The following is a 275336-nucleotide window of genomic DNA, read 5'->3' on the forward strand; positions in this document are numbered from 1 at the left end:
TTGGTTTTTATAATGTGACCGGAAACTTGTTCCTGACTCCCATGGCTGTTAAACATGATCTGAAACTCTTTTGAACTTTATCTGATTTTTTTCATTCCATGCACAATAATAAAGGTTTCATAATGTATTTTATTTGTTTTGTGTGACATTAAAAAAACTGCTTTCCAATAATATAATAATAATATAATTAAGAATAATCTAAATATATTGATACTTTAGAATGGATCTTTATTCTATATAGTTCTACTGGAGACTTGTTGGCTATTGCCATAGGTAAAAAATGTATAGCAAAAATAAATCAGTTATATCATATATAAAATATAAATATTGAAGAATTGTTTCTTCTTCCTTGATAAACTGTATCTTATTGCTGAAATAAAATTAGGATTTTTTTTCCCATTTTTGATGTTTCATTTCGTTAGACAATTTTTATACTTGTAAAGAATTAATATCTATTTATTTTTCAAATTTGATTTGTTTGCTGATTTAAACATTAATACAAATAATTTCATTTGCAAATAAGAAGGTGCAAACACAAATAAAAAAACATGTAATAAAATGCTTTAGAATTTGAAATTCCTTACTTTGTGTTTGTTAGTGGAGGCATCCTGGTTATTAATTCTATCTTCCAGTCCTCAAGTCCTCAGGGTAGTTCCACAATAGGACACTTTCTGTCTCAAGTTTGCATGTTCTTCCTGTGCCAGGTGCACTGGTTTACCCCCACCTTACCACAGTTATGCTGGCTGGATTAATTGATGTCTATACATTGTTTGTGTGTGTATGCCCTGATATGGGCTCGCTCCCTTTCCACACTTCTGGGATTGGTTTTGCATTGCTGTGACCCCTACAAGGAACAAGAAGCATTCTGATCATGGATGTGCATTCTTAATAACAGCAGATGAGTATATTAGCATGACAGAGAAAATGCATTTACATTAGAGTTGGCTTTTCTTTAAATGTTAACATTATTGTTATTTTTATCTCTTTTTCCAAAAAGAGCAATATTTACAGTTAATATTATACATATTAACAGTTCTTAAAAAAAGGTGTGATGTACTCAGTTTTTTACTACAATAATTAGACTTCTAATAAAGTGTATATCAAGTATATACATTAAATATATCTTTAGATCTTTAAACTGTCACTATACTGTAGCTCTTGTTTGGATTTATTGGACTAAAGCTTTATAAGTATATAAAGTAATTTTATACATTTTTAGCATTTTCTCTGTAGTTCCATACCCTGCAATGGGTAGAAACAGAAGGCAAAACAGAAATTAGCAGAGTAACTAAATCAATTAAACAATTCCTTTGTATCACTTCAGATGCTTTTAAAATGTTATTTATATAAGCCACACATATACTGCTACAAATCTTAGAATTAGACAATGTAGACACAATGAAGACCATTTTTAGTAGTCATCTGTAAACTCGCAAAGTTTAAATGAAAACGTCTTTAAAAATACAATTTTGTTGCAGTTTCATTGCCTCTATATGAAATAATTTGAAGAAAACATTTTGAACTTTCATATATATTGATCTTAATTATATTAGCCCTAGAGGTTAAACTAATTCTAAAGTGGAAACAGAAGTGTATGTTTCTTTTGCTTTACTGGGATTTTACTCCATTGGTATGGAGGTATTCAAGAAAATGGAGGGAAAAAATAGCCCCAGGCAACTTGCAGAGGATTTGACCTGTTCCAGGCAACCTAAGTGATATAAAAAATTTTCCCACACTGTTGTACCATTTCATTAGTATCATGGCATGAAAAAACTCCTGTAGGTGCTAGATCTTTTGACAGAAAGTACTTGAGATGCTAAGAAAAAAGTATAGTATTTTCACATACGTTTTTTTCTTTGTTTCCTTTGTTCCTGCACAAAAAAATCATTTTATGTTCATATTACTGCACCTAAATAAAACAGACAATGTGGGCATATTTCTGTTGCTGAATTTTGATTTTGATTAGGAAAATTGAGCTCTGTATTGTAAAACCTAGAGAATCAGTGTATTAATGTAAACAAAAGAAAAATGTTAGCATAACTATTACCAGTAAATTTAGAAATGTATTCTAAATCCAGGAATATGCTTTACTACAGGCATATAAAATAATTTCAATTTTTTAAACTCAAAATAGATCCAAACAGTATGTTAATACTTTGCTTGCAAAATTGTATTGAAATGTTCACTATGCAATGACCAGCAGAAGGCAGTGTTACAGTATAGTATAAAACACTATAAAAACAATATTTATTTTCCTTTACAGAAATCAGGTCATTCTATTCAAAATAATACTAAGAGAGATATTGAAGAATCGACAGCAATTGCCATTATTTGCAGTAGCTGCTTGTGCTAATGATTTCTGCCTCTGCTAACATGAGATAGGAGCTCTCCTGGTCCAAAATATCTCTCTTGAGATCTTTTCATTATCAAACATTCCATCAGACATGCATTCCCTCAATATTCATAAATAGCTATTTTGGTTAAACCCTCTGTATATGCTATAGTACTTTTTTCTATTTTTCTAGCAATTCACAATTATCTTCTGTTACATTGCCTGCCAAATAATTTTGACCACATTCATTTAATAAATCTAGTGCCTGAGGTGGCTTTCTTGTTCTTTATGAACTTTTAAAAAGGGCAGCAACATTTTTAATTTGCTTAGGGATAGCTCTACCCTACCACCCCCTCCCTCAGTCTCACCCTTGTTTGTTTTCCCTTCCAAAGACTACATGAAAATTGAAAAAGCAAGCAACTACTCACAAATATGTAGCATGCATGTAAAGGTCCTTGATAATAAGGAGCAGCCTAGCACAAAAAGGTAGATGCACCATTTTTGGACTTTACAATAGAAATATGCTGACGGTTTTAGCTGCGCTGCAGTTTTAGAGAAGGGTTATGCATGATGGTTATGATAATTTGATCTGTAAAGACATTTAGATTTGAACTTAGAGACAGGAAGACACAAATCCCTTTGAAAATCCCTTTTCTATACTGCCTCCAGCTGCTATTGCAGTTTAATATCTAAGAGAATGATTAAAATGAAAAGGTGAAACTCCCACTGTAATAACAATAAATAAGATTTTTTGAAAATCCAGAATATTTTCTTAACATAAGATCAACCATTAATGCATTTCTTTATACTATAAATGTTAATACATCTGATTAACCTTTTCTAATATGTCATGGGTATTTTAGATTAGCAAGCAGGAATCCTTTTACAAACTTCTCACACATCCTTGGTTTCAAAAGGGAGTATTCCCCTTGTGTTATGCATCTGTCACTGAGCTTTGTGAGTGAAACCACTAAAACAAAAAGGATACAAATAAAAAAAAGAGTGATTCTTTACTTAATTGCAGGGAATGGAAATCATTACACTTTGTGTTTCCTGAGTATAAATAAATAAATTAGGCCCTATGGCATAAATGCCAGAAATATGACCAGATGCTGCAATATGATCATGCAGGAGTTAATAACCAGCAGAGTACAGTCACAAATCCTATGATTCTGTAATTTTCCATGCTGTGGCTTTTATGAAACACAACCTTTCACTTTTTTAACTTGTCAATAATTTGTTATGAAATCAAAGGGATATGCCTTCACAATTGGGATGCACTGTGTCATCTAAGCAACAAATACTATATATGATAGTGTGATTTGCTGCAAAGAATTTGATTTTTTCCCATATATACAGTATATTACCTTAATTGTCTATAACACTATATGTGTCCATTACAAATATGCAATACAAATATGTTTTCCCCTTTCTGCTTTTGGGGTGATCATTTCTGTCTTATCTGAATATTAAATACTGGTCCAGGAATACAACACTGACTATCAAGGGCTAAAAAATAAAATATCTCAACTTTAAATGACCCAGCCTATGCCAAACTTTAAAATCTAAATAGTTTGAGACATTGCTATACTACTGTTTTTTACTACTGTAGACTGAAAGCAGATGAATGTTCTCAGATCTTACCACCAAATCAAGCCCTCTTTTCACCCAGTGAACCTAATCCAATAATGAGCTACATAAGCCTGTAGAACAAGGGATTTGCCAGTCTTATTCTGGCCTCACTGGGCACCTGCTCACTGAAGGAACTAAAGGACACTGATGCAGATCAACTGCAGACATGTTTTGCTCTTAAATTAGCTATATATAGCTAAAATATATTTTTTTCCCTCTTGTTTTTTTCACATATTCTTTTGTCTGTGTTGAGTCTTTACTTTTTCTTTCATTTTGAAAACAATTATAATAAACAGATATGTTTGGGTTTTTTTCAGTTTACCAATTTGGCTTAACAGTTGTTTATCAACTATGAGAAACCTTACATAAGCACAAAAGTGACGGTAACAGCATATGTGTTTGGAATGTCAGTCCATTCAGTCCTTTTGGAATTGAAGACACTGTACACTTCAAGTTCATACAGTATGTGCCTACCAAGCCTGATATTGTAGCACAATGCTACAATAAGGGGATGTTACTGAGCAAAAAACCTTAGAAACATGATACTGAACCCAACCCACTCTATACAGTATATAGCCAATTGTGTGCTACACCCTTGATAATCATAGTTAGAATCTAATAATGAAGTTGTACAATTTCAGACGTGCAATCTCAGTTTTGTCTATGAAGATCACTAACTAAATACACACAGGTCCAGCTGGAAACATAAGGTTGTACAGTATGATAGAAATCCAAAAGCTTTGAAATCTACAATCTATTTCTCTTTTTTAATAGGAAAAAAATAACATCTCTGGCATCCCAAAGTGATCAGACCACCTATGTTAAAGAATTAAAAATTAACTGGCAGTATGGGATTGGATCTAAGAGTAGCAACCTGTAGATAGATAGTTACTTTATTGAGGGAAATTGCAGTGCAATAGCAGCCTGGCACAGTCAACACAGCACAGTTTAACAAAATTATACAGTCAGTGAGAAGTGCAGTAAAAAAGTAAATAATGGAGTATACAGAATTGCACACAGTACAGAAGATACAAAACAAACCAGTACAGTACACAAGATGGGGTATTGCACATTATAAATTAATTGTATCGCACAGATTCCCAGCACAGTATATTGCACATCAGTTGTAAACAGGAAAGCCAGCTGTAAATAGAGAATTCATGTTTAGTCCAAAAATAGGTCAACATTGCCCCTGCCCAGACACAGAGTTGTAAAGTCTTATGGCAGAAGACAAGAATGACCTTCTGTAGTACTCCCTGTCGCACTGTGGTTGGATCAGCCTGTTGTTGAACGTGCGCTTCATTCTCACATCCATGTCATGAGCTACACAGTTTATTGAGCCTAACTGAGTGAAGCTAACATATTCAGGTTGAATGTAGAAAAAATAGTTCAATTATGATTTTGAAAGATATGACAGATATCTGCTCATAAATCCAATCTGAGGTTTTGGAATCCACTCAATGTTAGTGGAAAAAATACTTTTGTTTAGTTTGTACAACTTGCTATCCTGCAAAATTAAAACAGCTTTCTGCATGGAAAAAGAAAATTCTGGCATCCTGTCATGAAGAGAATGACAGAGACAGCTTGAACAACAGCTTCCACCAGCAGCAATCCACATCATCTGTGTTGGCACTTTATGCCAGCAAACTTATTAGAAATACAATCTTCTGAGTTTCAGTAAAGCAGAATTCCTACAGTTGTTAGTCAATGTTGTGCAATAAGTGGTCTATAGTCAATAAATACTATTGAGTATCTCTCTCAAAAAAGCACCTATTTTGTTGGCATAACAATAATATAATTTCATAATATTAATTATTTTTATTATTCAACATTTCATGTTAATAAAGATATTTGAGTAGAGGAATAAAACAAATATTGGGGTCTTATGGCATGTAAAACATCATTCAGGTCTGGAAGTAGTTTCAGTAAACAGTCCTAATTTTCTTTTATTGGGTTTTTGTTGCTTTTTTTTCTTTTATTGGTATGTGTTTGTCATTTGAAATGGAATGGCATTTTACCTCAGACAAAATAAAAAGATAAATTCAATTTTTAATGTCAAAATGCTTGTGCTTCAGGCAATGGCAGTGGTTTTAACTGCTGAAATGGAAAAAGACAAAGAAATGTTTAAGTACAAAGTTTCTATTTTGTTCAAGTTGGTTGTTTTTTTTAAAGCAAGGTGTTAATATGTTTTGTCATTTCCTCACAATTACATTTTTTTATAAGTTTGTAAAAAGTTTGAATCTGTCAATAATATTTTATGAAAGAAAGACATACAACTGGAATATTTTATCATTGAGGTAAAATATTAAAAATAAGGTTTACTGAATTGTAATTATTGTACCTCACACATGTATTCGGATCCTTGCACAGTTTTCACATTTTGTTGCTTTGAAGCATGACAGTTGAGAGGCCTCTATTAGTGTGCAATAATAGGGTTGCATAAGATTTTAAAAATATATCCAAAGTATCTCTGTTCTGTTTAAAGTTCTTTAAATCATTGTTAATTTCAAACAAAGATTCAACCATGAAGATCAAGGAGAATTTAAAAATAACTCAGGAATAACGTATTGTACCACAGGACAGATCAGAAGAGGAGTTTAAAAACATAGAAAAAAATCTTTATATCTCTTTGAGTATGATGAAGTTTATCGAAGAGGAAGGTACCCAGACACTGCCTAGATTGTGCTGTCTATCAAACTGAGCAGCAGGGCAAAGAGGAAACAGGTTAAGAATGCCATCATGAAGGCAATGGTGACATTGAAAGGTTACAGAGTTTGGTGGCTAACATGGAAGAATTAGTCAATAGGTCAATAATATCCCAGTCACTCCCCAAAGCTGGCCTGTACAGCAGAGTGGATAGTCCTCTCTAATCCCTGATGGAATGGCAACAAAGCATACTGCAAATATGTGGCAAAAGGTTTTGTGGACAGACAACAACATTTGAGATTTTTGGTTAATGCAGTGTTAGATCCGATACCAACTCAACATACTGCATCAGTCAGTCAACACCAGCTCCCTATTGTAAAACATAGTGGTGGTGTCAGCATTATATAATAGTTCTACTTGAGGAAAAAATAGATGGAGCAAAGCATTAGAAAATCTTAGAGGGAAACATGCTTTGCACTGTGAGAGCAACTGCCCTTTCTATAGGACAGTGATGCAAAATATGGGTCCAGACTTCTTACTACTGAGAATCTGTAGAAGATCTGATGCTTAAAATCTCCATTAGCGATCTCTTAGCAAAATGAGAAAGCTTGAGCAATACAGCCAAGAAAAACTGGCAAAAACTGTAACAAAATAGTGTGCTACATTGGTAAAGACTTTGACCCCATAAATGTTCTGGCTCTAATTGCTTCCAAAAGTCATTTTTTCATCAAATATTGACGTCAGGGGTCCGAATATTTATGCATTCACTTTTTTTTTTTGGCTGACATTTGCCGCAACATATTTTATCCTTAGAAGTCATCAATTTAATCACAGAGTTTCTGAAATTAAATATTTAGTTAAAAAATTTGTTCAAGCATCATTTTGTAATTTCACAAAATCAAGCACCATAGGAAAGGTCTGAACCAATCATAATTTTAGTGGAAAATACCACTCATTTCCCTATCCAAAACATATTTAGAAACAGGAAAGCATTATTATTTCAAAATTAAATACATTCTTTGGTATCCTCTTAAAAAGTAGACATTAATTTATATACAGCAAAATGCAAGATATTGTAGATAGTAAATGTGAAAAAAACAGTTAATGAATCACATTGCAATATTATAAATCTTAATAGTAATCATGTTTAGTAAGATTTAATGCTTTGAAAGTAATACAAGGAGATTAAGAACCCACTGCAGAATATATCTATGCAGATTCTCTAGGGTTTAAGTATATATGGTTTATGCAGAACCCATAAAAATGCATAATGACTTGAGTTAAGTGTGTTGTTATGCATTCAACTAAAAGTGGCTCATTAACCATCACATGTTTTACTGTACTGAATCATCTCAATATCAAACTATAATTTTTTGACAGGTAAGAGGATTCTGGTATAGTCAAGAAAAAAATAAAGAAACCATGGAAATTATTAAGTACACTTATTTTACCAAACCCTTTCTTGAACTTAACAGACAAACTAACCCCAGCTAAAGATATGACATATAACTGCAGCAGTGACACATAAGGTCAATAGAGAATTCCAGAAGTGTCGGCCTGTTACCACGGGAAAGTGAATTGGATAGGTCAGTACATTGAAGACAAGAGAAAAACAGAGAGTGATGGCAATTGTAAAAGGTCAGAGGGCAAAGCATTTTACAATCAGAGCCTTTGGAATTAGATTTTAAATGAGAGTCTATCAGTCACCCGCCAGATTTGGCCTGAATAGAAATTAGTTTGTATTTCGCATTAGAAGTCTTTCTCAGGTACACAATGAAAAATCAGATCAGAGAAGCAAACATTATTTTTATCCCATTGACTTAGTAAATCTGGTTATAATACATTCCAGTTAGACCAGAATTCAAAAACATATTTTTCACATATATTTCAGAGCTCTCTCGTGGACTCAGAGAGACAATGGTTATATACCAAATATAAACCAAATCCATATGAAGTATATATTTTTTAAGAATTGCAAGTGTAAGTGTTTTGACTCACAGTGTATGATTCTATGTTTTTTTGTTAAATATAATAATATAATTTATTTTTCTGTGCGTTGGGTAGTATATTTGCCATGGTTGATGTTAAAGAACAAATTATGTTTTTTGAGCTGTTTTAAGGACTTTTGACTGTAAAATTGCTTGGCTCTATTATTAAATATATTTTAGAATTCAAATTGATAAATTTAGCTATTTTGTACATTTATGCTTTACAGTTGAATGACAGGCCATTTGTTGTCTTTCCAGTCCAATATAAAAGACCTAGTGTCCTACTGTATGTACTGTAGGGAAGGGAAAAAAACACAGATGTATGTTAGTTTGAAAAATCTGCTGAATGAAGACTTTTTGGAAATTCCTGTGAAAATGTATTTATCTAAAGAAAAACAAAATTATACATTCAGTGAGAACTGAATTTGAATAGTATGCTGTATTGTCCTTCCAGTACTTTCACTTTACACCATGCATGCTTTGCACATGTTATTTTTTCCCCATTACAATGTTCTTAGGATGTATTTCCTGTACCACTCATATTATACTGATTACAGTAGCAAAGATACACATACTAAATAAGTGCCATGTACCAAGTCTGAGGATGAGAAGATTTGTGGCTTCCCAGTTCAGTCTGTGAGATGTATGAATCTCATATGTCACATGTCAGGTTCCAGAATGTGTTTGAACGTTTAAATAATTAATGCTCCAGTGGTGAAATTCAAATGAAGATGTGAATGTGAATATTACTCTAAACTTTAAGCACTTGCAGTGATCAGTGAAAGCTTATCCTGAATTTTAATCAAAAGAAAAAAAATCAAGCAAGGTTTCAAGCTACAAGGTGCTATGATAAGCAGACACCATTTCAAGGTTTTCCAGTATGGCACACGGGAGGGGGAATGCAAGCAGTCAATGCAAAACAAGAGACTCTATTTTTATGTATTTTTTGCCTGTCATAACTACACGATGTTGCTTCTCCCTTTAACAACAGGGTGGTTTGTCAAAGAGGCTATGTTTAGCTTAGCTGCGGATGACTATCATTCCATGCCTTAACAACACGAGCTGAAAACAAAACAAATATGAAACTAGAGTTTCAAAGTGGCATGCTTACATAATTCATCCAGTTCATCACTGAGCAGTTTAGTACTCAGCACTGAAGGAAAAAAAAACTTTAATGCTGAATTAGTGAGGATAACCTTAAAGCATGATTAAGGTGAGTGCTTTATATTGGGTTTTTTTTTTTCCTAGTCTGATAATTTGCACCTTGATGTTAGTAAAAACTGTTTTGACACAGTATATTGTATATAAAGAGAGGGGAGGGCTATAACTGATTTAAAGTGAGTTTTTAGCTGAGAATATTGGAACATATTGGAAAACACATCCAAAGTAAGAAAAGTCTACTTTTGGGGTAATACAATAAGAAAGCTTTAGCTAAATATACAGAGCAACCAGAGGAAAGAAAACAAGATTGTTTCAATACTACATAAAGGAAAAAAAACATGATTCTAATTTTGATTAGCACAGTGGATAAAGGGAAGGGCTCATTTGGTTTCAATTTAGATTTTGTCCAGTCAAGGTCTTGTCACAAGCTGACTGTAACAGGGATTTTCCAAGATCCTGCAAACTATTGGCAGAGTGTAGCAAAGGGTAGGGTTGGGACTAGTCAATCAAGCTTCTCTCAGCTATTGGTGAACAAGTGACTTTTATAACTTACGGTCAGACCTGCAGTTGCACAGAAGTGACAACAGTGTGTCATGAAGCTGTCCTCTAATTGTCAGTTACTCTCCTGTTAGTCGCTGGAGAGCTTGTTGCATTTCGAAAGATAAATGGCATGATGGGTGTGTTGGCTGAAATAGGTTGTTGCTGTTTTTTTATTCACAGGGTTGTTAGGTGATAGCTGAGACAGAAAAAAACATTTGACAGTTACAAACTGGGTATTCATATCATAATTGATAATTCTGATAAAAACAATATTTAGAAAAAAGGGATTACTAATTCTTTATCTACTAGTAAAGTTTAAAACTGCCCCTTGGGAAGGGTATCATCTAATAAAAAGGAAATGAAGAAATACCAATGGTACAGTAGCTTTGTTTACAGGCTGTAGTGTGTCTTTTAGACGACTGCATGGCAGAGTGCTTTGCATTGATATAAGCTTTCTGGTTTAGGATCTTTTCATCAAAGTTAACTATTCCTCTTTAGAAATAACTCTCATGAGCAGTTTTATCTGATTTTTAACTAAAATATAGGTAATCATAACTTATGAAATGCATTTAGCATTGTCTTACAAAACTATTTCACTGACATTAATGATCCCTTATCATCAGAAGTGAGAGGCAGGGGTGAACAACCGTGCTTGTCATGAATTGTTAATTTTAACTAGATGTCAGGTATTGAAAAAATGCATTGTTTTCACAGGCTATGAAATTAAAACATGACCAATGTGAAGTTTGTTTTAGCACCACTCTCATTATATCTTGTCAAGATGGCACTAGTGTCAAGAAATGGGTAACAACTTTGGGAGGGATTTTTTTATTTGATTCAAGTTTCTAGAGTTTTAACTAATCAGAAGACAGTGGATTGGCAGTACAGCTAGAATATTTAGACTTCTGTATCTTATATACAGTATATATATATAAAACATAGGGCTTGGGCTCTCTCTCCTCCTCTGTCCATTTGCATCGCATATGCCCAGGGTAGGGGAGGCATAGAAGCAAAGAAAATGCTTAAAAGACAACTGTTTTTCTTCTTCTTGGTACTGTAGTAGGAAGTATGCAATGATAACTGGACTGAGCAAAGTAAGTACTTTTTGGAATATGGCAAGGAATGGAAAACAATAATAATAATCCCTTACACTTATACATTATAGTGCTTTTCTGGACACTCCACTCAAACCAATTTTTAGGTACTGTAATGGGGACTCCCCTCCACCACCACCAATGTACTGTACAGACCCCACCAGGATGATGTGATGGCAGCCATACTGCACCAGTACACTCACCATGCATCAGCTGTAAGTGGGGAGCAGAACAGAGTGATTAAGCCAATTCATAGATGGGGATTATTAGGAGGCCAATGGGAATTTAGCCAGGACATAGGATAACTTCCCTAAGGTTTTTGAGAAACATCCTGGTACTTTTAATGACAAACCAGGACCTTGGTTTCATGTATTGTCTGAAGGACGGTGTCTTTTTACAGAATAGTGTCCCTGTCACTATAGTAGTGCGTTAGGATGCATAGAGACTGCAGGGTGAGAACCCCCTTATGGCCCTCCTAATACCTCTTCCAGCAGCAACCTTAGTTTTTCTCAGGAGGTCCCCCATCCAGGTACTGACCAGGCTCACACCTGCTAAACTTCATTGGACTTCCAGTGGGGGTTGAATGGTGATATGGCTGCCAGCTAAAAGATGGATAGGACAGGAAATTGTTATTTCATGGAACTGGTGCAAATTCCTATACCAGCATTAAATACTGCATTTTTATTCTCATGTTTTTATTTAACACAACAGATGTCTACAGTGTACAATCCCTTCTGGAGTATGGTACAAAAGGCATTAATATAAACTACATTGTTATAATGTTGTTTTAGCCCCAAAGCTATGAATATGTGAAAATTATTTTATTTCAATTCCAATGGCAGGTGAAAATATGGTGTGGATTAGGATCACTGTACTTTGTGTAATTAGTAGTCAACTCCCACAGCTGTGAACTTTCATCATATGGGAAACTTTGTGAAAATAATGAAATGATTAAAAAAGGACAAAATTTACTCTCCTCATACTGCCAATCAGGTGGTTAATCTGTATATTTAATGCTTTATGAATGCCCTTGGCAAAGAAAATTGGATCACTGTTTCTACTACTTTCATGATGTTATCTAGTAGTAAAGTTAGAAATATATGACCATATGTTCCGTTCCTTTTTATTTGAGAAAAAGTGCATGTATGGTTTATTACCTTCTTCACAAAGTAACAAGGTCACCAACTAAATACTTTTTCTCTTTCTTGCTCCTCTACAAACACAGATACTACAAGTCTCCAGTGGCTAAACTGTTTAATAAAAATGGGTTAAGGGAATATGATACCTGAAATCACAACCATTCACCATTACAAATGTCCTTTCGTGTTTTTTGAGAGTATATATTGCTGAGTGTTACAAATAAAAACACAATATCAGTCTGTCTGGCTCTACTTCTACTACAGCCTGACAAGAAATAAAAAAAATCCTTAACCCAACTACATGTATGTGATTAAAGCTTGGAATTTATTGTACCTAAATCTTCATACTATATAGTCAAAAACTAACTCCAAAATTGTCAATCTATATTAACAATTATATTATGACTTATTCAAGATACTTAATACAGACATTACATTTTAATTTCCCACATATGCATCCACCTATTCTCTAAACACTTTATCCAATATAGGGTTATGGGGGAGCTAGAGCCTATCTTGGCAAGCAACAGGCACAGGGCAGGATACAACCCGGACAGGACGCCAGTCCATCACAAGACACACACAGACACAAACAAAGTCAGACCAGAGCAATTGTTCCCAAAAGCCAATTAGCTAGCATGTTTTTAACTGGGGGAGGAAAGCAGCACACCCAGAGAAAATTTAAACAAAAAAGCAGAAACCAAACTCCAAGCAGATAGCCCCCCAAGAATTGAACCCAGGGCCCCAGCACTGCAGAACAGCACTCCTAAACACTTTGCTGCCCCCTTTTACCACATATCTAAATGGTAAACGCTGGGATCCCTTTTATTCTGCATACTACATTATTATTCATTTTTAATGTTCATATTTTTTACTCCAAATCACATAAGCCTCATGTTGAAAAATTATACTGGGTAAAATGTCCTTATTGCTGATAATCCAAGAGTTGACTTGGTTATGAATTAAAATTTTATTGTCAAACTATTTCATAATTTATATATATTTAAAAATATATCATACATCCTCTACCTTGGTTATGTCATGCTTATGTGTAAATGTACTAGGCTAGGCGAGTTTAAATTATTTTGTAAAGAGCAAGTAATGGTTCCACTAATGAATGATGCTGATTAAGCATAATGCAGTCTTCATCAGGGCTCTGTTTTACCATTTATTGTCACATTGTCTTTGCGCACGTGTTAAGTTCTGCATATTATCTTGTGCTTTTCATTTTAAATTATGAGTAACCTGTATTGCAATCATGTCAGTATTTTATTATTTACCATGCATTTTATTTTGTGTTTAATTACTTAGTCATTTAGTACTGTACAGTGCAAGTTAATGAAATATACAGTTTTTAATTCATTCTTTAACAGGTCATTCTATTTTAACTGCTGCACTGTATATTTTTCAGTCTGCCCTATATTTGGTGTTTAATTACTCTATAGTTTCTCTATAGTCTCCTTTATTCACTGTTATTTCATTTCTCTCCATTCTGTATAAACAGGTGAGTTTCTTTTCTCTGCTTTAATAGACTACTAGATACTTCTACATTCTCTCTCTTGCTGCCTTCTCCCTCCAATTCTGCTTTCCTGTCCCTCCTTCCTCACTTGCAGACACAGCTAGGGCGAAGTGAGGAGAATCATTGCAATATCATGAATGGTAATTCACTATGTGTATTGACACAAAAGCTAAGAAAGAGTTGCTTCTGACGTACGTAAAAACTTGGGTAGTAGGCAACCTCGGAAGTGGGTGTGATATACTGTAAAATATAATATATAATATATAAAATAAAGTATAATATATTTTATATTGTTACAAATGGGAGATTATGAAAATGGAGAAAAGCAGTGGATACATTATTAAGTAAAATAAATAATCAAAACCAACAATTTGTAAAGATTTTTCCAAGAATATTACAAGAATATACCCATTTAGGTGGTATAGTTAGAGACACATGAATTATCTATTCCCTGGTACAGTTTTGGTGAAAAGACAAAAAATCAGGGCACACCTGGTTAAACAAATATTTATTATCAATGACAATACACATACTATACTACATAACACATAGACATACAACACTCAAGTTTCTCTGTGTACAGTACACGTTTACAGACAATGCGTTCCAGGGGGATGTTAGAATGTGTCTGCCATTGGGTGAGATACTGTAGAGTTAAGTATAAAGCCAGAAAAAAAGATAAGAAGCCTTCTAATCTAAATAGAATACAACCTGTGGTTAAATCTCTCTGTCTGCAAAGCTTAATAACACAAAAAAATGGGAGCCTACAGTATCTCCCTATTCCAAAATGCACCCATGAACCAGGAAAGGCCATTTCTAAATGAGGAATACTTCCCTTGGGAAATCAGAGTTCCCTAAAAACTACAGAATAGCAAGCTGTCTTAGCAAGGTTCAAATACGTAGCTCAAATCTTGTCTTTTTAGACTGCAGCCAACTGTCTCGACAAGGACCTTTCACCTGCGACACCTTTTACTGTGTGTCTCCTAGTCCCTCCAAGGATCCTTACATACAGTATGTATGTCAAAGTTTAGAGGCTTCATAACAACTCCTGAGGTTTTTGTGTTGTGTCTGCTATAGGGTGAGACACTGTAGAGTTTATGTTGATTGTGCTGTAAGTTGAACACATTAAATGTGCTATAAGCTTGGTAGGTATCAATCATCCAAAGGCATTTAAACGTGGTGACTTGGATTCTCCTCATGAATGGTGGACACTGCATTGATTCAGAAATGGCCAGAGCAGTGTTCGGCACTGAAGCTTTTGGTAACTGATAATATGAGCGAAATGATTAATCAAAACCTCGGAAGGGTGTCTCAGTTGGTGTAATATACTGTATGTATGTAAAGAGTATTCTTTATTTACAAAGTGTACTGCTGAAGTATTATCTGAGTGGATAATTATGTTCCTTTAGGCTTTAGGCTTTGTATTTTAGGAAGGGGAATGAACAGGAGGCAACTGACAAGAAAAAACTAAGGAATTAGAGAAGTTGCATTGCAGAGTGGTGTGGGAATGGAGTTAAAGACAAAGCACAAGGTGATGGTGCACAAGCCAACAAAGCAATGGCAATTGAACATCATGTCTAGTGCTTCCCCCAGGTAGATGCAAAGATCATTTTGCTGCAGCCAGGTGTCGACTCAAGTTGAAAAATAAATCAATTACAATTATTTTTTTCTCGTAAAGACCAGTTAAACTGACTTATTTTACAATACGAAAATTACCACCTATACAATAGTTTGCGACAAGAAGATCCCTTTGTGCCTAAAATCCAAAGTCTACCGCTCAGTGGTCAGACCAGTGGTCCTATACGGAACTGAATGCTGGCCAACGACAAAGAAATATGAACTGGCACTCCATACGATGGAAATGAAGATGCTGTGATGGACCCTCGGCTTGACAAGACTAGACCATGTCATGAATGAAGAGTTGTGAAAAACACTCAAAGTCGCCCCAGTCACTTAGAAAATGAGGGAATCGCGCCTGTGATTGTATGGACAGGTGCTCCGCATGAATGACACATCAATGGCAAAGACCGCCCTCAGATTGAATGTCGAAGGCCCCTGGCCCCATGGACGACCATTTAGGTGCTGACTGGATCGCCTGAAAGGTGACATGCGCCGACAAAAGTCACCTGTCGAGACGCCGCAGACTGTAAGAAGTGGAAAAATCGGTGCAAACAAGCAGACCCCCACATAAGTGGGAAAATGCGAAGAAGAAGAAGATAGTAGTTTGCAAAAGATGGAACAATAATTCTATAGAAGGCTTTTCATTTTATTGCCATTTCTGTACATAAAACAATTTACATGGCACATCAACATCCCACAATTAAGATTCTACATACAGACAATTTTTAAAATAACACTCTGCTTATGAAAATATTTCATAATATCTCTCTAGCTGGTCTTGTGTTGCTCTATAAATCATATTCATTGGTTAGATTACCTATACATATTGACATTTCCTTTTAAATATAGTTACCTTACTGACTTTAACCTCACCTACTCTCAGCATCTCTGGATTCCTTTGCTTTTTTTTTCCTTCACATTTACCACAGCACTCATCACAAATTAAGCAAAGTGATGGTTCAGCTAGGTACTCACTTTAATCCATCACAATCAGTCATATTGACACCATATTAAGCTTTTCCTTACTACATGCATTATTACAGGATACACATTCAATACGTAATAAAAATATCATCCAATGAATGACAGCAGGGGGATTTTAAAAGTTTACTCTTGCTACATATCTGAATTTTCTTCCACCTCTGGCCACTACCAGATTCTTTAGCTTCATCTGACAGGAAGAGTGACAGCAGGCTGCTTCTTCTGAAAAGGATTTGCTGCTGATCAGGTGAGTGAGGCATTGACATTGACAAATCGTTTGTCTAGTAGGGGTTCTTTGCAAGGCTAGCACATTGAATCACAGGTGGGATACAGTGTTCATTGAACCAAACAAACAAGATGAGATGAAGAACCCTCTCTTGTTTGTAACTTATCTTATGTTCTAATATTGAACTATTCTCTGTATTCTCTAATAAATCTAAATAATATATAATTGTACAAACTTTCCTGACAGAACAATTAAACCCAATTCCTCCTTCATGTTAGAATCATGGCACTATGGCACGTGCAGCTTATCAGAATCTGATCGCACATTTCTCAGAATATTCCCAGCCTAGAGAATTTACCTTCCCCAAACAACAGTAAATTCTGCTATGCCAAAAAACTGATTACTTGTTATGGAAGAATTGAATGCTATTGGATTTTACTGGGGTTATATCACCATTATAGGCTTACAGCATATTACCAAAATATAAACACTTTTAATGTTAAACTATACATTTATGCACAAAATTATTGATACACAGGATGCCATCTGTATACAATCACTAGTAAGGATGCATTTGAAAAAGCTTCTTTTATTGTTATTTCTCTTTTTCGAAGCCAGTTTAAGTTTTAAGTTTAAGTTTATTCAATTGTCAAGTACGACGGTCCAAGTGAAGAAAACCATTTCTGCACATTCCACTCAAAGCATTTTACAGGTAATGGGGACTCCCTCCATCACCACCAGTGTGCAGTACCCACCTGGATGATGCAACGGCAGCCATAGTGTGCCAGTACGCTCACCACACATCAGCTATCAGTGGGGAGGAGTACAGAGTGACAGAGTCGAGCTGTGCCTTTTTACAGCTTAGGTCCCCGTCACTATACTGGGGCATTTGGATCCACAAAGACCACAGGGTGAGCGGCCTCTACTGGCCCCACTAACACTTCTTCCAAGAGCAACCATGACGTCTCCCATCTAGGTACACCTGCTTAGCTTCAGTGGGTTGGCAGTTGTGAGTCTCAAGGTGACATGGCTGCTGGCCATTTTTTTAGGCAGGCCTATAAGAATAACTGGATTGAAGCTGTCAAGGTTTGAAGAACCCTACAGAGTATACTGTATATGTGTTTACTTTGAAACTTCTGAAGTGCTAATGAAATGTGACACAGCCTAATTAATATGATGCTTTGGGACAATGGGTGTTGACTAACAACTCCCCAAGAGACTGATTTTTGAACTGGTGTTATTCTTGCAATTACAGGCTTCTGAGATTACAGCTTTCTATAGGCAATTGTAAACTTCAAAGCAAAACTTTGCTGGGCAAAATGCCACCTGCATTAACGCTTTTGTAAACGACACTTGGTAGAGTTAAGAAAAAAAACAAATGTATGTCCTTGGAAAGATTCTGAATTATTTTGTGTATAATTCAGTGAGCCAATATATAAATATTTCAATTCCATTTCCATAAATAAATATTAAAAAAGAAAGATATTTCCAGTAAATTACATTCCTAATATCCAATGCTGCCAAATAACAGAGTAGTATATCAGAAGGGTGCTGGACACATAGTCCAGAGGTTAATGGATCAAAACCATTCTCAATGGTTGTGGGACTATGGAACATATTGCCTAACTGTTCTTGAAGATGATGCCTAGGTGTCTTTCAAGAAACGGATGAATAAGATCCTTGAATCAATTTGTTACTAAGTACCACCAAACGAACATCCCCCTCTCATTTGTAACCTTTTTTTCTATTCAACTGAATTCCTTCTCTCTAATTGAATTCCTTTAAATTTATTTATTTTTTTAAAAAAAATCCAGATGTTTTGTCTCAAGACTATGATATCAAGAATTGATTTATAATCTTGCAAACAACTACAATATATTAAACATTGAGAACCTCAGTAAACCAAACTGTCGGATATGCATTCACAAAACCTGATTGCACTGAAGACTTTCCTTCTAAACTACTTTGGCTCTTTCTCTATGTACTGTACAATAAGGCATCACAATCAAACATCAAACAGCATATAAAAATGATAAAAAATAATCACTACTTGATAACAGGACTCTGATAGATAAGGAAAAGATTATTAGATCCTCTAACCAATAGAATGGGCAATACACTAACCTCAGAGCAAAGGGAGTGATCGACATAAGCAAAGCCAGCTCAGGATTCTTTTCTTATTCTGTTCATTTCTCAATCATGTAAAAAAAACACACACATACACACACACACAAAATAAATTTATATCGCTGCCACATAACGAAAATCCAGTGCAAGAGGAATTTATTGTGTTTGGAGCTTAATCCAGCTACCGAGTGCTGCGCATGGTTGTCTCTCCGCAGGCTTTTCCCATCTGGGAGGATCCAAATTACCTGCTGTGCAGTAAGCGCCTGCTCAGGGCTCAGGAGCTTTCTCATCAGGCCTCTTCCAGGGGGTCCATCTAAACAAGACTGCAGGGTGTTTGTTTAAAAGTAACAAGCTGCCCGTGGAGAGAAAACACTGGGGCAATCTGTACCAGGGTAAATCTACTGAACTGTACTTTTAATGCTTTATTAGTAACCAATCTAAATAGAGAAAGACTATGTTAGTCTATTACAGTGAAGGAGGGTGTTAAAACAAATAATTCAATAAAGAACACTCTCCACTTAAAAAGTGCAGTGCTACTGAGGGCAGTAGTTCCAAACTAATTTGAAATTACCATCTGTTTTAGTTACTGGATTCAAATATGCCAAAAAAATAGGTAAAAAATAATATAAAGGTTTCAGTACAAACAATGAAATGTAAACAGTTCATCGTCAGTGATATTAACATTTCACAATATTTTCAGTTTCCACTTTCAACAGCTGAAATACAAGTCTAAAGTACTTGGGTCCCCTGTCACATGGCATAAATGTGATCCATACCATCATACACTTGTAGGACCATCTGTCCTTGATTCTTTGCCTAGTGACATCTACTTTATATTTGGAAATGTCTTGTGTCATTCTACAGTAAATGTGTTGTCTCAAGAATATATTTAAAATAAGCAACAAAAGTGATTGCCTCCTACATGGACCCCTACATTTTTATAGGAAGGAAGTAGGATGGCTGTCTTGTTTAAATGTTTTTTTCTCAGTTATCACTGATTGTGTGTTGTAAAACATGACAACACCATGACTAGATGTTTCACAAAACACAATACTCAAATATCGGACTGTTAAAATCAAAGTCTGTTTTATTAGTATCACATAGTTGTCCTTAACTCTGCCAAATAAAAATTTGCCCATTTCCTTTGTAATATAAATTTGGCCCCCTCAAATGTTTGTTTCACTTCTTATCAGCACGTTTCCATATTAAATGGGATATAGTGAACTGTTTCTAAGAAAGATGTTTTATCAAAGAAGGCCTGTTTGTATTGAATTCATATTGTCGCAATAATAGAACATAGTGTATGTGCTTTTCAAAAATGTATGACATCAGTGAGAATTGATGCGAAACCTGTGTGATTTATGATTTATGACAAATTATCCAAGATCATAAGCGTGGGAGTTTAATCTTATGTACAGAATGTACAACAGAGTAGACCTAACATATGTGTAAATGGTTACAATTAAGGAAACATGAAATGGTTTTCATTACTTTTACTTAAAAAGAAACACAAGAACTCCCCAGGAGGCAATTACTTTTCAGCATGCAATTTCAGAATCAAGAAACAGACTTAAACACTTTTTGACAAGACAACAAGGTAAAAAAACATGATACAATACATATTATGTTTATGCACAGATTAAATGTCATGCTGTACTGTTGCTACTGAACACATTCTCACTCAGAATTCAAAGAGTACGCCACAACCAGTATGCATTCAGAAATTTCAAAAATTACAAATAAGTAAAAAATGAAAAGCACAAGAAAGCCGGCTTTTACTCCAAGATGTGAGGCATACAGTACTTAACCAAACTAAGAAGTTTCTAACGCCTCAAAAATGTGCTTTCAACATGCCTCTTTTTTTAAATGCAATTAAGTTAGTAAAATGCCTCAGTTAAAAAGTATATGGGTGCCTATGGTTAGTAATCAACAAGAAAAATGCATGCATCAGAAAGTTCCAAAGATTAATAATTGCTGTGGATGAGCCACATGTACTCATGTTGGCTCTCTGTACCCTCAGTGTAATGCTGTGGATTGTCTGGGTCTGACATCAGTAACAAATTAAAGAGAAGTTTATTTTCAGTCCCTCGGAAAGACATATTATCACAGCCCTTTTATTCTTTTATTAATTTATAACAACTGGATGTTTATGATGGTTGAAAATCCTTTGTTAAAAATATTATGCTGTGTTTATTTAATTTATTTCCTTTTTCTAAAAACATGGATCTTGTGTATATAGTGAAGAATTCATAATAGAATGGTTGTTGGGATGTTTTCAAAAGTGTTTTGATCTGTAGCGTGAAATGTGCTGTTGGACAACAAGCTCTCTCACTTCATGAGTGCTGCAGCATAGATCATGAGATAAAATATTTATCTCCCAGATATTTAACCTCAGTGTGAACTGATTCTGAAAATATAACCTTTAAAGCATCATTTGTCTGGGGTCTTAGATAAACTTTTTATATAAAAAGATAATATACAAATACATTTCTCATCTAAGATACATTAAGAATTGCAAAAAGAAAAGGTTTTCCTTTCTAATCATTGTAAGTGCCTGATCCATGTCTACAATGTGGATTAATCTTTCAGACAACTGCAAAATGTAAATGCATTTGCCCAAGTATTCGAGTTAAGCAAATCAAGGCCAAGAGAAATACACATTACATTGCATAGGCTGCACTATACCTTAATAGGTAAGTTCAGCAAATGCAAATAAATTAGACAAATTATCACATGCAATAATACATGAAGAACTTTCAGTTCATACTCATATCAAAAACATTATTTTTAACAGTATTAAAGCTATTGCACTGGTCTGAGTAGTGATCCATTAGCTCATCATCTTGTTCTCTGCAGCATTGTTTCTGACAGGTGTCAGTCAAAGTACATCTCAGCTGGCCTACCATGTCACCCATCAATCGCACCACACTTTCCCAGAGACCTCTTAGCATGGCATCTTTGTTCTGTGTTCAGATAAACAGATCCAGTTTCTTCACAAACAGACTGCTACAGTCCTTTTGATAACAATGTAATAATTCAAAACAAATGATTCAGGGCTTTGATGATAGCACTTTTATGGGTCATGAAGAAACCCTCCCACCAACATCTGTTTGATTTTATCTACTTGAACTTTATCCTCCAGTTGAAGATTTATAAGCTGAAATCATCCCAGCCTATTAAAGTCAGACTAATGTAGGGGCAATAGCAGCTAAGAATGGGGAGCTCTCTTTAATGGTGTTTTACCTTTAAAAATAGAGTCTGAAGCCAGAAGCTTTTTTAAAAAAAAGTTTTAAAAAGAGAACTGAAGTTGTAATGAGTATTGAAAAACAATTTATGCTTTCATTTTATGAAAATTTTAGAAATTTTATTTAAAATATCTATTTGCACTGTTTTTGTAGTCTTTGTGTAACCCTGCCTTTCAAAAGAAACAAAAATGTTTTTTCTGTTCTCTATGACTGTGCTGTCTTAAAGAAATAAAAAGGCAAAGCACATAGTGTGCAAGGAAATTCACTCCAGATCTGCATATTTTCCCAGTGCCAAATAAACTGTGACAACAGACTTATCGGAATCACTTGCGACAGATTGTCACCTATAAGAGAGTTTTGTTAGAATGTTTTAATTACAGATGTTCTCCATCTGGAAAAGGTTTGCAGTATATCCCCATGAACATAAACACAAAGAGTCAATGATCACACATCAGCAAGAAAAATAAACAAAACATGAAGTAAATGTTAGGTTATTTATTCCTCCAGTGAATGTTTATGATTGGCTCCACATTTTACTATAATTTTGCACAGCGTAAAAAATAACTTTATGACAAGTTTTACTTAATGGGTTGTTGATGGTTATGTGAGTCTCTTAGAATGCTATTGCCTTCACATTGTCTCTTGTTGTCTAGCTTCCATGTTGAGTATGGATTAAAGGAAAAATAAACCAACAAGATTAATTCTTATTAATATACACAATATTATTAAGTGCCATCTTCTTTGTTCGCAGGGTCAGTGTGAGATTAGGGGATATGGGGACAGCAATATGTCAATGAGGACTCAATAGCACACCTGTGGGATTTCCGGTTATGGGGTTTTAAACTGGTGATTGGGGCTCCCTCACACATTTTCAGCATTTTTTCGAGTGAGGGACCATAGTGGGGCTGGTGTTGATATCAGCACTCTGTTACCTACCTTTAATCTTTAACTACCAAACAGGCTATTGCACCTTCATCTTTGGTATTAATCAAATATTGAACAAAAGCTCTGTGTGTGCCATTAATTCTGGAAACCAAATTACCTGGGCTTAAAACAGTAAACTTAACTTCCTTTTTCTCAACAAGGCTGTGTATTAAATACTTTTTCTTCGTAAAACTGTTCTTGTTGAACACCTGATGGATTTTAATGCAGGATTTTCACAAGAATGCCATTTGTATGGGAAAGTAAAAGAAAAGAAGGTCATTATTTTGGTTCTTTACTGTTTTATCATCAGGACAGAAGACTCACATGTTTCTCTCATATTCCTTGCGGTTAAGGGATATCACTGAGCCCTCAGCAGGCCTCTGAGATTCCCAGACTGTTAGATGCCTATAACTCATTACCAGTCCTGTCTGTGAGAGGAGATTTGCCTCCTCTATCCCACCACTAAAATATCCTTTCAAATGATGTGGCTCAGAGACAGATAGGTGTTTGAGATAAGGTTAGAAATGAATTAAGGGATTTTTTTCTCTTTTTTTTCCAAGGCTTGAGACTCAAAAACATTTTAAAATTAATACTGGTACCAGTCTAACTTTCTCTCCGTCGATTATTAAGAGATTTAATAAAGGCACTAACATTATTACCAATAGTCATGCTATTAAAAGTAGCTCAACACGCATTCTGACAATGACTTGGTACTGAACAATGTGCTTATCTGTGGATAAATAATTTAGGTTTTTTGAGGGCCAACAATCAAAAGGAAAATAAATGCTCAACAGTACTCACATTAAATAATTTTTAATTGAAATTATTTTATTTAAAATTAAATCAATCTAAAAAAAGAAAATAGAAAAGGTAGACAACCCTGGAGAACAAAATGTAAAATTGTTCAATTGTAAACATTTACATATCTGCAAGAAAGGTGGAGTATTTAGTAAAACATCTAACTAGTCTACTGGAGCTTATAAAAAGCTGAATGTTATGTGATACATAGCAGGTGAAAATGAATGTCATTTTAAAACCGAGATATTATCAGAGGTCAGTTAATGTCTGTTAATGTGTTAGTGTGCTGGTTTCTATCATTATGTGTCTGCTGATTTTACATATCTGAATTTTCATTTCAGAGTGTTACAATTGTACTTTAAAATGTATTAATTAATAATACAGACCCCAACTTAGCAGTTTGTCTCAGAATGTTTTCTGTAACATTTGAGCAGTGAAGGTACTTCTGTTCCACTCTGCTTCTTTCTGTAATATTATATCTTCCAAAAAGCTTTAACACTATTTGTTTCTTTAAGAAATTGTTTTTTTTTATTTTGCAATGAGTTTCATTTCTATTTCTAAATTGTCTCAGGAAGCAGTAACTAAGACTGCATTGTTGCCTCACAGCGCTGGTGCCCTGGGTATAATTGCAGATCTGGGGTGCTCTCTGCATGGAGTTTGTAAGTTCTCCCTGTGTTCATGTGGGTTTCCTCCCACAGTCCAAAAACATGCTGGTAGGTTAATTGGCTGTTGAGAAAACTGGTCCTAGGTGTGTAAGACTGTGTTTGAGTCTGTGTGTCTGCCCTTTAATGGACTGGGTGCCCAAATAGGTTGTACCCTACCTCCCACCCATTGTTTGCAAAGATAGGCTCTGGTTCACCCATGACTTTGAACTAGGAGAAGAGGTTGGAAAATGGATGGATGTTTATTGTTTCAATTTTATCAATGATATGAATACATTTGGAAGGCATTATACGTCTATATGTGTATGTGAGACACCTAAATTTGAAATACCTAAAGGAATTTCAGTAGCATGCAATAACAAATGGATGTATTTGTGGTATCTGTTGCAGACGTACCTGAGGAGATACTAACATCACACAAATGAAGAATGAATGTATGAATGGTCTATACAGTATATAGAATAAGACTCATTCTTTTTTTGTGCTCATGGCAACTGAGAATGTAGACTTCAATCACAGCTGTGAATGTATTAATTAATTTCCAGTTTACAAGCCCATGACAATGTTTTTGATGAACAAGCCAATATATAAGTTGACAGTAATCATATCATTTTATCATCATCTGTATTGTATGTTTATTCTTACATTAAAATCAAGTGATGTTATTCTCGTTCTTAACTTTCTCCAAAAGCACTTCAAAATAAGTTGACATGTTTTTTAGGAAGATGGACAATGTAATGTTCACAAACCACAATGTATTCAGGAAGGTTGCAGATAATGTAACCAACACCATCAGCTGTGCTACTGCAAATCTTCAAGAGAACAGGTTGATACTTCTTTACTGTCACAAACAATTCTTTTCAGGCCCTATGCGGACGACACGATCCAGAATAGTGAAGGTACACTAGGGAAAAAGTCATGCGGGACATTTAGGCATGAAGTATATTAAGAACTACTTAAACAATCTATTTAGAGACTTGGTTTATATTTACAATAAGCATATAACTATTTCTTACTTACTATTCAAGTGCTAAGAAGTGCAAAGGGAAAAAATACATTAAATAAGAATGGCGCCAAATGTAATTGTAAATGTAATGTATGGGGTGAAAATATTTAAGAATTTTCCACAGAAAAGTAATAAGTATAATCATATCAAATTGTCCTGTAAGCAGTAAACAGGCATGAAAAACACATAAACAGGACTGAATTTTATATGGTATTGATTTTATTAATTCTTCTTTCTTGTTATTTTAATTTAAAAAGCAGTACAGACAGCAAATGTACTGTCCCAACTGTCTTCTGAATACATTGAACATATTAAAACTCTTCTCTTCACACCACTGTTAACATCTGACACACCAGAATTTTAGATACTGTATATTAAAAGAAAGAGAATGAAAGTCCCTTTAACATATAGGGTTGTTTCCAGTATAGGAAGACATTTGTTGTGATATATATTCTCCTTTCTACTTTATTGACAGAAAATCCTCACACCCCCAGTTATCATATAAATAAACAAATAGATTTCTGAGGCTTTAATTTTAAATCCTGAAGGAGTCAAGAAGAGTAGTCCAAACAGGAAAGAACAGAGATCTTTAATCATCTTTAGACATTTGTTACAATGCATTCAAAATGCTAACTATTTAGCCTTTGATAACAAAAATATTTCCCTCAACAGTGGACAACAAAGACATGCCTCTAGTATTAAAACTTAATGAATGGTTTCATATCCCCTGAAAAATGGATAAATACTGATCAGTCAATATGTTTCTGTGTTCTTATGATGAAAAAGATGGTAATAATTATACTTATATGTATGCCACACATCATTCACACATTCACAGCATGCAATACATACATGTTATTTACTTCTAAAGGTTTTAGTTCTCTTTTTTTCTACCTTGGTTCACCAGGACATTACTATGTAACTGTATCATGCTTAACACTGGAAACTGTCCTTCTTACCTCAGAAGGTGAAGAGAATTATCAAAGTGAAGGAAATTAAATGCGGTTTCAATGTGGAAGTCATTCTAATTGGAAACAGGTGTAGTAGATACTGGAAGAGATTTACCACCTTCTAGTTTAATAAAGATTTCAGAAGCTACACCGGGCCAATAAAGAGAGGAGACCTCCAAATAGGAGTTTCTTTCTTCTCTACAGAATTTCCACTCTAATGGCCCAGTGGTCCTTATGGCGTTCTCGCTAAAGATACCTTGGCCAATTAACCTACCAGTATATCTTTGGATGGTGGAAGGAAACCCAGAGGATACTGAGGAAACCCATGTGAACATGGGGAGAAGATACAAACTTCATACAGATAGCAGCATACGTCCAGAATTAAACCTAGGGCCCCAGTACTGTAAGACACAAATAGTAACCACTTTGCCACCATGCTTAAATTTGTCCTTTTAATTCGATTGCTGAAGCATTTTCTCACTCTACTACATGGCTTGCATTGGTTCCACTTCACCCAAGGGTGTGTTGCACTTTAGTGTTGCCTCTACAGTACAATATGTATGTGCTCATTTCAAAATGTTCCAGTGTTCTCAGATCAGTATTGACTCTAGATATGCCCAGTCTAAATAGACTGGCTCCAAAAACAAAATTTCAGAAAAAAAGTTAATAGGAAAAATATGTACTCCCAAAGCTGTTTTAAGCATATTATGGAAATATTCATACTTCTTCCAGTATGAACTGGGGGGAAAGGAGGCAAAAACAGACCATTTCTGGTGGCATTAGAAAATCCCTGGGAAATACCAAATCAAAAGAAATAAGTTATCACTTCTTAAATGTTTATGCCTGAATGGGAGAAGCATAAGAAATAAAAAAAGTTATAACTTCAAACTACATCGCTAGGGGAAGATCTTTTACATTACAGAAGTAATGGAATATGTTTAGGTGAGGATGAAGAGGATGAATAAAAAAATGAATAGGTACATACTTTTTTAAAACAGAAGACAGAAAGCAAAACAGGCAGGACAGAAGAGGTGATGGTGTGGGGCAATATATCAAAATTAACTTGTGTGCTGGAGAACTGAAATTGAAAAAGGGTACAGGAACTCTAGAATGTATATACAGTACATTAAACTGGTTAATATAAAGGTGCATCCTATAGACCACTTAATATAGAAATGGATGCAAGCAGCTTATTGTATGATGGGATCAAGAAGGCCTGTAACAAAGGAGACATTATATTGCTGGGAGATTTCAACTTTCCACACATAAATTGGGATGATGTGATGAGGAATACAAGAGCCTGAAATGAAGACAGTTGAGATTAACCATGTTCTTTTTAATTTCATATTTTCAAACAACCAGAAAATAATTAAGGGAAAAGATGTGATAACTTGGAAATTGTACCCATAATCTGATATTTGTTGATGTACTGTATAGTTTAAAATTCAGAAATGTACATTTAAAATTAGAGTTTATAATTTTAGACAGACTATGAAAGAATGAGACAGAGATTACAAGCAGTGAACAGGGAACAGATGTTCACAGAATAAATAAAAGAATGGTTATAATCCAAAAAAATATAAAGGTCCAAAAGAAATAAATTCCTAAAACAGTGAAGTGTCAATCCTATAAGGAAAATATAGCTTAAATGATTTAATGAAGATATTAAGAACAATTTATGGGTAAGAGTGCACTTCACAGACTGTGTAAAAGAGTCATTGAGTTAGAGAGAAAAAAGGAGTACAGTGCAAAGAGCTACACATGTAGCTAAGAAAGATGTTAGAATTGCCAAGACAGCAACAGAAACGAATCTTGCGATAGGGACAAGTATAAAAGTGGGAGGAAATAGTTTGTTAGATAATAGGGGATTAAAAATTGAAAACATTAAAGTTAATATACTAAATTAATATTTTGCGCAGGTGTTTACAACAGAAGACCTCAATAACATGTCCCATGTTATAAAACACTGGAACAAGCTTCCCAGCCACAAGGGTAAGCTCCAAACTTCAAGAAATGGCTGGACTAAATTTAAGATTCACTTAGCTACTAAAGCACCAAACAAGCAAGATGGGCCAAATGGCCCCCTCTCGTTTGTAGCTCTTCTTATGTATAGATGTTCTAAGGAACTACTGGCAGCTCCAATAAATTTTGGAACAAAAGTTTGCTAAAAGCAAATTTCTAACACAGAACTTTGTAATTTGTATCGTATATGCTTTGAAATAAGAGTGATATAATGACTTTCATAAACAAAATATGACTTTGCATTTTTTTAAAGATCATTTTCGGGTGGTTACAGGGAGATAAAAAGGGAGCTCAAGCTATAATAACAATGTGTACATAAAAAAAACATAATATGCAAAACATGTCCACATTGCTTTTTCATTTACTGTTCCCTGTTTGCAGTTTAATCATTTAGAGAAAATTACAGGCAAGTGCTGATTTTTTGGAACAGTACAGTAAGCTGCTAGCACTCAAAAGTTTGCAGAATACAGTACATAAATACATATATTTTTGTGAAAAAAAGTTTATTGGAACAGTTGGCATTTAGTTAAATTGTTAGACCTCAACGGAAAAAGAAAGATGTTTTACACTGTTGGGGTGGTAATGTAGGATGAATTGTGATTGGATAGGAGAAGTTACAAAGCTACATGACATGGAGGAGAGGCTTTTAACGTTAGGCTGTGAATATAGGCTATCAATTAAAAAAAAAGTCTGTTGATGGCCCAGTAAATCTCCAGCATTGCCTGTTCTTCTTTTGCATACATACAGATGTACTTAGATTGACAGTCCTAAAAGGTAAGTGATTTTGATTCAATATGTAATCATACACGTTCTACTTTTTTCTGAATCGGTTTGCCATTTCCTGGGGTACGTTTTGTAAATCAGTGAGTTGCCTAGCCAGAGATTAAAGCAAATTCTGCTAAGGACTATAAGTTGACTTAGAGCATTAAGAGGGATTAATGTTTAGCTGCGGTGAAGCAGGCGAGGTAGGTTAGTGTGTTTACGCAGTGTTGCAGCTCACAATTAATCCAAAATTAGTATAAAAGATCAGCAGTGACTGCTCTGGCGTGCTTACTTGGCTTAGTCTTGTGATCAAAACTCACTTTGGGACAAACTGTGTAGATGGTCAATAGTAATGGTGGAAGAGGGGGGATAACTGAATTCTCACCACACTATCTGCAAATGTTTGGCTTTCAAGGTCTTAATTTAAAATATAAATTTACAAAGCTTCCTATCAATAGTTTTCCTGCTTTTTATCTATGTCACAGGTCCATTAAGATGAACTGAGTCTCTTTAACTAGCAGTAAAGTTAGCAATAAAATCCCCAGCCCTTCAGAAGGATGTTGCTTGCCTGTGTTTAAAGATTCCTTACATTTAGTTCTGCCATGGAAATAAAATATGGACAAATTTACTGTTTCTTTTAAAAAAATAAGTCCTTTGTAAGTGTATGAGAATTAAATATGTTTCTAAATATCAACATGAAAGGAACTAATGATGATTCAACTCTTTATACAGCTATTTATATTATGAAGGTCAATCTTTAAATCATTTCAGGTTGCCCAACATTTTACAATAAAATAAAACAGCAAAATATAAAATATAAAAAGGCACTAGATATTCCTCTACAAACTTGTGCTGCTCTAGAGATACAGACATCTTAACCAGTATTTGTTTGAAAAGCATGAAATCTTTTGACCTTTACTTTTCTGTTAGTTGAAAACAGTTCCACTATTTAAGGAATTTCATCTTCTTCTGTCATGTTTCTTTGAGTTTTATTTTAAAGTTTGTCATGATTAGATTAATAATGCAATGGTTTTTTTTATTTGCTTTGCGTGGTTGAGTGTTTTCATTAAATTGAGCAGTATTGTCAACTCTGGAAAAAATACAAAACAAAGTACATACAGAATCTCCTTTTTCTGCTTATATTTTAAGAAAATTGTCAATCTTCTAACAAACATCTTTCTAAAATGTGCTGCTGTGTTTCCTCAGGTATATTCTAATGTACTGTATACATTGAAAGAAAGGCTAACGCTTCCAGGTCAAAATCTATATATTTTTAAAATTTGTTTCCAGGCATAATACAATATTAAATTTTGATCTTTTCTTAGGTCTTTCTATTTGAAATACACAGTGAGGTGGTAGGTAATGAACATCAAAGATCAGTCCAAACTGCAGAATAAAGAGCACTCTGCTAGTCCAGTTTTCAGAATATCTTGGTTTTAATTACAGACAGTATAAGATGCTTTTGAAACTTGCTTTATTTAGCACAGTTGGTAAATTATAACTGTTACTCATCACTTAGCTTTATTTCTTATATATTATAATCACTGAAATTAACACAATGCCTTGAATTAAAAAAAAGGTTTATCTTGAGCTTCCGTATTAATATAAATAATCATGCACAATCAAATTTTAAGCTCACAGAATCTAAATGTTCTGCAACACTAATGCAAATGGCACTAGACTAGGAACCTGCTCATTCCTAAAAAAATCTTTAGGAAGAGGTTGTTGAATTCATCCATATAGATAGTATACTTAGAGCTACAGAACAAAAGAAAATTATAGGTTCTCCTAAAAAAGAAAAGAAAAAATGCAAAACTTCTCATTTGAAGTATGCTCATGTTAAACCTTTTAATTACTCGACTTATGTAGTCATTTTGAGAGGAACTTTGCATCTAGACATTATGTGACCAATAGAGAAAATACAAATGAAATATGTATACACATAAAACACATAGCAGGCTATGTCTCTCTTTCATAGTATACCACCAAATTCTGATTTTCAAGCATTACAAAGACATGGATAGAACAAAAAAGTTTAACTTCAGCAGGGGTAGCAAAATTTTGTTAACCAACCACCCACTGCTCAAGCTAAGATTAGACAAATTAAACGCCATTATTCACGTCACTCCCCAAGATGGCTTTTAAAGTGGCTTTATGTTAACTATCATGATGGTTTACAGTGAAAGCCACAGTCTTTTCCTTTACTTATATTATAAAAAAAAATGTTGGCCCACTGGGTAGGAATTTATTTCGCATGCAATGGAAAAACAGTAGGTGCAGTGTGAAATGCTAAACGTATATTTATATACTCTCTTGCAGACGTATTAAGTACCCTTTCCCTTATTTTTGAGGCAGGCAATAAAACTGAAGGGTAATAATCAATTAAAATATAAACAATGATTTGGTAAGGCTAATTATCAATAAAAAAAAATTATAAGCATTTGAAGTAATGGGAATATTTATAGGATTCTTATCTATTCTAACTACACAACACAATTAATGTTCACAGGATTACCTGTGCTTGCATCTCCATTTTCCCAGTCCCTACAGTTAGACAAATTAATTTTGTTTTGTCTTGTAAGAAAAGTTTTTGTTTGGTTTTACTTTTCCTTAAAATTTCTTATATGATTTAAATGTGGAGATACCAGTTAGGCAATGTAGCATTGTGTTTGATTTATTTTTTTGTAAACCACTGTGTCATGGAATAAAATGCATAATATTGAACATTGTCCCCTACAAATATAGCCTTCAAAGGAATTCATACATATTAAATGTCTTATCAACGTTAATTTCTTCAAAACCCTAGGACCTCGAGACCTGCTGCACCTTCTAAAAATTAAGACAGAACTATTAGGAATAATTTCTTTATCAATTTAATTGATAAATAGATCATCTCTGCAGACCAAACATTATTTAAAGCATTGAAATATAGATATCTTTTAAGATTTATGAAAGAAGTCCACCATATATAGTATTTGTTTAAAAATTGCACAGTTGTTTTTGTTGGATCAAAACATCTTTACCCAGGTCTCAGTGGTCAAGGTTTTGTGCTCTGTTTGTCCATCCCAATTGCTTTATACGTTTCATTTCCGATAACTAAAGCCATTCATTTAATTTTGCATCCTAATGACAACTTACACTCAGTATTTCTCCAAAGGCCTATTCACAATATAGTTTTCTGTGAGGACAGTACAATTTCAGTGTATTTGGGAAGCTGTATGAACAATAATATTCTATTGGGAAATAAACTGGACTGAGACCAACAGAAGAGGTGGTCACAGTCTGTTTGCTAAATAAACTTGGGTTTTGCTTTTAAAACTTCAGTTTGAACAAAAAAGGAACCCATCTGAGAGTCACATTCAGAAGTATGAAAACATGATCAACCAGCAAAAATAACATAGAACTTAATTTAGGCAGAAGTGTGGAGTAGTGGTTAGGGCTCTGAACCAAAGAGTTGTAGGTTCAAATTCAAAAATCAAGTTGCTGTTGTACCTTTGAACAAGGTACTTTTCTTGAATTGTTCCAGTAAACTCCCTACCATAAAGACTGGTCTTCAGGTCATTATTGAATTCAGAATTTGTTCTTGATTTACAAGCCTCTTAAAATAAAACATTTTGTGTTTTTGTAGTCTTCCACTCTTTTCACACTTAGTTTTATATGTGTACCTAGAACTACCAAAGCAGCCTATGTGAGACCTAGATTAAAAGCAATCTTTAAATATTATCATAAAACAACAAACAATTGGGACAAATTGGGTTGGCAATGCTGACAAAGAATTGTCCCACTACAGCTGGCAATGTGGGTTTGGCATAATGCATGGCTAGCACAACAACGTGGTCACCAGTTTTAACATTGGGTACTGATAAACATTTGGCACCTTCCTTGTCCAAAATATTTCTGGTTAATCTTTTTTAGTAACTGAGATATTTTGTCCTAGTAATTTTCTTGGCCATGTATTCTTTATAAAGAATACAAGACAAGCTGCAAAATTTAATATATACAAGCAAGTCTCACTTTCTTTCTTTTTTCGTTTGAACTGTAAATTGTGTTAAGTCTCTATGATTTTATCAACCTCTTCATGTCATCTCAATATAAGCAACAGAATGTTTTTGGAAATGGTAGGTACTTTTATTATATATTATATAAAAAACCCTAAACTCTGTGAATAAAGCAGTTCAAAATGGTATTTTCCATACAGCCAGAGCAACTTCAAATGGTGTTCTAAATGTGCTAAATGCAGATCGGATGACAAAATGCAGACTATACCACTTGTGTTAGAAAATGATGACAGTTCAGTACTTTAGTACAGTTAAGTACTGTAGTATCTTTAATAGTAGAAAGATGGATTACATTGTAATTATTCTTGCTTGAAAGTCAGATGAAGCATGTTGCATGAAATTGCAAGTACTGTAATAACTTAGAAAACTTATCAGAGAAATCTAATTTGAACTGCTGTGTGCAGTCAATAAAAGTGCATCCATACTGGACAATGTGGAAACAGTATATGCAATGTGTCAAAGGTACCTGTTAGCAATCGACAACAGATGCATTTTTTAAAAAAAGCAATCCAAAGCACATTATAGCTATCTGTATATCACCATTATGTAGAAGCATTTTTTATATTTTTGGGGAAAATACATCATAATGTGTGACAAGTGACTATATTAGATTACATTAGATTACATTCATACATAACTTTCTGTGTGTACTTAATTATATTATTTGTATGTTCAGTCATTTAAAAAAGCACAACTGAAAGATGAGTCTATTACATGTATTTTTTATTTCAACATAATTGCACAATATACTATAATGTAATGACATACTGTACAGTCATTTTTTATTAAGCACAAATATCCCAAACATGTGAGTGCATATTTGTTAAGGCATGTTGAAGATGTTTATAACAATTATCCTGTTTTTTGCATGACAAAAAGGACAGGTCAATATATTCGAAGTAAATAATTTTCAAACCAGTTTCATTTTGGATACTCACTCCCAAGTTTTAGTCGGTGTCCCAGGAAATTAGTAAGGGTATTTTCAGTCCTTTTTCTGCTATGTCTGGGTGTGAATGTGTAAAATGAATGATGTCAAATGGGTAGACATCCCATTAAAAATGTATTTCACACCAATAGAGTAGTTTGCCAATCTCAGCTTCGAATAGGACTTTATGTACACGCCATATCAGTTTGAAAAATTCCAGGTTGTACATAGCTTTATAAAAACAAACATCTACTTTGAATTTTGAAAAATATAAGCCCTCTAGAAAGATTCTGGCCTAAAAAATAACAACCTTATCTTTCAAGTACCTAACTTGCCTTACCTTGGCTACCTTCAACCAGTACAGATAGCACTCCTCTTCCTTAACACTCTGCCTTAATAATGTGCGCTGCCAAAAAAATCCAGGAAGTACAAGCTGAAACTATTGAATTTAAGTTCTATATACCCTTTATAGATAATTCAATGCCAATAACTTCAGGTATTCAAATTATTAACACTAACAACCTCCTTCTATAAGACATTTGAGAGAGCAACAACTTCCACCACAGCAATCTTGCCTTCCTCTTTTCTACAATCTCCTCTTAATCTCCTGCTATGTGCCATCATTCTTTAGAAATAGCCCCAAACCTCTTTTGTGTCACCTGGTTAGTTTCTGAAAACATTCATTCATTGGCAAGCGATTGCATTCATTGCCAGAGAATAAAACATTACTGTTGTATCTCTCTTCATTGGAAAGGTATGCTTAATACAACATTATTTTAAAAAAAACTACTGTACATCACAATAAAGCAGCTGTATTTTCTCAAGAAAACATGAATGAAACAAACTGCTTGAAGAACATTTCTTAATTACCTGTAATGAACTTTTGCAAACGTTTCTCCTGGTCTAGGCTACAGTAAACCTAATAAAAAATGTTATAAAATATTGAACCATTACAAATGCAATATACTGTAATTGATCTTGATGCACCAACAGCCCTGTCCTTAAGACAATGAACATGGAGAAAATCGTATAATCTGCACAGAGAAAAGATATTGGTCACCATTTTTTTATATTGCAGAGGTCCCTTTCGGAAGCTGGATAATTACTGCCCTCCTACAGCTGAAAAGCAGTTCTGTCCTTTGCACACACTTTTTAAATTAATGTTATTTTGATTTAACGTGGGACAAAAAGCCTTGTAAAATCTTACTGACAATCTATTGATATTAGGACTTTTGCTAGTCCTCAGTCTCTGAAGGGCATCATAGGGCATCGTTCACAGACATTATCTCACCTTCTCTTCAGAGTCCTGCAGAAGGTCCTCACAGAGGCTGGTGAGACTAACCAGTCTCTTCCACTATGTCTGTCAATTCTCTATAAAAGAACACAGCCTATCTGCTGATCTCCATAGACCCTCTCAGATCTTTGCTTATCGATTTCTTCAAATAATGTAATTATTTTCTGTGTCCCAGAGAAATAATTCAGATAGATGCATTTACCTCAATACAACTCTAGAAGGGTGAACTCAATAGACACTAAACAATTTCAATTTCATAATCCTAATCAATCTCTGTGTTTGCTCTGGCACCTCATAATTTACAAATTAACACTGCTGATGTGACATTTTTAGTGTGTTGCTATCAGAAAGATCTGATATCAGAAAAATTCTTCTTTACTCATCACTGTGGTAAAAAAAATATATTTTGTACTCCCCCATCTTTTCTAGAAAAACAAATATTTCCTAAAATGTTTCCTGAACAGAAATAACAATTAAATTAAAATCGTTGCCTTTACTGATGTATATATGTATGTAGATATATATGTTGTGATGTAATGCAGGGAGTGTCTGGTTTTAGGGGCGGAGCTCCAGATTAAGGGAGACACGTTGCCGTGCAAACCACACCTGACATGAATAAGTGAATGAACGGCAGGTGTGGGAGTGGTCTAAAACTAGACTGAATACTTCTTGGAGAGGGAAAGATTCAGCAATACCTCAGTCTCGGTGTGGCTGCAGTGGTGAGAGGACGAATGAGGAGTCTCTGCTGTGAGAGAGCCAGGCTGAAGCACAACAGTAGTGGGTATGAGATGCTGCTAGTCAAGGTGATGTTAGGAGTGTATCGCTGTGTATGAGTGGACCAGAGTTGGTTGTGTGGTAGAGGGACCCTCCTTCTGGCAATACATTGGTATCAGGGAAGTGAGTCGGGTCTATCTAGCTACACCCTCATAGTGTCCTCCACTATGTCTGTCAATTCTCTATAAAAGACACTCTCTGGGCACAGAGTGAGGTGCACTGGCAGCTGCATGAACGTGTGGTAGTGCAGTTGTGGCTGGGCAAAATGTGAGGTGCACTGGCAGCTGTGAGTTCACAACTTAGTGGAGTGAGAGTGAGGCACCAGAGAGGTTGTGAGTATGTGTTAGAGAGGGACAGTGTGTTGGGTCTCGGCACAGTGTGTAGTGCAGAAGAGACTCTGTGATGTAGGTAGTGTGTGTTTGTGTAACCCAACCTGTTGGCGTTGGGAAGAGGACATCAGAGCTGGGAGTCAGAGGCAGTGGTTGTGTATGAGACAGTGGCCTAATGGAGTAGGAGCAGGAGGCTCCATGTTGGTGTCTAGTGTCTGGGAGCAGTAGGTTCCTAGCTGTAAGAACAACAGGATAAACTTGGTGGACCTGAGACTCTGAAGGCAAAAAATATCAAAGTTACTGCTTCAGATTTTGTACTTCAGTGTTCTTGATGTGTGTGAATGATCTTACATTGTATTAATTGCTTATATACTTATTAAACTGATTTCAACGTAAGTACTAATACTAATTAAATTTAAATACTGATATTTGGATACTTGGTGGCATTGTTCACATGTGTGGAATACATTTTTTCTGTGCTCTGCTTCTTCTTCATTGGGTTATTCTCTCCCAATCTGGATTTTACACATCATAATGTGTAAAATGGGTCCTTTCAATTCTAAAAAATGCTAAAACAAGTATGTAGCTGTTTGTTCTCAGTAACAAAATATCCATCTTGAGTGTTTGGTGGTTTTTAATAATTCTGACTCCACACTTACACACCTATTCTAACTCCACCTTTGTCAGATCTAAACACTCCATCATAAAAAACTGTAATCCCTAAAGTTCTGTGCATCTAGTGCCTCCAACACAAAAAAGGTAAAACTATTACTCCTTTTTCGCTATTACAGAGTGAGATTCAGCAGCCTAGCAGACCGCAATCTAAACCAAAACAAATATCTCCACTGCTCTCTAGATCTTATGATTTCTTAGCAGCTCTAAAAGGATTAAAACAAAAGGCAAGAAAGGGTTTCTTGAAATTTGCCGTTTACTTGCATGGTTTAAGTTAACACTCAGTTCACCAACTAACCTAAAACTTTCATTTGAAGTTCATGTTCAGTAAGGCACTGTGTAATTTTCACCTTATGCCCATTTATCCATTTTCTAATAACTTTATCAACATTCAGGATCAGAGGGGAGTCAGATCCTATCCCAGTGATGAAGGGACACAAGGCAGAATGTACCCTCAATGGGATGCCAATCCATACACACACAACACATACACACTCACCACTGGACCAATTTTCCCAGAAGAGTCTGTAATTTACCTACCAGTATGTCTTTGGACACAGAGAGGAAACCAAGCACCTACTGAAACACATTTGAATACACGGAGAACACACAGACTCCATACAGTAGCTCCCCAGGTCTAGGATTGAACCCAGGGTCCCATGCTCTGCAAGTTAGTAATGCTAGCTACTGTGGCACCATGCCGCCCTCAACTGCTTTCTCCTCCTAGCTTCCACCTGTGAAAGTATTTGACATTTCTTCATTTGGGAGTTGTGCTTGAAATAGAAATATATCCTCATCCATCCCGTTCTATCAAACTTCAGCAAGCAGTAGCTCTTTCCACATCCCTTCCTACAGTACGTGTTAGGCTTGCAGATGGAGCCATTCAAAATGTGTAGTTGCAGTCTTTCCCGCGGCAGGCTTACCACAGCTTAACACAATATTATTCAGGACACCAATCATAACTTTTCAGTGGCCAAAGAAGATTGATTGGTGGCACTTGTGATGTGTTGGATGCTACCAGGTAAATCTTTTTTACATTTTAATCTTTAAATATTTTACTTGGTTTCTCAGATTTTTGCTGGCCAGAAGGAAACATTTATTAGAATTAGAATCCCAATCACCTTTATTCACCAAGTACATTTCATGTACAAGGAATTTACTCTGGTGTATTTGGTACAGCAAAACATTCTATATACAACAAGACAATAGACATCTTTAAGACAGTGCACATGTAACTAAGCATTGTTTAAGCAAACAGACAACCCTATAAACGAAGCTGTTAAAATACCAGGTGGTTCTTGTTTTAATAGACCAGTAACATCTTCCTTATGGCAGTTTATGAAACAGGTGGCAATTTGGGTGGGGGTCATCAGCAATTTTCTGTCCGCTTGTTTGCTCTGGAATTGCACAAATCATCAATTGAGGGCAGACGGCAGCCAATGACCCTCTCCACAAAATGAATAGTACAATGTAGTTTGACTTTAAAGTGGGCAGACGTGTTGCCAAACCAAACAGTTATAGAAGCAGTCAGAATGCTGTCATAATGGCTCTGTAACACTGCATTAGAATTCATAGAGAGATACCAAAGTGTTTCAGTTGGTAAAAAAGGTACTCCATTTAGGGGTAATAGAGGTCATAATTCCCAAAAACTTTACAACCATTTACACTTTTTTAAGAGGTTTAAGCTCCAGGTGGCTGTTAGCACATCACAATACCAACCTGACTCACCTATCTCCTGTACATTTTCTCATCATTATTAGAGATGAGACCTAGAGTATGAAGCTAATGTCATCCACAAGATTAATTAGTTTAACAGAAGAGTTGCTGTAGGTGCAGTTGTTAATGTACAAAGAATAGAGTAATGTGGAAAATACATATCCTTGAGGTACACCAGTATTCACAAACAGTCTGACAAATAAGGTCCTAGCCACAAAGGTTGCTTTCTTTCTGTGAGAAAGTTGAACATCAACTAGCAGATGGAAAGTGGAACATTCAGCTGTCACAGTTCATTGTAAAGGAGTTCTGCAATGCTAGCATTAAAATTAAAATCCACTTAAAGTATTTTTGCATACACACCTGAGAATTTCATAATGTAATAAAGGCCCATGATAACAACATCACCCACTGATCTGTTGGCCCTATATACAAACAGTAGAAATGGAGATGTGAATCTGTAACAGTTTGTACTTAACAAAGTATAATCTATTTGCATATCTTCATTATGACAGAAGTAAGAACAACTTGTCTATAGCCTTTAAGACAAGGTATTGTATCCTTCTTTGGTACAAAAACAATAATAGAGTATTTAGAACAGGTATTGTTCTTACACTGATCCAGAGACTGATCAGATGTATCCGTGAACACTGGGGTTAACTACTCTGCACAATGTTTCAATGTAGTAGATAGATACTTTATTGATCCCGTGAGGGAAATTGCAGTGCAACAGCAGCTTAACACAGACAACACAGCCACAGTGTAACGAATGATACAATAATAATACAATCAGTACAGTGAGAAGTGCAGTAAGAAGAGCTACTCACAGTCCAGAACAAACCAGAACAGAACAAAAACGTCATATTGCACAATATGACTATAAATATAAATGTATTGCACAGGTCCCTGGCATATATGGTACAAAAATGGTTGTAAATTGGAAAAGAAAAAGAACATATGTATCAGTTTATCAGTCCAGAAACAGGTCACTGTCAATGCTGCCTCTGCCCAGATGCAAGGTGGATGCGTTGTACAGTCTTATGGCAGAAGGCAAGTATGACCTCCTGTAGCCCTCCCTGTCGCACCGTGGATGAATCAGTCTATTGCTGAACGTGTTCTTTATTTCTACAAGCATGTCATAGAGGGGATGGGAGACGTTGTCCATGATGGCCTCTAGTTTGGACACCATTCTCCTCTCAGCCACTACCTCCAGGGGGTCCAGGACACACCTAACGACAGAGCTTGCTCTCCTGATGAGCTTGTTCAGCCTGTTAGAATCCACTGCTCTAATCCCAGAGCCCCAGCATACCACTGCGTAGAAAATGGCGCTTGCCACCACCGACTGATAGAACATATGTAGCATCTTACTGCACACATTGAAGGACCTGAGCCTCCTTAAGAAGTAAAGTTGGCTCTGATCCTTCTTGTAAATGGCTTCGATGTTCTTAGACCATCCCAGTCTATCGTCGATGTGCACTCCCAGGTACTTGTACGAGTCCACCATCTCCACGCCACTCCCATGGATCTAGACATGAGTAGGTTTGACCTTTTTCCTCCTGAAATCTACCACCAGTTCCTTCGTCTTTGTTACATTCAATTGCAGGTGGTTCTCCCCACACCATTCCACAAAGCTGCTGACCAGTCCTCTGTACTCTTCCTCCTGCCCACCCTTGATACATCCCACAATTACAGAGTCATCTGAGAAATTTTGGTGGCATGACTTTGAGTTGTATTTAAAGTCCGATGTATAGAGGGTGAAGAGGAACGGAGAAAGGACCGTCCCCTGAGGAGCCCCTGTGTTACTTACTACCTGTTCAGACACACAGTTCTGAAGTCTCACAGACTGTGGTCTGCTTATCAGGTAGTCAGTGATCCACGAGATCATGGAGGCATCGACTTGCATCTCCTCCAGCTTCCTCCTTAGAAGTAAAGGCTGGATGGTATTGAAGGCACTGGAGAAGTCAAAAAACATAATCCTTACGGTGTTGCCAGCCTTGTCCAGGTGTGAGTAGGCCCTTTGCAGCATGTAGATGATTGGATCCTCCACACCAACACTGGGCTGGTAGGCGAACTGTAGGGTGTCCAGTAATGAGCTAACCAGGGGTCTCAGGTGGGATAAGACCAGCCTCTCCAGTGTCTTCATGACGTGAGAAGTCAGTGCAACTGGTCTTTAGTCATTGAGAACAGAGGAGCGCCCTTTCTTTGATACCGGGACTAGGCATGATGTCTTCCAGAGCACAGGGACTTTCTCCGAGCGCAGGCTCAGGATAAACAGTCGCTGGAGCACTCCGCTGAGCTGATCAGCACAAGCCCTCAGAACTCTGGGACAGAAGTCATCTGGTCCTGTGGCCTTACACTGGTGCAGCCTCTTCAGCTCCCTCTTCACCTGGTCAGCCGTGATCGTCAGCCTGGCCTGGGGGATGGTGCTCATAGCGCTTTCAGTGCTGCAGGTGTTAATGGCAGAGGTGTTGGAGAGTGACAGCTGTGAGGGATGGGGGGGTGAGTAGCTGTTGGGGGTTGTAGCTGTAGGCGGCCATGATTGTGGGGGGATGGAGGAGGTGTTGGGCAGTCGCAGCTGTGAAGAGTTAGGGAGCGTGTGGCTGTGGGGAGATGGGTGTTGAGCCACAGAAGGCCCTGAATCAAACCTGTTAAAAAACTGGTTCAACTCGTTGGCCATCTCCAGGTTCCCCTCCGTTACACCCCCAGCCTGTTTGAAGCCAGTGATCTCTCTCTTGCTGCTCCATATGTCCCTCACCCTATTCCTTTGCAGCTTGTCCTCTACCTTCCTCCTGTAGGTGTCCTTGCTCTCTCTTAACTTCTGCTTTAGTTCCCTCTGTACACGCTTGACCTCTTCCTTATCCCCCCTCCTAAAGGTTCTCTTCTTGTCATTCAGAAGAGCCTTCAGGTCGCTGGCGATCCAGGGTTTGTTATTGGAAAAGCAGTGCATGTCTTTGGTGGGGATGGTGTTGTCTTCGCAGAAGTTAATGTACTAGGTGACACAGTCCACCATGTTGTCTATGTCGTCCACATGTGGTTCGCACAGCACATCCCAGTCGGTAGCCTCAAAAGCACCACGTAGATCCTTCATAGCCTCCTGAGACCATCTCCTCACAGTCGTCATTGTTGCAGGTTGTTGCTGGACAATAGGCATGTATAGTGGTGTAAGCAAGACAAGGTTGTGATCTGATCTGCCAAGGGGGGAAGGGCTGTGGAATTATATGCATCCTTAGCATTGGCATATAATAAGTCCAGTGTTTTGTTTTCTCTGGTCGGGCACTTAACAAACTGGTGGAAAGTAGGCAAAGTGGTGGAAATAGAGACGTGGTTAAAGTCCCCTGAAATAGCTATAAAAGCACTAGGGTGCTTTGTCTGTAGCCTGGCTGTGACAGTGTGTATGACGTCACTCGCTGCCTCTGGGTGGAATGCAAACGACAACAAAGATGGCGGGTTACAGATGCACTCCTTAACATGAATGTGTCCAGGATTACACCATCTGTTGTTGACAAGCACCGCAAGCCCCCCTCCTTTCCTCTTACTGCTCTCTGTGTTTCTGTCCTCCCGCACCATCTGAAAGCCGCCGATGGTAACATTCGAGTCCGGAATAAGTTCCTGCAGCCACATCTCGGTGAAACACATGATACTGCGTTTTCTGTACTCCCTCTGACTCCTCACCAATGCTCCCAGTTCGGTCATCTTGTTCACTAAGGACCTCACATTTCCCATAATGATCGAAGGAAGATAGGGTTTAAATCTCCTTCTCTTCGCCTTTCGCGTCGCACCAGTCCTACAGCCTCAGCTTCTCCTCCTCAGCTCCTCCGGAACTGATGGCTTCTCTCCAGTGAGTAGAGCCGGACTCGTTAGCGCGATCAGCTGGTCCCGTGTTTTAGACAATGCCTATGTAGCTATCAGCATTGCAACCCGATAGAAACAGAGGTCCGAGTATCAGAAAAAACAAGAAAAAGTATGACAGCTTCCTAGTATCCATCATGTTGTGATAGCAAATCTAGTTGCCGGCAAGAGTATGAAGAAAAAACACTAACACACTAGCATTAACTAACTGAAAGAAACAAAAAGGCAACAAAAAGACACAGAGCTGCTGTAGCAGGCTGCCACTAACATGGTGCCATCTTGAAAAGGGGAGACCAGGATGGCTCCACACAGTTGTGCCTTGCAAAGAGCTTTTGACCTTTCAAAATTAGAGGAGGCTGGAGAGAAGAAGAGCAAATTGATAACTTAATGTCTGCTAGTTGTGGCTGAAGGGAACAGAAAAGCAATTTGGGCAATGAGGCAGTAGAATTTGAAGAGGTCTTCATAATGCATCATCATGAAGGAGCCTCTGTTTTCAACTCTATAATAAAACTTGTTCAGTCTATCTGGCAGAGACAGGTTAGCTATAACATTGGGAGGATTCTTTTTTGTCATTTCTGAATACCCAAAGGTAGTGGGGTCAATATTTGGAAACTGCCATTCTATATAATTTGTGTCTTGGATTTTTGCATGATTAGTTGTTTTGTTGAGTTGACATTTACCTGTAGCCCTTCTTTAGTTCTCTAGGGTGGTGGAGTGGTGGCACTGTGGCTAAGGGTCTGTGCCTGTGCCTGGAAGATTGCCATTTTAAATCCTGCAGCCGGCAGAGCAATCCTACTCTATGGAGCCCTGAGAAAGACCCTTAACCCCAGCTGCTCCAGGGGTGCTGTGTATATGGCTGACCCCAAGCTTCTCTCCCTGTCTGTATGTGTCACATGGGGAGCAAGCGGCAGTATGAGAAAAGACAAATTCCAAATGCAAGAGATTGTAAATGGGTAATAAAGTGATCTAATCTTATTAATTCCTATAAGCCTCCTCTTTTATCAAGCACAGGTTTCTTAGATCAACAATTACTTATCATTATTGTACCTTAATAAAGATTTTGTAGGAATAAAAGTCCCTTATAGAAGCTGATATACAGTGTGAAAGGACCACATCTGCATTTTTATCAATGCTGTCACTTCCACATTGGAAGACACTTCATTCTGTTGAGTCAAAACAGTCTTGCAGTCTCTCAATGGCTCCAGTGGTCCAGCTCTGAGCTTAATTTGCTGGGCTATAGCAGTGATCAAGTGTTTCTTTCTCCTCTCTTAGGTTAACAATTAATCAGCTGTTTGTAATTAGGTAGGTTACGGCTAAAATTACTATGGTTTAAGTTCCCTATAATAATAATCCAAGAATTTTAATGTTTTATTCTCTAGTTCTGTAATTCGATCAGCCAGGAATTGTTGTGTTGACTCCGCATTAGCCTGAGGGGAAATATAAATATACTGTATATATTCCAGCCATAATAAGAGATGCAAATTCTCTGTGAGAATAGAGGGTTTGCAGTTTATATACAGTACGTCCAACAAAGGAGAACAGTTTTTGAAAAGAACAGTGAAATACTTGAACCTGTTTCTGATCACATAAAAACACAAACCCCCACCTGTAGATTAATCGCTGAGGTTAGCATCACAATCTGCCCTGAACAGCTGGTGGCCAGGTAACTCCACTGCTGAATCAGGAGTAGAGGTTCCAAGACATGTTTCAGTAAAACAAAGTGCTGACATTAGATAATCATCCCGGTTTGTCTGGAGAAGTAGTTGTAGCTCTTCCATGTTGTCACTAAGGGACCGCACACTGGTGTGAAACAGGGCAGGCAGCACCGCTCACAAACCACATCTCCTAAACCACACAAGAGACCTGGTGCCTTCTCCATCTTCTCTGGCACACTTTTGTTTTATCAGGGTCAGCAGGTTTTCCATTTGATGAGGTTACACATAATATCCGTTGAAATGAAAAATTAAAATGAGTCCCGGATATTAAGGAGTGTGTCCCACTAAAACTTTATATGAACATTAAAACATGAAATGAAGTTAAACAACAAAAACAGCAAACACACAAGCAGTCGCCAAAAGACTGTGGATCAACTGATACCATCTTATGATCTTGCTGCACTTTGTGAGAGACAGACAAATACATATTTTCTACTACTCTCCCATTAGTATCACATTACCATAAATACAAATGAGACTTTTGTCCACTGTGACCACTGCTCAGCAACACTCCTCTAGTCATAATTTACCACTATTGCAGACATCCCTTCTCTAACTTAAATGGTTGTGTCACGAAACAGCTCTTTCCGGGCCCTATGCAGACGACATGATCCGGTTGGTGAGGACACAGTAGGGAGAAAATCATGGAGAAGGAGAAGGGTATGGAGACAGGGGGGTGTGTCCAAGGTGAGCAGATGTCCGGGGGAAGAGAGTCCGGGGCAAACAATCAAAGACTAAATCCAAAACGGGGAATCCAAAACAGAAGAGTAGTCCAATGCCAGACGATCCATCCGAAGGAATTAAAAACCAGGAGCCGAGTCGGGACCGGCGGGGGGAATCAGGAACGAAGGGTTAAAACCATAACGGAGCCAGACTCAGCAGGACCTCGGGCTCTCACAAAATGGGATTCAATAAGGAACCTCGGGTGACGTCTGTGTCTGTCTTTTAAGGGGGAACAGAAATCAGAAACAGGTGCAGGTAATGGGGCCGAACAAGGAAGTTCTGGAGTGCCCTTAAGAGAAGGAGTAACGATCGTGACAGGCTGGGCCAGACACCAAATTCATGTAGCCAGGTACTACACCATTGGCCAAGCAGAATAAATTCAATCCTTTTAATTGCTTTACATTGCTTACACATGAGAATGACTATTGTTATTAACTCAGCATACATCAGTGCCACATTGTGGTGTGTTTGAAAAAGACAAAACTTACATAAACTATAAAATTGAATACATTTTGAATTAAATTATTTTTTTATTTTAAGTTTATTTTAACATTTGTAGAATTTTTAAATGTCATAGTATTAAAGTACTTGTCTGAATTGCTCTTGGGTTTTTAAGTTCTATCAAAGCCTTTATATTAATAGAAGTATTAAGCCTTTACATTCATACATAACTGCTGTCAGTTTTCCCAGGTATAGTAATTCACACTATGCCAGTTTGGATTCAAATATAACATGGTCAAACTGAAATTTTCTGTATTGTATTGAGATGGAATAAAGTAGTCTAAGCCAAGCGTAATTTAAAAATCAATTAACCCAAGGCAAACCAGGTCACTCTCATATGTTTGGGGTCAGATTTCGAGGTGGGGTGTTTAAAATGTATATTGTAAAAGCTGCATTTGACCTTGGGTCTCATTAGAACTGCAGACAGATGGTCTCCAAGAATGGACTGAAATATTTGAAATTCAGTTTAAGATTAAGCTTTGTATCAGAAAGCATTTTTTCTCATTCCTATGTAATCTAAAAATGTAGCCTTAAAAACACACTGGTGGTACATAATTAAAAATTCTTCATTGACCTGTCACATTAGGTGGTTACCCTGGGTCAGGCTTTGTTAAAACAAGTCATACAAAGAGGATGGACAGCTCATGCATAGTAGCATAGTGTAGCATAGCTACATAGTTACAGGTACAGTATGTAGTAATATCTGTAAAACACATAAAACACTAATTCATAATGTTGAAACATGGAACTCAATGTCAAATGTAATTATGTCAGATAAGATCACTTTATTGGCCATATACAATTTCTTGTATTAGGATTTTGTCTTTTCATATACCCTATCTTGCTCTCCATGAGACACACAGCCTGTTAGGAATCCCTGGTGGGAAGATACACGGATCCTGTGCAGACGCAGGCACGGGTGATAGATGAGGCAGGCGAACAAACCAAAATGAGAGGCAAGGTCGTAGTCAAAAGGCGAAAGGCAAGTCGTAATCCAGGAAGTTCTCCGGTAGCAGACAGTCCGAGGCGAGAGGCGAGGTGCAAAGTCGAAAAGGCAGAAGGGAAATCCAAAATCCAGAATAAACGCGGTACGGGGAAAAACGCCAGGTAGAGCTCTCAAGGAGTAGACTCAATACCGAGCAGTAGGAAACAGGTGAAGAGGGTATAAATAGCAGTGCGCACCGCACAGTGAGTGTGCGCAGGTGGATTAACTCGTGCGGCGGCGTTTGTTAATAATCACCCGCTGCTGGGGCTGATTAGCTCGCTTACGATTTGGTCTTGACTGCCTGGTGGTCGTGACAGTACCCCCCCCTTCACGGGCGGCTCCCGACGCCCGAGACGGCCGATCGGGATAGTCCCTGTGGAAGTCTCCGATTAGCGTAGGGTCCAAAATATCCCTCTCCGGAACCCACGATCTTTCTTCAGGGCCATAACCCTCCCAGTCAACCAGATACTGATGGGTACCGCGGTTCCATCTAGAGTCGAGGATCTTGTGGACTGTATATACCTGGTGCCCCCGAATGCGACGCGGGGGTGGCGGCCGACGCTGGGGAGCCGCAAGAGGTGAGCGGTAGAAGGGTTTCAGGAGGGAGACGTGGAAAGACGGGTGGATTTTAAGGGTGGAGGGAAGTGCAAGACGGAAGGTAACTGGGGTGATCTGGGAGAGTATCCTGAAGGGGCCAATATACCTAGGCCCGAGCTTCTTGGAAGGCAGGTGTAGAGGTAGGTTCCTTGTTTGACTATCAAATTTGACTATCAAATGGTAGGGCATATGTATAAAGTAAAAACCACAAAACATTTGCTGAGGTCATGTAAGGAAACATTATTTTAGCAGCAGTAGTGTAATAGAGTAGGGAATTAGCTCCATTAATTCCAGGTTTAGGAGTCAATTTATAATGGTAATCATACTGAAAACCATATATTGAGACCATTTTTCAAACCAGTACTGCAGCACCAAATGGTGTTTGCACATTTAAGCATTGAATGGAGGAACATGCTTTTGGTCCATGCCATTGTTCAACTGCCTGTCTTTGAGCTTATTGAGACGCACAAGATTTTGAACACGTGTAAGTCACTTAGGTACTTAACATGTAACACAAATAATAATATCCAAAAGAATGTACTGTCCAATTTATCATTTTCTGTTCTCCACCTTCCTCTTCCTTGAGAAAACTGTAAAAAGAAGATTGAGATCTTATCATTGATTTTAAGTAGCATAACCAATCATTCTGCTCATTGGTAATATACAATGTTTTTTTTTTCTAATTATATCAAACAATCATAACTCACAGTTGCCAGAAAACTAGTAATACTGAACTATTGTTTGCCCAGCATTGTCATGCTATTAATGTTGAAATATGTAATAGTTATTTGACCAGCAATGCACAGTAGACTGTGAAGCAATGATGATGCCATCCTAAAACCTAAAACTATGAAAAACTTAGGAACAGGAATAAACTAAAATAAAATAATATATATATATTCATGTTAGTGTGTGGCATGGTTGTGCAGTGGTTAAGTTTTCTGCTTCGTGGCACTAAGGTCCTGGTTTCACCTTGGGTGCTATTGAGTTGTAGTTTGTATGTTCTCCCTGTGTTCATGCAGGTTTCTTCCAAATGCTGAAGTTCCATCCTACAGTCCAAAGACATTCTGGTAAGTTAACTGGCATCCAGGAAAACTGGTTATGGTGTGAATATGTGCAGGTTTGTGTGATCTTATTTGATCAGTAATAGGAAAACCAATTAATAAAAGGACAACAACAAACCACCACATTAATACAAGTATAACGTTTTGAACTTTATACATGGATAACATTACATTCTTAGTGAGAATAAACAAATGTAAACACCCCAGTAAACATGTACACATTGTTTAAAGTGAAAGTTTGATTCAGAAGTATAAGAATAAAAAAAAACCATCAGTACAATCCAATGGAAGAGTTAATGAACGATGTGGTTGAGAGCTGAGACATCACAGGTGCTGTTTAAGCAAATGAGTCATAAACACTGGAAGGTGATCAGAGACTGAGCAGTTCTGAATCCCGTGGTGGTTCATTCCACTATTGTGGAGCAAATGCGGAGAATAAATGGGCTCTGTATGTGGGAGTATAGAGGGAGGGCATGGAAAGTCTGCTGCAGAAAAGAAATGGAGAGGCCAGGAAGTAGTGAGGAGGAATGAATAAGATACTTTAGGTAGGCTGGTGATGAGCAGTTGACACAGCAGTTGATCCTAGAGGTCTAGGGTTTTGAATAAGATGCATGCAGTGATAAGGTGCTACTGGAAGAACTGGAATAATGGAGTAACATAACTGATAGCAAAGGCAAGCTGAAGACCTCTGGATGATCAAAAGTAGAGATGATAGCATTAATATAAGATCAGTAAACAGTGGGTCACGGTTATCTAGGTGGGAGAATACCAGGGATTGGACTAGGAGTTGTTTGTAGAAGGCCATAGTGGGTAGGTAAGGGTTTTGCTAATGAGGCTCAAAAAGAAGCAGGAACATGCCAGGGAATTAACATTCTGGGAGTTACAGAAGAAGGGCTCAAGAGTGATACTGGTGTTTTTTTCCAGAGAAGGGGGGTAGAGGGATTAGGAGTGTAGGTTGTTTTATTTACAGGGGGAATTGTTTATCTTCTCTTTTTAGCACAACCTGCTTTAAAACATGGTTACTTTGCAGCTTGAGTCAAGAAAACCTAAAAATGTTTATATTGTTACATTATCAGGTCATTTTGCATTTTTGATATCCCTATTAAACCGAACAAATGTCTTCTAATTTACCACAAAACTCTGCAGGCCCTACTACTGATCTTGGCTTGGCTCAGACCCACTAATGTGTAACTACAGCATATAATATTGTGAAGTCAAAACGTCTGTGGTGTATTGCTGCTTTAATTTCTGTAGAATACTTGTCAACATTTTAAGATGTTGCAGCATGTCCCATAAAAAGCCAACATTAACAACTTTTTTAAATTAAATTACAAAGGATGTTTTAAAACAGGTTTATTAGACATATAAAGCAACATATAAAGCCACAGCAAGGAAAGAAAAATGGCAAAAGAAGCAGAAGTCAAAAGGAACTCTATCTCAGATTAACCAGAAATCCTCAAGGATGTAAATCACACGTTGGTCAACATTCTTCTTTTGTCATTTTGTTCATTACTGTTATGGTCAAATCAAATGACAGCACAGATTTTTTTTTTTTGTTTCCTTTGGTTGGACAAAGATATGTGGTGCTTGTTCACCCTGCTGCTATTCTGTGTGTACTCTGACTCATCTTGGAAACTAACAACAAAGTTGTCACCTGACTCATTTTTAAGGTTAGAATAAGGAATTCCACCCATTTCTAGTATTTTAGGATTATTGTAGAACTGGGGTAGGTACAAATAATATATTATTTCTCCCACTCAAAAACAAATAAAGTAGTTGTTGGAAAACTGGAAAAGTTCAGTATATCATATAATACAGAAGGGAAGCTAAAAAAATGAATGGGAAGCTCTCACCAATAAAACAATAAAAGTTACTATGTAATGTTTTTTCATTTACACAAAACGTGCTACCCAACCAACTGTAATTGAATACAGATGATGAGAATTTATCTAATGCCTCTTTTACAGTAAGTCAGAGATGAGGCCTGTAGAAGAAAAAATTGTAAAAATAAAGTCACCTTGACAGTAAAACAATTGGGTCAAAAAACCAAAGTGAAGTCAAACCCTCTCAGCTTTAATCAAAACAGTATGGTCTGTCATCAGCATAGCATTTTTACACCCTAGGACAATGCACGCTGGGGTCTCCTGCTGGGTTTCATTTGATCATGGCTAAATCCAGCCAAGAAAGTTACACAGACAGTAATTAAATATGACAGAAAAGAAAATCAGTAAATTATTCCTTTTAAATAATGTACAGTACTGTACATACAGTATATGCTCTCCCTGCCTGCTGGAGGTACCTGTACAACAATGCACAGTATGATTTGGAAATGAAGAATGAATTGTTCTTCATTGAAAGCAGAGGCTTGCTAAAATATTGAAATCCACAAACAGAATTCCCTTTTCATTTTTAAATAGACAATACTAAACGTGAAAAGTCATCTCACAGTGTAATAGTGCCTCAACATGTTTCCCTTTTTAAAAAGCACTAAGTACTTAGTATGTGACCTTCCAAATGTAATTTTGTGACTCTAATTTCAATATTTCGATTTCTTATAATGTTTAAGAAGGATATAAATATGGGTCTCCATAAACTTCTAAGCTATATTCATTGTCCTTTCCTTTTAGACTAGCCTAGGCCTGATGTGATCTTAGTTTACGAATCCTGCATCTGGAGGTATTTTTGATGCTTCAATACAGAGTTTGGGAATTTCACAAAGATCTCCTCTTCTCTTCAGGAAAAGATCTCATGCCTGTTAATCCATTTAATATGTGAGTGTATTGTACTTAAATAAGTAAGTTTAAGAAATATTGTTAGTTCAAGGAAAACCAAGGATGTTAGCTCTGTATGAGTTTTGCAAATGTCAGTACAAGAGCTTTATTTATACATATACATAAATGTGCTCAAGCATCTATATGAGGAAAAATAAAATATAATGTATGTGAGGAAAGTGTGTATCAGTTTCTTGCTTTATTTTGCTGGCTGTGCTTAAGTGTCTGGTATATCAAAGAGATAAAATAAACATTGACACATAAAGGAATATGCTTGTCTGTATTAATAATATCTGAACCATTTTCACATTTTAATGCAAAGATTACAATTATTATTTTAAACTGCTCTTAAATCTCTGTACTAACTCCATTCTTATTCTCTAAAATACTGTCAACTGAGAAACCAGCTTGCACTCTCTCAGCTGTCAGAACAAAGCAGTAAAGCCATTCATAAGGCATTTTTATTAGCACTCAGAGCACAAAATGAAAAGTGGTTCCAGAAGGTGACCTTTTGCTTTTCTGAATATGAGAAAAAAGTATAATTATATACTTTTACATACACACATGCACACATACTGTATGTATAATCACAATATTTAGTTCCTAAGGTTATTTCAAAGGAAGATTTTTCTTGTAAAGTATACTAAATCACTTTCAGAAGCAGATAGTAAAATAAATAATGTTTTTATTGTGTCACTTCTCTAGGAAATGGGGTAAGTAACAGGTCCTGCTGTTCATTGAACTGTGAATTAGGGTTCCAGAAGAGTAGCTTGTAAAGTGCACTTTCACATGTTTTACTCTTTTGACCTGTCTCTGGCCTGAAAACTATGTCGCTTACAGGACATTGAGCTTAGGAAAGTCTGGGTTTGATTAGAAGTGGAGCTACTTGCCCTCCTGGAGAAGTCTGCTGATGGTTTAAAACAAATGTTATTGTTTGTCACAGGAACCAATGTGATCACTGTTTTCTCTTCCTCACAATGGACACCCTATATTTATGCAAGTGTCTTTCATTCTAAAACATTTGAGAAAACGGTTTTATTTTTAACTTTCATAAACCCAAAACCTATAAAAGGATATACTACAACATGAAACTCATGAAATTCACGAAACTCTAATTTAAAAATATTCTCAAAGATTTGCAGCATTTCTGGCGTAGTGGTTGAGAAACTTCTATTTTATGTTGAAATGCTGAGATGGTAAATAAAAGCTCTTATTTATTTTGTATTATAAATTAATTGATCTTATATGGGGTGACATTGTCATGTGTTCAATGCCTGGAGTGCTATCTGTGTGGAGTTTGTATGTTCTTCCAGTGTTCCCGCAAGATTTTGTTTGGATGCTCCAGTTTCCTCCCACACCTCAAAGATGTACAAATAGGTTAATTGGCTTCTGGGTCTAGGTGTACCCTGTGTCCAGGGTGTATCCTGCCTGGTGCCTGCTGCTCGCCAAGGTAGACTCTGGCTCCCCTGTGATGGGTTAGAAAATAGATGGAGGGATGATTTAATGTATAAACACAACAGAATGTTATGATGACAAGAGACTTGTCACTTGTTACTTTCAAATTGAAAGTGTCGCCGGGGTCCACATTGATGCTGCAGTTGAGTTAGACACAACAGCATCATGACTTTGCTAGTACACTTGGAAGTTCTATTCAAATTCCGTATGACAGATTGAAATTGTAAATTGTGATACAGTAGGTCTCTCAAAACTATTATCATAGTGTGCGTACATTACAATAACTAAAAAATTATTGATTGAAATGCAGTATTACAGTGTGTTCTATTTTTGTCCACTCTACTCTGGATGGAATTCTTGCAGGTAAAGGTTCACTGAAAATAAAATACTCTACCATAAGATGGATTTGGTTTTGCTAAAAGGGCTCCAGAAATCTAGGAGATATTCTTTCTTCCAGCTTCGGTTCTATCTGTTTAGAGTAGCATCCAGCTTTTTATTGGCAAGTATGTACCTATTTAACCACTGCATAAGTGTGTCCTTCTCTCCACTTTGTCATGCAATGGCACAAGTTATTTTATTTTTTTCCCTGCTTCATCTTACATTAATACTTAACCCTTGTTGAAGCTGGGTAGCAGTAATGACTATAGAGGTCCCTTTATCCTGTAACATTTAATAAAAAGCACACTACATAACTAACAGTTATGAAGAACACATCTGTGGGAAAACCTTTCTACTATGTCTCTGCTTGACTGTAACTCATCAAGATTATTTTGCATGTACCTAATGCAACATAAATGTTTTCATGAAAACCAGTGGAGTTAATGGTATGTTTGAAATAAAGCATTTGTATTATTTGGTTTAATTCAGTTTTGCATAAAATCATGGTATGGTAATGTTAGACTTAATAATTGGGTTGCATAAATAATTGCTGATTGCAGTTTGAAATATTAAAGAATTTAAGTTCACTCATGGGTACAGCCAATTTTCCAATCTGCTTAGGGCAACAGAAACTCTCAGTCCAGCACAGTAGTGGGAGTGAGCCTTAAGACAAATGTACAGTGTAAGGAGCCAAAGAAACTCTTTTCTCTTTACTAGCCATGTATGTCTACCACAGCTTCACAAATACATCTAAAGAAACAATGCTCTTGGAACAATGTCAGAAATAAATTGAAAAATAGTCAAAAGAAAAGCTGTTCTCGGAAGGGAAATTGCTCTGATTCCTCCACCATCAATAAATTCTCCCTTAAAGATTTGACAACAGCAATGACAAAATCAGCATTTGTACATAAGTATTTTTTATTTTGTTGTGATCTGCAAAGATGAATAAATCCTGATTTACTGCTTATACTATTCAATCCAAATTCAGATAAATAATAAGAACTCACTAGGTGGTACATGCAAAATAAGTCAACAGATGAGAAAAACATATACATTATGTAAGGCTGTTGAAATAGGAAAAAAAAATAAAAGAAACATTAATAATGCCCACAAATACTTTACTGTTATATGGTTTCTTCGAATTTTTTTCTTCTTGTCTCTACACATACTTTTTTCAGCAACACTGGTATGAAGCAAAAAGGAACAGCTTTTCCCACACAGACTTTATTTTGCTTTTACTACACCTCTGCACAAAACCAACAGCAATTACACAGTATCCCTTAAATGAAAGGCAATATGTAAATGTTGTGAAAGGATCAAATTAAAAACTAATCTTATTTGAAAGTCTCATAATATTTTAATTCCAAAAACATGTTGTTGCTTCTCAATAATGCATCTCATGTGACTTGTGGCTTGAAATTGAGGAATTAAACGTGCTTGGTGGCAAACATTTGTTTATATTTTTCTAAAGATTGGCACATTATTTCAAACAGAAACATGTGTATCACATAATAAGCTTTATACCTCTTTAAAATGGAAAACACATTTAAATATATATTAGCTTTAAAAGTAAAACCAGTCTTCATTCTGCGTTCCGATAAACATTTTTTTAACATATATACAACCAGAAAAAAAACACAGAGATATTAACACTTGCAATGCATTTAAGCTACTAAATTATTATTTGAAACTCTTTAAAATAATGATTTGACTTTTTTTTACAAAGTTGCAGACATCGACATTAGCAAAAATGCCTGAAAAAAAACCAGACTCTTCATATGCATGTTTTATCAAAGCAATAAAAGTGGCGCCATTTCCTTTACAGACCATAGAAGCTCTTAAACAGTTACATTTTCAAAGCTGAAAACTCAAGAGGTAGAGATAATTCTTTATTTGAAAAGACCTTTAACTGAGTGATGGTAAAATAGAGCAAGTGGAAAACTGTCACAGCTGTTTCTCCCCCAAACATATTTACCACAGGAATGCAAATTTCAGATTTTTTTACATTTTCCCAATTTCTTTTTTGAACATTTGCCAAACTCTTTTGAGCTCAATGCAATTAATTAATGGATTTTAACTTTCACATCTGCTTAGAGAATGTTAAAATTGGAATTTTAAGAAGTGAGTTTGTATTTTCCCATACACACAAAGAAACAAATGCAAAGTATTGTATGACGAATTCCCAATTCTAAGCTCTTGGACATGTTTAGCCATATTTAATCTCTAAATGTAACTAGCATTTATTGATTAGTTTACCTATACTTTACTGAACTTCACCAAAGTATTTCTTAATTGAGCAAATATAAAATTAAATTAATTGATCGTTACATAACCTAAGAAAACAAAGAAATGCTGGCATATCTATTTTTAATGTGACATGTAGGCAAAGTGGTTAAACTGAAGTGTTTTTACTTTCTGTGCTTATGTTACTGAATTCATGCTCTAGTCATCTTCAGGTAATATTTTAAAGCATATGCATTTTGAAGAAAACATATTTCAAAGAATTCTCTAGTTTTTTTAAAAGTTTAAAAAATTTTAAGGAAGCTAAGTTAACCATGACTAATGCCATGTGAAAGCCTTTACATGACAATCACAAAGGAGAGTGACTTACAGTTTGCTTTCCCTACTACAGATTTAGAAAGTGTATTTATTGTTTAATTACTGTGTTTTCAGTTTCCGCTCCTCTTAGCAGCACTACAAAGTTAACAAGGCATAGTGCTTTAATTGCTTTCATCGCACAGTGCTGTTACACTTCTAGGGTGATGACAAGGAGTGTCACCAACAGCCCAACAAGCTTAATGTTGGTTTCACAAGGCTTTGAAATGGACATTCTCTTGTTAAATGATCCATGTATCCTCAGCGATTTTAATGTCCCAATGGTCAGGACAAGAACACAGTCAATCTTGCAGAATATGACATTTGTTGTATTTGACCTAGACTAAAGCTAAGAATCATTTTTGTCTTTCTGAAATATTATTTAACACTGCTAAATATGCCCTCTCTTTAGTTTAATCATCAGTTTACAATGCACAGTTGTTTTGATTAGCTTTTTCTTTCCTTGTGAACCTATAAAGCAATTTTGTTTCCATTGCACAGATTTATTTAAAATAGTTTTTCTTACAAAAGTTGTGTTATTAAATGTTATTAAAAGTCTTAAATGAAATTATCTTTCACACCTTGATATTGCTGGTACAACTGTATACAGAGCATGTTTTTTCAATTACAGCATGGAATACATGATTAGGAAGTGATTGAATAATTTTCTTCTTTGACCTCAGACCAGAAGCATATATTCCTTAATGCATTAGGTTTGCTCTGGTAACCTTTATGTGAAGGAAATGGGTAAGGCTTGGGACCCGGTTATTGGCTAGGAACCAGTGTTGCACAGGACTAGATTGAGCAGCCTCATAGCAAGTTTAATTTTACTCACAAGAAGAGCTGACAAAAGATCAGCGACACTAAGCCCTGGAATTACCCTAGATATTGCCCCCTATGCTCTGCAAATGAAATCTTACAGAAGACCTTTAGGAAAGGAAGAACATCATGGTTAACACTCAGAAATCCGTTTCACACAGACCAGTGCTGGTACAGAGATAGTGAGAGAGAGTGTGTGTGTATGTTGAGTAGAGGAGCGTATCTTGATTGACAGATGAAGCTCCTACTTCCTGGCTGACACAGAAGAGCATTTTTTTCCTTCTCTCTCTTTCTTTCATGCCTTTGATTGACTACCAGGTCAGATAAGAAATTAAGAACAGTGAAATCAGAACCAGATCACACCTGTCCTCACCGCAGCTAGCAGAGAGCTGAAATAAAGCACTTATGAAACTGCTGTGATCATAACCTTCAAAACCCTGAACTCTCACAGCTGTCCACTTTCCCAAACTGAGTCTCCCACATCACTGGCACCCAAACCCATTGGCCTATCACTCGCAGAAAGCTCTTATTTTAGCTGATGAGCAGGAGCTAAAATGTACATCTCTCTTTATAACCACTGGCCTCCAGAAATAGATGGTGAACATCCACTTATTTCATTAAGGGGATTTAGATTTTTGAAACAAAAATAAGTATGTTTATTCATTGCCATATCTGCTTTTGTACTCTTTTCCAAGGAAGACTGTTCTAATCTTCAATCACACTGTAGAAATTTGGATTGTTTAGAATAGAAGCCCTAAATAGAAATTCAGAATTCCAAATTCCCTTTGCTGATCTTCCAGTTAACTGTATGTTTGTCTTCTTATCAAACAGCATCTTCCATTGCCTTTTCTGCATTTTCAAAAGTGTTATGGTGCTAATCATTCTTTTTATTTATGTTCTATGTTCATGTACAGTACGTATTTTTATTTATGTAATATATAAGTTGTGTTGTGCACAAGATTTCAGATGAAAGTGATGGGCCATGTGATGTGGGATTTTTTATAAGTCTATGTGTTAATGATACCTTTTTCCATTTTTAAGTGTAACTTACATCAAATTATTTCTTATGATTATTTACTTATTATTTATTCTGGTTACTTTGACATCTTAAGCCATTTAGTATTTTGATTCACTGACCATGACTTCAAACTCAGCTGTGTAGTTGTATATAGATTTTCAGGTATTCAATCAGGGATTGTTGGAGTCCCAACATAATTTGGCCCTCTCTGTCTTTTTCCATGATATGTTCTAGAAAAGAAAAGCAATGTTACAATGGAGAGCAAACATCAACATATGCTCTACAACACATAATAGGAATGTTGTGACAATTTAAAGTACAGATTGTGAGCATCTGTTACTCGTTCCTTACAGCATCTATCTGTAAATATAAGCAAAAGAACAACTACATTGATTTTCTCAGTTGATAAAATTATGACTGCTTAAAAAATTAAATGAAACCTTAAATAAACAAAAAATGGAATGGCTATCAAGTTCAATTTTTAGTTACAGTGTACATGAAACTTGTTTATAGGTCTTTTTCTTTCTTCCCAAAAGTATTTAAAAGACGCTCTAAATTAATTTAGCAGCCCAGTGTTTTTTATTTGCAAATTGTTACATCTGTTTCAAACAATAAAGTTTTATGTCAGCTACTGCTATATTCATTAAAACCTTCTACTGAAGCTAAAATTAAACAGTGTGATCTAAAAACAGTTCAGAAAGATGAGGGTTCCAATTGATGTCTTTAGAGAACCTTCTGCATTCACAACTGGAAATGCAAAAGTGATAGAGTTTCCAGGAAAGGTTATGACTATAACTATATAGCGTTCCTTCTGGAGGCACAAAGTCTAGAGAGGTCATCTAAACTTTGCACAAGGAATAACACAGTTAATCAGACAAAACTTCTACTGTCCTAATATTTTACTTTTCTCCTCACTTGGTTTAATAAATGCAGTCTCCCATGTTATTAAGAAATTAAAAAATGACTACTTAGGATAGTTGCTTTGTCCTGTCTTATTTAATTTCAAAGGAGGCTACAAACTTCAGACTGCAGTATATGGCGGCAAACCTTTTGAAAATAAAGATTCTTTTCATTCCTGGAATATTGATCAATGTTTTATGTTACTGATGGCGACACAATTATTTTTGGCTTCCATCATCTCTGGTAACTGCGATATCTGCTTCTCTTCACTTTCGCTGTAATAACTCACCTCACCCTGCCATTCCCTAACATGCAAGTCCGGTTTATTGCCTTGGTTTCTTTAAATACAGAATAGCTGTCTGTTACTGTAAACCTTTAGGGATTATTTTACTTGGCACTCGTTCACTGTCTCCATTTTCTTTAGATTGGTACTTGATCTGGGTATCATGTTTGTGTCATTTAGGATTAAAATCAGGTAAGGGTTACGCTTGAATCCCTCCCTCCTCTCTCTTTTTATATATGTACATCCATCTGTCCATTATCAGAAAGCGTTATTCCTCCTAAGGGTTATCCCAGAGCCTATCCTAGAAGAACATGGGGCAAAGCAAGTGTACACCCTGGATGGGAATTCAGTACCTCGCATATTTATATTTACGGTCATGGTCATTCAGTAGGTAAATCAGAAAACGTTCACAAAATATTCTAACTGACAAAAGAAATCAGTTTCTTCTCAAATGTCAACCAGTGATTGACAGAATATAACATTTGGAGGGGAGGGGGATGGAATACAAAGTGACATGAGATATCAACTTGGAGGTATATTAATAGCTTCAAATGGAACTTTGATGCAAACAGTTTATGTATTGGGCCTGGGAGGACTGGCAGGACTTTAAAATTTAAGCTTTGGTACCTAAATGCTGTTAACATTAAGAAAGCTTTCTGTAACATCCATTAGAGGCAGCTCTTCATAATACGTAGTATACGTGTATCTTAATGGGCTACAGTATAACATGCACAGCAATGTTGTTATAATCTGTTAAAATGTTATTATCTACAGTATAAGGAATTGATTCTGAGCTCAGGTCTTGTAGTTTTGAGACTAATTTCCAGTCAGTGTCTCTGCTTCAAAAGCTGTGAGCCGGGCAGCTGGTAGAGGAAAAACAATATCACTAATTTTAGGTTTCCCATAGCCACTGTAGACTTCCATTCAAAAATCTGGTGTGTAATTTGACACTCTTTCTTTAGCTGTTCAAGCCTGCACCAGCATTTCCAGCATTGCTCAGGAAGCCCAGGTTCAAAGCTCACTGGTAGTGATCTAGATGAGATTCGGAAAGATTCCTTTTACATGGTGCCGCTCCTGGGAGTCACAATTCTCTTAACCTTCTTGGACAAAGATTAGCAAAAATTTGGGAAAAAGAGGAAATAGAGGAAATTAGAAAATTCTGCCATTTAAGAACTAAAAGAAATGAGTAAACCTGCCACAATAAAAGGTAGAAATACACAATTATCTTATAGTACACATGTGATAAATATTCTAGCCTAAATTATCTACATTAATCTCTTGCATGTTGCCAAGTGACTAGACACCAATGTTTGTTTCTGTCCACTTGGATTATATATGTTGTTTATTGATCAGTTTAATATAAGAACTAATTCTCTCGATTCTCTAGGTCACTCTTTCCAGATTTAGAAAACCAAAACATTGCTGTGATGAATGGATTCTGATGTTGGTGGAATGGAATTAGTGCTACAAGAACTTGATGACGTAAATTGAATGGGCTTACAGAGTCAAGGATTGAGTGCTCTCAGAGGGAGTGTGCACACACTTTAATATCAAATTCCCCTGTTTTACAACTTGGACCAATATTTTTTTTCCCGTAATTTAGAGAAAACAACTGAAATCAATCCTTGTTTTTAGCCGGTGTTTTTTTCATCACCACAGTAATATGCCCCTTGTTCAATGTGTTCTGATCTTTAAATAATTGAATATTAATTTAAAAATGCTAGAGAGATTCCGAGCCACTTGATATACTAAGAATGACCTCTGCTTTTGCAGTCCCTTTTCTTTGAGATGTTGTCTGAATTTGCATTTTTCATTCAATGGTCAGTGTTTAAAGCCAGTAATAACCAGGAACAAAAATTAAGCATTTAACATATAACCATCTAACATATTTAGCATTATTGCTTTCATTAATGATCTGGCACTCTCCAGGGTGTTTTATGACTTCAATGAAATTTAACTTCTGAGATAAACAAAATGCAGAGTAAGGCAGCATGGTGGGGCAGTGGTTAGCATTAATTCATGGAGTTTGTACTGTATGTTCTCCCCATATTTGCGTGGGTTTCGTCCGGGTGCTCTGGTTTCCTCCCACAGTTCAAAGGCATACTGCTAAGTTAATTGGCTTCTTGGAAAACTGGTCTTGGTGTGAGTTTGTGTGTCTTCCCTCCAACAGACTGGTGACTTATACAGGGTATACCCTGCTTTGTGCCTATTACTTGCAGAGAGCTCTGCCTTTCCGAGTTGGAAGATGTAGGTGTAATAAATTTACAATTTTGCATGCTTTAAAGTGTTATGCCTCTGTGAAAGGTATTGCTTTTAATGCCAGTTACTTGTATTATCTCATCCATCTGAAGTCAATTGTACTTTTTCGATATGTATAAAATATGATCTCCAACTGAACCTAACCTTAACCATGCAATTTTCAGATATCTAAAAATGAAAACACAAAGTATAAATACACATAGAACAACTTTTTAGTTTCAGCAAATTAATTTGCACTTACAGTTGGCATTCATGATGTTTGGAGTCTCGCATTGCATTCCAGAAACATTATAAAGGGAAGCCGTGGAGCCATCATATAAAATCTCCACCTGTTGTTCTACTGGACTGCTCTAGCCACTTGACTTCCACCTGTGATTTGCTCAGTTGGAGGTAATATGGAAACTCCATCAGCTTTTGTACAGTTATGTAAAAGCTCTCATCTATGAACAGATGGAGTAGAATTGCATAGCTTAAAACGGCTATTGAATTTCAGCCTTTGATAACTGATTACAAAGTTGTTGAATTTGTGACTGCACATGATATTATTAATCAACAAATTCAAACTTTGAGCAGTTTCTGAAGGTTTCCAAATGAGTTTCCTCCTACATGCAATTTCAACAGTGAAGTATTCAAAGTATTTAAAAGGGATTTTATAAACATGGATGAGTTTGCAATTAGGACCTTAGTTTTTGCCACAAAAGGTAATAGCTTCTGTGTACCAATAAGCAAGCTTTGTGTTAACATGCACTTTGAAAAGTGAGAGAGAAAAAATTCAATAGAAATTGCAAACAACTTTGTCGTTTGCAGGTCTTACAGTGTAAATTCCACATATGAGAGAAACTTCAATCTAATGCATGTAACTCTTCCTCCATTTTTGTGCTAAAAAATAATATTTATTCATTTTGCAATGCTTTTATCCATTGCAACTTCCATTGGTACCCATTTATACAGTTAGAAATTTACAAAAGCACTCTAAGTGAGGCATCTTGCTCAGGGGCACAACCACAATATTCCACCAACGATTTTAGCCAGCAACATCCTAGTGTCACACTCAGAGCCCTAACTACTATTACAGTGGTCCTCTATTATGAGCCTGGGGAAACTCCAATTTATTCCAGTTTTTTTTCTCCAGGTTAGTTTCTAATAATTGACTTATTGATTTAAATGTTTGTTTCATTCCTTTTTTACTTTCACCTTTTAATAAGTAGAACCTAATTTGTATATGGCATGAACCCACCATAGAGCAGCCTCATACAGAAGTGCTATCTCAAATGTGACAAATATACAGTACATGAGCAGAAAGAAAATCACTCACTATCTGTGCGCATTTCCATTTCCACTCTGTTTTCATCTTAAACAACTCATACAGTATATTGAGCTTTTTAGTCAGAAATAAGTTCTTAAAATGCTGATGAGAGACTACATAAAGTTCTATATGTAGAAACTGGTAGAAATAGGGTAGTTTAGGATTTTTATTTTAAAGGTCTTGGTGCAGAAAAAGTCTCAACAATTAAGCAGATACAAGCACCAATTAGCACTAGTGATTAAAGGTCCCAATTGGACCAAAAACCTGCAGACACAGCAGTCCCTCAATACCAGGATTAAGATGCACTGCAGAACTCCTATAGGAAATGTTCAACTAAACCAGCTGCTTGTTTAGTTTAACAGCATAATTATTTTTAAGGAATCCAAAAATATTTTTTAGTCACCACTTGTGTCATAACCATTTCAGTTTCTTGGCTCAACATCTGCAACATGACAATGGTCAAAAATCCAAAACTTCAGTTTAATCAATCCAATAGTTGCAGAGAAAATGATACCATATAACCAATCACTTTCACTCATCAATCATTTTTTTATTCTTAAATATTGCTTTTTAAATTAAATATGTTAGTACTGCAAGGAAAATAAATGCTTACATTAAAAATAACCCATTATGTCCCAGCAGCCCAGCTACATAGCACATTACAAGAGGTGAAAAAAAATCAGCTGAAAAGAAAAATATAAAAAACATTTTACTAACAGTCTGAAAAAGCTAAAACTTTTTAGATTGGAACAGAGATTATGAAGCGGTCCAAAGTATCCGAAAAGACTGACAAATTAAATGGAGCTCTTCAGAGTAATCAGTTAAACAGGGCAAAAAATGTGCATAGAAGATATTTTTTGCATTTGTTTATAATAAGCATTGGAAAACATTTCAATTGATCTATTACCATGTATATTATTCTCTTTTAATTTTGTTGTAAATTATTACGAGCGACTAATTATCGAGAACTTTGTTATATTATACAGATGGTACGACGTATATAACTTGTATTCACATATAACCTGCTGTAAGATTAGCTTGTGGAGGCTCTGGTATTTAACTTTATTATAGATGTTTAATTATTTCTGGGAACAGGGCATGTAATTCAGTAATCATACTTGGTTACTCACAGTTCTGTTGGTAGAGAATGACACTCATAATCTCAGGGTACTGGGTTTGTGTCCCACATCGGGTGCAAGGTTCTCTAATAACCCATACTGGGCAGCAACAGTATGGAGGGGGGGGTGTTGGTGGTATCTGTGTGAAAGAAAGGCCTGGCAAGCTACTTCTGTATCTTGCCATGAATACTCTATGGATGGTGATGGTGGAACTGCCCATAGGGTTGCCATGAGGTGATACTGACTTGATGGCACACAACCACTTGGTTACTCAATTAACCTAGCTTTTGATTAAACAAAAAGCAAAGAGTAAAAAATCATTGAAGAATAAGATTAAAGTGTGGTCCCAGCAGACAATCTTTTGAAGAAGGTCAAACTCTTGCTGGTAAAAGGCAGCATAGAGTACAGCAAGTATTTGCTAAGTCAGTGATCCTTATGTGAAAGCAGTAAGGCATAGCTTCTGTCATCAGTAGCAATAAATTCCTATTTAGATCTCACAGCTTGTAGTGGGCTTTTCACCAATGTTTCCTGCCAGGGAAGGTTACTCTGTTAATTACCCAGTAACCAAATTCACACTGTAACTTATTAAACAAGGCAAAACCTCTTTTTCATTTTTCTGCTCTTTACTGTGTCAGTCATGTTACATGAATAACATGTTACATGAGCTGTCAACCTTGGTATTTACAGTTAAAGTAGTATCTAATCAAGAAAACAGTCATGCTAGCTACAACATATCCCAGAATGTGAAAATTATAAGTTCAAATTAAAAGTTTTGAATTGCAAATAGCAAATTCAATCAAAATTAATTTTTATTTAAAAGTTTTATTCTTATTCATGTTAATCTAGCATACCTCACCTCAAACATGTTTCCCCAAACAAAGCCATCTTAAGTAAAAACAGAAAGACATACTTTTACAGTGATGATGTCACATGTCAGAAAAAAATTGTCCACCTCTCAGAAAGTGTTGTCATTTCTTTACATTATATATTGGTCAGCCACATATGTAATATCCATTCATCCAACTGCTTTATGCAATACAGGGTCACAGTGGAGCCGAAGCCTATTACAGCAAACAATGAGTGCGAGACTGGATATACCCTGGATGGGATGGTAGTCCATCACAGCACACACACACACATGAATTCACACCAGGGCCAGTTTTCCAGGATGCCAATTAACCTACCATTATGTCTTCAGACTGTGGGAGGAAACTGTAGCACCCAGAGCACGCAAACACAGGGAGCACAAACAAACTCCAGGCCCCAGGGCTGTGATGCTAACCACAGCTCTCTCATGCGAATCTATAAAGTATAGTTTTAAAATTATTTGAGTTAATGAGACTTTCTTCTGCATTGCATTTAATGTAGTTTTGAAGAGAAATAGTTTATCTTTATTAGAATTAGGAAGAACAAGAAAGAATATAATCATCTTTACTTGTTGTTCCTTCTAACTCCAGTTTCTAAAGCTTTGTGTGTTCCTGTATATGTCATTACTAAAAATGATAAAAAAAATACTCTGATTTATGGAATGTCTTTCAAAGCTTATTGTATACTGCAAAATCTGTTTTCAGATTCTTTAGGACTGCAAACAAGCCTAATAAGTAGTTTTCACAACGAAATGAAATCATGATGACAATATGCATTGCTTCTTTTAGTTGCCCTCACCTTTACAGTTTTGTGGTTGTTTTAATTAAATGAATATCTACTTTTATTCTAAACCAGAAATTGTGAGGATCACCACATTTATGTAAATAAGAAAAAAAATACATTTATGTTAGTTGTAAACATGTACCTCACTAGTTCATACACATACATAATTTAAATGTACATGAATACAGAGGGCTCTGCTCAGGAATTCATTCAACAACCTTAGGTCATTGTTTACTAGTCCTTCTCAGATAATTAAATTCTAGCTGAGATTTTTATAACCCCTTTCAAGGTCTCCTTGCTCTCCCTGCAAGAGCAACACATTGTCGTAGACTAGAAAACCATGTAGAATGCTCAATGGTACTAGCTGAAATGATCTTTGGTGCTGGTTCATTTATCCTGGCTACCCAATTACACACTGCAGAAAAGTCATAAGGTTCCATTAAAATTCAAGCACTAACTATTTCAGGTACGCTTTGCATCTTTTATACCTTGAAAAATCACATCTTTAAATCTGTGACACTAGAGTTTAGAAAAAATCTAGCTTTGTACTCTCAAGTTTCTGCTAGAGTATGTAAATAAAGAAATAAATTGTTGTTTTCCACAGTCAGCATACTGACAATGTAATTAACAGAAGTAGTGTAGTTCCTTTGTTTTCCATGATGCTCTTACATTTATGCAAGGTTTTGGATTTTTATCACACATTTTGTTAATTTCTTTTTCTTCTAATTTACTGGACAATATCAAAGAGTCCAAAATATCCAAAAGAGTGGATTTATCCATTTGTAGAGGAAAAATCAAAAATGCAAAACGCAGAATATCTCAAAAAGAGTGAGATAGACATTAATCATCTCCTGTGGAAAGCAGTTATTAGGATATATAACTGTGGCGTGAAAACGTTTTGTTTGCTTACACAGATGTAGCAATATTTGACAAAGAATTATGACATATTTTTTTGGACTCTCGCTACTTGGTCATTAAATCATTTTAAATTGTCTTAAATCATTGGTGTTATAAAAGAGAGTTAGAGGGTGATTTTCAAAGATTATTGTTCCAGGTCAAAATGTTCTCAACATTTCCTGAAAGGTTTGGGAAAAGTTTAAAATTATGAATCCAGAAAGTTTGAAAACAGATCTTATTTAGTTAATGTGATTTTAGTTTTAGGAAAGAAGATTTTTTTTTTTCAATGGAGAGAAAAAAGCTTTGAAAGTCTTGCCATTATTGGTCTTCACATGATTCTTTGGTAATCAATGCATTCTTTCAGTGAAACCCTTATATTGTGGAAATTAGATCTGCTCCTCTTTTCTAGCTTTTCTGGCCTTCCTAACATGTGTACATGTAAATGCTATTAGTTTCTATTTCTTGTGTTAGATGCTGATCTTCAGTCTATCCATCAATCTATCTCCTCAGACTCGCTAACAAAGACTCTGAGAGTCCCTTGATATTATACAATATAATATTACAGACATAGAATTGTGCTATTTTATTTTTTTATGATATGTTGCTAAATTATATCCTCCACAAGCTTATGTACCCCACTGTCCACATTCAATTATTTTTAAGTGTAATGTATGTAGAAATTAGAGATTAGATGAAGCTTAATTGAAATACACTGTTTTAATGATTTTACATGTTTATGAAAAGAAGTTTTACTATAGGTAAAATGTGTATAAGGGATATATTATTTGTTTTATACATCTTATTCCATTAAATACATATACATACATATACATACATCTTATTATCTTCTTTGTGTCATGTGTAAAGTTTGTATGACCTTAGTATCCTGGTTTCACAGCTGTCAGTTGTTGCAATTGTTTCCTGTTAAGTTAAATACTGCCTTTAAAATCATACTTTTGAATTTGACTTGTATGTGTTACGATCCCTGCCTCCCTGCAACGGAGGAGGCAGAAGTAGGCGTAGCCCCTATCCATCAGTGCACCTATTAGTTCTCCCATTCACCACCACACCCCCGTCTCATCCTACTTAAATACCTGTCCTTCCCTACCTCGTTGCTCAGTATTGGTTTTCCCTTTCGAGCTTCCTGGTTGCGCTTCATCTACTCTGTGTTTGTCTTGGATTTCGGTTTGCGGTTTTTCCCTTTTGACTTCGGCTTTTCGGATCTCGGCTTGGATTGGTACTTTCGCTCTATTTTGGATCACTGGCTACCTCTGGATTCTCGGATTGCTCTACGGACTACGACTTCGGATCACGCTTCGGCTTCGGTACTCGTTCCCTTTCGGATATCTTGCTTCCCCTGGACTCTCGGCTCGTTCCTACGACTACGGTTTGCTTTCGGATTACGACTTGGCTTTGTTCGCTCCTGCAAGTGGGTTCACTCACTGGTTCGGTCCCTATTACCGAACCCATAACAGAATACTGAGCCATTTAACATGGACCCAGCGGAGCAACAGGAGATTCGCTCGGCTTTGGATCAGCACGGACAAGCCTTACTCCAGCTCCAGGCTTCTGTCCAACAGATCTCTGCGCACCTGTCTGCAATGCCGCCCATCGGCAATCTAGGAAGCAACGGTGGAGCTGCCGCTTCGGCTCCACCCCCGCCAGCTGCTACACCTGCCCCTCGACCTCTTCCACTAACTCCACCTGACAGGTTTGACGGCAACCCTACGAAATGTCGGGGCTTCTTAGCACAGTGTGCGCTGGTTTTCAGGCTCCATCCGGAAACTTTTTTTTCTCCTCAGGACAAGATCGCCTTCATAGTTTCACTGCTAACCAGCCGCGCTTTGGAATGGGCTACTGCTCTGCTTGATCACGAGGCTCCTGAAATTCAGGATTATGATCTCTTTTTAGGAAAATTTAAGGGGGTTTTTTGTTATCCTGTAGTTGGTCAAGACTCTGCCTTCCGCCTCTCCTCCATCCGCCAGGGCCGCCGGTCTGTACAAGACTATGCTATAGATTTTCAAGTAGCAGCAGCGGAGACTCACTGGAACGACGAGGTCCTTATTTTTTTTTTCCGTCAAGGACTCAGTGAAGAAATAAAGGATCGTCTGGTAAATATGCCACAATTGGGCAGTACCTTGGAAGAAGTAATTTCACTGGTGTTGGAATTGGATATCAGAATTCGTCAAAGGAGTGCTGAAAGATCTCGGACCTCAATATTAAAGGCTCCTCGGCTTTCTCCTATCAGATCTTTTGACTCAGATCAACCTATGGAAGTAGCCCGAACCCAATTAACCCCTGAAGAACGAGAGAGGCGCCAACGAGAGGGTCGCTGCATGTACTGTGGGAAATTAGGACACTTTAAAGCGGCCTGCCCTGCCTCATACTCGTCCTTGAGGCGCAGCCCACCTTCTCAAGGTCCTAAGGTGAGTGAGATTTCTCAATCCCCTCAGTTTTCCTCTGGATTTTTTATTCGTTCTACACTATTCTGGGGTAATGAAAGGAGACCTCTTCTAGCTTTTATAGACTCAGGGGCGGCAGGAAACTTTATTGATGCCTCCATCGCTCAAACTTGGAAATTACCCTTGACCCCGGTAACTACACCACTTCGTGTTCAATCGACGGCTCCCCCGTATCTCCAGGACTTATTAGATGGCAAACTGAAATTATAAGCTTGCAGATTGGCGCCACCCATGTGGAAGACATCTGGTTTTATCTCCTTGAGACCCCAACACATCCTCTGGTGTTGGACTTTCCTTGGCTACAACAGCATGGCCCTAACATTTCTTGGTCCCGAAAAGAAATTTTAGCTTGGGGACCCAGATGTATTAAAGACTGCTGTCGTCTACCAGTACGAATTGCACTCACGGCGACGTCCCCTTCAGGGGTTCCTACCATACCCCCTCAATATTCCGATCTACAGGAAGCCTTTAATGCGCAGGAGGCCTTGACCCTCCCACCTCATCGACCTTATGATTGTGCCATTGACCTTTTGCCAGGTACTATCCCTCCTAAAGGTCGTATTTTTCCGCTCTCCAGTTCTGAGTCTGAGGCCCTGAAAGTCTACAAACAGGATTCTCTGAAAGCTGGACTTATACGTCCATCCACTTCACCAGCATGTGCCAGTTTTTTTTTCGTGGAAAAGAAGGATGGTGGGCTTCGTCCCTGCATCGACTATCGTGGTCTCAATGAGATCACAATCAAGAATCGGTACCCTTTGCCTCTAATTCCAGCAGCACTTGAGTCGGTGCATGGAGCCAAAGTCTTCACCAAACTGGATTTACGAGGGGCCTATAATCTAATCCGCATTCGGGAAGGGGACGAGTGGAAGACGGCTTTCATGACTACCCATGGACATTACGAATATTTGGTCATGCCCTTTGGTTTGGTTAATGCCCCAGCGGTGTTTCAGTCTTTTCTTAATGACATCTTTCGTGATCTACTACAAAGATTTGTCTTGGTCTATCTAGATGACATTAAATTTTTTCTGATTCCTTCCAGGATCTTGTTCTCCATGTACTCTCCCGGCTCATCAAGAATAAACTATATGTCAAACTGGAGAAGTGTACCTTCCATGCTTCGAGGATTCATTTTTTAGGTTATGTCATCTCTCCAGAGGGTGTGGAAATGGATTCGAGTAAAGTCTCGGCGATTACTGATTGGCCCACACCCAAGAACCTCAAACACATTCAACGATTTCTCGGCTTTGCTATTTTTTACAGGAAGTTTATTCGAAACTTCAGCTCGGTGGTCACTCCCATAACGTCCTTGACCCGTAAAGGACCAAGACAAGGCAAATGGACCCCTCAAGCCGAAGAAGCATTTCAGCGTCTGAAACACCTGTTCACAACAGCCCCCATCCTAAAACACCCTTATCCAACTTTGCCTTTTGTAGTCGAAGTGGATGCCTCTGGCCATGGTGTGGGGGCTGTTCTCTCTCAATGTCATGGAGAAAAACAGATTCTTCACCCCTGCGCCTTCTTCTCTAAGAAGTTATCCCCTGCCCAAATGAACTATGACGTGGGTAACCGTGAGCTCTTGGCCATTAAGCTGGCATTGGAGGAATGGAGGCACTGGTTAGAGGGTGCTCATCACCCTTTTTTGATTTACACAGATCACAAAAACCTGGAGTACCTGCAGTCGGCCAAACGTCTTTGTCCTCGCCAGGCTAGGTGGTCCCTTTTTTTTTCCAGGTTTAATTTTTTGATCACCTATACTCCAGGTTTTAAGAACGTCAAAGCAGACGCCCTCTCACGGATCCATAACCCCCCTGAGGCCAAATTGACCTCAGAACCCATCATTCCGTCTGGTAAGTTCCTGGCTGCGGTAAGATGGGACATTGAGGTGATTGTCCGACGAGCCTTGGTTGGGCAGACGGTACCTCCTCAGTGTCCTCAGGACAAGTTATTTGTCTCTCATCCTGTCCGATCGGTAGTTTTACAATGGGGTCATGACTCCCGCTTCGCTGGACACCCTGGAGTCCACCTTACCTTGGATTTCATCTCCAGAGACTTCTGGTGGCCAACTATGGCTAAGGATATCAAGGAGTATGTCCAGGCCTGCACTATCTGTTCCCAAATGAAGTCTTCCCGAATGAGGGCAGCGGGCCTACTTCAACCCTTACCCATCCCGGAGCGTCCTTGGACCCACCTCTCAGTAGATTTTGTTACTGACCTTCCACCCAGCCATGGACACACAACTATTATGGTAGTGGTAGACCGTTTCTCCAAATCTGCTCATTTTATTCCCCTACCATCTTTACCTACAGCTCGAGAACTAGCAGAATTGTTTGTACAGCATATCTTCCGATTGCATGGCATCCCTAAGGATATCATTTCAGATAGGGGCCCTCAGTTTGTCTCCTGATTTTGGAGGGCCTTCTGTAAGTCACTGGGCGCCTCAGTCTCACTTACCTCAGCTTACCACCCTCAGGCCAACGGTCAGACAGAACGCATAAATCAGGAACTGCTGACCTATTTACGGACTTATATCTCCTCTACCCATGATAATTGGGTGTCCTTGCTCCCATGGGCAGTGTATGCACACAACTCATTGTATACTACATCTACTGGCATGTCTCCCTTTAAGTGTGCCTTAGGTTATCAGCCTCCTCTGATCCCTGACTCCCACCCCAACACAGAGGTACCTTCGGTTCAGGACTACATCTCTAACCTGAAGACCTTCTGGAGGAAGGCCAAAGCCACCCTTCTTCGCACCTCAGCTCAGCAGAAGAAGGTAACTGATCGGCGCCGTGGGATCCCACCCAGACTTCGACGCGGTCAGTTTGTTTGGTTATCTACTCGTAACCTTCCTCTTAAGCAACCTTCTGGCAAGCTTGCTCCCAGGTACATTGGTCCTTTTCGTGTCCTCGCCCAGATTACCCCAGTAACTTACCGGCTGGCCTTGCCTCCTACCCTTCGGATCCACCCTACTTTCCATGTTTCCCTCCTTAAACCCTTTCACAGATCCACCCTGTCTAAACCGCAACAAAAACCCCCACCGCCTCGAGTAATTGATGGACTCCCTGCTTACACGGTCAATAAGATCCTGGATTCCCGATGGTCTCGTGGATCCCTACAATATCTCGTCGATTGGGAAGGCTACGGTCCGGAGGAGCGCTCATGGGTTTCGGAGAAGGATATTCTGGACCCCAACCTCATCCAAGACTTCCACCGTAACTTCCCGAATCGGCCCGTTAGGGCGTCAGGAGCCGCCCGTAGAGGCGTATGTCGTATGTCTTTTTCTCTGTTAAAATACTGATTTTTTGTCTAATTATACTTAAACCTTTATCCATTATTGCAATAGTCCAATAAAGAGGTATTACTGGCAAGAACAAAAAGTCTCGGCTACATGTCAACTAGACAAAGGTCATGATCATCAACCACAACTTGAATCAAACTTTAAAAAGTTTACCTTTTATAATATCTTCAAATAAATCAATTGGATTCTATTGTGAACTATTTAACAGGAGGCAAATACAATCTATTTTAGGATTGTTTTTTAGGATTCTGACAATTGTAAGCCATAGTTGCTGGAAAGATTCAGTTCTTTGATATTTATTGTCTGTAGAAAGATGAAACCCTTTATCAATGTGTCGTGAGTGAAACAAGTGTCACGATTATAGTCCCCCCTCCTTAAGGGTGCTCCAGCCCTTTCACTTTAGACTTAATTCTGTGCACCTGACTCCTTTTCCCAGCCCACCTTAAAAGCCAGGTGCTGACGTTCATCCTGGCTCTGCATCTGGTTTCCGCACCGTGCGAGTCCGGGACCTGGAAGCGCCTGGTCCCATTAAGGTTTTAACCTCTGTTCCTGTTCCTTGTCCACCGGTTCCGACCTGGTTCATGTTTTTAATTCCTTCTTTGGATGGATCACCTGGCTATGGACTTTCTTGTGTTTTTGGATTCCCTCTATGGATTACTTTTGGATTGCAAAGGAACAAGTTATAGGTTTATTCCATGCTGAAAAAAAGAAGAAAGAGAACACAATGTTTCGGCCGTGGAGCCTTCTTCAGGTGTTACTTTTGGATTGTTTGCCTCGGCCACACCTCCCCCGTGCACCAGCGCACTTTGGACACGCCCCCCCTGTTTTCAGCCCCGTATTCCTGCATGACTTTTTCCTAGTGTTTCCCCATTTCTTAGGATTGTGTCATCCGCATAGGGTCCGGAAAGAACTGTTCGTCACAACAAGACTGTAAGCAATATCACAAATACAGTATGAAGATAAGATTCAAGCTCAGTCTTTCTACTTCTATGGGAAATGGAGTGGAAATTGCTCTCGCACCATGTTATAGAATAACAAAACCTGTCACTGCTGTATGATTGTTTTAAAATGATAGCATTTTTCATTTAATTAGATTCTACAAGTTGTGAAAAGGAATGATCATCTGCATAAACACTGAATGGCCAAATTAACTTAGGATATTTTACCATTTGTTGAGAAATATCCAACAAATAACAATTGTTTCTTTAAAAAAACAAAAGGAGTTTATTTGTCAGTCGAGCCATATGCAAGTATACAGAGGAGCAAGATATCGTTCTCCAGGTCTACGGTGCAAATACAGACAGACACTGACAAGACAATGCTATAAAACAATGTAGACATAGACATTTCTAACAGGGTAAAGGGTACATAAAGTGCAATGTGCATAGTACAATTTACTTTACAGGATTGTACAAAGAATTGTGCAAAGAATACATCAGACAGTATGCCTGACATTAAGCAAAAAAGAACTAGGTTTCCAGATTTGGAGTAGGTGCAGTAGGTACCAGGATGTTGAGGAGCCTGACACTTGCGGCCAATTTCTCGGGGATGATTGTGTTGAATGCTGAATTGAAATCAATGAACAGCATTCTTACATAAGTGTCCCTCTTATCCATATGGGACAGGGCAAGGTGAAGGGCAAGGAATACAGCATCATCAGTTGACCAGTTGGGACGATACACAAACTGGAATGGGTCCAGAGAGGTGGGGAGTTTGGACTTAATGTGGCCCATGACTAGCCTTTAGAAGCACTTCATCACAATTGGTGTGAGTGCCACAGGGTAAAAATCATTGAGACAGGACACAGTAGACTTCTTCGGCACTGGTATAATCATGGTGGTCTTGAAACATACACCTGGCACAGGGAGATATTAAAAATGTCTGTAAAAACATCAGCTAACTGTGCTGCAACCAGGTATATTGTGAGGTCCAGCAGCCTTACGTGGGTTAGCTTTTGCTAGTGTCTTCCTCACATCAGCTGCGGACAGGCAAGCACCTGATAAAGTGCATCCCTGTCACTGCCACCTGAAGTACTCCTATAGTCAGTAATGGCCTGGATACCCTGCCACATGTGCCGTGTGTCTCTGGTGTCTATGAAGTGACCGTGAATCATTCGTGCGTAGTTGCGCTTTGCCTCCCTGATGGCACGAGACAAGATGGCCCTTGCAGTCCTAAGGGCTTCCTTGTCACCTGATCTAAATGCTGCATTGTGAGTTCTTAGCAGTGCACGGACCTCTGCAGTTAGCCATGGCTTCTGGTTGGCCCACGTGATAATAGATATAGATTTAGAGACTGTGACATGATCTATGCATTTGCTGATGTAGCTAGAAACAGTTGCTGCATACTCCTCTAGACTGAAATAGATTTCATAGGTAGCACTTTGCAAACTATATCAAATTATATCTATATCTATATCAAATTATATAACTATATCAAATTAAAAAGACCCATTGGTGTTATTGTTAAACATAATGCACAATGGAGCTTGTTGCTGTCAAATAGATTTCTTCAATACACGCTTAGATCAGAGTCTGTGACCATAAAGGTCACAGTCCAAGGACATTGGTACCATTCCATTCATTATGCTAGAGTTAATGTTTAGACTTGTTTAAATGCAGATGCTTCCATTTTTATGTTTGCAAAGTGAAACGTGTATTTGGACATTTTTTCCCGCACACACAAACATCTTAAATGTTTATGCACAACACTTCCATTTTCAGGATATTAATAAAATCTGAAAATGTTTGAAATATCCCATCTCAGAGTTGTTGATCTTGAAATTGAGAGTTGTTGAGATTGAAGTTATATGGCTATATACGTATGCCACATACGGTATATTTACAGTATGCCAGATATGCAATACACGTTTTTCAAAAAGGCATTAAATGAAGCATTTTGTGTGCTACTGATTTTTTTTAAAAGTTTTTAAATCTTCTGTGATATTCCATGTTATATTATTTGAGTTTAGGCAAAAGGGTAGCTTTTTTACTTATTTATTTCAGCAGGACAGGAGTGAAATTATGTAATGTATAGCATTGCTTATTTTGTAATCAGTTAATCTCACACATACCATTTTTATAAACTACTCTGTTAGAGTACACATGACTAAACACCTGCAATGGTCAAGACAGCATGAAATAAAACTTAAAACAGCAAAGCTGAACTGAACTAATACCACTAGAGCATAATATTTCAATGCTAAATTCTCCCAATAAGAGTCATGATCTTCTTACTGCAAATAGCATGTTTTTATTTTAAAAACTATCATGTTTTAGAATTAATAATCCAGAAAGCTGTTAACTTTTAGTGTTACATCTATATGTAAAAATATCCTAGAATGCTAAAGAGTAGTTTTGGCTATGGTAGAGCTGCAATTGCTGAAAAAAAGGAGGTGGACTTGTAATATTCTGCAAGGCTAGCAAGCTTTTATTCACCAGATCCCTGATCCCTGATATGAAACAAACCAACCAGACAATATGAAACCCATCAACAGCATAAATAAGCCACCAGGTACTACAAAAAGATACACTGACTAAACCAACTTCTTTTTTTTTCAAAGACAAAATAAAAACAAAACATATCCCAACTGTGTTACCTGTGTTACTGTTTACAAAGATTTTTGGAAAATTGAAAATTGAACCACAAGATTCTGTTTGGGGACTAAAGAGGTTGAGAGATTGATTTCTGAGAACCATATAATCACTTATTTTGTCAAATTATTGCTTACATGACCATAAGATAGAAGTCCAAAGTCTATTACAAATAACATTTGCATGATCATCTTTACTGATGCAATTGTAATGTAAAAAGGTGTTTCACGCAAAAGCATGTGAAGGATAGGCTCTGGCTCCCCCCTGACCCTGTATAAGACAAAGTAGATAGAAAATGGATGGATGGATTTATTTAACCACCTAATTGCTTAAATCTCATAATGCAGAAGGTATCTATTACAAATAATTTGTACTCTAAATTCACAAATATAAAAAATATATCCCTGACAGCCAAGGTAATCAGGTAGCAAAAAACTCTATAATGATGTTCTATTTCAAGAGAATGCACTGTTCCACTAGGCAATATATACATATATAAAAAGACTAATTCTTCTTTCAACAAGCAATTAGTTCTTGAGCTGGCATACATAGAAGGAAAGAGCAGGAATTAACGATACTTTGTTTAATCAAAAATCATATTGATTTTTACTTTTTTCAGTCCTGTCGCATTGCAAAGTTTTTTTTCTGAGCTATAATTTTAGTGAATTAAAGATGTCAAGCAAGTCTACAGTGCATTCTGAAAAGGAATATTCCATCAAAATCCATATTGAATCTACTTATAGTAATAAAGCAATATGTGGGTGTTGAGGTATACAGTCAAACTGGTTTGAAAAATTACACTAAGCTATGTAGTATCAGTTACAGTGGCTCAAACAGAAACATCTGGATGGGACACTTCCCAAACAAAACAAATCCAGCTGCGAACAAAAGGTTTTATAAGACGGAGAAGAAAACTTTAAAAACAAACTGCCGTTTCTGCTAGCTTCCAATTTAAATGGCATGCTATTTACACTTTTTAATTAAAGACAACACAGCTTATCTTTAAATAATATATAGAAAAGAAACATCTGGAAAACAACTCTCTATATACAAGCTGTGTCTATGTTGTTGTATTTATTAAATAAATACTGAATGCCTAAAAAACCCTAGCAGTTTAGCTGTAGCTGAAGGCTCATATTTTTAAAGAATGTATTGTTCCTAATTGTATTAGGCAGCTTTAAGCTCTGTGTTCTGTATTGTTTGTGATCAAATCTTTCATACATGGTACATCACAAAGAAAAAACAAAAAGCTGCATATTAGCATTTCACAGTATAAAATCTAATTACTTCACAGCAGGAATGAGATAGAAAAGTTTACTCAATTAAAATCCAAATTTATGCATTAGAAAAAAATGCCAGGCACAGTACAATTGCATGTCTCTATAATCCTTTCGTATACAATGGTTGGTAAAGACAGACACTGCCTGACGTTTTATGACTTGATTTGTTGAATGGAAAATGAAAAATGCATTCTGTGTGGAAAACTTCAGAACTCTGCAATTTAATTTTGGGTTATATACAGGTAAATGTACTGTATAGTGCAGCATGGAGGCCTCATTGCTCAAAGTTCCTTGGCTCAGTCCTTTCAATGAGAAATAGGATTGGGCAATATGGCTCTGTTGCCTTTCTCCACATCTTTCTGATTTAGAGTAAGGGCTTTATATACTGTATGCATGTACTTTGAATTTTCATTGAAAGCCTAATTTCTATAATTAAAAAATAACTTTTCTTTTAGGAAAGGGAACATAACATACATGGACTTCCTAATTTTAAATCAGAGAATTGTTTTACACTTGCTTTAAGCCAATGGGTTTCCCCATAAGTTTTTGCAGTTTCATTACGTGATAAAGATAACAATGTTTGCAGTATACTGTATCTATATCTAGTGTGTGTCTGAGCATTTCTATTTTTTATCCTGAAGAATTTAAAGCACATTGTTTTGCTTTTAACTAATCTATCAACCAGGGTGGCAAATAGTATTCTATATTTATTCACTATGCATTTAGAGACAGTAGTGTTCATGTAGTTCATGTAGTACTAGCAGCTGAAACTACAACCACTTCTGTCAATCAATACAAGCTGGCAAAGAACCATATTTCTTCTCACCAAGAGGCTTAAAACAAAGGATCTTTTACTAATTCTCATAAAACTTTACAGGTCAAAAGGTTTTTAAATTATTTTTGACACAATTTATTTGCATTGTCAACAAGGCCAGCAGTTTATAGCTTGACAGACTGAATGAGATGCCCTCTGTGAGCACTTGCTACTTGTGGAGATTTCCTAGAAAGCTAAGCTCATACTACAAAAACAGAGTGCAGTTACAATAGCATAGAATATAAAACATCAATTTCTCCTTTTGCATACCCAACCTCCAAAATTACTTAACACCTGGAAACTAAAATTGTACTCCTCAATATATCCCCCCGATTGTGATCATGGAACATATGCTACAGTACGTGTCAAATAAAATTATATATTGTAGCGCTTTGGGGTTCACGTGGGCGCCCTCGCCGCTGCCACCTCAGGTCAGCCCCCCACCGTCGGGGACTCAAACCCGGGCCTCTGGCATCATTCAACAGGGACCCAGCCTCTTGAGCCAAAGAGAAATCTCCCGTCAGCCCGGCGGCTGCGGTCCCTGCTATTCACAGGGAAGGGCAGTGACGTCACCGCTCTGGTAAGCAGGCTCTCACAAGCAATGGAGGCCATATGCGTTACAATATTGCATAATATAGAATATAGAATAATTATATATAAGGAAATTATTTCTATCAACAGTGTTACACTGATGCACTTTTGAAAAAAATGCACTTTTTAAAAGTGTAAGGATTGTGAAATGCTTCCTAATTTGCATTACCTCAAGTTACATTAAAACCACAACCATTTGGTTAGGAACTCCTATCAGGGTTCTATTATTATTAATATTATTTTGTCTGTATTCATGTAACATTTCAGGCATCAGCGTTTTCACTTCAAGTGACATCTGAAGGCTATCCTTCTCCATTTGGGTACTTATAAAGAATAACTAGAGCCTTGATCAAAGCCCCCTTCCTCTATCCTTTCAGTATAATGAAAGTAAATCTTCAATTGAAGTCATTTAAAATTCCTTCATTGTGAAGCACTTTTACCAGCACAATCAAAAACTGCTTTATATGTGCAATTAAATCTTTGGAAGGGAGAAAGAGCAAAAATCCATATGGGATAAAAAAACAATCCCCTAAGAAATCAGCTGTTTGCATTCCATCTGTGTGGTTATCGTTACCACACTAGAAGCCTCCTAATTAATTGCATTCTACTTTACTGTGTTTCAACAGATGTAAATAAATGCAATATACAGCTTTTTAGCTTTTATTATATCCTTTGCTGTGAGCTGGGTCAAAAGTAGAAAGAAAAATGATTGCTTCAGGGTGCGTTAGATAAGTGTTTGATCTCTGCATAAATCACCTTTTTCATGTACACAAACTGTATCACTGCATAAGTGGTATTCCTACCTGTAATAGAAAAAGATCTCACAGTTCAGCTTTTAATTGTGGTAAAGCATCTGTTAAATTCTGAGACAGGTAGACCGGCAAAGCAAAACATATCTATTTAACATGTATGATTATTCTAATACAAATTTGATTATTCTAATACTAATTATTATTTTTTATTTTTACATCCAACCATTCTCTTATTGCTTTATCCAGTAGAGAGTAGCTGGGACGCCGGAGCCTGTCCTGGCAAACAAAGGGCGCAAGGCAGGATACACCTTGGAAGGGATGCACACACACAAACATCCACCCACACACCAGGGTCAGTTTTACCTAAGCCTTAACTTACCAGATGTCTTTGGACTGTGGGAGGAAACCAGAGCACCCAGCCAAAACCCATGCAAACACATGAGGAGAAAATACAAATTCCACACAGATAACATTCCAGGAATTGAACCCAGGTCCCCAGTGCTGGGAGACATCAATGCTAACCGCTACATGACCATGCTGTCCTATTCTTGTTATATCTTCATAAAATAAAGTATACATGACAGTCAAAATTATGAAGTTATGAAGTCAAAATAACTGTCAGTAGAAATTTAGTTAAATTCTTTCAAAGGTGGTAATTACAAAGCTTTAACCTTTTCATAATTAAAAAAACTGGTAGTACTTTTGTTTAGGGTCTGCTAATGACACTTTTTACATGCTGAGCAAATTTAATTGAATTATACATTAACAATAGTAATCACAATAAATATGTGAGAACATTCTTTCCTTTTAAGGAATTTCTTTTAAGAAGAAATTAGTCACTAGTGGCCAGTTATTGAAATACAACTCAATACTGGAATACTGGAAATACAACTCTGCTGGAAGTTTTTCAGGGTGAGAAATATTGTAAATTAATGTAGAAACTGCAATTGTCAGTCTCTGATAAAGTGTTAAGCAAATATTAATATCCAGTTTCACAAAGAAAATGTAAAAGTTTATTTCAATTTTACTTCATTAATGCCCTTGGTGCTCTGCCTGTTTGCAAATTCTTGTTCTATTATGAAGTGATGATTCTGTAGGTCAAGGCTTTCCTAACTCTGTCCTCATGAGATTTTGGTTTTCACTCCAGCTGTGTTTTCACTTATTTTTATTGAACTAATAACTTGCTTAAATTCACATCTTTAATGGTTTCAAGCTCTGAAACAGATGTAACATTTCAAATTAACTTCAAGTTAGTTCAAAATCTGAATCTTTTCATAAGCTGAAAAAAAACATCTAATTGGCCTAATGAAGTAAATTATTAGCCTAGTAAAAGGTTTGATTAAGTGATTCAGAGCTTAGCCGACATGAGTGTAATAAAGACCGGGGTTGGGAGCTGTGTGTTCCTGTGTGTTCTTGTCGAGTGAAAGGGCAGGACAGCCTTAGAGAAACCAGCCTTGTTCCTGGAGAGCAACTGTCCTGCAGGCTTCACAAATAGCTTTGAATGTTCAGAGCCGAAAGCTAAATTCAGTAAAAGTTTATTTCTTTCATTAACTAACTTCACTCAGTATTCAGCTTGAATGAAAACCAGAAGGTATACAGACTCAAAGAGCAGCACTGCAGACTTCTTCAGTTACACATAGTGACTCAACATGTTGCCCTTGCAAACCAGTCCACTGCAGAACCTCCATCCAATCAGCACTTAACTGTTTTCCAATTATCCAGGTAACTGTCACCTTATTAGATTCTAAGAAGGGGTGAACTATAAGGGCTAAAGACTGAGTAGATTAGTCTTGGGTTTTTAATGGCCTCATAAGGTTTCATGGACTTATTTTTAGATGTAGGAAGTGTGCTGGTTTGACATATTCATGTGTACTTTATGTTTAATTAATGTGTATTGCTAATGTTCAGTCTATAAAAACAGTGTTTCTACCACTTTGATGTAAATGCAGCCAGGATTGTGCAGTTGCACAACATAATTTTAGAGAATTATACCATGGTCTTCAGTGAGTCAATTTTGAAAATAAGAAGTTTTTACATAAAACCATATTGCTTTGACAGTTGATTCTAAATATGTCACACCTAATATAATGACAAATATTTCAAGAATTAGTATAAATGCTTTTGTATGTAAATAAAGTCATTTGTCCAGCTGTCTAATAAACAACATAGTACAGTGTTTTGTACAATACTTTGTACTATTGCATTTCCACATTTTAGGATTTAATATAATAGTTAAGATCTATTTTACATAGTGCATGCAGGAAGCTGGACACATGTCTTTGGTTATATTTATAAGAACACTTCTCCCCTAAAAGAAAAAAAACAACACTTTGTAATTTAAACAAGAGAACATGTAAACTTCTAACTCCCTAATTATTATTGAATTGGCATTACCACAGGCTGACTTAAACAATAAACCTTGACTTAGAAAAAACAACATGTCATGAAGTGGAATTATCCCTAAGCCTTTTTAAACAGATTTGATTTTATGACCTATAAATCACTTTATACTATTTAAGTGGAGGAGAAAAAAACACTCAGCATCCTACACTGAACAAGTGAGGTGAGACTAAAAGTGATCTTAAAGTGTAAAACAAAATATATAAATTAAATTATTTGTTACTTTATTATGCTATAGACCTGTGTTTTGGCATTGCTGAAAGTGGGTAGTAGCTTTTAAAAGGGAATCCTCCTATGTTTTCAAGGAATTTGCAAAAATCTCACAAGCTGGGATGCTTTCAATACCAGGGCCCAGTAAGCTTCCCTCAAGTGCCTGGCCCTCAAGGTATCCTTCTTTCAAGTGGGTATGGGAGAGAGCCAATCCATGATTATTCATTTCTGCTTTGTCTTTCAGCCTACAGTCAGCAGCGTTTTAATGTGGGGTATTGTACAGTAATGAGCTTTCTATTTGAAGAAAGCACACAAATACCTGCAAAGAAGAGAAATAAAAATGGTTGTTGGCCTTTTAAATTCCAAAAATAATGCTGCATTGGGCAGCAAATTCATTCGTATGAGAAGAGCATGAAGAACTTGATTCCCAAGACTGACTTCAAACAAATAAAGAAAAGCTCATGGTTTGTAAAGCATACAGGCCAGGCTGAAATTACAGAGATGTCTGATTTAAAACATGCCGCAGTTCTTTATTTTAAATGAAAAAAATGGTCTGTCATTGTGCTTTTAACATTAACTGGTTTTGAATGCTTTTGATTGCATCTCAAATACCAGTCACAGTTCATTTCCATTCTGCCATTCTCTTTGTCAAAAACTGCTATCTTTCAAGTAGTGAAATACAGTAGGCAATTTTCTGTACTTTGATATTTTATGTGCTAGTGCTTGACCAATTTATTTTGGCAGTATTTGGTTGTGGAAAACATAATTACACGTAACACTGCACAATAAAAATGACTTCTCCAATATTTAGTTCTGGAACAAGCTCATGTGTATGGTTTTCCAGTCATATATTGTATATTTTTGCTAAACCCACACCAAATGTAAAATACTGAAGGAAAAATAATTGTTATTGCAGGGTCTTCATAAAACCACTTACATTATCTTATAATGTCTTTTATCACAGGAGCACCACATTTTAATTTTCTGTAATTGTGCAAACAATAGTCAAACATCAGTTTAGATATCTTTCACTCCACATGATTGAGGTTCTTAATCAAACCTTTTTAAAGAAAGTCTGTGATAAGGTTTTTCGGCAAGTAATTATTCAATAATGTTCTGTTTTTCTCTCAAGCATTCTTCACACAATCTTCCACAACTACTGTAATGTTCATAAGTTTAAAACACTAAAAATGAATGTTATTTTGCACACTAATGTATTTGGAAACGAAACTACATTATCTTTGTCAAATAGCCTTAGATACCATATTATCTTTTCTGTGAGCTAACAAGTACAGGTTAATTGTCAGTATTTTGTTTTCTGTGCAACAGAATTGGATTTCCGTCTATGCGAAAGTAACTGTAACGTTTTCAGAACTGCATTCTCATTATTTGTCAATTGTGACTTTTCCACTGTGCTTTCTTTGGAGACTGTGGGCCACAAAAAAAAATAAAAAGGAGCCACTGCAAACAAGTTTGACACATTAAGAAAAAAATACATGACCTTTCAATTATTGAAACAGATAAAACCATGCAGGACCTAATACAATTTGTAACTCAATGTAAAATTTTTTGTTGTTTGGCAGACTTATACTAGATATCCTGTGTAAGATTTACGTAAGGGGCAGAACAATGGTTAACATTACTGTATCTCAGTACTTGCAAGGCCTGAGGTTAAATTCTGAACCTGTGGTGCATTCTGCGAGGTGTTTGTATGTTTTCCTAGTGTTCATGTGGGTTTCCTTCAGGTGCTCCAGTTCCTCACTCAGTCCAAAGACATACTGGTAAGTTAATTGGCTTCTGGGAAAGTTGGCCCTGATGTGAGTGTGTGCACGTGCCCTATGATGGACTGGTTGCCCATCAGGGTCTATCGTTTCTAGCCCCAGTTGCTTGCTGAGACTCTGGCTCCCATGTATTGAATAAAGTGGTTAGAAAATGGGTGAATGGATTTATTTAAGATGGTGAAGAGCAATGTAGCTACAAATTGCGGGTGAGGGCCTTTTTTGTACAGTAGTACAGGTTGTATTTTTACTTTGGTAATCTCTATCACACATTAACATATTTAGAAAAAAAATAAGTTTTGCATGTTTTGCAAAGCCTTGCAAAACTTTTTTCAATACATCCTGAATTGAAAACCTAAAGCAAAACAGAAGTTCACCAGTCAGAACAATTGCAGATAACAACATGCAGATATTAAACACCAGTTATTCAAACAGAATAGATATTCTTTAATGTATGAATAGAGCTAGTGCATTTCATAGTTAAACTAGTGCATTTCTTATAAAATTGGATTTTTATAAGTTAAGTTGAGTTTAATGGCTTTTAACCAAGTTTACAAACTGAAACAAATTGGAAATTATACTGACAACATAATTACCAAACTGTAGATGGGGTGTCAAGATATAACAAATGTTAAAACTTTTGAGTGAAAAAAAGAAATATATTTTATATTTAGCAATAAAGTTATTTGAATGATTTTGCAAAATTCAATATTTTTGTCCTGTGTCAAATTGTTATTTCCCTGCTACAAAAGAAAGAAGGTTTAGAATTTAATCAATCAACAAATGTTAATTGAAGTAAATAAAGAAATTGAGCCATCAGAAACTGTAGAATGATATTTCCTTATGCATAAGTTTTCTCTAAGTAATTCAGCAGCTTTAGAATGTCACGTTGACTTTCCAAACATACTGAGCACATTCTGATCTGGAACAGAGTAAGTGTTTGTGAGGTTCTGTACTATCAGTGCATTAATTATGTTTTAAAAGCTGTAGCACATAAATCACTCACAACACCCAGACATACTGTAGGTTTTGTAGTTTATAATAACTCCTTCTCTTTTGGTATTATTTTGGAGGTTTGAGTCATTGTTAATTTGAATCAGTTACAACACCCTTTTGACCTTTGCTTAATTTATTAATGCAGTGTAAATACTTTGAAGAAAAGCTGCATATGTGAAAAAGTGGTTATGAATCATTGTGTCTTGTAAATCATTGTGTTTCTGTATTAGCTGAGGTAACCCAAATAGTAAGAGTTTTTTTTTTCATTTTCATAAATGCTGAGAGCAGAAGTATTATTTCCTGTAGTATTATTTCCTATCACAGCAATATTTTCTCACCATTTATGTACTTTAGACATCAGACTTTGATCAATACCAAATTGTGTTCTCACTTCCTAACATTCCACCACTGTACATGAAATCTAGTGTGCACGCATGTGTCATGCATGGTTATATTTCCACATTTTGAAACCTACCAATGGGAAAGAAAATGTGGATCTCCAATGTTCTTATGTTCATTATGTAAGAAAATGAATAACCAAAAGCATTTAACTGGAAATAATTTCTCAGTAAAAGCTCAAATACAATTGCAAATGTCTGTAATTTAAGCAGACATCCATATGCATTATAAGTAAATAAAAAAACACCATAAGAATCATATACTTGATAGAATATTTGCTACCATACATGGAGACAATGTATAATTTATTAACTATTTAATTCATTTTGTAAGGGGAATACAATATTTGTTTTATTAGGAGTGCGATAGAAACATGTAAATGTTTTTTTTCTTTCTAATCTACCATATACCATAGTGAATGAACGTAGCTAATTCAAATGTCAACAGGTATACGCTGCCTAATCAATAATGGTTCCCGAAAACAATAAATCTTAGAGATTAATGAGCAACTTTATGTTGTACGTACATAACGCACGTACTACTTTTTTGAGTGTTTCCCAAAAAGGTCCTGAAGTCATTTAGCAAAAAGCATCACAAGTAGATTGATAATACTTTCATTATATGGTGTCATTTCTGGTCCTTCAGTGCAATGAAATAAAAGTTGTGAAAAGGAATATGAAGTAAATATGACATCATAATTTAATAACCAATTAAGCGAAACCAAGATTGACTGCGTGGACGGTGTATGGGCCCTGCACAGCGTCTTTGATTTAAAGCAGGCATTTTTTGGTACACTGCAATTGTTAAGAATCACAGTGTTTCATGAGAAAATACTGTTGTTATTTATAGTTATTGGGTGTATTGGAACTCCATTTTAATTGGTCTTATTAACATGACATCTGGAAAAATAACTACTAAACAAATACAGGACCTATAATCAAATTTAAAAACAAGTAGGTCTAAGCATTACCATCAACAATCACGACAGAACATAAAACGGCATTTGAACTTTAAATATAAATAAATATTAGACCCAGTGTTTTAAATTAAATAATACATTACTGCATGAAAATCATATCATCTAGTTAAGTATAAATCTTAGCATTTTGTATTCTTTTTAATTTTTTAATTAAATGTATTGTAACACTCCCACCCCACTTCGTCCTGCCGCCGCATGCCATCAAATCAGGATCTCCAGTGTCACGCAACAGGGAAAGCTAAAGGAGACCACCGTCGGCCCAGGCGGCCAAGCTCCCTGTTATGCGAAGGGGCGTATTTGTTACAATATAACAAATTTACTAATACAAACTGAGGAGAAAATACAGGTTACCAAAAGAAAACAGAAAAAAAATTAACTGCCAGCAGTAATAATAATAATAATAATAATAATAATAATAATAATAATATTAATAATAATAATAATAATAATAATTGCTTACATTTATATAGCGCTTTCCTGGACACTCCACTCAAAGTGCTTTACAGGTAATGGGGACTCCCCTCCACCACCACCAATGTGCAGCATCCACCTGCGCCAGAACTCTCAGAGGAGAGCAGAGTAATGAAACCAATTCATAGATGGGGATTAGTAGGAGGCCATGATTGGTAAGGGCCAATGGGAAATTTGGCTATACCCCTACTCTTTACGAGAAACGCCCTGGGATTTTTTAATGACCACAGAGAGTCAGGACCTCGGTTTTATGTCTCATCCGAAAGACGGCGCCTGTTTACAGTATAGTGTCCCCGTCACTATACTGGGGCATTAGGACCCACATGGACCGCAGGGTGAGCGCCCCCTGCTGGCCCCACTAACACCTCTTCCAGCAGCAACCTTAGTTTTTCCCAGGAGGTCTCCCATTCAGATACTGACCAGGCTCACGAGGTAATTATTAATTGTACGTAACCACATTATATTTTTGCATATATCAAATGTTTTCTTGCTTTAACATTTTTCACGCTCTTTATAGAATTTAAATAAAATTTCAACTCCACCTCAAAAGTGCTAAAAGAGGGAGTGTTATTGGACCATTTGACTTATAAATATGAAATTTACCCAGGATTAATAATAAATTAATTACTGTATAAATAAATAATGTTTTTCCAAATTTCCTCGTACATAGTACAACAAAATATAAAAATTCTTAATATAAAATATTAATATTAAAAATTTCCTGGGAATTGTCATAACATGAATTTAATGTGCTCTGTCTGGTGATCTCTGTCGCTAAAGTTGGCTCAAGAGGTAGCCAGTTTAAGAAGCACTTAGTGATTAACGAGTGGGTCAGGGAGCACGTAGATTACAAAAGATTTAACGTGCTAATTTAGTTACGATGGTTTTTGGGAAACACTCATAAATTAGCGATCGATCTTAAGATCAAGTTTACGATGTTCTTAGCACTATGATGTTTTCAGGAAACTCACCCATTATCTGTAGGTTTTAAGGTTCAGTCTAAGGTGACAGTCCAGTTCCTATTTCTCCATTAAGCATTTCTACAGTTTGATATTTTGAAACATTCATTTTTTTCATTAAATTATGCTTACATATCTACCTAATTTCAGGATTACCATTGCCTTTTAAGCAATCTTAAATGAAAACTTAATCCATCTACTCTCCATTAATGTCATGCCAAGAATTGTCTTGACTAATTGTCTGTCACATTACTTGGTAACGTCACAATTGTCTGGTTCCATGCAACTCTCCTCTATTTCCTGTCAGTGTTGTCAGTGACATAGATTTAGCAGGATCCAGATTACTACTGTGGATTTAGTGTTATAATTAATTAAATAAACTTAACCCATGTACTCTGACTTTATGTATTATAAAATTATAAAATTGATTTCAAACAACTTGTGCAGTATTATTTTTTACTATTTTTGTAAAATGTTTATGCAGTCATGAATCTGAGATGTTCCAGTAATCTAAGACATAACCACCTACTCAAACCATACAACTCAATCCATATGAGGAAAAAATTATAGCCATGAACACAGAAATGATATATATTCCACAGTTATGTGTACTATGTGTATAATTATCTTCATGTTTGCTATGTTGGAATTGGGGGGGGGGGGGTTATCAGTAAACAACTTATAACTTAGAATCCACATTTAATGGTTGGCTTGGAAGCTTTTCTGGCACTGTCATTATCCATGTAATTTACATTAAATACCATATATAAGGTTTATGGTGGTTTTAACTTCAGAACAATGTGTTCTAAACCCTTTTGTCTTAAACTTAAAAAGAATACTTTTCTGGCATTGAATTGGTTAATAACAGCATGCTCTCAATTGTCTTTTTATACTCAAAATATACTTCTCTCATGCTTTTAACTTCCCTGGCTATTTTTAAAAGTGTCTGGATTGATCAAAATGCCGCAACAGACTGTTCTGTTTTTTTACACCCAACCCTCAGCCAAGTCTGATTGCTATACACTGCAAAGGACTACTGGATTTGATTCAGTGTCTTGAAAGCATCCATCAGACCAATATCAATATCATAAGAATAATAAATGCAGAGACTTCTTAATCACTGGCACAGGTGGTGAAGAACACATACAGCAATTCACAATTAAGTGTGCTAAAACTTTCCTCATATATTTTTTAACAATTTTTAAATTACTACAACACAATACAGAATAAAACCATGTTTACTGACTTCAGGCCAAAAGTTTCTGAAGTCGGTAAGGGTTTTTTATCCACAACACATTCATCGAACTTACTTTATATGCACTACCAGAGTTTGATGCTCAGTATAAATTAGAAATGGGGAAACACCGAAAATGTGCAAGAGAAATGGCAATTGAATTGAAATGCAGTAAATTGATTTCCAAATTTAACAAGGAGGAAAGCTAAAAAATAAATGCTCCAGGGGTTCCGTATAAATGGCTGACCCTGCGCTCTGACCTCAAGCTTCTAGGGGCGGTGCGGTGGCTCTGTGGCTAAGGATCTGTGCTTGTGGCCAGAAGATTGCCAGTTTGTATCCCGCGGCCGGCAGAGGAATCCTATTTTGTTGGTCCCCTGAGCAAGGCCCTTAACCCCAACTGCTCCAGGGGTGCTGTCTAAATGGCTGACCCTGTGGTCTGACCCCAAGCTTCTTGCCCTGTCTGTGTGTCTCATGGAGAGCAAGTTGGGGTATGCAAAAAGACAAATTTCTAATACAAGAAATTGTATATGGCCAATAAAGTAGCTCCTTGGCATTTTTTGTCTCACTGATGTCCTGTCACCATGTCTCATATTTCACTTCAAGTCTTTTCAGAATCTTGCTAGACTCCAACATTCCTCTCTCAGAGATCTAGCTTATCATTTTCCGAGGTTGCTTCCCATTATTTTTATTCTTCTTTATTGTTCCCTTCCTTTTTTTTCAGGTTGGGGCCACTAATGATTTTGGATTAATAAATAAGGGGTCTCCCTGGGAATTTTAGTTTCCTCCAGATCTCCATATGGCCTTGCTGCAGCCTATGTTGTGCTCTCCAGTTTCTTAGAAAGATCTTAAACATCTTGCAAATCCCCAGCCTCCTTGTCTTAACAGGTCTGGGTCTTGACAGATCTTGAACCTTAATATTATTTCATTTCCATGAGTTTTTTTAATGGTCTTGAGCCCGGTGGTTCAATTCTCACAAAGGTCTTGAACTTTGATGCTGTCAGCTGTTCCCCGTGAGCTTGATGATTCTGGGCATGTGAGGATATATCTTAAGATCTGTATAAATCATTGAGCCTTGATTTCAATCCCTACTACCCGCAGTCTTTACAAGATCTCGGCTTCAATATGAGCATCCTCTCCTCAAGGTCTCAACAGAACTTTGTGTCTTGATGGGGGACATGCCCCCTTTAGAGCTGAATGAAGTTTTGAGACATTTGAGGCAAATGATTTTACCCCGTGATCTCAACATGTTTCAAGCCTTGCCTCAGACTTCAAATTGAAGTCTTGACAGAACTGTGGGTCTCACCACAGCATCAGCGTGAAGCCTAGACACCATACCTTAACATGAGATTGGCCCTTCAAGGTCTCAGGCAGGACTTAAGACTATTTGGGTGATACCATTGAGATCTTTCAATCTTGCCAGTAGTACATGTTTGGCAAGCTATGAAAGTTGACTGGTTTGCCTTTGTATCATAGAGTCTCTGGATGCTAAACATCAGAGATGCCCCCTAGAACAATCCACATGACCCTAATTTCCAGTGTCATCCATTCTGCAATCTTGGACCTTAGCATATTTGCAGTGCCACACTACCTATTGAACATGCATAGCTGTTTTGAACTACACACAAAAAAAGAAACTATGTACTGTATGCTAGAAATCAATGGCCAATCACAGATTTACATTGCAGAAACCTAAATCATGCTGTTCTTCATCAAGAAAGGGGAGTACAAGGGAAGTTTCTTTGTCCCCAGCCTTACTCCTGATTCCACTCCTATAGATCAGTTTGCCCTCCACTATGGTCAACACTGACTACCTTGCTACAGGGGAACCAGAATTGCAAAAAGGACACTACACACTTCTCTCTATCCTTGTGATGTAAGATACCCTTTTGTTGGTACCCACACTCCAGGCATGTCTCCTGGCTTCACCACCTAAGAGTAAATTCCATAATAGCGCTTCCCCCTCAGTGAACGACTCCAGAGCAGCAGGGCCACTCCTACTTTGTATGTGGACTTGTGCAACCTGTGTTCACCTGCTCCTTTTGCACAGTCTGAAGATCTGATGCCCTCATCTCAAAAGTGGGGAACGTGGAGAAAGCTCACCAGATATGAGGATTAACAGCTGTGTGCACATTCTGAAAGGAGATGTACCTTCAACCTAATACACTCAGTGGACCTAACAGCCTTGCTTTTTGACTATCTACCTTAATACTTAATTCACTTAAATACCATAATAATACTTAAATCACTATGGAAAAATCAAAGACTTCTGATTGTACCTTGCTTTTGTTGCAGCCAAGACTGCAAATGAGGCAATCCAGATTCTTCTCCCCTTTTTTTTTAGCAACAAGGATTGGACCTCAAGTGACTGAACTTGCCAGTCCAATCAGTCTTTTGTGAGCATTGGTTTTCTTCCATAGATTTCTTTCATGTTCCCATTGTAGAGTACTAGAAGGCACTATCTATGCTTATGAGTCCTGTGGATCCTAAACTTACTGGGCAACTGTGTGGTCTTTGACCATACCAGGAGACGGCATGGTGCACAGGTGGTGCAAATGCTCCAACATCATAAGGCCTGGGTCAAACTTCAGCTGGAATGCTGTTACAAACAAAAGAGGTTTAGAGGCTTTTGGAGCAAGACCTATCAATCTGCTTTCCTGGAGTCATGGAATTTTCCTAGGATCTTTTTCCTCTCCAGACTGGACAATGCTATGTTCATCAATTACCTAAAATTGCCTGGTCTGTGGTAATAAAGACTCTCAATCTCACCTTTCGAGAATAATGTTGTCATATCTCAAAAGCTAGACATCTGTGTCTGCTTACCATGAGGTGAATTGATAGGAAAAAGCAAGTTGTTGTAGTAAGTGATGTTGGTGGACCAGTAGGTGGCACCCTTCCCACTGGAGGCATTTATAGCTTTCTAGCTCTTATCATCTCTAAAACCAATGCTCCATCATGGTGACATGGGACAATGTGCTATAGAAAATGCTGTTTTTTGGATAAAACATTTAATTGAGGCACTGAGGGCTTAAAGATCATTAATCATTGTCATTAAAGATCCCTAGGTACTGATTGCAACAGTAATGGTGTTAACCTCATTGCCCTGATTAAATTCTATAAGACAAAAATTATTGTTATTATTATTATTATTATTATTATTATTATTATTATTATTATTATTATTAGCACCTGAGAGCATGTCCTGTAAGGACCAAGCAATATACCTACTCACCTCCTTAGTTTGCAGAAAACAGTAAAATATCTCTAGTCCAGGACCTAGCTGGTTGGAACTGTGAGCTGTTCTGAAGATGATCTTTATTTTATGACCAAAAGTATACCCTGCATTGTAAATGAAGAATTTTAACATAACACGTTTGAATTTGAATTCTATGCTTTTAACTATGTACACTAACATTTTATTTTCCATTTTTTTATTTTAACTGTAAGACTGAACTTAAAATATTGCACATAGTTTTGGTCACCATGCTACAAATCAGATATTGGTGCTCTAGAATCAGTGAAAAGCAGTCAGATATATTTCCAGGCTTAAAGGCTTAAAATCCTACACTGACAGGCTAAAAGAACTGAATCTGTTTAGTTTCAAACAGAGAAAACCATGAGGGAACCTGACTTAAGAATTCAAAATCCTCAAAGGCATTGACAAAATCAACCCAATAGTCTTGTTCAGAATCTGCAGTGAAACACAAACCAGAAGACACATGTGGAAACTATGAGGAGGTGTATTTAAAATTGATAGGAGGAGGCACTTTTTATATGAAAGGTAATGGAAATGTTGAATAAGCTACCCAGCCATGTTTTTGAAACAAATAGCCTAGCTTTTTTCAAGAAATAGGCAGATGAGATTCTCGGGATAACTACTAATTACCAAATTAGGTAGACTGGCTGAATGGCCTCTTCTTATTTGTAACCTTTCTTATGTCTTTAGGTTATTTAGGACAGACTGTACATTATGTGGTTAAGGTTTGTATGAGGAAAACATAATGAATACTGCTTGTAGGCTATGCCTAAAATTGCCCTAGCAATGCCAGAGCTAGGTGGCTCTGAGTTAAGGTTTTCTCAGCCTTATGCGTAAGAGTGACTGCTATAGCTGGCTGAGCACATGTGAACCCACAGTGCAATCAGGGAGTATATTACTCTTTGAATCAATACTTACTTCACACTGCAGTATGAAAAGTGACACATGCTTTTAACCATACCATGCAGGAAAAGAGGACACTGTAGTGAAACAAAGTTGATGAACATTTGCTGATTCCAATTGGTACATTATAATGATAAAAAAGTGCCACTTAGGCCCCACTCAACACTTGTCACATGGTGGTTCTTCAGTGTTGACTTGCCAAGTGAAACCCACATAAAAGGACCCAGATGAGACTTGATGAGCTTATCTATCTGTCCGTCCATTTTCTAACTGCTTTATCCAAAGAAGGTCGCGGGGGAGTTGGAGCCTATCATGGCATGCAGGGGCTGCAAGGATTGTATGTCCAGTCCATCGCACACACACTAACACCTGGTGTGAGGCAACAATGCCAACCACGGCATTTCTGTGCCACCCAGCTATCTGACGGCTAAATCAAAATACAGTTGTACATGCTTCTCAAGTACTGTTATCTTATATATATTATGGATTATAGTAGATCTGATTAATTCTGTGGTGAAAGGAGACTCACAGCTTCATACTGTACTACCGCCCCAGATTGATTTCTCAGGTAGCCACTGGCTGGCTGCACCCCTCTTAACTATAACTTGAATGGTGTTTAAAGCAATGCAAATAGACATCACATGAAGAAATGACACAGATTTCTTATCAACTCCACTGAGATGCTTAGCTTACTTAGTAAGTGGAGAGTGTGACATCCTAAGGCTGAATCTTTGTTGCAATAAGGGCAACATTTGTAAACCTATACAGGAGTATGGGTAATCCATCCTCCAGAAACACAATTGCATTCTGCTACAGTAAGTACTTCCACTTCCAAATTAAATATTTTTGTGTTCTTTATTTTTGTTGTTGACTGTTTTTTATATTGTTTATTTGCTGAGAGAGACAAAAAGCATTGTGAAGTAACACTTCAAGAGATGTCCAAGATGTGCCCAAGTTAACTGATGAACCTTGATTTAACTAGCAGGTATTATTCAATATTGTAATAGAGGAGACCTACATAAGTGACCGTTATAATTAAATTAAAGGTTTAATCCACCCATTGCCTACCATTTCATAAGCCAATACTTGATTATGCCTTTCCACTAGGTTTGCACAAGAATCCTCTACTGAAGATCAGTTCAAACTTTATATTTAGCCCACAATAAGTGTGATCAAAGAGCTACTCACCAAAGCACATCTTGGAATACATTTGATAACGTGTTTGCTGCAATTTGTTTGCTGATAGTTATTTTGAATAGGCAAAACTGTATAAATAGTCCTGTTAAAGGGTGAAATATAATCAAGATCAACTGTGCAGACCTGTTTTACACATATCTTTATCATTTTAAATCTTACACAGGATGATTACTCAGTCTTACTTAGCTGACACTTCCACAAGGTAGCAATATTTTTTGCAAGTATAGGATTTTCCTATAATATACTATATACTGTAATTAGATCCAACTAGGCAAGACAATCATCTGTCATGAATAATGCGTTTTAAATACAACAAATGTCAGATGTTTCAAACTCCCTACAAAAGTTTATTTGTACAATCTCAAAAAAATGCTCACTCTGATGAAGTTTAAAATTTTTAAAAGTTTTAGATTTACACACTTACAAGACCATCTTGAATAACAGCTGTTGCATTGTCTTCTGGGATCCCTAGCATAATATTGTATATACATTCACATGCCTTTTTTACCTTCTTAATTTCATGCATAGCACTGTTTTTTTATTGTCTGATGAAAAAATGTGCATAGTACAGTATGTGAGCAAGGAAGGTTCAGTGTTATTTATAAACTGAATTTGATTTGATTTTCTTTCTTACTGGCATACACCTGTATATTCTAAAATCTACTCTGACAGAAATTTGATACTCAGTACACTAATTGTTCATGTGAGACACTCTTTAAGTAATTATGTCTGAGAAATATATAATTTACCACACTGAATGCTTAATTCATGATTTCAAACACCGATACCATCAAAATCTACTTTATCTAAATACAGTACATTTCATCTGACATGAAATTAAACTTACCAGTAAATGTACACCTTCCTAAAGTTATTGGTATTACATGTCTTCAAATAAATTATAATAATAATTATTATTATTAAAAATACAGGTTTGGAACAATTCCTTTTCCCCAGTATAAAAAATATATTACACTCAAAAGTCACACACGTACTTGATACATTTACTGTAATACCAATATAAAGCATGTAAAGCTTGCCCAATGCTAATTTGAAGAATGCATTTGCAGGATCACATTTTATCAGAGTAATTTTACAGAGTACTGTGTAAAAGTTTCAAAATTAACCCTGACCAGACTGTATGCCATTTATGATATGGATATAAATTACCAAGGACTTATGGCCAGATGGAATTTTAAATAAAGTCTTTTTTGGCCTCTTCACTTGAGTGATTCGAGTAAAAACATCATTGAAAACCATAAATTACATTACAGCACTTTTTGCCACAAATCACAACATATTTATGAATGCCATTTCGGTAAATCTTGGGTGGATTCGTTTTTCATTACCTGTACCTAAGCAGCCATGGAAATGGTACTAAATAATAAATGCATGCAATATTTTGATGCACAACCATCTAGTATGAGATTCTTCAGAATTTCTGTGAAAATGTATTTTTTTTTTCATAATTTAATGTGGTAAGTTTTTTTAATGTAATCCGTACATAATAGATGTGTTTGCACAGTTTACCAGTGAACGTGTCTAGTTTCCTGTTCTTAAGCACAAAGATAAATATTTTGAGTGCAGACTCACAAACATACATATAGCAGTTTTGCTCTTGTTTTTTGGAGTGGTGGTTTCTTTGTCACTGCCTAAGAATATTTTAATCACAAAATGATTCTGAGGATAAACTTTGTTACATTTTTTTTAAAGTAAGCATATACTGAGCCTAGGCACAAATGCAAATCTTTTAACAGCTCCAATTCCAGCTGCACAAGATTCAGACACTCTACTGCTACACTAAATAATCATTTTTTAGCACAGGCAAGGAGGTGCTTAATTTTCAGTACCTCTACTGTATGTTATATTCCTTTTTTATTTACATGAGTAAATCTGTCTGTGCTTCTCAAACAGATTTATTATACTTGGGTAGGGGAGAGAATTAGTTTGAATTATAAATAACGTATGTCATCTCAATTTCATTACAAAGTCAAAAATGTACCCTTCCTCCTATCAAAAAATCAATATATTCAGACAGGCCTTGATAGTACAAGATAGTACAGGGCTTGATGTAACTACATCATGCTATAGTTTATGATAAAACCACTCAAAGCCTTAATTCTATTTGATACTCTAATGAGTTGATAGTAATGTTCTATTACACTGAAATCTTTTGATATTGGGGACAAACAATTTAAAGATTTAAGGTTTTTCAAAAGGATTTCAGCTTTAACAAATGGTCATATAAAGATGATAACGTACAATAGTATAAGTATACGTTCAAGAAATGCGGAGTAATAATTACATGAAATGGAAGTTTATCAATGAACAATTAGAGCTGTTAACATTATTTTTAAATGACTAAACTAAATCTTGTTACAGTGTTAAAAATAATTGACAAGAATTCAGATACTATAAAAGAAAAGGGAGAAGTTTGCATTAATATCTGGGGATGATACACGCTACAGCATCACACAAAAGGGTTCAACAGATTTGCAGAACAGGGCATCTTGATTTAGCAGATCCTATTTATGGCCTACTGAAGTGCAGCATTGCATTTCCTAAACACAAACTGTCAAAAGAGCGGGCAAGAATCCAGTCCAGAGAATGTACATGTCTGGATGAATGGCATTGGAAGCAATCCAGAGTGACTGCTGTAAGAATTCAAAGATTTAGGCTGCTGAAGACTAAAACTAACATTGTGATGATCTGTAAAATATTTACCAGCACCAGGAAAAGGAACAGCACATGCAAAGGCTCAAGACAGGGTGGCAGTGGAAAAGCCAGGTGGGCTCCAGCCCTGAAATATGTCTGCCTCCCCTAAAGTTTTCACTGGTACCTAAAAAGTGGAAATCCCTAAAAAGATTCAAGGGGGAGCTTAGAAAGCAAGATATCTGCAAGAGAGATGCCCCATCATAACTAAACCAACATGATATCACCCTACCTCAAGCCTTCAGATTACTAGACATAGTGTAAATGTTAAAGATAGCTGTATTGGCTTATGCCTATGATGCTGTTAGAGTTTCAGAAACATATTTAACTCCTCTAGATAGTCTATTTATGGGTACACATTGTTGGGTAGTGACTGGCAAGTTAGATTTGGTGAGGGGCTTGTCCATTGTTAAAGCACAGAAGCAAATCAATTGAAAACTGAATGAATAATCCAATCTAAAATTGACAAATGGACAAATGGAGCTTGTATAATAGAGCTATTCTAAAGAATATATGTTATGCAATGATTAGAAACATGTAAAAGAACAAGATCATATCTAAGGATTTCAGTTTTCCTCATAATGACTGTGAAACCCACAAAGGAAACTGTGCAGCCAAAAATGAAATGGCAGATCTTACAAATTATAGCTTTTTGATTTACTTTGTAAAGGATAATACAAGGCACATGCACAGATGTTATTTTAAGAAATAAACAAACACAGGACACTTACATTTTACAAAAGCAAAAAGGTTGTATCTTAAGCATTGGTCTTCAACAAGTTAATTTTAATGGAAAGAAAGAAAGTCAATGAGATTTTAACTAAGGAAAGATACTGGAGAAGCCAGTTTGCAGTGGAAGAGTTCAATTTTTTTTTACAATTTACAATTTTATGCTTATAATGTGTTGTTACTAGATATCCACAAAACTAGGCCAAAGAACCAAATGAAAGTTTAAATCCTCAGCTCACCATAAGACAGTACATGACTGTGATCTGAGGATCATTTAAGTTGTTTTAAGAGAAGGAATATCATTTTGTAATTAGGTTCTAAGTGGAGTTCCATAAATGTGTAAATGTTAAAAAATCAGAAGGAGAATCTAAAATTCTATCACATATAGAAAACTATCAAAAAGTATTCAGACTGGATAAAAAAGACAAATGTGATAGTGACATTTTACATTATCAAAAGCAAAGAGTAAAACTAGAACAGTGTGATTAGCTTCCTATTATACTATTTCACTTCATTACTTGGTTATTGGATGAGTCTTGGATTACAGAAATGCACTTTCCATGGCTCATCGTAATAAGATGACTAAAATACCTCAGTTTTTTTGATTGTTAATATTACCCACAATTCTTGGACCACAAATGACAGTGATTGATTGAGGGGTGATTGATGTGTGCAGCTGATCCACAGTCTGTTTTTAATTGTTGTGAAATGGATAATTCTCACCTTGTAAATCGCTTCAAGGCAATTTTGTTAGACCCTGCACAGGGAAAGCTGCAATTCTGACAGGTGCCAAGTACAGTTTCTGTGGACTAGCTTCACAGAGCCATGGAGCCACAAAAAGACTGAGCTGCACACTGGGTGAGCAGGGAAGATTTGGCTCTGTGGTATTTGGCAATGTATGTACTTCATGCTGGCATAACAAAAGAGCACATTCATGACCTTCAGGGAATCACTGTATTATTGTCCAAAGGGGATGCTCTCCACAGCTAAAAACATTATCTTATATAAATAGCACATAAAAACATATACAGTATATATAAACATTATTTTTCACTGACAAACTAAAAGTTTTATATACACAATCAGAATAGCTGTTTTATCGCAATTATTTTCAGGGTTTTTTTTCTCTAATTAGCACACTTAAAGATTAAATGAAATCCCAGATGAAACTCTCTTCAGAAAAAAATAGCTTTGGACACAGCTAGCTCTGCACATCACATAATTTACAAGAAAGTGTACAAAGTGTAATGTGAGAACTCTGTATTGCATGATGACTTAACTGAAAATCATACTTCCAGGCCTTTTCTTAACTTTTTTCTTTTTTTTTACTTTAAAAAAAAACAACTTGAAAATTTTTACTTGACAAAAAACATTTCCTTACTATTAAAGGAGACAATAGAAAATACTTAAAGCACGTTTAGTTGAACGATATTATTGTAAGAATTTGTATTAAATGTATACCTACCAATGTGTAATACTACTGTATTTAAACATGTCCAGTTTCAAAGCTAAATATGTGTTTAAAAGGGAGATTATAAAGTTCTAATATATATATTCACAAATTAAGTTTGAGCTTGCTCAGTTTATGTCTATTTTTCAATATTTTTATACCTACACAATTTGACAATTGCCCTGTTAAAAACCAAATGATGCATACAGTAAAGAATGAAAAAGAGTATACCCACTTCACTAACCCTCCCATCTTGAAGCCATTTGCCTTTTAACACATCACAGGCACTATAGCCAGTCAGGCAGTTTCAGCACTCATTGGAGAAGAGGCAACTCCCTCACCAACAGCACTGTGTGTCTGAAAGCCCTGTGAGGTCAGAAGGGTTGCCAAGTCACCAGGAATTGAAAAAGGCTGAATAGTCCTACCCTACCCTCTGACAGTCATAGAATTCAAACCGTGCTCAGACGAGAGCCTTTACTGTGTGTGGCCTCATGGCTACTGTTTTTGTAGGAAAATGTGAAATCTTGGACAAATCATTTAAACAGACAAAAAGACCCCCATAATTGAATATTAAATATGTAAATAATTGAAAAATTGACAATATCTACTAAAAGCTTACTTTTCTAATGTAAAAAGCGAGGCTTTTGAAAAGATATTTTGCTTTATTTGAAAATGTAAATGATTGCTGCTCTGATCACTTATGATAAGAGTATTTTGTTTGTACTTAGCAAACTTTTGCTAAGCTAGCAAGCATTTTCTGCCTCCGAGGCCAGAGGTTTAACCATATTTTTCTGGCTAGCAAGCTTCCTCTTCAAAATATATTATTAATGTGTGTTGGCAATGACCTGTCGGGAGTGAAAGAGGTCAATTGATTTGTTTTCCTTTAAAAAGGATTATGTCTTGCAGCAAAGTCTTCTGCAGCAGCTTTAATAGCTCATATTCACCCCCCTAACCTGTTGGTGTTTGAACTGCTCCGGTTCGGGAGTTAGTAATAGAGCCATGATCTTGACATGAAGGCAGAGGTCCACTTGAAGCCTTAAACATGTTGAAGGATTTCATCCTCACGCAGGTGATGCCTCCCCAGGACCTTATGTACCACGTCTATGTGTATGAACCCGAGCACTATCGATTCCTCAGTTTTCATTGCTTTCTATGCTTTTCTTCAATGTGTAAAAGACAATAAAACCTCTAATAGTAGAAATATCTAGGGGTGAGAATGAGCCACTTCATGGCACAATGAGCCATGAACCCCTTTATGTACAAGAAAATGGTTTCAAGAAAATATTTCAGATTTCTATGTACAGAAAACTATACATGTCAGAAGCAAGGTATTTATTGATTTGTTTTAACATTCGTGCATAAACATCTAGAAATAAACTATTGATCCGCCTGTACAGGGAAACTTAATGTGATATTTGAGATCTACAAGCTTTCTACCTCGAAAAACACAGCAGTGCATATGTTCTTATAATTACCATTATGTTAATGTGCATAAAACTTTATTTGTAACTTTAGTTCACCTACTGCTTTGGTATTTCAAACAAGGTAGCACAAGTAGAAAATCTACATGTCTGCTAATCACTTTGGCCAAGGAACTATTCTTCTGTTTGTTTTCAAGACTAAGTTGACTAAAGTAATTTTCATTATAAATTACAAAATGGACAATGCTCAAGGTTTGTCTTCGAAATAAATAACTTGATAAAGTATATGATTTGTTTTCTATGTCACTAAATGGTCACCCTAACATTTCAACCCCTGATTTATTCAGGAAAGACAAAAGCTTTATACTTGGTGGTGGGGTGGTGGCAAGATATACCTTGGACTATCCATCACAGTGCACACACAGACACACACTCACACCTAGGGACTATTGTCCCCGAAGCCAATTAACCTACAACTATGTTTTTGGACTGTGGGAGAAAACTGGAGCCAACAAAGGACACCCATGCAAACAGAGTGATAACATACAAATTCCATGCACATAGCACCCCAGGTCCAGAATTGAAAGCAGGGCCTCACAGCTGTGAAGCAGCAATGCAGCACTCCTGCGCTCCTTTTTACTATCCCTTAATATCCAACATAAATTGAAAAGTGATGGGTAAAGAATTTTGACCTTTTCTTTTTACTTTGGCATTTGTTAATAGACACAAATTATACTTACCTGGCAGGGGAGATACCTCGATCAAGAAGAAGGTTCACCCAAGGTGAGGCTCGGCCATTGCACTCCGGCTGTGCTGACCCCTGCGAATTCCCCAAATGTGGGAATCTCGACTGCATAATTTCTGGTAGTGGGGGACTGCATTCGTGCTCTCCCCTGATGTTTTAGAGGGCGGAGCGGTGGCTCTGTGGCTCTGTGGCTAAGGATCTGTGCCTATGACTAGAAGGTTGCCTGTTCAAATTCCGCAGCCAGCAGAGGAAATCATACTCTGTTGGGCCCCTGAGCAAAGCCCTTAACCCAATCCGCTCCAGGGGTGCTGTACAATGGCTGATCCTGTGCTCTGACCCCAAGCTTCTCTCCCTGTCTGTGTCTCATGGAGAGCAAGCTTCTCTCCCTGTCTGTGTCTCATGGAGAGAAAGCTGGGGTATTTGAAAAGATGAATTCCTAATGCAAGAAATTGTATAGGGCTAATAAAGCAACATTACATACAATGTTATCAATTGATATGATATGCTTTTTTTACCTTTTTGTATTCCAAATTGAACGCCTGGACTACAGGTGTGCACTCTGCAGGTCAAGAAATGCAATGTTGTAGGGAAAATGTGACCATCAAGCCTCTTCTGGTCTAAAAAAGAACTTCCTTATCAATTATTTCCACAGAACATTCCTTGTGCTGTCCTGTAGGCTCATTGTCATATCACTTGCTCAGCCTAAGTGTCTCTGTGTTCCACATACAGTACACTGGTATGGGTGCATGCCTGTTACAATATTTATAAATTACCATATCTGTTTTCTACAAAATATTAAGGATTTAGTTTTTAAAAGTTAAAGTACTATATGCATTATTTCCACTGGTAGATATCATTTCTCCCTTGGGCTGTTGTCAGTGAACAGAATTTTCTGCACAACTCAGACAACTCTGTTTTCCACAGGGTCAGAGAAGCAGGTGAAATAGAGTCTTTGTTGTGATATCCTATATGTCGTGCTTTCCTACCATGCTTAAAATCTGCAACTCGTAGCATGGAACAAGTTAATGAAAGTACAGGTTATTAAAAGGGTTATTAAAATTTTCAGGTTATTAAAATTCTCAGTGTCTAATATATATTTATGGAACATTTTTTGTATGTCTGACAATATACAGTAGATATTTGTCTTTAGGGGGTAGCTATGGCTATTAAAATGACTCCACGGCTAATTTGACTTGTTCAAACCATATAATTAATTGCACATGTATTAAAAATGAGACATTATTTAAACCTGACAAAATTAATTGAAAACTAGTGTGCTAGATGCTTGTGCATTACATTTGTAATGTATTTCATCTGTGCAAATAGTTTTATTTATACAGTATTTTCATACTTGTACTAAATCTTGTGTGCATATTCTGCATTTCCTCAGCAGGGGTAAGCTCCCACAGTTACAGTAAGCATTTTTACAGAAATGCACAAAAACTACTTTTTTTTTTTACTAGTAATTCTTAGCTGCCTGGCTACAGTACCTGACAAGACAGGCAGTTGCTAAATTTACAAAAAGTCTGGGCTTTTTGCCAACACCCTGGATCTTTCAACAACTTATTGGCTCAGACAAATAAATAAAATATACCTCAAAAAACTTTACTAAAATAATTCTTTCCGGATAATTATTGTTTCTTTTAACTTGAATATGATTTACAACCTATTGTTCTACAACACACCATAGTCTAGTCCACTAACCTAACTTCTCTTTTGTGGTCATGTCACATTTAAAGCAATATTTTTGGGGGTTGTCATTGGGTACATAAAAGTTCAAAAAGTTCCACAAAATAACACATTTACCATTTATTTTACTTCTACATATCTTTTAATTCAATGGTATTTTCGAACAAAATATAACATAAAAAGGCCAAAAATCTTTGTTTATCATCTGTAAGTAAACATAGAATATTTTGTTTTTGATTTCCACACACAAGATCCACCAAACGTTTGCTAGATTTATGTCTTCAAAGATCTGCAGTTACTTCACGAGCATTTTTAAAATTGGTCTGTAAGGAGTAAGTAATTGTTACACAATACATTCTCGAAACAGGACACAAACATTTTGGATGTTTTCTTTGAATTTTTTTTAAAATTTGTGGTTTACATGTAATAATTACAAAACTGAGCAATGTCATGTAAAAAAAACAGTTCAAATTAATAAAATCAAATCAAGAAGGAGTTTGAATTGCAAGGGTCCACACTTTATTTCCCTTTGGAGAAATATTCTGACCAAACTTTTCACCCATAGAAGCACCAGACATACGTATGTCCCTTATTCATTAGTAGAAAATTCAGAAGAACAGTGGTAGCTCTTGCAACCCATGTGGTTTACAGAATTCTTTAGAACAGCACCTGGAAAAGAAAATTCTAAACTTTTCTTTAGGCGACTATACATTTTTGCACTCGCTTCAGTATTAACTTTCTAAAGTTGTTGTTTGTAACGGCACCTACAATAAATGGCAGGGTTTATTAAAAGCTTCAAAATATATTGGTCCAATTCATAGAATCAACCAATTTTCTAACTGGTTAGCCACTTTTCCACAGCTGACATAACGTTGTCACTTACAGCCCTCAAATACATATTGACTCCTAATGTTACAAACAATTTAGTTGACATGTTCCTAATTGTTTGAAATTGTTTGAAATTTCATACATTACATAAAAATATGAGTTTGAATATATTTAAGAGCGGCAGAGTGAAACATTTGTTAGTATCAATGTCTCTGGGGTCCTGGGTTCAATTCCAGACCTGGGGTGCTAACTGTGAGGAGTTTGTATGTTCTCCCCACATTCATGTGGGTTTCCTCTGGGGTGCTCCAGTTTCTTTTTTCTTTTAAACTAGTGGAAGAATGAGTTTTGTCCAATAAAACCTATTATATTTTAATAATTTAAGCCTTGTGTAGAATATAATTACCATTTATATCTGTTTTAAACATGTATAGATTTCCACTGTTAAAAGTTAGGTGCCTAATGCAATATATATTTCAATAGAAGGATGCTAACCATCATACTGTACATTGACATGTTTATATATCACTGCAAATAGTGTGACTGTCTCCTGGTATATGACTTTAACTATCAAGTTTCTTCTAGTTAACTAGCAACTATGATGCTGAAGACATCAAAAAGGAAGTGCATGTTTGTAAAGCAATTTTAAATTCAGTATAATAACTCTGCCAATGAAGCAAACTAGAAAATGAGGAGCTGTTTGATAATTACTCACATAAATCATTTATTTTTCAGTGTAAGATTTCTTGTTTTTCCATATAATTAAGATGGATATTTGTTATAATATTTCTTATAAAGAATCACAAATGATTATTTGTTTGGAAACAAAATATTTCAATATATTAAAATAAATATTTGTGTGCACACAGAACATTTAAATGTTGTATTTCTCATAGATATCTGGTGTTTATAAATTAAACACTATATATTAATGAATTTTCCCAGATCTTTCTATTTTTTCTAGATTAGTGTATTAATTATTAATACTGCCTTAGGTGCCTGTTGTGCATTTAAATATTATTTTGATTTTCTCTGCTACCAAAAGGAAAAACAAAAATTAAGACGCAAACATTGCCAAATGTCGCCGTTGGGGCTATTGTTGTCAAGTTTCACTAAAATATTAATAGAACTATATGTTATGTATGCTTATGTCAGTTGTATGAGGTGGTTGTCAATTTGGAATATAGTATACTGTATGTTTGGCTTAAAATGTAACTCCCCTATAACCTCAGTTGTAGATCTATTGAACAAACAATGGATAGGTATCTTCTAAAACATGAGCACATTCCACATTCAATTTTCATAATTTGTACATTTTTGTCAATTCAGGCTGCTTATTTATAAAACAACATTAACCTGTCAAGATCTGATATTTATATAATTGCTTGGAAATGTATGAAACTTCAGACCTATGTTTGCAGACCTGTATTGGAGTGAAATCGGTTTTATTATGTCATATATTATGGCCACCATATTGGATTTTTGCATACATAGCCTTTCAAGTTCTCTACTGATTTGTTTGGACAAGTCACAATCAATAACATCTCACGTGTGGTGACCAAATTGGATTTTGTGTGAAGGGTTTAAAATAACTTTTTGTGAATCCCTCAGCCAATTATAATAATAACAATAATTGCTTACACTTATATAGCGCCTTTCTGGACACTCTGCTCAAAGCGCTTTACGGGTAATGAGGAATCCCCACCTCCACCAATGTGCAGCATCCACCTGGATGATGTAACAGCAGCCATAGTGTGCCAGAACACTCACCACACATCAGCTTTTTTAGTAAGGAGGATAGCAGAGTAATGAAGCCAATTCATAGACAGGGATTATTAGGAGGCCATGATTGGTAAGGGCCAATGGTACAATTTGGCCAGGATGCCAGACTTACACCCCTACTCTTTTTGAGAAACACCCTGGGATTTTTAATGACCACAGAGAGTCCGGACCTCAGTTTTATGTCTCATCTGAAGGACCACGCCTGTTTACAGTGTAGCATCCCCATCACTATAATGGGGCATTAGGACCCACATGGACCACAGGGTGTGCAACCCCTGCTGGCCCTACTAACACCTCTTCCAGCAGCAACCTTAGTTTTTCCCAGGAGGTCTTTCATCCAGGTACTGACCAGGCTCACACCTGCTTAGCTTCAGTGGGTTACCAGTTGTGAGTTGCAGAGTGATATGGCTGCTGGCACTAGTCGATTTCACAATTGGTGTGAATCTAGGCATACATAAATACACAAGAAATGTCACAAATAAAAGGAGGCCATTCAGTGTATATAGGCCATTTGGAAGTTAGTAGCTAATTGATCCAGGGGTATCCAGCTGTTTCTTGAAAGAAGCCTGGGTATCATCTTTATTACCAGCGATGTGTAGTTCTCCCACAACCCTTTTAATAAAGAAGTACATCCAGTTGTTTTGAATGCACTTTAAATTGATTACTTTTTTAAAATCCATGTTGACTGTTTCCTTGAAAACTATTTTTACATACATAGGTGAGATTTGTTTTAATACCATTACCTTACATGTAATAAAAATCAAACATGTTAGTCTATAATTACTAGGTTCAGTGTTATAATAATTTATGTGGATGGTTACTACAGTACATTAGGAATTCTCCAGTCCATGGGTACAACCATGTCTTGGGGAGCTGCTGGAAGAGTTGGGTCAATGGCCTCTGAATTACATCTCTTTTTTACTTGAAAACAATTGGAAAATAACATCAGATCCTGGAGACTTTTTAATCTTGAGTAATTATATTGACTTGATATTAACTTTAACATTATTGTTTCTTCTAGTTATAGTATATTATTGTGCAATAATTGCTACATGAAAAAAGTGTGTTGTTCTATCCATATCTCTCTCATCCTAGCGTTAATCCCGCATCAGCAGGGTCCGCTTGTCGGCACGCCCGTCTCCATTTGGTTAGCTTTGAGCTGATGTTGCCATTAAATGCGACCGAGAATACTCCAACCGGCTTTCGCTCTGCCTGACGTTGGAGGGGAGTGGGCGGGGGGGAGAACAAAGTAATGTATCCAATTCATAGAGGGGGATTATTAGGAGGCATGGGAAATTTGGCCAGGACGCCGGGGTTACACCCCTACTCTTTTCGAGAAACACCCTGGGATTTTTAATGACCACAGTCAGGACCTCGGTTTTACGTCTCATCTGAAAGACGGCGCTTATTTTACAGTATAGTGTCGTGTTGTTCTATCCATATATTTCAAGATATTTGTGGCTTTTGGAATTTTGTATCTATGAAAACAAGGGTCACATGATTTCATAGTCATACTGTATGTACCCATGTCTCATTATATTTGATACTTTCTTATCCTTAACATAGTTATCTACTCTTATCACACAGTAACAAGCAGGCAATCATTCAGTAAATCGACATTTATAAAATAACAATTATATCTTTTAGAGTGTGTTCTGACTTAGAAGTGTTCAGTCATAATCCCACAGATAGTAACTTTTCACCATTGGCTCATCAGCCAAACACACACAACAAATGTCTGAATTTCGGACTCCTCTTGTACTGAGCAGGATTACTGTTGTAATAACACATCAGTGGGGTAAAACTAACCAGTCTTACAATGGTGTAATCCCATCTCTTTTTGCCTTTCTGTGGGTGTACAGTCCAACAGTGTAAATTCAATTTCACAATGATAAGAAGAGACAACATCAAAGGTTCTTCCATTAATCTAAAAGGGTGCGTGCTAATTAACAATATGTTCATATGATTTCCATATTCATTCAAGGTATGAAATCATGTTGTGCTGTTAAACCTTTAAAGCTCCAAAGCACCAATATATCTCTAACTGTACAGTATATGTCTTCAGAAATTTAAAATTGTTATAATCATTTATAATCATTTCAGGTGTTCTATTTCCTAGGAAAAATCAGCATAAAAGGGGACAGCTTTTTCAAATTCTTTAAGTATGCAGAAATAGTACCCTAAACAACAGCAGCTTTGAACAAAGAAGGAAGATAACTATTTACTGAACTTTAGTATGACATTTTTGTGTGATTAGACAAATTATTTTTGTAGCATTGAAACACTGGTGGTGTAGCATGATTGTAATGAAATGAGTAAAAGATTTAACAGTATTCAAAGGAGGTGTAATAACTTGCTGCTGTTAAGAAAGGGTTATTTAGCTGACTGTTCTGCATTCAGAGTTCTATCATTGATTACATCATGACAGGAAGGTGTCAGCCAAGTGAGGATTTGTGCCTTGCAACAAGAGCTTGAAAGCTAAGAAAAAGTACCTATAAAATTGGAAATGTTTAGTGCTGGGCAACCAACATCATGGTTTTTTTTAAGTCTGCAACTAGAAATAAGGAATGGCTCAAGCAGACAGTAGAAGAAAGACTAAAAAAATCACTCGATTGCTTATATACATTCACTTACTAAAGAAAAATCCAAAGACTTAACATTTTAAATTTCTTACTGTTTAAATGTCATGTCAGAAATTCTCATTTCTATTTATAAAAACGTATACTGTACTCTTTTACACATTTCTCCCTACATAAATAGATAAATAAAGATATATAAAAATAAAATCAAAGAAAGATGCTTTGCAGTGAGCTTTCGAAATGGCTGGCATATTACAATATGAGTCAACAGCATTTGCAATGGCTTGAGCAAACAGGATTATAAATCAGCAGTTATAATTAGACAAAAACATGCTTAAAACAAGTGGCATCACAATGACAAGCTATGTCTTTTGTAGTGTATTGGCAGTGATGTGCCAAGAAAAACTTTGCTCTTTTTGGTATTTATAGAAGCTTTGAGGCAGACGCTTTTTGGGCCTGGATTACCTTATCTTTCTCACAGATGAGCTCCCAGAGAATTCATTGTATCATTAAAGCCCTAAAGCAACTTTTACAAAACAAAAAAAATACTTTTAAGGCAAGCAACTACCAATCCCAAAATGTATTACTGTATAAACTGAGCTGTTTTTCTTTAATATAGGGCTAGCATAAAAAAATATAAAAGAAACCCAGATGGTTCTTCTTTTTAATACTTGACTTTATGACATTTTTCTGTTCTATTCTCTGTGTAGATCTTCGCCTACTCTAAATATTCATGACTATAAACATATACAGTACTATGACCCCTGATGAGCATTGTTTCATAAACTGCATAGAATGTCGTTTTCTAGGAAAGGTGAGCAGGTATTACTAGGGCAGGTGAGCAGACTTACCTTTTCTTGAGGGTAAGTGTGTAGTCTGGCCAAGCAATGAAATTTTAATGTATTAAATATAGTTTAATGCAAAGTAAATGGATTAATGACTTTGATGAGACATACTTTTCTCTTTTAAATTGCTGTGAAAGTTTGCAACACGAAAGGATATGCTACATATGTGATACAGGCAAAATCAAAGGGCAAATGATTATAACAGAATATGTTCAATTGGCTATTAGCCGGAAAAAAATGTATAGTTTCCCTGTTTCCTTCTTCACTTATGTGCCTGTTTTGCTATATTGATATATGAAATACTGAATGTCACATAGCAAAGACTGTTGCAATTTGGCACAATGGTTAGCATTTCTGTCTTGCAGCACTGGAGGCCTGGGTTCACTTCCTGTTTTTGTTGTACTATTTGTGTGGCGTTTGTATGTTTGCCCTGTGTTTGTGTGGGTTTCCTCCAGGTGCTCTTGTGTCCTCCCACAAACCAAACACATACTGGTAGTTTAATTGGCTTCTGTGAAAACTGGCCTTTATATAACTGTGTGTTTGTTTCTGTGTGTGCCCAGCAATAGATTGATGTTCTGAGGTCTATCCTGTCTTGCACCCGTTGCCTGTAAGGATAGGCTTCGGCCTATAGGCTTTGACCCTGTATTGGATAAAGATGTTAGAAAATGGATGAAATTATGTAATTTGCAATCACATATCCCTCTATCACCTCTCTGTATTCCCACCCCATACTCTAGGAGGAGTAGTCATTTCAAAACTGACAAGAAATCATATTGACTAAATGAAATCATCCATCCAATAATCTTAATTTCAAATGAAATGCAGACTGCTACATAAGTATTTTAAAATGACAATAGATGTCATCTGAAGCTTCTTATTTGCTAATATGTATTATGTAGATTCAATTTAAATAGAACCCACCTTAAAAAAATAATGGAGAATTATCACCTGAAATATTTTCGGTGCAACATATAAGATACATATAATGTGCAAATGCATATCATATTTAAAATACATAGAAAATAAATGTATCTGAACAAAGCTAATAATGTATTCTGAAAAATAATAAATTTCCCAAATACGTTAGTGTGCATTGCAAGAAAGATCAAATCTGCATTCTTATAATAAAATAACATTAAGAAATATAAGCCCTAATATTTCTCTAATACAATACCTTGAATTAAAATTTAGGGAAATTTAGTGATCATCAATATCAAAAAGCATGCTCAAATTAAAAAATGGTATGGTACCATTACCATTACAATACATGGTACTGTACATATAACTGATCAAATCTGCCAGGATGCTACCTACAACTGGGAGAAAAATACATATAAAAGCATAAAAAGATATTGCTTAAGAAATCTGTAAAAAAATTTATCAAATAAAAACTTTATCAGATACTTGTCATTTTAGATCATCTTATTGATTTCTTATTTGTTAATTGTTGGATTTATTCACCATTAATCAAGCTACATAATAAAACAGCAGGCTGCACCAAAAATGTCCTGCAGTGCATCAGAAAAGGTTGGAAAGTGCAGGTTTATGTTGCTGTCTGTGAGGAACATTCCTCTACTCCCTCTATTTGGACTTCAGTATGGGTCTGTGGTGCCTATGACTTTTTAAAAGATAATTCGCTCTAAGGGTAGTAGGTCAGAGGAGTTTACCTGTGATTCTCTATTCTCCCCTTTTGTGAGGTTGTGTGTTTAGTAGCCTTGAGACATGAAAGAACACACAGATACTAATTCCAAAATCCCGTGGGTATATGAAAAACATATTTTAAAAAGGATTTTAAAAGGATTTTTTTTAAAGGACATTTTTTATTACCTTAGATATAAACAGATGGCAAGGTACGTAACTACAGAATGATTTAATATATTAACAAGCTGAATATGAATGTCCTGAGATTGAGGTTCAAGTCTCATCTCATAAATATATAAGCACAATAAGTTCTTTGATGATATCCTACGTTTGGGTGAAACATTGAATTCATTGTAAAGCAGAGACCAGAGATATAATTGAAATAAAACAGAGGCCTGCAATGAAAAGTTATCCTTGCCCACTATCAAGGATGGTTGTGGTTCCATCATGGTGTGATGAATGCTTTATGTAAAAACTTGTCTTAGACATCATGTGAGCTCAACTTTCACAATTGGCTTAGACTCAAATACATTGAGCTCTATCCTGCTGGCGGCACTGTGTAAGTGATGTTAGCTACTGACTGTTGGCAAACTGCAAGTTGACATGTCAGATTTTATAGATGAAGGGAGATAACAGACAGACCCTGTTTTCAAGTAGTCACAACTCAGAATTTCTATTCTAAATTCTCTAAGTCACCAGAGTAATATAACCAGCCAATTCACATGCACCTTAATCTGTTTGAAACACTGGGTAACTACAGTGCCTTGCAAAAGTATTCAGACCTTTTCAGATTTGGGTAATTTACAATACAATGTATATACATTTTGAACTTAATATTTTAATCACAACCTTAATGCTCAAACTGCAGACTCCTACAGGTAATATAAATTACACTAAATGTCAGCAAATCCCATAAAGAAAATAAATAATATTTATACATAAGTATTTAGATGCATGTATCCATACATTTCTACTTGTTTTATCCAATTCAGGGTTGTGGCAGAGTATGAACCTATGCCAGCAAGCAACAGGCAAAAAGCAGGTTATACAACGGATAGAACGCCAGTCCATCACAAAATAGACAAATTCACACACTCACACCTAGGGCCAATTTTCCTAGGAGCTAAGTAACCTACAAGTAGGATTTTGGAATGTGGGAGTAGACTGGGACACCCAAAGGAAACCCACATGAACACAGGGAGAACATACAAACTCCCCACATGTTGCACCCCAATCCAGAATTGAACGCAGAGGCCCAGGACTGTGAGGAAGCAAGGCTAACCACTACACCACCATGGTATTCAGTCCCATGAGCTCAATATTCAGTAGAAGCACCATTGACAGCCATTATAGCACAAGTCTCTGTTGTTTGAGACTCTACCGACTTTGGACACTGCCTTGATGCAACATTTTCCCATTCCTCTTGGTAGATTTGTTCAGACTCTCTCGGGACACTTCGGTATTGCTTATGGATAGCAATTTTCAAGTCATTCCACAGATTCTTTCACTGGGCCATTCTGGGACAATCTCATTGTTATTCTTAAACCACTCCATAGTATCTTTGAGTCAAATACCTGTTGAAAGTTTTGGGTCTTCCCATCAGTCTCTGCAAACTTACCATTCCATGCTGATAAGAAGCAGAACTATAACATAATGCTACTACTATCAAGCTTTAGACTAGGAATGGTGGTGATTGAGTGATGCACTATACTGAGTTTGCGTAAGATCTAATAAAACCTTTTGTCACATGTGAGCAGTATTACTTATATGCTTTTTTGTAAACCCTATGTAGCATCTGAGATGTTTGTTTTATTTCTGTACAAGCCAACTTGAAGAGTAACCAGAATATTTGTAACACATGGACTTTTTTAATTACATTTAATTCTGTACTTATTTTACTGTTAGCTTCACAGTGGCTTTCTTAACCAATTACTTTATTGTCCAGTTGCTCTCTTTGGAGGGTCAGTCTGATCTTGTATTGTCTGGGTACCTACCACTTCTAAATGATCAACTTCACCATTCTTAAAGAGATATTAAGGGTCTCTGAATTTTTATACCCTTTCCTTATTTGTTCCTTCATACAGCTTTACACCTGAGCTGTTTTGAAAGCTCCATGGTCTTGAAGGTTGAATATTTGCTTGGAATTTACTACCTGACCAAGAAATCACACAGAGAAAATTGTTTTTATTCAAAGTCATGAGAACCACTATTATTCCACACAGACAGGTGTCAATTGTGTGGCATGTTAAGAAATTTTGTGCACTTAAATTAATTTAGGTTTTACACAGCAAAGAATCTCAATACCTATGCAATCATGACATTTCCACTTTTCTTCCATGTAAATTCTCTATTTACTGTATTAACTTTTGTTTATTTGTTTGCTTTGAATGTTTAGAGCAGGCTGTGCATATACCAAATATAAATTGCTACCTAAAAGTGTCATGACTGCAAACATTAAAGCAACAAAATATAAAAAAAACTGTTCAATAGTCTGAATATTTTTGCATGTCACTGTATCTATGTTGTGAATTAATAATTATTGGTTGTAATATTCGCTATATAAACCATTTGCCTTGTCTCACAATGACGCATGCGTGACAAAAGATTAAGGTAATAGACCTTTTCCCTCTGTAAACATAAAAGTAAAAAAAAACACTGATACTGAAGATAATATAGGGAAAACACAAGAAACAACTTTTGTTTCAAAGATTATTACAGGAAACAAAGTTTCATTAGGGGAAAAATTGTAATACACTGGGTCTAATTAACCAGTGCTAACTCAATGTGTTTACTTTTGTCCAAACTTGACAGATTTTTGCAGTTTAGTTTTGTTAAATAAATAATGTATGTTTGTGCAGTTGTATTGGCATATATTTTCATAATTTTTACACAGAACTGTGCAAAAACAATAGGTTTCTCTTTTCACCATATATCAAAATTACACCTTCCTTTTTTGCTAGTCTGCATTTGGGTGAATGTATCTTGCTTCTTTAAAAGAAAAGAAGCTTGGGTGAAGCACACCAGATCTTATAACAGGAGTATGGTTAAATCTTTAGATGGCCGTTCCTCAGGGAAAAGGTTTAAGAAAAGATCAAAGCTTGTTCTTTTTTTCTTGAATTATTCCATTACAGCTGAATGTGACATAATTACAAAAGATGTTAGATGTGGAATCTCATCAGGATTATCTGACTCTCATCTTTGTTAGCAAAAAAAAAAAGAAACTCTCCCCAGCTGTTGCATTGCTTAGCCCAAACGTGACGGGAGAGACACAAAAACACTTGTAAGTGACTACTGCACAGGGAACCATCTTGAAGCTTCAGGCCACTTTGCAACTTGTGTAGATGAGAACGCACAAGGAAAAGCAAATTAAATAAAATCATACCCCCCGCCCTGGTGTCCTTGGTGCCTATGAATTCTGCTTTGAGAAAGAATGTGGAAGTTTAATTTTGTTGTACTGTACATGAAAACAAAGAAGGTAAAAAAAGAAAATGCAAATCATTAAATGGAATATATAATCTGCTTACGTTCAGAATATTTGAACATTCAATTAACACCTAGCTATTGGATCCAGCAGTTTACTATGCTCATGATAATCTACATTAACTTAAACTAATTAAACTGAACTATTCACTATTTTAGAGCTATGAGTAAACAGAATCAATGGATCCCAACATAAAATGAACATATGGATCCACCATTTTATATTTCGTAAAGAAAATATACAAAAGTGCAATTCTTGAATTCAGCATTAATTAATTCCTAATGAGGTATTTACAGGGTCTGGATGCACAAAAGCTGAAATTGAAAAAGCTAGCAAATAGAAACTATAATTATTATCTGTGCTGAGGCGTTTATTTTAGAAAAGTGTTGTTTTCTCTCTTGCTCATGGATTACATTTTCTTCATACATTATTAATGAAGTTAAACTACTAGTAGCATGCCAAATGTGCTGCATAGGAGATTTGTGCCTAATCCAGCACAAAACAGGCGCAGTCACATCATGATGAAAAAAAAAGAACAAATGTCAACAGTTTCACACTGGGACTGGATTAGGTAGACCATACTACTGATTTCTTACACAGGGATTAGCTCCCTTTTAGTGCAACGAAGACAGGCCACATGTCTTTGGAGTCCCTTTTATTTCTTATAAATTACCAATACTGTACCTGACAATTTGTAATTGGCCCTCACATCGGTGTCTTTTTTGCAAAACCAAAAGTAACAGGTTCCTTCAGGCATGGAAATTCTCCTTAACTAACCAAGACCGCAAATTAGACATGGTTTTAAAATAATGTTCATTCACTCGTTCGTTGTATAAACGAGAAAAATGGGCCAATGCAGTAATCAATAGTAATTCATTTTCACAGTACAAGTAATGTTCCTCAAGATAATATGTAATGCTTTGACAATCAAATAATACATATTTAACGATACAATCTTTGCTTTTGTAAACAAGTATTTGCACATACAGTAAGTGTTAAGCTAAATTATTATTCTCCCTAAGAAGTAAAATTAAAATTTAAGTAATTATTTTAAAGCATTTTTAAGTTACACTTTGCCTACTACAGATTTCAACAATTTTTACATAAAATATTAACATCATATATGTACTGCACAAAATGTAAGAAACAGAACTAAAAGGACAAATTGTACATAACAGAACATATGTTTTCAGTGACAGGATTTTTCATGCATGTTCTTTAATCTATAAATAATACAAGTTATTTGCATATGATAGTTTTTACAGGAACCTTCAGGCTTTAGTTACTTTGATATGTGCAAAATATAAAATAAAAAACATTTTTAGAAGTGCCATACAAACATAATAGACTAATATGACATTACATAAACAGAGTTATTCAGCTTCAATGATGTATCTCTAAATAATATTTGGAGAACCAATGCCCAAACATTAATTAATGTGTCACATGGAGTTTTTCAAAGATCTGTCTGATGTTTTATAGATTTTTAGGAAAAAGAATGTATATTTTATCTTGAAGTAGAAAACATAAGCCCAGAGCCTTACCATATTGAATACTAATTATGTTACAATAGTTAGCAGAACCTATTACACTATTCAATGTTGCACGATTTCAAAGGAATCAGACCTCTTGCTGGCACTTATTCAAGGTCTTTCCCTTTATGACTTACACTGCTGTGTAACAATTAAACGGAAGCAGATTTAAATTTAACGCAATAGAGCATCTGACTACTGCAGTCTGGGAGTTGAAATGTAGCTTATCTGTTTTACATGATATTGATGAAGGATACATCATGGTCATTTTATTACACCAATTTCATTCTTGGATGATTTCCCCTTCGGCATGTTAGTGGCAGTGTTTTATTGATTGTTCATGCCATTGATTAACAACTGCTGGAGCAATTTATTAGTCCCTTTGCATCTGTGATTAAGATCAAGGTGTTATGTTCACACACAATCAGACACACAGTTATACAGGTTTCCCAGTTATCATGTACCAATGGAAATTCAGATAAATTACACAATTTTGAATAACTCCATTCAGTAAAATGAATTGCTTATGCAGATATAGTTTCATGAGGCACTTATATTTTGATTTTGTCTGTAAAGATATTATCACTTTTAGGTTATAAAATATGCCATTAATAATACTGACTACAAAGAAGCTAGTTCACTGTTTTTGTACTTCTGTTTTACAGTAATTGTACTTCAGCTGAATGGATAACCCTTTTCCTTCTATATGCAGCATGAATTACATGAACAGCTCCGGGTATATTTTTTTTAACTGAAATTCAGTCAGTTTGGCTATTTTCATCAACACACTCAAGCAGTTCTCAATAGTAGCACAATGCAACAGACTTGTACTGTTGATATTGTCTGTTTTTGGTTGGAATTGATATAGATTAGGGGCTTGTGCATTGGTACGATTCATTAGTTTTGTGATATTTTATAAATAACTAGATTTGCAGCGGTTCAGGAAAGGGAACAGCTTGTAGACTCTTGTTTTGCTTTAATTAGTATTTGTGAGGTTACTAAAACTGCTTGCTAAACGATTTAGTATATGAATATGCCACAGGAGAGCTGTGTATTGTATGTTTAACTTTGAAACTGCTCTTGGGTTTTCTTTCTTGGGGCAGTATAAATTTATTTTAGGATTCTTCATTGTCCGTATCTGGATTACAACAAAGTTTTTGTTGGGGGGTGAGTATGTTTTTAGTCTAATGCTTCACAATCTCGGTAGCTTAAAGACCAGACATAGTGAAGCTTTTTTAAGAGAACACCTGTATTTCATCATCCTAATAGGTATGTGAAATAAACAATGTAGTCTTAAATACAAGAACAAGTAAAGGTTTATTTCAATTCCATGGCACTCGAAGAAGGCTCCACAGCCGAAACATTCTGTTTCTTTTCTTCTCTTTTCAGCTTGGAATAATAAAACTACTAGCAGAACCAATAAAACTACTAGAAGATTGATAAACTTCAATAATAAGATTAATTGACTTAAAAACTAAATGTTTCTATTAGAAAGGTGCAAATAACATCTAGTTATTTTACCCTAAGAATAAAGGCTTTATAGTAAATGTTTTTTTTCTCTTTCTGCATACAGTGCCATAGTATCATTTGCACGTCATTACAATCAAGCCACTGAGTGTGTGAACTAAGACAGTAATGTCTTTCTTATGTCATGTTACAGAAAACAAATATTATAATGCAGCTGAGAAATGCCCCATCAGCTTAATGGCTGTCGTTATGTCATATTTACATCAGAACATTTATTCACTTGCAGGGATTTTCTCATTAACACTGTTTATGATTATGCTTGGCAAACAGAAAGACACTGTAAGTCCCGTAGGCAAAGTAATTACAGGCAGGTTTGTATGGCAGCCAATACAGAGATAATGGGCAGTCTCTCAATGCATTAAACTGTAGTGCCAAGGGTTAGACAGCTACACCCACAATAAAGTCCAATTTCCAAGTCATTACTTTCTGTCAAACATATTAACAGTACATAAACTGATTTGCTTAAAGATTTGTGGTTCTTAAACATATTGTAAAATCCAAATTTCATTTTTACAGTCATGCAGTAGAGGTCAATCTTTCTAGGTGAAAATTGCAGACGGTTTGGATTTGTTCAGCCAGCAAGTGTGGTGATCTGATGACAGGCTCTTTGGTAAACATTAAATTGTGAACACAATACAAGACTTGGACTCCCGAAGATAAATTTTGTAAAAGTGGCTATGATCCAGAGAGGGAAAGAGAATAAATGTATGGAGTCACAATGTATATATGCATTTAAGTCTTTGATACTTGGGTGTGGCAATAGCAATGAAAGAATGCACAAATTCATGTCTGACTGGAAAAAATCCAGTTTTTTATTTAAAACAGAGCCTTGAAGAACAAGAACTTATGAAAATGTTACACAGTTTCTATTTTCACCCATTAGTTTTTTTTTCGTCAGATCTAACTATCATTTAATTGATTCCTTATGCTCAAAGCTGGATTCAACTTTAATCACTTGAAACTGGAGCATGAAAAATAATTTGTTATGCCAAGCTATTTATCCCACATGTCAGTGAAAATAAACTATTCTGAAAATAGATCTATGCTGCCTTTTGCGATGGCACAGCATTAATAACGTTACCGTTAGATGGAAGTTAGAAATGCTGTACATAGCCAAGAAACGATTTTGTAATGACCCCCACTTTACTCTCATGCTTAATATAGTTATTAAATCATTTACTACCATTTTAATTGATTTTAGGTGAAAGATCCTTTTATTGGGGAACAATATATTTCCCACAGACCATTGTATTTAAAGCAACTAATGTAAACGCCCATTAGACAAGTAATTCATACGAAAATAAGTCACCCGCAAAATAAACAACGTCTACAATAAAGCACCTCATTGTATAATACAGAAAGCCATCGAGAAGGTTAGATGCACCTGGGAGATTACTTGAAGTTAGATGTAATACAACTTCATTAAAATAATATAGACTAGAATAAATTATGTCACTAAATTAAAGCTTGCATATCGTGGTAGTCTTCCAGCTTGCTACTATTATATATATATACTATATATATATACTATTTCTGCAATTTCCCTCACGGGATCAATAAAGTATCTATCTTATGCTGCTCATTACACTAAACGTTTCCGTTTAAACTGACCCAATTTTATATAATATCGTAATAAATAATTGCATAACTTAATTTCAAAACACAAAAACATATTATCCATTTCCCCAGGCTTTATTTCCTTTTAATCGAGCAAAAAAAAACTTCAGGGCAAAATACGCTAGACCTCAAGTTTCTGAAAGTGAAGAATTTAGTTGACCTAATGCCCAAGAAAAAAGAACAGCAGCTCGAAAAGTAAGCCTGATTTTTTATCTTTTAAACCTGCTGTTTTCAGCCGTCTCACTAATACTCTCAAATGCACGATTATCTTATTCTCTATAATGCAATTTAATGTTTCAAACCGTCGATATTTCGCCTAATAACTTAAAATGCTTTAAAATGTCGTTAAGATTCTGAAAACGGTTTTGAGCTATCAGATTATCATATTATCATATTTATCATACTATTATATGATAGTAGATTAGCAGCAGCAATAGTAGCAGAACCAGATGATGATGATGATGATGATGATGATGATGATGATGATGATAAATAAGAAGAAAAATAAGGTTTTTGTCTAGAAAAGGAATGGCACCAGCGCTAGCAACGGAATGGAAAGAGGGGGCGGTAGAAACGTAGAAACGTGGAATCTAACCTGGAGAAACGTAAAGGCAGTGCTTGCCACGGACTATCGCTCTGGTCTCTTGGTCTTTCGAGGCATAATGACGATTAATTCATGAAGTGCCTCTTTCAGTTCATTTCATTCACAAAAACAACAATAAGCAACAGATGCGAAGTGCAAACACAAAATAAAAAAGACGAATATTAACGATACTGAACAATCTATCCATGTTGTCTTTACCTCTTGTGCAGGCAGGTAAATGGTTAAGCGTCTATGAAACACAAGAAATACTCCTAGATTACATGAACAATAATTAGAGATGGAAGGGCTTAAGATCTGGCAAAGTGCTTCCATAAAGTGCATCATTTGGCCCTGAGGAAAAGAAAAATCAAGAAAAACGAGCATAAAAATAAAGCATGCGTACTTCACTTGAACACAGAAATGATAGCAAACAATGTTTTAAAAAGAACCTGATTTTAACGAGGGAACGTGAATTGACCTTTATTTTATATTGTACACAAGCATGGTATCAGATACACAGAACTGTATATATACAAACTATTTTTTATTACTAATACCAAAGTTATATTTAAATAAAGTCATCGCTTAGTGAAGAAAGTGAAAATATAGGCCCAAAGATGTGTTATGATTGCGTCAACTTCTTAATCACTCTGAAACTCAACACTGAGGTCATTGACGGCCTTTTTTCATAAGTAGGAAATGACAATATTAATATATAGACTTGTTAAAATATATATATTAAGAAATAAAGAAAAATCTGGAAGAGATTTCATGAATAACACAATGGAGATAAAGTTTAAAACCTGGCAAACTTTGCTACTGTCAGCAGTTGAATTTGTGCAAAGTGGTTGATGTGGTAATTAAGAATTTGGTGAGAGCTTGGTCAGGTCACCTCCTTTCTCAGATCAGAGCACCATCAGAAATTCTTTCAAGTGTCCTTCTGCGTCGCCAAAGATGACAACAGCAAATCGATAAGTGCCTGAAATGAAAGAAGCTGCTGGCTAGCCCCCGAGGCAAAAGATTTCATAGCTCCAGCCTTTTCTGAACTTCTAACATTCCTTTGCACCTTCTTTGTGAGAAAAGAAGCCTTTCATTCTATTCTCCTGATGAAGGTAAGTGTGCAGTTAGTGTAACAACATGCTTCCAAGATGCTTTCGTTTCTTTTAGATATGACTAGACAAGTCTTTGAGGCTAAGCACAGTGTGCAGTGATTCACAATACGCTTATGTGCAGAGAAGCGGTGCTCTTTTTAATATTTTTATATATTTTAGCAAATTTACAAGGGTTGTTTAAGGTATGATGTAAGTGATCTAGAGTGTGTATATATACAACTCTGTTAAACATAAAATAGACAACGGTAGCGTGAGCAGTACTTGTTTATGCCGCTTCAGTTCCTCTGTGTAAACAGAGGGCGTATGTAGAACAAAAATTTAACCTGTTTATCAATCATCCGCTTTTCAGATTTGCTAATGAGTCCAGCTGTGATTGAGCATATATGGCTGTTGCGCGGATGAAAATAGGAAACCTTCCGAAATTATTATTCATACATGTAGAGGCAATCTTATTAAGATAAAAAGTTAATCACCTAGAAGCTGAGATTAACATTAACTAGGGTGTTTGTAGGGGTAGGCTAGTTATAATACCAGAAGATAAAATACCGTCGGTAGAACAAATTTACATCTTTACGCTTATAAAGGTATGCTGTAAACAATCAAATCTATTTCTAACCTGCTTCTGTCTGCGCAGATTCTGATAATATAAAAATAAATCAATTATCCACGAAATGCCGATAGATATTATTACATGTATTAAAATATTTTCAATACTAGAAGTTAATTGTTTTGAAACGCGAATGCCACCCTGTTCTATATTGTTGAACATCAAATTTTAAATATATATGTCTAAAATGTAAATATAAATATCTACAATGAAGACATTATGCCTATATGTAATTATGTCTAGAAAAAATATATGTGTGTGTATGTGCGAGCGTTCAATGATTCCCATCTCCCTGCCTGGTGTAAAAAGTCCCCTGTGATTGTGTGCATTAATTAGTTGTTTAATGGGAGTATGACTGAAAATGTAAAAGAAGGATTAAGAGCGTGAAACGTACGTCCAGCTCATTTGGCTCACTCGAGATGCGAATGAAAATCACTCTGTATCTTATGTTTCTTTACAGCACATTTGCATTTCCTACCAGCTGCTCACTTCAGCTGCACAAACTATCTAATTTAATACATTTTCCAGAGAAGACAAAGAGTTCCCTTATAATTTAATATGTTATATTTTGAAATAAATCAAGATATTATTTTAGTCATAGTAGAACAAATGCCAAATTGCAATAAATATAAAGTAATAAAATATAATTTAACTAGTGATGCAACTTTGCATTTTTGTTCGTTTTTTTAAACCATATTTTAACACATAAACTAAAATGACTTTAAAACACGATCTAGTGTTTTATGAAGTAAGTTGATTAAAATCTGTTCTGAGATATATATATGATTATATAATAATAATAATAATATGTTCACCAGTCCTGTAGGAAATGTACATTTGAAATTTACAAAAAAGTATTGTCTTTATTTCGAATAACGCTCGAAGTGTAAATTTTGTAAAGGAAAACTTGTTATAAAGTAATAGAGAGAAACACGGTCCTAAAATCCCCCCAACGTATTAAAACACTGCTATGGATCAAATCTAAGACAAATGATCAGTGCAATAATCTAAAAACCTCTATTGTGGTTTCTGCTGTTAAAAAAGTATGGTAGACTAGTCTTGAATGAAAATTCTTGATGAAATTCACACTTCAAAGATTATGGAAAGTGTTAATAGCACGTTACTCTCATTAATTTAAACATGGAAACTGGTGCTACATCTATATTAAGCCTATGAATTTAATTTGTAAATGGGCAGACAAAAATGAATGAAATATCAAAAATGTTATATATTATTTATATTGCTATATTGTATAAGGACCTATATAGATGAACATTTTTATGATTCAGTGCAGCCAGGCTATAATAATACTATAACTCACATCCCCCACACACCCATACGCACATACTTTGAGGGGGAAGAAAAAAACGTGCGTCGCTAGAGTGTGCTCTGGTGAAAAAAAGTTGTAGCTGAAGACATTCTAAAAAGGATGAGAATGACCTGATGATGTGACTTCGGCTCTGCCAGGTTCACTTTAATTCCGTTGTAACTAGAGGGCTGTTAGAATCTCACTTGACGTCACGACTTTTCTCAGAGTCGAGTAAGACTGAGAGCTACGAGGAGCGCACCACAACATTTAATCTGGGACCCGAACGAAAAGTTTATTCCGGTAATTGCGGATGTATGACTTTGATTCAGTTTTATCTCCGGGGCAATTAAAGGGTGTCGTTTTGGATTTTTAAGCAGTCAACCCGAATAAAACTCGCCAAAAAAGAAGCTGCATAGCTATTCCTGGTAAGTGAAGAGGCCATCCTTCCTGCTATGTGAGACAATGCAAGTCAAGGAATTCGTTCCACTTCTAAAAAGCTTCTCCATGTATGATTTGTAACTGTGATCTCCGTTTTCGTCACTGTTTAAGTTTCAAAAAGAAAATGATACGTGATTTATTGAAATGTTTCACCTTACAAGTTTTTGATGATAATGATGTATTTTATGTATTAGAGTAAAAAGAGGATGCGACTTTATGATGCCATTCCTGAGTAATTCCCAGTTCTCCTGCAAAGTGCAAACCTTCAATGTTAATAATAATAATAATAATAATAATAATAATAATAATAATAATAATAATAATAATAATAATAATATGCATTTCGAAACTGTTACTAACATTATCCTTGCACACCTGTGCAGCTAAACAGCGAAAAGACAAATTCCTAATACAAGGAATTGTACATGGCCAATAAAGTGATCTTAAAATAGTTTTTATTATTACTATTTCATGAAAATCTAATAATGCGACTTAAAGGCCTTTGTAATATAAATGTTACGCATCGTCGTTTTTTTAAAAAAAACGATATGACAAGTAAACAAAGTTTTCTATCTGCATTTTATATTAAAATCATTTTGTTTCAATTAAACTTATATTTACTGCAATTTTCTGTATTCAATTATTAATTGATATCACTCTTTGTATTATGAATGTGAACCTCTTTATTGACTTTAGGAATTCCTCCACGATTGGTCCAAATTGTTATGCATACAGTAACTAAAAAATGGTTAACCAGCTATCATTTGTTTAGTTCTACCACGGAATCCCCTGTTTTCTTAAAGAAAATCATGAAATTGATTAAATCTATTTGAGCATTTCCTAATTCTTATTTTTCTTATTAAAATCATACATATGTAGATACAAATGTTTTGTCAGGTTATTATTATAAGTTGCTAATATAACTAATATCCATACTACATGACTTGGTGCCATGACATACTCCATTATTTACTTGGACGTCCTAAATCAAATTATTTAAATATTAAATGTATTTAAAAATTGAACAACGTAAACCGTATGGGGCCATAACTTTAAACAATATTAAAAGGAACAAAAATATCAGACTTGCAGCAGATGTAAACTGCCTGTTCTTTAATGTTACACTGTGTTCTGAAGGCCTACCAGGCTGTTAAATATAATCATAAGACGTATCTGAACATCATCATTAAGTGCGTTTATTTAAATCTGTTACTACTGTTTTTGTTAGGTTTTATAGTTATATGGTAAATGTGTTGTATGTAAGAAGAAAAAAAAACGAAAATGAAAAGTTCTTCCAAAGGGAGTGTCAAGTAATATGAATGCACAAAATAGTTTGAAATGATTTGGAATGATCCTTCTTTTTCCATTACAGTACTTGGAGCAATGGACCTTTAGGTTAATCTTCTGGAGATATGATACACAATATTGGTGATGGGATAACATGACGCTCTAAAAATCGTATGTAACCTAATAGTAAACACAGAAGGATCTACCGGAATAAAGAAGATAGCAGATTCGTACAATGCAGGCACATTAAAAAGAAAAGGAGAGAAAAAAACGATTAACAGCATGATAACATGCAAATTTCTATTTTAAATTATCATAAGTAAACAGTGGAAGCCTGGACTAATAAAATCCCATCTGTGTTACTTCATATCGAGTTAGTATAGAGCTGTGATAATGAATTTTGTAATATCCCACCGACAGACATCTCAATCAGACACTAATCCTGTGATTTTACTGCAGAATCACTAAACTCGTATCAGCCAAAATGCTGATCTTTGGCATAAACACTGGTCCAAGCCACTGCGCCGTATTAAGCTACCATACTGCACACCACATATATCACTGACATGAAATGTTGACAATGGTAAACTGACTACCATTTAAGGGATTTAAGAAGAATCACAAAAATAAAAAAGGACATTCACAGAACACGGTCTTTTTAGTTGGACTACTACTAGATGCAATGTAAAACGTTTTATATCTTTTTTTATATTTATTTAATTAAATTTATTCACAGCCTTGTGCAAGAACTAAATGACTGCTTAGTGAAATCGCTTCATGTAAATTAATGTCATTCACTAAAAGAGCTCAGAAAACTGTTCTGATACACAGTCTTACTGGGCATAACAGATGTAATGTATTTTATCAGCAAATATCTGCTTTCTGAGTTTCAAATCTGTGGGAGAGTTTTTTTTTCGTATGCACAAACTGTTTCGAAATACATTTGCAGAGATCATCATTATATATTAATTCAAATGTTTTGTTTGCATTTAAACAAAATAACTTTCTTGACCAAAAATGATTGTTCTGGTTTTCAATCAACAATAAATGTTTTTATAAGTCTTCTATAATAATATTACAAATGCAAAACATTAATAAATACAGTTCACTTATGCCACACTCAACGCTTTTAATACACTCTTTTTCAGAAGCCATAACGAAAAAATGGATTCGCATTGCAGGAAGCTCGTCCCCACTTGTGCCCAGCTAGGTAAGTATAGGCCCAGTTAAAAGCATTCTTGATTTCGTATTAGAATTTTTTTTTGTGGCATTGAGATTACGTATATAAAAGGTATTATTTGTACAAAAAAAGTGTATTATTTTTGTTAAAAGGTGCACTGCTCTTCTTATTATTTACTGTCATTTATATTTCTGTCCTCCAACTCCACAGGAGTGCAGTCTGCAGTGCAAAATTTGTTTGCAAAAGACACTGATATGAAGAAACCAGAAATACTATCCAGTGAAGCATCAAACAGCAAAAAAGACAGCAAATTGTTTACTAGACAGCACCAAGTTTTAAACGGTAGGAAAACTGAATCTTAGCAGTTGCTGCTCAGTCTAAGAGAAATGTCTATGTATGTCTAAATAAAATGTTCCTGTTATGAAGCTACTACAAACTGCAAACCTTTCATCTGAAGTTAGGGGGTATACTTAATACGTTTAAAATTGTATTACAATGACCCCTACTGGTAGGAAACAGAGATGCATGCTTACCCCCTGATTGTATCTTTGTAGCAGAACTTCTCCTCTATACTGATTATTTTTCATTTTCTAAGTGCATTTAAATGCATTCAAAAAGATGGGTGCTTTTGTAATCATTTTCTAGATGCAGAGATACATCTATATTTGATTATATCAGTTCATTGTTACTTTGGAATACTTTTGATTCAATCTTTATCGAGATTTTGGATCCTTTTTTGGATAAATTTTGGATAAATGCAATTTATTTGATGGATTTTATTATTTAATAAGACAATTTAGGAACGTAGCCTTATGTCGAATTCAAAGCGCCTAAACATACAAAGATGTAAATAAACGAATAAGTAAAATAAGTCTTATTTTCAGAACGCGGCAATTCATTAAAAACAATAAAATTATATGCAACGTTTGAAACTATATATGTAATCATATTTCAGACTACGTTTTAACCTAAACTATGCCTGGAAACAAAATGAGAAAGAAATAAAAGGATATGTATAAAAGGGGCAATTTAAATATAAATTTGAAGAATACTACTGGCAATTTATAGACACGAAAATCAAATGACAACGCTTCTGAATATATTTATCTCACCTTTAGGAGTCACGGAGCGTAGATGCGTACTTTCTGCAAAGGAAATCAAATCTATAATAATAATACGGAAAATAAGAAGTCTAATGTTTTTTTAGGTCTTTGGTGTAATCGGACTTCCTGTCCCACTTAACATGTTTTGTTTTCTAATACTGTACATAACGTTTCTGCAAAACTTTTCAAAAGACCTATCTGGTGACTTCTTTCCGAAAACTAAACAGAATACTGGTCAGAATACTAGAAGAAACACTCTCTAGAGTCATGACGTTCGTTCAGCAGGCACTCGCAACACATGGATATGTTTTATGATGTCAAATTGAATTTGATTTTAGAAGTCATACAATTTTGCAAATGTAGATTTCTTAAAGTTTATTGATGCTTTCACGCAAATATTCATCAGCCTTTAATCTTTGGTTTGTTGAAGATCATGGAGCTGTGTGAACACCAGAAGATGGAAACTTTCGGGTTTTTTTTTTCTGTTTAAGCAGAATTCTCCTGTAATCTTAACAGAACGAAATGTTTACCTTCAAGATTGTTTCGAAATGTTCGAAAATCTTTAATGGAAGATAGGCAGATTAAATAATGTCCTCCTATGAACCAGGAACAAAACAAACATCCGAGTATAGAAAAACCTAAGTGAGTTGCTTGCTTATTGTCGATCTATTTTCCACCGCGTGTATAATATATGCAGCAGTTGTTAGATTGACTCCAGGGAAAACTAAATGTATAATGAAAGCTTATTCGTGAGGAGGCATATACTAATGGAACAATTTGATGTCTTCTTAATCCTATGTAAAAAGCTTTGTCGTCTTCCTAATATTGACTGAATGGGTAATTAATGGCTCTTCATCGTGGAGAATACCCAGTAATCCAGAATAGAGAAAGAAATCAAGCTAAAGGCAAAATAAAAAGGGTAAGGTCCAGGATTGCTCGGATGTATTGCGATTTCCCGAATCAGCACGTTTCCTCTGATTCGTCATTCAGTTGCTTGTCACCTTTACATACCTGACTTTTTATTGTTCGGCTATATATATAACACTGTGTCATTTTCATAGTTAAAAAAGTGTTTTTATCCTTTCGCAACATACATTTCTCTTAGACATTCAGAAGTTGAAGCAAATTCAGTATTGATGTTGTCAGATGACTGTCTTTTAAAGAATAATTCACAAGGGAAATAAAAGCTCCATCTTAGATTATAGGTGGGTATTTCTGGATTTATGTGATTTACACGATTTACAGTAACCATGACAACTAATGCTGTGTTAGCTGTCCCAGTGCTAGAGAAACAACTGGTAGAGTTTTAATCCAACTAAACGGGTTGCTGTTTCCCTTAGATGATACACTCAGTAAATAGTTTTTGAAAAAGAGATTTATAATTTCTTATAGAACTTGACAGATGTACAGCTGCGACAAGAACTAACCAAGTAACTAAAATTACGGTCTCGAGATGTCAGAAATGCGTCTTCAAAAATGGGAATATTTAATGATTTGTCATTTTCAAGTTTTTTTTGTGTGTGAAATGTATACCTACACATTTACAGTTTCAGTTCTAAGGAATTTTAATTTAGCTGTTTTTAAACAAGTACTAATATATTCAATAATGTATTCTATCAATTTACACCCACCCTTTAAAAATGAAAGATTAAGCAAAACGAGTTTCCTTTCTTTTCCTTTAATGTGTAAAATTAGATTAAAGAAAAAATCGTTTCCTTCCAATATTCCTCTATAATATAGTACACCTGTACAGTAAATATAGCTCACATAGCACAATTTGTGTCATAACTATTGCATTAAAATCGACGGCATATAACAAAACAAAAAAATATTATTTTACTTATATTTATATTTATTTAAATACATAGTGTTGTTTTTTTTTGTTCACATAGATTTTATTCATTTAGGTCATCAGTTCTCTGAGCTACAACAATTAAAAATGACAAATTATGAAGAGTTACCATAGTGTGAGTTTCTGATTGACTTGAACAGAAGAAAAAAATGATTGGAGTAGTAATGGAAAAACATAGATAAATAAATTAGACAAATGTGTAGTGATACCAGGCTGGATTTTATAATCTCTCTCTCTACCCGTATCTCTATCCCAGAAGACTGCAAATGAGGTGTATATCAAGGGTTTCTGCGGGATTAGCTCAATGGCGTATTAGTTACCATATGTTTGAGGACATGCGTATAAAATTGCGCAGCAGTTTACAACGCTAAAATAAAGGCAGCGGAGGTATGGGGACTGGTTCTATTACAAAGACCTAAAGGGAGAAATTGGGAAAATCTTAATGAACTGATGCAGATGTCAGATTTAGCATTTCAAAAAAGTATTAGATCACCTATACAGTATGTGCAAAGGCTATGCAGCCTGTTAAAAAAACTTAACATTGAAGGTATATGTAAAATCTAAATACAAAATTAAAAATGCGAAATTCAAAGCTATGCGGGGTTTGCTGCATAATTCTGAATTCCTATGTTGTCCTTAACACATAAGTGAAAAGCTCAGCAGGAATATACTATTTTCACTTTTTAATTGTTTGATTTTTTAATTTATCCATACTTTTCTACAAACTCGAAGCTAAAACAATAAATATAGCCTATTTATTTAAACATTTTAATTGACTGTTCAACATCCTATGCTGTTTAGTAATATCATAACAATTGCTAAGGGCATATTCTAAACAAATTCTTCTTTGCTATCAATAAGAATAAGAATAAGAATAAGAATAATTTGACAAATGCCCTATAAGAATTTTTTTTGTTGTTTTTTTTTTGTTTGGTTGTAAAGCTTATCTTAATATACATTGTTACATTCTTGTGCTATTTTTGAATGTCGGGCTTAAGTTGTGTAGTAGACCTATATGAATCTACAGCAAATAGTGATTTTTAAAGGCCGTGAATTATGGTCATGAGGTGAAAAAAGGTGCCACTCTTAACCAGTCTATAAAAAGTACACCAGTCTATAAAAGTAGGTAGTAGCAATTCAAGTAGTGGTGATAGTATTGTAAAATATAATCACTTAAAGCCAGCTCAGTGCGCTGGATTCTCTTGACTTATAGGTCAACTCCTAAAATGTTAGAAAGGAAATATTTACTTTGCGTTTATGCTTTATGATCTTGAGGGAATTACAGCAAATTCAATGAGAAAAAATGCTAAAACTCCTTTAAACCCCCTGTTTAAAAGACTTAAGCAAATGAGAGTCTTATCAGATTAGAAAGCACTACAAATATAAGAGCATTGTCTCCATCGAAACGCTGTGGGGTCTGAGGGGGAGATTCTCTGCCAAATCTCAGGGATAAAATACGTAATTTAAACACCAGATAATGAGTAGGATCTGAATTAATTAAAGTTGTTAAGTTTTGAATTTCTAAATTTTGGACAATCACAGTTCAAAACCAAGGTAAGTCATGTTAGATATATCTGTCAAATCACAGAACAGAACACAGATACGTAACGGACTTTTTACGTTTAAAATAAACTTTATTATTCATTTCTGTTAATCCATCAAATACAATTTTGCTAAGCAAGACGAAAATACACCTTCACGGTCAATTCAATGTAACAGATACGTTAGATGAAAGATTAATGCAAAGCAATCAAGCAGGAAAATAAGAATTCTCAAGTATAAAAAAGTCTAACCACGAAAAAGTGAAAAAGACCACAGAAAGACACACGAACTGTGCATTTGTATTCTTGTAAATATTTACAACTCAAGATGCGACGCCATTAGAATGAAGAGCACCAAGAAAGGACAGTGACAAATACAGCACATTGGAAATGAGCAACATTTTGTTCTCTACAAATTACCTTAAAAAAGCTTCTATCAGAAAGATCTATTAAGGGTATTAGCATCTTTATCATTACAATATTATGAGTTTTAGTATTATTGAATGGCTAAGCATTTTAAAATAAGTAGATTCTTTTATATTTTGAAATCTGTGTTGTTGTTACATGTAATTAGATGTACGCCTGTATCGCCCTGTTGTTTAAAAAATAACACAATGACGTATAAAATGTATAAAATCCAAAGGCTACAGGTATCTCAGTTAATCTGTCCTTCTGTCCCAGACTGTACTGGTTCTGTCTTCTTAATAAACCTTAAGATTAACTTTTTCAGACCCTAAAAAATCGTTATTTTAGGTAAGTCTGCATCACCCACTGTAACATCTTGACTGAAATAAACCCTCTAATAGACACGATTTCAATTTTACATTCAGATACAAACTGCTGAGCTTTGTATATAGATTAGTTTGAAGAACATCCCTTTTCAGTTTTTTGAAAAACAAATAGCAATCATATGTGATTGCTATGAATATTTGCATTGCATATTGACAGCGGTTTAAGAGCATATATTTCCTATGCTAAATGACAATATAGAATAAAGTTACATTTCTCCGTTTTATATAGGTCTGTTTTTCGTTTTGTTACCATGAGATAACACATAATAAGCTACAATTCCAACAGTTATATGATTGATGCTTACTACTTCTATAATTTCTAAAGTTTTTCAACATGAAACAAAAATTGAAGATTCTCCAAAGGGGCTTTCAGTTGCATTGTGGGAAGTGTATATTCTCTGCCTACACATGTCTATTAGGCTTGTATTAGAGACAAAATAAGCTCAGCCCTATTGAAAGTCATTGGCAACTGGCTGTCGTTATCCCCCGAGTTCCCGCTCACCGGTTGGCTGGAAGATGAGTCTTTTCTGAATTTGACAGTCTGTCAAAGAGTGGGAGGCCTTTAGTGACGTCAAAGCCTAGAAAAGTGGCTCCGATCAACTGAAGGGGAACTGGGAACAGCTGAAATGAACAGCGCATTAGTGTGTGCCTGTGGATTTTATATCATCTACCTGTCCCTGTCACTCTGACACTACTGCCACTAACAGTGTCAGCCAGGATATTTTTATTTGCCTCAGCTCCCTCCAAAAATCTTTATTTCCTTCTGATACTGATAATACTGGTAGGGCTTTATTTTAAGACATCTTAAGCCGTTTAAGTAGAGCTGTTCAAGTTATTTATTGGAGGGGCTGCACCGCGTAAATCTTGATACCACAGATTTTCTCCTTTTCTTCCCGTCGGACGCTTTGGTGGCGCTAAGGAACTTAATCTGTTTGAAACACCGAATCTTTCTCTCGCCTATCGATGAACTCTATGAAGGATCCATTGAATTTGGACCATCTATCCGGGAATAAACTAATTTCTCCACACCAAACAACATTAACTATGGCTTCTAGTCTGCAACCTTTGCAGCGCTCTGTAGAATCCAAACACCGACTGGAGGTACACACTGTGTCAGACACCTCCAGTCCGGAATCTGTAGGTAAGATTTTGCGTTAGACTGTTTTCTGTTGTTGTTTTCCTAATGAAGTTGAGTGCTGCATCTTTCTGCTGGTTTAAAATAGACGCCTCCTAGCGCCTTCACCTTTTCTGATTGAAGACTGAGGAAGTAGTTTGTCTTTTGTGCTTCAGTTCAGAAGTGGGTCAGGCGCTTTAAGTGTTTGTTAGTCTCGGTTGTATCTATTTTAATAAAATAAGTATATGCATTTTATAAAGATCACTTTTCATTTGGTTGATAATGGTTGTGTAAAAAAAACCTTGATTCTATTAGAAAACTATTTGTTTTTTATCACTATTTTGTTAAATACTGTTGAACAGTTTACTTTAAACATTTCACATCTTACATATTTTGTCGCACACAAACGCGTAATGCATTTGCGTTCTTTTATATGTCCTTGATGCAGTGAGTAATTGTTTAAGACATTTGTTTCAATGACAGTGACCGTTCTGAATATTATTTTAAACAAGCCCAAGAAAAATGGTAATGATTGACATGAACAATAATATCACAAAAAGTGTGCATATAATGAATACACGTATCGCTTCCGTTTTCGTGTACAAATCAAGAAAATTCTATTTTTATTCTATTAAAATCATTAGGTGAAAAAAAACATTGTGGTCCTATTTCATTTAATTTTGTCTTGATAACTTTTCTTCTCACGATTAAAGACTGCCTTCTGCTTTCTTTTCTCCTTGAAGTAAATTTACATTTTGTTAGTTTGTAGTAAGGTTTTATGAATGAATGAAAAATGGTAGTTTATTCACCACTTACAAATTCGATTTCAGTAGTGGTTATTATTATTATTATTATTATTATTATTATTATTATTATTATTATTATTATTATTATTATTATTATTATTATTACAGATAAAGAAAAAAGCCAGAGTAAAAACGATGACGCTTCGGATGATCCTTCAAAAAAGAAAAGACAGCGACGGCAGAGGACTCATTTTACTAGTCAGCAGCTACAAGAACTGGAGGCCACGTTTCAGCGAAATCGGTATCCAGATATGTCAACCAGAGAGGAAATCGCTGTCTGGACCAATCTCACAGAAGCACGAGTCAGGGTACGTGAAACAAAAGGATATTAAACATTCTAATCTGGTTTCATTTAAAAGCATCTCATTTGCTGTGAGGTTCTGGTTCTTGGAAACAGCTAATTGAAATTTTCAGTGTATGACTTAACTAGTGAATGTATGTTAATTTATATTTTTTTGCATCTTGAATTAAAACGTAAGGAATCATCTTATTTGTCCTTTTATTTACAAAAGTTGTAGAATCTATAGTTAGGAAACAGTTACAATGTTATGTTCCGCTTCAATTATACGTATCATATATATTGTATGCTTAAAATACCAATTCTATATTTATCGATATGACATCGATTAATTAAATTTATAAGTTTTATTTATGACTTGTATTGTTCAGCTGTGTACTATAAATTTTAGGGCATACTTCTGTATGGAATTGTCACGAAGCTTATACAATTTATTGTAAGAATGTACAGTTGATTTTTAGAGTAATTGCTTGACATGAAAGACATATGTATATACTTGTACACACACAGAATTGCGGAATACGTGTAATTAAAAACAAACTGTCTAATAAAAAATGAAAATGAAAAGTCAAAATTTTACACAGGAACGTATAGTCATGGTTTTTATCGAAATTCATAATAGATTAAATTTACTAAATTACTTTGAGGATTAATGATGCAATTCATGCATAATTATATACTATTTATAATATGCTAAATATATAAATGATCAAGGGCCAGACTTAATTTGAAATACCATTTATGACTCGGTGACTGATTTAAATTCTGTTATCAGTTAACAGTGACGCAGGTACAATGGATTTATTTTGTGACTATCGGCGTTTAAAGTAGCCTATCTTTCAAGCTAACATGAATGTCTCGGGCAACAAAGGAATACACATCCTGAGAACCCGCAGGACGATATCCAAGTGACAGTTCAGACAGAAGGATGTGTATTCGCATTCCTGTAGAACGAAATGAGATTGTTTCTTGGACGGGATAAGACGCGTAATTAGATCCTCATTAACGCCTTGGAAACTAACAAAACTAGCTGCGAAGAACACCGTAGGGTTTGTTTTAGAATGGTACTAATAAATAAAATCAAAACAAGGTGAAAATGACTGTCCTGGCTTTTTGTTATGGGGATAAACCTTATAATGGACGTCTTCAATATATAATATTACAATAAACGTTTTCTCTCTGTATATAGTATATGCATGTCTAAATTGAAATTTGTTTTGTGGTTTATTTAGGAGGTACAATTTCATTAATACAAAGCATATACATATAATGGTGCACTGCTTTTCACTAAACATGTTTGCATGTTCTAATTAATTAATTAAGCTCTCAATGAAAATGATTATTCGTTAAACCTTGTTTAGAAAAACAAAACATATTTCATGTGATTGAGGCCAACTGAAAAGCGAATACGTTTTTAAGCTCATATTTATTACTGCGTTTGGATTTAACAATCATTTAATTAAATCAACGAAGTTGTAAGATTTGTTATTAATTGATTACTTAATTTAATTTATTCAGGTATGGTTCAAGAACCGACGGGCAAAGTGGAGAAAAAGGGAAAGAAACCAACAAGCGGAACTTTGCAAGAACGGCTTTGGTCCTCAGTTCAACGGACTGATGCAGCCCTATGATGACATGTACCCCAGCTACACATATAATAACTGGGCCGCCAAGGGTCTCACGTCGGCTTCCCTCTCTACCAAAAGTTTTCCTTTCTTCAATTCCATGAATGTCAATCCGCTTTCTTCTCAGACTATGTTCTCTCCACCGAACTCCATCTCTTCCATGAGCATGTCCTCCAGCATGGTGCCCTCCGCTGTTACTGGCGTGCCTGGCTCCGGTCTCAACAGTCTCAATAACTTGAACAACCTCAGCAACCCCTCTCTGAATTCTGGAGTTCCAACCCCGGCTTGCCCTTACGCCCCTCCAACCCCTCCTTATGTGTACAGGGACACTTGTAACTCCAGTTTGGCCAGCCTGAGACTTAAAGCTAAGCAGCATTCAAGTTTCGGATACGCCAGTGTTCAGAATCCAGCTTCTAATCTGAGTGCTTGCCAATACGCTGTGGATAGACCAGTGTAAAACTAGAAGAATTCCCAGACCGATTGATGAGAACGAAAGACTCTACAAAATGACTTTTTTTTTTCTTTTAAAATGGCACTACAGACTAAACCACTCAGATGGGCTAAAGCCGCAATGGAGTTTCTAATTTAATTGGAACTAATTAGGCATTCTCCATTAAGTATGTTTGTTCCTCGAGTGTGAGTACAGAATTCGACTGGATACTTTATTTTATAAACTTGTTATTTTAAAGATTAGAGTTTTGGACAGTAAGTGATTGAAAGGATGTACATATATCGAAATGTCAAAATAATTTTATAAAAGCTAATGCTATCTTAACAATGTTTTCAAAGTTCAGTTAAACAGAGCATGTGGACAACGTAAAGGAATAATGTTTTGCTTGCAAATAAGGGAATGTATATACTAAATGCACCAGTTGTATGTTTCTAACATATTATAATAATATTAAATGTCTGTGTGACTATCGGTTTTAGAGTAGCAACCCTGGTTATAAAACGCAACCCAATGTTCCTGCGAAATAGAATTTTGCCTTGTGTATAATATTTGGTACCGATTTTTGTTTCGTTTTTGAACACCAAAAATAATAAAATATTGTGTTTTATTTAATGGGAGTAAATCTATTGTAACGTTATTATTCTTTACGCTGTTGTTTGAATTATTTTAACATTTACAGCAGTACGCTAATGCTCTGTAACTGGAATCTCAGCCTTAACAGGTAACAAGTGAAACTACGCCGAAACGTGCTTTAATTCCGAACTCCAGCTCCGAACTAAAAAGCTGGGCTTTTTAAAAATAGGCTGTGAAGGCGAAGAATGTCATTGCTTTTAAGTATAAGAGTAATACTATATCTTACTTCAAGTTATACTGCTTATAGTCTCAGCTTGAATTATAACAGAAAAATACTAATGGAAACGTCTTTTATTATTATTATTGCGATGTACGTAAAAGGTATTGCAAATAAACTTCAATAATATATTTTGCTGCGCAGAAGGGTTCAAAGGTTAGGCTTGGGAATTCCGCACCAACGTGTTCATTTGAGCGAGGTCAAGCACTCATGTTAACATATTAATTATTCTGATCTATAGTTATCCAAGGTAAAACTTGTTTGCACACGAAAACATTGGAGATGGCAAATTCTAAACGAGACACAGTGCTGTCGCTGCCCTCCTTTACTTCTTCATCATTATCATGAAACAGATAATTCTGCACATAAATGTAGTGAGCAATTTCACTAAACCGTATTATATTTCCTATTAAATACTTTAAAGATAAGACACTTTGCAAAGAATGCTGAAATGCATTAGGCTAAATGTATTATTAAAGGGAAATGCTTAGATAAAGCAGAAAATAACTACTTCAAATTGTTCTACGGCAGCTAAGATATCTGTGACATCTTTTTTCCGAATCACGGAGTGATTCGGAAAAACTTAAAAGCGTCCAATTGGCTTGTCAGTTTGGTCCGCAACTAATTTTTAGACAGTTTTTTAGATAAAACGTCATCTTTATAGTGCCAGTTAACATTTCAAAGATCATTTTTACAATCTTAATAACTCATGGAAATTACCCACAGCTATGGTTATTAACACTAAGAATAGTTTCTTTTTTGGCATTGGCTTTCGACTGACATGTTTGTGTCTGTCCAGTGTGTGATTTTTTTAGTCATTAGATACAGACAGGGAGATTATATGAAAACGAAAACAACGCAAACGAAAAGAAAATATCATTCAAAAGTTTGTCCAAACAAACATTCAAAGGTATTTGGTAGAGGAACCGCGGAGGCGGGTTCATTCATCTCATCTCGTGACTTAGAAAAGTTGAATTCGGGGTTACAACACAGATGAAACGGGAAGTCAGGAACCGTGTTGTCTAGCATTGACTCACAATGCCAATAATTAGAATAATTTAATAGTCTATATGTGATGGTGTATTTTGCGTATGAAACGATGAAATCCACTTATTTGACTATTAAAAGGAATTAGGACCTGCGCTTTATGTTATTTTAATTGCTAATGTTACAGGTGACCTTTGTTTTTTTATATCATAGTTCTGACTGGTTTCCTACGTTTCACTTTTTCGGTAAATTGGAACTTCGTAACAATTTACATGGAAATTGCAAGTTATTTTTTATCAGTATCAAAATATACCTTGAATTACCTTGGGCTATTTTAGATCTTTGACAAGCATAAATTTATTGTGGTCTCTTAGGACATCATTGTTTAACTCATATTTAAATATATACCATTAAATATTAATTTTGGAAATCGTCGATTACCGAATGTGCATCCTGTTTTAGTCCCAAAACAATAGACCTCGAAGATCTCGATGCGATTCGCATAGACGGTGAAAGCGACACAAAAATAACAATTTGGCAAAAATAAAAGATCTTTAGTTTTACGTGTTTCGATTCATAAACAACAAAAAATACTTTTTGCAGTCTTCTGCAAACTTTCAGTGGTTCAAAATGTTTTGCTGTAAATCACTCCTGTGCGATATGTAGCATACGGCACTGATCGTAGTTTAAACACTACCGTTAAAAGGGAAGAATTTATGTGTTCTAAAATTTCTTCTTGAAAATCGCCCATTTTTAAAGCTTAGACCATAAATTACGATATTTTACCAGTGTCTGCTCTTATTGGTGCCTGTTGAAATGCGGAGAAATAATGGCTGACAAAGGAAACTCCTCTTAATGCGAACAAACAACGCCGTCTGGGTCTCAATACACATCCCAATAAACATTTTTGCGGAGAAGCCGCCAAGGAAACGAATTTGGAACGAAGGGGACATTAATCGCAAAACACACTGACCAGAAGTTACGTTCACCTATTCCTAGCACAGATCCAAAATGTAAACCAAAGGTAAGAATTAACATTTTAATGCAACTATTTTAATAAAACTTACAGCTAATAGTGCGTTTTTACTTTACTTATACAGGCCCTACAAATATAAATTAAATACATATATTTTGTGTGTGTAACATCGTATGTATATACACTTGTAGTCGTACGGAATTCACAAAGCATTATTTTAAGGCCTATATATGTTCTTACATCAATTTCAAAATGCATGACGTTTGAGATGCAACATAAATTATATTTAGCAGTTAATTTGGAGCATTTAGGATCAGTAACGCATTTTGCCTTCTCGCGATTAAGCAAAATAAATAATAATATTTCAATATTTGCCAACAGTGGGACTAATATCGGATGAAGATATTTTTCTTTGTATACTAGTTAAAGCTATGCGTTGAGATAGCATTTCTGAATTTGATATTTGCGCAATATCTGTGGCCCTGAAATTTACGTCTAGGGTTCATAAATTGAAAACGGTTTGGTTTCTTCCTAAGCTCCAGAGGAACGTCTAATAAACTTGCACGAGGCCAGACGACACTTCTGTTGTCGATATTTTTGTGAAAGCCTATTTTATTATTTATCTATGACAGATTAAATCGCCATTCCTCCTGCTGCTACACGGCATCTGATGTGTGACGATATCAGACGGAAACAAGAGTTGAGGTGTATTTTTGCACTTTTCCTAGGGGATTTAACAAATCCCCGATTTGTTTCTGGGGGGTTGCTGTTCTGTGATATGAGAAGTCATACAGAAAGTTTATCATAAATACTGTGCATATTCCATAACTGCCATAAATGTTTGTCCAGTATGCATTCTCAATTTAGAATTTATTAAAGATTTGGAACTATTGCAATATGTTTTCAGATGATTACTTATTTGCATTCCGTGTTCCTCTGTATTTATGTAGTCCTTACTGAGACAGGCCCCGGCACTCCAGAGGTATAATGATACAGTTTAATGAAAAATAACATTAAAAGAACATTTCTGATTAGTCTATATTTTTGTGTAGACTCCGTTGTATTTGTTAATTCATTTTGCATTATTTGTAGTTTAAAAGACGGTGTCAGTGGGAATATGAAGAAGGGAATAATTGTACCAGTGGCGAGATTAGTTTTAAAACAAGGGTAATACAATTACATATAACCAGTACCTGCTTGCTGGAGGTGAACCTTATCACCTTTCAGCATTAAATACATTAAATTAATGGACTACGATTTAAGGATTTGTAATATCGAATCACAGTTGAAATCCGAGGGGCTCTCTGATTTAGCATGGTCATCATCATTTGTTTCAACATTTGCATGAAAACACGAACAAGAACACGAATTAGTACATTACATTTTCCCAGTGTTACCGTTATATTTAAGATAAAACAGTTTATGGCGAAAGAAACCAAGAGGTCTCCGTTTAACATTGCAGTACTATGTCGATTTTGAGTCTTGGAGTATCCGTGATCCGGATATTACAAATGTGTTGGTGAAAATGTTTCGTAAATATAATTTCACATATCGGATATACTGGAACTCTTTCATAGCCAGAACTGATTTTACGAAAGCATTAATTTATCATGTTTTCAGTTTCCAATCCTCCAAAAGATTGAAATTCCAGAGGCCAATAAGATAATTAAAATAGCTTATTGGACATTAAAACACCATTAAGTGATTATACCGGTACGTATGTATAGAAACTGCCCAAAAATAATAAACTAAATAATAACCCGTCGAAAATTGTTGACTGTACTGTATGTCTCAAAGCTGCCCTTTTCTTGCCTTAATTGACATTAAGGCAATTTACATTTTTTTGCAGAAATATCGATGTTAATAGTAATAGAACTGTATGATCAGTTAGTTACCATGTAGGCTTGACAATGAAAGACGCACTATAAAGCAACGGTAAATACAGTACTAAAGAAAATCAAAACCTTGTTAACAAGCTGTGTTGCCTACAGAAAGATTCTATGTTAAAATGAATAGAAAAGAGCTCTACATTTATACTATCTGTTTTCGCCGTTTGTACCTTTTGCTTTTTTGAAAAAGTGTAGTCTGAACTCTTTATGATGCTGTGCAATACCAATTTAAGTTTATGGTTTGTTTTGCACCTTTATTGTTTCTATACCATAAAGTAAGGTTAATTAATTGGGTTTGAGTGAGTTTTTTTAGTTTAAGCGCGTTTTTTTTCTGCAAATAAAAAAAACGTTATGTATTATTTCATCACCTGGGGTGTTTATAATGAAAAAGAATACAACTTTCATTATGTCTTAAACGGGAAAAAACATAATTACGTAGGTGGCCTTAAGAAGACTTGAAACAGGTCAGCAGCCTTTCGCCATTGTGAAAGCAGTGTGCATCTATTTGGAATACGTATTTCAGTCACCTGCGCACACTTTATGTAACATGACTAATTACTTTAACTTGAATGCTGTAAAGGATAACAATTGATAAATTACAAAATAAGGAAATTTGACTTTACTAAATGACTTTACTAAATTACTAAATTATTTTATTGACGGCTGTAATTGAGTACAGATGCAGTTCATTTAAGATAAAATGAGAAATCTTATCCTTCTTTCAAAAGCTATTTATTATAAGCAATTTATTGAGATCGACCTGCGTGTCACTGTAGGATTTTTTTAAAACAATGACCCCCCAAAACGTTTCCAAGGCATGGCTTACTGTATTTCCTGTAGTTTTGAATTATTGCCAGGTAAGACTGATCTACTATATACGTAACTAATTTCAGGCATGAATTTAAATTAAATAAATTAAAAAAATGAAGTGCTCTCATAAATGTACACTACTGTAAATGTACACATAACGTATATCACTGCTTCCATTCAAACGAGCATCGAAGCTCAACATAAATCAGCACGTATCATGGTATTCTAGACTGAGCACAATTCGTAATTTATTTGTATCAAATTGCTGCCAAACTTTAAGCCAGTTGACACCAATAGCTTGTGATCTGCCATCTGTTTGTAACTTTCCAGGAAAAACTTCACATGTGCAATGCAATGATTTGTTTTAATGGTAACAAATGTCTAAGAAGTTATGACCCTAGATAATAACATTGTGCATGTAGTTCATCCTTTTTAAATACAAAAGTTCCAATTGTTTTTTGATTGTTTATTAGTTTAATATTTAGCCTTAATTTATAAAATATAAAGTGTTATGTGATTCAATCCCTTTAATTTCCTCAAGGAAATCTTAAATGAAGTATATTTTTCTTAAGAACTATAAGGTTATACATTGAAGGCTACAAGCCAATAAGAGTGTAATTTCTAACAAAACTGAAATTAATACAGTGTATCTCTGTTACCTCATGGAATTTCCCAGTTTGCCAAGCCTTTTCATGTGCATGCACACTTCAGAGACTTTGGTCCTTTAATGGCAGCCCGCCCAGTCCATAGTAAAATGACTGCTGCAATTGTAGGCTACTTTGGCCAAGATTGAATTGAAATCTTCAACCCATCCATCGGTCAGAATCCAAACCTAGTACTTGGTGGATGCTTTCTGTTGGGTAGATGAAAGCATTCTCTGGCTAAAAGAAAGCCACAATTAAGTAACATATTCAATGTTTGTGTTTGCTTGGTTGTTGGAGACTTGATTTAATCTGGGCATTATTCTAGATATGGATTTGTAGAAATATTGTTTAAGAAAATAGCAACAAATGCATCCCTTAAAAATATATATGACCACAGGCCTATATTATTCTACCCAAACCTAATGTCCTTTGTTTAAGGGGTGAATTTTTTTCTCAAAGCAATGGAAAAGACATGTATCTTCGATGACATTTAAATTTGAAAATGAAAAAAAAAACTACTATTGGGACATAATGTAGTTTCACAAAAAAAAGTATCTCAAGCAGTTTGAGAGAATGACTCACTCCTGAATCAGATACACACAAACAATGGCTACAGTTGTCTAAAAAGAAATACAATATTTCCATACATCTGTCGCTACACAGAAATTTGAAACCAATAAATAGACACTATGGCTTGAAAAAAAACACCCATTTATTTTAGCAGCTTACACAGCAATGTCAAAATATTAGTAGTGCTAGCACATTTGAGGTGTGTCTGTTTGCCTTACTAAAGGCAGCAAGCCCATATCCTGGTGCAGGTTCTATACTCTCATATCTTAATAAGTGAATTGAATGTAATGCCCACAAAGAATAAAAAATCTAGAATAGTCCACAAATGCTCATCATAAATATATTGTGATGTTTTGACTCTCCATCTTTTGTGTAATGGTAGTCAGTACCATCTTCCATAGAAGGAGTTTTGTCACCCTTTGCATTCCCCAGTAGACAATCAATGGGCTGAGGAACAGTAAATATTTCAGTGCCCTTCTGTAGTACCTCACAGGAAATTGGTATTGAGGACACCTGTAAATCCTAGAACAGTTTAAATTATGGCCAGGTTCATTTTCTCTTTACACTTTTCTTTACAACCTGAAGTGTCACTTTTAGATTTAATTCATTAAGATGTTCATGAATGTGATTGACTGGCAGTTCCTTCTAACTTTGGTTTTTCTTGTAACTGGCTGTCAGGTTATCATGTAACTGGAATGGTTTATTTACATCTCACTGAATGATTATTTACCTTAATCACATATCTGTATAAATAAAAAGTAAAATAAAAATAAGATGAACATTAAAAACAAGATGAAGGCTACTTTTTTGTCTTTTTATTAACTTAAGTAAATTACAGTTAATGTTTCATATGACTGTTACATATGACAAACGATTGTATTTAACCTGATCTTATTCAATATATTTGAATACTTGTGCTATTGTCATTTGAAGGCAGAGTACTTGTGTTCTGTTATTATAATCATTTTTATTGTTTAATATTGTTTTATTTGATCAATTTCATTTACCAGTTAAATAAACAGCAAAAGAGACTAATACAGCCGATAGACCATTGCTGCTTTCTGACCCACAAGAAGTATTGGAAGACAACTTAATACATTATCTGTTCACCGCTGCTATGAGACATGCTCTCCATCTGTTGGCAAGTTTTTACTTTCTGTTTCTTCTCTTAGGGCAGTGACCAGCTGCAGAATAGTCCCATGAGGGTATTGTAGGTTTGCAACTCTTCTTCAAGGTGCCTTCCACATGTTCCATTTGATTGAGATCAGATAACCTCACAAGTAAGTCCCTTCTGGCAATTGTTTCTTGTGATTGAGGAAGACTTTGATCAGTCTTGTTTAGTGAAAGTCCACATTATATCCCATTAAAAAAAGAAAAGCTGCAAATGACAAAATAGTTACTTTCTTCCATGTGTAGTTGGTCGCTTACTATACCTTTGCTGGAAATGAAGACATAAATGTATCAGTTTAGCACAACACTTTCCCAGATTGTTACCAGATTGTAACAGTATTCTGAAAAATAATTCTTATTCTTACCTACATCAGCCTCAATTTGTAGTATAGTGTAAGGGTTATATAGTATAGTCTGGGTAAAACTGGAGCCATATCATTAACCAGCTATGTTTAGGGACACTGGACACTAGTTGGAAGGGTTTGAAGCAAGCCAGGGTATCATCGAGAACAACAGGGACTCCTAGTGTCTACTTCAGCATCTGCAAGCCTACCCTCATTATCAGGGCTTGCTGTGTTATTCTTAAATCCATTATCAACTCCGTTGGTTATGCTAAGGCAGTATATTAGAAAAATGGTCTAGTCAGTTATTGCATGTTTTGGTGGAATGTGTATGATATCTGTGCCTGGTATTTCATGTTGCCACAAGACTTAAAGAAATGGGTCAAGATGATGAACACAACTCAAATTTCCAAATTTCTTTGAACTTCAGATTTCACATAAAAAGCATTTGCTGTTAGTCCCTAGCCAGGATCCAGTTCTCTTTCTCTAAGACACATCTGGGGATCTCCGAAAGTACACACAGACAGGATTCCACGTTCAAGAGGTCTGCGACTCCTTTCAGTTTCCTGAGTGTTTCGTCACAACAATGACTCCATGTTACTGCAGACATGCTTGCAGGTAACTTTGCACATGATGGTATTCCACCAATCCACTGTTCTAAGTAAAAATAATATTTAGACTACTTATTAATGTCTATTATTTTACCCACAACTTCAGGTGCAAAAATTAATTTGACTGCTAACCTGTTGGACAGTTGTGCTCTTTCTATCAGTAGGAAAGCCGTGCTTTTAAAAGCCTTTGGATTCTAGACAGGGAAACTGTCTGTGTAAATATTTATATTACGAATGGTATGCACAGGTACACAGAGTCATGGACTGCAATACTACAGACTGTGTAGACAATAAATGATGAGATCTTCAGCCAGCTGCATAATAAGTCAACATGGAAGCTATGGTCTTAATTGCAATGGATAACTAGATGACTAGTGCATTTTGTGGAAAATGTGCCAGTCATGTGTTACACAATTATTAATGAAGGATAATACCAAAAAATCATTAAATTAACTTGTTTATATTCCTTCTTGCATCCTCTGGTAGCAATACCCCTCAACTGCATTTTCTAATGACATTTTCCATTTTGTTTTTTACTTCAAGCTAAAGGGTAACACTTCTATATAGAGCACTTTACTACATTATCAGAACATATATAAAACGTCTACCGAAATTCTGCAGACTTTATAATTTTCCCCATCATTTAGGGTACTCTTCTCTTAAAGAGTGGGGGCTGTCTTGTTTTTTGTTTTTGTTTTTCATTGATGTGATCATTTACCTCTTGTCTGTGTATTCTCAGTGTTCAGCCCATGCACTTTTTTGTGTTTACGGTGGCAGTTTGTTTTGGTTGGTATGTCAATATCAATACCATGTTTTTCTTAATTGTTAAAGTCTTTCTTTTGCTGAAACTGTCCACAGCAGATGGCCTACATGTACCCACAAATGTTTTATAATAATACATGTTCTTATATAGTTTTATAAGCTGTAATAATAATAAAAATAATAATAGTAATAATTCTTTGTATAATGTATAAAGTGAAAAAAGAAATGAACAATGTATTAACAATAGAGCTGTGAAGTAAGGTTGTCCAACAGGATCATTAATTTATATCTCATTTGACAGATACAGTAAACAAATGCTGCGTGGTTTCTTCAGGCTGGATTAGGGTTTACTGCATATCAAGAACATCTCATTAACACACCTCTTTTTATAACTGCCAGAATATATTGTCTCCTTCATAATAATAGCAAGTTTAATGTTTGCTCCTATGCAAACGTATCTTCTTAATGTGATGATGTAATTGTTTGTTGCCTGTACTTACACTCATGACCTGAAAAAGTAAATTTTGTTATAGATGTGAGTAAGTTGTGTGAATGTGAATTCTCTATGTCTTTTTAATAGCTTTTAAATAAAGTGAACAACTTCCCAATGCAAAATGTTTTGTCCCAACACAAAAATTATATTTCAGCTTAATATCATCTAAAAGGTCCAATATGTACAAGCAATGTATTTAACAAAAATACTTTTGCCCTACTAATAGTAATAAATTATTAATAAAGCTCTTTTGTTAACACTTTAAGTCTGTTATGTCTTGACTGAGGTACAGTGTTCAATTTAAATTTCCGGACTGGTACAACATACTAGCTCATGCAAGGGAATAGTGTCAGAGTATAAGCATGCATAATCTTTGCTTGCCAACCAAAATTGATCACCCTAACGTGTACCAGCATCTGCAAGTACTTGAAGTGGATGAAAGAAATTACTCCTGTTGAACTTCTTAGCACTGTATAAGGGGTTTACTAATTCCTTGTCATACTATGTGACAAACAAACCAGTTATTTTTTGTTAAGAGAAGTAAATGGTGTTCTCTTGCAACTAGACCATAAAAATCTTGTGTGTGAGATCTTGTGTGGGATTACTTCCATCTAGCTCTTCATGTTTGCTGTTAAGCTTCTAGGTTTTGACAACTGCACAATTATTTATTTCTCATCATAAAACAGGGAATGAGATGATTATTTAATCATTTAAGGGTGACTTCATTTCTTTTTATTTACAACAATAACTTAGTCTGAAACACCATTATTAGTATTGAACAGAAAAAAAATGTTTGTGTGATGGAATAAATATCTAAAAAGGGTTTGTTATTCTGTATTTTGGAATGAACACCAGGTTTTGCAAATTGATCAGTTGTTTAAAATGTATTTTGAAATGCCATCTTCATATGCAACCTTGAATGAAATCAATTATTTATTTTGATTAATTACAGTATCAAATTAAGTACATGATTAGATAATTTAGTTCTACATTGAAAAAACAACTTTGAGATTTTTCTATAGTTCTTATTTAAAATGTTTATTAGAAGTTATAATAAGAAACAGCAAATAAAAGACGTTTAATAAAGCAATAATAACTTCAAGCAGTACATACAACACAATTAAAGAAGCACTTTTTACCTACTGCAAGGTTGAACCATGAAATCCTATGTTATACTGTTTCTTTCTTTAAAAAATCCGATACATGGACACAGACTTCTGTGAACTTCTCTGTGTTTGCTTGTGTATTAGCAAAAGGCTATGGTAAGAGAAAAATAACCTATAGCGCCTCCTAGCATGACAACAGAATATCACTGAATGGAATCTAATGTTAGGAATTTATGGAAAGGAAAAACACATAAATGTTTAAGCATCTAGTGCACCCAGTATCTAAGGTAAACTGTCCTTAAAATAGCTACTTTTTTACTTTTCAATACTTATTTAAATCATATGAAATAATCTGAATGTTTGTCTTACAACAACATGTTTACCTTTTGGCCTGCCAAGGAACTTTTAAACCACCAGTGTTATCAGTGAAAGCACCATCGATCCTCCATTCAACACTTCTCAATTGTCTTTTCCACTTCTCTGCTGGCTTGAGGGTTGTAATGGTGAAGATGAATTGATTATTATTATTCAGCAGTTCCAAATTTGAGTCCTGAAAAAATATATAACCGCTAAGTCTAAATTGGAAGGAAAACAAAAATGCATTGTGTCACTATCAGAAAAGTATAGTGCTTATATTTTCTCCTAGAATTGGTTAATGCGTCTTCAATTGCCTTTAGCCCTTTCATATGTCTCTATATGTTCTTGTTTAAATTACTGTGTGTTCATTCACACACCTTGAGCAGTGGCAAAACCATTGGAAGATTTTCTGTTTTAGTTAGTCTTTGACCTGATGTAATGTCTTGATATAAAATCTGTTCCCCTCAGAACTGTGAATAGTTTGAGTAAACATCACCTTTGTTTCAGTTAGAGGAAATTACCACACACCATTGGATTAATAGCTCTCCTTACCCCCAGCATATCCCCAGCATAACTACCCATTTAACATACAGCAGACACTAAATTGGAAATAATAACTATTTAAACCACAATGTAGCAGAGTCCTCTGTAAAATAAAATGTAAATTACAGGTTCCAAATGATGTAGAAAACAATGTGTTTTACTGGAGAAGCAAAACCTCTCATGTATGTTATTTTTTTCAGCAACAAATTTCAAAACATTTAGTCAACCAGTAGTTACTTCATGTAAACATTATTTTGACAATATAGCATATAGATTATATGTTGTATTCACCAAAAATAAAAACAGATAAAACATATTGTCATACTGTAAATGGAAACATTTTAATTACCTAACTGAAGAGTGATGCAGGACTACCCAAAGTAGCTGTTATTACAGTAAGTAAATTCAGTTAAAAATGTTCTTAAATGTTACAACAATCATTTATTTATGTGTCCAGCTGCATTCATGCATGCATTGGAAAAGAAAAACATGGACACATGCAGGGACAACATGCAGGTATTTTAAGCCATATTACTCTTAATAACAAAACAAAATAACAAAAAACATTTTTTGTTGCTCCAAATAGTTACCAGCTAGCAGTCATATTCTTTTTTTATCATCACTCTTCCAGAACTTCCCACTTCCTTTTAAAAACTCCTTTAATGTTTGTTACATCATAATTTCTTCAGCAGGCACATGATCACATTTTATGAAGTGTTTGGCCCTAAAACTAAAGACTGAAAAGGAAACCAGATTTTACCCTGGTTTATCTCTTGCAAAGGTTAATGGAAATATTTTAAGTGTACAGTTACTCCACTTTAATCTTATTTGTGAAGCCAGTTGAAACATGAATTTAATTTAAAACATACAGATGCTGCATAATGGTCAAGATCACCTTTCTTGCCCACATTTTTGTGCACGGAATTGAAGAACTAATTGAAGTTCAGCAGGAGGATAGGACTAGAGAGCACCACTCAGATGCATTAAGCTGGTTTGAGGCTACCAGAGCTCAATTTCCTGTGACAAGCAATTTAAAGCTAACCCTTTAAATCTTTGACTGCACATAACAGAATAACTTTAGCTTAGCATTACTTTTCACATATTTTTTACTTAAAATAACATTCAAATCATATCCATTTTGCAATCCTTTGTGTGTAGTCTATCAATTTTCTGCTGTCTGCCATAAACACAAATTATACGTTTTAAAAAAATGGGTTCAGAAAAATAAATTTCACTATGTTAAGGAAGTAAAGCAGGCCTCAGCATGCAGTACTTCACCATTGACCTTCAGAGACTGATTCATTGCATCCCTGCCTTTCTTCCTCACCTAATCCCTTTGCAAAATCTTCTCTTGGAAACTATGTTGGAACTGTTATCTTGCATGGTAAATAACATCAGCCGAAACAGCCAAAGAGCAAAAAAAAAGAAAGGAAGCACAAAGAAAACAGAACTTGCAATAAGGGAGAAATTACAGAAGAGGAAAATAGAAGGGACTGAGAAACTTGTGAGAAGACATACCTTACGTCTGCAGAAAAAGCGTGAGGAAATTTTATCTCTGCTGGCTCTACATAAACATATTGACAGACAGAGCCTCTCGTAAATGATGAGATCCTGACAGATTCCATTCAGTACATCCACATGAGCTCAAGAGTGATTTATCTGTTAAAGAATTCCAAGGGGAGGGGTTAAATTTCTGTTCTCAGCCACCAGCTGGCGCTAAAACGTTATCAGACTCTCCCTTCCAACCCTTTTGACATATTCAGTTTAAAGCATTATCCTAAGAGTTTCAAATATATATATATATGTGCAAGGTTGTGGGTTATATAAAGGAGATTAAAACTTTTTATGTATTTCTGTTGTATTTTTACATTACATGTAATGCACATCTATGGAAATATATGACAATCTATGGAAATATATGACAAAATATGAATGCCTAAAATAGTTTATTTCCACATTTTTATGATACATGTTTTAATATTCAATTTGATCATTGTTAATGTTAACTAATTTTATTTTATCAATTGTGTACATTATCGCTTTATTTTTGTCTACATCTGTGTGTAATCATGAATTGCATTTATGTATCACTTTTCATCCCAAATGTTTTCAAAGCTCTTTCTGTATAGCAAGGGACCTGCTTCATCTACCAGTGAAGTGCAGCCTCTCCTCATAGCAGATCATATAGAGAAGGGGGACTTCAATCTAATGATGCTTGATTGTAGAAACCCTGAGAGGAATTTAGCCAGTCCTGGCTCTTATGAACAGAGACATGGGATCTTTCATGGACCAGTAATCAGGACCTCAGTTTAATGTCTTACAGAGGCATTGGATTGACAATCATCATTCAGAGGGAAGAGTGACACTCACTGGTCCATCAACACAACTTACAATTGGGTTTTCATGGAGTTTACCATTCTAATCAAGCTCCAGTCTTATTTAGGTTGGAGATGTGAGAAAATCAGAATAGAAAATGGTCATGTTGCTTCCAATGTGAATCATGCCAGGACAGTAATGGCCAAAGCCCCTTTAACACTCTTAATAGCACGTTTATTATTTATGCTTATTATTTTGTTATATATTTTATATATACAAAATGCTTTGCACACTTTGTTTGCATGTTCTATTTTTTATTAGGAACTTTACTTCTTTAAGCAGAAAAACAATTTCCAATAGAAAAGAGAACAATAGGAGTATCTTTTAAGGCATCGGCAAAGTTGAGTCAGTAAGCAACCAGCTACTAAATGGCCCAAATGAGCTGATTGTCTTCATCGCCTTGCAGCCATTTAAAAAGTAACATTTCTGACATTCTTTTGTTCTACAGTGATCTTCTACTGACACTATAACCATTTATTTTTAAAGTTACCCTTAATGATGATAGATCCTTATTTGTAGTACTATATATATATAGTACATAAACTATATGTACTATAAACTATAAACTAAAGCTTTATGAACCTAACAATGAATCAGTCTACAATTCCAACACTTCTCATCTTATGATCTTATATCTTTTACCTTGATTTGTGAGCACTTGATCACAAAGACTGCAATCAATTTGAATTCAGTATAACCAAGAGAGAACATTGGTTTCTTCATACCCAAACTAAAATAATAACAGAACTGAAGTCTAGGATAGGCTTTACGTAAAGTCTTGATGCTCAACACGTTTAGGATTGAAATAAATTAAATAACAGCAAAAGCTGTTATTTGTTTAACTTTTTCAGTTTGATGTTAAAACATGAAAGTATTAGTTTCATGAAAGTATTACATCATGATTTCATTAAAGCTCAATATTTTTTCTGCTGTACTTAGTGCAAATGTTTTAGAAAAAAAGTAGAATGTTTAAATATAGGAGAATTTAAGTATTTTTAAGATATAAAGTGTCAATATTCAAGAAAATATGAAATGACTAATACATATAAAAACAAAATATATTAAAGTTATTAAAGAAATCTCATTATGGTGGTTGATTATGCCATTTATAGACATGCTATCAATAATGTGTACAGTTTTAATAAAGTGTTAACAGTAGGACATAAACAGACAACTTCTACTGTAGATTAATTGTATGCGAGTAATAAAACCCTAAATACAACTGTAGCCTGATCCATACCTCTAACCTTATCCTTAAGGTGATGAATATGTAATATATTTTTCTAATTTATTATAACATCATTAGCAACATGTTAAATTAAACTGACCCAAATAGCTATACTGTTGAGTCACTCAAAAAGCTCATGTGAAAATGGTTATCAGTTAGTATTGTGATGCTAAAACTAACCAGCAGATGGTGCACATCTCCATAAGAACTGGTTAAAAGAAACACCTAGCAGAGTCAATATTGTTCCTTACAGCCACCCACTGGAGTGTACAGTACAATGTAAGGTTAGCGCAGGAAAATGTTTGGATGGCAGTCAGATTTTTTTTCCCAGAAAGAAATGAACATACTGTAAGAAACTCTCCAAATGATAAAGTGAGGTCAACTTTTTTATCTACTCAGAATTAAACATTTCACCAGGTACACCCATGTTAAGCTGGTTATATGAAAATTGCTTGTAGACCTCTGTATGATAACATTTACTTGTGATGAAAAGTAGTTTCATGATTACAGTTTAAACAGTTACTTCACTTTGTGGTACACTTTAACATTCTTTGTGGTGCACTTTAACAGTGCACCTTGTTTCTAGACAAAAATGATAGAAAGCTATGGGGAGTATATTTTTTTAAACAGGATATCTTTTAGAAAAAAAGATTAAAAAACTCTGGAATGTTAAATTATCAAGCAGCACTTCAGAAAGGCAGCACTGATAATTATGCCATGATAATAGAGTAATCTGTTACTGTGCGAGAATAATATGATGAGATTTTATCCCAGGATAAGGCTACTGATTTGTGTTCTAGCCAATAAGTGAAAAAGTGTCATCTTTATTTGGCCTGTTCTTTCAGAAATGTGTAGAATGTTTCTTTTTTATTTCCAATTGGGTTTTTACTTGCAATTTTTATTTTGAATTGGCACATTTTTCAGTAATAATACCTCTCGTGTATACTTCAGGGCAGCTTACACTTAAGCTTAGTTTAACTGGGTTCTGGGACAAGCGTCCCTGTTGTGAGTATGCGAATGTTTTTGTGAGTACACTGCGACACATCCAAGGTGTACCCCACCTTATGCCCGTTGCTTGCCCATCACAATCACAAATGAGTCTTCAAGTCATAGAGTCACATCAGCAAGCAGCCATATCACCCTGCAACTCACAACTGGCAACCCACCGAAACTATGCAGGTGTGAACCTGGATGGGAGACCTCGTGGGGAAAAAAACTGGTTGCTGCTGGAAAATATGTTAGTAGAGCCAGCAGGGAGCACTCACCCTGTGGTCTATGTGGGTCCTAATGTCACAGTATAGTGATGGGGACACTACACTATTAAAAAGGTGCCGTGCTTTGGTTGAGATGTAAAACCAAGGTCCTGACTCTCTGTGGTCATTAAAACATCCAGTGTTTCTTGAAAAGAGTAGGGGTGAAACTCCGGCATCTTGGCCAAATTTCCAATTGGCCTTTACCAGTCATGGCCTCCTAATAATCCCCATCTCTAAATTGGCTTCATTACTATATTCTTCTTCCCACTAATAGCTGATGTGTGGTGAGTGTTCTGGCACATTATCATACAGGTGGGGTTACACATTGGTGGTGGTGGAGGAGACTCCCCATTACCTGTAAAGCACTTTGAATGGAGTGTCCAGAAAAGCATGATATAAGTGTAAGGAATTATTAATTCTAATAATTAATCATATGATGGAAAAGACTAATTTCAGGCATCACAACCATGAGCCACTCTGTGGTAGAGCACAGCCACCTTTCTTGCTAGCAGCTCACACCACAGATGAATAAGATGAAAATGTTAACCAGCCCCTCAGTTAACCAATGCAGTTGGGAAATCTTAAGAGGGCAAATTAAAAAACAATTTAGGATGCATTGAGGTTAGGTACCCTACCTATTGTGAATATTATGATAGGACTAATGTCTTATCCACAGCCCATCGTTTTTGATACATGAGTTTTGGTTTGGAATTTTAAAATAAAACAAAAATAAATATTAGAAAAGTTTAAAAAATGCAAATAGGTAAGGACCTAGCCCATTTGTTGCTAGTTCCTTACTGATCTGGAAATCCCATCTGAACATTTCTTGGAAGGATGATAGAAATAGCATATTTGAGTACTATAGTTTGTTGATTTGTTGCTGGTGCCTATGACATTGTGGAAAAAAGCTTCTTACCTTTACTCTTTAGTGAATATATCCTAATTTTACTTGTTTCCTGAAATAATTGCTATATGGTTGAGCCTTAAGTACTCCAATGGCTTGAGTTTGTAAATACCACAATACCATTGTTTTAACTTTTTTCTCATAATCTATGGTTATAAGTCTAAAATGGTTACGTTCCATTTTCCTGTCTGTGACATGCCTTTGAGTTTAGAAATTATTCTATCTCTCCACTTCAACCTCTTTTTTTCAAATGCAGTTACCAAAACTGTACACAACAATGAGGTCTTCCTTGCACATTGTTTAATTCTAATATTATTTCCAATATTTTTCTTCCTGTCCAACGTTATCTAGAGGAAGAACAAACTAAAACACACACCTTAAACCTTTTCATAGATGTTGCTTCTTGATGTCACACACACACACACACTACTTAGTGTAGTCTACAAACCCGATGCCTGCAAGAAGACTGTGAGTATTGTAGTCTTTTTTTTCTATTTGTCATTTTCCAAAATAAAAAAAAGGTTTTCTTAGTTCAAAGTTACAGATACTGTACTTTGGAAGGGTCTGCTTTTTTGTTAAAAGCTCTCTAAATAACAAAATACATAGATGCTGTTTATTAATGTACAATTACTCTCATTCACCATGACCACATACAGCTCTACAGTGACTCTGAGTGGGGCCCTCATCAGTTTATCTTTGCAAGCAGAGAGCATTATAAAAACTACAGTGCATATGCCAAATAAGTAATACAGGGAGTAGAAATTGAAGGGAACAGACCATTTAAATTGCACAAGAAGACTGGAGCACCACACAGGCAACAGCTTTGGAACACAGCTGTTTTAAATCATTTGGGGATTTTTGGAAACAAAAGGAGCAAGTACTGTATTAGCCATAAGAGTATCGATCCATCTTCAAACCTCTTTATACAATACAGGGTCATGGGGGAGCTGGATCCTATCCTGGTAAACAAGGCGCAAGGCTGGGATGAACCCTGCAAAGGGACAGCAGTCCGTCGCAGGACACACACAGATAAATAAGCACACACACACACACGCACGCACGCACACACACACACCAAGACCGATTTCTCCAGAAACCAGTGAACCTTGACCGCAGGAGGAAACCAGCACAGATAGAGGAAACCCACATTAACAAGGGAAGAACAAACTTCACACAGATAGCACCTCAGGACTGGAATTGAGCCCAGGGCCTCCATGTCACTCCATAAGAGTATCAGGAAAGAACAAATTCATGTTACTTAATGAGGCAATATGTTGGTTTTCATCACATTTAATGGGTTTCCAACAAAATATACATCTGAATAATTTTACAGCTAAAATGTATTGTTTTCCTTCTTGCTTTTTATTTTACAGAATAAAAATATTTAATTGTTCATAGTACAATCTACATTCTTCACTACTTAAAATAATTAAAAGACTTCACTTAAACAGCTTGCTTACTCAGCTGAGTTTTAACTAGGTAATGCAAAGCTTTCTGAGGGATTTATTTTTATATCTGTAGATACATAGAAATTATGACCTTTGCTTTAATCAAGAATAATAAATTAATATAATATATTATATATTTTATAATATAAAGTTAAAGCTAAAATAATACAGTTGAAAGTATTTTTTCTCCAAGAAAATAAGTGTTACTTCCTTTAGTTTTTATTTAGTTAACATCTACCGGTATGAAAAGCATTTGTTTCTACCCCTGTAACACTGGAGTGTGTTCTGCTACTTATTTCACTGAAAGTCTGTGAGATCAACTTAATATTTAAGGCTCTGAACCCCCTTTGAAATACTCACAAAGCCTAACTATCTTTGCTATCTTATCAAACTGTCTATAAATGTAATAAATGCTTGAATAGATATATTTTTTCCAAGAAAAATATTTTTTAAAAAAGTTAAGGAATAGTTGTGTCTGAAACATTTATATTATTTTTTTTATCAATTCATCAATTTTCTAACTTGTTCTTCCAATTCAGGGTTGCAGGGGAGCCAGAGCCTATTCAGGACACCAGTCCATTGCAGGGCCAATATATTTTTTTTTTCTAAGAGAACTTATTTTTGGATGGCCTTGGTGATTCATGCCAGCATCTATATCACACTGCAACTCTCATCTGTCAACACACTGAAGCTGAGCAAGTGTGAGCCTATCCAGTATCTGGATGGAAGAGCTTTCCGAGGAGGTTCTGCTGGAAGTGGTGGTAGTGGGGCCAGTAGGGGGCACTCACCCTGTGTTTCTGTATGAGTCCTAATGCACCCGTATAGTGACAGGAACCTTTAGATGAGATGTAAAACTGAAGCCCTGACTCTCTGTGGTCATTAAAAAAAATGGGTGTTTCTTGAAGAGTAGGGGCATTACTCTGGCCAAATTTCCCACTGGCCTTTACCAATCATGGCCTCCTAGTAATCCCCAATTTTTAATAAATTGATTTCATCGCTTTTTTCTCCTCCCCATTCTTAGCTGATGTGTTGTGAGCATACTGGTGCACTATGGCTGTCATCACATCATCCAGGTGGAGTCCCCATTACCTGTAAAGTGCTTTGAGTGGAGTCTCCAGAAAAGTGCTACAGTATATAAGTGTAAGGAACTATTCTAACTATACTAACACAGAATGGAAGCAGCTCTTGGATGCTGTGTTAGTATCCATTCTCAGGCTTTTGTGAGTGTGGAGTCTACAGGTTTTTTCCACATTGTTATGGGCTTTCTTATGTCTCGTCCCAGGTTATGACATTCAGGTTAGGTTTAATTAGATATTTACATTGTCACTTTCTACATGACACTGAGATTAATTTGTATTCCAACCAGAGGGAGAGTTCAATTAACTTAGACTCACACCTGGATAAGCAGCTTTTTGAAAATGTAAGTTTTAATTTGTATGATATATTTAGGTCTCTAGTACAATATACTTGTATGTTTTTTGTAAGAGTCAAACAATTTTTTGAGACAAGTGTAATGATTCTCTCAAGACTTTATTTCTCATTTATTTTCAAGATTGTGAAAAAATGATTTAAAGAATCATATAGAGAAAATGAACCAAAGATTGTGACGAGGAGTCCTTTGTTGATTCTGTCGAGGGTCAATTACTTGTATTTCAGGTAACAAGCCAGAGTAATGGGAGCTTTGAACTGCTTGTGAACAACTCCCAAGTATAAGTACCATTTAATATTTTAAGAGGCTAAAATTAATTTGACAATTCTATAAGACAAAATTGAAACTGATGGATTGGGAACTTAACTGGAACAAACACATGAGATCCGTCAGGACAAAGATGGAGAACCACTGTTGTAAAATCGTTTGATTTGCATTTTTCTTGATAATATTCAGAACAATTGAGAAATCTTAATAAATAAATCCCTATTTAACTTTGATCACTAGCAAAAATGAAGTAGAATTAAATGAAAAACTGCACATGCGTCATTACCAAAAAGCAGAGCTCTTGCAAAAGGAATTTTACATCTTATACCATATTGTCCTATTCTAGTTCTGCATGTGCACTACAATCAATAATAAAATCTTGAAATGTCATTCTCACAGGGAAGTTTTTAAAGGATCCCATTAATGTACATACTGCCTCAGCAAATTCTATAAAACATTGTTGTTCAGCCAGGTGTATATTTCATCTCTGTTCTCTTTAATCCATTCAATGTTGTTCCTTACAGTTTCAAGAGCCTGTTTTCTCGGTGTTGCTCCTGCACCAGCATCGGGATACTTTTCAAAGAAGTGCTGCATCTGAATTAAAATTAAAGAGACGATAAAGGGACAAATGCACTTAAACAAAGGCAAGTATTGTTATCAATCAGTAGGAAAATAAAGAGTTGTTCTTGGTTCAACAAGGAAACTTTTTTTATCTAATAACAAATCACAAATGTTGCTGCAATAAAGTTATTTTATCCATCCATCCATTTTCTAACCATTCAGTGTCATGAGCTGAAGTTCATCCTGGCAAGCAATGGACACAAGGCAGGGTACACCCGGGACAGGATGGCAGTCCATCAGAGGGCAGACATATAGACACAAACACACACGCTCACACTCACATCTAAAGCTAATTAACCTGCCGGGTTGTTTTGGGACAACTGGGGGATACATACAAGTATTAGGTAACAACTGTACCCTACATCACTTCCTCTTCCTATATCACTTTACTCTTTATGAATGACTAAAGATATTGATAACATTAAAGTGAAAAACTTTACTTTCCCATTATTTGAATTTTGTGTTATCAGTTTAAGCACAACTGTGCTTTTGTCCATTGTGATTATGCTGTAATCTGTCTATCACATTTATTTAACGCCTAGTTTTCATGGGAAACCACATAAGGAAACATCCCATGAAATGTGTTGGTATGATAGCACGTTGTACATTTATCCAAGATAAGAAAACATATGTCATCAGTTTCCATTATCTGTTGCTGTCTATCATATTTTTAAAATTTGTACATGAAAATGTGACTGGCACGTATAACATGTTCTTAATTAAGTAAATAATGGAATAAACAGGCTTGATACTTAATGTTTTCAGTACATTACCTGCCACAGCTGAAGCTCAGTGTTAAAGGTATTTGAAATTCTGGTTATTAAGCGTCCCAAATTCCTGTCATTAATGGTGAATCTGCAACATTGAGAGAAGTCACATAGTGAGGGTGGAAAAGAGCCAAAATAACCCACAACCTGGAGGCTTTACTGGATATTGTAAAAAATTGTGCTCTCTCAGAAACAGTAAATAGATTGAAATTCTGTTTTTTGGGGGAACAATATTGATCCTATGTGTTGTCATAATAGACACATACAGAAAGAATTGATTAGCTCACATCATCAGTGTTTTGTATCATCTTGTGGATTATCTCTACCAAGGTGACTCAGGGTAGTTTTCCAATTTTCAGTTCACTGGTCAAATGTATCATCTTTATCATATCCTGAAACAGGTAATGCTCTAAACAGGCCTATGCAACCTATTTACAATCCACAAGTATCAAGTTGCTTTCTTAAGCCAAAGCTAATGAGGCCTTGAAGAGATTCTCTTGTTGTCCTTCACTCAGGTAAGAGACATGGACCTGTGCCACATCACTAGCTACCCGTGAGTGAGCTTTCCCTATATAGTGAAATACAGTTGTCAGAGCAGGACTATGGCAGGGCTAGGATTAGTTAACTAAGTCTGTCTTGGCTACCAGTGAAACAGTTGGTTCCTAAGCACCCTCAGGCTTTTCAGTGATGCCTGTGAGGATTGTACTGCTTCACTGCAGAACATGCAGCTTTCCAAAAGGGCAAATAACCTATATGGTGGGAGGCACACCTGCCCTTTCTCAATTTCCCCATGCAGTACGAGTATAATGTGAAATGCAAAACATTGCAATGATTTAGTTCCTTAAAATAGATTCCGTTAATGCAATTCGTGCAATTCATGGATCAATGGTAGTGAAATCTGATGAGGGAACTGATAGATGATATGGAAAGATAAGTTCATCCAATGGAGAATTTTTGTGTTTTTTTTTTTCTGAAGAACAGCTTCCTAGCTACGTATATGAAGAGAAGCACAGACCTTCCTTGATGAGATGTACAATGCAGGTGCAGCTCTGCCACAGTAAAATAAGCAAAATAATTTCCAGTTGAAATTTTCATCTATATCAAGTCCTGCCTGATGTGTACAAACAAATTAACAAATAAGGGTCAGTATTTGTATTTGCTTCATTTGTACTCTGGGTTTTTATGCATGCGTTAGGTCTACAGTAAGCAAGTGTGTGTGGGTGAACAAAAGAAAATGAAGACTGGGCTGAATATTGTTCCAACACTGTCTCATTTGTGAAAGGACAATACATGTGGCCTCCAGAAAAATAATATTCCCAGATTTGGTCAAGCTCCAAATCAAAAGTGATGGGTGATAACATTTTCTCTGTCGGTTAAATACAGATCTCTTTGATTGTCCTATTGAAATTGAACAATTTGGTGTAAATGCAGTTCCTATTAGGAACATTAAATGAACAATGTCTCAGCAGAAAATTCAAAACATTGTAAATCTAGTGTCACATATATGGATAACTACAATGCTGTTAAAACTAGAGGAAATTATATTCAGAAATACTAACAGCTTCATCCACAGTGCCATCCCTAAAAACCTTTATTTCTTAAAATATACTTGTTTCACATTATGTCATTCTCATTAATTCTAGCAACATATAATAAAAACTTTGTGCAAATTAAGTAATGTAAGACATTGTGTGTGACCAATTATTTGTGCAACTCCATTTTGAATTTTTATAGTATTTTAGTATTTTCAAAAAACTTTAGAAAAGCCTTATACATAGTTATAAAAGGTGATTGTAATGTTCTTTGTTTAGCTTGAGATTTTGTTTTAAGAAATTACACCTAATTCAAAGACATTTAGAAACCCAAGAATGCATAATGTGAAACTCAGACATTTTAGGAAAAAAAAAGAACATTTCATGTTTGCATCCATGTGTCAACATTATCAAATCTTTTGTGGACATACCTGTTTACCAGATATTCCCAGTTCAGTGTTGTCCAGTCCCAGGCCATTGTTTTTCCATATTTGTTATACGAAATGTATCTAATGATGGTAAACACATCTTGGCTCCTGACGACACTTTCATTTCTGATGGCTTTCAAGAATCTAGAAAACACAGCAGAAGTAAAGGGACAATCTGCTTTAGTTTGTAGTGCCTTCAAAAAGTGTTATACCTCTTTGAAAGAAATACTGTGTAATAGATTGTAACAAAAAATATATAATTACTTTTCCAGCAGACTGATGTTCTCCACTGATGCTAGTCCATATAGCAGCTTGTCCTTCTCCTGAGCAAGTGGTGTTTCTATGTATTTTTGAAACATATAATTCCAGGAGGCCTCATTCCCAGAATTTTTCATTCCATATCGGTACACCAAAAGTCGCAGGTTAACTGGAATACTGAAATCATGAGAAGAGTGTCACTATTTAATCAATGTATTAGCATACAAAAATACAAGAATGTGATAGTAAAATCTTACACTTATATAAAGGAAAATTGGCTAAGAACAGCCAACCAACGTGGACTCTTTGTATGCTGATTAAACACTGGGGATTTGAAAGTTGAGCCTTGTGCCAAATATTTTGTTCAGGCTAGTTTGAGTTGTTGCTTTGTATATTTTAGTCAAAACATTTGATTAATAGCTCTCTTTGAAGTGAAACCACATTCAAATTTAGGTTTCATTAAATATAAACATATATATGTAATTCATTCTGAGGCTCTATTAGACTAAGTGATTTTGAAAATAAATGGATATAAAATAAGTATGTGTATTTAGTAACAAAGGAACAAGTAATAGGTTTATTCCATGCTGAAAAAAAGCAAAAAGAAAACACAACGTTTCGGCTGTGGACCCTTCTTCAGGTGTGAGACACACTCCTTTAAGGCCTACGCATGCTGAAGCAGCTAACCACCTGAACAACTTTAGTAGCAAAGTAGTTTTGATAATAATCAAGGTTTTGTGTTTTATAATGTTAAGAACTGATGTCACTGTGCTTTTTTTGAATGCAACATACTGTTAATGTAAATGATGTACAGATAATAAAACAAATACTTATGCCTCCTAACAATTATGAACCATTTCCGTGACTAGGAAATTGATCATTTTCTTCTGGTGCTTTAAAAAATACTCCTTCAAAACCAACAACATTTAGTCTATTGTTGTACAAAATTGTGATCTCATCTCTGTTCTTTCAGCAAACACAACAGCACAAGAAATCCACCTTTTTAGAAAGAATACTATATAAAATGTGATTACCTTAAACAATAATGAACTTTCAGCACCTGTTAACCACTGATTTCAAAGTGACAAGATGCCCACTGCTTTTTGAGCCAAACTGATTGAAACAGAGTCCAGTGATAGTTAAGAGACCACACTACACATGTGATTCCCAAGGTCCTCTTGCCTTCAAACACATTTATAACACATAATACCAGTAATTACCTTTGACCTTCTAGCCACTTATTAAATAACACGGTGGCCTGATCCAAAGCACCTTGGTCTCCCATCTGACAAGCGATTCCCAAAACAGTTTCACGTCGTAACCTTTAATGGACAGCAAAATAAAAAAAAGGAATTAAATAACTTTAGTCAAAAACATTATACTTTTCCCCTATGTATTTTGCAGCCATAACACTAACCTTTCCAATTGGGTTCCTGTGTCTTCCCATCCTTCCTGAGAGGAAATGTTCCTAACTTGTTGACGGAAATAAGCCTGGTAATAAAAAAAACACATATCAATAAAAGGGAAATAGCGGTATTGTAATTATTTTCTTAACTGGTCAAATAATAATTATGAATGCAACCCTAACATTACTGTTGGTCAAACTCTGAATGTCAGAAGAAATGCTTCCAGTCTTTTGTACTTATCACAGGTTTCTTTTGCTGGCTGAATTATGCACTTGTACTTTGAGCCCCATTTACTTACAAACACAAAATGAAGGTGTGATCATTTAAAATGTCTTCTTTGTGGTTACAACATCCAATACCTGTCTATAATTTTTGGTCTTCCTGGAGATACTTCCAGTTTGTCACATGCCTTGTAAAATGTATCATTGGATAGGTCTAACCTGTCAAAGTCTGCTCCTTATGCAAAACTTGTAGGAAACTGTCAAACTGTACTGTATGTTGTAAGGATAACATATAGTGTGTCACTAAGGTCATATACATTCCAATTGCCACACATTGTTCACAAAAATGTGCAAAAATTCTAAAAAAGGCCCTTACAAGTGACTCAACCAATAAACATGCTCAATTAAATATAAATTGAGTTCTTTGATTATTGGTTTGAGCCTCTGTCATGTCACTAGTTACAGTAGGTCACTTGTGTCACCAAGGTCGCTAGGCCAGAATTATTTGGTCTCCAGCAGCACAGTGACCCATGTGGCCTTTTGGGTGCTTTCAGGCATGCTATGATGTTGACGTGGGACATGCCAACTCTCCAGTCAGCTCTTAATCTCTTGTGTGTGTCTATGGTGCCTATGGTGTGTTAAACAATGAGTGAATAAAGGTGGGAGTCTTCTTACACTTCTTCATACTCCCCTAGGTGCATTCATGAAGTTCATAACAAAGAGCCAACAAGATTGTTCCAAACCTTGTGAATACAATAAAGATAACTGATGATATGTAGTCAGTTAATAAATGGAAACAGCAACCAATCCATCCCAGACAGTGCCACCAAGAAGTCTTGAAGCATTTGGTGGCTGATATACAGTAAGGGCAGATGTGCCATTCTTTTGTTCTAACCTTGCTGTTAAAAAATAAAAATCTTCAAACAAATTAGCCTTTTTCTTAGTTGTTATGCACAACTAATAATTGGAGGGATAAATCGCATTGAAATCCAAGACTTGTGAAGTACAGCGAGAAATGGATGAGAAGCTCTTTCCCAGAATGAATATAATAAGGTGGGTTAGAGATCTGAAATTTACTTAATATTTATTTTTCGGTATACATCCAACTGAACAGGTTTCACACTTGTGGACCAATTAATTTAGGATTAAGAAAGGATTGCACCTATGTTAGACAGGAATTTATGGATTAAACATCTAAAGCCAGCAAAACATGTCATGACATATGTCTTAATTAGCATTTCTTCTCTCAAGGAATTGGGCATGTTTGTAGACACTTAAAAATTGTGTGATTTGCACATGCAAATAGTGATAATCCTATTGATTTGAATCACCACTCCTTTCTGTGTATGCTACTGAAATCTGTCTGTTTTAGCAAAATTCAGTTTTTTTGCATCGGAAAACAATTAAATTGAATAAGTATCTCCATATCTAAAGAAAAAGTGGATTATTATTTTCCAGACAAGAAACATTATTTGCATGAAACCCAAAAAATCACACATTCTGATACTTTCTCTGATAATTTAATGCCAGTTATGCTTGTGTTACTCTTCTTTCTGATACTATCATAGAGAAGGTCTGGAATGGAGGTTCTCTGATACTAGCTCTGTTATCAGGAAAAAAATAACTACATTCCATACGTTATCCCAGAAAATCTTATACAGCAGTCCCTTTTCTTCTTGTCATTTTGACATTAAAATAATTAAATAAACAATAATACTGAGTAAAAACAATTTCATCAAATGTCCTGTCCAGCTGTACAATAATACTATAAGAATTCTTTTGCACCAGAGCAGAATTTGTTTTTAATTTGCTAGAAGGTTTTGAAAAAGCAACAACAAGTCAATCTGCATGGAAACAAATATGGTCTGCAAAACTAACACAATTAATGTTTTTAACTTAAACATGGTTAAAGGATTTTAAAAAATATATATACTTAAATAAATATTTTTAAAAGAAAATTTTGTACTGTAGTTTGAAAGACAGTTTGAAAGAGGTCCTAAGCATGCCTTAATTAAATCATTAGTTGAAGTGTTACCTGGAATTTATCATAAATGTTGGTGTTATCCTTCAGCATGTCCCGCACATATGATATAGAAGTAGCCACTCTATCCCATACTAGGTAATCCATTTCAGCTGTGAGGTATTTAGTCAAATTAAATGCAATCCCATAGTCAAGAAGATTTGCCCTGTTAGAGATGTAAAAAATAATACAGCATTTGGTCAGGTACTCGCAGTGTAGTTCAGCATTATTGTTATTATCAGTACTGTTAAGAGTGTGTCTGAGATAAAGTTTGTGGGTTGCCTTGAGCAGTACTTTATATAAAAATTTCTCATGAGCATTATATTATGTGTTCCTTGAGATAAAGATTATGGAATAAATCATTTTAACACATTTAAAGAGATGTACACAGAAACATTAGTAATCATTCACAGTGAAATATAAGCACGTGAAAAGCATGAAACAAAAAGATTATAATTAAGAGGGGGCATTCAGCTATTTGGTTGCTAGCATGTAATTGATTAGCAAGGTAATTGCAAGGAAAACAGTAGTACATTTTAAATAAAAACTCAGTTTAAGATAATATTGTATTCTAATACAAGGTACTTATAAAAATACACATAATGAATTCAAAATGTAATGTTAATTCTTTCAAAATGTAAATGCTAATATAACACGTAAATACAGGACTGTTATCTGATGTGTTCTTATCAAGCAGCTCGAACAGAAAGTTTATTTTCTAGGAGATGTAATAATACCAACAATTCTGGGTATATTTTCTGGGACGTAACAGACAGAAATGCTGCACTTTAATACAATCAATAATAACAATATTTTAACCTTTCCCAGTTGATCTTGACTCTGGGGATGTTCTTAGCATTTTAAAGATTTACTAAGGTGCATTTGAATTTATTTTAATGTTGCATCCATGCAATATTTATATCTAATCATTTTATATCCTTATAATTAAATCTCATTATATATGTGAGATTAACTATAACTATATCGGAATACCTCCACCAACAAAATCTCAAGTAAACATCTGAGTTTAATTTGCATGAATAAGGTTGGTAACTTTTCTCAGTCAATTTCTGCTCAAAAGATTTAAGACATGACCAAAGAGGAAGAATCAAAGTACTATGTGTCTTTTTCAGTGCAGTTTACATGGACAAGTCACTGCTTGTTTGCTCTCAAACCTTTTCAAATCTGGGAACACATGTTTTGAATGCAGTTGTCTTACTGCATAGTAAACACCATTCACTGTAGCAATTTAATCCAATAAATGTTGGATTTATAAAATGCAATAGTTAAATACCACTGCCTGACAAAAACAATAACTATTGTAATTGCGAAGAGCACTTCACGTGAGGCTTTGATGAAAATATGTTATGTATCTGCTTATTTTCCCAAATAACAAGAATTTGTTTCTCTTACACAAGACTCTCTTTGTATTATACACATGCACAGTTATTTAGCAAAGTCAAACAACACCTCCTTGTTTTTTGTGTTCAAAATTATTAGTCCAATTTTTAGTGTGTTGAGGGACATTCCTCCTTTATGTGCAGTATTTTTCATGTGTCTACACATTTTGCATAACAGAATTGCGCTGAGACCCCTGAATAGAATCTAGCTGCACAAGGGCCTTGGGCAGACCTGAACCTGTTAAGCAGGGAACATTAGCAGAATAGTACCTGACAGCCTAAGAATGGTTACAAACGAGAGGAGACCATTTGACCCATCTAGCTTGTTTGGTATATATGTGGCATTTGCTACAGGGAATTGGTCTATAACTTCTCATAATTCCCACTCCTTGATTATGATGGTATCTATTAAACAAATTGTGATCAGGAAGTTGGTAAATTCAAGTCATTGTGCAGTGGCATTTGTGCAATATGAATAAGTCTATCAGCTTATGGTTCATCATCATTCAGCTGATATATGAATAAGTGATGTTTGCAGGGACAGGAAGCCTGCACAGAGGTGTTTAATGTACTGTTCCAGATACAATGCAGCTGAGTGTCCAGAAGATGAATGATGCTTTTGTGATGAGCTCAGTCCTCTGGTACAGAGTATGGCATGACAAGAACTGGTGTGTCGAATGTTGTGGCCACAACTCACCATGATGATCTTTTCAGGATATTTGTGGATTTGACCCTTAGAAAACATTAGTTAGAGTTTTGGCAAAATGTGTGATTCAACATGTTGTCTTTATTCAGGGTCTGTTCTAGAGTACCCATGGTCTAGAGTGGAAAATGGTTGTTGTTTGGTACTTTTGTCTACAACTTGAACAGGGTTCTTATGTTCTTTTCCACTGCTAAAATTGGACTGTGTCAATGTTGTCTTATTTCATGATGGGTGCTACTTTTTAAGATCTTTTCCAGTGGTGCCTTAGCTACACAAAGCAGAATGAATGGGAACTTGATTTAGGGTGAAGGTACAGGGTGATTTGGGGCACAGGCTGGTTTTGGGCAGCTCCAAGGCAAATAAGGCTCTGACACTTCTAGCAATTTCATATAAAATGAAATTGAGCTATACTTTTGTTTCCTTACATCTGACATGATTAAGAATAGAGAGCCTGAATAAAAATGAGTACTATACAGTCAACAGATGGAACATCCTCTTGTTAGAGAACTTCACTCTCTGCATTAAGACATAGAATTTAGGTGGGCCGATAGTTAGGAGGAATTGCTTTGCAAGTGATACTATTAATAATTGCGCAAAAAGGGTTGTATGTATTTTTCATAGATATATTTTCAATGGGCATTGTTACCATTATGTATTCCAGGCTCTCACAGCCCTTTAGTCAACAAATGTCATTGCATTTGATTACTGTAATGCTGAGGCCAATATGAATGAGTGATAGCTTATATTTAAAATTTATGATGACCTATGAAATTGTCTAGGACTAAGAAAAGGCTTAACATTGTGGGAACTGACCCAGAAAAAAGGTTAAAAAAGAGGAAAGTAACTCTTGCCCCATCTGGCTGAGTGTAAATGTTCCTTGTTGCCTGGGGACATGTTTCAGGGAGACATCATTTCTGGGGGTGTAGTCTAAAAGTAGTTCATCATTATCTGGCCTGTTTATTTGTGGTCAGTGCAGTGGATTTTGAATACTTCCATTTAAATGGCTGGATATGGCAGAACTGGAACGAATTGCTGCTAATAGAATTGACTTGAAAACATGTAAACATTTTCTATAGTGAAAAAGCCAGCCCATATAATGTCACAGAACATGGCTGATGATACAGGACCTGTATCAGTGATTTTGGACTAGGCATAGGTGGCATGGCCATGACTGTTATAGGGAGTGAAGCAGAATAGGTACTTTGATGTCATAGCGACCTACTTATTTCGTTTCAGAGTGACTCTCTTGCAGCAAATTGTGTAAATACAGTGTTGGATGACTAGACCTATGATGAGCTAACACTTGGCAGCCAACAGTGTTGAGTTGTAAAATGTGTTAACAGGCTTACACACTTTTATCAACCACTTTATCCAACACTTTATTCAAAATGTGGACTTTGGAGATGCAACGGCACTGCTGCCCTTCCTTTTGTGACTCTTTCTTAACAGACTTACAGTATGTGAATAAGATTAATTATCATTTTCTTGTTTGAGGTTTTCACCACATAACTAAATTGCACCATTTTACAACCATTATGCTTTTTTTCAGGACATTTTAGTGAGTTGTTTTGCTATTTTGTTTTGACTTGCACACGGGTCACGTTTTATTTCCTGTAAACATGTTTGTCATGACAGGACTAAGCACCTCATTGAGCAAGGAATGAATAGGTAGATCCACCAAAGTTCATAGCTGTGGAGGTAATTGTCAGGCATGTGAAAACGTGAGGCGTGATTATCAGATGGATTCTTCTTGCACTTACTTCACTTTGATGATGTAAGTACCTTTTCAAAACATGTTGGATGTGGGAGTAACAATGATAAAATACACTTTACATTGTCATAAATAACATTTTTTAAAAACATGTCACAAAGCATTGCACACGCAAGTGATCCCCAATATCCTCTAAATCCAACCATTAGTGAAACTATTTCCAAAAGACCAAATCTATAACGCGCTGTTGAATACACTAATTAAATAAATAAAATAATAAATAGATTGTATAAGCTACTGTATATATCATAAGAAACAAGACAACCTTTCCTTCAAAATGATGTATTTCAAACACAAATCCAGAATCACAATTTTTATAAAACTGTTTTCCTTTTGATGCAGATAAAAAGATGTGCTCTTTTCAAAGACCACAAACTGCTTATTTGCCATTTTTATAAAAAAATATATTGCAAAAGGAAAACCATGCTAATTAGAAAAACATCAATAACCCAATCTCCTTACTGTCTAATAGGAAAGCTCTTTTCGCTTTTCTTACCAGTATCTCATGTAATAACCACAGAAAAAAATAACTGTATTTGTCCTTATAATAGACTTGAAAGGTACACCTCTTTCTTTAGTTGCTCTGACTGGTGAAAACAGCAGTCATTCTGTGAAATCTGACCACTTACAGATTTAGGAGAGGTTTTTATCTGTTTCCCTTTGTGTGTCTGCATGTCAATCAAGTAAAGATCAAACAAATCCTTTTTTAATTTACTCCTATAAACTGGAAAGGTTATTTGCACAGTATAAACGGTCTATTTATCATGGTCTCTTTAAACATTTGTTTCCTAATTTTGTGTTTTATTTTGGAAGGCTAAGAAAACAACGTCGCTTTATAAAACAGAATTTTGGTCTTTGTTCTATCACTCTCACATTTTTATCCAAAATAGCAGACATTTTAGACAAGCCCTGCAAAACATCTTGTTAAAATAATTTTATTTTTATATGTTTTTTTTTCTGTTTTTGTTTTGGATTTTTTTTATTCTAGTATGTGTCCTAAGTAAGACATATAAAAAATGTAATGGTTTAATCTTGATTCAAACCAGAAAACATTGAGAATATTAAAGACATAAAAGTTATCACAGGGAGTCTTTAAAGTAACTTTAAAGTAAACAGAGCATAGAAAAAGTTCTGATCACCTGACTAGCAATTCAGGAAAAGCGAGATTTATAGACATCTACATGCAAAATAGTTTAAATCGCCAGACATATCATGCTATAATTGACTTTACATAGTTTATAACACATTAACAAAAAATAAAATTATGTCTGGTATGTATACAATCTATAAAATGCCACATTTAAAGAGGAAATACAGCTGAACATGTCAGCTTTAACTATTTTTGTTCTTTTACAATATCTTTGTTATTTATTCAGTATTAAATAGAAATGTTTTGAGGTGTAAATTATTTGCATATCTGCATTTCAGAAGTGATGTCTGTTTTGACCTGTGCCACTGTGCATATGTAAGGCAACATAAAACAACATGATGTCTTTTACCAGTAACTTACTGAGTAAGCACCTGCTAGCTTCACGGGACAAAATCATACAAGCTCAGAAACCAGAACTGAGTTTTTCCACCGAGTAGTTCCAAACCTGGAATATCTTGTGTCCACATGCCTTTGTTTCTTAACATATTTTTAAATAAAATATGGAAAACAGAACATCAATATGTCTTTTTAATGACACCATAATCATTGCAAAATATATGTATATTGCACCTACCGTCCAAGAGAAAACACATCATCAATGTATCCTACTCGGTCAGCTGCGGAAGAAACCTGTCGTAAGAGACAAAAAAATAAAAATGATAGATTTATGATAGATAGAAGCAATCATAACAAAATCATCCAAAAGTATAACGTTTGATTACGATTGACAGCAGCTACGTTTAGTTCTCCCCAGCTGTCCTAAATCATGATCCTTCCTGAAGTCATTTCCTCAAGTTAAAAAAACTATAAATATCATACATAAGCAACTTCTATCCTTCCCAACTGTCTTTTGCAGTCCCTCCACACCATCTCCACCTTCTCCAGCTTTGAACAAAAACAATAACAATAATATTCCACCCATCCATTCTCTAAATACTTCATCCTATTCAGGTTCGTGGAAGGAGCTGGAACCTATCCTGGCAATCAACAGGCATAAGTCAGGATAGACCCTGGATGGAATGCCAGTCCATTGTATGGCAGACAACCACAGACACGCACAATTTGGACAATTAGGACCAATTAGGACAATAAGGAGGCAGCAATGATAACCTCTAGGCCACTGTGCCTCCCATACATTTATTTATATAAATATAATTTAATAGGGACTGCAATATCCAAGAATTCAATGCTTTGTGAATGTTTTGAATACGTGGTGAGAAAACATTTGCTTTAAATAATTATCCTCCTGGCCTTTGGATGAGGAGGCTCGAACCCCTCTCAGACTGAGTGAACCAAGGGGTGGCTGCAAGCTGGAGATGGGGTGGAGGAGGGATGCTTGAGACAAATGTTGCTAGTTTCGTGATAATGGTGATTAGGTGCAGCTGTGTGGGATGGTCTTACTGATAAAACTGATAAAATACCAAATGATTAGTTTGAAGCTGTTGAGCTATATCGGTCCACTGCTGAATTTCATAGTTCACTCTATAAAATCCCAAGTGATGTCTGTTTATTTTCAGAAGTCCGTCCACAGCATGGTCATAGTCTTCCAATACAAATTCTTCAAAAAGAAAGAGAACAAAATGAACAAACATGACAAAAGAAATGACATAAATGGAAAGCATCAACAGCAAAAGAAATTGCATTTGTCTGTTTCCAATTCTTTTTTTGATAAACTTTAAGCTTTATTCCAGGATCAGAGTCTTACATAAAACTTTAACATGCTGTAATGGACATTTCAAAACACATCAATGGATCCTTTCTCTCCATATGTGCATCTTCACCAATAAAATATGGTCCATTGAGAGAAAAAGAATGACCAAGGGCAGTATGAGAAGTATATGGAATATGTCTGAGCTGGATTTTGACAAATACAGACAAGCTTTGGCTATACAGCACAAAATCAAATGTGAATTTTTATCTGTTCTTATATTGATGTTACAGAATTTATATTAACTAAGTATGCGTTCTGATGAACAGCATCCAATACTTTAAACTAGTATATATTTTTAAATTGTTCATTATATAATAAAAAATAAACCTGTGTTGTCTCTTAATCAGAACTTTTATTTCATCACATTTTTAACAAGGTGCCATGTCTTCTGTCTTCAGTCTTGTTCCCTGCTTCTGCAGTCATAATACATAGATGTATGTACTACATCTACTACATTTATTCTGTTATTTACTACTTTACTGAACTGCAGCAGTTTGCTCTGGCTCACTCCTAGCATTAACAATACCTTTCTTCTATAAACCTTTTATCACAAAAGGAAGGCATAGGAAATATGTGGACATTGTCATACATTTCATTCCAGGCACAATTTGACGTATTAAGCCACATTTCCAGAGGAAATGCTTATTAAATAATACAGTAAATTATACAGTATGTTAATATTATTTTTTTGTTGAATGTGGGACTTTTTAGTTTTCAAGGAATTAATACGATGTTATGAATAAAAAACTTAAAATACTATATTAATCTGAATTAGATCTTTTTTAACATAATTTAAAAAACACATTTTTTCTTTTTCATAAAACAGGAAAATATTGTAATATAGAAGTAGAGACAAGAGTCTTAAATATTATATCTGATGTTGAAATTATTCTCTTAGCGGTGATCATGTAAGAAATTTCATCCTACCAGTTGTCACAGTCCTATTGTACAGTCCAGTTCCATTCTTTTGACCACCCAAAGCATACCACTGAATAGGAATTGTCCATGTGTAACTACAATTAAACAGATTGTATGGATTTAATATTTAATAAGATTTAGATTTCACAAGCACAAGCACACAAATGTCTTAGAAAATGTTTGTCATTTACTATTTGTGTTATAAATACTCAATATTTGCCATTAATTGAACTTGATACACAAAAAAAATCAAATTTGTAAATTATTATATTTTTACTTAATTATATAAAATGAGAATATTTCAAAGTTGAAGACATCCAGCTTTTCTTGGAAGTATGCTGCATTTTTTGTCTTTCTGAAAAATTAAGTTTTATGTAATCTATACTGATATGTTCCAATTCCTTATTACATTGCATGCTTGTTTTATTATAACACCACCATTCTTATTCCATTCTTGATAACTGTAATAAAATATGCCAAAGACAATGTAGTAGCTGTCAGGACTTCCATTTAACCACTGCTTGTGATGTAATACGTTGGTACCAGTGTTAGTACAATAATATTGTTAAACCTAAGAATACTAGGGAGGGAAACTAGAAAGTGAACAAGGTAAGTCATCATAAAACATAAAACAAGCACACCACTCTTTGAAGCTTAAAAGTGAAAAAATTGTGCCTCACTCTAACAGAATCTCACAAGACATGACCAGACACACTTTCATCAGTGGTGGTTTTACAAATATGAACAAAGCTTTCTGTGAAGATAAAGCTGAAGTTAAAAAAAAATGAAGCTTGCTCACTTTAGGGCTGAAGGTGGTTTGGTGGGGTCTGCTTGAGGATCCAACAGAAAACGTTTTTGACTCAGACGTGAACTCTGTGCCACATGTAATACAGGATATCCCATTTGCTTAGTCCAGGTGTCCATTACTTCTTCTATTGGTTTCCCACTCACCTAAATAATAACATTATTGACAAGTTAGCCTTTGGGAACGTAGTTCTAACTTATCTCTTGAAACTTTAGCTTCTTGCCAAAAGCGATACTAGTTATATACTGGTTTCTAATAGCTGTGGAAACCTCTAGATTTAATTTTATCTGGCTTTTACTGTACCTAAATAGACAGAATTGTTGTTTTATACTGGTAATATACAACTGATTACTTCAAGTTATTCCAAAAGAGGAATATGTTTCTTTAGGAAGCAGACTTACCATATTTACCATAAAGCAGTAATGTTTTACATACAGTAAGGGGAAAAATGTAAATTGTTAACTGTTATGTTTGTTTCTCTAAGTCTCTCTGAGAACCTCTTAGTCTGCTGTTATGACTAAGAGGTAAAAGGGTTCAGGTAAAAAAAAAGAAATACTTGAATATTGTTATTCTCCCTGTGCAAGTGTATTCTTTTTGCCCCAAAACAAATTCCCTTTTTAAAAATTCATATAAGAGCTATGACTTTAAATGTTTACAAGTATAAAGAATATATGAAATGTGAAAGGTATTCTCTTTAGCAAAATACTAATTCCTTCAATCAATTTATATGAATTCTATCATTAACCATTTCAGCATTGTTCAAAGGACATTATGTTTGTTTCTCAGGAATTGTATCTAAGGATCTCGTGAAAAAAAATATTTTCATACACAGAATGAAAGTCTTGTGTCGTATTTTATTTTGCTTTCTTTGTTTAGTTTTGGTGTTATACGAAGCAGAATACATGTTGATATAGGTTATAAGGAAGTTGCAAGGAAAATACAGTGCATGCATTTCGAATTAATGCACATAGACACAAATGAAGAACAAGATGTAGTATTGTGCACTATACACCTGAAGTTTTGTCAGACAGGAAGGATAAAATGCATGGTATAAGGATCAGGAATTATGAAAAAAAAGCTTTTTAGAGAAATATATACATAGACACACCTCAGCTAGGGATCTCCAGAAGTCTGTTGTTTTTGCATTCTGAAAACGGTACGTCTGCAAGTATTTCTGAAAATAAAAGGAATATCAAACATTAATAACCTTTAACCATTTGTATTCAAGTACTGTATTACTCTGATTTTTGTAATATGTCTACTAAACTGAGAGGCATTTAAAACAGAACACATTATTATGGTTTCAATATTTCTGGAAAGGTATATATTCATTAAAAAAATCATTCATTTAATTTCCAAAGAATCGTTATATAAAAGGGTAAATTTAATCTTGGTCTCTTTGGCCTGTGTTACACATCATATGCAGTATAGTGTAATGTTCTTTAGATTGGGAAATGTGTGCGTGATTATGGTGATGATCACATATTACAGCACCTGTGAGCATGGATACAAAAAACTCCAGCAAAATATGCAGTAATAATGGCTCCCAGAATTTCCCTCTATCCAGATACTGTATTGCTGATTATAACTGCACATTATTAAACAGCACACTATCAAGCATCAAGTTGTATAAGCTGAAGACAAGTTGAAAGTTTAGTGATATAGGTGTTGGAGTAATACTTCTCTTGAAACTGCTTCATTTCTGAGCATTTCTGAACCCCAAACCCATCATGCTGCACCCACCTGGCATCCCTCCTGAAACTTATCTGGACCCATCCAGTCCTCCAACATTCTCAGGATTGATGCTCCCTGTGGATGACACGATTGACGATTGTATTAATAATCCTCAAAAACGTAAATGTTCCTTTTTTAATTAAAAACCTGAAAAGCCATCTTTAACTCACCATGTATACACCTGTATTTAATATGTTAATGTGTGTTTACGTAAAGAGGCACATAAAATCCAAAAATACAACATAAAAAACACATGTAAGAATAAATGTTAGGATTTAAAAGATTTATTCATTAAAATTTGTCATTGTCTAAAAGGTAAATTAACCTTATTGTCCAGATAAAATATATGCTTAATGGTTCTTCATGTGTTTTCATTTTAATAGTAGAAGTAATAATGTTATTAGAAGTAGCACTTGTATTAGTAGTATTGACCTTGGTAGTAGCCAGCACAACATTCAAATATATAAATGTGCACTGATACTCTTAATCCAACAGAGGGCACCATTTTAGCAAAACAGACCAAATTTTGAGATGATCCGTCTTTGACAGAGGTCCTGTGTCCTGTGACATTGCTTTGGTTAAGTAACACTTATAAGACAACTCATTCTACAAACAATTACTAGTGAAGGACACTAGTAACAAATATAAAGCATGTATTGTTTTTTAAAAGTAACAATAATCTCAAGGATTTTCAATGAACAAAATACGCCTCTAGAAAATCTAGAAAATTTTCTGAGGGAAAGTCTGTAAGAACTGTAATTGTCAGTTTACAGGAATAAATAAGATTGTCAAAGGTTTTTTCAGTTCACATTCACATATTTAAAACTATTATTGACAGCAAGAATGCTAATATACTGTAGTTAGTGGTTGAAACAGTAGACAGAGCACCTTGCTGTAAGATATTCCATCAAACACAGATGTAATTTCAGCTGGACTTGACACATCCACAATAATTGGGTGAGAGGAAAGCAGGGCATCATCCACCATGACTGGTAAAACATCGTCAATGAGCATTATATCACGCTGGAAAATAAAGACAGGAGATGTACTACAGCACTTCGTGTACATTGTATAGTTCTTATTACAAGTACAACACATTACAAATAAAAATCACAGGCATTGAACCTTGCTTCGTAAGGATTCTCTGATTAACCTCCATTGCATCAAAACAGGACCTTGCAATTGTTTTCAGACCCTGGCACAGTTCTTACATATTTTTGCTTTAACACTTGCCATCATTACATTTTGAGGTAGCAATTAATATTTGATTATGTACACAACCTACTCTACAGATTCAAAGCAAAAACAACAAAAAAAAATAAGTAAATAGATAATTAACTGGAAAGAGAAACAGAAAAGTCATTATTGCATGTATTGAAACCCCTTTACTATGACAAGCCTATCATAATTTAGATGTGCAAAAAGCATTTAGAAAGTTCCATACTTTAGTGACCTGTTTACAGAATGTATTTGCAATATTAGTGGTATACTAATATTACAGAATATTCAGAATGAATACATCTGTCTCTGTAAATCTTTTCAGTAAGGTACTGAATGTCAAGCAAAGACTTAACTATGAAGTCTAAGGGGCTTTCAGAACGACTCATGGATAAAGTTGTAGAACTGCACAGACCAAGATAATGATAAAAACAAATTCAGACACTGAATAAACTTTGAGCTCAGTGAAGTCGATGATAAAAAAGTGGAAGGTATATACTGTAGTACTTAGACAAAACCTAGAGCAAACTGTCTTTCCAAACTGAGCAGCCTACTAAGGCTTTGAAAAAGCTGCAGATTTCAATGGCTGAGATGGGAGAATATGTCTATGAGTCTATGAGTCAAAGCTGGCATATGGCAGCGTGACAAGATCCTTTACTAAACAAGAAAACATCTCAAATGAAAAAAGAAGTGATACAGCAAATGTGGCAAAATGTGAATAACTTGAAAACGTTATATTTAGTACAAAACACTGGATCCCTTTGTCTACACCATCTCTACTGTCAAATATGGAGGTGGCAAATAAATGTTATGGGACTGCTTCTCTTCAGTAGTGACTGGGAAGCTTGTCAAGACTGAGGGTAAAATGAATGGAGCAAAGTACAGGAAAAGCATAGAGAAAAACCTGCTTAATCTGCTGAAGACTTAAAACTGGCATTAAAAAAATCACTTTCTCCAGTAAAAGTCCTGTTTTGAATCTTGCTGAGAATCAGGGAAAGCCTTGAAAATTGCTGTTCATAAACAGACCCCAAGCAACCTGAGAGAGCTTGAGCAAATCTGCCAAGAAGAATGGGTAAAAACAGCACCAAGCCAGTGTGTAAAGCTGGGTAGAGAAAACTCTACTCAGAAAACTCTGTGGGTGTACAAATCTGAGTAATAATGCAATCTGCATATTTCAGTTTTTCCCTTTAGTTTCTGTGGACATTGACTGTATCATTTACTAAAATTGTATAATGTAATATTATGTTATAATATTATGCCCGAAGAAGGCTCCACAGCCAAAACGTTGTGTTTTCTTTCTTCTCTTTCCAGCATGAAATAAACCTATTACTTGTTCCTTTGCAGCCTACGCATGCTGATGCAGCTACCCACCTGAACTAATGTAATATTATACTATAACAAGTGGCAAGGATAACTCATCTGTTATTTCAAAGGGTGATGTACATGTATCTTCATATCCATGGCTTCGTCCCATGGTGAAAATCTCTGTACCTTTTCCCAAATACAGTAAATATATAGTACACTACTCTTCTAGTTAATGTTCCAATAAAGCTATGTCAACTTCTCTTTTGGAGAAATTAGGCATTCAGAGGATGTTTACTCTAAATCAGGAATGCAAATAATTAACAAATAATAAGTTGTTAGCATTACAACCAAACTAATTATTAACTATATACATATCTGATAATTGGGATAATAAAAACTGCTAGCCTGTTCAAAAGAACATTAAATTGATTATTTATACTGATACTGGATGAATCATACAGTGTATTACACAAAACAAATACAGAATATTTTTAATTTCAAATAAAACTCACTTAAAAACTTACCATTTGCCAATCAGGTTCAGCTTTGTTGACACCAATGTATTCAAAAAAACTGGCAAATCCTTCATTAAGCCACAGATCATCCCACCAATTCATTGTCACTATGTTCCCGAACCACTGCAGTAAAACAGTTATGAAAAAATTACTGCACCATATAAAGTAATTTATTTTATCTTCTTTTTCATGCCCATTGTTTTTTAAAACAAAATCAAAATATAATTTGTATTCAAGACACATTGAAATTCATTGTATAGACACTAAAATGATTAGACTTAAATATAAATGTAACATTTTACTATTCAATTGCATTCTTATCTACTTAGGAACAATACTAAATTAAGAGAAAAGCATTAGTGATCAATTCAGAATAGCACTGTGGTTTTATGAGTACATGACAACTACTCATGACACTGGTAGATCACAAGTATTGGGAACTAAGGACTGATTGGTTTATTGATGTTTGTATAAAGGGCTAATGCAACTATATGAAATCAAGAAAATGGAGGCAAAATATTTATTTCACAAGGCTGTGGGTAGCACTGCAAAGATATAGCATGTACAATAAATGTCAGATTTGGAGGTCAAACAAGTACTCAATGTCCTGTTACTGTTCTAGTAATGAGGATAAGTCTTCTATAGATCAGTGGGTGTCAGTCTTGATCCTGCAGTACCCATATCCAAATCCTGTTGGATTTTGTTCCATTTGGGCCCTTCATCACCACTGCTAATTGTTACCTGTAACTGAGCTACTTGCTAGTTCATGCTTTTTCTTTCTGCTCTCAGCTCTTGGTTTAAAAAACACCCACGTTAAAGTGTGTTATTCCTAATAACTTCAGCACAGAGAATTGTATGCAGTCTCTCCTGAACATGCTAATTAAGAATATGTTCCCTTATGTCAGACTAAACGACTCTTGATAATCAATCAATCAATTGATGATGAACAAATACTGATGGGAATGACACTAACAGACTGCTCTCACAATGATGCAGAGTTTTTCTTTCTGCTGAATTCTAATTGCTTATATTTTTTGCTAGCACCAGGGCAGTTCTAAAACTCACTAATTGGTAAAGGATTCATACCATTTAAAAATCGAATTTAAAAATAAGACCCCCAATAGAAAACTGAAAGAAATCACTATGTGAGTAATAACAGAGGTAGAGCAGAACTACAACCTCACTGGGATTACCAAGTACCAGGACTGACAACTGATGTTCTGGGGTATTTTTGAAAACATGGCCTGTGTGCAGAAAAAAGCCTAAACAAGCTAACAGATCAGTTAGTAGAGGCAAATAGCACGGGTACTTAAGCACCCAGTTGAAATATAAATCAGGAGACACATAGGGTACTAAAGGACCAAGACAGAGAACCACTGCTCTGTATCATAAGAGGTCTGCAAAGCTTTTCAAGAAAGAATGGGAAAAAAACATATTTTTTGATTTTTCAAAAATATTTTTGTAAAACACTAAGAATGATTTTAATTCTAATACTCATCATTGTTTGCTAACTACAGCAAGCCGAAAATAGCCCACAGGTGAATACCCTGCATGTACAACATGTCACATAACCCATTGACAGAACTGCTATCTGGAAAGTCTAAATATTCATATGTGCTCCTATGAATTCATGCCATTTGCTGGGTACATGCTCTCTTCTGTCCTTCAGGTTCCAAACAAATGAAGAACTGGAGGCTCACCACAGTTCCAACAAATTGGCAAACAATCGGCCTTTGTACTCCAACTGCCATTAGGTCTCATCAACTGCAGCTACTAACAACACTTGCCCAAAACATTCAGATTAAAAGAAATGAAAAACAGAGGTACTGTAACTCGGGTGTGTTATAGTTTTAAGTCCCATCATGTTCAGGGTTATTGGTTTGGGGTAAATCATCAGTTATGCTTTTGATGTTGAATTACTAGTGTGTCTGTAAGTAGGCAGGTTTGTTGTTTATGCATTTCTTGGGTTGGCAGACATTTGGTCAGCTCTACTCTATGGTTTATGAATTTGTGTGAAACTGCTTTTTTCTATAACAAAAATTTGAGTAACACTTTCAATGAGAGTCTTTTACAAAATGTTACCTATTTATGGAAATGGAATGTAATTTGGTACAGCTTTAAATGTATTTGTTTTACCTGATGAACAAGCTCGTGGGAAATAACACTGGCTACTCTTTGCTTGTTGTATGATGATGACTCATTTTGGTCATACAACAAATTGGTTTCCCTGTAGGTGATCAGTCCCCAATTTTCCATGGCTCCTGTGCCAAAATCAGGGATCGCAATCTTGTCTGAAAGAAAATAGCCATAACATGTCAAATAAAATAGAAAAACAACAGAAAAAATGTACCACCCTTTTTTCATTTTTTTCTTTACTACAGTGAGCTCCAAATTAGTTATCTTACCCTTAAAGCTTCAGCTATTCTTATTTAATAAGCAAAATAGCTCCATATCTCTAGCAATAAGCAGAGCTCTAAGGTAAAGCTAATCAAATATTGAACTTGACAATTATTCTGATTTTTGGTAGAACCCATTATTACAAAGACATTTCAATGAACTTCTAAATTCAAATTTTTCAGTGTCCTGGGTATATGAGGATGTGCAGATATCAGATCGTGGCAAGTCTACAAAAATAATATGAAGCAAGTTCATAGAGGGGTAATCATAGGAGTTTCAACAGTTGATTTGTTTTTAAAATAATCATAAGCTTTTCACAATGCAGTCAACACAATGTGTTCTAGAGGCATTTATGAGAAATAAAACATTTTTAAATAACTTATTAAACTTTTACAGTTATGACTTAGAAAATAGAATTTTGCAAACTTATAATGATATACAATAACAATGAAATGTATGAATTAGAATTTAAAACTTCCCCAGAAACTATTTGACCATTAAAATATCCCCTAAATTTTTAAATTGACACTGGTTTGGTTGTACTGGATAACACAAGATCATCAATCAGGTATGTTTTATAAAACTGGTAAGAAAAATCCGTTTAATTGAAGTGTTTAGTTCATTGGCAAGAACCAAAGAAACATAATATTCCAACATTATTTTCTAAAATTGCGCAACTCATAGATTAAATATGGCACAATTATAAAAGTGATTTGTATTGATTGACTATAGTTTTGATGGATAAATAGCATACATTGTATTGTTTAAATAGAAAAATACATAGACCAGACCAGATTATTGAAAACATTGCACAGTGCTGTAGGAATTTAAATTCCCAGGATTTAATGTACTGTTGGCCAGAAGTGGGCTGCATCCATCTTACAGGCCAGTATACCAGGTTCAAGGATATTTTGTAGTCTGCGACCTACCCTTTTGTTTGAAACAAACCCATTTACACAATTTTTCAACACTTTGAAAACACTAAAATACATTGATGCTAATGTTTAGAACTTTGTTTGACCATATCACAAATATTTGAAAATGAATGGACAAGATAACACATTCTGGTTTGTTTGAAATGCACTATGGACATATTCCAAAATGGCTGGGCAAAACTCCCACTGGGCTGTGCACACTAACCAACAAAATCATCACCATGGAGCTATTGAAGGTCATCACATTCCTGCCGTCCCAAAAATGTGTTTTGACATCCAAATATACAAGTTTAAGTTGTATAATAAAAATAAGTTGCGTGGCCTTAAGCTTATATCTTTTATGTTTCTATTGTTATTCAGCTTTAGGATGCTCAATATGTGTGTTCCATCACATCATCATGCACCACAACACCAGCATGTGACTTGTGTTTGGCCTCTGCTCTTTGGAAGAACAACTCCTGCTGTTACCCAGAAGTATAAACTCAACATTTGGATAAACAATGTACTGGATTGTACTGGTAAAGGATGTACCGGAAATATTTCTGACCACTAATGTTAAGTCACCTTAGGAAACACAACATTCCTATATTCTATATTAAGCAGTCCATACTTAAAATTAATGATTGATTGCTGGTAGAATCAATAGCACAAACCACTTGTGGTTCCAGTAATAAACACTGAGAGTAGTCATTTGCTTAAGAGATGCTTAGTGGTGAGGTGAAAGCCGTTTTCTGTCTTTATTTTGAAGTGATGAAAAACAAAAATGAAATCTCCCGGAAAGAATTTTTGGTATGGGATATTAACTTACATCATCATCAGCATATAATATTTTAAATGGGAAAAAAGATGGAGAAATGACAAATTAGAACTACAAAAAATTACCTAGTTTAGGAAGGGAGTAGTTCATGTTGAAATAGTTTTCAAAATAGTCGAAGATTTCCTTGGTTACATTGGCAGCATATTCTGCTGTGTGTATCTGCTCAGGCTGGACATAAATTCGCAGCTGAAAGAAAAGCAGTAAGTTTCAGTATCTGAAATTAAAATGCACAGATTGTAACTGCCAACATTAAAGCAACAAGAAACACTTTGTGTACTGTAATTCATTCCAACAAGGAACATACATTGACAAATCTGTCTGTTTCATAACATAAACGTTCATTAATTATTTACTGAGGTAATTGTTTTGTACAGCTCATAAAAATACAATTGCTAGCCCAGATGCAAGAAAACTGTATCACATTAGGTCATTAATACATTGTATAACACGGAATAAAAGCTTCACTTAAGAAACTAGACCTTTAAAGTTCATGTGTTGTAGAAACAACAGATCAAAATATATGTGGTAAAGGTTCTAAAACCTCACGAATTAACATGATACATGGAAATAAAACATCATGTTACATTATACCATGTACCATGTACCAAACCAGGTACTCCTTACAGAAATCTAAAATGGCTTCAATAAATAAAGCAATTTTTCAATTGATGTAGAAACTAATAGTTGTTATATTGGTGGATGGGACCTAGGGTGCCAACTGTGAAGAGTTTGTATGTTCTCCCTAAGTTTGCATGAATTTCCTCTGGGTGCTCCAGTTTCCTCCCATAGTCAAACAGCATACTGGTAGCTTAATTAGCTTCTGGTAAGACAGGCCCTGGTGTGAGTGTGTGTGTTTGTGTGTGCCCAGGGATGGACTGGCATTCCATCCAGGGTGTACCTTGCCTTACACCTATTTCTTGTTGAGATAGGCTCCACCTCCCTGTAAGGATTTTTTCTCAGCTCAGATGGACTGCCTAGATGAATAAATTAAACTTTACTTCAGAATGAATATTGTATATGCATGGTGGAGTGAATATAATTCCATAGAAGTTAAGAAACAATATATTTTGATGATCCAGGAGGTTGAAGTGGTTCAGAATGATGCACTTCTTTTTCCTTATGTTACCAGTAAATTTTGACATACACCTATGTTGTGAATGATGTACAGTAATAAATGACTAAAATCCTTTAAAACCACCTAACACCACGTACTGTCGGAATTGTGTCCCAGATTGACCTGGGCTAGCAGCAAGATGAAAAGATTAGAACCGTGCTTGTCTTGTCTCTTCTGGGGTACAGAGCCTGACACAACCAGGTTCAAACAAGTGTAAGATTGTAAAGAAAGATCTGTAAAGTGGCCATCATGAAGCCAAGCATCGTTCTAAAGTGTGAGCTTGAAGCAATCAAGCACAGGCAATCACGCATGACAATCATCTGCTGGGTGGGGAGCATGACCAAAGAGTAAAGGCAAATGTCTAGGAACACCATGCATTGAGAGAGCAAGAGGGCACTCTTCACCTAATGTGCCAAGAGACACAGCAAATAATGTGTGTAATTCTCTATGATAGTGTTAAAGTCTATGAGTGTAAATTAGTTCTTACTTTGGACTAATTTTTGCACTTTTGACTGGAGTAGCTGGTGTATGTTCAACATACAACTGTAAGAATTTATCAATGAGAGCTGGTGTTTGGACAAATGCCTTTTTCACTACATTGCAGGTATGAAAGGCCTCAAATATTGTCCTATTGTAGGGGGAACTGTTGCTCATATTCTCAATTAATGAGAATATCATGTTCAATAGTCTTTGGAGGTATCAAATTAACAGCAGGAATTTAACGAAAGATCGAACACAAGATCGAAGGCCTTGACAAGGTAAATTAATGCACTATAAAGTGGTTACATCTGCTCAAAATATTTCTCCTGAAGCACATTCAGCAAAAAGGCCATATCAGTTTTAGATCTTTCATCTCTAAAGCCCAAATAAAGGAGGCTCCAAACGTTTTCAGTGTACATTCGACCATAATTTTTAATATGCCTCTTGCACACTGACACCAACGTCATGTAGTCTTGCTTTGAAAGAAAAAAATAAGGAAATATTTAAACTCAATTCCTGTTGGGCTGCACTCAGATGGCTGCCAATCAAAAAGAGGAAAAAATCTGATATGGAACATTTATTGCAGTATTGGTATTACCAAGACTTATAGAAGAACAGTGAAGTAAATAAATGGAAGGAATCTAACAATCCAGGAAAAAGACTTTGGGAGACATGGCTTGGTTTGACTGGATAATTTTGTTATACCTACTCAGTGGAGAGGCAGGGGATGGAGGGGAAAACCAATTGTCAAAAACAATCATTGTACTATGTATGGAAATCTTTTGTAAGTTCTAATGCATATGCAAAACTCACTCCTAAACACAATATGTATGGTAACTGAGAGAAATGTTCTAAAGTATAAAACTGCTTGTAAATAAAGTGCGCAGAGCATTACAAGAAAATTAGGCATTTTTGCATATTTCTGGTTATTCTCTTGAAATGGCGTTTTTTTCTTAATAAATTAAAACTTATTTCTAACCTTTCCTAAACTGCAGCGTGAATTCTTGCAGGCCTACAAAGTGATGATATAGACTGCCAAGGTCACGCAGCATGACAAGAGAATGCTACTGCTTTAGCCAAATTACTGCCTGGTGTGGCATAACCCGTTATACAGGAAATTAGTTAAATTTTAGTTTATTTATCAATACAGGATGTAATGCTATTGATTTAGCAAAACTATTGACGTTCAGCACTCATTCAGATAACGTTTCCCAGTTTAATTCATGAATATTGAACATTCTTGATGTACATTTTTCTTTGGTACATCTTTTAGTTTAAGTTTAGCAAGGTCAAGCTTTATAAAATTTTATGTTTTTCAATTTTGTTCATTAATTTAATTTTTTGAAAAACATTAATAATTATGAACTTTACTATTGAAAATAGGGATAACCTTGCTTCCCGGGAGTGCCTGTGGCCTGTGTATCCAAACCAGCTGTGGTGTTACATTATCTCAGCTTAACACACACATCATCAACAGACGTGTTACTCTTCTGTTGAATCAATTTGGACAGCAAGTACTGTAAAAATTATTAAATAAAGGGCTAAAATGCAAGAAAAAATCAGAATTTATATGAGTTATGAAAATCTTGTGCCAACAAAGAATACACATTTTCGGGGGGGGGGGGGGGTGTCAGAAATACAGTACTATTTGTTGAATATACCCTCAGTAAAAGAGGGTTCCTTATTTCCAATCCATTTATGTTGAATTCTAATTTAGAGCCAAGGTGGAAATGAAGATCAGCAAGTTTAATTCAGCATGGCTGTATGGGGATTTGGGTGAATAATTCTTTGGCTTTCACTAAAGTTATTTCAGTATTCTAGAATCCAATTTATTCACAATTGACTTAAAAACAAACAGTAGACTTGTGTACAGTGCTTTTCACTAGAAATGACCTTCATATATCTTCAACTATCCTTCATATACATACTGTATATGTTATCCATGCAATTTTAATTTTAAGTTTAGTAGTCATACATGTGCCTTACAGAACTTGTTCTGCTTTTGTTGTTCAGTGTCTTAGATTGTAGATGTATTTGAAAAACAATTTCTACTTTCATTTCAAAATTTTCAAAGTGTTTTTTATTATAACTATCAAAGAACGATCAGACCCAAAGCAATATTAGACAGGTGGTATATTGAAAATGCTAACATTATATTTATATTAATATGAGTTACAGTGGACTAGAATGGAAAAGTAAAATGAAATCAGACAGATGGATTGAGAAATATTAAAGAGAGAAATATTATGGTAAAAATGTGTACCTATCAGTATTATCAGTATTTAACAATCCATTATCTTGCATATTTTTAGAGCTTTTTGCTTCCAGGTGAGATCTGCTTCCAGTATTCTAAAAATAACTGTAATGTCCTATGGATGTAAATCTAGCAACAAATTATGTTTTATGTGGGAAAGAGTGGAGAACACAGGACATAAGTTTTATTTTCAGTAAGATATATTTGTATTGCATATGCTATGGTTAAAAATAAGAACATCTTCTCCATAAACATAAAACATATTAAACATGCTAAAATGTTATTTTTTCTATAAGCCTTATTACACACTTACTTGTTGTTTTCCATCTGCCATATCCCTTTGGATAGCAAGTGCCAGAGCACTCTGATAGAGCAGCTGTGAACAGCTGCAGGAAGCTCTTGGGAGATGAAGCTCTGGAGGGTTTTATTGTAGATTGGAGCTGGACAATATTAATTGTAAAAGCCTGGTTGCTAGGTTGCAGAGCAAGACTATACAAAAATATAAGGGCCACAGACTTTAAGTAGTAGTGTTTACACATGTGACATCCAAATTTAAAAAGAACATAAATTCCTAATAATGTTTTAGCTTTCAGTAGTAATTACAACCTACAAGCCCAAAGATGGAACAGATTTTTATATTGCAAATTAGCTGTTATATAGAAAACACAAGTCAAAAGAGTGAGAGCTATAATATGAAATAAGCCTCTCAGTCAATGAAAGCAAGTGCGTTTTGGATGTCCACAAGAAATACCATGAGCACACGAGCCTTATCAATGTTGGACTAGCTTAAGACTTAATCCTAATGTTTGGTAACTCAAATGCATGAGTTGTAATTTCTGATCCTAGATCTCCCAGTTGCTTGGAGGTCATCAGTTAGAATAGTACAGTCTCCATTCTAATAAAAAAGTAAGCTCAAATCTATGAAGCACAATGAAGAATCTCTCTTTATCTCCCTTTATTTTTCAAAGAGCTCACAGTAGTATCATTTTATACTCTAGCACTTACACCTACAGTATGTGAGGTGTAACTCACCTTGGGCTTACTAAAGAAACGCCACCACGTCTCTCCCTCTCTGGCTAATGTCTGAGAGGCAAAAAAAATTTTGCTCAGGTGGAAATGGACTTTACACTCTTGTTATTTTTTTTATTTGTGTGCTTGCTTCTGATTAGAAACACGTCCCTTTGTAGTTAATGTTCTGAATATATAGGATGGGTATGGCATTGTAGACACAGTGCATAAAATGATCAATGTGTTTGTGAGTGAGATCTGTAAGCTAAATAAAGGTTAATTGTATGTATCTTGAGCACAGGAGCTAACATGTGGTTACCAATGTTCTTTACCTTCTTTTTTGTTTTTTATTTAAAAAAAACTGTTGTTTTGCCTTATTATGATTGGTGTATTTTTTTCACTTTGTAAACAAAAGAGCACTATTTGGAGCCTGATGGTCTGCATTCTGGGTGTATCTGTCGGTTTGTACCTGCCTATTTTGAAAGCCCTGTTGGTACCTGCCCTGTGCAGCATCACAAGTCAGATAAGGTTTAAAGTTTTCATATAAGTTAATGGAAACGATTAAAATGAAACTAAACTAGAGGCCCATATATTGTAAATAATGTAGTGGCGAGGCTTATTAATAAGAAAGAATTAAGTGTTTCTGAGCTTTCCCAAATTAGGCCTCATCTCTCTGTTCATCTCTGTGGTGCAGCCCCCAAAAAACTATTCATGCAGGCTGATTTAGGGTTCCTTTGATAAGGACAGCTCCCAAAGGGGGATGCACTTAGCTAAGCCTGGCTATCATGATCAATGGTCATCCATTGGCGCCTATCTGTCTAGGGAGTGCCAGATGGACATCTGGACTGCATTCCTAAGTGTCAGGAGTAAGTGACTCATATCTCACCTTGATCAACCAATCAGGGACTGGTAGGGCCGAGTAACCCACGTGGGACTCTGATGCCCATGGAACTTTCAGCCAATCAACGAGCTGAAGTTCCTCCAGGTAAAAACAGGCAACACAGAGAGCCTGAGAGATTCAAGGGTAAGATTCAGGAGAATTCTGTGGACTTTTCTAAAGGGAATTCAAAGGAGAATTCCAGGACGGCCCAGGAGCAGAGGGCTCCCAAGGGCAGGACATTCTCGCAGCGCGCCTCCTGACCATCCTGAGACTCAGCCCAGACAACCACGGAATGGCCAGTGTGTCCGAGTGCCAGAACTTTCCTTTGTTCTAGGAGTCTAGAGCGGAGGTTGCCAGAGAGTAACCAGAGGATCCACCCGAGGTTAGCACCAGCAGCAGGCCTCGTGAACAAGTCGGAACTGTGGACAGCTGAATCACTATTCAGAACTAGCTCTTCATCAGGAACGAACCGGTCCTCTTCCTGACTTGCTGGGACCCACAGTCATCTTTTCTCCTGTGCACAAACTTTGCTAGTTAAATCCAACACTAACTAGCCGGTCATCATCAGCGCACCGTCACAAGCCGCACAGCACAGCCTGGCACGCAGCCGGAGAGCGCGGATTGGACAGCAACAGCCTGCAACTGTTTCTTTGTGCCCGCAGGAGATCTGAATCCCCAGAGATTGGATGAGTATTCAACTTCAATGCATTACTGCTCGAGAATTCAATTGTTATCCCAACCAGTTGATATCAATTTAATTCCTAAGAGTTATGTACTTGTTTTGAGCATCTAATGTAGACATTATAACCAAGTGCATTCATTAAGACGAAACGGTCTTAATGAATGATATACTGAACGTATGTCCTCTTGATATGTGTAACACTTTGTAACTGACTGAATATATACCTTTTGTATTCTGATAACCCTTTTGATAAGATCTGTTAGGTTTATATGCATATTTTATGTATTAATAAATGTATCCTCGTGTATTAGTACCTGTGTGTGTGCGTTGTTTGAGTTATGTCGCATGGTTGGATTCTAAAGCCATCAAAAGAATCAATTTTGTGATTTACTGCTACAATTAAAAATTGTCCCAGTAAATGCCCAAACCCTACAGAACTGGTGCCTTCAGAGAGCCACTACATTACATTTTGGCTATGGCAACGTTACAATAATATACTGGGAAATTGTCATGACCACCAGCCAGCGGAGATCATCTCGCAAAGGAACTAACCAGTACCAGCAGCGCGTTTATAATAACAAGCGCGCCGCACGTTTTAATCCATCAGCACACGCTCTACCGTGCGGCAAGCAGCACTATTTAAACCGTCCTAACCTGCTTCCCGCTGCTCGGTATTGAGTTTACTCCCTGAGAGCTCTACCTGGTGATTACTAAACCTTGTGTCAGACCAACCATGTACAGCTTGAACTGAACTGACAAGATCAAGTTAGATGGTGCTTGTTTGTGAGATGGAAGTAGTGCTCTTACTGCCTATACATAGTGGTTGCTCTTTTCTGTTCTGTGCTGCTCACAATATTTGATATTTCAACAACCATGAAAAATTAGCAGAAAAAAAATTAATATGGGGATAAGTACTACCAGTAACTATTTTTTCAGTAAATTAATTATTAACACTGTATTTTAACCACATTTCAGCAAGATAGTGACACAAAGTGCAGGTTTAAAGATACTCTGGAGTGTCTTCTATGAAAGTATATTTCTTTGGGTGGTTAATTTCCAAATGTGAATACCATTGAGAATTTGACTTGAACATTTCTGTTTAGAAGTGTTACCAAAGCAACTTGGGAGTGTTTGAGCAAACATGCCAAGAAGAATACACAAAAATGTGTCAAGTCAGTGTGCAAACTGGCAAAGACTTATTGTTATCATGATTATTTTACAAGGCACTGCATATAATCTGTTAGACACTAGATATAATTGGAGAATTTTCTTCATTAACCATTCACTAATTTATTTATTTTTGTACAGTATATAAGGCCTGGGGGTGGCACAGTGATTAGCATGGCTGCTTTGCGTGGTTTGATTCCTGGTGTGCTATCTGTGTGGAGTTTGCATGTTTTCCCTGTGTTCATGTAGGTTCTCTCGCACAGTCCAAAGCCATACTTGTAGATCAGTTGGCTTTTGACAGAAATACCTGAGTGTGTTTGTTTGTGTTTTAGTCTTTGTGTGCCCTGTGATGGACTAGCATCCCATGCAGGATGTAACCTGTCTTGCAAATGTTGCTTGCCAGGATAGGCTCTGTCTCTCCCGTGAACCTGTATGTTACTCGCATAGAAAATGGATGGATATAAGGCCATAGGTTTGCTGTTGAATAATGATAACCAACAATACAAATAACTTTCTTTTTTAATTTATACACTGAGAAAACCTTATTTTGAAAACAGTAAAAAGAATACTCACAGGAACTCCTTGTGCGGATATCTTTTCCACATAAGCAAACTGATGGACAGCGAAACATACCAAGTAAGTACTCATTGGAACAGACATCTGAAAAGTTGTTTTTGTCAAGCCATTCTGAAGGGATGTGGTACTCTGAAAATTAAAATAACATTCCAAGTTATTGAGGACCTAATATTCTTATTTTAGGATTTAAGTTAAAAAACAACAGGGCAAGATACATTGTGTTTCAAGGCTAGGGGAAAAAGTAATGTCATTAGGCCTTAAAATCAAAACTTTGTTTCTTTAATTAGAAAACGTTTACTTCTTTATAAGACTCACTCCTTTGTGGTATCTTCATATATAACTCCGTGGACAGGGTACTATTAAATTTTCCAATTGTGGCACATAATATGCCTATAATACATTATAATATATATATATAATCTGCCTATAATATGTTGATGAATTATATTTTTCTTCTCTTCTGAAAATTATGACTGGAGTTTTTTAAAATTATTCATTAGTAAAGATGTGCAAAACCTTAATGAAATAAATAGCCAGTGTAATATATATAGTTTGTCCATCTCTTTATAATGTTATATTTCAACTGAAGGAATATTAATTTTAAGAACCTGCTGATTCTCATCACATGTTGATTCTCTCACATATTACAGGTATTACCTCTTCTGGCATATTGGACAGAGCTTTGTAGGAGCTATCATGTGTTATGGAAATGCTATAAGTTGCTTTTTTGTTGGGCTCATCAAAACAAGGAAATGATTTCCGAGCATCTGTGGGTTCATGGTCCGTTGCAGCTATCTTCCTAAAAATGAAAATAAAAATCAAATGAAAAAACGAAAACAAAATTATGTATAAATAAAGAGAATTCCCACACAAAACTAAGTACATTTGATGTAGTTTTTTTTAATGTTATGCAATATATATCATGCAACAGAAAGCAGACATAAACAAAATAGAATATAGGGGCCTGACTATGCTTATGGGCAGAACAGTGGTGAAGTGGTTAGCATTACAGCCTTGCACTAAGGCCCTGGGTTCAATTCCAAACCTGGAATCTGTGTGGAATTTGAATATTTTCCCTGTGTGTGGGTTTTGTCTAGGAGCTCTAGTTTCCTCCCACAGTCTATAGATCAGTCCATAGAGTTAACTTGCCTTGCATCCATTGCTTTCTAGGTTAGGCTCTGGCTCTCCCACAACTGTGTTTAATAAAGCAGTGACTGTGTTTGACAAAGCAGTTAGAAAATGGATGGATTTTGTTCGTACTATTTGGTTTGAGGCTAACATTCACGGACAAACATAATATTTATGTGGTGGACCCAGCTGGGATGTGAATATTGGACAATATCAGTGCAATTTGAGTTCATAATTTTATTCTGGCAAAACCCTGTTCCAGTAATTTATTTCAGTAATGACTATATTTTGACATGGAAATAAAACAGAAAGGCAAAATATTTAATGAGTCTAAAAGGATCTCCTAAAATCATCTTAATAGTACGTTTGTGAGCATTACATTACCTTTTGAAATTCTTTTTCACAAGGCTTGGTCCAACATACCTCTTCAGAGATATTTAAAATTGATAGATGGGTTTTTTATTTATATTTTGTATCACAGAGAAAGTAACACACATTTAACATTTGTATTTTTATTTACACATCTGTAACTGGGATGATAGTAATTAATCTTTAATTTCATTTTGGATATTTGTGCTGACAAAAAGGTCAGGCACAACTAGACTTCACCGTGAGGGAAAGTGACTAAACAAAATACATATTTTACTAATAAATATTACATTAGATAGGAAATAGTGATTCGCTAACAGACAGGTTAAAGGAAAACAAATCATGTAAATTGCCTGAAACCATGTGGGGCTACAAAATTGTATTTCTTTAAAAATACTTTTATTGTAATATTAATATCATACTTACCTGACATGCTTACAACTTTAAAATAGTTTGATAAATTAAAGAAATATTCAAGCTATTCAGACTGTTGATTTGGCATTATATCACATTTCATTCGTGGGTATAATGATTGAGGAATGATGATAAGGGACAGAATCCATAAGAACGCATCTGTTAATGACAAATCTTAATCAACATAATTAATTTACCTAGTTAGATCTGACAGCTAGAGTACTTGAGTATGTCTCGAAAAGTTTTTGTAAGCATGCTGATGACATGAATATTAAATATCTAACAAAAATACTTTGTATCAACATACATACTGGTTAATGGACAGACCTGCTGACTTGCTGTTATAGCCATTTGCTATGGTTCAACACTTGGTTAACTAAGACACTTTTGGGCTAATGAACAGACATATTAGTTTGCCCAGAAACAAGTTTGGTACGTTCAGATGATGTGGAAGATGTGGAAAGGAATATCGTTAATCTATTAATTTAATATTTTACACATTTATCAAGGAGAAACTGGTGAAGAGCCTCAAGTTGATGAAATAAAACTTTGCTATATTAAATCACGGTGCAAAAGATAATAAAGTGTTACTGGTACTTATTCTGGCAATTGTATTTAAGTAAATGAGACATGTTAATTATAGATCTTTTTTAACAGCCACACATGGGAATACATAGTTCCCTGAAATTGCAAATGCTGTATATCTTGTATCCACAAAAAGACTAAACAAACCCAGTCATGTAAATAACTCTAACGTCTATTTCATGTAAAGTTAGGCAATTCTAATTAACTATACTTAGAGGATTATGTGTATAATTATAAGATCCTAGGGATTTAAAAAAGGAAGGTCTTTCCTAACTAATCTATTACAATTCTTTGTGCTCTCAGGAACTATTTTAAGACAGTAATTTTTTTTTCTGTATAAAACACATTTCATGCTGTATTTAGCTCTTTTTATGGATTGTGATTTTCTATGTAGTCTATAGACAAATAAAGCATTAACATTCATTGTAACAGAGATGTTGGGTTGGATAGTATCTGCCAAGGTTTTCAGTGGCACTGAAGGAGTTCAGTCAGGGGTGAAGATAAACTCATCAGAAGCAAATGACAGCATGAGTCCTTGGCATTAAACAGAGAGACCAACTCTCTGCCCATGGTAAGAAAAGGAAACTTCCCTTGGAAGCAGACAACAGTGGCAGCTGTTCCTCTTAGCCTTATAGCCCCAAGTTTACACTGGGGTCACATAGACCTCCCACCTACATTTGTAGATAAGGTTGCATTCAGGGAGAACAAGAGTTACTGGAAGCAGGCAACGGTGAGCACCATAATCATAATCACCTGACCAACTGATGAAAGACAGCTGATCAGGTAACAGTTATAAACATGGGGCAGAAGAGTTCAGAAGCACTGCTTTGTACGGCACAGTAGGAAAAGGCTGCTGAAGGAAGTGACTGACAGATAATTCCTGATATTTAGAAGCATGAGTTTTGGAACAGAAAAACACACTGTTGTCTGGACTCCAGAAAGAATCTCAGCTACCCAGTTTTATTGAGAAGTGATTAAAAACATAGTAGCTCAAAGAGAAGATTAGGGTGTTGTTTTGGAGGGTTTGTGTTTTCTTCAAACAGTAAATAAAGAACACTGTTTTGTACTTCAAGGTAGTATTTGTGTCTCTGCTTTCCTGAGACCTTCCTTTTTAAAAAAAATCTGTTATGACACCCCATTCCCGCATATGCTACGTACTGTATGGTGAACGATGCTTTCTTGGGGAACAGCTCACTCATGTGGATGGTCGGTAACAGTGCAAGAAAAATTTGAAAAAACAAAACACAATGGAGGATCTGATTAAACAATTATTCAAGTCAACTCTGAAATAACATACAGTAAACAATGACAGAGAGCAATATCCTGTTGGTAAAGAAATTAAAATAATTTCAGAAGGCAAAAAGTCTCAAAAGGAAGATAGAGAGAAGAAATTGGAGCAGGAAAATTGCAGTACACGAATGCAGACCTGATAATGGCTGTACCAAATGCCTAAGAGTTCAGTTCAAAATGAAAGAAAAGGCAGACCATATTTGAGTCTACTGAGGGAAAGAATATGTCTCCTATTTTAGAGGAAGAGAATGACTTCCATTTTCCAAAAGTGTGGAACAAGCACATATTCAGACCATATGGAGTGGGAAAGGTGAATGAAGGGAAATGAGCTGCTATGCTCTAAGCAAGAACTGAGACAGATGCCCTGGTCACCTGACAGTTGAAAGCAGGCAAAAGCTGAGATGGAGATGCTTTCATTAAGCAAGCATCAAAATTGCCACAGAGCCGGGTGGGAAGAATGAGAGCTTTCAGGCTACTGAGCAGCAAAGGAAGAGACTGTTCTTACTATACTTCTAACAAAGTACTTCTTACTTTGAGAAACAGATTAGCCAACTGCAGCCTAGCCAGCCTGGACAGCAAACACATCCTGCAGAAGCATCTGGACGAAGTGTGTGAAGAGCTGAGGCACTCCCAGTGCAACAGTAATTACAGTACCTGCAGACATAGCTGGCAAAGGTCAAGCAAGATATGATTTTCTTCACTGAGCTCCAATACAGAGTGTCCAAAGATTCTAAGCCAGACTGTTACAAAATTACTAAACCTGATGGTGAAAGAGACAGGGGAGTCATATAGTTAGATAAAGTCAGAGAGTGAATAGTACAGAAGTCTTCTGTCTGAGAAAAAGAAGACAGGTTAAGGAACTTAGGAGAAATGTAAAGTATATATGGAATGACAAAATAGCTGAGCCTGGCACAGCTAAAAGGGGGTTTAGATTTTCAGAGTAAATTAGTAATGACCAAGCTAAATGTGCAGAAACAGAGTGAGGAACTAGCTTTGCTCAGTCAGCATCTGAGAAAGAAAGAGTCCTCTCAACAGCACTGTGTAACAAAAGTACCCACAGTGGAAGGAGAAGTAGCTTCTATAACCAGAGGTGGTTGATATGCCTTGGCCTGAACATTGAGAAGAGGAAGGAGGTGATGAGTTGCCTTTGACACCTTGGACAAAGGGTAAGAATACATCAGGACAGAGAAGGGACCATCAGAGTGCCTGTTGATGGAGTTACTACAAAGATGCCTGATGAGGTATATGATGATGTCTGGCTGCTGCAGACTTGGCAAGAACCAGTAGTCAGGCTGACAATGAAGAAAGAAGAGCTGAATCTGCCAGATATTCCAAATTCTGGAAAAGAGGAAGAGACAGAGTTGCCATAGGCCTATGCAGAATTGAAGGAAGAGAAGGAGTGCCACTTTCGCCAAAGAGAGAAAGATTGCTAATGCTATGAGTATAGGTAGTAAATGAGAAAAGACCTTTTATTGTTGTCAGGGTTCCTAGATGGGACATACCAGGTGGAACGTGTCCTTTTGTCACATCTACCCTTCCCTGCATCTTCTATGACTCGGTAGGAAAGGTGGCCATGGAGTGGAAGATTTTCAGTCAGCTAAAGGCCTTCCTGCTGAGGGAGTTAGTATGTAATGGAACAGTAGTTGAAACAAGATGGAGAGTATTTGAAACCACTTTCCCAAGAGGGCTATGAGCAGTAACCTACTTAATTTTAATAAAGAACACCGTTTTGTACCTTACTGAATTTATGTGACTGTTATCCTGAAACCCACCTATTTAAATATCCGTTACAGTACCTCAGCCTGGGCATGCCGCAACACATAAAAAGAATTGTGGGTATGTAAATGGAAGTGAAAAACATCACTACTAGGTCATTTTGTATTCATTGTTGTGTGCTTCCTACAAAATGAGTAGCAAAAGGTTTGGAATACTTCCAGTGAATACAAGATGTGCACAGGGTAGGCACTAAGTGACAGGCATTGTTTCTTTGTTTTGCATTGCACCTTCCTGTTTTTGGCAATTCCAAGCTTTTTTTCTCACTTAATGTACCGTGAGCTAACAAAGCATATTTTTTAAGTTATGCAAAAAAATGTTCAGGTGCAAATGCTACTCAGACTGTACTATTGCAATCTCCTAACGTGACTGTAAAGTGAGGGTTAATTGCATCATTCCTGATGACACCATATCCCTTGAAAAACCTGATCTGTATGCTTTGCAGACATTCTATTTTAATGGTGAACTACTGTGAGTTGTTTGCTTCTGAAAGATAATTGCATTCTCATTTGCAACAACAATTTTCACACTTCAAACAGGTTCTCCTGTGAAGAATTTTCCTTGAAAGCATCATCAGCCACTTCCCACAAAATGACTCTGCCCATATTCAAGCATGTAATTTTACATGTCACAATTGTCATTACTAAGTACATGCTTATGTCAGCTGTTTTTAGTGTTTTAGTATCATGTAGTTTTATTCAGCTCCTCCTCAGGATGGAATAATGAACAATTAAGGTAATGTATCACCACCTAACGTCATTCCTTCCAATAGTCATTCACATTCCAATGATTTTATTTGTGTAAAAAAAAAAATGAGAAAATAATTTTACACAGAATGTTATTTGAATATTTAAAAATAACAAAAAACAATAAATCTTGGTACATTTAAAATAGAATGGATTCAGCTTTAAAACAAAAATCCAACAAAATATTTAAACCTATGAAAAAAAACACTGAAAACCACGTTCATTCTTTGACAAACATATTCTGGTATCTTTACACTACTGTTTTGTGTGCCTACTACTTGTTTTAAATTTTATAGCTTTGTTTTATTTTGAAAACAGCTCCTGGAATGATTCTGGAGACTTTTTGGCCCCTTTTCAATACATATTGCCTTCAATTACTGTATTACATCAATTTTGTATCCTCCTTGTAATAGTCATGTTTGATTCTTTCATTTATTTTTCTCTCTCCAAAATGTACTGTTGCTTCATGTCAAAAATATGCTGAAGTCATATTGTTTGGTTAAATTCATTAAGCTTTGGAACAGATCAATTTTTATATATTTTATTTAATAAAGGTTTGAACATTCCATTTCTCAAGGTGTCATAGAATATTTTGCTTGTGAATTTGCTGTCATTCTATCAAATCATTCTAAGGACATCACATCACACATAAGGGGACTGATACTTTACAGTGGTAACCCCTCATCTTTGCAATACTCTTCCTGACCACATTAAAAAGGTAGCTTCTGCCTTTAAACCTTGCATTAAAACTTGTTTTCGATGGCCTTCAAATAATCCTTCTTTAAATATGACATTCTTTCAATGTCATATTTATGTATGTTTTTAATATTTTATTGCTCTCTTTTTTGCTTAAGCTACATTTTGTTTATGTATAATTTATGTAGTGATTTTCTGAATTGAAACGCATATTATAAGAATAGGTGTTGAAACTGAAGAGCTGAGCGGCATTATATGAGAATAAAATTAAGTTTAAATATTTCAGTAATCAATGGCTGTTGCTGGACTGCTCAAACAGTCTTCATCTTTCATTTGAAATCATACTTGGCTTTCTATATCTAGAGCTAGATGCAGTAGTTATTGTTCTTTTGTGCTTGACACTGACAGCCCACACAGTGCTTTTTGGTAAAATAAGTTATTCTGTACTTTTATGGTAATTTTTCCATATTTTGTGTTGTATCACAGCCAGTTTGAAATTGTGCCCATGCTTTTCATTTTGATATATTTTAACTATAAATTCATTCTGTTACCCTTAATTATTTTGCATATATTTATTCTGCAGTAAACATCAAGTGATGGTGGATTATTTCAGTAACTAGAATTGTTAATAACAGTTCACTTTAATTCTGTATTTTTGTTAGTTTTTAACATTAACTAGCCAAATAGATTTTGTCTGTGGCACTAGATTTGCCACCAAGACTTGAATAGTCTAAATAAAACAAGACAATTGTCCTAAAGTCTTCTTTGACAGCTGTATAGTAATTTGATTGTTAGGTAGCAACAATGTTTTGTGTCTGTGTAATTATTCTGTCTGTCAAACTTGTAAAATTATTATTTTCAATTAGAAATACCATAACAAATTTCCTGTGCTCAGCAGTCTTGTTGCTTCAAATTATGCCACTTACTTCTGTAAGTGTAGAATTACATTTTGACAATCATCTTATGATATGAAAACATTGAGGGACTTTTTCCCTTCATCGGCCAACAAAGTTTTCTAACGCAAAAAGCAAAATTGGTAAATTTTCCAGCACCACAAATGAATATTTCTGATTGTATCATATTAAATTTAGTAATAATAATAATAATAATAATAATAATAATAATAATAAACTTTATTTTATATAGCGCCTTTAAAGGTGGCTTCTCAAAGCGCTTTACAGGATGACAATAACAATAAATAAGAAGACTACAACAATAAATAAGAAAATTTCACAAGACAGGACACAATTATAATTACAACAATACAACAATAACAATAGAGGAGACCGTGGAAGATGGTATTAAGAAGAGCAGAGGGGTGAAGAATGGAACCAGTTAAGTAAAGGCTTTTCTGAAAAGGAGGGTTTTGAGTCTGGATTTGAAGGAGTTTAGAGAAGGTGACTCTCTAATATCCTAGGGCAAGGAGTTCCAGAGCTTGGGGGCATAGCAGGAGAAGGCCCTGTCGCCCATACAATGTAGACGGGCTTGGGGGACAGTAAGGAGGGCAGAATTTGAAGAGCGGAGGTTGCGAGGTGGGGAGTAGGGCGATAAAAGTTCAGACAGGTATTGAGGTGCCAAGCCATGTAAAGCCTTGTAGGTGAGCATGAGGATTTTAAAGTCTATGCGGAATTTGACCGGAAGCCAGTGCAAGGACTCCAGGATAGGAGTAATGTGAACACTTGCACTAGATCTGGTCAGGATTCTGGCTGCTGAATTTTGGACATACTGCAGCTTGTTCAGAGTAGATTTAGATACCCCAGGGAGCAGAGCATTGCAGTAGTAATGATAATCATTTAACTGTTACCACTTTCAAAGTTTAATATTGACTCTGCAAGTGTATTTTCTTCTTTTATGAGAGGTTCATGTGTGTCTACAGTTCTAGATGCATCATCACTTGTATGTCATAACTTATTCTCTTCAATATGCCCTTTTGAGTTCCAAGAAAATGGATATTATATGAACTACATTGCCTATTTGCAGTTAACCATTTACTGGTTATTTATTTTTCACTGCAAATACTGTTTCTTTACTCTTGTGATAAAATGTTTTGAAATTTCAAAATAAATTAATTGAATATTTTAAATATATTTTCCATTTATAATACTGTGTATATAATAAATAGTATTTTAAACATATTTTTTATTCGTTCTTTGGTTTTTCCAGTTCACTGACTTAAATACAATTTTAATAAAATTATTAGCTTTATCTTATGAAATTAAAATGAAATGCATGCATTTTAGAAGAAAATTACAATATTTGTAGTAAAATACAATTCACAAACAGAGAACCTTAGACCAATAATTCTATGGAGTCATAGAACTTAAACTTTTGAACTTAAACCTCTCTTGAGGACTCAACAGCAGACTGTGAGAAGGCATTAACTCAGATGAACATTATTCACTGTGGAAACTTACATCATTGGGAATTGAAAAGGCTCCAATATGTTTTTTTTTAATTTAATGAATTACCACATATTTTTTTTCCACATTTTAAAACGGGAGTCAACTGACAAAAATAAATAATTGATTACTAACAAATGTGAAGGCCTTGAATCTGAAGCACTGATATAACTACTTTGGACTGTTTTGGTAAAATCAAAAATAAGAATTTCACATTCTTGTTGACAAAATAATAACTAAACTGCACATACGGTAGTTTTAGTGCTTACACCTCACAGCTCTTGACTCCTGCATTTGATTTTAAATTGGAAAGCACTTTCCAATGTAGTTTGTTCTCCACATTTCCAAGTGCGTTTTCTCCTGCTGTTCTGGTTTCTTCCAACATTCAAAAGACATGCTGGTTATGATGATTGGCATCATGTGTGTGTCCATCCCTAGCAATAGACTGTCTGGGTATTATGGGTATGTCCAGGATTTAGTTCCTCCTTGTGCTCTATACATCCAAGAATAAGCTCTGAGCTGCTGTGACTTTTACAAAGACTAAGCAGCTTTGTAATTCTATACTCTGTCTGATAATCAGCACTCAATATTTTCATCACACCAAACAGTTAAAATGTTTAATTATAAAATCATGGATTCTTCAGTTGATTTCACAGGTTTCCCTTCTTATTTTTGTAATCTAAAGCATGTGCCTGCATGACAACATTAGTCACATTCAATCTAATGGAGTTTTTGTGTCCCCAAACCTCCTCCAATTGTCTTGGTCTGGTACTTCTCTTTTAAAGGATAATGCTGTGGAGCTTCTGATCCCATCTGACATCTTTTATCTGGTCTTGTTCTAACTTTCTCAATTTTTTCTGGGGTTATATTCCAGTCATTTAGTCTTTCATTGATTTGCATTTTGCAATGATGTCACAAACATTTCTTTGTTCTTAAATGTATTTAGTATAGTGTTTCTATACTATCATGTAGTTTGCCATGCTTCTTTCCATTTTTTGTTATATAATGTCATTACATTTTATGACATTTAATTTAACCATTTTGGACTGTTTGGTAAACAAATGTGGTGGGAGAATCAAACAATTTTGTCCTGGAACTAGAAGGCAGATTCATTTTTCATTTTGTACTTCTCCCTCTACACTCACTCTGTCCCACTGTCAATCTTTTTTATTTCTGACATTATCATTTCCATCTGCCCTGATTCACTGGCCAAAACAGACACAACGGCTGAGTTTTCTTTCTCAGTATTGTCAGCCTTTGCAAAGTTGTTAACCATGTTTATATTCTTTAGGAATGCAATCTTTTTACTTGTAACTGAGATGAATCTATTCTAGTTTGATACGAATACAGATGTGAGAGTCATTCATTATTATCCTTTTAATCCTGTTTTTATTTTTGGTTACACAAAAGCAAAAAAAAACATACTTTTATATGTTCAGAAACAGAAAAAACACAAGAATATGTACTGTATTCTTGGCTGATAAAATAAATCTATTCAGAAATGACCAGAACATGGATCATAATTTATATGTATGATTGGGCTAGTATGTATATTATGCTATTTTTAACATATTAAATATAATAACATTACTTTCTAACATATTTTAATATATTTTTAATTCAGCCTGTTCATAATACTTAATCAAAAATATAATTGTATTACTTTTTCGTAACTTGTAAAGTTCAAATTTAGTATCATGTGGAACACACCTAAAAATAATAATGTAATGTTCTAGCTGTTGTTTTTTTAAATGCATCTTGATCATTTATACCCCTTATTAATAGTACCCTATCCCCAATGAAATATAATTAATCAGTTTCTAAGCATAAAAAATTAAAGAATTGGTGTTTGTCAAGATCTTCCAGACACTACTGGCACAATGCTTAGCAAGACATAAGCCTTTCATTAGATGAGCTCAGACTTTCATTAAGTCAAGCGTCCATCAAGGTTCAAATCAAAATAAAAAATGAATGACAGACCTAACAACCTTCCAATAGTCTGCAGCAACTGCTACCATTCAAGATATTTTGCTGCCCAATTTCATCTTTATTGGTGAGAGGAGCACAGGAAGCTTGCTATGACCTAGAACACATGTTACAATGACAATTATGATGTCCTAAAGAAAACCTGGGTGTAACTAGGCCTGGAAGTGGTTACAACCAGAAGGTAGGTACTGTAGGTCCCTTTTCAGGTCATAAAGGCCCATGTAGAATGGGAGGCAAGGGCCACCATTTTTCTTTGACCATCCAACACTGGAGGTGGTCAGCATCCTGCTCTGGCCAGCCTATTACACCCAGAAGGATTAACCCCTGGTACTCATTTGGAAAGCAGGCTGAGTGGACCTGGCAGCCATCTGAAAGGAATTAGAGCAAGCTACATTGCTTGCCCCTACCTGGGATTGAACCTGGGACGTTCCAGTCAGAAGCTAGATGCCGTTGCCATCTGAGCTACTATGGCTCCTACCACCAGAAGAACTACCCTCTAATATAATCATTCAGTGGGTGGTGTTTCCTTCAAAGCCTACCTGTGGATATACGGTGGTTTGTGTGTCAAGAAAATCCACAAAACATTGACCAGATTGTTGGTCTGGTGAAATGTCACAGAACAAATGCCCTGCTACTCCAAGAGGCCAGTGGTAAAGTACCATTCAATAAGCTAAATGGATCTCAGGAGTAGTGATATAAAACCAAAACTACTGTTAAAGAAACCACCTAGAGGGTGTGAAATGCTGAAGGACATTCTAAACTATATGGACATATAACTGGCTCAGGAAACAAACTTTTTGAAGATTCAGAAGCTCCAAGATGCTATGATATATATAGAACTATTACTATCAAATTGGAGGATTGTACTGTCAAAGCATTATTGGATTCTAGAAATAAGGAGACTTTAGAGACCACTTGGGAAAATTCTAAGCCAAATTAAGTTCCAAAAGGGAGCCACTATTGTTACCTGTGCACATGGTGGCACAAAATCATATCCAACAGTCTATTTTAGGACCCCACAGGAAATTATGAATAGTGGTAGGTGTCATACCTTATTTGCCTTATTCTGTCTTGTTGGGGTGAGATTGCCCACATTTCCAAGCCTAATGGGGTTACATTGAGAAATTTAAGACAAATATCATAACATATTTAGGTCAAGATGAGCATGAACCAGCACTAAGACCGATGCCCCACATTTAGGGATTTAATAAGGTCGACTATATCTGGGGCTTCTGTTGCTTTATATGCCTTTAGAAGAGCAGTACTCTCTTCATCTAGGCATGTGTTGTAGATGGGTTGGTAGTCCATGGGATTGCAGAGCAGCCAGCGTTGTAGATAGCACTATAGATCTTGCTGTATATTATATCCATAGTGATATTTTGTTGCAGAAATGTTGGAATGCTGCACTAGAAGGTTTAGGTGTACTTGCTCAAGTCTGCTCTTCTTAGGTCCCACCTAATCTTTTTTGAGCTGTTGACTATTAGGATGTGTAGTCCTGCATGGATAAGTAGAGGGGAGTGTTGGGAGTGTGGGCAGTCTAGGACAAGACCCTGTGTGGGCAAGAGCATTTTATTGACAGAACTCACTCAACACAGGTCAGGAGAGTAGTTCCTGTTCCATCTGGCAGAATGGAATGTCCCTCCTTCTTTAGGGTCTGCAGTAAGTGCCAGGTCATTTCTTGAGGTCTTCAAGTACCTCATATCACTGCCTGATGCTGTGTATCCCCAATCTTGAAAATGATTGTTAAAGTCTGCCACACAGATGGTGGGTGGGGGAGAAAAGGCAGCACTTTCTGTTCCCAGTAGGTACTGGGAGGTTTATAAACATTAGCTATGTTTATACCGAGCACTATGATTTCAGAATATGTGATTGTTGCTAGATAGTTTGCTTGGACAATGTTGGTTCGGACATAAGTGGCACAGCCATGTTTTGCATGTGGGTGATAGCATTCAGAGGAGACCCGGAACATGAATATTTCAGAGAAAGTAAGCCTGATTGTAAAGGGCAACGACAGGTTATGCATGTCAAGATGTTCCAGGGCAGGATATTGAAATGTTTCTTTTTGTAATGGAGAGTCTTTGGAGCCTTAATGGGGAATACTCCCATTCCATCCCTCCTGGCATTTTTCCTCAGATTGATGATTGGGACTATAGGCGATGAAGAGGAACTGAAGTGACTGTGTAAATGGAACCTCTGAGGAATGAACTTGCCTTGCAACTGTGCAGACTTTTCTGCAAGGAGACCACTGATGCATCACAGGACCCTGGAGGGATTCCGCAAGGCAATAACAGTGCCAGACTACCAAAATGCATGCTCCTAAACTGATGATGTGTTGTCTCTGGGTTACATATTGTTGCCCGAGGAACAGAATTACCACAGAAGTCAAAACCTTTGATATAGTATTGGCCTGCATCATCTGTTACAATGTAGGTTTCCTGCAGTAAAATAATATCAGTGGTGTGTTGGGCAGGAAGGGCTTTGATGAGGTTGCATTGGCTGTTTACAGGCCCTATTTTATGTATTTGGAGAGCTGGTCTGGCAGAGATGTTCTTTACCTTTATCTTCTTGGCTTTGGGACATGGACTGGGATTCTTTGAGGCTCCTTTCCAGAACCTTCTCTCAGATTGTAGTCTGCTAGTTGGATCATTAGCTTTCCTAATGATCCAAATGATGGGGGGGGGGGGGGGGGTAGGAGCGGCATGACCGCCGATCCATTGCAAAAAGATACAGAAAGAGATGGAAAAACTGGGATCAAGTGTTACTCTTCCTTTTATTTGCTATAAACTCTTCTACAGGTTTCACTCCTTTTGAGATATTATAGTCTAGGGGACCGAGTGGCGTATTTGACATCCCCAATGTCCCCAATCCCCAATCCCCAACTGTGTCCTCACTGAATGGTATTTGAATATGTGGATCAGATTAGATCACGATACAACAATCATCGGCTTGATCACAAACGGTGATGAGTCTGCGTACAGGAAGGAGGTAGAAACGCTGACAGCATGGTGACAGCACCTCTCTCTGAACACCAGAAAAACTAAGGAGTTGATAGTGGACTACAGGAAGCATCGAGGAGCAGACCACGCACCCATTCACATCAGCAGCTCCGCAGTAGAGAGAGTCAACAGTTTCAAATTCCTAGGTGTCAACATCACAGACAATCTAACCTGGACTCACCACACCAACCTCATAGCCAAGACAGCATGGCAGCGCCTATTCTTTCTCCGCCGATTAAAAACATTCGGCATGCCATCAAACATCCTAACACATTTTTACAGGTGCACCACTGAAAGCATCCTAAGCTGCATCACTGCCTGGTATGGTAACTGCTGAGAGCACAAGTTACTCCAGAAGGTGGTGAAACCGGCACAAAACACTACCGGCTGCGCGCTACCAAACATCGAGGATAACTACTCTGTTGGATGCCTCAAGAAGCCCAGGTCAATCCTCAGGGACCCCAGTAACCCTAAACACAACTTGTTCTCTCTACTACCAGCCGGAAAACAATACCGAAGTATAGAGACGGAGACCACCTGGTTTTGTAACAGCTTCTTCCCCAGGCAGTAAGACTGCTAAACAGCCAACCACAGCAGATGCCTGAAATTACCCAGATGGCTGCTGGAGAATAGGCAACGTCCTTGAGCTGAAAGGACGCCCCGGCACCTTCCTGTCATTTGCACTCTCAGAACACATTCGAAGAGCACTAAATACCTCCTAACCTTGTGTTACTTTTGCACAATCTGTAAATTGTATTGTAAATTGCAATTGTGTAATTTATTGTATCCTAATGTTGATCTAATCCATATAAATTCCTATCCTTCTACTTTTCTATCCCTCTTAATGAGCTCACGATCAAAGCATTTCATTGCCGACAACACCGCTGTATTCTGTACTGTTTGTGCATTGATAAATAAACCTTGATTGATTGATTGATTGATTGATTGATTGATTGATTGATTGATTGATTGGTTGATTGATTGGTTGATTGATTGATTGATTATGAAGAATGACAAAAGCGACAGTCATAAGTCTGGGGACTCTGAGCCTGCAGTCGTACAAATTGTTGGTGGCCCACCACACAGGTAAACACCAAGACAATGCTGAGGATCTGTCACACATTTTCAGTGCACACTAATACAGCTTCAGGAGATAAGTTCCACCTGAGGGAGGGGAATGTAATGCCATGAGAGGCATTGTCCATGAAGGACAGTAATTCCCCTGAAGATTCATCTAGTTTACTGACACTTTTGCTAGTGCTAACATGCCTGCACTCGATAGATTCCAATCTATAAAAAGTGACTAGATCCAGTAGTAAAACCATCTGATAATGTGGAAGAAGTGGAGGTGACTGCCTCATCAAAGAGGCTGTGCACTATTATAGCATTTATACCAACCTGAGAATGGAGGAAGGAAACTAATTACAGCAGACTTGAAACTGGGAAAAGAAACTAAACTACAGGAAGATCTGATACAGGAAAAATAAACTTAAACATGTGAAGACCTGAAGCCGAAGAGAGAAAACAAATTACAGAAAGACAAGAACTGTACTGAAGGGTATTACATACTATAGCTGTGTTTCAATATACTCAGCTGTGAAATCCAAAATTACACATTTTTTAAAATAAGAATTTTTAAAACATAGAATAATTGAATCAGATGAGATTGAACACTAAAATTATGAATGGTCTTTTTCCCTGTAATTTAAAACTGTGAATGTGATTGAGTTTAATATAAAATGAAACAACCTTTTGAATTGGTCAGACCTTTGAAAAACAGGTAACTGATTTTTCCAGCACTTGACATTTTTTGTCAGCACTTGACATCAATCTTTTATGTCAATTACATACCTACACAAAAGCAATTCACTTTTGTGGTTAGCATTAGAATTGCTTTATTCACTCATTCTCTTGTCAATATTTTTTCAAACTTAGTACACAAGGTCAAGGTACTTATATCCCAAGTATACATTAAATAATTTGGAAGCAGACTGGTGTGCCCACAAAATTATAGTTTGTATAATTATAGGTTAAAAATACTCTTACCTACAGAAAATACATGCTGATTACATAATGAGGGGTGTTTGTCCAAAATAATAAAAATTTGTTGACAAAATGTAGGACAATAAGGGAAACGGGACACATAAGGAGTTGATGTAACTGTTCTATCAAGCAATATGTTCTGTATTAGACTCCACCTAAATATTTTTTGGACATGCTAGGAAAAACAAATGTAACACACAGTATTAACAAGAGTTGCAGGATGTGCTGTGTCTGGCTAATGCAAATATGTTGAAATTTAATTATTTGTCCTGACAAATTGATTGGTATTGATCATTTGCTAATACAGACTAAGAGATAGGTGAATTTGTAAAAATATTATTAACAAATTGTTATTATATCTAAGCAAAGACTTCATAGCTCTGAATGTGTTTTTTGTGTAATTTGTACTGAAACAAGCAACATTAACACTATCAGTGATTCAGTTTAAATAGTACACTATGAAATGCATCTTGGTTTAAAAATTGCTTATCCCATGCAGAATTTGAGCAGTATTGATTAACATGTTTGTTTTTGTTCTTTTAATCATATGCTGGGTCTTTTTATGGTGGCATGTCCAATTTTCTGTTCACTGCAGTTTCCTAAATATTAACCTGTTTAATTGCCTCATATTTTTTGAAAAATCAGATAATGAATTTATTTTTAGCACATTATATGGTTATTCACCTAGTTATGCACATATAAGGAAAAACATTAATCTTTATACATAAAGTGACCCTGTACTCAATGGGATAGCTGGAAAAGTGAAAGGAAAGGTGAAATAATTTTAAATATACCCTTAAACTTAGTGTTATTGACATGGGAACTCACTTTATAACCTGGATAGAGTTTATATAGAGGTCATTGTTCAATTACCATGCACATCATGACTATCATTTTTAGAAATTAGAAATAAAGAAAACTATTTTATTCATTTTATTTTTAGTTATATACATTCACTTATATTTGACCATTTTTTATCTGCATTCTGATAATTAGCATCAAGGAAGCAGAATTCAGATTCCAGTGTGGAGAGTCATGGTTTTGAATCTTGAGAGGGTTGCTGCTGTAGTACCATTCAGAAAGGTTCTTTACTCAGATTTCTTCAGTAAAATGTCCTGCTGTATAAAGTGATACCCTTCAGGTCATCATTATAGGTGAAGATTTGTTTTTCATTTATAGTCAACTAAAGATTAAAAAAATCATCCCAATTTGCAATGGCCTTTCCATCAGAACAGTTAGGCTGTTCAGTAAGACTGCTCAGTTGCAGTTATTGATTGTACACTCAAAAGTAAAAAATATAAATTAAGGGGTGTAATGCTTAATTTTTGTACCATTTTACTGTATATAAACAGAAACATTTAAATGTTAAGCAGGCATACATACACACATACACATGCACTCAAAGAAAAAGAAGTAAATATTTACTTTAAATTTCCTTTCTCCATGTAAGTGGTCTTATAAAATCCAACCAGTGACCCATTTAGCCATCCTTGGAAATCCAGTGTCAGCAGGTATTCCTCATTTTCAGCAGTGTGGGAGAGCATCTCCTTTGCTTCAATCACCACATATTCCTGGGGTTTATATTCAAAACACTGGACCAATGCAACATCGTGTACACTGTCTCCTGATTTCTTCTGAAGCTTGGGAGGAGCACTCACAAACGTCTCACGTATGTGAAGCCATAGATATTTAGTATCTTTTTTAAGTTGAAGAGAGATGATGACTCTTCCTGTGTAAATGTCAGTGTCCAGGTTTGGTTCCAGGTGCAGGTCATAATGGTTTGGAGTAATATAGTCAGGCAGTCTGAAATGTTTCCATTCTCCATTGCTATTGTTAGACGGCTGGCAAGGTCCTCGCTCCACTGGTGGAGGTTCAGGACGACTTGTTGTTGGTTTTGGCGTGCTTGGAATTTCCTCTGGAGCTTTGCAGGTTTCAGGTCTGGAGAGTCCTAGACCAAGACCTAGTGCAAGGGCTGCTGCTGCTACAACCCCACATATGATGGCCACATGCTTACCCCTCATGCAGTATTTCTTCTTACACTCACCATCACACTCCAGGTTCTGCATGACTGCTTTCCGTCTTGAGAAGTTGTTCACTGCTCTGAAAGCGCTTTGATTTCAAACAAAATCTGCCCAGAACAGAATACCTCAAACCCGTCCATGAAAAGGTCTCTGTTCTCCAACAAAATCTGGTCCGTGGCAAGTTTATGAAATGTTTCCTTAAAATGATAACTACCAAAAACAAACACTAAAACCTTTCTCTGCTTTTCTTCTCCTAAGGGTATGAGAAGGAGGGGAGGAGGTTGCAGGCAGAGAGGAAAAGGGAACACACTGGCTAAAGTCTAGCTTCTGACAGGAGGCAGAAACAGTGCTGTTTCTCTACTCATGCTCTCCTTGGGTTAAATATAAAACACTGGTATGTTAATCAGCAATTGTAAGCTATCACATGCCAAGTAACTGTCAGCAGTTCAGAAAAAGGATAAAATACCATAGTGTGCCCTGCAGTGGGAGTGAAGAGTATGCCTCATTTAAGAAAACCTTAGAGTAAGTGCTGATTACGTAGTAAAGGTTTGTATTTAAAAGCAACATAGCCCAATTATACCTTTGCCCACAGTTGCATAAGATATGGACAGATCTGCTACAAGCGTTGAAAATACACCCTTTTCAATGGACTTGGTTCAAGGATATTTATGGATTGTAAAGAACATGACTTTATTTCACTTGATTTGGATGCACTGCTTGTGTTATTGAGTAATACACAAAAAATAAATCTTACATACCAGTCTGTGTAGTTTTTTTTTTCTAAAAGTTAATCATCCTGCTGTCCAAAGACTAAAATCACTGTTATTATATATTCATATGCTGCTGACTTAAACCCTTAAAGGCTGTGGCTAGACAATACACTTTAGAGTTTTAAATGTTTGCTTAATATGTTTACCTCTGAAATATTCTACAGTCTGGATTTTAAATATAATGCTTACATTCTCTGAAATTATACTGTTTCAGAAAAATAAGGGAAAGGTAACCAATCAAAATAAACTAAACTTTTGCTGTTCATTTTCATCCACTGTTTTTATGATTGTGGGCACTTTAAGCCACAGATGATGTGTTTTAACCATCATAGCTGAGTAGCTTACTGACTTTGTGTTTTTACCTCAAAGTATTTCCAGATTTCTTCTAACTTACTTTTCTGAGAAAACTGTGAATTTCATAGGTCAGTGCAGTTTATACTAAAATTTTCAGTTTGAGGCATAAAAATGAACAAAAAAATTATTAAGCTTAGTGAATAAAGCAAACATCTTTTATCAAATACTGTATATAACTGCAGTTACACATTATTTTCATATATGTGTGTAAAAGTAACAGAAAAGAGTGTTTTGGCATCATTCATGTAAACAATTATTTTCACCATTTTGTTAAATAATCTTAAAATAAATTGATTAAGTTCATGCAGTGAGTTCCAATATTTAACTTCATAACACATACAATAGAGAACCTATTATTTACACAGAAAACACTTTCATATTGTAGTAAAAAAACCTGAAATGTTTCACAAGTGCCCTGAAAAACACACATGCACGTTCAAAACATTTACCCGAGCTACCTGAATAGCTTGTCTAACGCAATGACATTTCTCCGTAAATTATATAATATACATTATTTCAAATGTAATAGCACGTTATTCAATAAAATAGGTATTCTCAACAATCATGCTGTTATAAACACATGTACTGTCCCAGCCAAACAATGCAGATGTCATTGTGTACCAAAGTGTTTTTGTATCCAAAAATAAAAATGTAACTTAATTAGAACAAATTCTGTGTAATGTAATAATATACTAAAGGATGTAAATGTTATTAGCAATTAGTTGCAGTAATTTGTTGATTTACTCATCTTCTTATAATAACTGCATAAAAATTAAATATTTTTATTTATACAGCTAATAAACCAAATATTTACACTATTATCTCAGACCAAACCTTTCCTGACCCAGACAATTCAATTCGGGGTTCAATTCTGTCTAAAAGGCCTATAATCTAACTTTAAAAAGCCTGAAGATACTTTTAAGAGACATTCCTCCTTAGCAAATTGAAGTAAATGACGATAAACTGAAATGTTTGGGTTATCAAATATCAGCAGTTCACAAAACAGGTTTTGAAAATACAAGTATGCAAAAATGGGCAGTCAATCTTTACAAAAATACATTTCATTCCAAGAGAGAAGAAGGTATTTATGTGTTTGTTATCTGTAATGACATAGGAAGCTTTATGGAAATCTCAGATGAGGCATGGTATGATGTAGGCTAAAAATCATTTTTTTCTAAAAGTGTCAAGTGTCACCTTTTTTAATATTAAGAGTGGAGAAACTAAAATGGCAATGACCGGCATGCAGATCTCTACAAATAATTGACATATAGATGCCAAAATCAAGAAAATGAGCATGGAAAAGTTACTGAAAAATGCACAGTGGCACCTAAAAATAGAAGTTCATGGAAGAAATCCGGGGATCCAAGGTATAGGACTGATCAAGTCTGGAAAGAATCTCCTCGATTATTTGTTTCAAATTTAATACAAAAGTGGCTCAATGCCAAGGCTGGGCCCAGGGCTGGGCCAGTAATAGCCCAGATCAGGATTCTTGAGGCTGAGGTCTCAGAACAGAAGGCAGGATTCTTCAAGATGGACCGATTTATTATATAGGTCTCAGTATAGTATAAGCAAGGTCCTTTTTCTTATTGTAAGAACTTGGATCTGTCATTGAAAAGGAACTTGTTATACTGACTTAAAATGTAACATTCCTAGGACCAAATGGAACAAAAGATACGGCAACACACAAAAAGTAGGGAATGTGTTCATAAAAAAGTCCTAACAAAATTGTAAATGTAGAGTAAAAATGTTCTTTTAATATTCTATGATGCTTTTCTTCAGCTGTCTTTTTTGTTTCCTTTCTAAGAAGGCTGATTTAGTGGGGAGGTAAAATCAAATAACTTAATGACCTTGAATACTTTACAACCTTATATCTCTGTGGTTTGTAAAAAAGTGACAAAGGTAGGCTCATTCTGCCATTATCAGTATGCTAACAATATAAATGGATAACATTCACACACACTGTCAAATATTCCATTTGACACTGGGGGAGGGGTGTTATATATAACCTATGGGCTATATTAACCCCTTTTGACTCTGTGGACAGCATCGTTACCACTTTTTAGCCTGATCTGGTCAGACTTCAGAAGCTGACGAAAGTTGGTACTGGTCAGTAGTAGGATGGGAGACAAAAAAAGGAGAACTGAATTGTTGCTTTCGGTGATATTGATAGATCAGTAGGTGACCCTCTTTCTTCTTGACCAGAATTGGCAACCCAATGCCCCAATATGGTGACTAGGAACACTGTGCTGGAGGGGGTGCTGTACTTCTTAATAAACATTAAACCAAGGTCCTAATTACTTAGCTAATATATATATATACTGTAGTGTGGCACTGTTCATAAGAGATGGGGTCCTAATGCTGTTTAGGCTAAATTCCACTCTGGGCTTACACATAAAATAAAGCCTTATTACAGTTTCCCTTAAATTGAGTTGGTGAAGCAATGAACCAGGGAGGCAGCTAAAATGCTGAAGCTGAGGTAGAGAGAGTGGTGCCAGAAAAGATGTGCACAGAACTGTGGGCAGACAGTGAGTATTAATATGTACAGTAGGAAAGCAGAAGTGTGAGACTAAAATTTTATCTCCCCCAAACATCTGTTAAATTACACCATTTATTTTTTCTACCAAACTTGGTTAACTTTGGTGAACTACATATTGTTAACAGAGAAACCAGTTCTGAAGTAGTAGTAACTATTAAAACCAGCAGTGTGTTTTATAGTTAATTGAAGACTTTAGCCTGTGTCACTTAAAAAAATTATATGTAGACAGATGATTAATGATCAATGTAGGACAGAAAACAATGAGACATATTTCAAGAAAAAATATGTATTTTAACATTTTATCTGGACTAATGAATCAAACCTCTCTTGTTGTTCTTTTTGTTCCAGGATTTTTCTTGATTCAGACCCATAATTTTATTCTCCAGTGATAATACAGGCATGAACATCAGTTGAACCAGGTCACTGAGATTTTGGTACATTCCTTATAGATTTATCAATAAATCACCTTTAATCCCATCTGCATAAGACAATTTGAAAGAGAGAGATATAAAGTGTGTGAAAAGCAGAAAGTACTGTAGCTGTAATTTAGGGCACAAAGGACTGTCTTTGGACCGTTTATGTAATGTTCTAATCCAATAGCAAGCTATTATGCAACCACTTTTATGGAGAAATGCGATGGCAAATTAATATCTGAAAACAGAATGACTTTTGATCTTTAATCTATCTTTGCCTGTCACTGCTTCTGCCACATGTCATGTTCCTTAGGGCGTTCACCCACAATTAGTCAATGTCTGATGTCATGAAAGTGGTGCACATGAGACAATCTTCCCACTGTGCTCAGTTTTTCACATCTTCAGTAAAACTCCACATGTGTCCGGTAGTAGAATTTCACTTTGACATCAAAACAATAGCTTGCAATTAAGTTAACATAAAATATCAATGACACAAGACATGCTAATCAATAGAACCCACATAGAAAACAAATATAAAGACATTCTCTTCAACCTGGATCAATAAGGTCACACATCAAATATAGTGGTTTGGTGATTAATTATCACTAAAATTCAGTGACTAGTAAGTGAATTCTTTGAGTAGAGGTTGAGACTGTATATTGGAACGATACAGGCACAGACACAAGTTTAGATATGCTATTTACTGTACATTTTAATGACAACAAAATGAAAACAAGCCAAAACAATAGACAGCGTGAATATATGGTATTGAGTATAGTTGATCTAAGTAAGTAATATGTAATGTTTCAGCTATGGACAGACATAATCAATTCTGATCTGATTCAAGAGTAAACAACATTCTCTCTATTCAGTGGTTTGGTTTCTTAAGCCTTAGTCATTTCACTCTCTTCATATGTTTTCTCTAAGCCAGAATAATGGGTGAATTGGTATAATACAGTTAGTAATCACTGACCTGTTTACCAAGTTCAATAAATTAATTCCACAGATAACCTAAAGAGATAGCTCAATAGTTCTGTTAAACGTTTTGGGTACTTTTGTACAAAACACTATTACCGATACAACATTTGACGTATTACATGATTCACAGCATAGCTAGCAGAAATGACATCAGAATAGCCCTTGAGTGCATTAAATGACAATGCTGATGATCCAATAGTGAATCCTCTGAGATTGTCTGGTCACTGAGTCAGGACCTGTTAAATGAATGTTTGTCAAATAATAATAATAATAATAATAATAATAATAATAATAATAATAATAATTGCTTACACTTATATAGCACTTTTCTGGACACTCCACTCAAAGCGCTTTACAGGTAATGGGGACTCCCCTCCACCATCACCAATGTGCAGCATCCACCTGGATGATGCGACGGCAGCCATAGTGCGCCAGAACGCTCACCACACATCAGATATCAGTGGGGAGGAGAGCAGAGTAATGTAGACAATTCATAGAGGAGGGTTAGTAGGAGGCCATGATTGGTAAGGGCCAATGGGAAATTTGGCCAGGACGCCGGGGTTACACCCCTACTCTTTTCGAGAAGCGCCCTGGGATTTTTAATGACCACAGAGAGTCAGGACCTCGGTTTTACATCTCATCCGAAGGACGGCTCCTGTTTACAGTATAGTGTCCCCGTCACTATACTGGGGCATTAGGACCCACATGGACTGCAGGGTGAGCGCCCCCTGCTGGCCCCACTAACACCTCTTCCAGCAGCAACCTTAGTTTTTCCCAAAAGGTCTCCCATCCAGGTACTGACCAGGCTCACACCTGCTTAGCTTCAGTGGGTTGCCAGTTGTGAGTAATAAATAGGCTTCCAATCCTCATGTTTGTTCTTGGGATTTTCCCTCAAATGATAAGGGGGCAATTGTACAAAGATCCACAGCAGGCCCATCTGCTCAGGTTTTTTACTAAAACAAGGCTGCAGTCTGTTATGTTATCTTTACCCTTCATAACTGACTTTATGTGACTGCAGTCATGGTAGCTACTAAAATAAATATTGTGGTAATATTGATCCTAACAGTCGGTCATTTCACTGTGTGTAGCACCACTGATCACATGAGTGTTGCAGCTGGAGAAGCACATTTAGGAAATTTAAATACAGGAATATTCCAAATTTCACATATGCAATTTCTCAGTGTATTGTGGGATTTTTAGAAAAGGGTGCCCAAAAGCTGATTGGAATGCCTACAATTGTTTCCACTGGAGCAGGCTCGTCTGAATCAATTAATCAGTTCAGGATTGTGGTGCCTATGATTTTTTTTGTTGGGTCTGCTCAATGTTCCTGTTCCACAAGACAGTTTTATTTACTGTACCTTATACACTATTGTTATTACAGGTTAGCACCCAGATGGCTGGCCTAAGTGCCTATAGCCTGCTAGTGCACTAAAGGTCTGTGGAGATACTTATATGCATCTATGGATGCTCACTTTAGTCACTGGTTACAGTACATTGATTATTGCTGTTTGCCAGGAATTGATATTGTCAGATGGAACCCAGCTTTCTTCAGGCCTTTCAACCCTTATCCACAACTTCCTCCTGCGTGTCAGCAGTGATGGCCAGTCACTGCCCATCTCCTCTCGGCTTCCAGCTTGTTTCTCTCTCCCGAATACAACTTAATCACTTTAGAGGTATGTTCTAATTCACATGAATAAGGTTTTACTGTCATATAAAGACATACAGACATATACGGACATATACATATCACAGATATTCCAGTTAAGCCTAATTAATCTAAGACTTAAAACAGAACCTATTGCTTGTCTGTTAGATCCCACTCCTGCTTTCAAGGTTCGCTCTAGTTTCTCTACCCTCTGCCTTTTGGTGCTACTGAAGTCTTCTCATCAGATGCAAAACAATGAGAAACACAAAACCAGTATCTTGAAATAGAACAAATTATTTGCTCTTTGACAAAAGCAGCTCCACTGAAACAGACAACAGCAGCTGACACTTGCTACAGGCAGGTCTCACAAATGAAAGTGGGAGATATATTGTAGGGAGATAACATTCCCAGAGTTTCAGCTTCAACATTATGGAGGGCCTAAACTTGTTCCTTACTTTCACAACCATTTCACTTTAATGCACTTCCACATGGTGTTTGCACTTGTAACCTCTTGTTTGTGGTTCACTGCAGATACTGTGGTAGTTCCTGGGTTTACTTTGATCATTTAATTTAGATCAGGTCCTCTTGTCATCATGACTAAGAAAAAGGTAATTTCTTTTAGCGGTCAGTGTAGGACATTACTTTAAACCCAGAATATAATTGGTTGCATCTGGACTGATTCCAGCAATATTTTTTGTAACTTGGTAGACATCAAAGAGGGTTACATATTTTAGTATTTCAGTATTTTACTCATTTGTGAAAATCAGATCAATTAATTAATGTGACCTTTATCCTTTTTCCTTACCCCTTATTGAATACTTTCATTTTATGATACGGCCCTGGATCCCCTACTCACTGTCCCAGACATCTGCTTATGAAAGAGATGATTTGAACCCCCTTTGCTCTGCAAAATGACTCCAGTTTTCATTTATGGATTCATCATTTGCATTTTGTGATTTGTTTTGCAGTTTTTGAAGTATATTCTATCCTCATGTTACTGGGCATGTAGGAGTTTAGTGAATTTACTGGGACAGTTTATTAACTGTAACAGTAAATTACGAGGTGGTTCTTTATGGCTATTAGGGAATCAATCATCAGATCAGCAATACACACATGTGGGTTCAAATACATTAAATACATTTAATAATACATAAACTTATACAGTGGTGTGAAAAACTGTTTGCCCCCTTCCTGATTTCTTATTTTTTTGCATGTTTGTCACACTGAAATGTTTCAGATCATCAAACAAATTGAAATATTAGACAAAGATAACACAAGTAAACACAAAATGCAGTTTTTAAATGAATGTTTTTATTATTAAGGGGAAAAAAAAATCCAAACCTACATGGCCCTGTGTGAAAAAGTGATTGCCCCCTAAACCTAATTACTGGTTGGGCCACCCTTAGCAGCAACAACTGCAATCAAGCGTTTGCGATAACTGGCAATGAGTCTTTTACAGCGCTGTGGAGGAATTTTGGCCCACTCATCAGAATTGTTGTAATTCAGCCACATTGGAGGGTTTTTGAGCCTTAACCGCTTTTTTAAGGTCATGCCACAACATCTCAATCGGATATTTCGGTTGAAACGGAGCTGTACGGTGCAGCTACCCAAATTAAATCTCGCAGCTATGTCATTGATTAGTGCTTCATGATAGAAGATAACGACTAGCAATCTGGCATTTGCGATGAAGTTCAGTTTCACATTTTTCGTCACACTCTTGTGGTTTGTATTGCCTGGAGCGAAAAGTACCAAAAGCGTTCATTTTTGCAGCTTCATGGAGGTTCTGAATCGTTAAGAAAAAAATGTTGTAAAACCAACAGAAAGCACAGACTGCTAAAACTAGTCCTAGTTATATAACGATTTTAAGTATAATGATAAACTACTGCAAGGAATCGGTCCACCTGATCAAACAGGATCATAATGTTGACACTCAATAACGACACTGATATGTGCAGTTCCTGGACAGATAGCCCTCCTGCCCATCAAACAGTCTGAGTGACTGTTAGTGTCATTTAGTGTTGTCTGACCATTGACAAAATACAACAATTTTTTTAGGGCACAAATTAAGTTAGGTAAATCTTTTTGCCCAAAACTGAAGGGGCGACACTCCTCCCTCCCCCCGTGATGCCAGGCCTGTCCCCATCCTATTCCATAATGTCATTATATATAATACCATACAACAGTGACTGATCCTTACTAACTGCATGCGTTAAAATTGCACATCAGCACATAGCACGGGGCACATAGCCGCGATGTATTATCAATGTTAAATTTCAACCATAATATCGACAACATTAATAAGCGCATACGTTGAGAAAAAATCTAACCCAGCATATTTTCCGGTTATATACCACAATGCATTGCTAGTTGGTCACCATTTTGGACACGTTTTTCAAACATAGAAGTATGTATCCGCAAATATCTCAGCAATCCTCTTTTGACGAGTAAGTATGAATAATAATAAAAATACTATCTGAATACATACAGATCTTTCTTTATATTATTTCGATTAAAATAGTACGTGAATAAGCAAAAAATGGCACATAAAAATAGTGTGAATGGGGAAGATGACACAAAATCGTTTTGCCGTTTCTCTTTTCTTATTCTATGTTGCACTTTCAAACTTTAGGTACTCTTTAATTAGGACAGACTTCATTGCTCAACTCCTATGATGCAAGCCAAATTTTATACATTTATTTCAGCTTTGAGCTTAGTAAACCGTTCTTTAGTAGATTATACTAAAGAAGATATTAATCATCATTTATTTGGGAAGTAATATTATATAATTTTCTCCTAGCTGCGGTGCTGAAGTCCCACCCTACATCAACAGAAAAAGAAATAAAGGAGCACACAATGTGTTACTTGAAGAATGCATATGCAAGGCAGGGGGCCAGGAAATCTGGACACTGAAAATAATAGGTTTTTGGTTCTAACTATTAGGACAATTAGACAGGGTTTGCAAATAGTGGACAAAAATCGTCTTAACTTCCATTGTAATATTTTTTTTCTTGGAAATATAGAAGTTGTACATTTTAAAATGTATATTTGAATCAAAATGTGGTTTTGAGTTAGTGTGTTAATGTAATTAGTTTGTGTTTGTCATTACTATACTGTATATTGCCATGTTACCAGAATTTGTAGCTGAAGTTTAAGACTAGTTGTGTTTTTTATGATTATTGCCCATATGTTGATTGTTGATTGATTGTGTACAATGTATAATTTGAAATACATATTTTTCAGGTGTGAATTTGTATTTTCAGAATAAATTTCTAAACCAAATCATTGGGTTGATTTATTAGTTTCTACACCTGTAAAACCTATCTTTGATGTATAATAGACCTCTACCCATATACGTATAATAGTCCTCTAAAGTTATCCGGAACACCTACCATATATGTATAATAGTCCTCTAAATGTACCCGTATAATAGAACTCCAATCATTTACGTATAATGAACATCTAATCATAGACGTATAATTGACGTATAACAATAGACGTATATTAGAATTTCATTCTAGACGAATTGCGGACCACATTTAGACGTCTAAGGTATGCGTTTAATAGACGTATATTATACGTCTTTTGCCCACTGGGCATAGTGTGAATAGTTTCTCTATGACTGTGCCACAGAGATGAGAGCGAGGGGCCTCCCTGTGAAAAACACAGCAACATTTAATTCTATCTTATTAATAAGCATTGCCGCTACAGGTATAATTCATTTCTTAAACAATTTCATCAAACACACACAAACAATATTCTGCAGAACATCATGTCTGCAAGACCCATCTTGGAATTTCTATTTATTTTTTTCTTTACATATATGTGTCATTTTCTAATCCTGTTTAAGGATCTCACTTCTGCTTCTTTTGGGGGTAATGACAATACCATCTTCATAGTCAGGTTATCGTGCTTTTCAACTAGGCTAGTTACATCAATGAAGCATACTAGCATATACAAGTAGCATTCATTTAAGTCATGCATCTCTTCCACCTTTCATATAGGTCTGTTCGAAACTACTGAGTATGTGATGAATATTAAAACTGGAGGGGGAAAAGAAGGAGGGGAGCTGAGGACCAACACTGAACCATCTTGGATGCCAGAAATGACAGAAGAGGGAGGAGAGGCGAGGTCCCGACATAGTGGTGTGCTCAGAATAACAGGACCACAGTGTGGGCAAAGGAAGCAGTGAGGATTGTGAAAAGAGGAGCACAGACTAAACGTACACTGTGCTGTGAATTCAGCCTCGCATGGAGGGCTGAGCAAGCATCAGCAGATGGATGGACTCCTGCAGAATACTACCAAAGCTGATAGAGGAAGGAAAGTAGAAACATGAAAGACTGTTCCGTGGCTGTAGGAATGTGGGTAGGATGCCCAACACTGTAAGAGAAGAAAAAAAGAAAGAAAACTGAAGAGTAAGGATTAGAGGACAGGATAGAAGCTGACATTAGGGCGCACTTGTGCAGCATCATTTGGTAGAATCAAGGAGGAAAAGAGGTCAGCATGTCTGTTCCTCGGATTACATTGATTCTAAGACAAAAGGATATCGGAATGAAGAAGTTCAGAAGCTGAAACATTGTGTCTCTTTTCCTTTCAGCGTGGAATAAACCTTTACCTATCCCTTTTGCAGGTATCAAAATGGTAAGGCTTGCCTGTAAAAAAGACATGCTTGGAGAAGAAACATAAAATGGATATGACTGCAGTTGTATGAGGTTAAAAAGGGAGAGATGGAGGTAGGAATGGTGAACTATTTCTTCATTGGTAGGAGAGCTGGATTGTGGTTTCATTCAAGCAAGAAGAGAAGAGTTGTACAGTCAGATCTGGTTCTAATGAGAATATTTGCAGAACGGTACTGTGAAAATAAAATACTAGACAAGCTAAAATTTTGATATTATCACACTTTCAGGTTCACATGGGTATGTGCACTCACCGCTCCCGCCTCAGGTCAGTCCTCCACCACTGGTTTCATTCAAGCAAGAAGAGCTGTACAGCCAGATCTGGTTCTAATGAGAATATTTGCAGAACGGTACTGTGAAAATAAAATACTAGACAAGCTAAAATTTTGATATTGTCACACTTTCAGGTTCACATGGGTATGTGCACTCACCGCTCCCGCCGCAGGTCAGTCCTCCACCACTGGGGCTCACACCTGGGCCTCTAGCATCACTCAACAGGGAACCAGCCAGCTGAGCTAAAGGGAGATCTCCCTTCAGCCCGGCGGCTGAGGTCCCTGCAATTCACAAGGAAGGGCGGTGACATCACCGCGCTGGCAAGCCGGCTCGCGCAACCTGTAATGTTGGCCGTATGCGTTACAATATTTTTACATAGGCAGAAGTGGGTGAGAATAGGGATTGACCTTCTTACAATCTTTCATATAAAATATCATTACAGTTATGCCATGAAGAGTTTGTTATTTAAAATATGTAAAATCATTTTCAAGAATGTATTACACACATAGTTAAACTAAATTAGTTTATTGAAACTTACCACAAAACCAATCAATTTTGCCTCCAAGCTATTTCCTAGGGACAAAATGTTTTCTGTTTTTGTCAAAATACATCAGCACTTTACTACCTTTAAGACATCCCGAGTTTAAATCACACTATTAACTATGACTTTCTGAAAAACAAAGTATAAACAAATGTTAATTATCTGAAGAGAAAGAAGAAAAGAAAACAAAAACAACAAACACAGGTATAACTAGGAGGAACATATTGGTTAATCACATATTTTTTCCCTGTCTCTTCCTTCTTCCAGAATTAATTTGTGTTTTGCATCTGTTTGTTATACTTTGATATACCTTTATTTTGGCATTTACTTAAATAAATCTGGTCTTAGCATATAGATTTCACGACTTAATTGACTTTGATGGTACAGTTCAGTACTGCATACAAGTAAGAAAAGTGGTAAAGTAAGTTAAGATCCTCAAAAAACATGTTACCAAGGTAATATTTTGGGAGTGATGACAGCATCCAAAGTCTCTGTCACCTCAACTATTCTAACTCATAACTCTCAATGACATCACTTCCTTCACCCTATTATTATTATTATTATTATTATGCACTCCTTCTCCACAACATCTCTACCATTGTAGTTATCCCTTGGTTAACTTATCCCTCTTTATTGGGATATTAACTTCCTTGTCCTACGGCCAGATGGCTGCTCTTCAGCCAAGTGATTTTCAGCCAACATTTCTTGAAATTAACTTTTTAATAACCATCTCTAAATGCATTTTCCATTTTCTTAATGTGAGTATTTTATTTATAATGACAAAAAGTTGAAATAATAACAACTTCATATAATTATTTTAAAATATCCTTAACTTCTTGATAACAGACATTTCTTGAGAGCAATTGAGTAGTGTCAATCTGCACAAAATGGATTCTAAAGGACCAAAAAAAGAAAACGTCTTCATTACCTGCAGTCTCATTAAACTGAACTTTCAAAATATTCACACTATGCAGTAGAAATTTCACCGCACATTTCACAATAAGCCTTGATTGAAACCAAATAGGAATATGAGCAAAATGGATACAAGGTCTTTTAATGTGAAATTCCTAAAAGGACAAGGGCTGTGATAATCTTATGACTTTTTTAAGACAAGTGAAATTTCTTAGGGTTCTTTCTATGGAGACTAAAACAATTTTTGGATCAAGATGCTTTTGTTTTTTGTTTTTCCACCAGATCTGAAGAAATCATATGTGCTTAGTGACTGTGTTACTGTGTGATGTGGGGACCTGTAAAAACCAATGCCAGCAAAGCTGGTGTCTTTCCTTATAATGCCCTTAGATCCATGAAAAAGCTTTGTGTGGTGGATAGGAGGACATTTACTTTCAAAGCAGATATAGTCATTTGTACAAATTTACAACAGCTGTGTGATGGTTATCAGCATCTGGGTAACCGAGTTTCTTAACTTCACATGAGCAACTGAAAAACTAGAAGCCTATTACTCACCCCATTGTTTCTGATGGCCTTCTTTTAACTATGGGAAAACTGTTGCATTTTTTATTATTTTGCTTTTTAGAAGTACTAATGTGATTGTTTTCGTACTCTTTCTCATATATTTTAAATGTAGGACTACCACATTTTAATTCATTTTTGCTTATTTCATAATTAACTTTTAAATTTAATTTTTACTTTTTTGAGACAAATCTGTTACAAATTAGTATTTTTGCAAAATACAGTGTCATTTTGATTATAGCATAAACTGTGCTGCTTAGAATAAGTTTACTATTTTGTCCTAATAAATACATATTTGTGTTTGATTATTTTTTAATTTTCATTAATATATTAAAGTTAGAGTAAGTAAAATATGTCTTAAATAAGTATTTATTTAAAGTATATATCTATTTAGAAGTATGAATAAATATACATGGATATTTATATACTGTATACTTTTATATATACTTTTTATATTTATATAAAAATATATATATATACTTATATGTACTATATAAGTATATATTTATTTACAATATAAAAATATAATATCAATTTATGATGCCTGTTATTGATAAAACATTAAAGTTACTGTAAAAAGGCGCCATCCTTCAGATGAGATGTTAAAGTGAGGTCCTGACTCTCTGTGGTCATTAAAAATCCCAGGGTGTTTCTTAAAAAGAGTAGGGGTGTAACCCTGGTGTCTTTGACAATTTTCCCATTGGACCTTACCAATCATGGCGTGCTAATAATCCCCATCTATGAACTGGTTTCATTACTCTGATAGCTGATGTGTGGTGAGTGTTCTGGCACACTATGGCTGCCAGGTGGATGCTGCACATTGGTGGTGGTGGAGGGGAGTCCCCATTACCTGTAAAGCGCTTTGAGTGAAGTGTCCAGAAAAGTGCTATAAGGTGTAAGGTGTAAAGTGTAAGGAATTATTATTATTACTTTTAAAAAACATAGGTAAATATGATTGATTATTTTAACTAGGATTTTAACTGTTTAATTCATATAAGTAACTGGGTAAATAAAAATACACTGTAAACCTAACTTAAATGTAATATTCCCCATCTCGAATGTAAACGTTCTACTGGTATATGTACAACATATTTACAGTAATCTACAAAAGTAATGAGAGAACTCTCGCATCACTATGAACTCTAATAATAATCATTTTTCATGAAACAAATAAAGAGTGATAAGTACAACTCTTAAGTATTTTATCTTTGATAAAGTCAATCTATCTTAAGTTAAAAACACTGATTGAGTTGTACTTCTTTATTTTGAATGAATAAAATGATTGGTAAACTGCCTAAGCAATTAGCTGTTAACACCTATCAACAGCTTTCATTTTTGTTTCAGTATTTGGAGTGTGCAGTCAGAAGTGAAAATGAAAACCAAAGAATTTTAAGTTAATGAAAAGTAGGCAATTTTGAATGCTGAAAGAAAAACTCACTCAGAACTAGAGCACAGAAAATGGGAAACTATCATCAATTTGGATGATACAGAACAAGAAAAAAAACATCAGTAGTTATTAGTTATAAATGCAAACAGCCCGCCAAGAAAAAAAACATCAGTAGTTGATGACAGAAAACCCTAAAACAACCGTCAGTTAAATTCCAAAACACATCCAGAATGTTGGGATAAGTGTATGAAAATCTATAGTTCAAAGAAGAGAAACAGAAGAATTACAAAGGCTACAATCCAACAAATAAACCTATTATCAATATCAAGAACAGAAAAGCCAGAACATAATTTGTTTAGAAGTACAAAGATGAACCAGAAGAGTTTTTGTGTTAAACAAAGTTTTATGGTCAGATAAAACTTATTTTAGGAAAGGTTAAATTATTCTGAAAGAAAGGAATTGCAAAGAATTGCTGCACAGATCACCAGCTTTTCTGTGAAGCACAGTGGAGGCAATGCCATGACCAGGGCATGCATGGCCACCACTGGAACTGGTTCACTCATCTTTATTCATGATGTAACTAATGGAGTCCACATCAGAATGAATTCTGACATTTCCAGAAACATATGTAGACAAAATGCTTCCAATACTTGAGAGGCATTTCACTATTTTGCATGACAATGATCCAAAAGATACAGCCAATGCAACTGAGGAGTTCATCAAGAAAAAAAAGTGGAAAATCTTAGATTGGACATTTTAATCTTTAAATTTAAATATAGTTGAGCATGGATTTTACAAAGCGCATGATGAGTTTAATAGGTCATAGATGTTAAAAGGTTATTTGATATGTATCCAAATGCTGACTTTAATGTCAGTTAATGTGTTTCAATCCATTCCCTCAGAAGCATTGCATTTAAAAAACAAATGTTTTTATTCTGATATGATTTGATGTATTCACACAATTACACAAATTAATTCAGAATTCATATTAATCTTATCATCATTAATATAAATTACCTGACTGAAAAGCAAAATAACTACTGTCCCAATACTGTTTGAGGGCAATGCATACAACTCCACATAAAATAAACTTAAAAAACTGACACAATGTACAAAATGTCTGCACCTAAAATATAATTAAAAATTAGACCTATGTACAAAGATATGTTGTCACATATGTTAAACAATGGCTTCCCACTGTACTTGCAAGGCCATGGCCAGGACAAATTAATTGTTCAAGAAACATTTGAATAATCTTTCTCTTTCTTAAATCCAGGAACTGATCTACTCCTCTGAACTATCTCTTTCGGAATGTTTCTGGCATATAACTCTGTTAACCAGTTAACAAACTCTGTTAACAAGCCAAACCATGTAAAATCGGATCCATCCAGACACACTTCAGGGATATAATGTTCTAAAAAATGTTATACTGACAAGTGGTCCTAAAGGAAAGCACATCTAAACTCACACTCCATTTGGATGTCACCAGACATAAATCCATGGACAGACTTGGAATGAGCCACTAATTATGAGTCAATGAAGAAAGTGCCACAGGGCTTGCCGCTACACTTTCTGACCTATCATCATAAGTGATGATCTAGTTTAAAAATTGTTGCACTGCATTCTGCTCTTCTGCCCTAGCTCCTGCCAACTTTGAAAAAAAAAGATCGTCTCTTGTCTGTGAATACTGTTCTCCGCACCAAAGACAAAAGAACTGAAGAAAAAAATTCCCTTCATCAAGAGAGGCCTATGTTAAACAGACTTATGCCTAAAAACCTCCTCAGAAACAAAGGAAGTACTGTTTTGTGTTTCTCCCAACCGTGATCTTGTCGGATCACTGAAATGATACAGTGCAAGTTGAACATTTTACAACCTAACTAAATATCAAGGCACATTTAAAATAGCAGCTACAAAGTCTTTGCAAGTGGACTTTCCAAGTTTCTTTACAACCAAGAGACAACTTGTGGCAAGGTTCCAAAATCTGAGGTTTTATGCATGCACCCTCTGAAGGAATCAAGCCACAACAGTGCAATTCCCTTTCCTTGTGCCTCTTGGCACAGCATCCAGCAGAAAACTACAGAGTCAACTCCAGCTGTTCCCTTTCTGTGGAACTTTCGAATCTTGGTAGGAAACAATAGCCTAAAATTCAATGTGCACATTCATACTTCAGAATTATCTAAGATTGGAATTATTCCAAACAGGTACTGTATGTTCAATAATATGTTATCGTGAACTTGATATAAGATTTACTTATCCTCTTTGAGTTCATGAGTGCTTATGTTTGCATTTTGAGACTGCTTTTACGAGATTCACCAGAGTATTATACTCAGCATATTAGAGCTGGAGGGACATATTTAGACTATATTTAGAGGAAAGTACAATTAACACTCATGAGCAGATGATTTTACATTTAGGGCTTATTTTACACGTGGGAGTCATACAGCTTCTGGAACATTACTTTTCATTACTTTCCCCCTTTATTAGTAGAGGCAGGGTGAAGATTTGGCAGTCAAATTCTTTTTCACTTATTAATGGCTGTCAGTACATCCAGACTAATTGCATTCTGAAAATAATCATTTTCCTCCTTATTCTGGAGACAACTACAGTATAAATGTTATGATTAGCAGTCTGTGACTGGCAATACCATTGAATCTTCTACAACATGACTTCCCCTTTACATGCTTGAACGTTTTGTGAAAGTCTTCAGTTGTAACATAGCATGAATATTGACATTTTATGGAACACTGAGCAAAAACACTTGCAGAGCACGTGAGGTTTGTACTTTAATATAGAAAATATGACATTTGTAAAAACCAGAAGCTCCTTCAGCTGTTCAAGTAGATTAATAGCTAAATAATAGGTACTGTATACTCTATATAGAAGGACTTAGTTTCTGACAATAGGGTCATATAACCTTTTTAAAATGTAGATACGGAGTTAAATAAAGCATATACTGTATGAATTTGAGAATATATTCATTTTCTGGCTAAGTTTTTTACTGTTAATATGCATGTTAAAATAAACAAATGGAACATATCAATTGGTTTATCATTTCAAAAACATCAAAAATAACTTACATGAATGTATAATTTAAATAAAACTAGTTTAACATAAGTAAAGAATATTAATTTTGATAGTGAAGATAATATATCATTTATTCTGGCACATTCTGCTGTCTTTAAATAGCAGAACATGTGAAGGTTCAGTTACTAACACTGTTACTGTAGGTACAGAATGGATTTTCAAAAGTGACAGCTTTTGAAAATAGAAGGTAAATTTGAATAAAAGAAGAAGTACAAAACCACTTTACTTTGGTGAATGTTTCACTTTTTGCATATTGTATAAAATGCCCACACCAATGAATACAAATACTAGAATTGTCAAGTTGGATTTTGCTACTTCATCCAGAACCTTCTTCTGTCTATGCTAAAGGAGAGTTGTGTCACAACCGTTTTTCAACTTTTTGAGAAATAAATTCTGAAATGTTTTCAGCTGTGTTCCATTAGAAAACATGACGTTGGTCTGTGGAATAACAGTCTTCTATGGACCATCGATCAGGACTTTTCAGACTCTTGCAGCATCTCCCTCTAAACAACCAGCTGGATTTTGGAGAGCATCCAGTTCTTGGATGAAAGCTCTCATCTAAGCCCCCCTGGTAATTTGCGTTTTACACAATTCAACCACTTTTTTATCCCTTTATGAACATGCTCACCTGAAACAGATCAGTCTTGGTGCCAAAAAGGATCCAATGTCATGGAGGATCCAGTGTAGCCCTCCATGTGGTTTAAGGCCTTATGGTCTGCCTCTATCCTTATGATCCTGCATCACCCTGACTGTTGATAGCTTGCTCTCCTGTACATGATGTTGTAGGCGTTAGTGTTAACCATTAGGTAACAAAGTGAGTATGCTTTTCAAGTCACTCGTAGTTAGCATCTCTGGAACATTAATTGGCCAAAAAAGAGCAATGCAATGAACCATTTGTTCAGTATGCTGTTACTGTATTTTCCAGTCTCCAGACAAATATGCTGATATTCAAAAAATAATTTTATTGGGAAATAAATAAAATGTATATTATTCTCTTCAACACACATTTTAATTGCACCTTTAAACTTTGATTGCTGAAATTAAGTAAATTTTGTTTTGACTCTAATTGCTTTTTAAAGGATGAAAATTCTCTTCATTAAACCAAATCTCCCTCAAGAACGATCTTTTAATCAGAATAATTATGTTGTCTCCTTTCTGGTTTTCTTTATTTATCTCTATGGTAAAAAAACGTAGCTGAATTTCTTAGGTTAATACCCCTTTCTACCATTACAACTAAGTATTTCATTCTGAGAAACAGATAAGATAATGAGGTTTTTGTGATGACTTAAAGAAAACCCTGTGATCTAGAGCATTGTTGAGGTGTGTGACATCAAAGGGAATAACATGACTAGTTTTTCAGCTGACTTAAAAGCAACTTTAATGTAATATCAGTGGTACGGTAAATGTCAACTACTGTATGATATATCACACACAGACACTTAATGTTATATATATATATAGGACTCATGCCATATGAAAAATAGAAGTATTATATGTAGCAAACATAATGATAAAATGAAGTTGATACAATGCCCCCTATAGTCTGAGCATGTTCACTTGATTTCCTAGTTTCTGGCACAGTTGTCTTGGCTGTATAATAAACAAAAGCTAAACATTTATTTAAATAAAACCAATAACATCAACCTTTTATTTACAAATTATTTACAGGCGCTGAGTCCCTGCATTTAGGCCTCCAACAGGCCAAATTCTCACTCATACCCTTGTAGATTGTCCAACTACTGTAATGCTGTCAAGGCATAGGAATGCCGAGGGGCAGAACTGCTGTCTGTGAAGAGTGTGTTTGTAAGCAACCCCAGCTGTAGAAGCTATGTGATCCAATGAGACACAGCTGTGGGCAGTCCTATAAGTGCAAGCTGGATACTTTACAAGGAGACCAAGCCATGCTGTCACTTCTGAGGAGCCTCAGAACAGAGAGGTAGTAAGATCATGTCTCCCATTAACACGCACAGTAGTGAATAGTAGGCCTTGCACAGATGGTGTGTAGCGGAAGACCTAGCCAAGCCAGAGTTTACAAGGTGCCAGTGTATGTATGTACAGTGTGTGTTCACCTGACATATGGTGCCCAGCAGTGAGAGCGGCTGGGCTGAAGCTAAGAGAGAGAGAAACAGGGTTTAATGGAAACAGGTTGGCTTTTGTTTGTGTGAACTTGAGATGCTGCTGACCATGAGTGAGAGCAAATGGCTGTATATTGTGAGCAAGCTGATCTCCCGTTAGTGAGGGTGTGCAGGAGCATGCGCAGCTGCTGCAGTTTAGCAGAAGGCTGATGATGGCTGTGTTTGTGAGTTAAAGTGGAAACTAGCAAGTGAAGCGGGTAGCAGTAACCCCAGAATTCAGAACAATAATCCCAGAGAGCATGGGATCCTGCTTATAGGAACGTGAAAGGTATACTCCAGAAGGGGAATGAATAACAAAAGTCCTGGAGGGGATTTTGTATTTGAAATAAGTGTCTCTTCTGAAGGACTGAGAGAACATGGCTGCTTGTATTGAAGTGTTCGTTGTGTGAGAGTTTATATGTGAGTAAGTGAAGTCCAGAGAGAAGGGTTTGGCCAGGGATATCCTCACACTAGACGGATAATACAAAGTGATGGATGGGGTCTGACTAGCTGCTAGTCTTTGGCAGTGAGAGAACCAGAGAGTAGGGATGTGGTAGAGAGGCCCTGTCCTACAACTGAAGTACTAGGTAGCTATGGAGATCTGTTTACTTTTTGGCCTCTGTTGACTCCAAGGTGCAGAGTCTGGAGGACATGAGAAGGGTAAAATTTCCCTTTGGGTGTCATGTTTTATAAGGATGTGGTGGCAATGGGACAGTGAGAATGTGAAGACAATGAGATTTTGGCATGATGGGGATGTGCCAGACAACTGACAACTGACTGAGCTAGAGTTGAAACTGAAGGCAAAATGGTAGCAGGGCAAGAGTAAGAGGTACACTGGCAACTGCAAGAGAAAAGCCTAAGGCCTGAAGTTGACAAACCAGTGGTTGAGTTGTGAGTCTAGGGTGTGAGGTTGAGGCAACGGAGACTGCACTGTGTGTGAGAGATAGCTTGGTGGTGCAGGACGTTGTGTTTTCAACAGCTGTAAGCAGACACTTTGTCCAAATGTTGACTGGCAGAGTGTGAGGGAGTTAGTAGCCATTGACTGAGACAGTGATAGATGGACACACCGAGGAATGAAGGAGGCACCATGAGTGAGAGTGACATTGAGGATCAGAACTGGACTTTGTGTTTGATGTCTAGGAGCAGCTCCAGTATTGTAGCAGCCTCAGTCATTGCCCAGTTGGGTGAGGTAAAGAAGGCGGTAGAGTTGTTCTGGCCAAATGGGAATGTACATATCAAAGATCTTCCACTGCTATTCCCCAAAAGGGACTTATGACTGAGAGAACCTGAAGTATTGGGTTTGCTAAGCCTCTGAGCTGTGATGTGTGATAGAACCTTGAGTTGACCTTGGAGGTGGTCATGGAAGGTGTGAGAGTTTTATAAGAGTTGTGATAGCACCTAGGACAGTGTGTTTGGAGTGCAGGACTCTGAGCCTGGGATATCATGGGCAAAGGGCTCAGAGGTTCAGTGTGCAAACTGGCTCAGCCAGAGTGAGTGAAAGAAACAATATTTATACCTCATGTCCTGTTTATCCTGATAAGGCAGTGTAAGTGAACACCACTCTGTGGGAAGTAAGTGGCCCTATTAGGGTTGCCAGATCACAACCAGCCCAGATTCCGATGCGCTCACAGTGTAGGCCAGAAAAATTCAGGCTAACTTTACCTAACAAAACCAAAACCTCTTTGGAACACAAACTATACATACAAACATTTTATGTTATTAGTACTTTTCTTATTATTATTCCAAACATTAAAAGTATAGAAAAATAAGACCAGCAGCCTTGCAGGTCCATCCTAAAAAAAACCATCAGAATTTTCTGCAATGCCCTTTTGTATCCAGAGAGGGACCAGACAACATCTGATAGCTGGAGCTAATTTACCAGGAAATTAGCCATCAATGACCTCTTTGCTGTCACGCCCTCTACAGCTAGAGGCGCTCCAACTCTGTCCTGTCCCTAGTTTCCTGTCCTTTTATTTATCGGTGTGCATCAACAGTACCCAAACACTTTGCCAGAGCTTGAAAGAGTTTGCAAAGAAGAATAGGTGAAAATTGTCCCATCCTGGTGTGCAGACTTGGTGGAAATTTATCCAAAAAGACTTGCAAGTTAATAAGTAGTGCCAAAAGTGCTTCCACCTAATTTTGAAGTAAGGGTTGAATACTTGTGCAATCAACATAATGTAGATTCGTTTTCAATTTTTCTTTGCCATTTGTGGTGACAAATGAGAATATATTTAATAGGTTTATTCCGTGCTGAAAAAAAGAAGAAAGAAAACACAACGTTTCAGCCATGGAGCCTTCTTCAGCTGTGAGCACACACCTAAAGAAGATCCCACGGCCGAAACGTGTTTTCTTTCTTCTTTTTTTCAGCATGGAATAAACCTATTACTTGTTCCTTTGTAGCCTACACATGCTGACAGGGCTACCCACATGAGAATACATTTAGCTTCATTTGCCTATAATGTTGATAATTATGATTATTTTTTTTTTATTTTTAAAGCTATTTACAACATTTTTATGTAAAACTGTAAATCATTGTGAAACCTTTTGCAAGTCACTGCACCATTGGTGTTTTATAATACGAAGAGATCACGAGAGGAATTCAAATATGCTGCAAGCAGTTTTCCTTTTTGTCATTTACTTTCATCTGCCGTTTGGTGTTTGCAATCCATTTTGTAAACTGCTGGCTTGCATTTTCCAGCATATATGGAATAAACATTTACTGAGTAAGTTGCTGATTTATTCATTTTATTTCAAATTATACAGTATCAACCTACTAACTAGATAAGGACACAGTTATACAGTAAATACATTTTAATTTTGAAAATGGTATAGATGGATTATGATATAAAATGTCAAAATATTAATAAACTTTAAAATTTAAAATATTATGAGAGCCAAAATTAAAAGATACATGTCTGTTTATCATGCAGAAACATTAAACAATATTTCTGAAAAATATGCATTATACTTACTAAACAAGTGGAAAGGCTGAAAGATGTAATTTTATTGAAATCTCTGGGTGTAATGCATACACATCCGTTCTTCATATACAGTGGTGTGAAAAAGTGATTGCCCCCCCTGTTAAAACATAAATCAACTGTGGTTTATCACATTTTTGGAAAGCTGAGTTCAATTTCTCTAGCCACACCCAGGCCTGATTACTGCCACACCTGTTGTCAATCAAGAAATCACTTAAATAGGACCTGCCTGACAAAGTGAAGTAGACCAAAATATGCTCAAAAGCTAGACATCATGCTGCGATCCAAAGAAATTCAGGAACAAATGAGAAACAGAGTAATTGAGATTTATCAGTCTGGAAAAGGTTATAAAGCCATTTCTAAAGCTTTGGGACTCCAGTGAACCACAGTGAGAGCCATTATCCACAAATGGCGAAAACATGGAACAGTGGTGAACCTTCCCAGGAGTGGCCGGCCGACCAAAATTACCCCAAGAGCGCAGTAACGACTCATCCAAGAGGTCACAAAAAACCCCACAACAACATCCAAAGAACTGCAGGCTTCACTTGCCTCAGCTAAGGTCAGTGTTCATGACTCCACCATAAGAAAGAGACTGGGCAAAAATGGCCTGCATGGCAGAGTTCCAAGACGAAAACCACTGCTGGGCAAAAAGAACATAAAGGCTCGTCTCTGTTTTGCCAGAAAACATCTTGATGATCCCCAAGACTTTTGGAAAAATACTCTGTGGACTGACGAGACAAAAGTTGAACTTTTTGGAAGGTGTGTGTCCCATTACATCTGGCGTAAAAGTAACACAGCATTTCAGAAAAGGAACATCATACCAACAGTAAAATATGGTGGTGGTAGTGTGATGGTCTGGGGCTGTTTTGCTGCTTCAGGACCTGGAAGACTTTCTGTGGCAAATGGAACCACGAATTCTGCTGTCTACCAAAAAATCCTGAAGGAGAATGTCCAGCCATCTGTTCGTGACCTCAAGCTGAAGCGCACTTGGGTTCTGCAGCAGGACAATGATCCAAAAAACACCAGCAAGTCCACCTCTGAATGGCTTAAGAAAAACAAAATGAAGACTTTGGAGTTGCCTAGTCAAAGTCCTGACCTGAATCTGATTGAGATGTTGTGGCATGACCTTAAAAAAGCGGTTAAGGCTCGAAAACCCTCCAATGTGGCTGAATTACAACAATTCTGCAAAGATGAGTGGGCTAAAATTCCTCCACAGCACTGTAAAAGACTCATTGCCAGTTATCGCAAATGCTTGATTGCAGTCGTTGCTGCTAAGGGTGGCCCAACCGGTTATTAGGTTTAGGGGGCAATCACTTTTTCACACAGGGCCATGTAGGTTTGGATTCCCTTAATAATAAAAACCTTCATTTAAAAACTGCATTTTGTGTTTACTTGTGTTATCTTTGTCTAATATTTCAATCTGTTTGATGATCTGAAACATTTCAGTGTGACAAACATGCAAAAAATAAGAAATCAGGAAGGGAGCAAACACTTTTTCACATCACTGTATAATGCATGTAAATGTTCATGTGCATATGCATTTAAATGTAGACCATGCAATAAATGGGAAAATATTTTGTATATTGTATGTTTATATTTTGAATATTCCTCTTAATTTGTAAATTATGTGATCATGTTAGCCTTTTAAGGCAGGATGGCACAGAAGAGATCTGTCTAGACAGAGTCAGCTGTAATTTCAACAAGGAGAAAAATAATCTGAGATAAAAGAGAACATAGAAGAGAAAGTTTTTTCTACTAGGATCGCCCTGTTCCAGCTTAATGAGCAATAAATAACAAACCGATATAGGCTCAATAGCCACACTATTTAACTTGCTGATAGAGCAAACAAAAAATTACATAAAATGTTGCACCAATAGATAACATTCTTTTCTGGTGATTGTGAAGCTCAGTTGTACATTTTCTAATGTCAGGTTCTTTTCTAGCAGCAGTGACACAAATCAATCAGCATTTTGCTGTACTCTAGGTGCTTGATGCCTCACTATGGCAGAATCATAAATCACACACATTCCTCTAGTTCCTCCATTGGACAATGAACATATGTGTATAAATAGAAAACACACATATTCCATTAATATGCACATTGTCTGTGATACTAAGCAGAAACTATTGTAATAAATGTTGTGGCAAATCTGGATCTGTTCGCAACAGTTACATTTTTGGAAACAGCTGCATCTACTGGAAAATACACAATGAAAGGCCCTCTACTACATCAAGTACAGTTTAACTTAATATTCACATTACTCATGTACACTTAAGCTATACGATAAAAGCAAAACTAAACTAAAACTATAATTTCATCTACATAATGACAGCAATAATAGCACTTGTGTTTAAAAGGTTAACCCCTCTAACCACAAAACCTGACATCCATAATAAACTCAACTTCACCTATTTATCAACATTATGCCCAGGAATATGTCAGTACCATACTGGAAACCTCTTTCCATTAATTGGACTGCACTGGCAGCAATCTCCAATACAACTGAAGAAAAGACTACAAGGTCATTGCAGTGTTCTGTATTCTACACAACACAGCAATCAGTAGTGCAAAGCAGAGAGAACACCTGAAGACGGCAACTAGGATGAAGAAGAGGGGGGAAAACTTAACCCAACACGATGGCCTTAGTGAGCCAAAGAAGGGAGACAAGAATGTCACTCGACTTTGATTCTCAAGGGGACTTTAATCTGTTTTAGTTTTGTATTCAATTTTACCTTGTGTTTTACACATTTTCATTCATTGTGCATTAGAATTTACACACAAATTAAACATAACATTTCCCGCCACAATGCTGACAATTAAAGATTTTACAGCTACAAGGAGTATCCTCCTCCTGTGAAGGAATAGCCCACACCCCTGGAGTTAAGTCCTTGAAAGTAATTTGTTTTCTATAAAGAAAGCTGTAGAAGTAAAAATTCTCTGTCATTAATAAAGAAAAGTTGAGATATCAGTGATACATTTTTTTACAAGCTTTCAGTTCTCTTCCTTTCCCACCCCCACTGGATCATTGATAAACACCCTTCTTCTTATCATCCATTGCAGTGCTGTCTCTTCTCACTCTCCAATGGCAGTTCCCCTCAACATTTGAACAAAATCTTCAGCCTGGTCCACGCAGACAGGAGGGTCAGAGTGTGGAGGAGGAGTTGTTGCGTTTCTTTTTTCCATCAGTTTATATGTTATGTTTTCTGTTATACGTTTAGTTGGGTTATGAGCCAATGCAGTGTAAATTATTTTTCACTTATACCAATGTAACTAGTTTATAACTCATTGATCCCAATATAAAACTTTGAAAATTATTTCTCAATACAATTAAATCCCACTTTGTTTTGCTCTGCCCAGAAAAGGGGACTGACAAACTATTGTTAGTCATTTATTAGGTGAATTTAACCACGATATAGTCGAGGACAAAATACAGTCATATGGTAATGCATATCAAAAACCAAATACAGTGTCAAAGAGGGATTGATATCTTGAATACATAAATAATACATAAATAACACAGAGCAGCTGCTAAATGAAAGTGGAGAGACTGAATAACAGATTAAGTCATCACACTTATTTTCAAGAATCACTATCATTGCAGCAAACTGGGAACTCTGTTATCTCAGTGTTGACATGAGGCACTTGCTTTTCCCTTTACTCCTTTAGCAGAGCAGCCAGCTAAGCCAGTTCATGAGAATTAGACTCAGTTAGAGCAGTCCAATTTTCTTCACACCTCTGCCATCTCAGACAGATCAGTTGCTCAAATCAAATCAACATCTGATTATATAAAACAAAAACCAAACTTCATTGGTTCCAAAGAAAAAAATGAATTTGAATTTTAACCCAGTGCTGAACACCTCCAGCACATCTCATCCACCTTTTGAATTTGAATTATGGAATAAATGTAGTAAGGCAAGGATATTTGGGGTTAGCATGGTTACTCTGTTGTTAAATGTTAACTACACTAGACAGAAATAAATTTTGATATCACTGCTAATACTTCTGACTTACTGTGGAAAAGATCATTTTCAGAAGAACTATTAATAATAATTAGTAACTTTTTAGATGGTTTTATCTGAAGACGTTTATTGCAACTATAGGGAAATTCATGCTTTGAAAATTGCTGTTGCAGAGTAATTTACAGTAAGACCTTGGTTTCATATCTAATTCAAGGAACACAGGGAAGTTCAGTAACTTGCTCAGACAAGCAATAAATCAATGGCAGATACAGAGCTTAAACTGGGAAGTTCCGTGATGTTGTACAGTACAGTATAACTAGATATCAAAAGTATTTAAAGATGTATTTAAAAAATGTACCAGATAACAGTAAAGCACTAAGATAAATTGTAATCAACTTTGGATTTTATACTTCAAGGTCTGCATGAGTTAATATGCACAATACATCCCATAAGACTTATATTTAAAGCTATGTGTTGTGAACAAGAAAGTTAGATTCAGTTTTGACAAGAAACATTTTTTCCTGTTTTTCCTATTTAATCTAATCAGCCTTCTGTCTATGAGTTTTTTTAGTTTGCTTGGTCAATCTATCCCGACAATGAAAGATCTTATGAAAAAGTGTTTAAGGTTTTGTTCATCTTGCATAATGCAAAATGATATTCCAGACCACAAAAACATTCTTTGTCTCATCAGAGCAGAGGTGTCGTTTGCTGGAGCTTAATGGCAAGAAGGGCGCAAATAATGAATACCATCAAAATTTTTACAAGTGCAAGTCCAGATGTTGCATAATGCCCTAAGGAATTTGGTGGAAAAAAATGCAAGACAGGAAAATAAATGAAGCCTTAAAAATAAAATTGTGAAGATTTGCACTTGCATTTGCAGGAGCAGAACCTCTCCTTTTGCAGGGTGGAAAAAATGCTCACTCACCTCTTCAAGAACATGAATGGATGTACCAAAACATGTTTGGTTCCTATAATCTAATCTTTTTGCAAACTTGAAAGTTACGTTCTTAAGATCAGTTAATCTTATGAAGGTGTCTTCTGTTCTTTTTTATTTTATTCTGTTTTTTTATTTAATCTGAGTTTTCCATCTGGAAGAATCTTGTTATAAAACATTAAAAACATGCTTTTTTTAATCCATCCATCTCTCCATTTTCTAACCACTTTTTCCAATTCTGGAAAAACTGAGTAAGCCTATCCCAGGATGCAATGGGAGCAAGGCAGGGTACACCCTGGATGGGATGCCAGTCCATAGCATTTTATTTATATTAAGTATTATTATAATATTAAATATTAAGTAAATTTTAAATCCAAAATTGTGTTTTAATTATACAGAATATCTATCCAATTTGGAATTGCCGTATATATCTACATCTTTGTTTACAACAATGACACAGGGGGAACAGAAGAACCTTTTAGAACCACCTGCCCATGGGTCCATTCGTATTCACCATAAGCCTGTAGACACCTGGAAGCCAAATAGGGCATTGTAAGTCATTTATTCACTAGGAGACAAGAGAACCCTGATCAACAAATTCCAACTCTAAACCCCAGGTCAAAATCATCTTGTGAAAAAGTGATGTTTTTGAAATCACCTGTAAGTTTGGCTTTGCATCTGTAAGGTATTGGAAGCTTCAGACTCAGTGAGGCAGTTAAGGAAAAATCCTGCTTAGCTCTTATTTTAATATAATGTAATGATAATGACAATGTTGCTTTATTAGCCCTATACAGTTTCTTGTATTAGGAATTCGTCTTTTCACATACCCCAGCTTGTTCTACATGAGACACAGACAGGTAGGGAAGCTTGGGGGTCAGAGCACAGGGTCAGGCTCAGGCTGTGAGGGGTGTGTCCGGATTGTCCAGCGAATGGACATCCCTGCTTGTACCCAAGATGGCAGCCTCAAACCCTGTGGCACCACACCCTTTTTTTCTAAACTCTCTGCAAAACTAAAAAGGAGGTAACTCATACCGAACTATCAGCTTAGGAATTGATTAACTCATGGAGATACCATTAAGGCCGCTATCAGTATCTGAGATAGCCTTTTGATAAAGATAATAATTGGTGTGAAAACCTTTCCAACAATTCATGGAAAATCTCCTACAGATATATGGCAATATATATGGTGGTCATATACTTAGACAACTTCCTCATTACAGGGCGGACAGAAAAGGAGCATCTAGGCAATATGGAGAAGTGTTAAAGACATTTTCAGGGGCTTCAGAAACTGCAAGCTGTTGTGCATTTGAGGAGGGGATCACTCCTATTACTCCTATATATGCACGATGAGAATACAGAATGAGAGGAGACAGTAGATGGGGGTACAGTAGGAGTACAGTGAATACGGCAGGAGTAAAGGAGTATACTGTATATCAGAACCAGTTAAGTAAAGGCCCTTCTGAAAAAGAAGGTTTTAAGTCTAGATTTGAAAGTGTTTAGAGAAGCTGAATCTCTGATATCTTTAGGGAGAGAGTTAAAGAGTTTTGGGGTATAACAATAGAAGGCCCTTTCACCTGTGTAGACGAGTTTGGGGGACAGATAAGAGACCAGAACTAGAAGAGCGAGGTGGGGAGTAGAATGATAGTAGCTCATACAGGCACTGAGGTGCCAAGCCATGCAGAACCTGACAGGAAGCCAGTGCAAGCCAGTGCAAGGACAGTGCAAGGATAGGAGTATTGCAATCACTTGCACTAGACCTGGTCAAGATTCTGACTGCCGAATTTTGAACATTCTGAAGCTTGTTCAGTGTGGATTTAGAAAGCCCAGAAAGTAAAACATTACAGTAGTCGATTCAGAAGACAAACCTGTTGATCAGCTTTTCAGCCACAGTTAGTGATAACATAGGATGTAATCTAATTATATTTCTGAGGTGAAAGAAAGATGTTTTGACAATATGCTGCATTTGTGGGTCGAATCTTGAGCCTGAATCAAATGTCATACCCAAGTTTTTAAATGTAGACTGAAGCTAAATTTAGCAGTACCGTCCACAGATTGTCACAGATGTCAGAAGGGACAAACCGTGGAATGGCTGGAGAGCAGAAAAAGACCCTATGCGTAGTGTCACGACGGGGGTTAGCCCGGGCTCCGCTGTTCAGGAGTCGTAAAGAAATCAATGCCCTCAGGCAGCAGACATGGGGGCCTGGTGCTAGGCGGGTCTCGGGACATCTGAACGTCAATGCTGAGCCCAGGGGAAAGAGTGACCCGAAAATATTTAGCCCCAGAGAGAGAGACACTGGAAAGACAGCAAAGCAGAGGAAACTAGGGACAGGACAGAGTGGGAGCGCCTTCTGGCTGCAGAGGGCGTGACACGGATAGGTTACAGCATGTACTTTACAAAGTTGATGGGGGTTGCCAATAAGCATTACTTCAGTCTTGTCACAGTTTAGATTAAGGAAATTTTGATTGTCCATGTTTTTATGTTAGAGATGCAATTAAGTAGAGTAGAGACAGCCACATCAGTGTCAGGTTTGGCATGGATGTAGATTTGAGTATCGTCAACATAGATATTTGAGGCCATGTGATCATAAAAGCTGACCAAGTGGAAACATGTACAGTAAATGCTGAAAAGTAAGGGGCCCAATATCAATCCCTGAGGAGCACCAGACTTAATGTGTCCAATTTCAGACCTAAATCTGCCAAGAGAGACAAAGTGACAGCAATTAGTGGGTAAGTCTTGAATGGTTTGAGAGTAGTGTCGGAAACTCCAAACACAGTCTCAAGATGAGAAAGTAAAATATCATGGTTTACAATGTTGAAAGCAGCAGTGTGATTAAGAAGAATGAGGATAGAAAGAGAACCAGAATCAGAAGCTATTAGAAGATCGTTAGTAACTTTGACCAGTGCAGTTTCTGTGCTGTGAAGTCGACGGAAGCCAGATTGGAGGGGTTCAAAAAGGTTATTTGCAATTAGGTGGTTATATAACTGAATTGTAACAGCAAGTTCTAGAATTTTTTGCAATATCATGGGGCTTAGGTCATTTTTGGGAATGTTTAACTTTTACAATTATTTGATATCTGAAACCTTGTACAGTACTTGTTGTTGAGAAAAACAAGATCAGCATTCGAATCAGGGGTTCCCATAAAGTTAACTGGCAGAAAGAACTTACATTCACATAAGATGCATTCCTATGTGGCATTGGGTCCATATCATCATTCCAAGTGTGTAATGGTTAAACCAATTGGTAATGTCCCTAGGGCTCTCTGTTCCTCAGAGAAGAATTATTCACAGCGGAATTCATGGTCTATCTCTTAAAAGCATCACAAAATATCATTCACAATCTTTTATTTTTTATGGTATGTCTTTATAGTGTAGGAAAGTATTCTACCTTGACCCTGGCAATAAAATGTTTTAATTGCCTTTCTCCAAATAACCATAAAACAATAACTGTCACACCTGTTCATGTGTAACAATACATCAGATAAAACTCATCAAGTTTAGGATCATCACATGTACCATGCTAGATCACTTTTAGGTATAAATTCAACACAGTGACATTTTGTTTTGCTGTGTTGGCTAAAGTACAAATACGCTGGGCAAACGTCCCGAGATCGAATTCTTCCGCGACAGGGGTACCTTTAAAGCGGAGACGACGGCACCGAAATTTTTTGGCGCGCCCTCTCTTTAAAGCCCTGGCCAAATACGAAGACAGTACGTACAGTTATAATTCAAACGGAATTAAAAACTACACATCCCAGTTACCATGGTGGTGCTTGTGATCATTGCGTTTAACCAACGAAACAGGGCGAAAAATCAGTCACATGACTTTGGGGCAGAGTTTCGAAAGCTTAACCTATCAGCAACAAAGCGAAATTTACACGATAGGCTACCTCAAACTGTCAGTTACACGACTGTGTATGTCGCTTAAGCCACTCCTATTTGGCATTTTAGTTATGGAGGCGAGAAGACGCCCCCCCCCCCCTCTCTGGGTGTCTGATTTGCCGCCATGTTTAACCGTCCGTGTCCGAATCGCAGTAGCTACGCGTATGAAATAAAGTTCATCCCAGCTACAAAACATATATATTTTTGTGGTAAGAGGGCGCAAAACATCAGTATTTACTGCTATTAATTACTGTACGATTTATAGTTGAAATCTGAGCCTAGATATAAAGTTAGATATAAAGTTAAAATCTCGACAAAGCAATGTAGGAAATACAGAGAAAAGAAATCCTTTCTGACATCTAAAATCAGTTTCGATCAAGGTCTCTAAAACGAACAAGAAAAAGAGGATTTTCGGAGGGCAATTACGCTGTGTTTATATAGGATAAGTGATCTATGAGCAATCTAATTTCTTGTTCGTTTAAAACAGTGAAATGTCAGCTGCAAAAGATCGCCCCAGAAACAGCACTCTCTCTGCCTGTCATAGACGTTCAGGAAAGGCTGAATGAAGTCATGGTGATCAATAATAACAGTTGTAGGACAAGAAACAAAAGATAATGAAAACTTCTTTAGGCTAAAACTCAAGTTCATTCTACAAATTAAGGCAAATGAAAATTCAGGATGTTAAAGTGCTAGAGGTGTAAAAAATACAAAAATGCACATGAGTAAAAAGTTTTAGAAATGGAGCAGGTGTTGCTTTGAAATAAGCAAACAGAAAAAAAGCCATGACTAAAGTGCAGAAGAGGGATGCAGGAACACTTGCTTAGATATACAAAACAAATCACAAAAAGGTGTATGTTACAAAAGAACATGCAAACATGTTCATCATGTACATCAATTTCCCTTCACGATCAATAAAGTCTTATCTATAAACATGAAACAGAGTGAGGAATCAGAAAATTAGCATGCATAAAAAACAGCAATTCTGTCAATAAGCCCTAAATGAATTAATAGCAACCATGGTTTCATGGAGGGCTTCTCAGATAGTTGGGCATTCAGGTAGATTGCCAGGTGAAAGGATTTGTAAACATACTTTGTTAAAGCAAGTCAGTTTTTTCTGCAACACATAAAATACATTTTTCCAAGAAAGTTTAGCCTTTGTCACTAATGAAACCACTAAATAAAGACATAAATATAGAAATCTTAAGATTTTGTTATTCAATGTTGGTAGCAGGATGAACTGTGCTAAGTGTATATTTTGTCGCAGCTTTGCTGCAAGATGTTAACAGTGAAAAAAGGTATTTAGAAATGAGTTATTTCAAGAAGAAAATGTTCAGAATAATTGCAAATCTAGCAGGATAGAGAAAGCACAGAAAACAGGCAGTTAGATTGATCAGATTAGTATGAAAAGTTATTTAGCAAAGGGAATGAGAAGAGTGACAAACTAGTATGCTTTAGATCTTTTTATCTGAACCAGGGAAAACTGATCATGTTTCTCTATAACAATAATAAAAAACTTTATTTTATATATCACCTTTAAAAGTGGCATCTCAAAGCAATACAGTAGATATAAAAACAGATATAAGAAAGACAAGCAGTTAGAGGTGCTACCAAAATTAGAAAATGAAGCAGATACAGACACTAAGTCTTCTGAAAAGAAAGGTTCTGAGGTTAGATTTAAATGCACTCAGGGTACGTGACTGATATCACTGGGAATACAAATTGAGAGCTCTGGGGTGCAGCTAGAGAAGACCCTGTCACCCACAGAATGTAGATGTTCTTGAGGACAGCTAGAAGACCAGAGTCAGACGGACAAAGGTGGGGAGTAGACAGATAATAAGCCATATACTGTAGGTACTGAATGAGGATGAGGATTTTGAAGTTGACTCGAAACCTGATAGGTAACCAATGCAAGGACTTGAAAACAGGTGTAATGCATCCCTGATAGGATTCTCGCTGTCATATTCTGAACATATTGAAGATTGGTCAGTGTGGATTTAATTTCCCCAGTGAACAGGATGTGCATTTATTAATTCTAGAAAAAAAAGCCTTTCTTGATTTCTCTAGTTCTTAGTTTCTCTAGTTCCCTTTAAAATAAACTATTATTCCACAATGCAGAGTATTATATGGACAGTATTTACACATGATATTGTGATTTAAAGAAATGAACACAAGCAGCTTTTCGAGATTTAAGTGTTGGCTGAGTTATTGCAGGATAAAAAACTAGAGATGTTGGTAAGAAGATAATTTTGGGATAGCTGAGGAATACACTGATAACAAGAACACTTCCTAATGGGGTTAGGCATACTTTTGATGAAGATGATGAAGTTAACAGACTGTATGTTTACATAGATACTGAAATGAGGATTGTATTTTAGATTTTGTGTAGTTGCTAGCGTTGAACTGTGTGTTGGATGCACATGAATTGAAGGAATGGGCAAACATCGCTGATGCGGATCCACAGAGCCAGCATATTAAGATGTTTATAATTAGAGGCAATTTGTTTAAATAACTAGGTATGGATACTGATGTGCAAGAGAGGTGGAAAGGCTGTTTACTTAAGCCAGCACTATAAAATATTTTATTCTTAGTGAGATGCTGCCATTTCATAGTGGGTTTCTAACACTGTGTATAGTTCAATCCACACAGTGCCTTTACTTCCATCCATTTCTAATCTCTTTATCCAGTACAGAGGATTAGGAGCCTATCCCAGTAAGCAACGGACACAAGGCAGCCAGTCCATCACAGGACAGACAGACACAAACACACACACACCAGGGCCAGTTTTCCCATAAACCAATTAACTTACCAGTATGTTTTGGAGTGCGAGAGGGAGTCATATCACACATATGGAGAAAAACCATGTAACCCAGAGAGAACATGCAAACCCCACACACACAGGATGGCAGGAATTGAATCTAGGACCCCAGTGCTCCAAGATAGCAATGCTAACCACTTTGCCACCATTATAAATGGATGGATATCTTAGTTATCTTTCTAGTTCACAGGTTTGCATGCATAATTTAATTTTGAAAGGCGCTGAGACATCAGGTACTACTGTTGTATTTATGAAAAAGAAACAAAACAAAAAGCATACTAACAACTGTGCCATCCTACTCTTTAGTTAATACAATTTATTATTTATAAACAGTTAACATTGTTAGCCTACTTAAAAAGGAATTTTACTTAAAAAGGAATAAGCAGCTTTCTGACAATGAATGGATAGGAAAGTGCAACAACTTATTACAGTGCTAAATTTAATATTGATTGCTAATAGTTTATGCTAACACCTAACTTTCTTAATTAGGTGTAATTAAAACAGTGAACTAAGTGTAACATACCATTCAGAAATACAATCGAGAATAGTTTTGTGGTGTTTGTATGGATGAAACGTTTCTAAAATGTATAACGTAACAAATTTAAAGACGATTAAATTCTGTAATCTTTCCACTTGTAATGTCATTAGACAGAACAAGAAGTTTCTGCTATGTCTAAGGATGGTATAAAAAAGTAGTCTAGGTGGTGAGATAGCTGTGCTTAATGATAATTAAGTGACTTAAAAGTAAAAAGAGATGGTTCATATTGCTTGATTAATTTTAAAAACTAAGTTATAAATGCAGACGCGATCGCTGCCATAAGCGCTCCAGGCAGTAGAACGTTCGTTCTGTACTGCTGCGCTCCGCGCCTCCTCCCTCTCTCGGTGCCGCGCCCCTCTCTGACGGAGCGCAGTGGGCGGTACGCTGTTTTCAGAGCCTCTGATTGGGAAAAAAAGACCTGCTGATGAGTTTCACACAACAGGAAGAGAAAAAAATGGGATTTTTTCTCTTCGAAACGTGTGTTGTCTTTATGAAATTCGTGTATTTTAAACGTTTAATTAAGAAGTAAAAACCTTACAGCGTACACAGAGATTCTGAGCTGATCACGAGGAAGAAAAATCACCCATTTTTCGCGCATAAAAAGTGGTTTTTAACTCTCGTAACCCATTTTTATAGGTTTTAAAGTCGTGCAATGTCTAAGTTAAGCAGGAACACATCATTATATCTCGTTTTTTATTTCTTTTTAAAAAAATTTAAAAATCGTTTGCCCAGCCTAGTACAAATCTCTCACAGACTTCCCATTACTTATTTGCTGAATAGATTTAATAACATTCTAATATTTTCTTCACAGGATGCTTCCCACTCCAATAGTGGACCTTTGTTGAATGGTTCAGATCCTGGTTCAATTACTCTTTAAATTTACTAAGAGAACTGTAATGCTTGTATTTGTTTTCTTCTTTTGTCAGATATGGTCATTCAGTTTAAGCACAGAATACTGATTATTTCAACCTTAACAAGTAGAGTCCACTTAGTTCTAAAAATATTTTAAACTTGTGCTATTACTGCATTACTTTTTACAAATACATAATATTACAGAAGGTCTATGTCTGCTATGCTCACCATGGGTGCCATTTCATGATGGTCCTGCATTTCTGATTCTGAAGAAAGAAAATTGTTATTTTGTCATAATAAATTGTAGGTAGGTAGGTCCCTTTTTCAGACCATAAAGGCCCATGGGGAATGGGGGGGCAAGGGCCACAATTTTTCTTGACCATCCGACACTTGGAAGTGGAGGTGATGTGGTCAGCATCACGCTCCGGCTGGCCTATTACCCCCAGAAGGATTAACCCCCGGTACACACTGCAGGCTGAGCATAATAAATTGTACAGTTTTAAAATGTTAAATTAAAATGAAGTTGGAGGGTTAAACCTGATTTAATAAGTATAAAAAGCTATATTTTAACTACAGAAAATATTTTCTGTAACAAACAGTTCTGTCCGGACCCTATGCGGACGACACAGTACGACAGAGTGGGGAAACACTAGGGAAACGTCATGCAGGAAAACGGGGCTGAAGACAGGGGGGCGTGTCCAAGGTGTGCTGGTGCACGGGGGAGGTGTGGCCGAGGCGAACAATCCGAGAGAGTAGTCCTTAGGGAATATCCAAAACGCAAGAGTAAGTCCAAAACCAGGAGATCCATCAGAACAAAGAATTAAAAACCACGAAGGCCGGGTCGGGGAACGGGAACGGAGGTTAAAACCTTTACGGGACCAGGCGCTTCCATGTCCTGGACTCGCACGGTGCGGAAACCAGATGCAGAGCCCGGATGAGCGTCAGCGCCTGGCTTTTAAGGTGGGCTGGGAATGGGAAACAGGTGCACAGAATAAAGTCTTTAGTGAAAGGGCTGGAGCACCCTTAAGGAGGGGGGACTATAATCATGACATTTTCTTTCCAATAATATTGTTCACAGCTCTTTATCATGTTAATGGTATTATTTATAAATGATCCTGTATTCCAAAATAAATACTGAGAGAGCCAGTAATTGGGAAAACAGAAAAACCAAGACTTCATGCACTTACTAAAAAAGTCACTGAAAACTCAAAATGAAAATTGGCAAAACTAGTTCATGTTCAGAGCCTTAAACATGTGCAGTAAACATACCATTTCCATATGATCATATCAATCCAAATTGTTCTGTTTAATATACTGTATTTAATACAGCATAAATTATTTTTTTCTGCTTGCAAATCTGTAAATATCTACTGGCAATTCACACATCATCTATGCTGTTAAATCAGAAGGAATATAACATAAAACTTTGCATTGAAACCAGTACCAGCATTGAAAAGGGCTTCTCACAAGGCATCCTAAGTGGCTTAGAGCACATTCTGATCCCTTCATTCCATTTTCTGTCTGTTCATAAGTTTCACTGGGATTCCCAAAACGTTTAGCTATGATCCCCCCAAAATAGTGTCAGTCATAGACACATCGCTCCACCAGTCATCGTTAACTCTCCTGAATTGCACAGTGGAGCTCTCAAATAACATATATACAATACTCTCTTTCCCCCACATTGTGGTGAGGCTCCCACCATTTACCCGCCAAAGTTCTTTTTAAAAGATAGCTTTATTGCCACCCTAATACCACAGGACTGTCTTGAGATTTTCCGTAAATTTATTTGTGTTTCTATAAGCAAATGACTCAAAAAATATTATCAAAACCTTAAGAGAGTGATTTAAATTATTTGTTATCTTGATGTTTTTTTTAATTGATTTGGTTGCTACAAATCAATTGGAATGTACTCTCAATACAAATTTGCTTGAATGGTAGTATATAATATGTGGTTCCAGACTCATTATTGTGATTAAGTGGGAAATTTGGAAGGACTGTGACGTCAGTTAATCTTGTGTGTTTCATGCTATACTGCACTTATCCTGTAAGTCAAGTCTAGCATGATAGTTTTTATAGAGAACAAACAGCCCACCGCATTTATTTCTTGTCATAAAATGTATTATTTAAGCATTTTATAGTTATTCACTTATTGATTTTAATGAATACTCTAGAGCAGTGGTTCTCAAACTGTGGTACGCGTACCGGCAGTGGTACGTGGCGTGCCGCCAAGTGGTACGCCAAATGACCCTGGAACTGTGTTGTGTGCGCTGAAAAAATAGGTACGGGTTTTCATATTTTGTATTTTTTATACGTGTCGAATACGCAGCCTACGTACTACGATACAGTGCGCGCTAATACTTCAGTGGACACAAGATATACTCTGTAATTCTATACCACTCTATAGGAATGCGTGCTACGGATGCAAGTGACCAATTGTTTTTAAAAAAAGCTACTGTATCTAATTGTATTTTAAAAAAAGCTACTGTAATAGGGAGAAAGGAGAATGTGCGTTATTTTGGACCAATGCCAACGTTGCAAACAGGAATGCATAGAAATGCGTGCTACGAACGCTGGTAATCTTGTGAGCACAGGAAAGCGTGAAAAATAACAGAAAAATATTTAAGAACTGTTCTAAGTTAATTTGAGAAAAATACACCGAGCGTCTCTGTGTTTCTCTCCCATGCGCATGAAATAAATACTTAAACACTGAAATAAAAACGGAAACGTGGAAAAATGCAAGCTTGCGGATTGCTAAAGCAGGTAAGCCCCACACTATTATGTGTGGAGAAAAGGCTGCTGAATAGCTCGACCTGCTGTACCCCCGAATGACACAGTCATTCATAGAATTATTGAAATGAAGGATTATATCAAAAGTACGCTGACAGCACGCGTTAAGATGAGCAGATGTTTTTCACTGCAATTAGATGAGTCTGTAGTTGATTTGGCCAATTTGCTCGTTACGTTAGATTCGAGTTTGAGGGTAAGTCCCGTGAGGACTTTCTGTTCTGTAATCCGCTACCAACAGGAACTACAGGAGAGTACGTATTTCAGCCTCTGAATGAATTTATCGGAGAGAATGGCATCGACTAGATAAAATGTGTCGGAGTTTGTACAGACGGTGCTAGAACAATGACAAGCCGACACAGGGGTGTAGTTGCACGAATTAGAGAGGTTACTCCAGAAATTATTGGTTTCATTGCAACATCCACCGCGAGACCTTTGCCGTCAAGAAAATGCCTGACGATTTAAAATCTGTTAGACTGTTGTGAATTGTATCAAGGCTCGAAAAATTAATTCACATCTGCTTTGCTCGACTAAACAGGCTCACCCCTCTCATTGAAATGGTGCTTTTTTATTTTTATGTGTTTTTCTTTCTGTAAAACACTTTGAGAAGCCACATTTTAATATATCAAACAAAGTTTATTATTATAATATTTATTATATGTATGTGTGAGTGTGTGTGCACATGCGCTCATGTTGGTCATTGATAATTTCTGGGGTTCCTATGAGATGGTGACTTGAAGGTGGTACTTGGTCCAAAAAGTTTGAAACCACTGCTCTAGAGTATTACAGTACATCATTTAAATTAGTAATGAACATTAATCATCCCTTGCAATCAAGCAGTTTACAACTTTGTTGCTTTTTTTACTTTGACTCTGGAGACAATCTAAGATAAGAACTCTGTACTAGTTAATGGTAAAAGCAAACAGGTAACTTAACTGTGATATTTTGTTAGATAGGCTACCTGCGATTACTGCAGATGTTAATTTTTGAGTGGATTTGATCATGGCAGATATGTCTTGCTTTGCTTGTCAGTAGTATTGCTCCCAATTCAAAGCTATATACACCAGCATTGTTGTGGTAATGTAGTGGTGAGAATAATACATTTTACCATGGTTTTTAAAAACAGATGCCTGCAAAGGTAGAGAGTCCTATTAAGGACTTGACTACACTGAGTTAATAATAAGAGACAAGGACTTCTCTGCTGGCGAGTACAGAAAATACTAGATGAAAATGCCTAGACTCATAGGATTAGAGCAGGCACTGTATAAACCACACAGTTCTACCTTATTTCACGGTTTCAAGTATAGCAATTGGTGTCTAAAGTCAGTTTAAGAGGCACCAGATCCATGATCGTCAGTAAAGGAACAGTAGCATACACCTCCAGGGATCTCCAGAGCCCTCTAGTGGAACAATAATCCACATAAAACCAGTATTTTTATTTTCTTAACAGTTCTAGTTTACATAAAAAACAATCTAGCATTCAGAACAGTTCAAAACAAATAATGAGAAAGTTCCCACTTGCCTATTGTTTAAATCAATAATGTTATACGGTTATGGCAGTGCTGATTCACAGAACTGGCTTTGCAGCAGGGCACCCATAATAAAAGCATAGACATGTTGGTACATAACGTAATAAAAATGAATAGAAGGAATCATGACTTAAAATGCAATTGGCACTTTGTAAAAAAACCTAAAAAGTACATACAGTATGTATGTAGACCTTAACTAATACTGTACCTGAGTCTTGTACCTGAGGTATAAAATATAATAAAAAAAGAAATAGAGGGAATTGTGACTTAAATTGCAGTCGGTACTTAGTAAAAATAACTTTTAAAAGTATAAATACAGACGTTAACTAACACTTGAGTCATGTATTTACGGATCAACAGATGAGATCACTAACAGCCAGAGGATTACAACTGATTACAACATATCTATTGATCTTCAATGCTTAGCACATTGCTCCCTCCCAGTCATGACTTTGTAATATACAGGTTTCCTTAGTAATGCAGTACAATGCCTATAGAAAGCCTACACACCCATTGTTATTTGAAGAAATGTGCAAACATTGACAAATCTAGGTGTGCTACTGTACATTGTTACAGACTTAAGCAAACAGAATTATGACTGTAGTTCAAGCAAAGGTGTTTCCACCAAGTAGCTTTTCAGAAGATTGTTTTGTTCTTCACGTGGAGGTTGTGTGTTACATTCTATAAATAAAGGTAAAATAAATTTGTGAATGGATGGACACTTTTTGAAAGCTCAGTTATAATAAGGCATTTAAATTAGACTGTCTTTGTACTTATGCTGTAAACTTATAGTAAAATAGTTATGGTAAAACAGTCATTTTACATTAATGATCAACAAGAACAGTACAAGATGCAAACATCTTTTGTGGGAATATGGCACATACAGTATGTTAGAATATTAGTTAAAATAGACTACGTTTATAGTATTAATAACAAGTGTATTACTCTTCCTTTATTGAAGTTAATAATAGTAAAGAAAATGTCTTTATTCATGTAAATAAGAAGAATTGTTTAGCACCCACCTGGAAGATGCAACAAAATGTATATATGCTCTTAATTACTGATTCCATTAATAATACATCATAGAAAATTGCACACAATATTATAAAAGAGTTCTGATGTACAATTTTAATGTACAATTTTTAAATTCCCTTGACTTAAATTCTACATTTTATATACTGTACATTGACATTTCACAGTACAGTTCTTTTTTGCTTCCAGAGATTTTCTAAATTTTCTAGAAGTGGTTAATGTGTAGTAAACATTACAGAAATAAATGTTTTTCATAGGTAGGTTCTTCAAACACAATCTATTGTCTCATATATATATAGTACATAGAGAAGTACAGTATAGTACTTGTTCTTAGTCTTTATTTTTAAGATATATTGGTGAAAAAACAGAGAAAACATTAACACGACAGTAACTGGAATGTGCAATTTATAGCTTTTTACGAAACTATGTATGAAAATCTAAAAATATCAGAAAGGCTGGAATTCAGATTTGGAATCATCAGCAATCTTGACTTTCACTGTACCGTTGTCTAGATCATTGATATAAAACAGGAAAAGCAGTGCTATTTATACTCACCTTGTAATAATAAACTTCTTGTTTGTGCTATGTACTGTACCTTTAACAACCTAAGATTGTGAACCGCCATTATTGGCACACACCTAAGTGCCCAGTCTGCACACCCTAATTGCCTTAAAGCCTTAAAACTGGATTTCCAAATAGACTGTTTCCCCTTATACAGTGAGGTGAAAGAGTGGCATTACAATAAACGTCTCGTTTTATACTATGAGACCCGGTCTACTCCCTTACATCTCTGAAACAAATGTTAAAATCTTGACAAATGTTAAAAACAAAGTTTGTGCAATGGGAAAACCACCAAAAAAAATTAATTGTTGTAAAATGATATATTTAATAGTGTTATCCAAATACCTAACATTCACTTACATCCAGCCATCCATTTTCTAATGGCTTAATGTAATAAAGTTTACACCCTTGACAATACAGACACAAACACACTCACCCCAGGCGATTGTTTCCAGAAGTCAGGTAACCTACCAGTAAGTTTTTTGTACTGTGGGAGGAAACCGGAACACCTAAAGGAAACCCACACAAACACAGGGAGAACATACAAACTCCGTACAGATAGTACCTGAAGGAACCTACTGTATGCCTGATAAGAGTTAATAATTCAGTCCTCAAGAACTGTTTCACTGTTTTGTACATTCCAGCTGGCTGAGGTTTCTTCACAGTCTCTTGGGTTGAGGTGTAACTCATGTGTCCTATATGTGATTTAGCAACATGAAAGGGATAGGGCTTTAGCTGATTAGGGTCTTAGTTAATTGCTCAAGAGGGACCTAACCGCCAACTGTCTGACCTTGTTTACATTTTATATGGTAAGTAACTATTACTGACCAATCCTAAATGTATGTTTTCAATTGAAAATTTTGCTCATCTTCAAGCATAAAAGCCTGTTGTTTTTCTAAGGAAAGCGAAATAAAGAAATCTGTTTACAATAAAGAAATCACCAGCTTGATTTACCAGACTCGTGTGGTTTACAGAGAAAAGGGTCTAGCACACCTGAGGAGCTGAACCCATGGCCCCAGAACTGTAAGGCAGCAATGATAATCATCACCATGCTGCTCCCTATTCGCATACATTTGCAGTGCTAAATCAGCTGCAAAAAATAATGACGAAGTTACTTGGAGACAACACCTGCTGATAAAAACTGATCTCATCCATCCACCCTTGCAGGTTTATTTGCTTACCCTTGTGAGGGTCATGGCAACCAGAGTCCATCCAGTCAGCAAAGTGCACAAGGTAGGACTCAGAGCATAAGACTGGATCAATTCATTGCAGGGCCGATATATAGTTTTCATTCCTTGACAAATCTGATTATTCAGGAACAATAACTTAATTAGATGCCATTCATTTATTCTGGTCTTCCTGTTCCTTCTGCCTCTGCCTTTAAAGCTGAGTCACATCTTTTTCAAAATTAAGTTGAGTATCTACTGCCCTGGAAAAGAAACACACTGTGCACAGCATATGCTAAACACATTTTTCACATGGAAACTAGTGACAAGGAAAATCACTGAAGCATGTCACACTGTAGGCCCAATGTATTTTTAGTTTCTTCTTGGGGCAACATAATGCTAATCATAAAGTAAATGAGATATTTACTAATTCGAAGTGTAACTTTGAATTATCAATGGCAGCCACAAAGGAGACATTTTTCACCCAATCATCTTCTCTCTTTGTTACGTTCATGACCCACATATTTTATTGCAGCTGGCTAAGGCCTGACACCCATACTGCATTTGTTGTCAGTTTTTGCAACAGCCATCACTTCTTTCGTGGCCATCTTAATTTGCATCCAATTGAACAAGTGTGGGATGAGATTAATCTCTATCTTCCCTGCCTACAGATCTACCACAGTCATTTCCAGACCACCCATGAAAGCTAGCTACCATTTGGAATACCAGTCCATGGGTAATCCACACCTTTTGTAGGCTGAATTCAAAATACTTCAAAATCTGACTTTGTGATTCTGTGTGAAGTTGTAGAGAAAAAGACATATAAATTTAAAACATTGGTTATTGAAATGTGTACATTGTTTTAGGAATGTTTTATCCATTATTTTTTTCTTGTACCTGACAAATACACTAAATAACACCTCCTTTTTGAGGAAATATAAGATGATTATATCATTCCATTACCTAATGAAAACTTAGTAATCTTATTTTTTTATTATAAATATTCTTTATAAAATGTCTTTAGCAGCATGTTTTTATCTGACTTGCTGTCTTAGTCTTGAATTGTGTTTTTTTTTTAATTATTTTTAGCATATAAAATAAAAAGTCAAGGAAATTAGATTCTAGATCAACAATTCATTTTCCCTTAAGGACAGAATGGGTAAACTACGTAGGGATTTTTGCCAATTTTGTTTGTCAAGCCAAAACAGTACATGACTGTCCATTATTCCACATGCAAATGTTTATTTGATGAATGCATAGCACCAAATGAAATGCACATGTATATGTGCATTTGTGTGTTGTCAGAGAAAAAAAAAGTTCCACATACACATGAAATTGAGAACATTTCCTTGCCTTTGTGATTTGGAAGGCTGCATGGTGGCAACTCCTGGATCCTGGGTCTGATTTTGGCATGGGTCACCATCTGTGTGTAGTTTGCATGGTCTTCCTGTTGATGAGTTTATGTTGTTTCCCCCAACAGTCCAAAGACATGTCCCATTTGACAGATGTCTTTAGAGTACTGTAGTGATTATATTATTTATTGCAAATGGATGTTTTTAGCTTGAAAGACACAGTTATTTATTATTATGGCACATGGCGCAAAAGCATCCATGTAAACTAATTTTATTACAATAATTATTTCTATTTCTATTCAGCTTTTATGAGTTTTTCATTGTCAAGGGAATTGAATCACAGATGTACAAACTGTATATATTATTTCTGAATTTCATTACAGTATATGGTAATATGTATAGAGGTTATAAGTTCCTTGGTCTATTTCATCTTAATCTCCAAGTCTGTTGCATACTGTACAATGATACAGGTAGGGCACTCATTGATTCACAACAATATTACTGTTCTTGTCAGTAACTGTACGTGTCATAATATTACTTTGGTTGTGACTTGTGTTACATTACATATGTCACATTTATCAGATCTGTTTTAAACTGTGATGTGGAGTACAAAACCTTCTCTAGCTTTGCTTTTTTTTCAGGGATTCCCATCCTAGTAATGGGGACCCACATACCTACTCTGTGGTTTTTGTTCTATTGAGAGTCACACTCATTGACCCTGGAGAGCTGGAGAACTTGCTAGAATCTCCATGGCAACTGGTGAAGCCTCAGCTAAACCTGTTCATCAGCCAGTTTCTGTGACAGTTTCTGGTAGGAGATCTGTTGCACATGTGCACAGTTAATGACCACATCTCTCTCGCTGGGACCTGGCTGTATGATATCAGATTTGCATTACTCTGATGCTCAGTCTTAGAGCTTTGTCCCTTACGCCTTGGCATTCTTGGTTCACTTTAGAATTTCTGACCTCACTTTCCTTTAACCTCACTTTTTGGATTTCCCTTATGCGTTATCACACGACTCTCTTGGCTACAGACCTGCTTGTTTGTTTTCAACAATGTTTCTGGATTGTTTTGTTTTGCTTGTTTGTTCACCATGTCAACATTTGTGTCCTTTAACATTTGTTTTCCATTACAGTATGAAAAAGCCATAATGAATCAAGCAGGCAAGACCTAAATTCAATGGGCTCTCAGCAGTCATAGCTCAGCAATTACTGTAGATTGCAACAGACAAGTATGGATGAGTTAAAACGTGCTGTTAAAATCAACCACACTCAGCACAGGTGCTTCTGCTGAAGTTCCAGCTTCCTCAGTTGCTCCGTTTCTACCTAGCGCTCCTACTAGGAGTTTTCCAGAGCCTCATATTCACCTTTCTCAGCTTTTTACTGGTGAATCTTTATGTTGCTGTGGCCTCCTCACCCAGAGTTTTATGGTCTTTTCAATGAAAACATAATATTTTTCTACTGACCAGGCAAAAGTGGCTTACGAAATCTCTCTTCTTACTTTGGAAACCTTAGCCTGGACAACAGCCTTGTGGGAATAAAATGATCCAGTTTGTAAAAAATGTCCATCTGATCAGAGACAAGTTTTGTCCATTCTTCAACTTCCCTGGTCACACAGGTGAATCTTCTCATCTCCTGCTCTGTATAAAGTAAGGTAACCAGGCTCTCTCTCAGTTAGCTAGTCAGTTTCAGACAGTGGCTGTTGAGCCTTTTGGAGGAATTATAAGACAAAGTGGCTTGCAGAGACTTACAGACAAGACCTGGAATCCCTGATCAGTCTCACCACTAGACTGGACATTAGAGATAGCAAGAGAAAAATTGCGAGAAATTGTTTTACAAATTGAATTAAGGGGAAACTTTACAGAGGGCAGAGTGTGCAAAGACATTTTAACACCCCTCAATCCATGAACATTGTTATGGGTTCTATACTGACCAAGTAATCAGGATCTTATTTTAGTGTCTAGTTAAAAAGAAGGCATCTCCTATAGCACATTGGTTTGAAAATTACAATCCAGAGAAAAGAGTCCACAGATTCTAGCAGCATTGGTGATATTACTCCAATGTGTAAGATCAGCCAGGGGCAGAGCTTCTTAAGAGCCTGCAAATTTAGATAATCATGAATGTGATTTGGTAAGCAATGTGAACAGCCTTATAGCAGAATTGCTTATAAGAGCCACCTCCCTCCTTTCGGACAGGGAGAGCTGGCAGGACAGAGAAACAAAAGCGGGAGAGCATTTCTCCAATGTTTGTTCTTGTTTTTATTTTGTTGTGTTGCGTCTTCACATAGCATATGTGGAGGCCCGACAGCAGGAGTAGTTCAGTGCTAAGGTAGTCCCAACATGTATTTGTCTAAATTAGCTATTAGCTAATTAGCTATACATTAGCTATTAGTTATGAGCTAGAAGACTCTGTATTGTGTGCGAGCAGGCGTGCAGAACACCACTAAAATCAGTGCTATTAGCTATGAGTATCAGGAGGCTGAAACGAAAGCGATGTTTAGGAAAATCAGAATCTCACAACAATAGGTTCTAGAAGCAGGCAGGAATTGCACTATTCGAGTAGTTCAATGTCAGAGCACTGAATTTGAGGATTTGAGGATCTCCTCCATATTTTTCCTTCCAGATTTGCTCGAGCTCTGTCAAGTTGGATGCGGATGTTGATGAATCACAATCTTCAAGTCCTTCCACAGATTCTCAATTAACTAAAATCTGGGATTTGACTGGGCAACTCAAGGGCATTCGCCTTCGTTCTGAATCCACTCTAGTGTCACACTGACTATATGTTTGGATTGTTGAACTTTTGCCACATGATCTCAGGGTCTTCCTTCTTGTGCATTCTTGTAAACTCCAGGTGAGTTACTATGTGGCTTTTCTCAGGAGTGGCTTTTCCTTTACATACTCCTTTTGCTCAGGAGTGGCTTATGTCTAGACACACTTACAATCTCTGCAACACTAAATCTGTACAGTGTTACAAAGATTTTTGTCATCTGGACAGCTTTTCCTTTATCCCATCTGAGCCATGGAACTTTATTGTTCAACTGAGGTGGTCATTGGGTCCTTGCTCACTTCTCTCACCAAGGTCCTTCCTTTGAGGTAAGGGCCTGCATTGGGAAGATTCTATGTGGTTCCTTATTCTTTCCACTTCATAATGATGAATCTAACTGTGTTTCTGGGAACTTTCAACACCCTATGTATGTTTTGTACCACTTACCTCACAAAATCTATGCCTCTGCTAAAGCCTTTGTCACACTACAGGACTTGACACGTCTTCTAGTCAGAGAGCATGTCAAATTTAATGAATGCAGTTGCTGAATCTCGCTGCCTTTTCTGTCCTAGAGGACATCAAACGACTAGGAATTGCAGGGAGTGACTAGTAATATGATTCCCTCACGACTTTTCATCACGGTTCCAAATCTTGATTTGCGCCGCGAAAGTACTGCGAGGTTGCCTCGTTTTGGCAGCAAATCAACGTGGAGCACACCAGAACAGGAAGAGGAGTACCACACGAAAGTAACAAACAACAAACACAAAAGGACAAACACAAAACATCAAACAGATATCTGTGCTGGCTCCAAAGTTTGACAAGCCTCTCCTCCATTTGCACAGTCCAAAACACCAGCTTTCCTTATTTCCTTGCAGCCGCTTTGTTGGCATTGTACTTCCGGTTGAGTGCTCATTGGCTATGACTGTTGCAGACACAAGAGCTCACCCCTACAACTTGCGACTTGCTATGAGAAAACATGTAGCGAGGGGCTATTTTGAACGCTATGACTGAGTTGCTGGGGGTGTCACACTACACAACTGACGGTAACTGGTGCGCGCTGAGACTCTCTTCAACTCACTGTGATTTTCTTACAATTATGTAAATGAAGGCTACACTTGAAAATCCTAGAAAAAGTCATGTAGTGTGGTGCCCGCTTAAGACGTGGAGTAGTAAAGACTGCTCCTAATTTACATGGTAGAGTTTCTGCTCTTACATGCACTGCCATCTGAGGGACCTTATAAAGACAAGTGTATTTCTTCAGAAATCATGTCTACCAATTCAACTGAGTACAGATGGAATTCAGTAAAATTTTGGCATAATCCTACAAGAAAACTGGATGCACGTGGACTCAATTTACTTATCAAATTAAGACATTTCAGTGTTTTCTTTTAAATTGCGTGTAAAAATAGTGTAGATTTGAGACATAAAATAAATGTATTTCTATTTGAGCTTGTATTTCATGTAAGTACAACAAGATATATTTAATTTCTAAATTAGACTAACAAAGCTGGAAGTGCAATACAAGTGCTGCATTACACAAAAAAATAAAAAGCATGAAAATAGTACAGCGACAATAACGGGTACAAAGCAATTATGAAGGCAGCTTGCAAATAGAAAACAGCAAATAAGAGGAACAAGAAAATTTCATTTCTATTAGTGCAATAATGGTGCAAGAGGAATTGAAGAATATTATTGACCACTGAGTGTGCACAGGCACTGTCTAAACAGATGAGTGTTTTTTTTTTTGAGATATGATGGCACTAGAAGGTGGTGAGCATTTAAAATTTCTGTGGGTAGTTTTCATTTCAACACTGAGAAAGGGTGAATAATAAATTGCTACTTTAAGTTGAAAAATGGAGAGAACAGAAATTTTGTCAGAAAAGGAGGAGCAGAGCAAACAGGAGGGGGTGTAAGGAGAGATAAGGGACTGACAATAGGCAGAAGCAGAGTGATTAAGATGAGGACTTGGGTTTTGAAGTGGACAGAGTGCAGTGATGAGCCAGCAGAAGCACTGGAGTAATGGATTAGCATAATAAAAGCAAAGAAGAAAGAAGCATTTTCGCATTGATGACACCAGCATTTTGAAGGGCCTTTTTTTCATTTAAACTGAAAGGTTTTTATCAATAATATCATAATATATGAAGAGATTTCAATGGTTAGCTTAGTGTAGTTAGTCGTCCTTTATGATCTTATCTGTAGTGATCTTATGTTAATTTTGTAAAACATGTTTGAAAAGAAAAAGTGATTACGTAGAAGCCTAGAATCTTAAAACTTTCAATCATATTTCATGCTAACTAATCAACCAGTGTATGTCATTTGTCACAGAATGGAAACCCATTGAAGGAGAAACAGCCCGTCATTAATTAAGTTGTACTTATGCAGACAGTGGGGCAGGAAACAGTTAGCAACAATTTAAGAACACACTGATTGTCCAGACATGAAGCAATTACCACACCCTAGGTACTGACGCATGGAGGTGTGAGGGGTTGCTCAGCCTGTTTGGACCTGACTTTGGGCAGAAGGAGGGAACAGAAACAAAGAAGTGATAGGGCCCATGACACCTATGCTTTGCATAATCACAGTTCTCAATTGACCTATGCTCCCTCCTGCTCCCTCCATGAGACAGGAGAAAACCCCCTGAGGGGGATTGGCAAATGAAACCGATCAAAAAATCTGAACAGAGGGCTATCTATTGTCTTCTCACAAGCACCTCAACACAACACAGACAAGGCAAACTGCAGCCTGCGAGATCACAGAGGAGAGGAACTATTGGTCCAGGACCTGCAAACCAGAGGAGACACTAGCAGTGGAATGAAGGTACAGAGACCTAATCTGGAGGGAAGGAGCAAAGAAACAGGCCTGGTGAGCCAATACTGAACTGAGGGTATTGTGCCACCGCCTGAGGGAGGACTTCCAATATAGCTTAAACAGAGACTGTGAAAGAAATTGGATTGAATAGCATCCTTCTCTGTGTGGCTGTTCTTCTCCTTACCATTGACGACTTTTACAGACAAAAAAAGACATTGCAACTCTCCCTTCTTATTACTTAAAAGGACCCCTGACCCTCTGGAATCCACCTTGCCCCTTGAACTTACCATTTCTTACTGAGGATGCTGTTTTTTCTTTCATAATAGTAGATCTTGATGTATTTGATGAGCCTGTGGTAAAGTAGAGGCACCCTGTTTGTATTTGCTAGGTGGCGTACTTGTACACGAGGCAGACGGGGTCACCTTGCCATGACACATGCTTCATCTATCCTTGAGATAGAATGTGAAGGAACCTTACTTCTACCATAGCCATTAAGAGTGAATTGTTTTTCTGTCCTGGTCTGTGTCAATACGTTTCTGCAGATAATGAAATTTCTGTGCAGTAGGTGTTATGCATCCAGTTTCAGTCAAATGGTCCAGGTAACTACACAGTTAAAAAATAAAAATATATAACATGTGCCAGCATAACTCACAATGCAACAGTATGAGCTCTTAATTATATGAGTCTTTATAATAAAAGCATGCATGTAGGTTAATTTTATTACTTTAAAGCATAGGCCTGGGGAACACCAGTCTGTCACAGGCACACACTGACATAAACACACGTACACTCACACCAGGGCCAATTTTAGAATTCAGTTAACCTACCAATATGTCTTTGGACTGCGGGAGGAAACCAGAGCACTAGGAGGAAACCCATATAAACAAACCATAGAAACTCCACAGATATAGCACCCCAGGAATTGTTCCCTGGGCCCCAGTGCTGCAAGGCAGTAAAGCTTACCGTTGCGCCACCATGCTGCACTTGAACTTAATTATACTGTATGTGTTTATTAGTAAGATACAAAATGCTTTTAGCTTGCTGATGCTTGAGAAGGAAAAATTAAGGCTTGTGGTGTATTGGTACTTTTCCTTCTTCTTCACAGCTGCATGAATGTCATGACCACCATTGGAGATCTACTCGCAAACGAGTTAACCGGGTTCAGCGGCTGAGTAACTATAGCAAGCGCCACCGCACGTGTTAACTATCAACTCCTGCTCCACTCATCTCTCAGTTGCAGCAGACTTAAACCCTCACTCCTCTCTGCTCGATGCTCGGTATTAGTTCTTCATCTCGAGAGCTCCTGCCTTGTCCCTTTTCTGAAAACCTCTTGTTAACAACTTCTTTGGATATGGACCTTGTTTTTCCGTTCTTTGACCGCAATCTTGCCTGACGATTCGGATTAGACTCCAGTGTTCTTACTGTTACCTCGACCCTCTCTCTCATCTGCATAGGGTCCTTCTACTTTCTGACTTGGATTCGTAACTGTGACCCTTTTTATTGTGTGAGTGTTCTGTCTCAGCCCATCACACCTTATAATAATAATAATAATAATAATAATAATAATAATAATAATAATAATAATAATAATAATAATAATTGCTTACACTTATATAGCACTTTTCTGGACACTCCACTCAAAGCGCTTTACAAGTAATGGGGACTCCCTTCCACCACCACCAATATGCAGCATCCACCTTATCTCCCAATGCCTAGAATATTGCTTAATCCATCTCTTCCTTTGCTCCTTGAAAAGTTTCCCAGAGGTTAAAAATGCAATGCAGTCCCTTGTAGGATTTCCTTAATTGCTGTACTATATTTGTCACGGCATTTTATACAAGTTTCATGTCCACTTCAGGCCTGTGAGAGAGAACCATTGCAAGTGAAACCTGTGAAACCTGTGGGGTTAATGAACAGAAACAGTTTCATTATATCACACCTGTGTCTGTAAGTACATAGTTTGTATTGTATTTAACGATTTTTCTACCACATATCTTATAATGTATTTTAGGCAAAGTTCATTAATCTAAAATAAAAGAGATTTTGCTTTTCCTTTGCTGTGCAACTGTTTCTGTTGCCAACTTGTCTGTATCACTATTTTGTAGGCTAGTTAATGGAAAAATGGTCAGATAAGATGACTGGATTTCTCTCTTCTGATTAATACTAGTCAATCAAAGCTCATACTGTCAGCGTAAACCCTGATTTAAGTAATTGTTACACAATCTCCACGTCTATTGATTGTATTAGTCAATCTGAAGCAGTGTTTCCTGATCCTGAAGCTTGATTCCTGTATGTTTTTCTGGTTTTCATTCCAACATTGCACTTAAATTGAATACTAAGTAGTTTTATAACTTACCATTTCAGTTATTAAATAATAGAAACTAACATGAAATGTCTCTCTGATTCATGTTTAAATGATATGTTTGAATTTAGTAAACATGCAGCACAGTGAATACTATCATTAAGAGCAATACAGGGGAAAAGGTTTAATCAAGATAAAACAGAATTCTGCTTAATGTAACTTTTGGAATTGACATACTGTACACAAAGGAGATTATTTGTAACACTAGATTCCAAGTGTAGAAAACAGCTAAAAATCAATATAGTGATTCAATTTAAGGGTTGAAAAGGTTAATTGATTAAGTGCTCAGTTGGGCTGAAAACCAGAAGTGACAGAAGACTGTGCAAGAATGGTGTTACTGTATATCAATCAAAGTTTATTTATCAAATGCACAACAATACAGCGTGCAGCAGCAGTATTTTCTGGCAATGAAATATATTTTCTGCGGTAGGGAGGAGGGGTTAAAAAACAAAAAATTAAAGTTACAAAATAAGGTTACATAATAGTGCAATAGAAGTTGAATAAAATAAACAGAGAGAGCTCAATATAAAAAGAGTTGTGATGGGTCCAGGGTGTATGTAATACATTATGTCCAAGCTGAATACAATGAAAACTGTACTGTATGTCCATGTAGCCATTACGGGTGATTTGCTGAAGGAACTGAAAATATGAAGGAAGTGGAACCTAACATGACCGTTTTGCCCACTGTATTGATTTTTAAATAACCTCAGTGGCTACAGTAAATAACCCTTTAATTCATCAGAGTTCATCGGGAATTCTTGTGATTTTGTAAGGAGCCACTTAAATTAGTTGTGATGCAATAAGTTCTTGAAAACTAACAACAATAACAATAGTAAATGAGACATGAAATGTAGTTGAAAAGTAAATACATTCCCTTAAGATTTTATGGTTTAGCATATTATTTGACTTTTATCAAGTCCTCACAAAATTCAAACTGTAGATAAAACTAACCCCATTTGACAAATTACACATATAGAATCTACTTTAACATTTTTTTAAATCATCAAGCGTTAAATATTTTTGCATGAAAACGTTTACCCTTCGATTCAGTAACTAGTGGCACCTCATTTAGCAGCAATAAAATGAATTAAATTAACAGAACAACAAATAAGAATGAAAGATCTCTCACAGTTTGTGGGAGGAATTCTGATCCACTCTTCCTTACAGAACTGCTACAACTTTGTGATGTTTGAGGACTGTCTTGCAAGCATGGTTCTCTTTAGGTTCTGCCACAGCATTGAATTTACTGTAGTATTGAACTTTGATTTGGCCATTAGAAAATCCTGAATTTCCTGTTTTTGAGCTCCTGTTGTAGTTTGCATGTGTTTTGGACAGTTTTTTGTGTTTTGGATAGTTGTCCTGTAACATCATCCACTTTTCATTCATCTTTAGCTGCCACGGAGATGGTTTAAAATGTTCTTCTAGAATATTCTGTTATATAAGCACTGTGCTTGAGTATTGGTATTGTTCTTCTGGTCAAAGACAGTGTATAGTTTTCACCTAACATGACATTTTACATTATGAAAAAAACTCAATTTTTGACTCATCTATCCAGAGCACAGTTTCAGAAGTCTTGCTTTTATTCAAGTGCTGTTTTGCAAGCTTCAGGAGTGTAGCAATCTTCTTCTTGGAAAGCAGGTTAGTAGATCCCTGGATGTAACTTTAGGGTTCTTTGGGATTTTTAGGGGTATCATACAGTCAGATCTTGAATTTGGTAGGATAGTCACTCCTGGGTAGATTGGAAAAGTCCTACATTTTCTCAATTTCTATGATAACTTTCTTGCTATGGAATAATAGGCTTCATATTGTAGTAAATAGCTTTGAACCCTTCCCAGACTGATATGCAGCAAACATATATGTGTTAAATTGTCACAGATTGGTTTTGATCTGGGAATGATGTGTTGGCACAAAGTGCTTACAACTAAACTGAAAAAAAGTTTCTGATTTTAAATACAGGTGGAATCACTTCCTGGTCATGAACTAATCACTTGCACATGTTTTGGTGAACTTTATTCTACATCCCATCTTAATTGAGATGATAGTACAAAGGGTGCACTTTCTTTTTTACACAAAAATATTGAATGTTTGCTGATTTTATTTTTCATTTAAAAATGCCAAAGCCTGAGTTTTGCATGTTATTTGTCAAACGAGGTTAGAGTATCTAATATTTGTACAATGAGGACTAAGTGAAGGTCAAATATGTCTAAATATGTTAAACTCTTTGGGATGGACTGGCGTCCCATCCAGTATGTACTCTGCTTTGCACCCGCTGCCTGTCAGGATAGGCTCTGGCCCCCAGCAACACTGAATTAGAAGATGCATTTAGAAAATGGATGTATGTTAAACCAGCGGCTTACTTACTTTTTCAAACTGTAATTCTTCTAAATCTTGACTCAAGTGGTTCCTTTGACTCAGATGTTTTTTTTGATTGATTGATTTGACCTTTCTTGAAAGTAGTGAAAATTAATTAAATCATTGGAAATAAAGTAAAGATAAAGCTTTGACAATTGTTATGGATGTTGAATATTGCTTAATGATTTATTCCTTAAACTGATCTTTTAAAATAATAATAATAAAAATAATAACTTTTTTCTTTACTTTGGCATCTATATCTTTTCTCAGTACTGATTTCGTCAACATATGATCCTCCAAGGCCAATGAAGAACCAGGATGTTGTTTATTAAAACATAATTTGGAAAATGAGGGCACCGAGCTACTTAAGGGACAAAATGACACAGACAAGGGCACAGACCTGCCCTCAGGACTGAAGGGCACGAGCTTGCTTTCAAGACAAGGTCACAGAGAACTGGGACACAGACCTGGTCCTTGAGAGCAGATAAAGAGCCAAGCCTCTGACTAATTCTACTGTATGCAATTTTATTCTGCATTTGGAATTAATAAGGACTGACTAAAACCATCCATATCCAACAGAGATAACCTTTTTATTTTAAAGTCTACATAATATTCTTATTACTGGGTATTGTTTTTATCTTGATTTACCCTTAAGGATATATTAAGTCATATTATATCCTATATTTCCTTACTGAACTGTAAGGAAATTTCCTACATTAGTGGTTTTCCTACATTAGTGGATAACCACTAATGTAGGAAAAAAGTGAAAATATCTACCTCTAAAAATAGTTCTTAAAAATGAATATATCAAAAGAAATCTTAACAGGATTAATAGGTTTCATACCTCTATGGACATTTCTGATTTATAAAATACATTTTAAGTACACTGTGTAATTTTGTTAAAATGGCTCTAAAATGCAAAAAATCTCATTGTAACTTTTTCTTTTATACACAAACAAAACCTGTGCTTAAACTATGTTTCCTTGAAGTACAGTATATATTTTTAGAAAGATTTTTAGAGAATGTACTGTACATTATATACGACAGCTGAATTATTGGTTTTGCTTCTTTGAGTCACTTTCAAATACTATGAATGTGTGAATTTTGATAACATTAACCCACGAGACCAATCAGCTTGTCTGGAATAATAAATCATGACTGGCCCACACACAGCAAACAAACTGAAAAAACCTTTCAGTTGAGCAACCTTTAAGCAATGCTACAGTACAGTCATGTATGTAAATTTTGAAATTGATGAGTTCTGTACTTTCAGAGAACCTATTTTAACACTAAGGGGGTCTTCAAATATGGCCACCATTTCTCTCTTAGATGTATCACAGTGTTAGAGTAGCTGTTTTTTGGCAGCAGCAGAACATTAATTTGAACAGGCACTCACATTTAGTCATTCACACATCCATACAGGGGTAATTTAGAGATAACAATTAACCCGGAAAGCATGTACTTGAACTGTGGGAGGAAACCAGAGAACTTAGAGAAAACACACACTAAATCAAGGAGCACAAACTGTACCAGTTATCCGCTATGCCATCCATAGAATAAGCAAATTAGCAAAATAGTTTTATTATTTCCCTGCTCCTGCAACAGTACATTGTCGTGTTTATTGTTGGTGACAATGTTGTTGCTGATGGTGCTGAAATCAAACCTTTTTTGAGAACCTCTGACCATGTATTGTAATTTGAAGTTTCTTTCTTACTTTACCATAACATTTCTTTAGACACATCTTTATTTATTCAAGATTAAACTGCTGCAAGACACTGATGTATCTTCTAAGACTAATCTACAGTTAAATAAATAAAAAAACTCTGCATGAGCAGATACTGTATGTCTCATTGTCTGTAAAATGCAGTGCCTCCCTATGAAACCTAGATTGTATTTTAAGATTCTCTTTCTCACATATTAAGCACTGAATGGTCTTTGAGATTAATGTAAGGACATATTATAATAATATTAATAATAATTACACTTATATAGCGCTTTTCTGGACACTCCACTCAAAGCGCTTTACAGGTAATGGGGACTCCCCTCCACCACCAATGTGGATGATGTGACGGCAGCCATAGTGCACCAGAACGCTCACCATACATCTGCTATCAGTGGGGAGGAGAGCAGAGTAATGAAGCCAATTCACAGAGGGGGATTGTTAGGAGGCCATGAGTGATAAAGGCCAACGGGAAATTTGGCCAGGACGCCGGGGACACCCCTACTCTTTTCGAGAAACGCCCTGGGATTCTTAATGACCACAGAGAGTCAGGACCTCGGTTTTACATCTCATCTGAAGGACGGCACCTGTTTACAGTATAGTGTTCCCGTCACTACACTGGGGCATTAGGACCCACATGAGCTGCAGGGTGAGCGCCCCCTGCTGGCCCCACTAACACCTCTTCCAGCAGCAACCTTAGTTATTCCCAGGAGGTCTCCCATCCATGTACTGACCAGGCTCACACCTGCTTAGCTTCAGTGGGTTTCCAGTTGTGAATTGCAGGGTGATATTGCATGAATACATTTTAGCTTTTAACTTAAGATCTGCAAATCTTCTTACTCTCCCAAAGAAAAAGCTGTACACAATGGATAAATTGAATCTGTGGAACACATTGCACGAATCTGTTAGAAAGTCTTTGACTATAAATGTTTTTCATACTAACTTAAATGCCAGTCTTTTTCATTAGAATTGTATGGTATTATTTAGTTTTACTTTTGGTTTCAAAAAGCCAATCTGCTGTGGATGCTGTGTTCTTTTTCTTATGCTGTGTATTATATGTTCTATATGTGTACTGTGCTTTGTGTGTCTTGAAAATAATAAATAAAATGATTATTAATATTAGTGGTATCATTGACAATTGTTGCTACAATTACATAATATATATATATAAAGTATACACACCATATGTGTGTGTGGGTAGTCCAACAGTACAAAAGAATATCCAATAAATCATCTCCTCTGGGCTTCAAATAAATTCAGGGCATTTGTTCAGCATTGTTACTTCTTACCTTCTCTCAAGCTTGCCCCAAGACTAAGTTTAAACCCATCTTTAACCTCAAGCCTTCTAAATTAATTTATTCCCTAAGGAAGGATTCTAGTGGAAATTCCTTTATACTGCTAAATAGCAGATGCCATCTTAGTTTTGTTAGCAAATCTCCTTAAGAACCCTAACAATCATAGACTGCCAGCTCTTTTAGAGTTTAGTCCTTTAAACATCTGATTCACTCAGGAATTCTGATCACTGTTACCGTTGTTACTGTTACTATTTCTTTGTATAGTGCTTTTAAAAAAAGACCATCAATACAGGGTATTCTGTTGTTGAAATAATTATGGAAATGAAGCAGAAATTAGTTATCTTTATTACTCATTAGAAATTGTTTTATATTAAAATGTTAAGTCATTGAATATGATATTAGAATGATACAAATGTCATACTAAAGAGTGATAACAAGCATGAATTGTAGACAAAGTATTTGTACAGGCCAAACAGATATTCATGCATTAGAAAGGTTACAAGTTAGTGTCCCAGCAGAAGCTGAAGACATGATAATTGTAGGCAGATGGTAGCACCTACAACCTGATTATGATTACATTGAACTCATCTTTTCAAAAAATTCCCAGCCGCAACCATTATGGAACCGTGAACATAATATGGTATGCTTTGAAATATATTTAACTGTACATGTTGAGTTCAAATCAAAACTTAAAATGTCAGGAAAGCAGACTTTGAATGAATGAGAAACAATGAGTTTATGAGAAACAACATAGAAAAAGATAAAATGATTACATGAAACTGTCAGGAACAGTTCTTTCCGGACCCTATGCGGACGACACGAACCGGAAGGTGAAGAAACAATAGGGAAAAATATCATGCAGGAGTGGGTCAGGAAACAGGGGGGCGTGTCCGAAGTGAGCAGGTGTCCAGGGGAAGTGCAAACAATCCAAGCATAAATCCAAAACGGGAGGCAAAGTCCAAGACCAGGGTATCCATCCAAAGTAATTAAAAAATCAGAACCGGGTCGGGACCGGCGGAACAAGGAATCAGGAACAGGAAACTAAAACCATAACGGAGCCAGACGCGGCAGGACCCCGGGCTCTCACGAAACGGGATTCAATGAGAAGCCCTGGGCAAAAGCCTGCGTCTGGCTTTAAAGGTGGAACTAAAGAGGGGCTGGAATAAGGAACTGGTGTGGGGAATGGGACAGAACGAGGAAGGGCTGGAGCGCCCTTAAGAGGAGGAGTAACGATCGTGACAGAAACAATTCAAAGAGATTCTGCATGAAGCACAGAACTTTTTTAACAGTGAGCAAGTCTACAGCTAAAAAACAGTATCTCAAAATGTTCAACAATGCCCAACCATCAGTTAAAATAAAATACAGTGTAAGGAAAAAAGAAAGTGATCTATAAAATTAATAATTCTACATAATAAAAAATACATGGCTGATGTACATAATGAGTTGTTCACCAAGGAAGAAATCATCAAGAAGTTTTGGGCAGTGGAAAGTTAAAGTCATAAATGAGTATGAGCAGAGAAGAGCCGCAAGTGTTTTGAGTACTTCTGTATATACATTCAAGATTATTAAACCCCAGGTCAAGAGCATACCCTACCAATTGTATGTAATATTGTGTAAAAGGAACAAAAGATTTTAAAAATAAACCACTAACACATCTCTTCCAGAAGCAACTCAAGACAGGTGTACACATGGACAAGTATTATTACTAGTACTCAAAATCCTCAAAATATCAACCAAAACCAATGCTCAAGGAATTGATAGAATCAGTCTAAAGAATTCCTTTAGAATGAATGAATGAAATTAAACTAGAGGAGACATATGGAAGAGTATTTAAAACTCAGAACAGAAAGCACTTTTATACCCAAAGGGATACAAGAACATCGAACAATGTACTCAGCTGTTGTGGAAGCTGATACCCCTGGCTACCATGAAGAAATGGATGACATCAATTAGGGAGGTACTAATTCTTGTACTGTACCTAAATACTGTTCTTACTGTACTGTATGTCTACTTGTTATCAGGTAACCCAACAGAACGTTTCACATGCCTCAAGGCTATAATGGTGATACAATTATGGAGTTTTAAATATGTGGTGAACACTATGGCTCCTGGGAAGGAAAACCCATGTGACAATGGAATAGAAATTAAAATTACAGCTAATGAAGGCCACGTCTGTCATCAGATTACAACCCTGTTTCACATTTCAACCAGCACTGTATTTGCTGAGGGCGATACTATACTTAAAAACTTGTTTCTGTTAGCACTGGAAAAGTTCACGAATAAAGGCTGGACTCTTGAACATTGTAAGGCTCCCTCCACAGCACACAGTATATTTTCTACGTGATAGAGGATGATCTAGTAAAGATCCTGAAGCTTGCTTTGCTGCACGTACAGGAGATAATGTTTGTTTCTTTGCGAGAAATGGTCATCTTCTAGGCGGAGTGTATGTGTTGTCCTGTGTCTATATGGGTTTTCTTTCAGTGCTCAGGTTTCTTGTCTCCTTCAATAGGCATGCTAACCAGGTTAACTGGTGTCTCTAAATAGTCCCCATGTGCTTGTTTGAGGGTTCAGGATGTAGTCCAGCTTTAGTCCCTGTTGTTCCATAATAGGCATTATGTTGCCATGAGGTCAATCTGATATAAGCAGCCTTCTGATAAAACGTGGATGTCTCAATGGGCTTTTACATACGTGGAAACCCTTACTTCATTTATTTTGTTTTGTTAAATCTCCTTAGCAAATGTTTGTTTAGCCCTTTCATGCAATCACTTTCTCTCCTCACTGGTTGCAATGTGCATAATCATCAGGACATTTGCAAATCTTTTTAGGATATAGGGAATTGTATATGTAGTATCACCTGAAATGCACAGCTTAAATATATATAATACTATAAAATGCATTTTTTATTTGACACAAAAATCAACAATGTAATATTGTTAATAGCTACAGAGATATTTATATACCTGTGTCTATTATTGTGTATAGTGCTTCATTGTTTGTCACAGATAATCAACTCCTTTGTTAACCTAGACAAAGCAGAAGTGGCCAAATATTCTGAAAACAGCTGCTGAGAACTTCACAACATAGCATAATCTGAATTTGGATTAAGGGACACTTGAATGATGAAATTCTGTTTGGTTTTATAATCCACAGAGATATGTGTGTTAAGCAATAAAAGCACAAAATTACTGAGCAATACCATACAACTGTGCGGGCTAAAATCAATGATGTCATCCATTGGAATCAGCTGAAGGCCTGACCTAAACCAAATGCTGTGCATAGAAACAGATTGTTGAAATATGAGGGCAAACTGAGCACACCATATGGTTGGCATCTTGGTAATTATTTTAGTGGGTGTTAATTCTCTTTTTTAATATTTTTTCTTTGGGCATGTAACATGTTCATTTTATGTGAATGAAATGGTTCATTTTATCCATTATATGATGTAATTACTGCAAAAGTACAGATTTTATGGTGATTTTTGTAGGTTTTGTTTTTTTTCTTGCCAAATATTTCCAAATATGTTCTATTGTGGATTCATGTTAAAACACAATGACAAAAGTAACTCTGAAAAAAAATTCAGAGTTCCACTATCGAGAGCGTCCTCACCAACAGGATCACCGTGTGGTATGGCAACACCTCTTCGCGAGAAAAAAAGGCACTGCAGAGAATGGTCAATATGGCCCAGAAGATCATCGGCTGCGGTCTCACCGAGATTAAACAGCTCTATGAGGACCGCTGCCGTGGTAGAATTCTGGTCATCACAGAGGACAGTCACCACCCTGGGCATGAGCTCTTCACCCCACTGCCCTCAGGCAAGAGATATAAGAGCATACGGTCACTTACCACTATATTCTTCAATAGCTTCTATCCACAAGCAGTGAGACTGGCAAACACATTTAGCCATCCCCCTCGGACCACACTTACACCATCACCATCTACCTCATTGTAATTTATTTATTGTACGTCTCCAGTCATTGTTTACACGTCTGTATTGTTTACATTCAAACTGTCTGCATGTTTACTTGCACATTGTCTATTGTTTGTTTGTACATTGTCTTGATGCACTGTTTGCACTTTGTTTTGTTTTTAACACTTGTTTTACAAACGAGAGACTTTCTGTAAGTAAGAATTCCATTGTACCAGTACCGGTTACATATGGCAATAAAGTTCAAGTTCAGTTTCAAATTCAAGGAAGTAGCAGTTGCTTTATTTTTCATATATGCAGACTATTTCAAATGTGACTACACATTTTGGATGACTTTCCTTGAGCTTTCTTTATGTATGAAATACATTTAGCACAAACATAAACTAAAATTGTTTCTACAGTTTCAAGATGGTTTGAGCCCACTTAGGTGACCACCTGTAGATAAACAATAAATATTATTCATGTTAGTCCAAACTGAATATACCCATATTGGACACACAATGTTCATTATAATTTTGACAATCAGACAAATCCTTAATTATTAATGATATTAGTAATAAACGTATCAGTCTCCTTTCAAACTAGAGATGTTAAATAGCATATTGGTTGTGAGTCTGAATATATTTCAGGTAAGAGCTGAAAAAGTATTATATTTCTTTCAAGTTATCTGATGATATACTCTCTTTATCTTATAAGGTAATCAATTGTGATTATATGATTATGTACATTTTTACGAGGGCATATTCTTATTTGCCTCTGAGTTATTATGGGTACCTACATTTTGGATTAGAGTATTAGATAAGATTAGAGTCACTATGAATTCTAATTACCCCTCAATTGTTTATTGTAGATTAATTTTTCATGGTCATGTCAAGACAAAGCAGAAATTAAGGTGATGGCATAAGACTTTTTTTCTGAGTAGGACATACAATAGGCACAGAGCTTTGTGAATATTTTATAGACAAGACTTCCAGTACTTTGTGCCTTTTTGAAGAAATTCTCTAGAAATCTCAAGAAAGAAAAAATCAACAGACACAAATTTAGTAGGTAATTGAGATGTGAAGAAACTGAATTTAATTTTTGAAAAGGGTTCTTAATAGTGGAAATATTATGTCCTTTTTGTTGTATTTACCAGGCAAGAGTGATCTTATCTGTTGTATTTTCATGCATTTTTTGGCATAGAGAGAAAGGTTTGTTCTGCTTTAACATAAAAATATCTGTCAAAAACTGCTCTGAAACCATGCTGAGCTACAGTACAACGATGAAGTTATGCAATCACACCCAGTATTTCTTGACAAAAAGGGAAAAGCTTTATTATCTATCGTAAACAGATAACCAATATATTGACATGTCTATTTTTTCTCTCAGAAACATTGAAAGGTTTAATTTGGACATAACATTCATATTAATGTATTTATGTATATGCAGTGTTTTCAAACAGTACATTTATACATTGCACATACTGTAATAGGCAACACTAGATTTAAAACAAGAAGGGCAGTTTCTTCCTGAAATATTCCAAAAGGTTGAACTAACAACAGACTCTGGTTTAGTACCTTTTTGCCTATGACTAGATATATTTTTGTTTAGTATATGACACCAACATAATAATTACAAACAAGATTTTTGCAAAGCAAAATGTATTTGCTATGAACAAAGACATTGATTAAGTAGTCTTTAAATATTATGAACTATATATTTTACATTTATTGAACAGCCAGTTCAATTATTAACTGCCAGTTTATCACAGGGTTAACCATGTTAATGCTCTCTTTTTATATCTGGATCTGAAGAAGCAAGTAGTACAGTATGTCTTAAATGAACACCTTCTTACATATCTAATCACTCACTTCTTGAGCCTACTCTTTAAGAACTAAAAACTAATAGGAGTTTTTGTGCACTGAACAGACTGACAGAAAGTTTAGGGGGAAGAAGGCTATATTTTTATATTTAATATAATATTAATTTTATTTTAGTATCAGTGCAGATCTTGTATCTGTAGAGAGAACTGTCTGATTTTGTGGCATGGCTCTCTACTTTTCTGTCAGTTTTAGAGAGCACACAATCCTTCGGAGAGTGTTTGTTGTACTGAAACAAGCATAATCTCCCTAAGCAATTGTGTCTTGGTTAGTTTGCATTAAGGATTGGTCTGTCTTTGAAGGAAACTCAGAATCATCCTTAAAGCAAGTTTCATATTATAAAAGGCCTGGACTCAGTGAACTTTAGCATCATTTGTAGGTAATATTTTGTGCCTTGCATTTTATTATTAGTTTGTATTAATTGTAGATAAATCCTTATCTTTCAAGTTTTTATCTTGCTTTTAACTCTGCTATTAAACAGTGCCAGAAACCAAGAAACCATGTGATCACACTTAGATTCATTCTAAATTCTAGGTATATTTTATTAAATTTATTTAGCTGTTATTTGTACATTTGTTTTTTTGTTACAAATTTGTTTCAGGATTTCTACATTTCATGTTAGTGTTGTATAGTATAACATTCCTAGCAAAAAAAAGAAGAATGTCCTTCACTATATAGCTCTGGTGAGCATGTTTGTGTTTGAGTAGCACAATCAACCTGCCAGATTATGGCTGTAACATACTGTACCATTTTGGAATGTTTTTAGAACACCTAAATCTAAGACTAGCAGCTACTGTATATTTTCATTCATACCAGATTAACTCCAGCCTTTTTAACTATTTACTAGAATGTGACACAATAGGCTAAAGGAATAAAAATAACAACACTGTAAAGTCACAGCCCAGTGGTTACATTAGTGATTCATATAATTAGGAATTACCTAATGTTAATGTAGGTGAGGAATTTCAGAGCTGTTTCTAATCCATGCATCTTTCCAAGTCTTATTAACTGCCAACATACTGTATACAAAATTCCAGTTTATTGAAAAAAGTTCTGGACTGTACTCAACACGTGTAGCTGTAAATATTTCAACTGTGTTGACAGAAACATTTGAAGAATTGTCTCACACTAATTCCAAACAACTTTGTAATCAGACAGTATTTTAAAACTTTTTGCAACTCAACTGTTTTTATAGATAGGCGTCACAAACACAGAACATATGAGATGGATGCTTGTCTCTGACTTGCAATGTCCTTGTAGTGATTTATAATGATAAATTTATTTTAGACATGAAATCATATCACCAGTCAGAGAAAGCTTAATGCAATCATAAGAAAAAAGGATAAGAACAAGATAGATTGCCCTTTTGCATACACATCAAGTACACATCCTTCCTGACAAAATATAACTTTATTTCTAACAGAGTTGTGTTACTTGTGTTACTTGGAAAATGTCCTTAACTGCACAATAATCAATATATTCAAGTAAATGTTTTCAATGAATTGAATAAGACCAATCTAATGGAAAAAGAAAAGCATTTCTCAAAATACATTTTGTTTATGGTGTTTAATTACCCCCAATTTATTTAACGAATGTTTAATGCAATCCATTAATGCCTGTGTTTTATACCAACATGCCTTTCAATCAAATTAATTATTAATGTCTCTTGGACATAAATGTGGAACAATAATGCTATTATGTGTGGTACCATAATAGCATTAAATGTTATTTACTAAAACCTTTATTAAATTATTAAAATAATTACTGACTTGATAATAATGGACAATATTTTTAACAGTGATTTCCCAGATTGTCAGATGCATGGTATAACATTGGGTTCCATAATATTGTTTCATTTTTGCCTGTCATCATGTTGCTCATAATTGAGCTAATTTGATGAATATTACTCATTGTCTTAGTGAGACTGATGCAAATGTTAGATAATGTCTACTGGTGTAAGCCTATAAATGGTGTAAACCTTGAACTTGCACAATTGTCTGAGCAGCACCAGGGGTGGGTGGGTTTGAGTCAGCCATCTTCTATGACCTGAGTATAGAAGGTTGCATTGCTGTCAATAAGAGATGCATCTCTCCTCCAGTCTCTAGTATCCAGTCTCCTCCACTCTCTTATAGTACTGTATATAGTACTTTTGAGCCTGAATGTGTCAGACAGTAAATGATTCTGACAAGTGGGTATGCTAGAGGAGTATTTGCACAGGTCCTTATTCTTCCCCACAGGATTGGGTTTATGATAGCTAGCTGAGCTGAATACCAATGAATGATTTCAAATTGGAGGACAATTCTAAATATCTAATCTTAAAAAGACTCAATTCTCCTGTTGTTTGCAAATGCCAGACCCAATACATGTTGATGTATTTCCACTCAACCGAAACTACTCTGGATTTATTTAAAGAAAATATATTGCTGTATTGAATGTTGCTGGTATTATGACAGTTAGGTTTAAAAATAGAAAAAAGTCTGAAGAAGTTGACAAAATGAATTTTCTTTTAAATTTAAGATTATTCCAAAGCTGAATATTCAAACTGTGGAGTTCTAAGGGTAAGACACGTGATAGTAAATGCTGTTAAAAAAAATAAACAGAAACAAATTATTCAGATTTGTGAGCTCATTATTTCGTTGCATATTGGAATATATGCTGCAAAGTAACAAGTAAATGTTTATTCCATGCTGAAAAGAAAAGTAAAGAGTGTTTTGTCTCTTTTCATTGTAGAATGAATACTTGTTCCTTTGCAGCCTATGCATTCTGACGCAGCTACCTACAGTATTTGTATACTGATATACCTAATGCCAGCAGCCATATCACTCTACAACTCACAACTGGCAACCCACTGAAGCTAAGCAGGTGTGAGCCTGGTCAGTACCTGGATGGGAGATCTCCTGGGAAAAACTAAGGTTGCTGCTGGAAGAGGTGCTAGTGGGGCCAGCTTACCTTGTGGTCCATGTGGGTCCTAATGTCCCAGTATATTGACGGGGACACTATACTGTAAACAGGTACCGTCCTTCGGATGAGATGTAAAACTGAGGTCCTGACTCTCTCCCAGGGAATTTCTCGAAAACAGTAGGGGTGTACCCCGGAGTCCTGACCAAATTTTCCATTGGCCCTTACCAATCCTAATAATCCCCATCTATGAATTGGCTTAATTACCCTGCTCTCCTCCCCACTGGTAGCTGATGTGTGGTGAGAGTTCTGGCGCACTATGGCTGCTGTCGCATCATCCAGGTGGATGCTGCACATTGGTGGTGGTGGAGGGGAGTCCCCATTACCTGTAAAACTCTTTGAGTGGAGTGTCCAGAAAAGTGCTATCTAAGTATAAGCAATTATTATTATTATTATTATTATTATTATTATTATTATTATTTGAATATATGGGAGCTATTACAGGAAGTCTTTTTGGGAAAGTCTTTACCACCTTTGCACACTGGTTATGTGACATTTTGCCTTTTCTCTTGGCAGATAGGTTTCGCGCCTTTGCAATAGTATTCTCTGCAGGATTCAAGTTAGGACTTTGTCTTTTCCACTTCAGTGAACCTTTTCTCAAGGACATTCACTTTTTTATTCTTAAGCCACTCCAGTGTAGCTCTGGCCTAGTGCTTTTGATCATTTTCCTACTGAAAGGTAACTTTTTGTTCCACTTTAGGATTGAAGCACTTTTTTGTCTAGGATTTGACTATACTTTTTGTCATCTGCAGAAAGCTCCTTTCAGTCTTGACAAATTTCCCAGTCCTGCAGATACATAGCATATAACATGATGCTTTCATACTTTACCTTCATACTTGAAAATAAACTTTTGTGGGTTCACATCAATTTTAACTTTATATGATTCCAAAACCTTTCGCCAAATGTTTGCAGTATCACTAACTGTAAACACTTTGTTACTCCTTAAGGATTTTGGATTTCCATGTCAGTCTGCCTTATGGATTTTTCTGTCATGTAGGTCAGCTTTGTGAAATGAGTGGTGATATTGCTGAGTCGTGCGCTTTTTCAGTCATGCTCAGACATTGGACCCTGTAGCTCTTTCAAATAAAGACCATTAATAATAATTCCTTACAATGATATAGCATTTTTCTGGATACTCCATTCAAAGCAATTTACAGGCAATGGGGACTGTCCTCTGCCACCACCAATGTGTAGCCCCCACCTGGATGATGCAAAGTGCGTCAGTTCTCTTACCACAGTTCAGCTATCAGTGGGGAGCAGAAGAGACTGATGAAGCCAATTCATAGATGGGGATTATTAGGAGGACATGATTGGAAAAAGACTAGGGGGCAATTTGGCCCTGATACCACAGGTTTTTTTTCTAACCAGTTTCTTCTTTGACTAGGAGATATAGTCAGATCTACGTAGTGTCTGGGAGCTATGATACACATATCACTGTCTAATAATTGACTTCAAAGTGCTCAAAGAGATATTGAGTGGTTTGGATTTTTTTTTTGTACACTGTTCTCCTGATCTGTGTTTTCCTACAATTTTATCTCTAAGTTGTTTTGAAAGCTCCATTGTCTTCATGGATAAATCCTTGCTTGATATTCACTGCCAGACTAAGGAACCTCATAGAGAGATAATGAAATCATGAAAAACACCAATATCTCATAAAGTCCAAATAATTGTGTGGCTTGGTAAGTTAATTTTCCATGCCTAAATTAATTTAGCTTTGACACAGCAACGAATATTTGTGGAACTATGTCTTTTCCATTTTTGTTTCATACTATTTACTTATTTTGTATTTATTTTTTTGCTTTGAATGTACTGCATGTTTTACTCTAACAAAACATATTGTATATGCCATTAATAACTGTAGCTTTAAAACAACAAAATTTGAAAACTGTGAAAGGATCTAAATACTTTTGCATGGCACTTTTACTCTATCACCCCCCAAAAATCTAAAAAAATGTCTCTTGACTGGTGGTCTGGTGTGATGCTAGTCAGCATAAAGAAATTCCCTGACTATTTTGTCTTTAAAAATCCTAAAGGTCTCTTCAAAAATGCACAAGTGCATGTGTTTTATTCCTTATGTCCTTCCTGATTTCCCATTCTGATCTTTTACTATCCTAAATTCTTGTCTCAATTTAATTCAATTAGTGCAGCGATTTCTCACTTTCCTG

At 36.0% G+C, this 275336-nt stretch overlaps 2 protein-coding genes and 1 non-coding gene across 6 annotated transcripts; 2 read left to right on the plus strand and 1 right to left on the minus strand.

The window, feature by feature from the left end:
* Positions 1 to 29297: 29297 nt before the first annotated feature.
* On the plus strand, positions 29298 to 134872 carry pitx2 (paired-like homeodomain 2). 4 transcript variants are annotated; one of them, XM_015345176.2, is made up of 5 exons: positions 29298 to 29386; positions 124648 to 124709; positions 124890 to 125021; positions 131995 to 132194; positions 133703 to 134872. In XM_015345176.2, the coding sequence occupies exons 2-5, from the start codon at positions 124664 to 124666 to the stop codon at positions 134264 to 134266; spliced, it is 942 nt and encodes a 313-aa protein (XP_015200662.1). In that variant the 5' UTR covers positions 29298 to 29386; positions 124648 to 124663; the 3' UTR covers positions 134267 to 134872. The 4 variants fall into 4 exon arrangements, with proteins under 4 accessions (XP_015200662.1, XP_015200663.1, XP_006629835.1 ...); XM_015345177.2 differs by lacking the exon at positions 29298 to 29386 and adding an exon at positions 119760 to 119858; XM_006629772.3 differs by lacking the exon at positions 29298 to 29386 and adding an exon at positions 121901 to 122199.
* Positions 100633 to 100796, plus strand: LOC138241411 (U1 spliceosomal RNA). The gene has a single exon (XR_011190640.1). It is a non-coding gene; the product is annotated as a U1 spliceosomal RNA (small nuclear RNA).
* A 20217-nt stretch (positions 134873 to 155089) lies between the features above and the next one.
* On the minus strand, positions 155090 to 206960 carry enpep (glutamyl aminopeptidase). Its single transcript, XM_015345171.2, has 20 exons — positions 205918 to 206960; positions 188725 to 188866; positions 188065 to 188196; positions 179972 to 180092; positions 177894 to 178048; positions 175767 to 175880; positions 173608 to 173742; positions 172729 to 172794; positions 172094 to 172159; positions 170980 to 171131; positions 170190 to 170275; positions 168973 to 169109; positions 168126 to 168181; positions 162543 to 162693; positions 160298 to 160371; positions 160101 to 160202; positions 158887 to 159057; positions 158626 to 158766; positions 156669 to 156750; positions 155090 to 155868 (listed from the first exon to the last, which is right to left on the minus strand). Exons 1-20 carry the CDS (start codon positions 206556 to 206558, stop codon positions 155722 to 155724), a joined length of 2871 nt encoding a protein of 956 aa, XP_015200657.2. The 5' UTR covers positions 206559 to 206960; the 3' UTR covers positions 155090 to 155721.
* Between the last annotated feature and the right edge of the window lie 68376 nt (positions 206961 to 275336).

The sequence above is a fragment of the Lepisosteus oculatus genome, chromosome 1 (genome assembly GCF_040954835.1).
Source record: "Lepisosteus oculatus isolate fLepOcu1 chromosome 1, fLepOcu1.hap2, whole genome shotgun sequence".
Classification (NCBI taxonomy): domain Eukaryota; kingdom Metazoa; phylum Chordata; class Actinopteri; order Semionotiformes; family Lepisosteidae; genus Lepisosteus; species Lepisosteus oculatus.

Coding starts and splice junctions, on each gene's coding strand:
- pitx2 (XM_015345176.2), top strand. CDS start 124,664: ATGGATTCGCATTGCAGGAAGCTCGTCCCCACTTGTGCCCAGCTAG. Junction 124,710..124,889: donor CCCCACTTGTGCCCAGCTAG/GTAAGTATAGGC, acceptor CCAACTCCACAG/GAGTGCAGTCTGCAGTGCAA. Junction 125,022..131,994: donor ACAGCACCAAGTTTTAAACG/GTAGGAAAACTG, acceptor TTATTATTACAG/ATAAAGAAAAAAGCCAGAGT.
- enpep (XM_015345171.2), bottom strand. CDS start 206,558: ATGCAGAACCTGGAGTGTGATGGTGAGTGTAAGAAGAAATACTGCATG. Junction 188,867..205,917: donor ATGGAGAAAGGAAATTTAAA/GTAAATATTTAC, acceptor TTTCATTTTTAG/GAAGATAGCTGCAACGGACC. Junction 160,203..160,297: donor ACAGGAACCCAATTGGAAAG/GTTAGTGTTATG, acceptor TGTCCATTAAAG/GTTACGACGTGAAACTGTTT.